The 243793-nt window shown below is 35.7% G+C and overlaps 7 protein-coding genes, 1 long non-coding RNA gene and 1 pseudogene across 8 annotated transcripts; 4 read left to right on the top strand and 5 right to left on the bottom strand.

Moving 5' to 3' along the window:
* Nucleotides 1-15115: 15115 nt before the first annotated feature.
* Nucleotides 15116-28124, bottom strand: LOC133522873 (circadian clock-controlled protein daywake-like). Its single transcript, XM_061858336.1, has 5 exons — nt 27975-28124; nt 26148-26385; nt 20803-20933; nt 20163-20312; nt 15116-15994 (listed from the first exon to the last, which is right to left on the bottom strand). The coding sequence occupies exons 1-5, from the start codon at nt 28030-28032 to the stop codon at nt 15843-15845; spliced, it is 729 nt and encodes a 242-aa protein (XP_061714320.1). The 5' UTR covers nt 28033-28124; the 3' UTR covers nt 15116-15842.
* Nucleotides 28125-29496: 1372 nt separating this feature from the next.
* LOC133522882 (uncharacterized) lies at nt 29497-241572 on the bottom strand. The gene is made up of 2 exons (XR_009800147.1): nt 240930-241572; nt 29497-29631 (listed from the first exon to the last, which is right to left on the bottom strand). It is a non-coding gene; the product is annotated as an uncharacterized LOC133522882 (long non-coding RNA).
* Nucleotides 50170-56339, bottom strand: LOC133522858 (uncharacterized). Its single transcript, XM_061858319.1, has 5 exons — nt 56152-56339; nt 54370-54595; nt 53290-53441; nt 51867-52028; nt 50170-50696 (listed from the first exon to the last, which is right to left on the bottom strand). Exons 1-5 carry the CDS (start codon nt 56213-56215, stop codon nt 50521-50523), a joined length of 780 nt encoding a protein of 259 aa, XP_061714303.1. The 5' UTR covers nt 56216-56339; the 3' UTR covers nt 50170-50520.
* On the top strand, nt 69279-72493 carry LOC133522857 (uncharacterized). The gene is made up of 5 exons (XM_061858318.1): nt 69279-69379; nt 70031-70256; nt 70601-70752; nt 71082-71243; nt 71725-72493. The coding sequence occupies exons 1-5, from the start codon at nt 69322-69324 to the stop codon at nt 71898-71900; spliced, it is 774 nt and encodes a 257-aa protein (XP_061714302.1). The 5' UTR covers nt 69279-69321; the 3' UTR covers nt 71901-72493.
* On the top strand, nt 84225-119901 carry LOC133522870 (circadian clock-controlled protein daywake-like). Its single transcript, XM_061858332.1, has 5 exons — nt 84225-85066; nt 104046-104265; nt 110631-110761; nt 114511-114666; nt 116440-119901. The coding sequence occupies exons 1-5, from the start codon at nt 84991-84993 to the stop codon at nt 116604-116606; spliced, it is 750 nt and encodes a 249-aa protein (XP_061714316.1). The 5' UTR covers nt 84225-84990; the 3' UTR covers nt 116607-119901.
* Nucleotides 120661-126704, bottom strand: LOC133522872 (circadian clock-controlled protein daywake-like). The gene is made up of 5 exons (XM_061858335.1): nt 126229-126704; nt 124970-125189; nt 122147-122277; nt 121334-121489; nt 120661-120897 (listed from the first exon to the last, which is right to left on the bottom strand). Exons 1-5 carry the CDS (start codon nt 126296-126298, stop codon nt 120728-120730), a joined length of 747 nt encoding a protein of 248 aa, XP_061714319.1. The 5' UTR covers nt 126299-126704; the 3' UTR covers nt 120661-120727.
* LOC133522871 (circadian clock-controlled protein daywake-like) lies at nt 129868-139438 on the bottom strand. Its single transcript, XM_061858334.1, has 5 exons — nt 139265-139438; nt 138077-138296; nt 134423-134553; nt 130454-130609; nt 129868-130112 (listed from the first exon to the last, which is right to left on the bottom strand). Exons 1-5 carry the CDS (start codon nt 139332-139334, stop codon nt 129943-129945), a joined length of 747 nt encoding a protein of 248 aa, XP_061714318.1. The 5' UTR covers nt 139335-139438; the 3' UTR covers nt 129868-129942.
* Nucleotides 180327-217856, top strand: LOC133522861 (prominin-1-A). Its single transcript, XM_061858323.1, has 18 exons — nt 180327-182291; nt 182577-182632; nt 189610-189833; nt 199580-199767; nt 200033-200128; nt 200482-200684; nt 201048-201183; nt 202690-202860; nt 203204-203303; nt 203646-203727; nt 204384-204547; nt 205420-205641; nt 206589-206704; nt 207055-207245; nt 207616-207774; nt 214770-214909; nt 216162-216218; nt 217352-217856. The coding sequence occupies exons 1-18, from the start codon at nt 181295-181297 to the stop codon at nt 217377-217379; spliced, it is 3330 nt and encodes a 1109-aa protein (XP_061714307.1). The 5' UTR covers nt 180327-181294; the 3' UTR covers nt 217380-217856.
* LOC133522863 (esterase FE4-like) lies at nt 219462-225749 on the top strand (annotated as a pseudogene).
* Nucleotides 241573-243793: the final 2221 nt, after the last annotated feature.

Genomic DNA, 243793 nt, shown 5'->3' with positions numbered 1-243793 from the left:
TAAACACTTTCCCCTCCCCCATCTTAGCGCTTCCGGTTGCACCATAGAGGAGCCCGGAGTCCATTTAAATAATAACCTAATTTACGAAAGAAAATCTTTCAACCCAGAGTTGTTGGGATTTGACAAATTTCCTCACAATGCTTTTAAAAAAATCGGCCTAGAGCATGTCGGGCCATGCTCAGTGCAGGGTTTCGTAGTTAGCATTCTGTCAAAATAGGCCAAACGGGGGCTGTTAGTAAGTATCATGGACATTACAAGCACTTATGCTATGACCGAGGCGGCGCTAGGATAGGGTGACGTGGGCCACCGCCTACGGCCTCGTGGTCCGAGAGGCCTCGCGTCTCAAATACATGAATAACTGAGAAGTAACGTAAAAAATGATTCGTTATTTCTTGCGCCACCAGAGGGTCTCGCTAAATTGTATCTTGCCCACACCAAATTTTGGTATTGGCTCGCCACTGATAAGGGATTACCTTTTCAGTGCTTTGTACGTATTTTTACTAAGAAGAGAAGATTTTTTGAAATAACTCCAAAACGACTGGACCGCTCATATTCGCTACAGTTTTTATTGAAATCATTTATCAAGTTAGTGTTTCTCGATTTTTTAATATTTTTTAGACCCATGGTTCAAAAGTTAGAGGGGGGGGACACATATTTTTAGGGTTCCGTACCTCAAAAGAAAAAAAACGGAAGCCTTATAGGATCAATCGTGCGTCTGTCTGTCCATCTGCCACAGCCTATTTGCTACGAAACTACGGGACCAATTTGGTTCAAATTTGGTACACATATGTAAATCTGTGATCCAAAGACGGACATGTAACTTAAATAAATGAATCTCAAACATAGGGTCCACTTTTGGGGGGTAAACCAGAAAATTAAAAGTAAAAATTACCCCCCCCCCCTTTATTTCCGAGAGTAATGGGTCTAAAATTTTGTAAAAAATACACAAAATAGTTTTTTATCTAAATATCACAGGAAAACCTATTACCCAACCCTTCGACTGATAAGCCTGACGTATGAGACGCGCTGCGCGCAGACCAGTGTCAGGCGGTTTCGGCGTCCTCATACCTACTCAAAGAGGCGGGCGAAGGCCGACGTAAAGTCCTGGGCACCCAAGGCACCGGCATATTAAGGGGCAACTTACAGGGCGATCTGCTCGTGATCCGATGCTCTCGTCTCGTAGTAGGTACATGATATAGTCGGGCGACGTCTGATATAGATACGTGGCGCGGATTTTTTATGTAGTCGGTTTTTAGTTATATGAAGTCCATCATGAAGTTTACAGTTTGCAGAGATGCAGAGAGAGAAAAATCGTGTGATGTACGGAACCCTTGCAACGCGAGTCCAACTCGCACTTGACCGGTTTTATTTTCTTTCGGAGCGATTATTTCCGAAAATATTAACTTCATCAAAAATTTTTATTTAGAGACCCTTATTCATTTTGAAAGACTTATCCAATGATACCCCACACCATTTGGTTAAAGCTAAAAAAAAACATTTTGTATGAGAAGTAGGTACCTTCAAAAAAATATTTTACCGTTCTGTCGCCATTCATGATTTATATCAGGAGCAAATTCGTATACGGACGGACAGACGTACATGGCGAAACTATAAGGGTTTCTTTCATATATTTTTTATTATGATTGACATTTTATTTGCCTAATGATCTTATTGACATTATACAAATTTTCAGTTAAAATTATACATAATATACTCTTTAATACTTTTTTTTATACTACGTCGGTGGCAAACAAGCGTACGGCCCGCCTGATGGTAAGCAGTTTCCGTAGCCTATGTACGCTTGCAACTCCAGAGCAGTTACATGCGCGTTGCCGACCCTAAACCCCCCTCCCCCTCGTTGAGCTCTGGCAACCTTACTCACTTTTAATTAATATCATCATCTTGGGATCACTTATTGAGCTTTAATTTCTTCAATATAATGTAATATTTTATTTTTAATTTTAAGCTATGTTCAACACAATATTTTATTATTATGAATGAATAAATGAAATTAAATGAAACTACGAAACCCTAAAAAGAATATTTAGGGCCAGTTTCACCAAAACATCTGTCATAAATGTCATGTACTCTGCGAAGTTACGTTAGTCGGTCTGTCAAATATAACATTACATTATATTTTGGATATACCTAACAGGCGTATTCTAATTTTAAACATAGGATATGAATTCGATGTGGATTAGATATGGCTCGAATTTATATAATTAAAATAAGAATATGCCTATAAGTTTTGACAAACTTATTGTTACAAGCTGGGCTTAAGATTGGCAGTTTATAGTACAGTTTGTAATACAAGGTGTAACAAAATACTGGGGATCTGTACAGTCACGGACTTTAATGCCATGTACAATAGTTTGTACAAAGTTTGTTACACCTTGTATTTATATTTATTTATAATATTTGGGCTTTGTTGTGAGGACAGCAATATGTCTCTTTATGCACCATTGAATTTTCGGTTGATAATGTTTGCGGAAAAGTTCTTATGTTAAGCTTTATATCGTCTAATAACGTTAAATTTTTATCGTGGAATTGTACAAAACTTTAAATTTGCGATCCTATCTAAGAGGCCACAAACAACATTACGTCCCTATTCCTCGTAATCGTGTCTCCTAGCGGCACATTGTGCCACCTTTATCACGTCTAAATTACATTTCGGCTTGCCGCTTTACTAGTGATGTAGGATCATGAGAATTAATACATTTTTAGCCGACTTTTCATTTCCATGGGAATATTTTCTAACGTATGCATATAGCGTAATAGCACATAAAATAACTTCTCCAATAAATGATAAATACAAGAAATAATTATAGAATTTGTTAAGATTTAATTTGATTCTAACTGTTGCGGCTAAACTAGTTGACCGAGTGCGGAAACGCCACTATAAAGATTAAATTGGTATGCAAATAGAACGTAATGTCGTTTTATATGTACAGAAATTAAGTGTGCCAGGCAAGTGCCGTGTCAGACAAAATAATATTCTTATATATTTCCGCATAAACTCTATAAAACGGTTATGGGTATAGGTATGAACTCTCAATCTTGTCTCACACAGCAAAATGTCTAAATATGCCTATGTTTTTAAAGTTGCTTATTATAGTTAATAGACCCTATCTGTCTGTTTTTAGGGTTTCGTCGTCACCTAGAAACCCTTATAGTTTCGCCATGTCCGTCTGTCCGTCCGCGGCTTTGCTCCGTGATCGTTAGTGCTAGAAGCTGCAATTTGGCATGAATAAATTAAGTAATCATAGATGGCCACAGGACGGACTCTGAACGGTAAAATAAAAATAAAAAATGTTTTTTTAAGGTACCTCCAATACAAAATGATTAAAAAATTTTTTTAGCTTTGACCCAACTGCATATGATAGATAGGTCTTTCAAAACAAATAAGGGTCTTCAAGAAATATTTTTGATAAACTTAATATTTTCGGAAATAGTCGCTCCAAAAGAAAAAAACAATGTAACCCCCCCCTATAACTTTTGAGCCATGGGTCCAAAAAATATGAAAAAAAAAACGTGAAATGAAAGCTTGATAAATACTTTCAATGAAAAGCGATCGGTCCAGCCGTATTTGAGTTATTGCAAAAAGTCTTCTCTTCTTAGTATAAAGGCGTATAAAGCATTGCGAAGGTACTCCCTTTTTCCTTATGCTTATAAATAAATAAATAAATAATAAATAAATATTATAGGACATTATTACACAAATTGACTAAGTCCCACAGTAAGCTCAATAAGGCTTGTGTTGAGGGTACTTAGACAACGATATATATAATATATAAATATTTATAAATACTTAAATACATAGAAAACACCCATGACTCAGGAACATATTTATATCCATGCACATCACACGAATAAATGCCCTTACCAGGATTTGAACCCGGGACCATCAGCTTCGTAGGCAGGGTCACTACCCACTAGGCCAAACCGGTCGTCAAGAATATACAGTTTTTTTTTTACACTTTGAAAGGTAGCGTATTCCCACAAAAAATGTATTACCATGGTATAACTTATATTATATACCTTATATATTCAATTAAAAAATATTGTTTTTTTTTTCGCAAAAGGTACATAAATGCTACATATACATAGCGTTGTTGTAACATGGGCATGCTATTTAACTTAACCAAACAGTTTAAAACTTTGACATATCAATATAATTTCAAACATCTAACCGAAATAGTTGCATTTAGTAGCAAATGCAGAAACTCGTGCCATACAATAATCAATATGTAAATTAGCCCTAATAACGTGCATTGGGGCCTTTCCAATTAGAATACCGGTGTCTTTAAGAAAGTCACTTCATTTAAGCTCAGGAATGCACCCTTAAAATTAGAGAAGTTTAAAAAAAAAAACGGAAAATTTTGAGACCGAAATATTTTGCAAACCTGGACATCACTATACGTTTCCCTTTTCTTCCGTGTTTTGCTCAGAAAGACCTATGATCATGAGAACCACGAACAAATTTAGATCCTTTGATGCGATGCTCTCGCGCTCCCTACTTTTAGTTTTCAAAGTAGAATTTTGTGTAAATTCAGCCGGAGCAAGAGAAAAACGATCTTCAATATACAGGATGATTCAGTAGACATGAGCAGGATCAGCCTGCGTACTCAGTAAGTTATAAGCAACTGTTTTGTACTAGTATTTGTGAGATTAACGTTAATCTAATTCTTACTGTTAAAAAAATATTTATTTTATGTACGACCTTTATTGTTAGTATTAAGAGGGTGTCTTTGTTTCATCCGTAACAAATGACAAATTGAATGTCATCGGAGTCTGGTTACTTGTGAAAAATCGTGTCTAACTCAAGTGTGACATTTTATTTTCTCCATATTAAAATAACGGTTAAAGAGGTTTTATCTTTGTTAATTAAGTGTTGTAGGGTGTCCATGATTGTAGATAATCCAATTTTTCCTTTAAAAAAGTTAGATAACAGAAAAAAACGTGATTATTTTACTTAAATATGAATATGAACGATTCATTAACATTTACTGATTGTGTAGGGTTGGTCATGCTCACGTCTCATGTATCACCCTGTATACTTAGTTCGTGTCATCTACGATAATGCGCAAATTTGTTAAATTTAATCTTTAATAATATGACAATAAGAGTCAAGGCACGCGTCGTCGTGAATGACACCATCTATTTAAATTACGTGAAGCGACGGACATTATTATTATTATAAATATAAAACAAATTATAATTGTAATGGGCATCAAGGTTTTAACATCCTTATTAACATTCATTTAAAAAATTACGTTACTCCCTGTGAAAAAAAAAAGTGTTAATATGAATGAATCAATGAATGAATTTATTTTCATAAACATCAAATAACATAGATTTCCTTAAATTAGAGACTTTGTTTCCTAAATAGGTATAACCTGTACTTTAGGGTAAACAGCGCTCCTCCCCAATAATTTAGTTCAGAAAGTAAGTAGATTCATAAAGTAACCATTATTTATTGAGTTTTTGTTTCAGAAAATAGACTAAAATAAAACTGTTTGTCATGTAATTCTTTTGTAATGCCATGGCATTTCATTGCTATTGAGATATCAATATTACTTTGATTCAGAAAAAGTGGTTGCTGATAAGGCACAAACAGTGACAGCTGTCATTATGCGCTGTCCCATCGAAGGGTCGCGAGCAGGTTGCGAGGTCATATTTATAACTTCAATAAGGGTGAATTCTAAGTATGTTGGCGTATGCTAAGTTTGTTGAGAATACGTGCCATGGTGCCAAGTAATAAATAAATGATAATCTTTTTTTTTTTTTCTTACCAGAACTGAACACAGTTTTTGTTTTAGTAGTACAGTTTTTGTTTTATGACAATTAGTTTAGATAGATGGTATATAAATATCTCGTCGGGTCTTTATGGACCTCCATCGCACATACCATAATATAATTACATCAAGTGCGAGGGCAGGCCTGCTTTGATAAATAAATAAATATTATAGGACATTATTACACAAATTGACTAAGTCCTACAGTAAGCTCAATAAGGCTTGTGTTGAAGGTACTTTAACAACGTTATATATAATATATACATATTTATAAATACTTAAATACATAGAAAACACCCATGACTCAGAAACATATATCCATGCTCCTCACACGAATAAATGCCCTTACCAGGATTTGAACCAGAGGGCTTACCGCGAACCACGTTCGACGTGTTGCCTCCCTGTTACACTTGCGTACGAATTTATAAGTGCGACAGAGAGGTAACACGTCGAACGTGGTTCGCGGTAGGCCCTCAGGGACCATCAGCTCCGTAAGCAGGGTCACTACCCACTAGGCCAGGCCGGTCGTTTTACCTAGGGGTACCGTTTTACTACCTTCACGCTGGCTAAATTGTTCGAAAGGACGGAAGCCATTTTATAAAAAAAAAAACTGAAAAAAGTGTATACTCGTAGGTAAGGTAAATCAAAGGTGGTCTAGGTACTCGTATATCTAGTCTTCACTTTTCTTTCTACTACGCTACTACCCACTGTACCCCACTCGAAGATAAAATACTCGCCCCGTCATCGTCACTACATGACCTCGAGGTAGCGTACCGCTCGTGTAGTCGTGACGAGATACATACTTCGAGGTAGCGTCCAATTCTTAGAATTACATAGTTTGCTTAGCGCTTCCGAGGATCTACTTAGGATGCAAATATGAAAACGCTAGAGAGAAAAGGAAGAGTTTTTAACATTGTTATGAAAAAATATTTCATAGCATTTCCCTAGTCACGACTTAAGAAGACAGAGACAAGGATCAAACCGCACCGCACTCTCATTTTAGCTTGTTCCTTAAGCAAATAGCTAATCCTCCCAACTCTGTGTCGGGAAGATTTTACTTTTCTTAAAGATGAAGGAACAAATGAAACTGGCCAAGTGTGTGCTGTTCCTGCACAATGAGAAGGTTACATCAGAAAGGATTACACAGACAAATTACGTTCAAAGTTACTTGTAGTTAAGATATCTATCTTAATTACCTACATAAAATAAAAGCAAGTTCTTTAATTATCTTGTTAATCATGTAGCTTTCATTAAATATATAATAAAATTCGCTTTTTCGTTTTTTATGCTCTGAAAGTGGGTCATTGTTATTCTATGCGTTTGCAAAAAGTGATACGTTTCTGCACTAGAGGTTTTTACATTTAAAGTACTTTTTTACGATAAGCAATTAAAATTTTGTTTTAAGGCGCTCTTATAGACAGATTTTAGGTTTTTGAGGGGGTGAAGCAGACGAAGTGGTAAAGCAGGCAGGCGGGCGCCCCGCGCGCCGCGCTCGCAGCAAGCCTACGTCCTTATTCTGACGCCATCCGTATTCTGGTTTGTTAGTTCTGGGATCTTTTCCGGAAATTTATATTGATTATGATTTAAACTTAATGAAATTAAAAATTTGATAATTATATATAATACTAGAGTATACCGCGGCAAATTGAGAACCTAGTAAAATGATACCAAATCGTTTTGTGTCGAAATAATATTACATACTAATTCAGACAAAAGTTACAACTGTCTGCTTTAAATCATATATAGATACCTATTCAAAACTTAGTTGACCTTAAAAATGCAATAGAAATCAATTTCGGGCAAGTAGTGAAAAAAGGAAGAATACTAGCAAAGCTAAGTAATTTGTGGAAGTGAACGTAAAAAGGTAGCATGTTTTTGCTGGTATTGAGATAACTGAAAACATAAGCATAAGGTATGCACAAGCATATGTAGCTCCAAAAAGTAGATAAATTATGCTATCTTCTCAAAAAAGAACCATGACTCTAACTGTAACGACTATTTCTATATTATTTTTTGAATTGACGACAATGAAGACGATTATAAATTTTAAATGCAAAAGTCGAGAAAACTGCTATTATTATTTATTATTTAAAGTTTATAATGGCAAAAATGCACTTATACTACTACTACTACTACTTCGAAGTTATATAGTAATGAGTATAATGGAATGACTTTAATTAATGTCTAATAAAGAATCAGTCTGTTGTCTGTCTACTCTGTCTGTAATCAAATATTACAAGTATATTTGACCCACTGAGGTTTCAGATGAAGTTGAAAATCTGCATACATATTACTTACATATATGGGTGACCATGAAATATTATGGTACCATCGAGCTGATCTGATGCATGAGAGAGGAGGTGGCCATAGGAACTCTGTGTCAAAATATCGCAACCAAATTGCGTTTGAGGTTGTTAGAATTGTCTCAATGAGTATTATTTTCCTTTGGAAAGAAGTACAGTTAAGACCTGTTCCGTAAAGTTAATTAACATACAAAACTTTCCGATGAACAAAATTATTTTATCGTCAACTATGTTATTTATCCCTTCAAGTGGTAGCCCACCACTCACGGGTCGATGCGATAGCCAGAAAGCTGTCGGCCAACAGACGGTGGTTAGTGAGGTGTTGCCATATTTAGTAGCAAAATTGAAGGCTTTGAAGTATATTTACGCTCTTCTAGCGCCCAAAAGTAGCTAGCAAGTTAGACAAGGAAAACATACATATACACGCTTGTTAACGCTTGGTTGCTAAGGACCGTTCATCCGGGATCGAACGCCTAGGTCAAGTTCTGTCTTGATTTTTAAAGAGGTTATTTTGTAAATACACGGTACCCTCGAGGAAACGGAAAGATTTTAACAGTATATTCCGGATCGTATTTAGAGGCAAAAATGTCATATAAACTTTTTTAATTCGCCTAGTTTCAGAGTTAATACCAATTTAAAAAAAAAAATTTCGTTGTGTTTTAGTGCATAACGTCTTTTTGATGGCTATGTCGCCAGTCGCCACTTTGGGACCTAGTCTAGACTACCTTCTTGACAGATATCAAAGTCACAAGGTACCATTTGAATAGACTAATTTTTACGAAAAAAAATGTACCAATTTATATTAATCCATAAATTTTCCAAGAACATAAACTTAATATGTTTAAAAACATACAAAAAGTAAAAAAAAAACAATTTTTTTTTGCGGAATTGATTTAAACTTGTACATGACATTCTTCTTATGACCTCAGGAATACGTGGTTAAAAAAATCCGTTTCCTCACGAGCACTTTTTATGACTTAACCTTTGAATTTTAAGCCCTACGTAGAAAATTAATTAACAATTACCTCCAATCATAACTTTGTTTTGTGGTGGTAGTCATTTTTAATAAGGAAACTGGAAAACTGTCACTGTTGCTAGGTTTGATTAGTTAGGTGCATGTGGCGAAATGCATAAACATTACAATAATTTAACAACAACAAGGACAACTTCAACAGAAGGACATGATGTCACGATCCTCAGCATTGAGGGACCAAGAAGAAGAAGACAATAATTTAATTGTTCTATTCGAATAGCGTATTTAGTGCTTATTCTAACGATATATGCTTCAATATATACTTTTATACATAGATAAGCTTAAATAGTTGAATTTGTAATATTCTCTAAATCCGCGCTGAACACCCGACGGGGCCCCGCCACGTGATTACTTTTTACGTTTTGGCTTCTGCCACTTGAAGGGATATACTATAGGCCTTGACTAGTGATTCATTTCAAAATAAACTATTTTAATATATACATATATTATTACACATAAGCACCCTAATGCAAAAATGAAGAAAATATATTTTGCGAAAGTTTCGATCGATTTTTCCACTTATATTTTGTATTGGCAGGAAAAATAGTAAAAGCATATCACAAAGACATAACAAGGTCCAAGGTTTTAAAGAAGAAGGTAAAATTGGCTGAGACCTGAAATTGACGGCAGAGTGTCATCGAAATTTATACTTGAAAAAAGAAATAAAATGTCACCAGTTTTCATTTCATACACAACAGAAATAGCATGGTATAAAAGTATTATACCAAACTTTTACAAAGGACTTTATGTTTAACATTATCAAAAATGGAATTTAGTGACATTCTTGAATTTACAGAATAATTAACCAGTGAAATAAGAATATTGGCGAGAGGTACAAATATATACGAACTTCCGAACCGAGTACTTGCAAAATTTTGAATGGAATTTGAAGGGTAAATATCACTCCTGCTCACCTTACAAAATAAAATAGTTGATAAATGTTGTAAATAAAGTCCTAAGAGTATACCATATGAAAGTTAATAAACCAGAAATACCAAACAAATTCAACACTTATAACATAAACTATTACAGCCATTTCAGCACTTCCACAAAAACGTGAAATGGTACCTTTCATTAAGCACTATTTAAATCCCACATATTTAAATCCAGTATATCTCCTGCATCCTGTATGTGTTAAAAATGAAGCTGTTCCAATATAATGACTTATATAAATTAAACAAGCGGATTAATTTTATTTGTTTACGTTTAAAAATAGGTATTCAATTTGATTATTACTGTAATAGCCATTTAAAATATTATTTTACCTAAATTTATAATTAAAAGTACCCCTCACGAAATAAGTACTACTGAATTTTATACTTAGCAGTGTTTTTTAAAATGTACATGTATTTTACCTTCCTCATATTAAAAATGAAAAGTAGAGTGTTTAACTCGGGTGCAAGGCACCATTTCATCATTTGGTTAATCGTGGCTGTATGCCGGACAGGTGCGTGTGTAAAACTTGTCAAAAAAGATAATATGACGGATGGATGTCTGAAATGTCACCGTATTTAAGAATCAATTAGCTTAAAAATTAGTTTTTTCTTCGTAAGAGTGATGAAAACATTGTGTGTATAACATATTTGTGTATTTATAGTGTGATTATCCATTTTATGTAACGTCCGCTAAACTAGCACAGGTCCGACGCTGACAGTGGTCACGGGCGTACTGGCGTACTGACGGTATTGCCGCGCAGGGTAACGTTTAGTAGACAAAATGTTGAATTCATAATTATGAATGAAAAATTTAACGCATCGATAAACTGACAAGCAAAATGTTAGAGTTACTTAAAAGCTATTGAATGAAGTAAATTTCATATTGATATTCGTCATAGTACTTCTAAAATATCGAAATAAATACAGTTTTAAGCATATTTTCAAAGCAAAAATCTATCGAGAAAAAGATGAGCCATCGTGTTTCTGACAAGCATACGGCTAGTTCAAAGACTGAAGTTATACATACTAGAAAATAATCGATGAAATCCTTGTACAAGCCTGTAAATATCGATTTAAAAATAGCGCATTTTACTATACACCGCGCCTTAAATGTATTTGTTGGACAATTGTACGAATGTTTAAGAAGTGCATTTTTTTTTGCGATCGACTCCTAGGAACAGTAAAAATTATCTAAGTATCATAAATCCACGAAAAAGTTATTTACATGAATCTATGGTTCCTAATTCAAATATTTTTACGAAACTATAAGCGCTCGCCGTTGTGTTATTTTGGCTACGAAACCCTAAAGATAAGAATCTCGGGAGGAATATACTGGCACCATAACAACCTACAATTTGCTCAATTTACTTCCACAACTCGTGCGACACGGCATGAAAAGAAAGTTGTTTCGAACAATTTCCCAATTGCTACAGCTCCGGAGATAATTTAAATTCAAAGAAAAATACTTTCCTAATCTTTACTGATCCACTTAAAAGTTTTGCCTCAGTTGACTTTTCTAATAGAAACCTGACATTTGTTTGGTTTAATTCATTCTAACGAAATAATAATCATATTAATATATGTAATTGATAATAAATTAATGAATGTAGCATGATGTATTGTGATATGTCTTACACGAGATGCTAGAAACATCTCAACATACCTTGGTGATCGAGTCAAGTTCCGATACTTATTATAATAAATAAGATATAGCATTGCGATTATACCATTCATACAAATTTTGGAATAAAGTAAAGAAAATAACTTAACCACGCTTTTACATGGTATGTCATTCATGATAATGAATGGAATGACAGAAGAAGTGAAGTAGAAGTGTTTATTATTGATTGGTAATGACCAATCAACAATAAACATTTCTAAACAGAAATAGAAAATAAATAAATAAAAAAAAAAACAAAAAAAAAAACTTTATTTTATATCTTTTTTAAAAAACTGTTTAGTTATGTAGTATATTTCAGCATACTTGCCAATTTGTTAATATTGTTTTCAACAGTTAGTGTTATTTGAGTTTTGCATGTTTTAATATTAATGTTAATTTCTGAGCAACATAATTGTTATTATTCATTAGTGGAAACTGTTTGGCTTATGAATGTGTAATCTGATTAACTATATGTGTTGTTCTTGCCTGTTTGTTTCCCAAAGGTTTAAATAAATAAATAAATAAAAAAGGGACCGCCTTAAAAAAACCAACCCACTATATATACTCGTATATACAGCGTGTATTTTTAATATTACCTCAAACCGTAACCAAACGTAGGTTTTAGTACTATGAACAGATATTGCAAGGTAATTTTAAGTTAGTCTTAACCACTAAAGCGTAATTAATATTTGTTTTTTTTTTCGAGCAGCAATGTATTGCGTACACATATTTGACACATGGAAGAGATGGGTCTAGTAGTGTTTAGTTATTATCGTTACGTATTTACTCCATGAGACTACTTGGCAGCCAAACTGAATAATTATTGCGTTTTAACTTTTTTTGATATTAATATTTAGCCGAACATTAAAGGCAAAGAATTCTTATTAGAAAATAATACCCACCATTTTATTAGAAAACAAATGTCTTGCTCCGAACAAATCTCATAATTTTTCATTTCATACTAGGTACCACATTTTTTAAATTGTTCTGAAATTGTTATAAAAGTAATGATTCTACTGTTAAATTTGTATTATTTTAATGTACACACATTTACAGTAAATAATCAACAATTATTGACAAGATAAGTAAGATAACGTCAATGACATACTTCAACCCGATAGTTGATACCTACCACAGAAGGACTACCTACTTGAATAAAAAGTTTCTTCAAGGAGTATTAATTTCATTCAAAATTGATTTTAAGGTATAATACAAACTACCAACCTAATGATAACTAATTTCAGCAAACTCAGTCAGACTACGCATAACTGTTTACTGGCTGGTAAGAATGATGCTATTGTAAATTACAATAATATGAAAGAATCTAATTTGTTTTGACGTAGATTGTCTTGTAAATATTTAAAATATTTAGTTTTCGGGAACTATCCGAAATTATTTTAATTTATGGCGAAACTGGACGAAGTGGGCGGCGAGCCGTAGCTTTATACAGGGAACGATTTCCAGATCGTTGGGCACCGCAGGACCCTCGCCTTCTTATTCGTGCATTACAGCGAGTTCGTGAAGATTTTAGACATGTTCCTGTTCAGAGAGAAGAGAGGGCGGCGATTTGCTATGAACCACAGTACTGTTCATAAAATTCTTAAAAAAGCCTTACCTATGGGGAGCGGTGAAAAACGAAGTTTATTCCCAACCTAAAACGACTGTCCAACAACTTCAGGGAAAAATTGCAGAGGTGATTGAAAATCTTCAACGAGTTGATATGGAGGTACGATAATCATTGATACGTCGTTGTGTCGCCTGCCGTGAAGTTCAAGGTCGACATGTGGAAAATCGCCACCTCAGACGTGTAAATCGTAATGATTTTTATTTTAATACAAACTTATACCAAAGTCAATGTCGGCTTTTTATTATTGACAGCAGATAAAAGTTATCACTTGAAGTGACAGTTATGACGTCATGCCATCGCCAGTAAGTCAAAGTAGCGATACATTGCGTGCTGAATTATTTTATAGGAAAAAAAAAAGAAATTAGTTAAGAGTTTTTTTCATGCAACATCGGTGCATAGCACTAATGCCTACGTCTGGTTAAAATTTGAGGTAATATTAAAAATACACGCTGTATATAAAATTGTACTTTTCAGTGGGTTAGTTACAAAATTTCATCTTAACCTTCTCCAGAATGTAACAAACGCTTTTTTGAAAACCGCATCAACATTGGTTCGGCCAAACGCGACATTATCGCGGACAAATATACGGGACAGAGACAGACACACGGACACGAGATACGGGATAGACAGTGGGACGATATTTTGTGCCATGATTTGCGTCAAGGCCTGGTGGAGGGTGTCATTGGGAAGGACGTGGCCAGACTGAAGGCTGTCAGAGAACCGGAACATTGCTCGATAATGACACGTTGCGGATGGCGGTGGCACTGAGAATTGGAAGCAAGGTGTGCGAGCCTCATCAGTGTACGTGTGGGGTAATGGTAGAGGCAGATGGACTCCATAGGCTGAGCTGTTTGCGGTGCGTGGGTGGGATACCCAGGAACTGAGCTATCAACGATCTGATAAGGCGAGCTTTGGTCTCGGCGAATGTCCCGTACATCATGGAGCCCCAGGGCAGTCGTTTAGATGGTAAGAGACCGGATGGTCTTACGCTTGTTCCTTGGACGAAAGGCCACAGCTTGCTTTGGCATGCCACGTGTGTGAGTACTTTTGCTAATCCTCTTAAAATATATCCAATCACACGCACGTCATTGTTAAAGGTTAAATATCAGTCGTAAATATCTGCCGGCCGGATTGACTCGGTCAATGTCAATGTCAATGTTATTTTTTGTTGAAAAAATTTAAATTTTCGACGGCTGGCAATTTTGCTACGCCAAATTGCTACCGGCTGCCTATGGCATTGCCGCGAGAAATTTTGATATCGATGTCTTGGATACACAGTGTGTATTTTTTATATAACCTCAAACTTAAATAAACTAGACGTAGGTTTTTTTGCTATAAAACAATTATGAAAGATTTTTTTTAGTTTAGTATTCAGTACCAGAGCATAATTATTTTTTGTTTTTTTTTTTCGAGCGGGAATGTATTTCGCACGTCATGATCACTTGTAACAGTTGTGACGTCACTTCATTAATGAGTCGTTTTGAGTTAAAACAAAGTAGTGATACATTGCTTGCTGAATTATTTTGTATGAGCAAATAAAAGTCGTCCATTTTTTATAAAACCTATGAAAGTGTTTTACTTACAGCCTCAACTAACTGGCCTTTGATTATGTGTTCGTATCAAAAATACTCGCTGTATTACATGTCCCGCGACAATGCGATACGACAATACAGTCGTAGACAATTGAAATAATTTATCTTTAGTCCTGCGCATGGGTGAAGGGAATCCTTAGTTTGATACATTAGCGGTAATAAAGAAGCAATTGAGGTGCTGTAATTATTATTATGTAAAAATCTCGTGCCAGTACACAATCAAGTTCAATGATAACAGTATTAGATATTAGGCAGAATGCCATAAAATATTTACATACATGCTCTTAAGAATAGGACAATAAGTGTATCTAAATATAAATTTTTTGTTTATGATGTGTAAATTCAAAGATAAGATTAGGGTAAGTCCACATAGTTCTCCCAAGATTTACAGCTGAAGAAGATAAACAAAGAATTGGCCATTCGAACGCATCGATATCTTTGACCTTGGTTGTACGTACATGCGGTGGTTGTACGGTCGTATTTTTATCGCCTGTCACCAAGCCTGTCACGTTCTAACAAGTCTGTAAGTGCGAAAGTGATAGGCATAGTGACAGGAAATAAAAATACAACCATGCTGCCACCAATAAGTAGCGCTTGCGTAGATTTAGTCCAGCCAAACAATTGTGTGGCGACGGCAAGCAGAATCAGTGGCAACGAGAGTTAAGTTACATATCATCATCTCGCTGGGCTGCTCAAAGCTCGCCTTTGCCGCTTATCGCCTTCATTAAATGAAGTGACCGAGCGGTTCGTGGCGTTCACTAGGAAAAGGCGCAAAATTCAAAATTATAACGAATAGAATCAGGCGTTGTAATGGGTCATAACTTCCACACCTTCTTTTATTAATTGGCCACTCTTTTTAGCTACACGAATTCCTGGCCATACTATATTTTATTAATTTTATTCTGGTAAAAGGTCGTCGTAGGGAACTTGAGCAAGAAGTTTGTCCAGGTTTTGGACTACGGCCGCGCTCAGAGACTGACAGATGGACGGGCCCACGTCTGCTACTATCTCTCGCCACATTTCGTTTAGGAACCGGTTCACTTGGTCTCCTGTAAAATGTAAGAAGATTATAATTAATAAAAAAAGCACCTAAAAGATAATAAAAGGGGTAACTTGCCCTGAAGTCGGTCGTCACTACCATCAGTGACTAAAATATCATAAGCATAAAGTACCTAGTGTAGCCATAAACTCTGACACATAGTTAATTGTACCTAGAGATTATGATTTATCTTATAAAGTTTTATATATTTATATATAATATATAACAAAGGGACCGAGCAGGCCGCCACAAATTAATAAAGAATATAAAATGCCTTTTGGTTATTCGATATTGTCATCCCTTGCCTAAATATAGGCTGTTAATTTATTCACCTGCAATAATCTATGAGGTGAATATGTAGGTCATGCTGAGCAACTTTTACTATGAGACCAACCCCAAATACGCGAAAAAAAATTGACTCTCCCATACATGACTAAATTAACATCCTGTATAATATGCCTCTTAAGGAGTTCCTAATTTACGCACCTTTTTTTGGAAGTTCATTGATCTACTTTTTTTAACCTAAACAAGGTTACCAATATTTGTGCGATATCAGCATAAATATCTAAAGAAGCGGCAAATTCAGTTCACAAAAAATTAAAGGGTCACTGAACCCTTTATCTGCGAATAAGTGTTTTATTTTAATTAAATCACCTGTCTCAGTGTAACAAAATACCGTGTAGACGCTTGAGTTTAACCTTTCCGGATAAAGAATAAAAAATGGACATTTCAACAAAGCTCATATCGAGAACAACCAGAATCCTTCTCCCCAAACTTAAATATGAATCAATTTGACAAGTTTATTTAGGAAAATTACTATCCCTCGGCAAGCCAAGATTTAATTCTCTGGATAAAAAAAAACATATATATTAGAGAACAAAGCCTGGGGGCTGATTTTTAAATTTCGAGCGCTCAAAATCGTCACTCAAAAATCTGTGGAAAACGGCGAATTGATATTTTAGAAATACGAGCAATAGAAATTAGGAATCTAGTAATATTGACCACTCCTTTTCAATTATATTAGTATAATTTAAATGCCTAGTAGTGGAGATAAATTGAAGGGGATTACACGAAATCGAGCACTCGAAGTTCAAAAATCGCCCCTCTGGTCTACGGGAGTCTATTACAAAAATATTTAAAAGCTATAGGATCCAAATTCCAGATGGAACTGGTGAAAAGGTAGTGCGTATTTTTGAGGCTTGTCGCTTGGACATTAAAAAGAATAATAGTAAATATAGTAATATTTTAATGTAACAAAACTTTAGGTATCGTATCGAATTCGTACAATTTCTACAACATCATTACGTTAGTCCGAATCAAATTTTCGTGACTCAACATAACCACACACTTACATAAGTGGACGAAGTTACGTGATCGCTTCTCCATACAAACGTTATTAGCATTTAAAAAATATTTTAAATTTGATGTATATCAACAACAGCTGTGCTCCTTCGTGTGTGTGGAAAATAATGCAACATTATTTTCAGGGAGGAAAATGGGGAAGTCCATACAAACGTTAGTCCTAAGTTTGTATGAAAAGTGGGCGTTCACTATCCTCATAATTAGTAGACATGTAAATTATTAGTTAATCTGAATCATGTTTAAAAAACCAACTTCACTGTAAACAACTTCCTGTAGGTACTTAATAATAATGTTGTACCAGAATGTGCGTTCAATAATGTTGTTTTCGCAAATAAATCCTTTCAAACACAATGTTTGAAGTACACAACAGTTGATGCGTACTGAATAAAACCACCAATGCTTTGTTTGCACCACCGCCAGTCAACAATAATCGTTAAAACTAGAGACATGTAAATAATATAGACTATTTGCCAAACTTTGAAAACCACCGAATCCCAATGATTGCTTCTATATTTTTTGCTGCATTTCTTGTCGTTATAATACTAGTTAGTAGGTACTAAGAACTACTCGGAAAGGTTTCTGCCCCACATGTTCAGCACTTATTCTCCGTTTAACGATATCTCACTAATTATTATCTCTGGGGTCACTTCGCAGGCTTCGTAGCTTCTTGCCGCTCGCTACCAGAATTGCGCTTGCTCAATCTCTTCTTCTCCCTATATTGGATTATGCCGATATTTGCTATCTTGATCTTACAGAGGACCAGCTAAATAAACTTGAGCGCCTTCAAAACGTCTGTATAAGATTCATATTTGGATTACGCAAATATGACCACGTCTCTGAATTTCGTACCCAGCTCAAGTGGCTCCCTATTCGTCATCGCCGTAACTCTCATATTCTTGTACTTCTTTATAACATTCTTTTCAACCCCTCCACCCCTCTATATCTTAAAAAGCGTTTCAACTATCTTTCCTCGGTCCGCTGTGCGGAGATGCATCTCCTTGCTCCACCACCTTCATCATCAAAATTTTATAGCAACTTTTTTTCTTTTCGTGCTGTTCGGTTGTGGAATGCTTTGCCATTAGACATTAGACGTGCTAAATCCCTTCCCGTTTTCAAAAATCTTTTGAAGACTCACTACCTTTCGCTGCCTTAACTTGCCTTTATTTATGATTGTATAATATATAATGTATGTATATATGTATTTATTTTATTAGTATGTAGGTATGTATTATATTGTTTGCGTCTTCATTTTGTTGAATTATATGTATATCGGCACTACCCGTTCAATGTTGTAAGTTCATTGTTTCCTGCTACCCAAAGGTTGTCTGGAAGAGATCGCTTCTTAGCGATAAGACCGCCTGTTGTTACCTAACTTTTACGTGTTTTTTTCATTTCCTGTCTATTTTTAAATGTATGGTGCACAATAAAGAATATTTACTTACTTACTTACTTATTATATGTACACAGTGGGCCTATTAAGCCCGACAGATTTTAACCACGCAGTCCTGAGGTCATAAGGAGCAATACAAGTTTTAATCAAATTAAAAAAAATAAAATGCTCTTTCTGCACATGAAACTTTTTTTTTTTACATCTAACAAATGACATTATCTCTAAAACCAGATCGATTTCAGGAAACTTTTTATGCATTTTAGTCCCTAAATGCGGTCAAGAACACACTTTTAAAATCTGTCGGGTTTAATAGGCGCACGGTGTATATAGATGTTATTGATTTTACGATGTTAAGCAGAGCTTCTTCTCATCCTAACGCGTTTCCTGTTGTTTATTATAGGAGGATGGCGTGCATTAAGCGTGACTTTGTTACTAAATCAGTACTACTAGCAGTCTTTATTATGTACATGTATTTGGCTTAATCCCTTGCAATATCTATCGCCAATTAACTAAACTCACATGCAGACTTGTTGTTTTGTCCATCAATACGCTTACTTTGTTCATAAATCGTCCAATTTTACTGTTATCGGTGTTCAAATGTTCCCGAGGCGGCTATGAATCATAAATCACGGAGCCCTTTTTTTACCGAAAACCGATTTTACGGCTATTTATCACATGATGTGACCAAGTTACTTTTGTAATATTGTTACGATTCATTTCACGTTTTGCTCGTATTTTCTATCGAGGTTTATTGACTGTTTGACCACAGTGCAGTGAAAGAGTTCGACTTCATTGACGAAAAGGTGACCGTTTGGAACCATTTGTAAGCATGTCATGATAGATAAATAAATGAATAAATATTGAACAATCTTACACATCGACCAGTCCTGCGTTAAGCTCAATAATAATAATATTATAATATATTAGGCATTTAAATCATATTTATTTTATTTTATAAGTATTCGTTGGGTAATTACACAAATCTCTGTTTTATAATTTTGCTGGAACATCAGTAATTTGTCCGTGATCAAAACCAGCGTAACTTGCTCGAAACGTCGGAAATAAATAAAAAAAATTCGCGTTAGACCAGCTATATGTATAACTTATGGATTAATATGTTGAGTTTGCTATTTTTAAGCCTTCACGTGGCAAACTTCCGCAGTAGGAATGGCAGCAGAAACCGAATGACCATTTATCTACAATATATTTAGAGGTAAGTTTACTGTCTTCAATCCTTACACTGTGGTGCTTACTTTGTTCTTACTGACGCGACCACGCGGTAATGCGTGACCGCAACCCATTCATTTTGACAGACGCAACGCAATACGATAATTGCAACTGTGTTTAGATGAGCACAGTGACGCATTACCACGTGTAAATAAAGGCTTGAAATGAATATCCTCGTATAATGATAAAAATAAATTACCAATATTTTTATCATTCAATAAGTTTTCTAGACGAAAACTAGCCTTTTCCACTTCATATTGAATATCGTGTTTTGTTATTTTCCAATGAATTTTTCCATCGTCGCCATCGACATGCTCGTACCAGAAGCGAATGTGAAGATTTGCATTTTCTGAAAAAGTGTAAGAATAAAAATGACCAGTTTCAGCTCCAATATTAATGCCATAGGATGCACTAAGATAAAAATCAGAATATTAATTATGGAACGAATACCCGCCACATTAGATGTCACGTCAATTCCCATATATAATGTTACACGTGACTACATAGAGCAAGAGATTTTAAATAACACGAAGGAGAAGCAAATGTGTAATGGAATCATTGATTACGGATGGAAGCAGAAAATTCGGGCATCATATATTATGTTGCAGCAAACTGCAAAAATGCATGCAAGCAGGTTGTATATGAGCCATGGATTGTATAATGCTAAAGGTGTTTCTGAGAACAGGATTGCAAATGCGGTACTAGGCTGGTTATGACGATACTAAGTACCTTTGACATTGCCACTAACGCGTCGGCACGTCGTATGTTTGTCACGTAGGAATATATTCATTGCCAACTGAGCTTAATACAGTAATACTCGTATAAATAACTTTACTTACTAAGCTTAATAGAGGAATCGCCAGACGATTTGATAGGAATTACCAGTAGTTTCCCACTGAGATCATATTTGCTAGTGACGTCCAAATTTACCAAAGCATCGGCTATTATCATTTTCTTGTTGAGATCAAACCTGCAAATGCGAACGTTATGTTATGGTTGACAAAATTAAAAATAGTACCACCTAGTAAGTATAAACCTATAAATATAAAAATCATCTCGATAGATAACACATTGATTAAAAAAATTAGATCGGTTTATCCGTTGGGGAGCTACAATGTCACAGACAGACACATAAATTATCTGTTTTTATGGAGGGTCGATAACGAATGTGGAATTGGTTTCACAATAATTCAAACAAACCGAAAACCTGTTTGAAATTCTAAATTCGGTCTAAGCAACATGATAGTGCGTAGGCATATAATATGATTGAATGACTACTTTGCAAATTGATTGTAGTGTGAGTAGAATCATCAATTAATCGAAATGAATTTATGGTTCTACTCATACTACATAAAAAACAACAAAATCCTCTCGTTTTATTACGAACAAACTACGCATATCACTGCAAAATTGAGGTTTTATATTGAATTTTTACACATTTTAATCAAGAGCAGATGTCATGGCAAAATGCATACCTACATATTTACAAGTAAAAACTCCAAGTAACCAAAACCTGAAAAGCTTAGTGTTGGCTCGATATAAAAAAAAATACGAAAACATGTCAAACAGCCCGATTCGAACTTTAAGATACGTCAAAAATTTCCTAAAGGTAATTACGATATGGATTGGATATGTCTATAATCCGTGTCTAATCCGTATATCGTATCTTTAGCAAATGTTTCACGTATCTTAAAGTTCGAATCGGGCTGTTAGCCTAATTACATAACACCCAATGCTTTGTCAATACCCTCACAAACGTATCACAGTGCTTCGAATCATTTTTCATCTCATTAACCCTTTAGGCCACCGTTCAATGAATCAAGGCTTTGTGCTTAATTATTTAAACGACCTTTACGAAGGCGTTTTCGTAATATTCGTAATTAAAAGAGCCAGAGCAGAGCTAATTGTCCGTGAGTCGTGACGTCGTTAGGCACATAGTTCGTTATAGAGCGTAGCATCAGCGTTATGAAAGGAATAAATTCATGGGATGAAAAGGGAACTTGCTTTAATAAGCAAATCATTTAAACTTACCACACTAGGTTTTTTTTCGTAACAAAAACCTTCATCTCTTTCAAGATCGGTTGAAAAATCGATATAACATCATGAAGACGAGTCTATTGACCCTTTTTCATATTTCAGCCTTCAACGCCATGATGGAACACAAACACACCCACATTATACATACATAACATATATTTATCATAACTCTTCCTGTGGTGGTAAAAAACCAATATATTTAATTTTTCTATCACTAGACTTAAATCTACCGGAATACTTTACCTTACCTTTTGTATTATTTTCGAGCTTCCGACAACGCTTAAACAAAACAAAAGACAATACAAAAACTAATCACGGTCCATATCCTGGTCGATTTAAGTCTAGTGCGTCTAGTGCTCTCCAGATAAACATACTAAAAGTCCTCGAGAGTGGGGGTTGAGCTGAGAAAAGTCTATTTTGTCGGACGGGTAACTGGGGAACCCTACTTTGAGCATGGCCCGACATGCGCTTGGCCGTTTTTTTTATATTTGATCATGGTTTTTTATATTTATATGTATTGGGCCACGGAAAAAATCACACGGGAAATTATATTTACAAGGGAAAACTCCCAGTAACCAAAACCTTAAAACGTTAATGTTGTCTCGATAGAAAAAAATGCTAAAACATGTCTAACGGCCTAATTTGAATTTTAAGATAAGGCAAAAAAATAAGTTATGGATTGAATATGTCAGTTTCAAAAGTAACGTTTTTGTTTGAAGAAACGTTTAACTTACGAAACGTTTGAGTTCGAATCAGGCCGTAATTTTTATTTATTTTCAGCTGTCGTTACCCTGCATTTTAAAATAGCCGTATAATTTTAGTACAAAACAGCCAGCTAAAGCACCTGACGAGCAAAATTTGAAATAGAAGTTTATATTCAGAATAATTGGGATAGAAAAAACCCGCACGATGGCTATATCTTCCGTCGCATGTACTGCGCGGCGCGCCGTCTTTTTGTTCTTCTAATTTCCTGGTTTTACGTCCCTTCTTAAGTAAACATTTTTTCAGAAGTTGCACCGTAAGTCTAATTATAGCGTTGTAGCCATGATTTGCAGTATTTACCCGTTATGGTAACCATAACGGTGGCTGGAAAGTGTTAATGGAATTACTTCCTCCCATGTTTGTACAGTCTACTCTTCCTTGAACTGAACAAATATAGGTAAAATAATTAAAATATTATCTTTTCATTATTTGCGGTTTTCATAGGCTTGCAGATCTGATACATGTTATAAGTATAATATCAATATAAATTCTAAGTTTTTAAAAACTGGCAGGGCCATTAAGCAAATGGAAAAATGAAATGCTTTAGGTTATAGTTAGGAATAGAATACTGTCCACTAGAGATACGCTGAGCAAGGACAGGTAAATGAAGTGATTCTATTGGTTCTTAAAATCATGCAACACATCCCTTGTTACACATCTCTGGTGGAAATGCAGCCTTAATCGAATTTAATTGTGTGGCTGTTAATGTGTAAAATATATCATAAATATAGGTAACGAAAAAGCAAGACATTACGATATTTTGCGGTACTTCTCTCCAGAATATAGTATGCACGCTACCTAGTTTCATCGATTCATAAGCATAGATCTAAAAAAGTAAAGATAAGCCCATGCATACAATTCCGATCGACAAGTCTCGTTAAGCAAAACACTGTTCCATCTGTTGTATACTGCGTAAACTACGTGGCCGATGGTCAGAGCAAAGATACTATCAAGTCGCTTTGGCCAGAGACATACGCGAAAGTAGACTGCACTCTTGCCTCCAAAAACGTGTCTAGGAAAATGGATCGAGGAAGATCTTGGTGCCTTTCTTTCTTTAGGGCGACGATGAAGTGACAATTGAATAAATGTTGTCATTATTGCCACAGCTAAACATTGCCAGTCATGCTACTAATTTTATTAATATAATTATCATTATTATAGATTTTGCCGTGCTTTTTTTATGTAATAGGCAGTAAACGAGCAGACGAGCCGCCCATGGCTATAAGCGACATCGGAGGAGACACTTATGCATTACCAACCTTTGAGAACCCTAAATACCTGCTTCTTGCAGAACCCCATGTCATAGCGCAAGAGAAACACCTCAGAAGGTAGCTTATTCCACAACTTACACGTTCTGGGCAAAAACGAGTGAGATGCCCGCTTGTTCTTGAATTGCCACGTGTCGAAAAAGTGAGGAAGAACTTTGTTTCTTTGACCGGAGGTGCGGTGATTAAACGCGACGGTGGCACCAATTCAAAAAGTTCTTTTCCCTTTTCCTCAATTGTCCATTGTTCAGACGGTAGAAAAGGCACAGAGAGCCAACGTCTCTCCGAAGACTGAGAGGTTCCAAACCCGACTACAGTCTATTTATTTGCTAGTTTATTAACTTCACTTAAGCGCCAACACATCGTAAGCGCCGTAAAAATTCATGGCGCTTACGCGTTTGGGTCGCGAGATTCACGCTCCGCTTCTAGTTTGTTGTCAAAACAACAACTCATGGCACAAAGTACTAGTTCTCTGTGCCTCTTCTATACGTAGTAATAAAAGTTTAATGGGTACTCATGAAAGAGTCCTCGAGGCCTACATGGTTGCGTAACGTATATTGTAATGTCTCATTTAAATTACTTGATTTCAGTTCCATTAAGAGCAAACCTTTCGTAACGTTGAATAGCGCAGTATTAACTGTCACGTTGTTCAGGACATACTAATTCTGTAAATTAGAACTGCCTACCCATTAATGAGGCAGATTGTGTTTGCTTACTGCCGATTGTGTACCTATTTCTATTGTTGTATGAACAAAAACGCGACTAGGTATCAGGCAAAACAATGTAACTTACCTTCGAAATAACAATTTTTATCACACTTGCTCGTAAAAGGTGTTTTCAACACACTTGCTCATAACGACGATTTATTTATTCCACCGATTTTTGGCTCATAATCCTAGATATTAAACACGCGTGCTTTTTCATTATATTATCCGACTAAGTTAAGAAGGTAACTGATTGCTAATAATATGCATGGAAAAACGGAGCCTTCTTAATTTGGTCGAGTAATACATTTTTTTAACCAACTATTAGGTTTCAAATGTTAGTTCAAAGAGGTTTTATCACACCAAACATAATTTATAGATTAATATATCGTGAATTACATTAATGAATAAACATAACATTTTATCGATTTGGTCTCCATCCGTCGAATAGAAATACGAATATATTACCTTTTTTAATTTTTTTTAATTGGCTGTTTGTCTGTTTCGTTCGCGCCTTGGAATTGGAATCGTGCGTAAAAAAATAACTCGCCAGCTATTTTCCGTATTTGTCATAAAATTGGAATAGTTTTGCATGATTTTAGTTTATATATTGACGAAAATGTCATTTTCATAAGAACACATAAAATTGACGCTGCCAGTAATACTAATAGAGGCAAGAGCCGAGAACGACCATTCGCCTTTTACCATCAAAATCGCGTGAAAAATAATTGGCGGCATATGAAACTTTTATTCAATGGAAAATCAGCAAAAAGTCCAGTCTTTCTTGAAAAACGTGTTGGTAGCATACTTCAATGAATAGCCTACAAGCCCAGCAAGCTTTGGTGCAATTATTCGATGTTAAAACTGCAAGTCACCATTTTGAAAACTGTACTTTTACTGTTTTGACAAAAAAAAAATCTAATTCATAAGTTTTGTTTTTTCCTCGCAAGTGTGTTGAAAAACGTCGTATGAAACGTGTGTGCATTGGTCATTATCATTACCCACATCGCTTTCGAATTCGGACTTCAATTCGCTCTCTTTCGTATTTTTTTTGTTTACCATCCTTAATACATAATTAACTACTACAAGGCAAATAACATATTTAGGCTTTTACGAAAACTTTAGGCTTTTTTTTGATTTAGTAAATTTTATGAAGTCACTTTTAGGAATTCTTTCGTTCCGATTTTTTTTATCCCTTGTAGTATGACTGTAACGGGATGTATAGTATGAAAAAATGTATTCAAGGGACACTATTTTATATACAACCTATTTAAGTCAAATATAAGTTTTTGTGACTGATTATAAAAAAGGAGGTTGGGTTTTAGAATAGTTTACATATAGGAAGGAACAATGTCTGTAAAAAAAATATAAAAACTCAGTCAGAGAAGATCACACCATACCGATTCATGTACTCACTTCAAATCATCAAGTCGCAGCACTGAAAGCCCGCTAAAGGAATTATCACTAAAGACAAGTTTAAGGCCGTTTTCATTGGGAACGTAGACTGTCATCACAGGCACGAAAAGCGGGTCCAGCGGGTCTAGACCCCTGTTCGGGTCACCCATGGAGAACTGGTGTAGAGATTCTCTCGCAGATTTCAGGGCACACGCGTTTAAATTTGGGTCATTTCTTGAACAAGACTGTATGTAATCGGCTGAAATATAAAAAAAAATCGTTGATTAGAAAGGATGTAGGTGCCCTCTAGTCTTTTTGGTGAAATAAAAAAAAGAAAAAGCAGGCCAAACTCAGATTTTTATACGACCATCAAAAGCGCGGTGGGTTGTTTTTAAAAAATATTAAGTGTCTAATTGTTTGTGGCACATGGGCGCTCGTATTATTTAGAAGTCAATACTTTTGTTTATTTTTGTTCCTGCATGTCTTTTTTATTACGTTACGATAGATATGTGAAATCTTCTCGATCCTGTTTGATATACACAGTTGTCATAAATAAAGGGAATTAAAAGAAAGAAAAAGAAAGAAGAAGAGCGAAAGGGGGTGTAAGTCATTAGTCATTATGCGGATCGCAAATAACCTATAAATTTATTGAATTTGATTATCTGTCGGCTCGTTGGTATTACACTTACAATGACATAGATTTCATATTATAGCTAAGGCAAACAACAATCATTAAAAATAACCTTAGCTTACTTGAGCGAGTGTACTATATTACCTACGTTTGAATATTTACGATACCCGTTGACATTATGATCTCAGTATTTATTAGTAATAAAACGTCCTTACTTTAGATCGTGACATTCACGAAGACGCGTGCCTTGATACGTAAGGTCATGTTAATAAAGGTTAGATTTGACAAATCTGCGCGTCATTATGGATGACACGAAATATATTATAAATGCGAAAGTGAGTCCGTCTGTTACGCTCTCGCTTAAACCGCTGAACCTATTTCGTTGAAATTTAGCATAGAGATAATTTGAGTCTCTGGGAAGGACATAAAATAGTTTTCACCTCCGAATTCATTCGTTAAAAAAGGGGGTGGAAGTGTGCTGTGGAAGGTGGAAGGAAGCTGAAGCGATTTGAATGAAATTTGGTATGGATATACCTAATAGTTTGAGCCGTGGGAAAGGATAGGAAAATAATTATTTTTATCTACAGATGTAAGGGGGTGGACATTTGCAAAGAGATTCAATAATTTGTCAAAAACTGGACACCTACAAGACTTTTATCGTTTAAGGTGCAGTAGGTTCGTAGAGCGGAGTTTTTGAAAAGTACTTTTTAAGATCACAATCACGCATCCCAAAAAAATATTAGCAATATTGAGGCCTTTTCGAGGGATCTGTCGATTTGAATGGCACTTTAAATTTTTTAAAGTGCAGTTTAGAAATCTATTCTAAAAATCGGCAATATCATGTTTGAGAGAAGAACACGAACTTACTGGGCCTTAACTTTTCGTAAGAAGTAAACAATGTTTATTCATTTTTGACCTTTAGAAGGTGAAAGGGGAGTGGAAGTTTATATGGGGAATCAATAAAAGATTGGATAAAAAATTAAGCTACCCAAATTAATTACACCCAAACGAAATCGCGGGCAAGAGCTTGTTTATAATATATTCAGAAAAAAGGTAAGGTGTCTATTTATTGAGGATCTTTAGCAGAAGGCTATTCAAATTTCTAAAATGACCTATTCTCGTTGCTCTTCAGCGTAGTTGCATTTTTAACAGTCCTTCAGACTACTTCAAGGGGAAGGGAAATAGAACAGCATGCGTCAAATTTAATTAACACTCACGTAGACCCAAGCCGGTGGCAGACGCCAGAACGCACAATAACAGGCACAGTGCTAGCATGCTCCCAACAGCACTTGAAGACAGGCTACACTTTCAGTTGCTTTGCTACTCGGTTTTATAAACTACTAATGTTGTAAAATTACATGTTCCAGGGCACTCATCAACCACACACGCCCATACGCAAACGTAAACAATGCATGCACGAGAGCATAATACAAAACATTGCGTTTCCATGACTTGTTGTCATGTTTGCTGTTTATTGAGCGGTTAGAACGTGCTGAAATTAATAAAATCTAATGAAGCATCCAATGTATGCGCTGCACGGAATGGCATAGGATTATATTGCCAATGATATACGATCGCAGAATCTCCGCTTTATCGTATTAAGAGTTTATGAGACTTAGCAACTTTATGACCTTGTGTTAAAACCACATTTACAGTAGACATGACACTTTAGTGACGCATCTGATGACGTAAATTACTTTTAAAAATTTAATCGGGGCTCCTTATGCCTGATATTACGATGGATTAGGTATTATTACAGTCGTTATGGAGCGTTGAATATAATTTAACGTGGCAGTGATGAACACCTATGATCATTTGCACAAAAAGGATACATTGTATGATTCGATGAGTTTATTACCAGAATAGTCTCTCAGACGAGTTGACGTGATTTTTTTTGCCAAGGGTCAAAATTTTGCAATAACGAAAGACAAACTAATTATCACGACTAGAACTATTATTACCAGACTGGTTCTTTTTGCGTAGGGTGACTACCATATTAGACTAGTAGCTAATTATGTTTTTTGGACACAAGTGACTTATTTACAAAGCTTGATTAAATCAAATTTAAATTAGTTTAAAATTAAATTCTAAATGGAGAAATCATTATCTATATATAAGATGAAATAAATAGTCCGAGATAATCCGATTTTTTTTTTTATAATCTTTGATAGAGACGTGATGACTTGATAGGTCTAGGTTTGGACCAGCTATAAGTAAAAATCTTAGCCCCTTATGCATGTGTGAGTGAAGTGTTCGAATAGTCATTTTATTTTTAAAATTTGTAATGTATCTTATGGTTTGCTAGTAAATTTATTATATGCTTCTTCTTCTTTCGAGTTTGATTATTCCTGTCATTGATGTAAGTAGAATTAACTGGATTCACAATCAGCCTAAAAAATGCCCCCACAAAAGTAATGCTCGAACGGCTTGAGCATCAGTTTGGCTCCCAGTCTCGTTTCGACCGTCGACAACAACAACTGTCAAACATGACGAAATGTTGTGTGAAAAAATACGTTTATATAGCAAAACAACTAGAAAAAAGCGGCCAAGTGCGAGTCGGACTCGCCCATGAAGGGTTCCGTACCATTTATGACGTATTTAAAAAAACTACTTACTAGATCTCGTTCAAACTAATTTTCGGTGGGAGTTTGCATGGTAATGTATAACATATATTTTTTTTAGATTTTGCATTCTGTTATTTTAGAAGTTACAGGGGGAGGGGGGGGGGGGTGGGGGCACACATTTTTTCACTTTGGAAGTGTCTCTCGCGCAAACTATTCAGTTTAGAAAAAAATGATATTAGGAACCTAAATATCATTTTTGAAGACCTATCCATAGATACCCCACACGTATGGGTTTGATGAAAAAAAAAAACTTTTTAAAATTTTATGACGTATTAAAAAAAAAACTACTTAGTAGATCTCGTTCAAACCAATTTTCGGTGGAAGTTTGCATGGTAATGTATTACATAATTTTTTTTTTTGATTTTTCATTCTGTTATTTTAGAAGTTACAGGGGGGGGGACACAAATTTTTTCACTTTGGAAGTGTCTCTCGCGCTAACTATTCACTTTAGAAAAAAATTATATTAAAAACATAAATATCATTTTTAAAGACCTATCCATAGATGGGTTCATATCACACGTATGGGTTTGATGAAAAAAAAATTTTTTTTTTTAATTTTATGATGTATTAAAAAAAAACTACTTACTAGATCTCGTTAAAACCAATTTTCGGTGGAAGTTTGCATAACAATGTATATCATATATTTTTTTTAGATTTTTCATTCTGTAATTTTAGAAGTTACGGGGGGGACACACATTTTACCACTTTGGAAGTGTCTCTCGCGCAAACTATTCAGTTTAGAAAAAAATGATATAAAAAACCTCAATATCATTTTTTAAGACCTATCCATATATATAGATCAGAAATATTTTTCAAACTTGACAGCTGTATGTGCATACGTTTATATAGTGGGACACGTAAAGTTGGCTCTGTTCGTCAATGTGCCCGCTGTTTGAAGTGGGGTCTGCCACGATAGGTGCGGGGAGTCGGATTAGCGGGGTTGTCACTTTGTTTCTATCGCAACCAACTAATGGTGATTTCGCAGATTAAAATAGAAATTGTATTTTTTGACGACCGGTTTGGCCTAGTGGCTGTAGCTGTAGCTGATGGTCCCGGGTTCAAATCCTGGTAAGGGCATTTATTCGTGTGATGAGCATGGATATTTGTTCCTGAGTCATGGGTGTTTTCTATGTATTTAAGTATTTATAAATATTTATATATTATATATATCGTTGTCTAAGTACCCTCAACACAAGCCTTGTTGAGCTTACTGTGGGACTTAGTCAATTTGTGTAATAATGTCCTATAATATTTATTTATTTATTTATTTATTTATTTATTTATTTATTTATTACACAGAGCATTTTATTAACTTTATGCTGCGGTGTCGTACAGAAATAGCAATTGTCATTTGATGACGACCGGTCTGGCCTCGTAGGTAGTGACCCTGCCTATGAAGCCGATGGTCCCGGGTTCAAATCCTGGTAAGGGCATTTATTCGTGTGTATAATCTATAGATACCCCACACGTATGGGTTTGATGAAAAAAGATTTTTTGAGTTTCAGTTCTAAGTATGGGGAACCCCCAAAATTTATTGTTTTTTATTTTATTTTTGTGTATACATCTTAATGCGGTTCATAGAATACATCTACTTACCAAGTTTGAACAGTATAGCTCTTATAGTTTCGGAAAAAAGTGGCTGTGACATAATCGGACAGACAGACGGACATGACGAATCTATAAGGGTTCCGTTTTTTGCCATTTGGCTACGGAACCCTAAAAAGGGTGGCAAATATTTCTTTCAGTGAGTTCTATTGATATTTTAACAGAACTAATGTGAATTCTTCGTAAATTTTTGGTATTTAATAATTCATTTTGTTGATACAAATTAACGGTTGTCACGGTACAAAAATCCACGGAGTCTACTTTAGATTATTTTTTAATACCATGTTGGTGGCAAACATACGGCTCACCTGTCATGTTAAATGTTAAATTAAAGTTTTTTTACATTTATTTTTATTTTCAACAAGTTTTTTTTAATAAAAATATATAAATATGGGATGGCTGGAACGCAAACCGTCCAGTGTCCACTCAACAACACGCTATAAAAAGCAATGAGGATGAAAAATTATACCGCTTAATAAATCATGCGGAAATGCAAACAGAATTGGACAGAAGCAGTAACTGGAGAACAGACTCAATTGGGACATTAATCATGTTTTAAATTTAAAAAAAAAGGGCACTCGAAACTATCCTATGGGGTCTACGCTACGTAGATAAGTGCATTATAGGTATTGTAGGTTTACATTGTAATGTAATGTATGGTTTACAAGTACTTGACGGAAATAATCCAACGTGCCAAAATCGGTGAACTTTTCACGGTCGAAGTCAAGACCATTTCCTATCGGCGTAACACAAAATAGCATTCTACTTTTTTCTTTTGTGTATAAATGACATGTCACTGCTATACTTTTCTAAGGGTGCTCCTGGGAGAACGTTCGTGAATATGTCGAGATTGATATACTAGTGTCAATTTGGTTGAAGCAGGATCTCCTGACTTTAAACATAACAAAAACGAAACTTTTATGTTCCCTCCCTTATCTTTTCTTAAATTTCCCTCATTTTTTTCTTTTTAGTTGTTTAATAAATAATTGTTCCTTTTTAGGGTTCCGTACCCAAAGGGTAAAACGGGACCTATTCTATGACTCCGCTGTCCGTCCGTCTGTCTGTCTGTCACCAGGCTGTATCTCATGAACCGTGATAGCTAGACAGTTAAAATTTTCATAGATGATGTATTTCTGTTGCCGCTATACCAACGAACACTAAAAAGTGCAGAACCCTTGGTGGGCGAGTCCGACTCGCACTTGTCCGTTTTTTTATTTTCAAACCGCATTGATGTCACTTACCAACATCGTTTTACTGTAAATCATATTATGTATTTCCTCCACAGAACAGGCTGTGCCTAGTATGCCCATACTTTTAAGGTTAAATGTAATAAGGTACTGTTATTATTCTATAAAAAAAAACTTTGTATTTACTTCCTTAAGTATTTGTATTTGTAATGTTTTATGGTGGAGGTGTACGAGTATATAGGAATATTTCTACGAGTCATGCAAGGGCAAAAATGATTTTATTTTTGTTGCGACTGCAACTTAATATTATATAAAAATCAATGCAATAGCTAAACGCAGCCGTCGGGCTCGGCTATTATTCGGAGGCTTTTTAAAAGCACCAATAGGAGCGCTCCACATAATCTGTTTCGCGGCCAATTGGAAGCATTTAAATCTGAACCTTTGTACTGATCAAGTAAAATATTGCAAATCACTCTTGCATCATCCTCCATACTTTCAACACCTACTTTCTACATTGAACCGTTTTGGCAAGAACTCTTGTAAACCAGTACCTTTGGGAAGATTATACTTCACTTCATTATAAATCGAAGTTTTATTTAAGTCGTCGAGATCCTGACCTGCACGGCGGCTACAATTTTATTTAATTTTTCACTAGTAATATTTTTCTTTAGTGTTTTGATAGTCTTGTTTTGACAAGACGTCGAAATTATTTCGCTGCATCTAGTGTCGCATAAGTTGAAAACATGTTATGCTGCACCCATTAGGTACTTAAGGTAACAGTGTTCATTTTTGACTTGAATTGAATTAAAAAGAAATCGGCCAAGCAGTTAGCATTCTATTACAACAGGCCAAATGGGGGCTATTAATCAGTAAGTATAATGTAGGTACATTACAAGCATAAGGGAGTACATTCGCAGCGCTTTGTACGTCCTTTTACTAAGAGATTTTTTCTGAACCGTTCATGTTCTATTGAAAGTATTCAATAAGCTTTTGTTTCACGATTTTTAATCATATTTTTGGACCCATGTCTCCAAAGTTAGGGTTGGGGGGGGGGGGGGGGGCACATTTTTTTATTCTTCCAGAGAAACTATTTCCGTAAATAATAACTTTATCAAAAAAATGTTTTAGGGACCCTTATTCGTTTTGACAGTCCTATCCAACGATACCCTATTGGGTCAAAGCAAAATATATGTACTTTTTCTTAAAAACCTCAAATACAAATGCGTTGTTTCATCACGGAGTTCCCATGGCCATCTCCTGTCTTTATAATCAGATCAGCTCGATGGTACCATAATATCACATTGTCACCCGACTTACATGAGTATGCAAATTTTCAGCTCAATCGGTTATCGGGGAGTGGGCCAAATTTAGCTTGCAAGACTTGACCCACACTAAATTGTTAGTTACAGTAACACACATATACACTAAAATATTAAGTTAAATAATAAAAGCTTGCAATAATAAAAGTGATATTAAACAAAAGTCTGATTCCGGGAACTCGGCACGCCTCATGATTACCCCAACTTATTGTTTTTCAATAAAACTTTGTTTTACGCGTTGTAGCAATTTAATAAGTATATGAGTGCGATGCACTACATTATTCAAGTCAATAGGCTTTTTAGTAAAAGTAGGTAATATTCAGAATACAATTGATGGTGATCATAAATTCAACTGTCAATAATTGGGACCTTCACCTGAGTCATCGCAACTAGATACTCAATGGGGAAATATCCAAGAGCGAGTGTTTACCTGGTAGGTATATACCCAATATTTAACTGCCCGGATTTTTTTTTGTAGAAACGGTAGTATTATTTTAATTTGTGCAATTCGAATTTCCATCATTAAGGCCCCGCGAAATATGTATCATGTTTTTCATGTCAAACAAAAGCTATACAATTTTTTATAAACTTCGCTCTCTGAACCTACGGCACCTTAATCATTATACTTAGCTGAATTTCAAAAGTTCAGAAATGATTGCTTGAACTATGTCTTACCATAATCTGTTGCAATGAACTCCTTATCTTTTTTACATTTGTCAAATTGTCATACCCAAATATGCATATTTAGGTCTTATAGGTATATGTCTGTCAAGCAAAAAGATGGGTTTACCTGTCTATTGATTTATGTAGATATTAATAAATACCAGAAATTTCTATCCGGTATTTATTTGGGTATAAAGATTGGGTATTGGGTATATACCCGCGAAGCATCTCTAATCGGAGTAGTAATACGTAAGATCGTTAATCATTCTCATATTGTTAGTGTCTCCTACAAGCTCCGCTAAAACGGTATGACAGTTCATAAAGTAAACACCGACTCTAACTAATTTCCTCTAATGCTCGCTAGTCAGCGGATTTCAGTATAATTAAAAGGGTGATTTCACAATAGGTGGTTTAGTAGCACAGCCGTCGCATTGATCGGATTCACTAGGAGCGTTTTTAACCCTATCTATCAGTATCTACGACAGTCTTACATACATTATATACATTCTTCTTCTTCAGTCGGTCCCTCGATGCTGAGAATCGTGACATCATGTCCTTCTGTTGAAAATCAGGTTCCTTCATAGGCTTCTATTCCTCGCTTAACGCATGGCCTCGTGTAGTTTTAATTGCATAGATGCAGTTTTAATACATTATAAAGCGTAAATAAGACTAAGAGTAATAAGCGTAAGAAGACTTGCCATCTCGCTTTTTTACTTTCCCTATAAATCAGATACAAATGCTTACAGTTACAAGTGTTTTATGCTACAATACTCCATATGTATCCCAAGTAGTTACTCATTTTGCAAGTTTGGCCTGGCCAGCCTTATGAAAGGAAAAACTCTTGATTGCTGAGGTTGCCGTCATCGAAATTGATTTGTAGGACTATCTAGTTACTCATTTTACTGATATTTGTAATTTACAGGGGAGTCGAGAGGGTACCTACTGAATTGAACAGTTGCGCTCTCATACTAATATAGAATTGGGTAATGCTCTATCCATAGATATAAGAAGTAAGGAGATTTATAACGAAGCATAATTTCAACGAGTCTCGCTGTCTCCAACTGTCCCCCACCACATCATTAAAGGCGTGGCCAGACAACCAACTCACGCGCTGTGATTGGCCAAACCGCGCGGTGTAGGAGCCTAGAGCGGCGGCACTAGAGTGAGGACAATTCGATAGAGCTATCGATATTTAACATGTTCTGAAAATGACCTTAGAGTTTTGACATATTTGTTTTAAGTAATAATTGCCATAGACTTAATTTATATTCCTTTAATTTTTTGACCTTATTTACGAGCTAAGAATTTTAAGGTACGTGTAAGGTATATTAGTTGAGCCATAAGTTCTCTCACAAAGGTTTTTACTGATAAAATGTAATACAAAGCTTTTAATTTAAAAAAAAAAACATGTACCATGATGCGAAAGCTTGTTTATGCTTAAAGGTTGACTCACGCTACACAGGGGCAGGGCTGGGCCGGAGCTTCCGGCGCTTCGTTTACTATGGAAAGCATTACGTCATCACCGGAGCTCTGTAGTAGCCCGGTGCGGGCTCGGACCGGAGACTAGCCGGTCATGCTATGAGCAAAAATCGGACTTCCCGGAGCCTCCGGACCACCCGGTGACTCAATTCTTCCTTTCGGGTGATATTCCACTAGTCTAAGATCTTTGTCCAATGTGCATTGCGTCTCACTCTCTCATTAAGCAAAATGTCAGACGCAAATACACATTGGACCAAGATATTGGAAAGATGAAAAACCAGAATACCACCCTTCGCAATGTGCATGCTCGGATGTGTCGGTATATATTTGCCAAAATAAGAAGGTTACAAAACGTCATAAAATTGTTTGTTAAATATGGATGGTATAGCCAATACATTACTTGGTCGGGTTATATTTTACTCGGCGAAGAGAGAAGTTAATTAACAATGACTGTCAATCTCTATATGAAACCTAATTTCTGTAAATAAAGCTACACAATTCTACATATTGCCGGTTTTGTGGAAAGCAATAAAAAAATAGTACTTATATTTATTTTAGTCACGCTGGCTCCACATTTTACTTGAGATAGTTGATAGCGCCAGACAAGTTGCCTAAGAATTTGTTACCAATTTTAATAGTTCCTAGATATTAACCAGTGTGTTAATTTTGTGGGCTTAAATGAAGTGGAATAAAAAAATGTTCAGAAGAAGCAGAGCTTTAAGAACTAAATATTGCCGTTTCGTACATATTGTTGGATTATCATATTATTGACAATGAAATACATTATACATATAACAAAAGAATAACGTACTATAAGTATATATAAGTCGTTACGTAGCCGCCTGTTGTCTGCCTCTACATTTAATCAATTGTTTGTTTTGTCTTTTCTTTTGTATCTTTTTACTGAGGTGTTCCAATAAAGAGTATTCTATCTATACATCTATCTTATCTATCTATCTACGCAAGGTTTATTACAAGCGACTTAGTTAAGTATTTATTTGACCTATATATATTTCCCGAACAACGCGGTATCCGTGAAGATTCAGTCTTTATTATTTACTTTTCCATGTTAGGTGTTACTACATGAAAGTCGCAACGGTCGCAACACGGGCGACTCGGATATATACGTCAAAATTATATAAGTTGCATAATGTCTTGATTTATTTTGTGAAATACGGAGGTGTTGCGGAAATGTAATTAAGTCGGATTATATTAAATGAGATATCTAGTAATGTTACTGCTTGTAAAAATTATTCATTAATGAGCATGTAGGTTATAATTAATATAAATATACTATTTTTTTTCTCATATTCCCACGTATTACTTTTCATTTCGTACGAAGTTATATATAATGAAATATCTCGTTAATAAATTTGTAGATTACGGGAAACCATTTCTTTTACTTAATTTAGAGTCCAACTGATCTTCTGTAAATCTGCCTGCAGAGAGTACGAACATCATATTTCAGTGCAGTTATTGAATTACTCATAAAGGTGCCTATATTTCATTTGCAATCTGTCGTTGGCGATATTATTGCTAACTGCTCGCGTACGATGCATTCTCCTGAAATAGATAGGCCATACATTTTTTCAGGCTGTAGAGAGCAGCACTAGCATGTAACCTGAGAGTAACATATGCATACTATGCCTTAAACAGTTTTTTGACAAGTTTTCACTATGGCATTGATGCATCAAGGCGTTTTGGTTACAGATGGTCTAACGCGAAACGCGAAAATCGAAATTTCGTTACCTATCTGCCTCTCTGTCTATCGAATATGCAAGAATGATGGAGGCAGAAACCACAATTTAGATTTTTCCATTTCGCGGTAGGCCCCGTGTGTGTTAGTAACGCCCTCTACGCAGAGTTTTGCGTAATATTCCCTATTTTATGCCTATTATTACTGTAACTACTGAAATAATACAATAATACTCTTCGTATTTTTTATTGTTCTTAAATTAATGATTAAAACGTGGAACGCATAATTTCGTCAGGGGGAAGCCTATGTGCCTCTCTTTCGCACAAAGATAGATCGCGCAGTGATAGAGAGGCGAATAGATGAACTAATGAAGTGTATTGTAGTATCGTAAGTGTCAGAATGTCAGGACGATGATAGCATTTATAAGTTTTATAACGATATAAATAGCTATCATGGTCCTGACATCCTGACGCTTACGATACTACAATACACTTCATTAGTTCATCTATTCGCCTCTCTATCACTGCGCGATCTATCTTTGTGCGAAAGAGAGTAGAGTTAACTCCAAGTTTTAGTACCTTTTTTGTACTATTTGGTACATGATATCAAAAAAATTGTACCTCGCTTAAAATCGAGAAAAAATATTGATAATAATGTGGTCAGCTATTCTGACATCAGGTCGACAGGGCCAAGTCCAGTTCTCCTAGCTGTAGGCGTTATATTGAATTCATCTTTTGGCAAAGATTTAGTACCTAATTTGTACCTTTCATGATGATTTATTTTACTTTGACTTACCAAAAAAAAGTTACAGTTAGAATAAACTTTGTATGTGCACAGCGGTGTAGCCACTCAATGTGAACCGGGCCTTCAATATAGTTCAACAGTTAATATTTTTGGCTAAAACAGAATCTATTTTACGAGGGGTCCATAGTAGTTGTTTAACCAATACAAAAATGAGAAGTGGAAATCTTGAGCGTTTCGAGGGCTTTAATTTTTTTCTAACGAGTGAGACAACATTTTATTTAGTACATATGGTGCTACTTTACCGCACTAGGGCGGTAATTAGCACTTTACGCGCCTATGTCGAAAATTTAAAGTGCCATATGTACTGTAAAACGTTGTATATGTGCGAATAGATAATTGGCAACTCGTTTCGATTTAAAACACTCCTTTCGGTCGTGTTTTAATTTACTGCCACTAGTTGTGAATTATTGAAACTGAATTAATGTATAATTACCACACCAACGCGAAAAAATACTTCAACTTCAAAATCATCACAAGTTGTCGTCGTCGTTAATTTTACAGTACCTGGGCGACCGAGCATTGCTCGGTTATAATAACTATTTATTGTAATATGGTGGTGTATAGGTGATAATCTTATCTACATTTTTTTACTATTTTAAATATTGTCTAAAACAATAAAAATTAAAAAATTATATATAAACTAGAACATATAAAAAAAAAAGTTAGTCACCGGGCGAGATTCGAACCCGTAACACTCGTTTAGCAGTCCGCGTCTTAACCCGCTGGACCAGACGGACAGTGGCCGGCAACACGAAATTAGCGACCATATTCTGCGTCGAAAGAAAAACGCATGAAAACTCGAAAACACGCGTTTTCACAAACATAAGACTAATCTAGATCGATTGTTTACCCCCAAAAACCCCCATATACCAAATTTCAGCAAAATCGTTAGAGCCGTTTCCGAGATCCCGGAAATATATATACATATATATATACAAGAATTGCTCGTTTAAAGGTATAAGATTCCTAGGTGATAAAATATTTCAGAATTTGAACGAAATTACTTTGCAACTCTTGTGAATAAAATGTAACTTTCCCATCAGTTTTTAAAGAATAAAGAATGACGGCAATACATGCGAAAGACCGACTATGACTGTTATCCACCTAATCCCATCGCCATGCTTAAAACAATCCAAATTTTTGAGAATAATGTGGTTAGTTATAATGTTTTTCCGCCTCTCATTTCTTGAAAATATAAGTAATTATGTTGAAACTCAGTAAGAGTTGCTGGAGAGATGCTATCTAGCAACCCTTACGGACTTGTACTCCCTATGTAGCTATTTTTTTAATACTCGTAAGTACAAATAAATGCAAAAAAGCAGTTACTTCTTTTACAGTGAAATATCCATTAACTATTATAACTTTTTAATATTTTGTGTTCTACGTTGTATCGATATATGTGTACCCGAAGTCGATAAATGAGAACTCTCTATGACAGTTCAAGAATGCCACAATAATTCCGGTCTCTGTTAATAATAGTTTGCCACCTTATTGACGTGCATTTTTACATATCAAACAAATAGAATAAACATTTATTGAATTTATCCCCCTAAGACGTGGCTGCTACAGTCTTCAGGATTTTGTTTGCCGTGTGATCATCGCTTTCCGGTTGCAGCTTGGTGCCATCGAAGAATGTCCATGGTATATGAAAAAAGAAAAATGTTTATAATACCATTCTATAGAGGGCATATAATTACTACTAGATGCCCCTTTAACCTTATTTTGGCAATGTTAAATATCCTTACAATTAAGTTTATAGTTTCTCCACTTGTATCCCCCCTGCAAAGAAACTTGTTTGCAGGCCCTCCTGGTCAGTTATCTGTGTAGCTTACTGTTAGGGTATATACCTGTAGCTTGAACCTTAAAAAAATTAAAACATTTATAACAGGAGATACGATAAATACACCAATTATTTTACACTATTGAAAACTGCAACTAATTCGTTCGATTCGTTTTGGAGATAGATAGAATACTCTTTATTGGCACACCTCAGTAAAAATATACAAGAAAAATAAACCATTGATTAAATTTAGAGGCAGACAACAGGCGGTCTTATCGCTAAAAAGCGATCTCTTCCAGACAACCTTTGGGTAGCGGAAATAGAGAAGTTAATCGAAAAAGTAGGTGTTGCTAAACCGTTATGAAGCCTAGATTCACACACACAATTACAGTGAATAAACATACACATACAAGGAATATAAATAGACATACATAAACATACATATAAATATATATAAAATTAACCAAAACATAGCTAAATATGACAGCAGCATGTCAGCCACAGAGTAAAAATAACTATGTACTATATAAACACTAAGGGAGAGATAAATAATGTTCTTTGAGTGATTTATTGAGATATTTGGGTACATTCATTTTTAAGTTCAAACATGCGTCCCATTACCCTACACCCTAAATTCATCCAACGAAATAAAATGTTCCTTAGGGTATACACGGTGGCCCACTTAGATCGTTACGAAGATCTGTTCCTAGGAATCATGCCATTGATTTTCATAACAAGAAAAACTGCATTCATACATTTGTAATATATAAAGACGGGCCAATACGAGTAACACCTGCTTTGTATCTATTGTTTTATTTTTGAAGATTCTATACCAATGTTATAATTATCACCTACTAAGTGTTGAAATTAACAAAATTAAAGCAATCTTAGTCAAACAAGCATATTGTTATACTTTCTCTTTCACACATGTAAACTATTGAATGAAAAACAACAGCCCATATGTAAGCCCATATAATACCTAAGCCCTAACTCGTAAAATACTTGTCAAGGAGAAGTTATATTCTGATCTTCATGAACACGTTCCATTTCAACAAATAGCACTGTTTAAATTCAAATATAAAAAGATACTATATGTAAAATATTTCATCCATTCTTCCTGGAATCCATTATCAGAAATAGATCTTGACTAAAATGAAGCTTAAAAAATAACTTGCAGAACAATCGTAACGAAGAAGATATCGCCAAACGTGAAATACGCGTACACCTATATTAAAAAAAAAATAACTTCCACTTAACATACCGCTGTTTCTTTGCACATATCTACTCGTACTAATCCTAATATACGAGTACGACCTCTGTTCATGGGCTCTGCTCGTTTGCCTCCTATATTTAAAAAAAGACTTCCACTTAACATAGCGCCATTTATATGTACATATCTACAAATCTTATGATACGACCTCTGTTCATGGGCTCTAATCGTTTGCCTCCTATATTTAAAAAAATAACTTCTACTTAACATAACCCCATTTCATTGTACATCTCTACAAATCTTATGATACGAGCTCTGTTCGTGGGCTCTAATCGTTTGCCTCCTATATTTAAAAAAAAAAACTTCTACTTAACATAACCCCATTTCATTGTACATCTCTACAAATCTTATGATACGAGCTCTGTTCGTGGGCTCTGCTCGTTTGCCTCCTATATTTAAAAAAAATACTTCTACTTAACATAACGCCATTCTTTTGTACATCTCTACAAATCTTATGATACGACCTCTGTTCATGGGCTCTATTCGTTTGCCTCCTATATTTAAAAAAAATACTTCTACTTAACATAACGCCATTCTTTTGTACATCTCTACAAATCTTATGATACGACCTCTGTTCATGGGCTCTATTCGTTTGCCTCCTATATTAAAAAAAAAATACTTCTACTTAACATAGCGCCATTCCTTTGTACATCTCTACAAATCTTATGATACGAGCTCTGTTCATGGGCTCTGCTGGTTTGCCTCTTATATTTTAAAAAATACTTCTACTTAACATAACGCCATTCCTTTGTACATCTCTACAAATCTTATCATACGAGCTCTGTTCGTAGGCTGTGCTCATTTGCCTCCTATATTTAAAAAACTAAATTCTACTTAACATAGCGCCATTTCTTTGTACATCTCTACAAATCTTATGATACGACCTCTGTTCGTGGGCTCTGCTCGTTTGCCTCCTACATTCAAAAAAATTACTTCTACTTAACATACCGCTGTTTCTTTGTACATATCTACTTATCCTATGATAAGACCTCTGTTCATAAGCTCTGCTCATTTGCCTCCTATATTTAAAACAATAAATTCCACTTAACATAGCGCCATTTCTATGTACATATCTACAAATCTTATGATACGACCTCTGTTCGTGGGCTGTGCTGGTTTGCCTCCTATATAAAAAAAATAACTTCCACTTAACATAGCGCCATTTCTTTGTAAATATCTACTTATCCTATGATAAGACCTCTGTTCATGGGCTCTGCTCGTTTGCCTCCTATATAAAAAAAATAACTTCTACTTAACATAGCGCCATTTCTATGTACATCTCTACAAATCTTCTGATACGAGCTCTGTTCATGGGCTTTGCTCCTTTGCCTCCTATATTTAAAAAAATACTTCTACTTAACATAGCGCCATTTCTTTGTACATATCTAAAAATTTTATGATAAGACCTACCGATGTTTTGAAGTCCCTGTACGCGTGACAGACAAGAAGATGCCTAACACGTTCCCTGTTTCGATCTGTAATTTACTATGTATACTTTTATTTTCAATGGAACTAAAGGTCTGTTTGTTATCACTTAAGCTTATATATATTAATATGTGACTGTTTGTTTCCTAAATAAATTAATAAATAAAAAAGACCTCTGTTCATGGGCTCTGCTCATTTGCCTCCTATATAAAAAAATACATAGCGCCATTTCTATGTACATCTCTACAAATCTAATGATACGACCTCTGTTCGTGGGCTCTGCTCGTTTGCCTCCTACATTCAAAAAAAATTCTTCTACTTAACATAGCGCCATGTCTTTGTACATCTCTACAAATCTTATGATACGACCTCTGTTCATGAGTTCTGCTCGTTTGGTTCCTACATTTAAAAATAACTCCGACTTAACATAGCGCTGTTTCTTTGTACATCTCTACTAATTCTATGATAGGAGTACGACCTCTGTTCATGGGCTCTGCTCGTATGCCTACTGTATAATAAAAAAACTTCTATTTAACATACCGCTGTTTCTTTGTACATATCTACTTATCCTATGATACGACGTCTGTTCATGGGCTCTGCTCATTTGCCTCCTATATTTAAATAATACCCGACAAAGGTGAGTCGGACTCGCCCATCTAGTGTGCCGTAGTTTTTAGTATTTGTTGTTATAGCGGCTACAGTAATACATCATCTGTGAAAATTTCAACTAACTATCACGGTTCATGAGATACAGCCTGGTGACAGACGGATAGACGTACGGACAGCGGAGTTTTAGTAATAGGCTCCCGTTTTACCTTTGGGTACGGAACCCTAAAAAGTAACTTCTACTTATCATAGCGCTCTTTTTGGATATACTGCATAGTAATATTGAATTTACTTCTCTTCTGACCTATTTCGGTATTACCTTTTACGCACTTAGTACTTACATACATATTAGGGTTATACAACTCTTATTTCTAGAATCAAAAAATCAACATACAAATAAACCTACGTAATATACACGTATGTTAAAAACATAATCCTCGAAAATCGAAAGCTCCTCATTTTATAAATGATTTGCAAATAAAACGGATTAAACTTAATCATGAAGTCACGATCAAGTATCATTTAATAAGGGGCGTTTCGTGCGTAGATAACGATTGTCAGATTTGACTCTCATTTCTGACTTTTGTATTGCTTTAATGTTATGGGTCCCATAAAGACATTTGTTTCTTTTATAAAAACTTATTATCTAGCCTAGCCTTTTGGCAGTATTTTCTTGAGCTTTACGCAGTTGATTGAGGAAGCTGCCATACAAGACAAAAGCATTTTGAAAGCGACGTTCTCATAGAACACCCCATCTATCCGCCTATCTATCATAATTTATTTATACCTTTATTTCAGGCAACTAGCGGCCCATAAATAAATACCTTAAGATTAGCATACACAGTATAAAAATATATTTTAAGACTAAATACTACAAATCACATTATTTTACTGCGACATGAAACTATTTATCATAAGACATACCGTTTGAGACTGTCTACCCATTGTTTTTGTATATGACAGCTATACATCCTTTCAGCAGTGGCTTTTAGGAACTGCAAACTAATAATCTATGGCCCGCTAATTTTACCAGTGCAATCAGTCAACTTAGGGCAGCTTGTGGCGAGCTGTTGGGGAGTAATGACCTCACGTACCCGAGTGTTCCTTGGGAGTTCTGTCATTCGAAGGGGGGTGGGTGGGACAGGATTCTCTGCTTCTGGGTTGCCTTGGCCGGCCGGCCAGAGAGGAGTCGTTAGAGCTATAAGTTCCAGGGGTGGAAGTGCAAGACGCGAGTTGGCACAGTGGCTGTTACAGCCACTGGGTTGAAAGCTGTGCACGCCTCTCGATACCCCTGAGCCGCTCACACCAGTGTTACTCTTGAGCCATCCCAGATGTCGCTTTTTGTGTCGTCTGCCGGAAATAAAATTGTATACCGTTTTATTAGGCAGGCGTCTGGTTTTTTATCCCATAGCTCAGTATTTAGCCCATCGCTTTCACACAATAACCTAGTTTATTTTAGATTCCAACAACTCTCAATAGTCCTTACACCCTGTCGGGCCTGCCTCTGCGTGCGTCCTATGACATGGGCAAGGGCAGCATCAGCTGGGTGTACATCTTACATTTCATGAACGTGTCAAAAGGGCCTCTACGTTAGGTTAGGGCTCGGCGCACGCTTCTCAAAGGTCCGGAATACCATTGTTCCGTGATGGGAAAGACATACGTACAAATTAAAATAATAATAATCGTTAATGCAATGCAGTGCTCTATTTGTCAAAGAAAATAAAATTGTTTCACACTCACAAAACATTCATTCTTATTTTTGCTTATTTTTTCATACATTAAGTATCTTTCTGTAAATAAGATCACTATTTTCTCTCTTGTCATATTTATCTTACTATTTGAATAACATGACAGCGTCAAATGTCGTAAAAAGTATACAAGTAAAAAGATTTAAGAAAAGAGTCCGCAACATATTATTTATTAGACCTATTAGCAAAGAATATCCTATTAGTACTTACAAGCTAAGCCTAAAGTGCCATGGCAATTAATGCAAGCTTACGAATAAATACAAAAACCGGACAAGGGCGAGTCGGACTCGCCCAATGTGATTCCGTACTTTTTAGTATTTGCTTTTTTTATATACTACGTTGGTGGCAAACAAGCATACGGCCCACCTGATGGTAAGCAGTCTCCATAGCCTATGTACGCCTGCAACTCCAGAGGAATTATATGCGCGTTGCCGACCCTAACAACCCTCCCTCCCCTCGTTGAGCTCTGGCAACCTTACTCACCGGCAGGAACACAACACTATGTTGTTATAGTGGCAACAGAAATAAGTTATCTGTGACAATTTCAACTGTCTATCACGGTTCATGAGATAGAGCCTGGTGACAGACGGACGGACGGACGGACAGCGGAGTCTTAGTAATAGGGTCCCGTTTGGGTACGGAACCCTAAAGATGAAAACTGCTGCCATGTTACTATACATTTAAGAAACACAGGAAATCTGAAATTGACATATTGAAAAAATTATATTGTTATCTTCTTCTGCACGACTTTTTAGTATGAGGAAGCTACTTAGGTACGTAAGGCTACCCCCGATTCATTTGTTATGAGGGGGCCCTCGGCCTGAGAGTACGCATAGCATAAGGGCTACGCCCGACTTTCTCAATATGAGGCCGCCGCTGTAGCCCGACGTCAGAGCGTTCATATCATTTCGGGCTAGCATGTCGGGCTACGCAAGACTTCCTTTGCCATCTCACTTACTTAAAAAAAAATCTTAAATTTAATACTCTTTTACTTGAGTAACCTTTTCACTTTTAGTTACATGTATGGCGTGCCTAAAAATTATATTTTTATACATTTGAACTTCTAAACTAAGTAGTAGCTTACCATCAGGCGGGCCACCAACGTAGTATAAAAAAAATACTTACTTTCCACTTTTCTCTTTTGGTTATCTTATAGTTTTTGAGTAAAATAGCTGTGACATACGGACAGACAGATAGACAGACAGATGGACATAACGAAACTGTAAGGGTTTTTGCCATTTTGGCTACGGAACCATAAAATGCACACTGTAAATTTCAACTACCTAACCCACTCGTATTATAGATCAAAAATTCCTTTTTCGCAAGAAGTAAGTAAGCCAGTAAGTAGTTTATTTTTTGTACTTGTTAGACAATTCTATCTTAGTGTACCGAACTTAACAGTTATTTTTTTACTTTGAGAGCGCACCACCGACATTCTTAGTGGTGTACGCGTATTTCTCTGTAGCTGAATGTTTGTAGATGATTATCTTATATCGATGCTTTAAAATGTTGTGGTATTCCTTCAGCCATTTTAAATATCTTCTCTTTTAAACTTAAGTTTTTCATGCATTCCTGAAACGGAACAAGTCTATGATAGGATTGATGGGAGAAAATAATGCAAAAACGCGGCATTAAGCAAAATGATCATTTGTGATTCAGGGTTAATATCTATCGGGTATCACTGAACCCCAACAGATATATTTTTGCAATACAACACAAATGCACACCTCAATAGAAGAAAATAATACTGAAAAACAATAGGCCTGTCTACTCGCTAAGAAGCACTTAGGGCAGCTTGTGATGAGTCAATCTCTAAGTAATCTGCCTAGTTACCTACCTCAAAACGAGACCGCTTTTCCATACAAACGTAGTCCCCATTACGGAAAATATTTTTACAGTACATATGTTGCTACTTTACCGCACTAGTGCGAAAATTAGCATATTACGTTACTGTGTCGAACATTTAAAGAGCCATGTACTGTAAAACGTTGTACGATACATGTGCGAATAAGTAATTCGCAACTCGTGTCGATTTAAAACACTCCCTTCGGTCGTGTTTTAATTTATCGCCACTTGTTTCGATTTTCCTATTTTTCGCACTTGTATCGTAATGTACTATTACAAAATTGGATGTAGAACGAAGGGAATATCAATATCCAGAGAGGAAAATGGGGACTATGTTTGTATGGAGAACCGGTCATCCCCTTTCCTTTTAATAGTTTAATATGCTTCGGCACATGATTATTTGAGACAATATACACGCATTGTATTTCCATTACCTTAAGCAGAGAACACGGTGGCTTCGAAAGAGTCTCGGGTCATGTGGAAATAAAGCTCTTCACATAATGTTGTGTAATTCTCCTTTTTCCGAAAGTGTCCGCGAAATGTCCAAATGCACAATTGCCCAGTATTCTCTTCATCAGCTATTATGGCAGCCAGGGCCAATATTTTGATTTTATTATTTATTTATATATCGACTTGCTTCCCATCGAACCAATTTTTTCAATGTGATTGACATTTGTGACATTTGTCATGAACAGTCCGTTGCTTGGACGGCTCGGTGAGCTCGGACAGCCCGGCCCGGCCTGTCTCGCGCTCGGAGACTCAACGATAGTGTCAACGCATAGAGATACTATAATATAGAGATGATGGCCCGGTCGCCCCGGCCCCGGAACGGTCCGGCGACGGTGGCGCTCCTGAAAGTCCGTGTGACGGCTCGCTCCGGTCCGCCCCGGCCCGGTCCTGGCACTGTGTAGCGTGAGTCATCCTTAACTAATCAAATTGGTTTAAATTTCAGTAATTATTTGATGTAATGTTTGTTTAAATTGTTTACTTTCGGATTGTCGTTAGACGCGAGCGCTTCATTAAAAAAAAAGTTTCAGTTTATTATAGCATATTTCGCCACCAATTGAAAGCAATTCCAGCATGTTATATAGTAAGTATAATGCACCATTAAATAAGCTTTTATATCATATGTACGAATAATAAGGAAACAGTAATCATAATTATCAGTAAAAATCTTTCTGATAGAACTTTTGGATCGACTAAGTATACAATATACTATTATTTCAAACATATTTATATTCTATCTGTAACTGTAACTGGAAACATTTTTCTTGAAAATGATCCGAACAAATAACACTTTTCTCGCTCATAAACTAGTTAGGGCCCTCTTCCTGTAGCATCTATCCATTTTTCGTTAATACTGGGATTTTTAGGGAAACTGAAAAAAATTGCAATCATGAACATATTTCTTTTTTGACTCACTGTAAACTGTACCTCTGTAAATTCCATTCACCACCGTTTCTTTTTCAATTGTTTACTCTAAATAATTGTATATTATTATTTTCAATTGTAGTATTGTTTTTTTTTTTACTTGTAAACCTTATTATCCACAGGACAGGCTATGCCTAGTGTGGGGGCCAGCATAAATGTAATACTGTTATTATTTTATTTCTGAAATAAAACATTTGTACAATTGTACTTAATTAAATCAGTTTATTTTTGGCTTACCTTTTCGATTTTTAATCCAAATTAAAAAGTATTAAATTAAACATTAGGTGCATATAAAATAATTGTAAAATTTTACTTGAAAAATAATTACTTTCGTATGAAAGTAATTATTTTTAATGTGTGTATACACTATATCCAAACATTTTTATCGATAACGCTCAAAGATCAATTATATGCACGAGCACCACTCTACTTCGCGGCGTCAATGAAGGGAGCGGTTGGCGGTCGTACCAAGAAACAATAATGTCCCTGTGAATATCGTTAGCGGTTTAATGCATTGCGCCGTTGCTAAGGACACTACAAATAGTTTTCCATGCCAAAGCGTCAATGTGGAATGCATAGACAAATTGCCACGCGTTTGTATGACAACATGGTCTGACTCAGAAAAATCATATGTCACTGGATTTATTTGTTAAAATGTGTGGTTTTATTGACTAATACGTGAAAAAAAATGTACTATGTAACTCCATGATCCTTATAGTTTTTGGATGCACTCCTATTTCGACACAAAATAGCGCTATAATTCGGCATTTCAATAAAATTGACGCGCACATTGTTCAATGACAGCTAAGTTGCTACTGTCTTACGGCGGGCCGGTATGGCCACGATGTGGCCATGTTGCGGCGACACGCGCCACGCCTCCGTCAGCCATCTAGTACTTTCTATGATCTGAGGCTCTATCTGTTAGATATGTGCTGTAAACACAGCACTGTGAAGGGATTTGCTGCTGGTGCGATAATTGTGCGACTAAACTGCCTAATGTAAAAGCGCTCTTACTTGCTTCCTTATCTACTAATTATCTAATTGCGGTCGTGTGTTGGAACTAAGTGCTGGTTTGAGACATTGTGAGATTCTACAGTTTGTTCAAGGCACTGTTTAAGGCCTTGGTTAGATCGTAAACAGAGCATATCGCCATAACTTATGGTCGGCTGAGAATACGTTTGTGCCATATCCATTTTTGAGAAAAAACGTTTTTAATGAATTCTAAAGTAACAAAAAATATGCCATTATTTACACTTAATCGGTTTAAAAATAAATAAAAATAAAAACATTCTGTTGTGTCATGTACAATGTATGATTACATTGTACGTTTCAGGGATCGCAATCGGTTATTTGCAAAAACTTCGAAATAACCTATTGCCGTTTATTTTATACGCCAAATATATGGCTCAAATGTGTTTTTTATATAACGACTTCGTATTTTTAGATTAGAAATGAAGTAATTAATAAAAGATACGAAAAATACCGTTTCCGTTCCCATACAAAAAATACCGGTTTAAATACTTTTACTCACCAAAAACGGATATGGCAGTAATACAGATGCTTTTATACTTTGATTACTACTGTACATAAAATATTTGTATGGTATTATAAAAAGTAGTAGTTATGTGAAAAATAGTGTAGTTCCTAAATATAAAACTTATTTGTGGAAAAAAATATTTTTTTTGCTTCTTTTCGCTCTTCTGTAAACCAATGTAAGTGGCGTATGGCACAAACGTATTCTCACCCGACGTCATGCTACAACTAACTATACTATTGTCCCAGCTTAACTGAAGCAGTATAGTCAATGCTAACGTGACATCCGTAAAAATACTTTTCGACTTAGGCTGGTGGAAAAAAGTATACTAATTAGATCCTTTAGTAGGTCAAAATATGGATTGTTACTTGATTATTATACAAAAAAAAAATGCAATTAGAAAAAAAAAACTTTTATTATGCAATTTTATTTAGTACAGTTATACATATAATTACATTAATTACCGAAATCAAATTATTCCAAGACTTTGCAAGGAAGCATTTACTTATAGTTTATGGATCGATTACCAGGATATTTTTTTTCGCTATTGATATGATTTAAATACTCGAATTCGATTTGATTTAAATAAGTCAGACCAAGCGAACTCTGCATGATATTTGCAATGACAAAGTGTGACGATAGCATCATTAATATCAAATTTCTATGAAAATATGACGTCACTCCGACATTGTTCCTGTAAGTCGGTGCAAGGATTTTTTTACTTCTGTGTTCCTTTCTTAGCCTCGTCTACGATCTCTCGTAAGGGGTCAGATCCTCAGTGATGTAGTATTTGATTGGCACGACGTCGTAGAATCTATGGGTGAAGATGTAGAAGAATTCCATGGCCTTGTCCATGAAGGAGCGCCCGAAGTTCTGGAGGAGGAACTTTCCGTTTTCGTTGAGGAAGGTGGTAACGTATTTGCCTGGCAATGATAAGATCATTAATTGAAAACGGGCGTGAACTTTGCTAAGTTTTATTTCGGAGAATTATATTACGAGTATAATATACATAGGTACGTACATAACATAAACATTACGGGGGGAGATTTTGTTGAAACTACGGTGACCCCAAAATATTATTTTTTAGATTTTGAAAAAGGGTGCTTCTAAATTTAAAAAACGCGTTGAAAGCAATGCCAAAAATATAAAACTTTGAACGCCTTGTTTTCCAAAGTTTCACCTTTTCAGCATTCTACAAACAGTTGTATGACTTGTCATTAGGACAAAAGGCAAAGCTCAAATTTTCAGCATTGTAAAATATGTGCTTATTGCGCAATACTATCAAGAACAGAAAAGAATAAATAGCGTCTGTGCTCTTTGAAATGTCTAATACATTTCAAGGAGCCTAATGTATAATAGTAGATTGTCAACCAAAGGATGAAAGGCACAATTTTTTGTCGAGGTAATTTGATTTGAAATGATGTCTTTCACCCGAGTAAAACACTCTAATGTTGACTTAGAATGCCGACAAGAAAAGAAAGAGAGATACAGGTGTAATTAAAAAAAAATACATACTTTTATGGTATTTCTAGATCTTTTAATTAAAAATTTTGGTAAAAGTATCGTTATTTATGAAATGGAGAATTAAATATAAGAATGGAAATAGTATACTAAATCCATTTAAAACCATATTTTAGTTGTTTATCGTAAGAAATAAATAAAAAAAGTATTCGGAAAGTAAAATGCTCTAGTGCAGAAAGGTATACATTTCTGCACACTTTTTACAACAACATTTTCCGCTACCCAATGCTAGATGTCAACTACGAAAATAATAAGCGGTGTGGTACCAAAACTGATGTATGGAGTTAGTAATATTTGCTTACTTCTTATTTCTCTATGATTATACAGTAAGAATGTTTAGAAACGTAGAAACTAATAAGCATTTTAACATTGGTAACAAAATTGATGTATGAAGTGAGCACTCTATACTTACTTCTTATTTCTCTATGCTATAATAAACTTATATAACTGGTTAGAATACCATGATAAGGGGACTATTGTACATTATTCGTTGTTTTACGCTTCTCATAAATAATAAAAAAGTTATGTAAATAATAACTATAGTTAAATAAAGTAACCATTCTCAAACTTACTCAAGTCTTCATTGCCCAAGTACAAGTTGTCGATGTAGAAAAGAGATCGCCCGGCAATATCGTAGGTGTACTGCGTCTCATTATGCTTGCACTTAAAGTACAGCTCACCATCCGCACCTCTCTCAATGAAGAAATCGTAGTCAATTCGGAGGTGTAGTTTCTCTAAAAACAAAATATATCTAATATTAATCATTTGCTACAAAACCGATAAATAGATTGCAGGTCCATATTTCCTATATAGTTCCTATATGGTTCTCAAATTATATTTTGCCGCAGAAAATAAAAATGTATTTGGTATTTAAGTTTCAACTTTATCTGCCTAATTTAAGCTGAAATTATAAATAAATGAATGACATTGTATTTAAGTAAGTATATGATATCTGGGAGACTGAAATTTGCTCGCAAAATATATAAAAACTCAAAAATGCGCGTTTTCCCAGAGATAAGACCAACCTAGATCGATTTTTCGCCCCCGAAAACCCCGTACATAGCAAATTTCATCGAAAACTTTAGAGCCGTTTCCGAGATCTCCGAAATAATAAATATAAGAAGAATTGCTCGTTTAAAGGTACAAGATAAGATACGATGCATAATTACCATTGTAAAAATCCAACTACCATAAGTATTAATGAATAAATATGATCTTATCTTATTATGAAAATAAGATACTAATTAAATATCCCATTTAGAAGCTGTTTAAGTTTGTCGGAAACGGTAAAAATAACTTATACATTAAAATATTCACTTAAAGGTGTTATGTCCGGTGTTGTTTGTAGTACTATGTATTAGTTTGCCTTCAAGCAAGAACGGCTATATAAAAATATAAGGTTTCCTTTTTTTGCCATTTGGCCACGGAACCCTAAAAACAAAGTAATATATAACTATGATTATGGGAACCAAGTGTTCATGTGTACTTCTTTACGACTTGCTTGTTACACAAGACAATTCACTGGAAATACTAATTATAGAAAATTAGTTAGAAACCACCATGCAACACTGTAACCTTTGTAATTTTAATAGTACAAAATTACGCGTGCTATAGAATTGCTTCACGTTATCGACTTCTAGATTTCCTTATGCAAGTCTATAAATAGAAACCTCATTATTTCACATAGATATATAATTATACCAATTTACATGGTTCTTGAAAGTACCATGGAGACTTGGAGGCCAATTCGAAGTTACATTACGGCATCATTTTGACATCAAAATATAAGTTTAAATTGACCTCATGATTTGTATAAAAATCATGCTGATTTTGACTGAAGTTGCGAATTTTGGATTTTTATAATACACAAATATTTATAATATACACAAAAGATATTGCCCCCTTTACTGAATGAAAGATTCTTCATGGACACGTCCGCAACAATTGATTGTCTGTGTTTTTTTTATAAGTAAATCCACTAATTAATAAACTTACCTAGCTTGACCTTAGCGAAACCATCGCCGCGGATTGACTGTTTTCCAAAAATGGGCTTGAGGAGAGGGCTGTCCGAAGTGAGCTTGTAGCGTCCCTTTATGGTAATATCACAAGTAAGATCCATCGACGCATGCTCTTTCTCCATTTCAGTCCTGAAATTTCATGTTTTTATACAATTTCAATATTATGTACTTACTCTACTTTGTGAAGTGTCTAATACGGTGTTATGATCAGAATTGAATTTGGTATTCATATTTGTGGATCCAAATGGGCAATAAACGAATAAAATACACTTAAAATACGAGTAATCAATATATAGGTAGATAAATCAAGCTATATTTTATATTTATTTTATTCAATCTTTAAATAAAATAAAGTTAAGAGCAATTCCTAGCTGAGCAATTTTTCAAATCTCGAATTTTTGAAGTTATGTTTCTGTCGCGCTGCGGTGGGCGGGAACTCGTGCGTGCGGTTCGTAAGTGGGATAATTATATCTACATTGTAGATTCTACAAGGGTAACATCTTATCTTGGCAACCAGAGATCGTACTTTAGTACGTATATTAATTGTATGTAGGTGTGAGGTCCATGATAGTTGTGGTTATAGACCTTTTGCAAACGGTATGTCATGTCAATGTCACAGTCTTTATATGATCGATATACGTCGACGTTTACCTCACTTGCCGTTAGGACACTCAGGACACCTTGTCAGGTTATTCGTATAAAGATACTAAGCAATTTCGTCCTTATGGTAAGCGACATAGTGGGACATTTTGCCGGCCACGGTCACATATTGTGAATAAAGCGTGCGTCATAATAGTCATATATTTAAATCATCTTTATACCTGCTGTGTCTACCTGAGGGCGGTTTTGAAAAAAAAAACAGAAAATAAGCATAACAGATAATACAGATTATGTTAATTCAAAATGTCGTTTTAAAATGAGAGCGTAATTTCGATTGTATGGCGGCGGTTAGTTCTTGTAACTCTAAGCCTTGTAAGTAATAAATACCCAATCGGAAACACGGGGTCTACCGTTAGTCAGTTTAGTTTAAAGTATTACTAATACAAGTTAAACATACTTAAAGTCGTTGAATATGCAATTCTTTACACCGGTAGCAATGCCATCGACCATCGTCACCTCCAGCTGGTCAAGAACATTGACGGTTACATTTTTCAGCTCGATAGGATCAATAGGTGGTATGGACAGCTCCTTGATGCCATTTTTGCCAATATCTTGCAGCACCCTTTGATATAGCTCCCTTAAACATTCTCCATCATTGATTGAACACTTACTCAGCGTGTCAACTAGAAATAAAGGCTTAATTAATACAAGAAATTGAAATGACATTTAAATATGCCCAGTTTTTGGAAAGCAAAAGAAATTCAGTCTGTCATGAAGGGTCTCCCTTTTTTGCAAAACCTAAATAAAGCTTTAATAAAAATAATATTTATTGAATATGGTTATACATAGGACTCATAGTATCCGAAACAAATTGCTTAAATTACCAAATCAATGGGGTTTATTCACTTCTTCTTCTTCCTCGCGTTGCCCCGGCATTTTGCCACGGCTCATGGGAGCCTGGGGGTCCGCTTGACAACTAATCCCAAGATGTGGCGTAGGCACTAGTTTTTACGAAAGCGACTGCCATCTGACCTTCCAACCCAGAGGATAAACTAGGCCTTGTTGGGATTAGTCCGGTTTCCTCACAATGTTTTCCTTCACCGAAAAGCGACTGGTAAATATCAAATGATATTTCGTACATAAGTTCCGAAAAACTCATTGGTAAGCCGGGGTTTGAACCCGCGACCTCCGGATTGCAAGTCGCACGCTCTTACCGCTAGGCCACCAGCGCTTTTTTCACTAAGTTAATGGGGTTTATTCACTAAGTTAATAAAATAAAAATATAAATAAAATATTATAGAGATAAGCTTACACAAATCGACCTAGCCCCAAACTAAGCAAAGATTATACTATGGGTAATGGGCGACGGTATACATATATAAAGAAAAATACATACTTATATAGGCACTTACATACAAAACACCTATGACTCAGGAACATCAGGAAGGGCATTGTTTTGTGTGATGAACACAAACCAACGCCCTTACCGGGATTCGAACCCGGGGCCATCGGCTTCATAGGCAGGATCACTGCCCACTAGGCCAGACGGGTCGTCAAAAATCAGATTACGATTAATAATCTATACAATGAATACAACTAAATCCAAAAACTTTTAATTCAAGTTTTACACAATATGAAATATCTGATTAAAATATTTAAATCGTAAAATAATTAACAGTAAATTTACTAATTTCTAAATGCAAGGTACTCGTAATATATAAATAATAAATAGTAAATATTATGCATCCCAAGTATAACTAGGCGTTTTGAGATGGTTAAAAATCGACCAAGAGCATGTCTGGCCATGCTCAGTGTAAGGTTCCGTAGTTACCATTATATCAGCATAGTCTATAGTTCTAAACTGGGGCTATTAGTAAGTATCATGAACATTGCAAGCATAAGGGAATACCTGCGCAGCGCTTTTTACGTCTTTTTACTAAAAAGAGAAGACTTTTCGCAATAACTCAAAAACATAGGCGTATAATCTTTGTAGGTATCTAGAATAATGTTAATGTAATGTAAAATATGTGCGTTTCGTATAATGTATGAGTGGTGCTTAGGAAGGCCTAACAACAATTAAAAAATTGTTTTTTAATAAATAAATAATAATATATAATATGTATGAAATTACTTTATTAAAAAAAAGTAAGTAAATTATTTGTGACCAATTGATTCATTAAGATTATATCATAACAGATAAAACATAAGTATAATAAAAAAAAAACTTTAAAAAACTTACTGAATGCAGATTCACTGACGACAATTGAGCACAAAAGGAAAATCGTAGCTTTAAAAGCCATCATCTTATGTAGCTGTCCGTCCCAGCGCAGTATCCACGTTATTATAAAGCCAGATTTACCGATACTAGTTTTATATATGTAACCGTTGCTATTTGAATCCTTTTTTAGCACAATTATACAACAACATACAAGATCAACGCAGTGCTGATTATATATTGTGTGTTATTTAAACTTTGTTTAAATCTTTATATAATTAATTATCCTTTTTCTACTCGTAGACTGGTTGAATAAAGAATTCATATACTAAACTGTATTTGCGTACTTGTCAAGTATGGGCTCTCAACTCGACTATAATATTCATTTCCATACGCTGTAGTTAACCAAAAAAAAAATACCGTTGACGTACCGCCTTGCTCCCATAGAAAAGACTAAACGGGGTCGGGCGGGCCCTGGACTTCGCGCGTTGATGTATTTTGTACTACATTTATTTTTGTCTACTGAGATACTTACCAATTTTCATTCATAATTTAGGTTTTATAGTCAAAAAGTATTATTTTAGATGACTCGTGACGTAGAAATATATTGTATAGAGTAGGAATGAAATTGAACTTATTGTAGTATTTAGTTATGCGAAAAGTTGCAATAATAATATACCTATTTTTAGGGTTCCGTAGTCAACTAGGAACCCTTATAGTTTCGCCATGTCCATCTGTCTGTCTATCTGTCTGTCTATCTGTCTGTCTGTCTATCTGTCTGTCTGTCCGATGCTTTGCTCCGTGGTCGTTAGTGCTAGAAAGCTGAAATTCGGCATGGATATATAAATCAATAAAGCCGACAAAGTCGTACAATAAAATCTAAAAATTTAATTTTTTTGAGGGTACCACCCCTACACGTAAAATGGGGGTGAATTTTTTTTTTTGCTTCAACCCTACAGTGTGGTGTATCGTTGGAAAGGACTTTCAAAACTAATAGGGGCCTTCAACAAACATTTTTTGATAAAGTGAATATATTCGGAGATAATCGCTCCGAAAGAAAAAAATTCCAAAAATTATGAAAAAAATCGTGGAAGTAGAGCTTAAGAAAGACATTAAATGAAAACTATAGCGGACATGATCAGTTTAGCTGTTTTTGAGTTATCGCAAAAAGTTCCCCCTTCATAGTAAAAAGACTTAGGTACTTTACCTAATTAGGTACTGATTATGCAAATTTGCCTATTTGTTTAACTCGCGTGAAAGGTACCGTTTCATCCCTTGGTTAACAATTTACTATACTTTAAGCTCCAGTTTAGCTTATTGCGACGGAAGAGTAACTACGGAACCCTACACTGAGCGTGGCCCGACATGCTCTTGGCCGGTTTTTATTGTCATAATCGTCGAACTGTATTTGTGATAAATTTTTAAGGTAAGGTTGTTATAAAAAATGCTAGTTTTCATATCAGTTGATTTTGAATTATGATTGTTATTATAGAACCCCGGTGAGACTCGAATCCATTAAAATTATTTTAACTGGGAAACTACTTACTTACTCCGTCAGCTCAGCGACCCAAAATGAGACTTGGCCTCCGATACAAGATAGCGCCACTTTTCTCAGTCCTGTGCGACCTCTCGCCAATTGTCGACCCGAAGCTCGCGCAGATCCGCCTCCACCATGTCGCTCCAGCGATACCTAGGGCGTCCGATAGGACGTCCTCCTGCTAGGCGACCCAGGTACGCTCTTTTTACGTTTCGATCTTCGTCCATTCTCTCAAGGAACTAAACTTAACTTTAACTGGGAAAAGATGTATAAATATGTATAAATTGGGGAGAGGCCGGCTTTTTTGTAAATTTTAATTTTTGGTTTGTTGTAATTATTATTTATTTGGAGTATATGCAGTCATTTATGATTCATATCTCAAAAGTGCTTACCTAATAAGCACATAAATCTTACTACTAAAAAGACCTGAAGGTTCATAAATGAATTTGTTAGTTAAATAAAAAAGGTATAAAATATTTAAAACTAAATAAAAAATACACATACTTTTTTTGGGACAAGTAGTGAATTGATTTCGTATTTTCTTCCACCCAGAATGCTCTTCAACCCAACCAAATTTTATTGAAATGTAATGAAAACATAATCTTCAACGAATTAATATCGAACCAATTACGAATTTTAATGTATATAATCATGTATATTCAAATAAAAAATAAATAGTTTGTTCTTTGATAATGAGTAATAATGACCTTTGGTAGGTAACAATATTTTGACGACTGTTCTGTCCTAGTGGGTAGTGACCCTGCGTATGAAGCCGATGGCTCTGGGTACAAATCCCGGTAAGGGTATTTATTTGTGTGATGTACACGGATTTTTATTCCTGAGTCTTGGGTGCTTTCTATGTAGGTATTTTAAAATAAAAATAAAAAATAAAATAAAATAAAAATAGTTTATTTACCAAAAATTTTACAAGATTTCCTTAACCTATGACTGCCACACTAGGCTAAGCCTGTGTTGTGGAGTCAGATTGGAAACAATACTAATTTGAATTACATCCTACGCTGAAATTTTGGTTTCATAATAGGTTACTAATAGTAAAACATTTATATATTATATAATATATATTTTTGTCTGAGTACCCACAACACAAGCCTTCTTGAGCTTACTGTGGGGCTTAGTCAATTTGTGTAAAAAGTCCTAAGTATAATATAATATTCACAACACAAATATATTATATTTACAAAACGTCGCAAATACGCGTTTTTAGGTGACAGCTACGTATTTGCGGCGTTTGCCGTAGAAATCTTAGGTCCTTGGGGGCCGGAGGCCTTATTTTTCAAAAAATTAAAATATCTTCTGATCCGCTCCACTGGTGACCACCGGGCTGGCTCGTTCTTCGCTCAGCGCACTGGAATTGCAATCCAGCGAGGAAACGCGGCCAGTCTTGTGGGCACACTTCCAAATGGCAGCGACATAGGAGATATTTGTACATATAATTTAGACCCCATAGGTTTAGTTTAGTTTTTGTTTTTTTGGGTATTAATTTTAGTTTTGTAGGTAGATTTAATTTTAGGTTACATTTTATTCTAAGTTTGTCATTATTTAAATAAATCTATAAAATATAATATTTTAACGACCGATAATTAAAAAGTAATTCAAAATCGACACATGTGTAAGCTAATCATTTGACATATGTATGGGAAAGCTCACACCTCGTCTGTAATTGTTCTACAGGGTAAATAATTTCAAACGCGCAGCCAATAATACAAGGTGTATCAAAAATAATGAGGACCCATATAAGGGCATATTTGGTATCGTGTTCTTATTAGGAAAATGTAGAAGATTTTTTATACGTAAATTTGTTTTTGCATTTGAATGGAGGTTTGGCCGACTTGGACGAGCTGCGCTAAAGAACAAAAAACATGTTTCATGTATTTTTTTTCTACTTTTTCCTAATCAGAACACCATACTGAATATGTCCTTAAATGGATCCTCCTTATTTTTGTTACACCTTATATAACTTTTCATAAACGTTTTCAAGTATGGCAATTAACATCAACAGAGTTCTTGACAAATCTATTTTCAGAAAAAAAAGTTATGATTTTAAATGCAACAATAAAATTCTATATTTATATAACTGTTAACCCTTTACCACATATGAAGCCATTATATAGCGGACATGATATTCAAATCTATTGATAGCTATTAAAGTTCAAATTGAAACAAATATTTTATATTACATGCAGTATATCACCGGCCATGCCGGCTACACACAAAAAATCGGCCTGCAAATGTAGGTATTTAGTCATCTAACTATTCGAACTGCATTTTATACTTCATATTTTTTGCATCTACCTGTGTTTTTCTCTTTAGCGCAACCTTAGGAAGTTATTTTTAAATTTGGCTTATTAGTAGATGTAACGTAATCTTATTTATAAGTTGAATCAAATATTTGTGAGCATGAAAGTCGCGGGAAATACGAAAAGCAAGTAAGCGACTATGAGTCTCACACAGATTTTAAAGTAAGTTTTCCAGCAACAATGTGTACGTTTACATTTAACAGCTTGTGTGCATATAAATAATATCTTTCTCACATAGATTAATTGTCCAACCTCTGTATGTATTTCCTAACTTTATTTGCAAGAAGTTAATTTTAGTTGTCAAATTGCCTGCTAGATGTCGCTATACCATGTGTTGAAAATCCTAGATCGCGGTGTTAAGATTTTTCCGAGAAACATGACGTCTGGCCGGTACTAATTATTGTCAAGCTTTTATAACAGTTGTACCTCTATTGAATTTATTACATTATTGTATAGTCAACAAGAGTGCTTTTCTTTTTGGGCCTTTTTACATGGTCCTTCGAACCGGATGAGTTCGGCTAGTGGGTTCGGTAAACTTCGGGCCAACGGACGCTGGGCAAGGTAGTGGTTTGCTGCCAGCGGTGTTAAGGCGAGAAGAGCCTATGTTTCCCGGAGCAGCGTGTGACGTAAGCAAATGCATCGTGACGTCAGTGGTGAGAAGCAGCAGTATGACGTAAGCGGATTATATGTGTGACGTAATGAAGTGACAACCGTGAGTACATTAAATTATTAAGTAGTGCAACTGTCAAAAACTTAGTGAAATTTCAATAAATTTGGACTTTGAATAAATTTCATCAAGTTTGGACATAGAAAATTCGTAGCAAGTTTGGACTTAGAATAGTTTCGAAGAAAGTGGAACGTCGGGGAATCCACGCCCAATTTTGCCTAGATATTGCTAAGTTCCAAACACTTAGAAAATTTCACCATGGAGGCTCTTATAAAAGTGCAACAGGACTTGTATTTGAGAATAGATAAGGCTAAAACTAACTTTAAAAAATCGCCTAAGGAACGGCTTAACTCTGTAGATTATCTTAGCACAAGATTAGAAACCTTAGAATCTTTATGGGAAAAGTTTGTGTCAACTCATACTAGAATCATTCAAGAGTCTACTACACTTGAGTTCAGCGAGTATATTACTGAAGACATATATTCTAATGCGGAAGAGTTATTCATGGATTATAAGTCGGATCTTAAGATTGCCTTAAACAAACTAAATGTTTCGATTCCTGGAAAGAGCACTGAGTCTACCATAATTGAGAATAAGTCTGATGTTAATCAAGGCAAATCGGTGATGGTAAAGCTACCAAAGATTTCAATTCCTACGTTTTCAGGAAATTATTCTGAGTGGATTAGCTTCAGAGATCTATTCACGTCGCTCATCCATAAGAATAGAGATTTAGACGACGTCCAAAAATTGCACTACCTGAAAGGTTATTTAGTCGGTGAAGCTGAACAGCTTTTGCGTCACGTACAGATCACGCAGGATAATTACAGCGCATGTTGGGAGAAATTGGAAAAGCGCTATAATAATAAGAAGTATCTTTCTAACTGCATTCTCAAACGCTTCATGAGTCAGAAGAATATTACGACGGAGTCCGCGAATGCACTCAAAGAATTGCTGGACACTACAAATGAGTGTTTTAAATGGATTGAACAACTTAGGCATCGACACAAATACATGGGACATAATTGTGATTCATATAATTTGTCTTAAATTAGACAACGAGTCTAGGAAACAGTGGGAACTTAAGGTTAGCGAGTCTTCTGAAGATTTGCCCACACTCAACCAACTTCGAGAATTTTTAGAAACCCGATTTAGGGCACTCGAATGTTTTGATGGGAAATCATCGAAGACTAGCTTTGTTTCAAAGAAACCCAATGCACAATGTAGTAGCAACTTTAAAGTGCATCATGTCACTGAAATTTCTTGTGGCTATTGTTCAGAGGATCACAAATTGTGTAATTGTAAAGGTTTTGCAAAAATCGATGTTGATGCTCGACGTGATTTCATCCAGTCCGGTAATTTTTGATTCAATTGCTTAGGTTCAGGTCACAACGTATATTCCTGTCGCCAATCTACTAGATGCCGAATTTGCAAGCGCAAACATCATTCTTTACTGCACCCAAAAACTAGCACTCAAGCAACCGATTCTCAAGTCAAACCTACTCAATCGGTTGAAGGCAGTATTGTTGCACATGCAACAACAGCTCCATCATTATCGTGTGATGAGCCCAATAATGTAACAACTTGTTTTTCGACCAGTCGTGGGCAAGTTTTCTTGCCAACGGCTTTGGTTCAAGCTCAGTCGAAAACAGGTTCAGGTATAACCCTCAGATGTTTAATCGACCAATGCTCGGAAGCCTCTTTTATAACGGAGTCTGCAGCACAACTGCTGGGACTAAACAAGGTTTCCCACAAGAGCACAGTCACGGGTCTAGGCGGTGAAGAGAGTTCACCTGTGAACTCTAAGGCGGTGGTAAAGGTAAAAATTTCATCACTCCTAGAACCTGACTTTGAAGTGAACGTGCATGCTCATGTTTTGGGCAAGGTAACATCGAATCGGCCGAGAAAACGTATTGTCATTGATTCGTGGTCCGAACTGTCTAAATTAAATTTAGCAGATTCCACATTCAACATTCCCGGCAAAATCGACTTGCTCCTAGGAGGAGAGGTGTACGGTCAAATACTTTTAAACGAAATGATCAAAGCTCCACAGGGAGCACTCATCGCTCAGCGAACGTCTTTAGGCTGGATCGTTTCAGGGCCAACTCACTTAGGTGAGTCGGAAATTCGTAACAGCGTTAGCGTTAACCACATTCATTTAGATGAAAATGAGTTACTCAAAAAATTTTGGGAGCTCGAGGCTGACCACAATACGACAGATCCCAAGCAACATTACACTGAAGACGAGAAGAAATGTGAAGAATTGTTTACTGCTACCACTGAACGTGATAGCACAGGTAGATATATCGTGAAACTACCATTTCGTGATCAAGATCCCAGTTGCAAACACGGAAACTTTGTGCCTATTGCAACTAGGCGTCTCAACCAATTAGAAAAGAGGTTCGCAAAAGATCCTGAAATGAAGAAACGCTACTCAGATGTCATCAACGAATATCTTGAGCTAGAACACATGGAAGAAGTTCCCCCAGATCAGGAGAACAACCCAAATGCAGTTTACTTGCCACATCATGCTGTCATCCGAGATGACAGATCCACGTCAAAGCTTCGGGTAGTTTATGACGCGTCTTGTCCTGGCTCTAATGGCGTTTCCTTAAATCAAGACCTATTAGTAGGTCCAACTCTGCAACCTGTTTTGCGTCATACCATCCTTCGTTGGCGTTGCCATCCTATATGTCTGGTAGCAGACATTGTTAAAATGTACAGGCAGGTGAAAGTGCACGAAGACGATGTAGATTTTCAACGCATCCTATGGCGTGAAAACTCGGGGGAGAAGATAAAGCACTTGAGACTGCTCCGAGTCACTTTTGGTACGGCATCAGCACCCCATCTCGCAGTGCGTGCTCTTCAGCAAGTAGCCCACGATGAAGGATCACAGTATCCAAATGCTGCTGAAAGGGTCCTCAAGCATTTTTATGTAGATGATTTGTTAACAGGCTGTGAATCTGTAGAAGAGGGTAAAGTAGTGTACCAAGAGATGAATGAACTTTTGAAAAAAGGTGGATTCCAATTACAGAAATGGAGCAGTAATAATGAAGAATTAATGCGTTACATGAAAGAAACTGATGTCAAAGAGGAAGGAAGTCTCCAGTTGAAGATAGACGTTGTCATGAAAATTCTGGGACTGGTCTGGAATCGCAGAAATGACGAATTTGAATATTCGGTACAGCTTCCTCCACTCAAAGTTCCTGTAACAAAGAGAAGTGTCATATCTGACATATCAAGGCTGTTCGATCCACTTGGTTGGTTGGCTCCAGTGATCATAGTGGCTAAGATTTTCATCCAGAAATTGTGGCTTTCGGGAATCGAATGGGATGATGAAGTTCCACCACAATTACTGAAGAATTGGCTAAACTACAGAGAAAGTCTAAAACAACTTACCGAATTCAAGCTGCCTAGGTGGAACAACGCTAGATCCAATTTGACTGCGGAACTTCAGGGATTCTGCGACGCTTCTAATGAAGCGTTTGCTGCTGTTGTGTACTTGAGGACTGTAGATGAAGAAGGAAAGGTGCACGTGTCACTGATCACGTCCAAAACTAAAGTGGCTCCTATCAAACAAATTTCTATTCCACGTCTGGAATTGTGTGGGGCTGTGTTACTCACCAAATTGCTAGTTGAAGTAGCCGACGTTATGAGTATCAGCAAGGCAAACATTCATGCATGGACTGACTCCACAGTGGTCATTTCTTGGCTAAATAGTCGTCCAAATCGATGGAAAACTTTTGTCGCCAACCGTGTATCTGAAATAATAACATCAGTTGAGCCGCACCAATGGTCCCATGTCTCTTCGAAAGATAATCCTGCAGACTGCGCGTCTAGAGGTACACAGCACCTGAGTAAAGAAGAACTCTGGATAGAAGGTCCGTCGTGGCTGAAAAATATAAGAAATTAGCTACAAAAAACCAAACATAAAGGACACGAAGTTAGAAGAAAAAAGCAATAAAGCATGCTTCGTGAATACTTGTGGTAATGATGTCACAGCAGATGCCGAAGAAACACTTATTTCAAGGTTTTCTAAATTGTGGAAACTGCTACGCGTTCTGGCTTTCTGTAAACGATTCTTGAAATGTGCTAGAAAAGAAAAAGTAAGTTTATGGTTAACAAGCACTGAAATACAAGGGATTTTGAAGATGTGTATTAAGATTGTTCAAGCGAATCATTTCAAAGAAGAATTGAAAAATCTGAACGAAAATAAAACAATTAATAAGAAGAGTCAACTTACCTCACTAAACCCTATAATTGATGAAGATGGTATCCTGAGAGTTGGTGGAAGATTAGAGCATGCTGGAATCAGTGAACAAATGAAACACCCAGTTATAATTCCACATAAGTCGCACTTCACAACTTGGTCTTAGACAACGCGCACGAAAAAAACTCTGCATGGCAACCCACAACTGATGCTCAATTACTTGAGATCTAAATATTTGGTCATCGGAGCAACCAATTCCGTTAAGTTATTCGTTCGAAAATGTGTGACTTGCGCTCGCTATGCTGCTGCATCGCGACATCCACTGATGGGACAGCTGCCGTCAGTTCGAGGAACTGTCAATCGCCCCTTTTTTCAGAGTGGTGTGGACTATGCTGGTCCAATAAACATGCGCACCTCAAAGGGAAGAGGCCACCGCTCTTACAAAGGCTACATCTGCCTTTTCATTTGTATGGCTACAAGAGCAATACATCTTGAAGCAGTCAGTGACTTGACAGCTCAAGGATTTATTGCGGCCTTTAAACGCTTTACAGCACGCCGTGGTCATTGCGCTGATTTGTGGAGCGACAATGGAACAAACTTCGTAGGAGCTGCTCTTGAGCTGAAGCAGTTATACGCCGAAGAACGATCAAGCATAGCTGTGGAAATTGCCGACCAGCTTGCTACAAATTCCACTAATTGGCATTGGATTCCTCCACATTCTCCAAACTTTGGAGGCCTCTGGGAGGCGGGAGTCAAATCCACAAAACATCATCTTAGACGAGTGATTGGATACTCCACCTTGACATTTGAGGAAATGGCAACAGTTTTAGCTCAAATCGAAGCTTGCCTTAACTCAAGGCCTATGTCAAGAATTAATAGTAGCAACATTGATGATCCTATACCACTCACTCCTGGGCATTTTCTAGTTGGAGAGCCCCTAGTACTTGTCCCGGACTCTAACTATGAGTGTACCAATGTAGGTAGTTTAAGAAGATGGCAGCTAACACAGAAAATGGTCCAAGATTTCTGGCGCCGATGGTCGCGTGAATATCTGACTCAGTTTTACCACCGTTATAAGTGGGCTCATCAAACTCCCGAGCCAGTGGTAGGTAGTGTGGTGTTAGTAAAGGAAGATAATTTGCCTCCAGCAAGATGGTTATATGGTGTAGTCACTGATAAACACCCAGGTCTGGATGGAATCACTAGAGTAGTTAGTTTACGTTGCAAAGGGAATATTATCAAACGACCTGTTAGCAAACTATGTTTTTTGCCAATAGAAACTTAGGACTTAGGTTGTTAGTTAAGTTTTTTTTTGTGTTTTGTTTCTTGCCAAATATAAGTTGAGGTTTTTTTTTTTTGGTATCATTGGTTCAATTTATATGCAAACTATTGCAGTGTAATAATTCTGAGTTTGTAGTTATACATTTTGGATATCACATGTTACAATTATTTTCCACTGTGCCATGTTACATGACATTTTGTTTTTTTTTGTTAGAGTTAGTTGTCTCATGGTGGGCGGAAATAAGGACACTTGTGTTATTATTGTCCTTGGTGGGCGGAATGTCCAACCTCTGTATGTATTTCCTAACTTTATTTGCAAGAAGTTAATTTTAGTTGTCAAATTGCCTGCTAGATGTCGCTATACCATGTGTTGAAAATCCTAGATCGCGGTGTTAAGATTTTTCCGAGAAACATGACGTCTGGCCGGTACTAATTATTGTCAAGCTTTTATAACAGTTGTACCTCTATTGAATTTATTACATTATTGTATAGTCAACAAGAGTGCTTTTCTTTTTGGGCCTTTTTACATGGTCCTTCGAGCCGGATAAGTACGTATACTGGTTTTAAGAAAATTAGGCCATTGGGTGTGTCAACAAGAGAGAAGTGAAGCTAATTGACTTGCGTAGGAGCAAAATACACATTCCATTCAATATTTATGATTATTTTTTAATTTTATATGTTGTTATTAAGAATATTGCAAAACAACATAAAGGGCGTCGAGGTCACAGAGTTATAATTAATAATTATAATTAACTTACCGTATCGTCTAATTACCGTGATCCACAAATAGCTTCGAAGGGCGTCATACAAATAACAATCGAATAATTTAAATTAGATTTTGTATTTTCGCAAGCAGAAAAGTAACAAGTGATAATTAGTCAATGAATATTACTAAAGGTTAAACGTAGTGCCTGTTACGTATAATAAACAAAACACAAAGCGAAAGATATCGTTCATGATGAATTGTTTAATTTAATGTGCAATAAAGTCGTTTTATACTCTTCAGGATGAGAATAAAGACCATATTTAACAACTTTCTATGTAACACCAACCCTGAAATTTCGGAAAGTCCTGAAATATCCCTAAGACAACATCAACACCTTGCTCGGCTCAAATAGGGTGGCTGTGGAAACATACTTACACATATTAGCAACACAATACACTATTACTACAACACAATATTAGACAATGGCCTTAATCAATCTGCTAAACCGATTAAAATGTTTATTTTAGTTGGTAAAGCGTATTTTCATCGGATTATTTTGCACTCCAGTAAATCTGTGCACACCCACAAAAATCGTAACTTACAGTTTTTAACAATGGGGCCATAATACCTGGCTCTTTGATGTTTTCCACCGTTTTTTGCTAATGGAACGGTGTTCGTGAACGAGCATTTCACTTTTCCGAATTTACCCAAAACTTCTCATAAACATGGATGGTCTAATAAATGATATTAAAAACAAATTTATATCGATAACAAATTCATGTCTTGGTCAAATTTAAACATTTGGGTGCACGAAGTTGATATTATAATTGGAATTTAAAAAAAAAACACGTTACCATGTTTTGTGCGTGTTTAAGTCAAAAATTAAATAAGATATACCTTTTAGGTCCTTTGCTGCATGAAAAGGCTAATGCAGAAATTAATAACTTATTAAGATAATTAATAGGCTGCCGAAATAAATTAAAGATGAAAAATCGTATGTAAAAAACTTAATATAAATGCCGAGTCAAGAAGACATCATTTTATAAATTATCTTGTTATGGCTATGTTTTTTTATTTTTACGTAGATCATGCCAGGCCACGAAAAAAACACGCTCCGATGGAAAATGCTCGAATAATACCTAGGTACGTTAGCGTGGTACCGTCAACCGCCGTTAAACTGCGAAAAATAAATTATGTACGTATGTAGGTATTATCGGCGCAGTTTTTACGTTGCTTGATTTTATTGAGACTGCGCAATCTAATTAGCTTTTGTTTTGTTTTTAGATAATACCTTCTTAATATCATCAATGCAAAGGGTCCTTGACATTGGAGCGAGACTTCTTTTATTAATGATATATGATAATATATGTTAATATGTGTAATAAAAAGTCAAGTGAGTGTAACCGTGATATTTAAATATTTCAGAATATTTCTCCCGAAAGTTTAATTTCGGATAAAATCATTATTACTTTTGATAGATAGAAAGTACTCTAGCCTAATATTTTTTTTATTTTTACTCTTTATTTGTCAAAAAGGGGTGAAAAAGTTGCATTTTATCGACAAGAATTAGATGCAAATTTTGAGTGGTATCCTCGTGCTGGCTTGTGGAATGACTTTTAAGTGTTAATTTTGATTGATACATATTTAAAAGCGTTCAGTTGGATTTGATTCTGTATTGTTTTACTTTTACAGTTAATATTATCGACGCGTTGGTGTGGTGAAAAAAATTGTGTTTCACTCAGTAGAGAAGTTTGTTTAACCCCCGTGCCCTGAAACCTTCGCAACGCTCACGAGGAGATAAACGACAACTTTGCCCTCTTGTAAAACAAATTACTGTTATGAAGCACCTGTTTTAGTCTGGCAGATAACAAAACAAAAAAGTAAAGATAACACAACATTTTACAACACAATTACTACCCCGTTGTGTGTAGTGGTTTTTACACATTTTTACTTCACTGCGTATTAAGATGGTTCAAAAACCTTTTTATTTCATTTTTCAACGGGGAATCGCCTTATTTTGTTACACTTATTATGCTGATAAAATACACCAAGTTTCGTAACTTTATCTCAACTACATGGGACCCACCCCCTTTGAAATGTATGTTGTATGAATGGTAAAAAATAAAGTTGTAGTTGAGATAAAGTTACAAAACTTGGCGTATTTTATCAACTTAAGTGTAACAAAATATGTGCCACTTCTTCTAGCCAGAGTTTGATTTTTTTTTATACAAACATGAACCTCCCTACTGCGTATATTTGTATTTGTGATTTAAATCTTGTAACCGATGACGTATAGATAGACAGAGAGACAGATGGTATAGGTCAGTTAATGGGGCTTGGCATCTTGTTACCACGGAACCCTAAAACTTGCCTCATGTGGTAAACGATAGATATAAAACAATCAAGTGCTAGCGGGTATTTAAGGTTGAGGTGTCCATAACGTCGCTTATTCTTATTACCGATTCGAATGTAAGAAACATGTTTGCATTATTATTTACGGTGTGTTCGGTGTTTTTGATTGGCGACGCCTCATTTGGTAATTATTGATTATCTTTATATCCTTACTATTAATATATATTATAATATTATTAATGTAAAAGTCTGTCTGTCTGTTAACTTTTCACGCTTAAGAGGAAAGGGGACGATCGCTTCTCCATACAAAAGTAGTCCCCATTTTCCTCTCTGGATATTGACATCATGGAGAATATTTTTACAGAATATTAACGACGGCATAGACGGAATACGTTTGACTTTTTGCGATGATTATTGTAAAAATTAGGAGCAAAAAACACATTTCATAACAAAAATTTTATGATTCTAACTCTTATAATAATTAAAGATACGAAAAAAATCAAACGTGAGGGCATAGTTCTGTGGGCATATACAACAAATGGTGTACAGGAAAAGGACTACGTTTATATGAAAATATGATTTCTTGCAGTTTTCTTTGAAGAAGAGAACTGTTCTTTCGTCTTAATCCGCTGTACCAATTTAGACAAAATTTGGTATATATGTAGATAATTTGAGGTCCAAGATATACGATACATTTTTTATCATCAGTCCACGCAGATGAAATAGCGCAGAAGCTAGTATTTTATAAAATTACATTTATGGTTAGTGGTTAAAAAAAAATACGATTCCAATCATATTGGTGTTCATTCAAATCTTGTTATGTATTTTTTTGCAGTGGGCTCGCTAACTAAATGCAGTATGAGCGACAGTGAGTGCCATAAAAAACTGTACCAATCGGTTATATCAGATGTTGGCAAAATCGGTGTGAAAGAGTTGGGGATTCCCCCTGTAGACCCTTTGGAGCTGAAGAATGTGTCCATTTCCATCCTAGGGCTGCTTGATATCAGTTTGGAAGATGGTATAGTTAAAGGAGTAAAAGACTGCTTGCTCAATAACGTGACGTAAGTATAGCCATGATTTTTACTTTCCAGTATGAGTCCAAAAAATGAGGGTTTGCGATTGAACCAGGCAGCAGGACTGGATTGAGTACTTCGAAAATCTATTTATGCAGCTGCTACGTCGTACAAAATTTTCTCGCTTCAGCTCTTGACAGTATAACACATGATTATGTTTACTTATCTATAATTTTTAGTTACTAAAACAGGTCAAACAAATATCATGTTGGTAAGACAACGAACATCCTACTCTTTCAAAAATACAGAGAAGACGTTTTCCAAAGGAATTTGTTAATTGTCATTGCTTCCCGTAATTTTTAACATGAGAAGTCTTTAATCACATTTTCTAGGACCGATATTCCCAACGGACACCTATACATGGATATGACATGCGACATCACGGTAAAAGGACATTACAAAGCTTTTTCCTCTAGCCCCTTAATTAAGACATTATTGGGAGGAGAATTTATCCGCGCTGATGGATTAGGAAAAGTCAAAGTAGGTAAGTTATAAAAATTGATTTTGATAATAATGTAATACCATTTGTAGATGGTATTAGTATAGTTGTTTGTAATCCCTTAAAAACAATAAAATAAAAATAAAATGAAATAATGATTTTGAGTTAAATATTGATATGTTTCTTTTTTTGTGAGAAAAAGACGTAAATACGTCCGAGTGATAGTAAATAAGTATCCGAATCCATGTTTATAGCTCTAAACATGCTTTCAGCTCTGGGGTCTATAACAACTGCGTACGTTTTATGACATTCTTTATTTTACCAAAATAGCTACGTTTTGTATTTTGGACTAATTTTTAAACTTATTTTTTTAGAAAAACTCCACATGAATTTTGACTTCACAATCTATGCCCACAAGGATGACGATGGGGAAATATATTTGACATCGATTTACAATCAAACGAAGTATGATTTTGAAATATTAGGGAACCTCGTATTCGCTGGAAACAACATATTTATGGGAAAACAAGATATTAGTAAGTATTTAATATAAAAAAAAAAAACATATCAAATAAACTTTGCAAGCAGATTTGTGTGCCATGGGGCGGTCATATTGTAACTAAATTACTTACTGCTTAAGTATGTACTAATTTAATGAAAGGAAACTAAGTATTGGTATGATAATTTTTAGGGTCCCATAGCCAAAATGGCAAAAACGGAACCCCTATAGTTTCGTCATATCCATACGTATGTTACAGCTATATTTCTCGGAAACTTTTCGATATAAATATAGAAATTTGGAACGAAGATTTATTTATAATATCAGCCAAAACAATCACTGCTGGAAAGAATTCCGCCAATTATCGACATTTTTTCTCAGCTGAGTCTTATAATATATATATATATAATATACCCTCTAGTAAATAAATAATTATATTATAAATAAACCTTCGGTCCCTAACTGTTACTACGCTTTATCAGATGACTCAAGTTATTCATATTTTAATATATTTACAGGTGTCCTAGCCGTCAGTCTACTTAATCAGATCGGTAAAAGTATGGCACCATACTTTGGACGAGCCTTTATGGAAAAATCTCTAGAATTTGTGTACGCTTACTGTGGAAAATTTTTCGAAGTTGTACCAGCCAGATATTACATTAAAGAAGATCTTACTCCGTTCATAAAACAATAATCGACATCATCAAAAATATATTTATTTGCAAGATTATGGTACATTCACATTGGTGAATATGTTATAATATTTATATAAAAACATAATCAAACCAATCAGAACATGCAATAAATATACGTATGTTAATTACAAATTAATGTCAAAAAAATATTAAAAAAATATATCTGAATATAATTTAAAATAATATTTTGTAATTTATATATTTGTATTAAGTATTTATTTTAAAGCAATTTGGCAGACGCTTGCATATCTTAATATAAGTAGGTATAATACATGCCTTTAGGTACGTATTATACCTACCATTGTCAACTTTGAGTCCAGAACTTGTAAATTTAGCAAATACTTATTTATAACAGGTCAATTTTTTGGTTTGATATGAAATTCAGAGGGTTTTTTTTTTTTATAAAAATCCAGCGTTGTAAAAATGTAAATACCAGTAATTAGTGTCTCAACACATGTGACTAACTCATCATCTCTCATTAAGCTAAATAAGAATATAGGTAATTGAAATGTAATTAATAATGAAGTATTTAAATGGCATTGTTTTATTTGAAAATTATTGATTGTTATGAATAAAAACAAGTTGTTTTTCATTTATTTTTTATTTAGGAATACCCAATAAATATTCTTTATTATTCATTCATAGCAATAAAATATTGTTTGTACATAGCTTAAAATTAAAAATAAAACATTACATTACATTGAAGATCCCAGTATGATGATATTGGTGAAAAGTGATAATTTAAATAGGTTACACAAATAGGTGCAGCAATTTAGTAAGATCATACATTGTCTCTTCAAAAATGGCGTTTGAAAACCTAACAAATATCCAGTATTGTATACTTATAATAAGCTTTTTTAGTACGTAATTACATAGGAATGGGTATTTTAGTAAAAAAATGCTCCTACGTCATTGTAAATAGCAAAGTTACTAAACCGAGCAAGTGCCGTGAAAAAATCCGCTCCGACGACGTTTTTAGCAATAGATATAATAGAATAATTCTATGGATTCAAAGCCAGTTGTTACCGTAGCCTCACACAAACAGCCACATTTTTATGTACGATTAACAATGAGTCACCAAATGATGTGGGCCATGTCGATAAAATTATATCGATAAACTATCGGCATTTTTTACAATTTTAATTTTACTTGAAAGGAATTAAACTACCTAAAATGATCAGATAACCATTATAACTCTACTTTATATATTCTTATCAAACAGTATGATTTTGTGAGTTCGATATTACGATAATCAACAGCGAAAAAAACTGAACCAACCAACACCAAAACCAACTAAAATGTGGTTTCCGCAATAATTGAGTCATGTTATGATATCATACAGTATTCATTATCCATTGACATTTCTATGGTGTTAATTTTGAAGATATCGAAGCTTCAATTATTCGCTATTCCGTTCCCCAGTGTAGATTATCAATATATCATAACATGATTATAATCGATAAGTCCACATCCCTAAAACGCACACATACACAGACTGCCCACCACCTAAGTGGCTACGGCTTGAGTATCAAATTTTGTACTGAAAAAAGACAACGGGGGGGGGGGGGGGGGGGCTTGTTTTTAGCACTTTACACATAACAGCTAAATAAATAATGTTATCCTATTCATCCTCACAAATAAATATCCCCACTGACAATCTTTAAAAACTCGCAAATATAAAAATATCTGTTATTATGCAGTCGCGTCTCATCATCAAGACCAATAAAATGGATTAGGTTTGCTTAGAATTTCTACACAATCCTCTTTTAACTTTTCTATTAAAAATGTTGCTCAAAGTTTTTCACGCTGTGATGCCAGTTGCCATCATACGCCTGGGGAAGTCTTTACAGCCTGATAATGAGTACCTGCCCGTTACTGTCATCGCTCACTAAGCGAACCGCTTCATAGAAACCAGAGTATGATAAGTGCAAGTATCTACGCATAGTGACGGATTTGGATGTCACATATATATACTGATCCTGAAAAGCCATACTCGGGTTTGGCGCCAGGCTTTCTGGATGTAGGAATATTTATCACTATGTACTTACGTTATGGAATTTAAAAAGACAATAGTAATATTACCTACCTACGGTATTTCCGAAACAATACGACCTTCAAACCTTCATGAAAAGAGCGTACTCCCATCTTACACACCGGCAACGCACTTACAATCCCTATGGTGTTGCGAGTATCCATGGTCGACGGTGATCGCTCACCATCATGTGATACGTCTGCTTGTTTGTCTCCTAGAAAACTTACCTAGCCTTAGCGACACCAATTGGGTCGTGGATACGAGTTGGTGCAAGGTCGCCCCGTCTTGTGCAATTTCCTCCCAGTTCAGAGTTTTAGGTACAGGTAGGACAGGAGCACCGCGAGATAGACTACCTCTCCCTCTCTAATTAAAACAGAAAAAGTCTGGTGGTCTATCTTGGGTGCGTGAAAATGTCGTGGGGCTCCTATGCTTTATCCATAGCGGCACTAGGTAAGCATGTATGTAATGGTCGCCGACCTATGGCACTTAGCACTCGGACGTGCGAGCGGGATGTCGCTATATTAGGCGCATAGCGTTGTCCTGCTCAAACACCGTTGAGTGACATGCGAATCGGATGCAGTGTACCATGCGCCAAAGTCGATCCGATATTTTAATAACTGTTCTGCTAATCGACGCAGACACGAATCTAACAAATTATAAATCACTAAAATTACTAAACTCGTATAGACTGGGATACTGGTCCAGAAAGTTACTCTCTAACTTACTAAGCCGTCGAAGCCTGCTCCAAGCTGATTTAGTGTTTAAGGAAGCTTGAAACGATATTTTAAACGGTATAAGCATTAGCAAGTCTACCTACTTACCTCGATACCTCATATATTATACCTACTTTTGAGCTTCAAACTAATAAACCAAGTTCTTTTAGTTTAACTTGAAGTAAAAAGCCTGGAAGGCGCCTCAATAATGGAACGTAGGAGTACCTTTATTTAAGCCAACATATAATAATAATGTAATTAACTCGGTTGCGAATGGCTCTACTTTGTTGTCCTGTTGCCATTGAGAAACATCGGAAACGAGCGAGCCCTATATCTCACAAGTTACCACCCGTGAACAGGATGCCTAACCATAGGTGACAATCGCTTGCACTACGGGAACGAAACGCTTCGTGTCTCTCTATCACTCTTCCGTATTAGTGCGACAGTGACAGTTGTGTTTCGTTCGCTAAAGAATGTAAACGATTGGTATGTTAGCTACGCACCAGTTAATTGGTGAGACGTTAATTAGAGCGTTCACTGATCTATGAGATAAATAGATATATACCTAATACAGAGCAAGCTACAGCTGAAATCCTACAAAACAAGTTGGTAAACAAGTAACTTAAAGATATAAGAATATGAAAAGAAGCAATATAATATATTGTTATTATACAATATAGAAAAAAAATATTATGTTAGTAAATTACCAACCAACATTGCAGGATACCAACAATTGTTGGTATCCTGCAATGTTTGCAGAAATGACTCTCGTTATTTAGAGGTACATTTGACATTAGGTAAAAGTAAATTGGTCACCATCGTCTCCAATATAAATATTTCAGCAATATTTTCGGAATTTAATTTCGACGATGGCATTTTAACAAAACGCTGTGTCCTATTAATCTTTTTTATTTCTGAAATGATTTTAGGCTAGAACACACTTTTTTACATTATAAATAGTATTCGTACTCGTAAGTATTAAGATTTAGGACGAATAAATGCAGACATAACAGTAATTGTATTAGCGGTTGGTTTGTACCGTCACTATCAGATATATCGAAGTGGCCGAGGTGCTCACAAATATCTGAACACGCCTCCATTGTCAAGGCGCTAGAGTGTGCGTTCAGATATTTGGGAGGACCTCGTCCGCTCCGATATATCTGATGGCGCATCATAGTACTATGGTAATCGCCATGATAATAGCAGTACCGACGCTGATGATAGAAATAAAATATTTTTTTATTTGCATTTTTAACAAGGACATCGATTTCGATATTTAATATACTATGTATGTATGTGGAACTAACTAACTAATGTAATTCAATAAACTAATATAAAACCAATGTTGTATTGTAAACAGTTTGTTTTTCAGTATGTAGTGTTGATGGTACCTTCGAGACGGCCCAAAGGAAGTCGCTGCACTTTCGGGCATGTAAGTAACCGATGCATTTTTATAACGTTTAGATATGTTACACAGATTCGATAATCCAAAGCAGCGTGTTATACTGATAAGATAAGTTAATACGATTTGATACGTGATAAGTTTTATGTAGTCATAAAATGAAGCTGATATCATACAAGATGTAACAAAAATAGTGGGGATCCGTGTAAGGGCATATTCGGTATCTTGTTCTGATTAGTTCGGGGCATCTCAAGTATCTCAACACAGGTCCCATAGTAAAAGTTGCTCAGTTTGACCAATATATTCAGCCCGTAAATTATTGCAGGTGACTAAATAAACACCCTGTATTTAATTTGTATTGGCTTAGGTATTAAGAGGTCTGGCCGCCATGTTGCTACTCGATATTAAAATAAGTAAAATGTGTCTGCTATGCCGTCAACATTACTTAAACCGAAGCACGATTGCAAAACAGTATCAATAAAAGCACGTGTTTTAGCTTTTTTTTTTTTGTGTAAATAAAACAGACGGGACAAACGAGGCAGTTCCATCATTCCCATAAATTTAGGCAATTCATGCTTCATACTGTTTGTTCCGAATCGTTGCAAAATGGAAATGATTTACGTTTAGGTTAAAACATTTTCATCTATCATAGTTTTTAGATACGAACATTGAATTAAAAAGAGCCTGCCGATATTTACTAACTCCTCAGAATTAAAATACGAGTACCGAATAGGTATTTTTTATGTACATACTAATATTTATTATTAATATATTTTGTTTTTAATAATATTTGTTTTTTCATTTTTCGATGAAATAATTTACTAGAGAATTCTGTATACTGAAATTCAGTGCCCAGAGAAAGTGACAATTAAGAAGATGGAGTTAACTATTGTACACTATCTTCTTTCTATAAGACAGGTTTTTTTTATTACAATACGGTGGAAGTTTTTCGACATCTATGAGTGCAATGTGCTTAAATTGAAAAATAAAGACTTTGACCTAGACTTAGAAACAGGTTGCTGAATGGTGGCCAAGGTCGTAGAACTAATCAGCGGGCAGACCACATAAGTGCATGCTCAGAACGGTAAATAAAAAAGTAAAAGATTTAGGTAAGCACATAATCGAAGAGCGTGGCGTAATAAAGAAGGGGCATGACGCAGTTGGTGGAAAGAGCCCGAATTAAAATTACTATACTCGTACTAACACCAACCTAATCTTAGAGAAAATGTATCTCATAGCACTGATAGAAGACAGTAGAAAACAATTTGGTGGTCAGCAGGCTAGCCTCTCGCCGTGAGCCGTTGAAATATATTTTTATACTTTGTTACTTTTTATAATTTGTTTCTTTACGGATCCCTTTGATTGACATAATTGTTGAAAGTCATAATGTAATGATAGTCAGATTATCTTGAGTCACAATTCTGAAAGCGCTACCTTTTCAGGATTTTCGTAAGGTTATCCTATAAATATGTTAAGTTAGGTCAGGTTTGTTTCATGCTAATCCTGAAAAGTTACGCGTTTCTGAGAAAAACCAAATTATGACTAACGAAAATGCGGACAAACAATACATTATGACTTAAAACTTTATGGGGAACAATAGAAACCGGTTTATTTAAGCACGTAGGCAATTTGTGAGCACCTTGGTTTCTGGCATATCTTGAGTACGTAGCTAACATGCCTATCGGATAGGCTTCGTAGCGAACGAAATGCAACTCTCACTGTCGCACTATCTAATATGGAAGAGTGATAGAAAGAGAGAGAATACAAAGAGATGACTACGCTACGCTACGATTGGCATTTTGGTTAAGCATTGTACAACAACTACAAGCTACGTGCGAATATTAAGTTAAATATTAGCTTGTAAATTACCTAAGCACTTCGCTTTTCTAATTATATCATACTTAGATACATAATACATCCTTTTACCAAAGTTGCCAAAACTGATATTTGCCATTTTCATTGTAGCTGTACCTATTATATTGACTCAGTTATATGTATAATTTGTATTTATTCACAAAGTGTCGATATTGCTAATACTTGATAAGGCTAAATAGGCACACATAGGGATCTTACAAAACGACTCATAAACGAATCTTGTTCAATGTTCGTAATAAATCTTTTCCATCCTTATTGCAAAATGTAATCTTTTTCTGTCTGCATTCGTAAATACACTTCTTCATCGTAGCTCGAAGGACAGACAACATGGCTACGTTACATAGCTTACCTCCAATAGATTCCGCATTTATAAGCGGGGGTTGATGCAAAATGGTTATTTTTAATTATATTTTTACACGTTTGAATGAAGGGTACCCACGGGAACTAGATTATCTTTGCAAGATTTGAAAGATTCTGCTTTAACTTTAAATTTGGCTGGATAGAAAAATATCACGAAATATTTTACAATTTTATTTATTTTCAATTGTATACCGTTATTCTGCATAGCTTACGATAGCAGTATAATTTTAGTATAAAATAGCTAAGGGGAGGTGACGAACCAAATTTTAAACAGAAGTTTATTTTCAAAGTACTTGAGGTAAAACAAAAAAAAACCCGCAGGACGACCATATCTTCCGTCGCAAATTTAGAGCGGCGCGCCATATCTTTTGTTTCTTTCTTTTTTTTTTTTTTATACTACGTCGGTGGCAAACAAGCATACGGCCTGCCTGATGGTAAGCAGTCTCCGTAGCCTATGTACACCGGCAACTCCAGAGGAGTTACATGCGCGTTGCCGACCCTAACCCCACCCCCCTCGTTGAGCTCTGGCAACCTTACTCACCGGCAGGAACACAACACTATGAGTAGGGTCAAGTGTTATTTGGCTGCGGTTTTCTGTAAGGTGGAGGTACTTCCCCAGTTGGGCTCTGCTCTAGATCTGGAATGACATCTGCTGTGCTGTGCCCTACCACACAAGCCGAGATGACATTCACATTGCCCATACCTCTCTTTTGGACGTAGTTTAAGGACATACCCAGGTCCAACATTCTAATTTCTATTTAATTTCTTGCCTTTAAAGGCTTTCTGTTAAGTAAGTTTATACCAAACTTGTGCATTCTACTCTTAAGGCGCTCGTGAAAGGGATTAAGAGTGTTCGTCCATACAAAAAGAGAAAACGTTTTTTCCACCTCGAAATATTTTCCATGATTTTTTTAGTATGTTATTGACACAATGAAAAACTAGGTTTATAGGTTTTACTTTTTTTTTTCTAAATAAGCAAAAAAATTGTTTTTTTTTCAAAAGCGAAACCTCTAAACCTAGAATATATTATGCTGAAGCGATCGACATCAAAATCAAAGTGATTTGTTAAGATTTAGTTAGTGAAAACCGTTTTCTCCCCAAAAGGAATTTCATTGAAAAATTACCGTTATTTCGTTAGATTCCAAAAGTTCTTCTTCCCTCTTAAGGTTATATTCGAAATGAGACCATAGCGTTCGTGTTGTAGCTTAATTAATACTGCGGTGACTGACGTGGACGACATCACTGTGAATCTCCTTGATAAAATGGGTGACGCATTGAACGATCCAATGGCCAGCGTCAGCGCTGAAGCAGTAACGAAACGATGCAACAGTAAAGCTGTTGCCGCCGCAGTCTTAATGTTACCGTTGTAAGGCTACTAATAGATTAACATAAGATGATCATAATGCATACAAAAGCCAACTTATCCCTCTCTTATCTCTTGAATCACTTCCAATTAAGCTTTGAGTAAATTAGAATTGAAAAAGAACGGTAAATAAGTACATAACTATGTACAACAGACTAGAGGAAAGAAATAGAATAATATTAAATGTAAGGTTTATCTAGTGGCCACGATCTGCGCTACGCCTACACAGTGCAGTGATTCACTATCGTACGATCGCGCGCCGATCGCACGAGGCGCGTTATTGGTGAAACTTTCATTCGCAACGCCGGTCAAGGTCGGCGACCGAATAATTAAGTAAACAAAAATTCGAACTATACAATTTTGATGCTAATTGAATATTGATTTCAGATCACTCTTAAATTTTTAAAATGTAAATCAAGATCAATTGTATATACACCGTGGCCAATTAAGCCCGACAGATTTTAACCACGCATTCTTGAGGTCAAAAATGTTACACGAGTTTTGGCCATAAAAATAACTTTAGTTTTTGTGTCTTTTCCATACAACATGAAACGATTTTTTTTAAGCGGCACCCGTTACAGGAATATGAAAGATGCCAAAAAATCACAAATAATTCGTAGTGTAACTATCTGCGAGGATATAACGGTTTCTTTTGCGGTTTTTTAAAGACCTTGTTTTTATCGTTTCTGCTTCACACATTAAAAAAAAAAGATAACTCTACACTCTTTATGCTAAATTGACCCAAATCTAAACGTTACTATAAAAATGCCCGCCAAATCTATTTCAATATTTTTTTTTTAAATAACAAGTTTGGTTTTTATGTCAATGAGAGCCGAATTTCAGCCCACAGGTGACTGAGATGTTTGTTAAGTCAGACCTTAAACATTTAATCGCTGTGAAGGATTAAACTATAAAACGTTATTACATTTAACTATTATTATCAGTTCCACACTCGAGTAAACAAATTAGCGTGAATCGTAAGGTTTATTGTTTCTTTAATTATTTTTATAAACACTGATACAAAATCTGGCACAAATATTGTTAAATGGCAGTATTCTATTAAATTTTTGTTTTCATTGACATAGTGTCTGTTATTGCTTGATATAGAAGACATCGTGGTCTATATATATTGGCCTCGATATCCAAACGGATATAAGAAACTGGTAATTCCCAGTAACATATGCTCATTTGCGTAAGCAGAGCAGGGTGCATAGACAAGATGTCAATTGTTCACGCTCTGTAGCGTAGCGTAGTTATTTCTCTCTATCACACTTTCATATTACTGCGACAGAGACAGTTACGTTTCGTTTGCTATGGAGCATAAACGATTGGCATCTTGACTACGCACTCAAGGATATTATTGCAATTGCTTATCGAACCCAAACGAGTTGATCACTCAATCGCACTATTATAAACATACATTATGATAATGCATTAGTTACTACTTATGTGTAGATCACAATAAGATATAAAATAATACATTACGATACAAGTGCGAAAAACAGGAAATTCGAAACAAGTGGCGATAAATTAAAACACGACCGAAGGGAGTGTTTTAAATCGACACGAGTTCGCACATGTATCGTACAACGTTTTACAGTACATATGGCCCTTTAAATGTTCGACACAGCAACGTAATATGCTAATTTTTGCACTAGTGCTATAAAGTAGCACCATATGTACTGTAAAGCTTTTTATTTGCACATAACATTAAACACTTTTATATGTAAGCGGAAACGAATATCGTTCGCAAAACGTTCAAGTTGATAAACAAGACCAAGTGCGGGTAGTTAGAAAAACTCGCGCGGCTAGAAAATGTTGATGTCAACTTTAGCCAGTCTTCTGCGACACCACGGGGGCAACGCCGTCCTCGAAACTTCGGAGGTAAATTTAAAACTCAATACGCGATTAAATCCCGTTTCTATAATTTAATAAATAGTATGTATACTTGACACTGGGATACTGGTTTACGTGAGTGATTGACTCACCTGCGCTTTATGAGCAATTGTAATACTGTCAATGACAGTAGAGGACGGGTAGCGGGTATATTTATACCCCGAATTTTCCCGGATTTTCCCAATTTACCAAGATGATTTGTTTTTTTTTTCCAAGATGGGTTGAAAGCATTTATAAAAACATATATAACTTATATTTACGCTGTGTTGCATGATTATAAAACAACGTGATAGGTACTCCTGAAGTAATCGTAGCTCCTTACATTCACTCCAAAATAGAATAGATTAAGATAAACAAAATAATAAAATATAACAAACTAATATGATTTGGAATTCTGATAACCGTTTAAGAAGTGAACGTTCTTACGGCAGATGTCCCCTAGACCCATATCTTGGGAAAATTTGCTGGCTATGGATGAGATCTTGGTGGCTCAGTTGGCAGAGCGCTGGAGTATTGTTCTAAATTCCGTGAGTTCGTCTCACCCAAGGCAGTAATTTTTCCAATTTTAAATTTATTCTAAGCTCAAAATAATTGAATTCCTAAAAATGTTGTTTTGAGTATTTATGTAAAAAAAAACCGTTTGAGACAGTCTATACATTTATACTCTATTGCCTTTGTTTGGCGAAGTGCGTGGTGGAAGAAATTAAGGCGAAACGCATGGCGTCAGAAAAATATTACACAGCAGTCAACTGTCACATAAGTACCTAATGTAATGTATCCCACGCAGCGTCATGCACAAAGTCAACCTATTCAACACCCATCTCTAACCAGCACGCATTGTCCGACCGATCTGACCGACCGACCAATGACTGCATAGGCGTGCACGCAAAGCATCGGTCATGGATCACTGATTGGGAACGGACTTGCTTGACCGATTTATACATTATTTACACGAATAAAACAATTTGTTTCGTATGGTGCACAAGCTTCCTCTTGGCGCTATACTTTTCCATGACAAAATAAAACTAGTGGCTCTTTGAAGTGTAGATTCATAAGCGTAAAAACAAAAAATACTTCGTTGAGTCATTATCACAGCATACTTACAATGGTTTTAAGCGACATAGACTCTAATGGCATTTAAGTCTTTTATGCCAATTCCTACCATTTTGAACATTTTCCAAAAAACCAAACGACAAAAAAAAATATTTTACTACTGAGTACAGTACGGAGTACACCCGGACAGTATACGAAAGCAGTTTGCCCGAGTCAAAAAGGATATCTTCGCTAACACTTAGGTGAATGACAAAATACTGTAGTGTAGGTATTGTACTGTAGGTATATTTTTCATTGGGCAGATTAAACATACAACGTACAAAAAACATTTAGGCTGGTTAGTACTAGTTAGTGGTCATACAAGCCAGATAAGACTCTTTCAACTTGCATGAAGTAGAATTTGAGTATAAATTGCGGGACCGAAGACGATTGTCATTATTTATCAAATAGGGTATTGTTCAGGCCGAACAAATCAGCTACTGTTTATGAAATTGGTAAAATACGAATTCTGTGAGGTCACAATTAATCCTCCTTTTAATGAGTTTGTGTATTTCCGTTATTTCGATCTCCTGACAATCGCATGAACTATTTTGATGTTTTTAAGGATTCTATTTTACTTGTATGATACGGTAATGTTTGTTTATGACCTTGGTCTAATTAACTAGAAAGTTAAGACAAGGTCTCTACTGTAGCAAGTTAAACAAAAAAAGCCCGTGTTCATAGTAAGTCTTCGGAATAGGCCAGAAGAAAGTTCCCACTTGAGCAAGTGCGATGCAATATACTTAATATATTCACGAGTAGCATATCACATACCAGACCTACGGTTGTTATTGAAAATTTCAAGTAGTGGTTATTTTTTCTACAAGGTATATTTTTCCAGTTGTTGATATTATTTTTCCTCTCCAGTACATATTATTATCATCCAGTACATAGCTATCAATTCTGTTTAATGCTCACAATTTCCCGGGGAATAATTTTGGATTATTTTTTTAATAAAATTATGTCATGTTCTTCAAAAGCAAAGAGATAAGAGCAAATTGAAAACTTAATTTTGCAACACTACGGGCAATTAGATCTCATACCTATCAGGATCAGGAAATACAGTAATACGGACTAAGATGAAGATGGGCAATCTGTTCAAAATCTCCATAATACTCGTATGACGCATTATAGGCAACAGGATTTTATTTAAATATGTAGACACTTTTGTATTTCAAATACTCATTTTTAGGGTTCTGTAGTCAACTAGGAACCCTTATAGTTTCGCCATGTCCGTCTGTCTGTCTGTCTGTCCGAGGCTTTGCGCCATATTCATTAGTGCTAGAAAGCTGAAATTTGGCATGGATATATAAATCAATAAAGCCGACAAAGTCGTAGAATTAAATCTAAAAATCTTTTTTTTTAGGGTACCTCCCCTACACGTAAAGTGGGGGTGAAATATATTTTTTTTGCTTCAACCCTACAGTGTGGGATATCGTTTGAAAGGTCTTTTAAAACTAATAGGAGTCTTCAACAAACATTTGATTTGATAAAGTGAATATATTCGGAGATAATCGCTCCGAAAGAAAAAAAAATGTGCCCCCCTCCCCCTCTATCTTTTGAACCATAGGTCAAAAAAATATGAAAAAAATCGTGGAAGTAGAGCTTAAGAAAGACATTAAATGAAAACTATAGCAGAAATGATCAGTTTACCTGTTTTTGAGTTATCGCAAAAAGTTTCCCATTCATAGTAAAAGGACGTACTATCCACAGTTCATCTCTTGGTTAATAATCTACTATACTTTAAGCTCCAGTTTAGCTAATTGTGACGGAAGAGTAACTACGGATCCCTACTCTGAGCATGGCCCGATATGCTCTTGGCCGATTTATTGTATTTAACAAAAGTTGTTTCCGTACGTTGCTCATGAAATGTTCATTTACGATTAAGACTTCATAACATTTTTCTGGCGTGGCAACGTTTATTTTATAACCCTAAAGACATCATTTTATATCAAGTCGTTATCGAGTTAACAGTACCGGATTTACCAGCTTGGTCCTAAGGAACAATGCATTAATTTTTTTATGACTGGCTGAATTTCGTAAATCTGGGGGGCTATTACTTATCTCATTTTCACGATATCGTAAAACAGCTATCTTCATGCGATACAAACTGCGAACACAATTTATAAAGCGGATTAGCGAGCAGTGTTGCGTGAAAAGCAGGCTTCACATTGGCAAAGAGCTAACCGAATTTGTGCAACCGAAAATGAGAAAGAACTCGTTTCAATTTACATAAGAAGTAAGCGCGCGAAGCCAGCAGGGTCACCATTCAGTCAGTCTGTGGTCCTCGAATCGGACGCCGCATTGTTTTTTTTTATTTCCGATTTCTGCGCCGGCCAGTGCGTGCGTATTCGCAATGTGTGCGTATGTTTTGGTTTTCACTTTCCTCGCGGCGGCGACCTTCGTTAGTGATTGCTCGGCAAAAATAGCACGTGAGTTTTCTTTAATTACTTAACCTTAGGGCTAGGGAAGGATGCGTTTTCAGGCCAGGTGGTAAATCCTGAGTATAATTTATGTTCGATAACCTAATTGCAATAATTGCAATACGGCGCATTATTTGCTAGCAATTGTGTATACCTATCCGGAGTTTGATTGTGAAATAAGGAATGACAAATGTCTATTGCAAGTTGCAACATAAAATAGATGGTGCACATTTAACCGGTTTAGAGGTTTATTGGTGATACCGTGAGTATAATTGGCAGAGAATGCGTTATTTTTAATTAAATGTTTTTGTTGCAATAATGTACCTACATTGAAATCCAAAACGCTTTATTTAAGAAGGAATTATGAATAAAAAAATATATTAACATAAGCCAGCTTTATCTATTTTAATCTATTAATTGTTCTGGACTAAATTATTAAATTCCGTTCTGTAGCTTTTTGTAAATGTCACCTAAAGAATACATACAGATGGCAACTGAAGCCGCGTTACTGTTGCGAATCGGATTGCCACTGCAGCAGAGTTACGGTTGTGTTGTCACTCGTGCAGCATTGACGTGGGCGATGTCACTGTCAATCTCCTAAAGAAATGTTCGGATCGGACAGATTTAACGTTCTAATCGCGAACGCGATGCGGCATCACATCAACGCAATTTGTTAAGGAAACTGATAAAATCAAATCAAGCTAAGATGGCAGCGATTTTGATAGCCCAGCCTGTGGAAGTGTTAAGCAAACGTCATAATTTCATAGATGTTTGACGTTTAAAATAACACATGCAGTCTGGGCTATCAAAATCGCTATGAAGTTACCTTGGTCTGACAATAGTGACATCGCCCGCGTTAACCCTGCAACACCAACCCTTCCACCTTACAACCAGGGCCCTTATTCGACATGCTAAAAGTGACGTTTCGTGTTGATTTCCATTTGATGTGAGAAATATTGTGACTTGTCGAATTGCTATTATCACCACCTGTCAGTGAACAATATCCACACTAGAGGCGGGGCGTTGTACCGGAATAGTTTTTGGAACAGGTTATTTGTAATAGACTACTTTTAGCTTGTCGAGTATTTAAAAGTACGGACTTTGATTTCTGAAATAAAACAAATATGAAACTTTTATCACCTCGTACCTCCATTCTTACCGTTACTTTAGGTAAAATAAAATTTTGTTAACAGATGGTCGTCTGGGTGTCTGTTGTATCTAAAAATAATGTAATAATATATAACAAAAATATGACAATAGATTCATAGCCTTCACTCAAAACGTCACCATATTTCCGACCCTTACCGAAATAATAAGTCGATATTTGTATAAATAATCCTTATTTGTAAGACGCCTAAGCACGGCAAATACGTAAACTGCCTATTGGGGGTCATACTCGTAAAACTGGTATTTTAGACGTACTTTTGGTACGAGTAACAGAGACGTACTTTTGGTACGCAGTCCCAGCTCTAGTCAGGATTCTAGTTGTCAAATATAAGCGTGTCGAATACGTATTAGTTAACTGTCAAATGAAATTAGATCAACGGTAGACTTTTTTGTCGATGGGTATGGCTGCCATGTTTGGATTTATGACATTTAAAAGGGGATCCTAAGGCAGAGAGTAGTTTTACCTGTACGATTTTGATTCTTCTACTGGACGCAAGATGGAGTTAGCTGCCAAATTCCGATCAGGCTGACGCAACTAGGAAGAAAAAAGTTTTGTATGGAATTTGTTTCGCAAATCATTGCCAACGAAGAAAAAGAAAACTTCAGTGCTATTTATTCTGTCAAGTTTACATCAAGTCTACTGTCAGCCTAATTGCTTTGTTTGTTTTGAAGGCTTCAATGTTTTGTTCGGGTATTTCGTGTAATTTCTTTATTATTTAGTGCATAAATCGAAAATAGTCAACCGTGATCAGAGCAAAGAGCGAGTTTGTTACAATGCCAGCGAGAAAACGGTTTACTAAGTGTGAAATATGTGGCAAGCGAGCCACTCGAGAAAATCACGAAAAAAGGGATTTTATGGCGAAATTTCCCTTGGATGAAGACTGGTAAGTATTGCTTTAGATACTTTTGACCTTATTTTGGGTCAGCAGGCTATAAACACATCGAAAATTAGATATTTTACATTATTTTTCGTTGTGAACTAGGGATGTACTATAACTATCGATAACTAGTTTTATTTGTATATCAGTGTAAATAATTAAATTAAATATGTGAAATTTCCTTAGAACTAGCATGCAATATGACCATAATTAATTCGTCGAAGATTAATAATGCATAAATTATCTATTACTTATGCATTAATGGTCATTAGTTAACATATTTTTTTTATCTAGTGATTATTTAATATATTAACCTAAAATGTAAGAAAATTAATCTCTGTTTTTATGATAAATAAAAAAATATTATAGGACATTATTACACAAACTGACTTAGTACTAAAGTATGAATGGCATGTGTTGTGGGTACTTAGACAACGATATATATATATATATATATATATATACCCACAACACATGCCATTCATACTTTAGTACTAAGTCAGTTTGTGCAATAATGTATATATATATATGTACATAGACCTAATTTATAAGTATTTATAAATACATAGAAAATACCCATGTCTCAGGAACAAATATTCATGCTCATCACACTAATAAATGCCCGTTCCAGGATTTGAACCTGGGACCATCGGCTTCATAGGCAGGGTCGCTGCCAACAAGGCCAGACCCGTTCTCATGATTAACAGACATATAAATACATAAAAAGTTAAAGCATTGATATAGGGTTGTTGATAACTGGATGCCGAAAAACATGATTTATAGATGCATATTAGCGCGAAATAATCAGTTGATCATCTCATTAGCAAACACATGGAATATAAACTGTAGATAAAGTCATGCTTTTCCAAGGCTGTATGTTTTCAGATGCATGCAGTGGGCCAAATTTGTTGGGAACGAAGATCTGATACATTTTCCCATAGAAAAGTTACATTTATTCAAACATGTATGTGCACATAATTATGAAAATCAAGCATTTAATAAAATAAAAAAACACGACTTAAAAACTGTATTAAAATAATTCGGGTCCACATTAAGCCCGACCAGATAGTAGTCCAATTAAGAACTATCCACTATATAACATACAACTTAAATGTGGACTCGATGCTAACCTGATTTCGAGTACAAAATTTGTAGACAGGAGCCTATGTTTCAACCCTCCCCATTTTATCGATATCGATAAGAATCGTAAGCGTGTAGCGTACTACACTATTTAAATCGCTTATGTTGGTACTATGGTTCTTTGACGGTTCTTTGTCGTACATTTTGGTAATGATTTGCGAAACAAACTGATTCCACTCGCTAGTATGGAAGTCCCGTCTCTTAAAACGTAGTGATTATATGCTCTTTGACAATGACATGCAGTTGCGTCGATGTAGATCTATCATAAAACGTACATGTGACGCATGTGACAATTGTCCAGGATGAAAGAACTATCTTGACAATTAACATAAAGCAATACAATACCACAAAATGTCAACAAGAAAACAGATTTATTATAAAAATACAAATTATATACAAAGCTTCATTTTAAAACCAATGGTCGTGGGTTCTAACCCCGGCTCTTAACAATGTGCATCTTGTAACATGTACCGATTGCTTTACAGTAAAGTAAAATATATAATTATCATGAGGAAGATGGAGTAGCCCCAATAAGGTATATTTTCCCCTCTGGGTTAGAAGGTCAGATAGTAGTGAGACAGGGAGATATAGTGAAGAATGCGGAAAAACAAGCATTTATTGTGTTGTTAGGCTAGTTCTTTTTTTCAAAATTTGAAAACGAACGCAACAGCATGCTCAAAGCCCCCCGTGAGTCAGAATCTGTTAAATTCAGGCTTAAGACGAAACAGGAGCTGAGCCCGTACACAAATTTGAGATTTTTAGGTAAAAGGTAAAAAATATCGCCGTCGCGCTGACGAGTGTGGCACCCCGTACCTAGCTAGAGACTATCCCTTGTGTGTGTACCAACAAACCAAATTTTAGACAAATATGATACGTCTTCTTCTTCTTTGTCGTTGTACTCTTTGCAGAGCGTCGTGGTCAACTGCTGATATCAGGCGCAGATGTTGCTTGCCGTACGATTTCTCGCCATTTTTCGCGGTTGGGGGCCATTCTGGCAAATGCGTTCAGGGGACCCTTCATGGCAGATTTGATTTGGTCAGTCCATCGCATAGGTGGCCTTTTGCGCGGTCTTTTTCCGTTTGCTCTACCCTGCACCACTAGACGCTCTATGGAGTCGTTGTTCCTCCTCGAGACGTGACCGAAAAAACTGAGTATGCGGGTCTTTACGAGAGTCGAAAGGCGCTGCTTGATACGGAGTTCTTTAAGGATGGAGACATTAGTCCGAAACTCGGTCCAGGATATCCCCAGCATTTTCCTCCAGCACCATATTTCTAGGGCGTCTATCGTCTTTTCCTCTGTCTTTCGGATAGTCCAGGTCTCCGCAGCGTGTAAGAATATAGGAAAAACGACGGCCCGTACAAGCCAAACCTTCGTGGTGTTTGTGACGTTTCGGTGATACGTAGCCTATACGTAAAAACTAGCCAAGACAAATCTTTTATAATTTCAGGATTTTCTACACAGCACAGAACATGGGACCCATATAGATCTCAATTCCGTTGTCGGCGAATCAACAACGACTCATATTCTTAATATTGAACTTAACTGGCTCTCATTTCACATTTATGTTTTAAATTAATTATAGGCATAGACATACCATATCATATTATAAATACAAAGTTTCAGAGCAATCTAGCAAGTCATTTTAAAATGAGAGCGTAACTACATTTGTATGGAGAACCGAATTTGCTGCGGACGCACTATGTAGCATAATCGGATTAGGACCAACCTCGAAATCTCTGTAACAGTCATGAAATTTATTATGTATATAAATTAAAGGCCCCTTTTTCATGCCCAAACCATTTAACATTTGGGGATCTCGAGGAATCCGAACCATCTTGGAAAATGTGTACCATCAACACAACAGTCAACATTAAAACTTATTAAATTCTACACAAAAAAGTCCTCGATATCTTTGCAGAACAATACATCTTGTTATAGAGAATACTTGCTGAATCTAAGTTTAACGCTTATACACTTCCAGGAGACATTCTCTTAAAAGGAAACTCGGAGGAATATGAATTCTATTTTTAACTATACATTTGTACGTGGTCTACCCCAATATTAACATTTTACTCTACTGTGACTATACCAGAAAGAAGGGTTATGGGTGTACGTACTGATGATTCAGTACACCCAGTAGCTAGGTATTAGGATACTGGACGGATTTTTTTAAATGACGTATCGTTAGATATCTCTTGCCATTCACAACCTACTTTTACTTGTTCTATTAAAGAAAAATCAATACAGCCGCCTTGAGAGGACTCCGAATATTAAATCATATTTTTTCTTCTAGCGCCTAAACTATTGAGCGGAGTACAGTAAAACAGACATCAGTAGATCCACAGTTAGTATACAAGTGCTATGCAATACAAAGTTACTAAAATTAACGGAAGAAAAAAGTTTAGGGCTAAATAATACGTCATTTAAAAAATCCGTCCAGTATCCTAAGGTACAGGGTGTCCTGAATCCTCAGTACTTATACCCATAACCCTACTTTCTGGTTAAGTTGCAGTCAAGTAAAATATTGATATTGGGGTAGATTATGTACAAATGTATAGTTAAAAGTGGAATTTTTATTGTTCCAAGTTTCCTATTAAGAGAATATCCCATGAAAGGGTATAAGGGCTAAATCTGGGTTTAGCAAGTATTTTTTACAGCAAGATCATTTTTTTTCGCAAAGATGTCTAAAACTATTTTATGTAGAATTTTATAAGCTTGAATGTTGCCTTACACGATTATTGAATAAAGAACGTAGATTTAGAGTAAAACGCGAATTTCTCCTGGATGGTCCACATTTTCCAAGATGGCTGCGGTTCCTCGAGGTCCCCAAATGTCAAATGGTGTGGGCATGAAAAAGGGGTCTTTAAGGGGCGTATATACATACCAAATTTCATGACTGTTCAGACATTTCGAGTTTGGTCCTAATCCGACTGTGCTAATGCCACTATGTACGTAAACTGTAACTGTACTGCGGACTCAACCTTCACGTTATAATTTTTTAAGTATTAACGTTGACATAGTAACGAAAATAATAAACACGTCAATTGAAGTAAACAATATTATTATATGCAAGAAAATTTTGCAAAATAGGTACATTAAACATTAATGATTAATATGTAAAACACCATTAATTATTGAATTAAAATTATGATTTTGTGTTAAAAAATATGAGACCAATTATACAGCCCGATTACACGGGCTACATATTAAAAATGATTATCATGGAAACAGTAAATATACACAGGTGAACAAAGTTATAGTAAAATAGGTGCATAATTTCAGAGCTTGCCTGGCCCACCTGTACCACCTACCATGACCACGGCCGTCTCCTACTATTATTTTTTTCTAATACCTATGGCCTTACTAGCGAATAGTATTCCATGTTCTTGATCCAGAATTTAAACCCTTAACTACATATTTGTGGCACTTGGGGTTGAATTTGAAACTGTAGGGCACTAGCGTGGCTCTATGAGAGCGCCTTATTTAGGCTTCTGGTGACCAGAGGATCAGCATTGTTAACCAGCGCGGAAATGCACCCAGCCTTCTGGGCACCCTACCGAGCGACCAGAATATAGGGCAAATATTTTATGTATACGTTTTTGACTTAAGTGTTTTTATCATGTTTTATATTTAAACTTACAGATGTCGAACTACCAGCAAAGTTTTTGAAGAGGTGTAGTTTTTATATTTCCTGGTACCAAACTGATACAGGAAATTGGAACATCAGTAAATAATCTACACCGAAGACAATGAAATATAGTCACATAATACTTTAATGTTTTATTTTATTAAAGAAATCGGTAAAAAAATGTGTTAACTGAAAAAGATAAATTTTATTTTATTTGTAGTTGAATAACAAAATATGTATTTAATCTCCTTTTAACATAGGAATTCTCTTTGTGTAGGTACATATAAATAATAGGTACTTAGGTCTTGGTAAGTAATATAGACAGGACAGTAGGTCTTATCTTAATAATTTGAGATCTCATACATGCGTTCCGATATATCTGATGGCGACTGTACATACAATGGGGTCGCGTATACGAGTACAAAGAGCATTAAAATAGTTGTTGATAGACCAAGTGAGCGAGCTACTATGGTACCTATCTTTATATCAATTTTATGCATTATGTAATAGCGCAATACAGAATTTTTTTTTGACAAATGTAGTATTATTTTTATAGTAATAAAGGTTATTCATGAACCATCTCGTAATTTAAAAAAAAACGGACTTTATCTCTAAATCATATGCCTTATATTTACAGATGTGTTAGGTTACAACTTGGTTCGTGAACGTGGTTTAGAAGCAAGTTGAGACTGGGTGCGGAGTAAATTGCATCAATTTTTTTTACAATTTTGAGCGTTTCTAGGAGAATATGTGGAGCGAGCATTATTCGACGTGTAGGTGTGGGTTCAACAAAAAGATCGCATGTCAATAGTGCTTTATTGTCGTTAAAATTCAATTAATAATCGCCTTTATCGACCATCAACTGTGTGGTCACTTTTTAATTGATTGACATTGTCAGGTATAGTTTCACTACTCGCCGCCGCATTATTCATAGCGCATTACTTATACTATCGGATACAAGATGTCGCTGATTCTTGTAAAGTTATGTTTTTAAAAAAAAGACGCCTTACTCTATGCCATATATTGTATGAAAGGAAGGGTATTCCCTGTCGTACGTCAAAAAATCCAAGATGGTGCCCAAGCCCATAGACAATAAAGTCTAGCAATAAAATCAACACTTGTCAAAATTTGACATTAGCAATCCACAGTCAGGTGACAATCAAATCAAACCGATCCACTTCGAGTTCAGAGCCATTACAAACTGTATAGTAGTAATAAACAAAGTTGATTTTAGTTTGATTATTTTTTCTATGAATGAGTTTTGATTGTTCCAAATGATAATATCCACAGTTGATAGAATCAACACTTGATACAATCAACATGCGATAGAATCAAGTGTTGATTTGATGTGGACGCGAAATTTGACAGTTGTGCATGTCGAATAAGGCCCCTGTTTCAACAATAAGTGCAGCTGATAGCGATACAAATGTCACCTTTAGGTTTTTTCCTTTTAGATTGTTGACTTGTTAATTTTAGAAAATATGGTATATCTATAGCAATTCTTCCATAAGTTACCTAATTGGTATCCAATTATTTTTTACTCATTTTGCTCAATTGAGCAATGATTTATATAGATAAGTTTAATAGGTTACATTTACCCGTCCCACCATGTAAAATATCATGGGGTCCTTTTGTTTTCAATTAGTTGCTTATTTCGATGAAATTTCATGCAATTAATATTTACCTACATACGAGGTTACTGGAAAAGCGAACATACTACTAACTTGTTGTTTAATACCTCTAGCAAATGAATCAAAATTTATTTCTGTTTTTGTTTTATTCTTAAGATGCACACTTTATTGGCTAAGAGTGTAAATCAGCTAAAACAATTATGTTTATCAAAAGGTTTTAGCGGGTTAAATAGGTAATAAAAGTAATTTAGCACATGATGTAAACAAATAAAGGTAGGTCTTGGCGATTCACGCATCAAGCAAAACTCGGTCGCGCACTTGCCCAACAACAACATGCGTGCCGTGGCAACGACAAATATTTCAATTCCTGTGTCTTCAATCACTTTACTTAGTTACTGTGATACACGCACATTTACTACGATTCACTGACCTTAACCTCTTTTATAAGATACATCACTTTGACGACCGGTCTGTCCTAGTGGGTACTGTTGGATCTTGTCTATGAAGCTGATGGTCCTGGGCTCGAATCCCGGTAAGGGTATTTATTTGTGTGATGAGCACAGATCTTTGTTCCTGAGTCATAGGCGTTTTATTAAGTATTTACATATTATGAGTATATATCGTTAGCCTTCTTGAGCTTACCGTGGAAAGTGTCTCTAAAAAACACACTGACTTTAAAGTTGAAATTGTTAAGTCTTCAACGGGACTCGCCTTCATCATCGTTATCACTAGTGTATATACGACCCACTGCAGAGCAATGGGATTTGGGAATACCTCTTATTCTGAATAGGCTGTGCTATTGTCCCCACGCCAATTTTATACGGATTGGGGACTACATACACACAAACCCTTCAACTTCACGGCAAATGTACGTATCATAGATATAAGAAGGTACGTATGGGTTAGCTCGCCAAATTTTGATGCACTAAAGAAGCACTGGTAAGAGCTCCTATACCCCTACCGATTTGAAAGCCGTACCCCATGCCGCTCTGCTTTGTACTATCAGCCGTAAAAGTGCATGGTGACTTTATCAATGAATTCATTCATAATTTTTCCACGCAATTTCGCAGCTCACTGTACAGTTAGTAGCAGAAGTAGCTAAGTGGGCGTGTTCAAAATGACGCTCTAATTCTTATAACAATAAAGTGCAATATGAGACGATTCTACAAATACGTCATAAATAAGAAGGAGGAAGTTGTGCACACCACAAAACATAAAGAAATTAAATATCTGGGTAACATAATGAGACTTAGACAAGTATCTTCGACAATTTACAATACAGAAGAAGATACAGAGATGCCGACGAAAAACATTCTGACATCTCTGGGAGTGGCTCGGCGTAATCAATTGTTGATCTTTGTTTAACAGCACTGGCAATAATGATCGCTAACTACCAGTTCAGTAGGAGCAGTAGGAGATGGAATGTAATTTTGAACACCTCGCCCACTTGGATACTTCAACTGTTGTCTATACTTTATATATTTATTCTTGTGGGAGTCGGCATAACAAAAAGTTAAAATTATTTACGTCAAATGCTTTGACCAGGTCTTGCCAGTCAGGCAGCCAAATAACACTAGACCCTACTCATAGTGTTGTGTTCCTGTCGGCGAGTAAGGTTGCCAGAGTTAAACGAGGGTGCGGAGTGTTAGGGTCGGCAACGTGCATGTAACTCCTTTGTTGCAGGCGTACAAAGGCTACGGGGACTGCTTACCATCAGGCGGGCCGTATGATTGTTTGCCACCGACGTAGTATTAAAAAAAAGTATAAAGAATATTTGTATCTGATTAATGGATTTGGGTACAAAAGAATTGCATGTTGTTGTCTTGCCTCTAAGGAAACACATCATGGGACTGGGAAATCTGTCGACCTCATTTCTGATCGTATAAGGTTATTGCCTAAATTGGAATTCGCAGGTCATAAACCGCATAAACTACTTCCTTTTCACTTTTGTTAAGTAAAATTTCATACAATGGATTTATCTACTTATTATATAAATTTTCATGAAGTTATTTATATTCATTACAATATAAACTGAGGAACGAAACTGCAACTTCCTTTATTGGTACTAAACTTTTGAAGGACTTTTTTAACTTATTGGAAAAGTTTGATTCGCAATCTGCCGAATCACTCAACATGAGCTTGGCAAATGATGAGACGATTTTTCGCCAATGTCGCCTTTCTATCGGTCAAATATTTACTCGCAGATTCGTCAGTCGGCCTGGCAGCAATATTTACAAATAGTATGACACAAGAACTGGAAAACGTCCAGTAATCTAGCAAAGCTTTTAAAGATAGGACAGAACAGCAAAGTCACGGTTAATACCAGCCCTCATCAACGCTATCAGCGCTCAGGATTGATTGCGAACCGACCTTATCTTATTTATCGCTCTCTCCGATTTATAACGCTTTTATGTCCTTCTGTGCCCTAGAGACTTTTTAATACCCCTTTAATGAGCACTTACAAAGTTTTGCAGCCACTGGTAGCCACGTTTAGGAATTTAAACTTTAATGATGGGATAGAATACGATTTATGGTTTTATTAAAGGTCTAGACTTAGGTTTTATTGGCAAGTCGTTTAAGCAACTTGCTATTACCAGTGTATTTAATATTTATATACGTGAACGATCCTCTGTTGCGGTTTGTTACTTCTAGTATTTACTCTTACTTAATGTGGCCACAATTCTACATTACATAAGAGAGAGAATAGGTAAGCGATACTATAAGGCTGCCGATCCCAGGAAAATAGTAACCACCGAGTATTGATGCCCCAATTTTTTTAAGTTACATTGCTAAAAGTTGAATTATTGTGAGACATACAAGTTGTGTGACATCAGCGCCATCTGGTTGCACAATGTGTTATAATTTTGGTTACCATGGTAGCTGTGAATTGAACACTGAATGAAATCTGCACCGAACCAAATTGACTATCGGGGTATTTGTAACCCCGGTAGTCAATTTTGTTCGGTGTTTTCATAACTTAGTCGCGCATTTTTCGTTTCGGTGACGGTTTTTATGGAAGATAACAATAATTGTGTTTTCAGAGTCATGTCAAGTCAGCTTTAATTACTTCTGGTTTACGCTTACATAAGAACAACATGAATTTACAAAATTTACGTTTTATCCACATTTAAATTAAGTTGCATTTTTACTTCTTAATGTAAATAATGTAACTTGCGAATTATTCATAAAGTACTTTTTATTACAATAATTATACCTTATATACTGTATAGTTGTATTGCATAGATTGCAGGGTAGCACCAACGGTCTCCGAAATGCATTTGTCTTCAGAGTAGACTGCCGACTGATGAGGCGTTGGAACCAATTACACGAACCCAACGCATCATCCAAATAGTAATAATATATATATATAATTTATACTAACATAGAAATAGGTAGGTAGTTAATATTTTGTAGCACTATATGGAACTTGTATCTGAAATAAATAATTAAATTTTTTGTCAGACAGGGCAGTTCACCACGTTCTGCAAAGCGAAAAGGGTTTGAAGAGACATTCTCTAACTTATTTAGATTTGTAAGACGTCCCATCTTTGCCTACATAGGACCCAATTGTGGAACTCGATGTCAAAGTCATTACAAGGAACGAGCTCACGGTCATTTTCTTTAATATTAGGCAGATGTGCTACAATCTACAACAGGACGTATAGTAATATCCTCCTTAAAATTATGAAAAGAAGGCCATGCATAGATAAGTTGCTACAAAATTGTTCTTGTGTAACAGATATACTGATTATAATTATGGATAGCTATATCCAGTTAGAAGAAAATTCAAGGTCTCATAAATGTAAGGTCATTGTATCTTTTGTTTTGGTAAATGTAGCTTAAATAGCATAATCGAAGGTCATCTATTTCTGTAACTGAGGATGGCTTTGTTTCTTCAACTAATATGGTAGAAACTAGGTAAATTTATTCCATTTTGCAGCTTATTAGCAAATTCTCGCATTTTACTATGCCTACGGTAGAGAACGAAATTTCTTTAGTATATTTAGTATTTGGGACTTTCCGAGAACTTTCCCATTTCTTTAAGGTTTTTGAAACTGATTGTATTTAATCAACCAGTCAGCCTACATACTTATATATATAATGATTATTAGAAATGAAATTAAGTTAGGTTAACTTAACAGGTGTAAGCCCTATAGTAGTTAATTGTTTTACAAGGTTTTGTTGTTTAACTCCTCTTTCCAACGTTGATACGCGAGAGAAACGTAATATTCTAAAATTCAAAACGTCAAATCTCTAGCGTTCGAGGCACGAGAGTTAAACTTTGCTTGAGAGTGAAACAAAATGTTTGCACCCCACACCAACGCGAGAAAAATACTAACTGTAATACATTACAAATCAAATCCAAATGAACGCTATTAAATATTTTACTTCAAAATGATCATTTAAAAACCACCCTCATGTTGGTCAACACCTCAAAATTTTTATCAAATTACTGTGGATAAAATGCAACTTTGTAATCAGTTTTTAAAGAATAAAGAAAGCCTTGGCGAGTTGGTGTGGTGGAAAATAATTTAAGAACCAAACTTTTTCTTATTATTGATTAACTATTTGCATCTCGCGCGCAAAAAGAAAAATGCAAGCAAAATACCCAATGACACGACTCGCAGTGCAATTACCGCGATTTTATCATATTAGGTAATAACAAAAACCTAACATATTTTAATACGAGCATACCGCTTCTGTAATTTCTTGTTGCAGTTTGTTTGGGTCCGGTTGCGACAGCGGTCAAGGCCGCTCTCTGGTCAAACGCGTTGTTACGAGTGATCAGATCTGTAATGTGTCAAAAGCCAGATGACCTTCTCTGTTGCTATTCTTCTTTTTGAAGGTCGCGTCCGTTTTGAGAGGTAGCTCCATATTTCATTACTTGTGCTACATTGGCTTTGCCGATCCTTTTAAAACCTTTACACTTTTAAAAATCATTATTGTTGCAATAAAAATCTTGATACATATCGATATAGGTGCAGCAGAGGAGTCATCATATCAGCCATTTAATAATTAGTTTTAATTTTGAATCTGTTGTGCGGGATTTCGTGCAGTTTCACGTTTCACACGTTTTTTTACGTTGGATTTTATTACGTCCCGTAACAAATATGTAACATTGTAATGAAGGAGCAGCATTTTCGTAAACTGAGTTAATATTGCAAATTTGCATAGTCGTGTACAGTACAGCGCTACTATTAGTATACTATACTAGTGTATAGTAGTTTTATATTTGAAATCACGGAACACAAAAGTAACAATTATACCTACATAATCTTATACATATAACGGGCATCGTATTTGGCCGAGCTCACGGCATTGTCAGTCTAATAACCTCCCTCTTACGTAATACTAAAATGTCACTAATGTTATATTTTTTTTATATATACGTCGGTGCCAAACAAGCATACGGCCCGCCTGATGGTAAGCAGTCTCCATAGCCTATGTACATGTACACCTGCAACTCCAGGGGAGTTTTAGTATCATTAGTCAAATGCATTGAATCTTAAAGTATTAAACCCTAGATACGTAGTTCAATGGAACCAATCTGTTTCTCCATCCTCCATCTCTGTTTCTCTTAAAATAGTTGCAATATAAAAATTTCACCTTGTATCCTTTGTTCATACACCAATAATAATCTTAATGAATTGTGAGCAGGATAAAAACTGTCCCGTTTCTTTTTCAAAATATAATTTGTCTTATTTTCGTAATCAAATTTTACTAAATAGTATGAACTGTATATGCTAGATATCAGTCCTAAGTCGGCCTAAATTAAATGATTTCTAATTAACGCGTGAAATTTCATTACATTATTTTTTTAAATCTTATTCCACAATACGTTGTAAGGCTGGCACATTAATAAAATAAATACATGAAGGTAAAAACGGCGGACTTCATGCCTTAAGGCATTCTCTACCAGTCAACCAATTGGGCTAAACCAGAAAGATTAAGTAAGTGCAGTGTGTTTTAAAGTAAATAAAACGATATTAACTTAACACATTTAATTAAAACAAATAGATATAGGTGTATATGTATACATTGATATATACATTTTTTATACCCAGTGTTAGATTATGTTAGTCTTGTCTCAGTTAAAAAACTCTTACATTATATTATCATAATTAAACCTATTAACATAATTTAAGAATTGTGTGTTTATATATAATACACGCAAACCATTAAAGTAGCATTAAATACTCGGATATTTCGCCCTTACCCTTAATTATATTTTTTATTGGCCTTAATTATCGTCTTTTTTGTTCTAACGCGAACATTTGTGCATGATTATCAGTGGATGCTCGTAAATATTTCCTGTAATTTCCAATGGCTGTTATTTTACATGCAAATGGTGCTTTATATCATAAAACAATGATGATATAACTGTACTCCGGCATTGGCTTTGGTTTTAGAAACGAACAAATAAGTGACACTAAAATATCTGTCGCACGATATCTATTTAATGGCCAGATTCGACGTCAAATATTTGCTAAAAATAAACGTCACTTTTCAAACTGATACATATATCCAATCCATATGTATCTTTAGAAAAAAATTAAACGTATAATCTTTCGGATTTATCTCTTTAAAAATAAGTCTGGCTATAATATTTCGCTAGGTAACGAGGTATTAAAGCAAGATATGAGTAAATTACCTGGTTATAAACACCTACATCATTAATTCGCCATCACGTGTCGTATTCATACAGACAAAAAGGTCAACTGCACTACACGTAGCCATAATAATAACTCAAAGATAATTAAAAGGACCTTGTCACACTGCCTTCCCAACTTAACCTAAAATCAGGCAGTCATTATTACTAAGGGCCATTGGCATTGCATATGGTGAATTAGCAGCGATGCAATGCGATATGGTTCCGAGGACTGGTCACTTGGGTGTTCGTGCGTGGGTATTAAAGGGTTAGCTACTTTAATCCTTACCGTGGAATTTCCAATTTTAGGAACGCTACTGAATCAGTAGTACTGATTACCCCCAATTTATATGTCCACTTTCCCGAATGAATGTACTCGTAGCGAGACGATGGCTGCGATACGCGTCATACTCGTGAACTGGTGCTGTCTGTGGAGACCGGTCTATTTAAACCTACAAGGGCTACATGTTATGTTATGTACTTTTAAGAATGTAACTTTACTTTAGGGTGGCATTAACGTGAGAAACTTCATTCGGTACTTGTCTGATTGTCTAATTGTAATATCATGTCTTTTAATTATTTATATAAGAACTCAAGTCTTGGAGACTCTTTACTTCTAAGGATGTTTTAATGATCGTTTTTTTTTAATTATTTTAGTATTTGTTGTTCGTATATTTTTATCATAGTATTTTTGTGTGATTCGCATTTAGAGACTATACACATCTCTAATAAAGTGTCTAATATTTCAATGATTCCATATTTTGTAATTTTTATTGCTTGTACAAATTTGATATGAAAAGTGCCCATGCGGCCTATTTGCTTAATTAATGTTTGATGTTTATCCCATAAACACGACAATATAAGGTAAAAAAGTACCAGACAGATGCAATCGAAAAGTCACTTCATTTCCATAAATTATTGATTCATGCATTTCACTCGTACTTGTCCGTACATGTATTGGCGCGAGCGAGACGCACGACATTATTTAGATATCCTTTTGATGTCACAATGTAAGTTTGAATTGGAGACCATCACGAACGTTCACTTGACATCAAAACGATATCTGAATCATGTTAGTTATCATTCGCGAGTGCGTCACGCTCGCGCTAGCATATGTACGGATAAGTCCGAGCGAAATGAAATGAACGACGTTCAAATTGGCATGTTGGTCTTATCATTTTTATATCGAATGGCAAATTTGAATTGGCCTTCAAGTAACTTTTATTTGAGCTGTTTAAAGGAGCTAAAAGAGGTCCGAGAGTCAGTTGGCTCTTTTGTTTATTTGCCTCCTGCACTTAGTTAGCGATGTTTGGGAATTGCCAGGGTGCCTAGACAAGATGTCAATTATTTGCGCTACGACAACGAAACACTATCTGTCTCTCTATCGCACTAATATCTAAAAGACCTCTAGAGGGACAAAAAGCTTTTCGTTGTTAGAATCTTGGCTAGGCCCTCGGGTTAGGATTGTGGATATAACACAGATAAGGCTTTTGCGTGCCATTTACTGGCATTTACGCGTATTGTACAATAATCGACGAACATTACTAGTGTTAAAGCGAAGATATTCTGCGGTTTGATGAAATAAATAATGCATTCAGACTACTTATAGGTTCAAACTTTAATTGAACTTGAACTGGACGGATCAGGGATTCCGGTTGAATTCAGGTTTATTGAATGAAAAAATCTTATGAGATGTTGGCATTTCAATGATTCGAAGAGTCGTTGGTAAAACTAAATAATTACCTAACTTTTTTTTTATACCACGTCGGTGGCAAGTTGTTTAGTTTTTACAAGCTTTTATTTAGCTTGCCCTGTTAGTATGTATGTATACATATTTGTGTATAATATGTGTTAGTGTGGGTCAAATCTTGCAAGTTAAATTTGACCCACTTCCCGATTTCCGATTAAGCTGAAATTTTGCATATATAATTATGTTAAATCGGTTAACAATGCAGTATTATGATGACATGGAGCTGATCTGATGATGGAGACAGGATGTGGCCATGGGATTTCTGAGATAAATCGCAAACTAATTGATATAATTGTCTCGATGAGTATTAGTTTCATGTGGAAAGAAAAGTACCTAGTCAGCGATAAAACCTTGTACAGTCGGCGTCAAATACTTAGTAACAACCAAAGTAGCCAAATAGGTCGGTACACCATATATTTAGTATGGTGTACCGAACTATTTGGCCACGTTGACTGCTACGGAGTATTTGACGCTGACTGTACCTAAGATAAAATTTTGGCCAATAACTTGTTACCATTCTATATGCTCCTTAAATCCTTGCGTGCCGCGATGTAATATCGAACATGAAATATTGCAACATGACAGATTTAGTTTAATGTAGTTTAAATAGCCGTAAAACATGGCTAACATTAGAATGGCAAAGCGTAAGGACGTTTGATTTCATACAAAAAGTTTTATGTGCTGTTACTATGACCTTTAGCACAAAACTTTTAGCATAAATGACTGCGCGATTCAGGCATTGTCCTACCTAAAGTTTAGTGATATCGCACCAAGTAATCTTGACGTCATAATATAAAAAAACCGGCCAAGTGCACGTCGGTCTCGCGCACGTACATAGGGCTCCGTACCATTATCTATAAAAACGGCAAAAAATCACGTTTCTTGTATGGGGGGCTCCCTTAAATATTTTTTTTTTCTGTTTTTTAGTATTTGTTGTTATAGCGGTAACAGAAATATATTATCTGTGGAAATTTCAAATGTCTAACTATCACGGTTCATCAGATACAGCCTGGTGACAGAAGGACAGCGGAGTCTTAGTAATAGGGTTTTACCCTTTGTGTGCGAAACACTAAAAAGGCAGAATTTTCTTTAAAAAAAAATTCTTGTTTTAAGAAGATATTGAACCAACGATTTTTTTCTCATTTTAGGTATACACTGTGTAATTGTAAACTCTTTTAATTTTAAGGGTGCATTTCTGTTGAATTAAAAAAATGTTTTTACCTAATAAGGCCCCTGTGAACTAGAATATTGATCGATGTTCGAAATGATATTGATATGTCAAAGTTTTCAATTGTTTGGTTAAGTTAAATAGCCTATGTTGCCACAACGCTATAAGCAGTATTTAATTACTTTTTACAAAAAAATAAAAGTTTATATATTTTTTAGCTTAGTAAAAAAACGTGAATAATCATTTATCATTTAAATGTACCTATCTTACTGAGCTTTACAAACAAAGTACGAAACAGTAGGTACACTGCCGCTTAACCCAATTTAAGGTTTACAAAATGCTGAACACAGATGGCACAGTATTAAATATTGTATTCAAGGACTAAAAGATAAATTTTATGAAGAAAAATGGATATGCCGCTTAGTTTTTGCTAATCTTAAACCACAGATGGAGATGGCGCTGAGAATTGATAGAGCAACTTCATCAGTTATTTTATTTATTGAATCTTTATTGCACAAAAGAAACAAGGCCAGGTCAAGAGCACCCTAAACCCGCGAGCGTGTATGAGGAATGTTATGAAAGTGAAGGAAGCGAAAGAGGTAGGGACCTAAGGGATCGTCGTGGAAGTCGTCTCTGCCTAACCTTCTGGGAAAAAGGCGTGATTAAGGTATATGTATGTATTTATTTAATCTTTATTGCACAAAAGAAAATACAATCGTACAAAAGGCGGACTTAATGTTATAAAAAAATCTCAACCAGTCAACCTTCAGTTAGTTAAACCAGACACGCCTATTATGGATGGATATCAATTATATCCACGTGATAAAATAAGTGTGAAAGAGACAGACACTATCATTATCATGCTGTAATGCAGACATATGAAACCATAATATTCGTACTAATTATCGCTACTTTTAGTTATTTCGATAATATCGATAAGCTACCGTAAAATAACACTATTCATTTTAATATTACAGCGGATTTCATTAACCCCTGCAACAACACTGAGCCGGCCTGCCTGATAAAGGCTACCCAAGATGCAGTCCTACCCTTCACAAAAGGTCTGCCTGACATCGGGGTGCCTTCTCTGGACCCCTTTGTTATTGACGAACTGCCCATACAACTGCCTGGAGTCAAAGTTACCTTTCTGGATGGAAAAGCAACGGGACTGAGGAAATGCCAAGTGCTGAATGTTGAGTAAGTTTACTATTTTACATGTTGAAATACCTACTTGTTTTTAGAGCTCCGAACCCTAAATCACTAGAGAGATTACCGTTTTCAGGCTCAAATCTATATAAAGTATTGTTTTATATTTTAGTCAAATGTACTATACACCGTGTTTTTTTTTTTTTCATTTCTGAGCATTCCTGAGCTTAAATTAAGTAACTTTCGCAAAGACACCGGTATTCTAATTAACTCCATTTCGGAGATAATCAATCATTTATTTTTATCTTATAAGGCCCCTACGAGCATGTACACTTGCCTTAGGGCCTGTTTACATATTAATTCGTGTTTAGTACGAGTTAATACATATGCTACTAAACGAACGTACTTTCTCGGACGATCGATGTTTGAAATGTCATTGATATGTCATTGTTTTCAATTGTTTGGTTGAGTTGAATGTAATGCCCGTATTACAACAACGCTATCTGCAATATTTAATTCCTTTTTATAAAAAAAAATGCTTTTTTTTTTTTAATTACCCATGCCATTTATTTCCTTAAACGTACTTACTCATGGCAGTCATGCCCCGAAGTTAACGGAATTCAATAAAAACACGGTGTATATTATACAAAAACAATATAACTAGTACGAAAAATACTATATTTTTATCACTAAAGAAAGGGGTACCTATACAAATGTCACCGATATCGCATCGTATGCGACTTGTATTTTTAAACGCCACAATTCGCCTCAAATTGGCGACCTATTTTTTCAATAACCCAAAAGTAAATACTATATTATTTTTTTATATAAATACTATTTTTCTGTAGAAAAAAAGGTGGTAACCCTACTCAAATCTATGTTCATGATGCGTAATTTAAGACGATTTAATACTCAAATGTTTCACGTCGAGGGATTAACAATATTGTTTATTACTTTTCAACATACAATATGACGTACGAAAGAAAGATGTAACATTGTTGGTTTTTCATTGGAACGACGATTTGAATATCGTCAAAAAGGTTTTTTTATACTACGTCGATGGCAAACAAGCATACGGCCCGCCTGATGGTAAGCAGTATCCGTAGCCCATGTACGCCTGCAACTCCAGAGGAGTTACATGCGCGTTGCCGACCCTAAACCCGCCCCCCCCTAACTATGACCTCAACTATGGTCTCAATATGGCACTAATAATAGGTCGCAATTCTCAACCGATTCCCGTAAAATTTGGTGAGCAGGTTCAGTAGAATAAAAGAAATAGTAGTACTTAAATATAACTTTCCTGTCGTTTCGTTTTTTTTTTTTGGAGAAAGTTCAAAATGTTGAAATTGGCAAAAAGGACTTAAGTGCCATTAGCGTCTATGTCACTTAAGACTATTGCGAGTACGCTGTAATAATGACTTAAAGAAGTAAGTACTTATTTATTTTTTACATTATTTATGTTTATGTATCATAACGCGAGTTCTACAGTTCACAGAACTACTACACTAGTTAAAATACATGGTTATGGATAATAAATATTATTTAAAAAAGTAAATTCTCCATTTAATTTTGTGAAGTTGAAGTAAGGACATAAGTAAGGACATCTTGTAACCTTTATTTTATTAAATCAAACAAGTCCAGAAATGTGGAAACACTTTCTTGAACAACGGACGATCAACCGGTACGACATCGTGTCATCATAGTCGACCTTGACACTATTGTTTCAATTTATAAACTTAAAGTTGATATCGCAATTTTATAATTTTTGTGCTTTTCAAGGTAACTGAAATCTAAAATTAAAGTTGAATGATGTTGAACTTCTGGAGTTACAGATTACCTATTATCAACTGCCAACTAATTGTATCACCCATCGGAAACAAACAATAAAAAAATATGTCAAGATACTTTTGCTCTTTTTTAGGGTTCCGTACCCAAAGGGTAAAACGGGACCCTATTACTAAGACTCCGCTGTCCGTCCGTCCGTCCGTCCGTCTGTCACCAGGCTGTATCTCATGAACCGTGAAAGCTAAACAGTTGAAATTTTCACAGATGATGTATTTCTGTTGCCGCTATAACAACATATACTAAAAATTAAGGAACCCTCGGTGGGCGAGTCCGACTCACACTTGTCCGGTTTTTTTAGTAAATATTTAAGGACAATCTTACACAAATCAAACTAGCCCCAAACTAAGCAAAGTTTGTAATAAGGATTCTAGGCGACGATATACGTATATAGATAAACACATACTTATATACATAGAAAACACCCATGACTTAGAAACAAACATCGGTGATGTACACGCAAATAAATGCCCTACCGGGATTTAAACCTGGGACCGTCGGTTTCATAGGCAGGGTCACCTACCTACTAGGCCAGACTGATCGCTGGATTATGCATTTATGCACTTCTTATGTTATTGAAGCCGCAATCAACAAAGTTGCCATGAAATAAACCTTACTTAATTATAATGACTCTAACCTTTCAACCATTATAATTATTATTGCAGCTACGAGCTACGTGCGCATCACCTAACACGGTGATGTATTAATAACGTATAGATTGGACATGATTAATTGATTCTATTCTCAATTCGAATAATAATTTTGAATTATTCAGTTAAAGCAGTAGTAGATTTTAGACAATTCAACGGCCTTTAACAATACTTACACAAAGCTCCTTAAAATTAGTTACAACGAACTCAACATAGTGAGTCTTATTTACAACGGACTGGCGGGACAACGGAACGGTTTGGTTTCGGAGAGCATAACTATGCAGAGTAACATTAACAATACATCAACCGTTCTATCTATCAGATAGCGTTCGTGCATTGCATACATGGCTTTTCCTTATTTCTCATGTAAGTATATTTCAGTTGGCCATGAACTGCTGGTATCACTAAATAAATTCAACCATACGTATTTATCTCGTAAATAGATAGCTTTCTTGAGCGACTTTAATTCAACACTACTAATATTCATCAAAGGATCTGTTCAATGAACTGTTTCCAACAAAGATGGCAGTTACGAGTACTATGTTTCTAAATACCTAGAGAATCGAAATAAAAAAATATTTATATTTAAAATAGACATGGCGTGTAAAAACACAAGCAGAATATGTGGTTAAAATCCAATGTAGCTTTTTTTTTATTTAATCACAGGAAACAGAATTTAGACACCTAGAAATGATTATTTTTTAAATTTAAATTGTATACAGATTTATATAGTGTTAACATAACTATTCTTAATGAACAGCATGTCTTTTTATTTTCTTCAAACATTTTTTGTTATTACAATCGCTAGTTTTTGAAATTACGTGCCTGCATGTAGACAGAATACTCTGGACATTTATTTGCAATATTTATATTAAATCTGTGAATTTCATCTCACAGTCCGATTATATAAGTTTATAACTCTGGTCAGATCAGTCTTCTGTGGCCCGGTGTGTAGGCATCCCACACAGATTGCTTCACAGCAATTACCGGCGCGGTGCATTATTCTCACAGTTGCGTAAACCGACTTTGAACGAACCTTTTGTTGCTTTAGTGCCTGTGAGAACTTAAACTTGAAGGTTCAATGAACGTAACCTTGCAAAAAATCGTCCACTAATTCTAATGTGCTGGAGTTCCTTGAAATTGTGGCATTGTAAATAATGTTAGTTACATTGTAGATACCTGCACCATCACCCATAACAGCCGTAATTGATGCTTCAAAATGTATTGAATCGTTTACCGTATTCTTGCAAAATATATTCCAAATTCAAACTGTTTTAATGACAGACAATTTTAAATTCTATTCTTTAAAAAATTATTATACTGAACAAGTTCAGATGAAACTCTATAATTTCGTATGTTTATGTTATTAATTCATGTTGTTATTTAACCCATGCCTGTTAATGAAATCCTAATATTGAACAGTACATGTTCGTTTTTAGATAATATATACAGGGTGATTCATGAGACGTGAGCAGGTCCAAGCCTACACAATCAGTAAATGTTAATGAATCGTTCACAGTCATATTTAAGTAAATCAATTACGCTTTTTTCTGTTATCTAACTTTTTTTAAAGAACAAATTTGATGTTCTACAATCATGGACACCCTACAACACTTAATTAACGAAGATAAAACTTCTTTAACCGTTATGACAGTATTTTGATTATGAAGAAAATAAAATGTCACACTTGAGATACGATTTTTCTAAAGTAACCAGACTCCGATGACATTCAATTTGTCACTTGTTATGGATAAAACAAATAGGGTGACCATAACAGTCGTAAATAAAATAAAATAAAAATTTTGAAGAGAAAAAAATAATTTAACGTTAATCTCACAAATACTGGAACGAAACAGTTACTAATAACTTACTGAATACGCAGGCTTGATCCTGCTCACGTCTCCTGAATCACCCTGTATTTTAATATTACTTATAGTTATATAATTTTAAATTGAAAATTGTAATGTACATTGAGTATAAATTAAATGTATTTACAGAAGGTGCTACTTTCCCGCACGCGTGCGGGAATGAGCACTATCCGCACTATCCGTCCATATGTTCAAACTTTAAAGAGCCATAAAAGAAGAAACTGACTGACTGACTGACATATCAACGCACAGCCTAAACCGTTGGTTCTAGAGATTCCAAATTTGGCACGTAGGTTCTTTAGAAGGTCTAGAGGTGCACTAAGGAAGGACTTTTCAAAATTCACCCCCTAAGGGGGTGAAATGGGGGTTCAAAGTTTGTATGGGGAAACAAGATTAGTTAGACTATTTTATTCGAAACTTTACAAGAGTATTCCTAACCATAAATGAGTAAACACGTGTTTCAGGTTTTTTGAGAATTCAATCCCTAAAAGAGGGAAATATGGTGACTAAGTCTAAAAATCAACATGGGTATTATTTCTATGGTTTTTCGGATCGCTGATTACGGAAATAACAACGATTGTAAAATCGAACGAAGTGGACGCTATGTCCATGTCCATAAATAAGTCGCAGGGGCAAACTCTCAAATTCGCCGGAGTACACCTATGACAGAACTGTTTCTCCCGCGGTCAGTTCTATATAGCGTGCTCCCGTGTAAGTTCACCTCAAAGTTTGGTTCTATTGCTACCACCATCAAACATGGCAAAAAATGTTGTTCATAAGGCAGTACTTTAACAAGTATAAAGTTGTTGAACACTTCATTCATTTTTCAGAACATGATTCTGAATCTAATAATCGCGGACAAACATGCAGGTAAAACTGAGAACCTTTTTTTTTGCTTAGTACGCGGGCGAAGCCGCGGGCAAAAGCTAGTAAATTATAAGGCGGGTATATAGTAAATATAAAGGTTTCATTGACATAATTTCTAAATTTTGGTGGCAGTAGTTGATCTATTAGAAGTTAGCTAGCAGTCGGGAAATTTCGCTTTGGTGTGTGCAATTTTTGCTCACCTTTGTTTACATTTGTTAATATTTATTGTAAGCATTTATCTAAATTAATCGAATGTACCTATGAATAACAAAACAACTACATATTATAAAGATTATAAACAAAGGAAACACACAATGATGAATACAAGCAATCGCATAAATCAGATCATTTAAGGAACAAATCTATTTATTGTGTAAATCGGCAATAAATACATTACTAGGCGAAAATAATTACCCGAACGGTTTATTATACGGTTTAAAACTTAGCAATCGTCTAGACATCATTATCGTCCTTAACAATTCATTTGTCTGCGATATCTAATGTTTCTCATAAAACAATAGGGCTTGAAAACTTTATTAATTTGTAAGTTTAGAGGTGTATCATATCTTTTCTATAAATTACTTACTGTAGGCACAGACGTTACTTATTTGAATTGGTTATCCCAGATTTTGTGAATAGACTCTTTAACTTTTTATAAATCATATTAACATTTATTTACATAGTCTCGATCTTATACTTTTCAACCATATTTAAAATCAAATAATATTTTCCCTCTTTTTAAGTCTTGAATGGAGATGATATAGTATAACAAACATACATACTCGTTAAAATAACAAGAACTAATAATTGTTGGAAAATTGAAGATTTCACTTTGCATATTGAAAATTTTAAATTTATAAGTTGGTTTGACTTTCCGTTACTTGGTATTTTTTTGTGGGTCACAGTTTTCAAGTTGATACCTAATATTTTAAACTTACTTTCACCTCGCTCTCACTTTCTTCCCGACCTAAAAAATCTCATAGGTCTAACACTTCGGCCTAACTATTTACGACTAGATAACAGCCGTAACAGTCACTGGAAAAAATATTCAATTGCTCATTGTTCCAACAAATTCAAGATGAAATAGTTTTTTATTTTATATTTAAGTACTTACTTATTTTATATTATTTTACGCGTGATGGGAGCAGTGTGTATTCCTCAGATTTAAGAAATTACGTTTTATTTCCAGGGCTTATCTGGAGAAGAACATTTTCCAGCTGCAGGTGCGATGCAACATCACCATCAAGGGCAAATACACGGCAGTCGGCAGGCTGTTGCTCTTCCCCATCAACGGAGAGGGCGACGCTAAAATCAAAATCGGTAAGTATTTGTATCAACTAAATATAACAAAAAATACAATGGTTATATTTGGATGGCAAATGCAACAGAGTTGCCGTTATATCCGCTGTTGATGCGTTGAAGCGGGCGATCTAGTATGTCTAGGATTGAACATTCTCATCGTAACAACAATGCGGGAACAAGAGTAAATTATAAAGGAAAGAAATGTCACCGTCCATGATTTGATGCGACACGCGACGTGACACAGTTAAGGGGAAACATTAGTGGTCATTTTTCCATATAAACGTTCTCGACATTTTTCTCTCTGATTTGATTGGATTTTGGCCTTAGAAAAATATTTTTTTTATATGATTTCAATATTACTAGTGTCTTTACTTTTTTTTATATATAAGTATTCTTTTTATTGTTGTTACCTGGTTCTATTTCCCTTTAAAATTTATTTGTAGTTTTACCTATATGTCAAAAGTATAGTTGTTGGTGCAATAAAGAATATTTAAGGTCACTGTGGGCAAGACCGTCTACAAGGCAAGTCCGTCAACACGTTATAACTTTTGAATTAGAAAGCGTTTGCCGCTTTGGCGTCGAGTTTATAAGTCAGTTTTTCGCGCTAGTTCCCTCACTCTAAAACAGATGGCGCTGTGACAACGAACTTCAGAGCAATCCGCGTAAACAAGTCATTACGTGTATGGAACTCGAAGTGCTAGTGCGACAGTCTCTGCAAATAAAATTGTTAAAAATTGTTTGTGCCAAGATTTTGCACCAGAAATTGACTACGTAAGTAATACAAGACCCGGCAATCTTTATTATGTGTTTAAATTATCAGATATTGGCTTAGTTTTGTAATTATACGTTCCATCATTCATCACATTAAAATTTTGCTAAGTTGGAAAGTCCGTCTACTATGCACCAGGCAAGTCCGTCATATGCCGGACTTTCCTTGAATCAGAGGTTACCAACTGTTAAATGGCTTCAATATTATTTATTACGATTTTATAAGGTTACTACAGATATGTATCGTTACAACATTGCGCATGATGTTTGTGTTTTGTGTTTATTAACAATTTTGATCTCGAAACTACTAAAGAAATGTGTTCTTCATCCTCAGCACTATGTAACCGAAAATACAAATAAGAAAATACCTATTAAGTAAATAAATAAATAAATATTGGCCGCAAACTAAGCATAGCTTAGCTTTTACTATTTGTGCTAGGCGACGACATATACAAACTTATATAGATAAATACATCAAAAACAAACATGACTGGAGGAACAAATATCTGTGTAGATTATACAAGCAAATGCTCCTACCGGGATTCGAACCCATGATCATCGCCTTCATATGTTATATTATTATACCTATAACACATATTATTACCCTTTTTACTCCTCTTGAATTTTAGAATACGGTTGTAGTCATATTTTCTTGACAGTTTTGAAGATTAAAATCATTGCAGCCATATCAGTCCGTACGTATTTTTTATTTCGGAACATTTATTGTACTTATCGTGGTTTAGGCGTTTTGCCTACACCGTGATCACGACACGCTGTACCGCGCGTGCCACGCCGCTATGTGACGTGGGTTCTTCGCCTTACTTATCCTGAAAATTTACGTATGTAGGGTACCTACTTGTGTTATGGAGGTTGATTTGCCAATCACTATTTGATTTAAACTTAAACGGTGTTTGTAGTTAATTTTTTTTTTACAAGAACATATGGTACAGTACAGTAGATGTTATAAATTTACATTGTTGACCCCTAATATGTTCTGCCATATGGCATGTGAAAATGGTTTTCCCATGACATGACAAAGCCATGCATGTGGACACTAACTACTAAAACTAAAAATTATTACTATACTAAAATTGCTACTACTATGAGTTTATTTATGTAACCCTCTTTGATCTCCGTAAATTTAAAACAAGTAAATTTAAAATGACTATTGGTATTTTATTTGAGAAGTCCAAAAAATAAGTACGTATAATTATTTTCCAAAAAAGGTTTACCACCCCATTTTCGTAATATATGCCGGACTTACCTTTTAATAAGAAAAATTGTGTTTATTTCGAATCTAAACCCTATATTAACACGTTTAGAGTACACTTTTCATTGTCTTGTTTTATTCTTTGTAAGGATTCGAATACGAACACATAAGCACCCATAGTATGGCTGATATCGTTACTAGACGGACTTACCTTAAACTACACGGGAAGTCCGTCTACTCGCCGAATTTTTAAAAACACTATTGTTTTTGCTTAATTTATGATTAAAATGATCTGTCACTATAGCTTAACTATTATTTATGAAATTCTTCATCGTATGTGATTACAAGCGGTCACGTAAGTGAATAATTAACGGAGCTAGAATAGTCCAATGTAAAAAATAAATAAAGTATGCCGGTCTTGCCCGCAGTCACCTTACTTTCTTTCTTTTTTAAGAACTAGGTTACTTAAAAAAGTGCTAAAAATGGCCAAATAAATGCGTCGTAAACAGACTCCTAGCATACAAAATCGGTGACAATAAACGCATAAATCAAAACAGTGATATATAGATAATATTTTTCTCATTTTGTTCCTATTTTTTTTTATGATTGGTTAAGTTTTGAAGGAGGAAGATGTCGAGATCAAATCCTCGATTTCTGAGATTTTTACGCAGGATTTCAGTCAGCGACGGATATTTACCTAAAATTTTCAAATTTTGAGAAGGGGCTCAGCTGGTGGTGGAGGAAATCCTCTAAAGGTGATTTTCAGATGAGAATTGCAACTATGCAGTAACATTAGCGCCTCGGCGTTGACGCGGGCGAAGTCTCTGTCAATTTCAAGAAACAAATTATTACTCACTTAAGATCGAAATTATAAACATTAACAAACTGTTTATTTAAGTAGGTAACATTAATAAAAGTAGTTATACTTACACCTTTGTAATAACCTCCGTATATTAGTGCTTATAACATTGTAACATTGTAGGTATTAACTTGTGTATATAATATTCTTGTGTACCCCGTGTGGATGTATGTACGAGTATCAACGAACCTGCCCGTGCATACATATACATGGATGAATGAATACAGATTCACTCAAGTTACTGATAACTTTATTGTTACCAACTGATAACTTTGTTTTCCGCTTACTGCTCCTAGACTAGCTACTTATTATTATTAAGGTAGGGCACTCAAGGTCTATTAACACATTACTTATGTTTACATTATTTTTTGTATAAGACTGTTTGTTGCCTAAATAAAAAAAAAATAAAAAAAATATTTCAATGAAATGTGACCTTGAGTGATAGATTGTTGTAAAATTAATCAACACCGACTATTTTATTATTATTGCCTCATAAGTCAGGAACCCTTATTTCATTTTAAAAAGGCTTTTAAGGAATTACTATATTTAATCATAATTATGAATTTGAACGATTCTGCTTAAGTCGATAGTTATTGATCGTCAGTTTCATCAAAAAGCTTTGGTGCAGTCAATAACGTTACGATTTTTCCCCAAGATAATGCAAATGAATACAATAAATAAAAAAATAAGATATTTTCGCAAAGTCAGAAACATATATATCAATGATTAACGGCTCAATGTATTGATTCGTAACTACGTAAGTACGTTTAAATGTTGCTTTTTCACTGCTCACCATTTTTAGAATAAGCATCTTTTGGAATAAAGAGTTTATTCTCAGAAAAGTATCTGACATGACGGTCAGACAAGTCTATTTTTATCCCCTTTATAAGAGTATGTTTATTTCTATCTAAATAAGTACTATTTTTTCAGTAAACTCCGTTATCAAAATGGACATCAAAACTAAATACTACAAAGACAACGAGGGCCGCGACCATTTCGGCATCAAAAGCTACAGATACACTTTCGACTATGGTGATAGAATTTTCTATAACATCACCAATCTCTTCAAGGGAAACCCCGAATTAAGTGAGTGAATTTTCTGTTTCCGAATAAAGTGGGCAGTTAATTATATATTTAAGTTGCCTATTAGAGAGATGTATACCTTTAAATTAAGACAGAGTTAATATTTTGATATTTTTCTAGATGATACTGAAATGCAAAATCATACTGAATTTTATAAACGTCTGAAGATATTTCATACTTCTGGTATTTTTACTCCGTCGTCTTGAATAAACTTCATCTGGGTAGGCTGTAATATTCCCTAGAGAAATACTTAAAGTGATCCCCGTAACATAGGCAAATACTTACATATATTTCCTTACATATTTTAACATCTTCTATATATAGTGGTGGTTGCAGAAAGCATAAAAAGGTCAAATACGGCGGTATCTGAACAAAAAAAATCCTTTGGTAGAATTTATTTTTGTTTTGAAATGGAGCCACTCAATTTTTTTATGTAGTTTGGGGTGAGGAGGGGGGGGGGGGGGGGGTTCAGTGTCGGTGACTTCTGAGGATAATAATTGTGTAAGTTTAGGTTCTAAGTCAAGTTCCGTGTAATTTTCCACAAAATCGAAGATGTAGACGTAGATTTCATCTAAATCGGTTCGGCGTTATTGATTCCCCATACAAACCTACACTCGCTGATAATAAGATTAATTTTATTGAAATTTTATATTGATCTCTTGTTGACATTCAAATACGTATTATTTTTAGTTATTTTAATGTTAGAGTAATTATGTACATTAGAATCTTGTATTTTGGTTAATTTATGTATGCATAAATTAAACTTTATAATTAAGCATGAAAAACATTATAAAATAATCTTACGCCTACAGGCAAAACGTAGTGTTCCACACCATGTGTAATTATAAGACCAAATTATTATACCTATGATTTACGAAATGATTCTGATTCCTTTTCACTTTTAAGGGAAATTTTATAGGATAAAAACTATCTCATGTTCTTCTCCAGGACTCAAACTATCACTTTACTAAATTTTAACTAAATTGGTTCAGCGATTTTAGCATGAAGAGAAATTAAAAAAAAAAGGTTTTTTTCATTTATGATTTTACTTCGGAATGGTATCAATATGATACCATAAATGAATTCGACATCCCCGATTTATACAAAAACCGGACAAGTGCGAGTCGGACTCGCCCACCGAGGGTTCCGTACTTTTTAGTATTTGTTGTTATAGCGGCAACAGAAATACATCATCTGTGAAAATTTCAACTATCTAGCTATCACGGTTCATGAGATACAGCCTGGTGACAGACGGACGGACGGACTGCGGAGTCTTAGTAATAGGGTCCCGTTTTACCCTTTGGGTACGAAACCCTAAAAACGATACCAAACTTGGACTCGTGTAGCTTAAATAATTTACATACATAGATATTAAGATAATGTTGACAGCTTTTACATTTAAAATCTTGCTGGCTTCACTTCTTTAATCTATCCTTGGGTCCTAAGGACTAAGGACCAATCCTACCAAAGGATTTTTTTGTTCACGCAACGGCGTATTTTATGAGCTGCACCTTCGACTACTATTATTATCTATTAATTTTAATGTTTTTTTTTTAATTAGGTGAAATTCTCGATATTGATAATTGTTAATTCGCCATTCTTCTGCCCTAGGCACTTACACCAAAGTTTTTTAGATAATTAAATACCAACATTGTTGACAAAATTCACCACAGTAATCTAAAATAAAGATTTTACGAATTTTACGTTATAAAGTGAAAGTGCAGTGAGAATATTACGACAAGTCACATAACTAACGCCAATGTTATTGTTTTTCAGGCAACACAGTACTCGTATTCCTGAATGAAAACTGGAGGACAGTCACAGAAGAATTTGGAAAGCCAGTCGTAGACTACGCCATGAACGTCGTTGTGTCCACAGCAACTAAGTTCTTCAGTGCTGTGCCCTACGACGAGCTGCTATACGTACCCATTCCTAAATATTGAAGAAAACATTATTAAAAAAAATTATCGATTTAACCTACCACTCATTTGTTTAAAACTGTGTGGTGATCCGGTTTGTGATGAGAATGTCCTTTTATTTATGTAGTTGTAACTGATATTAAAAATTACGTTCAAATGATTGATACGGAATATCAGTGAAGTTATTGGAGTTTAACAAATGCTTTTCTATTTTTTATATACTACAGACTTTTCGTTTGACAGCCAAGAAGATTTGCATCAGCAATAATTATTATATTTCGTCACTTCATTTTTCAGATATAATTTTATATTAACCATGTATAAAGATGTGAGAAGATGTTTGATCATCAATTATTGTAGTCATCCATTATCTTTGTTTAATACTTAACAAACCTGTATCGCTACAAACAACAGCACGATTTATAAGTATGTATTTTCCATTCGAGGCATTAAAGACGAGGCAAATACTTAAGATCGGGAAATTGTAAATAACTTTATCAAACTTCATTTCTATTCTGATAGCGGACTGAGTAATAATTGACATTAGCAATCGATTTCATGATGTAAGTTGAATGTGAGAAATTAAAGACCACCTTTACCGAGCCTTAAATCGAGGCTTTTTAAATGTTTATTAAGTAAATAAGTATAAATACGAGTAATATAATACGAAATAGGAGTTTAATAAGAGATTATATTCAATACAATATATTATTTATAATTGTCAAGTATTGAGGAATAGGATTGTAATCGAATTTAAACTGTCGGTAGTCATACTATCTCTCGTGACCGCTACTCATACACTGTTAGGCCTTCGAATTGTAGGCATAAGCGTAACGTAAAATCGTTTCAACTTCGAGACGCGTAGAGTTCTGGACAACACGCGTCGCGTAAGCGTAATTGTTTTATAAGTGAAATCTTATTAGTTGAAATCAATGGCGTCACTGCCGTCAGATGTCTTCGGCGGGTGTACCAACGATCTTACTTTCTCGTCAGATGAAGAAGATTTTTTATTGTTTGATTATGTCAGAAGCTTTGTTTTTTACGCCTGTATTAAGCTACGCCTATCGTAGTGACGACAGAAATCCGATACGCTACGCCACGACGACGATTCGTATGCGGACTTGTGTGAACTTTTTCGTGCTCGTAGCGCTCTCGTTCTGCGCGCGTATTACGATACGCCGAAATGCGTCTCTTACGCCTATGCTCCATGTGCTGAGGACTTTAGTTCTCGAAAATGGAGACCTTGGATCTGCGAAGCATGTCGCACGAGTGACTAAAATACGTAAGTTATACCGTATAATAAGCTTAGGAATAGGATTGTAATGTGTAAATACCACATGTTTCAAAAAAGTAAACTTTTTGTATATAATATCAAATTACTCAAAAAAAAGGAAACATGATAAAACTTCTAGAATTTAAGCTATTAAGTTCTGTATAAATATTTTCCTTGCTATTGTAAACTATTGCCGGTTATCGTAGTACCATAAAATGGAATAAGTAGGGATTACGGGGCCAGTTGGGTTATGAATGGGGTGAAGAGGGATAACAGAGGGATGAGTTGTTTTTTACAGGCTACTGCTACTTAAATTATAAATATTCTAATAACAAATCAAGCTATTATAATGTTCATAATCCCAAAGTGTTGATACAACAATTTTCAAAACTCACCTTAGTAGGAAATTCCTCCTCATCTCTACTACGGGGTGACCTACTATTCCGTATTTATCTTTAAAGTTATGAAATTGAACTACACAAAATCATAAAAAAAACTAAAATTCAATCGACCGGAACGTTTGTTACGTATAAAATCAGTTTGCCACATGTAAAAATAAAATTTTATCGAGGTTTTAATGTCAGTTTTGTCCCTACTCACCCCACTTTACGGTATTTAGCTAAAATTATTACCTTTTTTTAGGGTCCGCCTACGATATATTTTTATTGAGTGATTTGATCTGCGGCTGTAACACGGTCGCATTTTTATCATTTGTCAGTATGCCCGTCACTTTCGCGCTTACATACTTGTTAGAAAGTGACAGGCATGGTGACAAATGATAAAGAGCCGACCATCATAGCCCTAATGAACTGCTTCTTCCTCAACAAGAGAAAAGAACACATAAAAATCTGATAAAACCTGCATGTGTCTTTGGTTTTGGCTAAATATAATACTATTTCTTTATAAGAAAGACAATTGAACAACTTTAAGTTCTAATTTAAAAAATATAGTTCGTGTCATTTACGAAGACACGTGCCTTGACTCGTAATGTTATGTTATTAAAGGTTAGATTTGACCAATCTGAGTGGCATGGTGGATGACACGAACTATATGAACCCAAAATCAATCGACGATTTAAAAAATACCTGTAATAATGATGTTATTAGGTAATTTACATAGAGGTATATATCAAGTGTAGGTATAATTATTCAAAACTTGCCATGAAAATTACAATTGAGGGTTTGTTATAATTTGATCTATTTCTATTTTTATCATTTTAAACATGTACTCACGGTACAGATTTTACTAGAAACTTTTATAATGATACCGTTATTTAATTTATCAGTCAACAAATCACATGCAGGCCTCAGGACTCAACAGAAATTTGGTGTAGTTATACGTATGCAAGTTCAGTGTTAATGTATCATTGAGCTGGTCTCATGATAGAGATAATAATGGCCACATGAACTCTGTTAAATAACAATTTTGCGGCTGCATGTCGAGATTTTGATTCTTTATAATTATTACAATATGCTATTGATTACCTGTATAAAATGTAAAGTTGAATGCAAAACATTGTTTCGAAAATAAACTTTTTGATACTTAAAATCTAAATTATATTTTGGCGTGACATTTACGTTTCTAACATTTATTTGTGATCAATTAAATGTTTACATTGTTAACTTCAAATAAACGTTTCATAGTTCTAACTAAGCTTTCTATGTATGTACTTATATAATTTATTTCGAGTGTTATCAAAAACACAGCATATTTTCCCAGCTATAAAAATAATACCACGAATAAAACTGTAACTAATCATTTAAGTTATTTACCTATAAAGATAAACCCTCTAATTCATAAACGTGTACTAAAGTTACGATGCCGCTAATAATCGTTTGTCCCTTTCCATCATACCAATACGTCGGAAAGGGACAAACGATTATTAGCGGCATCGTAACTTTAGTACACGTTTATGAATAAGGGGGTAAATGTTTGTTTTACTATGGGTTAAAATCCTTTGTATTTTACATACTTAGGTTCAATTTATTTACTGGTAGGTACAAGTACGTAAAGTTTAGATAAATAAAATGTTATGTAACTACTTGATATGGTCTTATTGATCCGATTAGTAGCCTTTTGGCTCAATATTATTTCCGACCCTACATAAGGTAGCATGGTTATCGTAAACTCAGGTGGGTAACTATTTCTAGTCTTATAAAAACTATAACTGTGGTCCAATTTGGATGTGCGGCTCTGCCGCGGCACAGGCATAATGAAAATCTACCTATATTTATTATAATGAGGTGTACTAAATTTTTATAATTCACTACACTTAAATCGACCGGGTTATAAACCGTGATTACCTTTTAAGTATATTGTTTTATTGAGCTCCCGATATTTCGACGCAATTACATGCATCTTGTTCACGGGTAACAGGAGATAGCGGGTGGTAAAAGGTAATCACGGTTTATATCCCGGTCGATTTAAGTATAGTAAATTAGATGATTCGTAGAAATGTAGAAAACTGCGCTTGATCTAGCTCGGTCCTTTTTGAAGAAACGTTTGTTGCAGGAACTGATACGCAGATATATATCAAATAAAATAATAATTATATAGTTCATCATCATAAACAGTTCGCTTAAAAATACGTTTCAAAATATAAACTTTATTTTACTAAAGACAAGATCACTATGCCAAAGTAGTTTCTTAAATTCCGGCTAATTGATACAGAAGCGAACAGAATAAACGACTCGGTTATCAAAACAAAAGTTAATTGACTAAATGGCTTTAACGTAGTATGCGCATGGATACACGTGATCTGATAAAATTTATTACCATTCGGTCCGCAAGTTTAAAAAAAGTATGTAAATACTTAAATTTCATATATATTATATTTTGATAATATTTTTTCAAGCTATCATTGGTTATGCATTTATTTAAAAGAGGGTATAGGTCCTTCAATCAACTCTTCATAAGGCACAGCGAGGAAGAACTTTTCGATGGTCCTCACAGCTAGTTCTGTGGCGTAATCCACTATTGGTTTCCCGAACTCTTCAGCCACGAGTTTCCAATGTTCGTTCAGTAACTGGTGCAGAGTTCGGCCTGGAAATAATAATAACTTTTATCTTTACTGCTATCGCGGAATGCTTTAGGTAAAGCTACACTAATCATGTCATAGCTACTGATAATGTCGATGACCGGTCTGACCTAGTGAGTAGTGACCCTGCCTATGAAGCCGATGGTCCCGGGTTCGAATCCATTTGTAAGATGAACACAGATATTTCTTCCTGAGTCGTGGGTGATTTTTTATGTATATAAGTATGTATTTATCTATTATATACGTATGTATATCGTCGCCTAGTACCCATAGTACAAGCTTTGCTTAGTTTGGGACTAGGTCGATCTGTGTCTTGTAGTTGCGTAGTCCAGTGTTAGAGTCTCATTCGTTCATTTTGGATATATGTTTTAAATAATTTAGAACAAAATCGGCAAATTAATCTATTCTTAGATATTAGTTGATTCATCATTGTTTACTTACTCAACTCTGGGTGGCTTTTAAAGAGATTAGTGAAGTTGTAATGCACTTTATCGCCATAGCCGACGTTATATTTGTAATTCTTGATAAATAAATGATTAACACCCTTGTCATCTGTCATAATATCCAAATTCATCATGACTATCATTTTGAAGTTAGCTGTGAAAATAAAATTATTAAGTATATTTATTTTGATAATGTTCAAAACTCTCTAAAGCTGAAAAAAATGCTGATAAGTTAATGCATTCAACAATTATGCACTTAAGTGGATGTCCCGATCTTTTTTTTGGAAGAACGCTTGCTTAGGAGCATGCTTTGACCTAATATAATTTTTCTTAATTGTTTTGTCATCGGTGCAAGCTGCTGAAAGTTAAATAAATCATACGTTAATGACCGAAGCGTTAGCTAAGGTCTCCATGTCAGCTTGGGCAAAAATGCTTTCATATGTCCGGATGTTCGCCTCTACGCGTCGCAACTCTCAATCGATTCTAGTTCGATTATTAAATAGATTTTTTCGTTGATTCAGTTTTTGGTAACGTTTCAAAATGACGGAGCCATATATTTATTCACTTATGCTTGCGAGGCCTACAGTGCACAGAACCACTAGTAGATAATTAATGAAATAAAATAACATAATATTTGTACTTAACAAAAAAGTATGCTAAAATAGAATATAATATATATATTTTGAACCTTTTAAAATTCTGAGGGCATGTTACATAATCTTGATAAGATTTCTAGGTCTAATTAATTATATGCCATGAATATTCTTAGAAACCTGCTTAGTATTTATGTCGAATAAACTGAATTTCTAACTTATTTTTATTTTGGCTTCTCCTTCTTGATTTATGGGGAAGTTGAGTATTTTCCCCGTGGCCTCGTAACCCCCATTGAGAGTAACATTGCTGTGGAGCTCTATGGCAAATTTGCGTCTAGCAAAATTAGACCTGCAATAAAGACATACAATATAGTGAGTGATTAATTAATTAATTGCTATATTTTGGACAACATCAACCAAATTTCATCAACAAAATCTTTTGAAAAACGTGTAAGATAGATTAATTAAAGCTGCAAAGAAAAATGTCTAGTTGTTTTTATACCATCCAAACTAGTTAACCCTTAACCGGGTGGTGATCTCATAACGAAATTATATATATAGCACATGATTTTATTTTAATGAGCAGAGTTTCTACAAGGATCACTAAATGTCATTTACGTATAGTCTATAAAGTGACCGATTTCCGAATGCAAAAAAAATGGATGTGTGTCAAACCCAAAGAGTAAAGTAAGTATATAGGAAAAGAGAGCCCTCTTGAAGCATTTTAAGGAAACTAATTTCGAAGCGCTATCTCTAATTTGTGTCCGAAACTGGCTATGTATGTGTGCTGCACATCTACATATGCATCCGTATGTGTAGATACTTTCATACTACATACTACATATTAGGTCTACTTGGGGGTTAACAAGTGAATTTTTGTTTGATTTCTTGTAACTTTGATAGTTTTATTGTTTACAAGATATCAAACAAAATATTAACTTGTAAGCCACCCAAGTAGACCTAACATTATGTTGAAAAGTTTTAAAAGAATTGATCCAAAAAAAGACATACTTTATAGTAAAGCAAGTATATGTGTATTGCATTCGATTTGATATACAAGATAGTAATAGACTAGGTGTTGTAAGTACTTGAAACTTCTGATTCTGAATAAACATATTTAATTCCTCTGTTTGCTAATTACACTGGCAAGTTGGCTCAAACGTAGTTCATTTTAAAGATAACACGTTCAAATTCAATTTGTTTTTAGAGGAAAATATTCGCAATTTCTGCGAATGATCTAAACGATTTAACCTTGAACTTGATCGGAATAATTTTATCAAATAATCAATATTATTGGTTGACGTCAAGGAAGGTCGAAGGAAAAACATAATATCTTGTTCTGAGCGACGATTGGTTCGATGACTAATTATGTGTTCAAGTTATAAATATACATGTAAAGATGAATGTGTTTATTATGATTTCTTATCAAATGTTATGAAGCTTAACGATGTAGATGATTATGATGATGGTGGATGACTTATATTTATTTGTTATTTAGGATTTTTTTTATTTGATACACTAGCAGCTCTTGGAGCTGATGCGTGTATAGCACAGCACTTGTGTTTATTGAGCAGTTTTTTGTGTTCTAAAATGTGTATCTATTTTTGAGAGAGTTCACTGACGGTGCACTAACAACAGTTTCTTGTAGAGAGTTCCACACATTTACTACACGATTTGGCAAAAAGTGTTTCCTAGGGTTGCTAGCACATGGAGGTTTGATTAGTTTTTTAGAGTGTCCTCTCAACCTTACATTCTGGCTTGATATGAATAGGTCTTTAATATTTGTAACATTTTAGTGTCCAGACAAGATTTTTTATGTCTCAATAAGATCGCCTCGCTTCCTTCTGTCCTCCAATGTTGTAAGACCTAATTCCTGAAGCCGTTCTTCATATGGCTCGTCTTTAAATGAAGCAGCCATTTTAGTTGTTCTTCGCCGTACTTTTTCCAGCAAAGTGATGTCCTTTTTAAGGTAGAGGGACCATATCTGAAAAGCATACTTAAGTAAAGGACGGAGGCTTGACATGGAATGCTTTTCGGATCATATACAGCATAGAATTTACTCTTGGTAATTTTGGTGATATGCATGTCCCATTTTAAGTTGTGTGAAATAATGATGCCCAGATCTCTTTGACTAGCTACTGCTTATAGGGGAACAAAGACAATGTGGTAATTAAGTTTTGGGTTTGTTTTTCGTATATGTAGAACTGTGCGCTTGTCAGCATTTAGTGATATGAACCAGTCTTTAGTCCACTGAACTATGCGATCTAAATCACTTTGGATAATATTATGAGCTACCAATGGATTCTCTATAACTTTGGTATCGTCAGCAAATATTGACAGTTCCGACTGTACTACACTCTTCAAATCCGTTATAAATATGCTTAACAGGATTGGTCCCAGCACTGAACCCTGAGGAACACTACTATAAACGTTGTGTTCATTCGATAGAGTGTTCCCTACTTTTACTTTGAATATCCTGTGGGTTAGAAAGTCCAATATCCATTTAAGGAGCTGACCACGAATCTAGCTCCAATTTAGCAATAAGCCATCGAATAGGCACGCGATCAAATGCCTTTTCGTAGTCTAAGTATATGACATCTGTAGGTTATATGGTTTGTGATATGCAGAAAAATATGTTAGTAATATAAAAAGGACATTTTAACTTGCTCGTAACGTAAAACCTATTGAACCGCTTTTAGGATCATAATCCTAGATACGAGTATTAAACTCGCGTGCTAACAGTTTCAACAATTAATATATAAAATTTGTTCCTTCCTTGCAAGTGTGTTGAAAAATGTCTTATAAAACACGTGTGCATCGGTCATTACACGCATTAAATATCTTATTGCGCGGTTGCTTTCATTTCAGCTCGAGTGAAATATCGCTTCGAGTGTAATGTCCAACGTAGCACACTTGTATTTATAATGCACTATTATACATTCGTGATATATATATATATACGACGAAGTCTTAATTTAACCGTCAAAGTTAACGAGAGAAAAAGTGTTTATATATAATGTAGATATTATGCATTTACTTACTCGACATTGTCTATGACGGACTTTCTGAATCCAAAAACGTTGCCCTTTAAGAAGGAAATCTTCATGCCTGCAAGCGGAATCGTCAGTCTCTCGATGTAGAAAGGATCTAAAGGCGGTACTCCCAACTCAGGCATTCCCTTCGTGAAGTATGGGATTGCATATATTGTTGATTGTATTAAGCACGTCCTGTTATCCACGGTACACGGGTGGATGAATTCCGCTGAAAATATAAAGATTTATTTAACACGCTATAAAAATTGTATATGAAACAAATCTACTGAATAGTGTTTTTTGATACAGAGACTGATAGTAGTCTTAGAGGGCGCTGGTGGCCTTGCGGTAAGAACGTGCGTTTTTCAATGCGGAGGTCGCGGGTTCGGCCCGGCTCGTACCAATGGCCAGATGCTTTCGGAAAATCAAAATCATGGATTTATATTACCATGTGGCGTCAGGCTTCTTTAGCAACCGGAAAAATAAATAGGTTTATGACAAGTATGAAAAATCGATAACGCCTATTTCTGTGATAGCTATAAAACAGAAACCACTGATTAAAATTAGAACTCTTTTTACAAGTTTTTTTATAATTTGCTCTGTCAGTATGTAGGTATATATGTTAGTTAGTGTGGGTCAAATCTTGATTTCTGATTGACTGAAATTTTGATGAGAATGCAATATTATGATGACAAGGAGCTGATTTGATGATGGACACAGGAGGTGGCCTGGAACTGTGTGATAAACAGACATAGAAGTGTTTGTGGCAAAATAAAGTGATTGACAAAAATGAAATATCGACATGTCTGTGTTATCGATGTTATCTTGACGTTATAGATATTTTTTTAACATTGTATAAAAATATAGCTACCGAGGAATACAAAAGACGTTCGATATCTTCTGTGATATATTGTTAGTTTTCTATTATTTTTGACACTGTATACAATAGTTTAAGTTAATTATTAAGTAGTAACTGTATGTCATAGAAAAAGTATGTACCTACTGATTTGTAATTGATTTGCAGTCTTGAAATTTCTAGATAATTTACAGCAAGTAGAAGTTAGATCTTTTAATTATTAATCTATGACTGACTTATCGATAACAGATTTATCGATGTTTAATTTTCTCAAACACTCGTTTGTGCCACAAAACTTTTATGTCTGCTAATTTTGTTAGGGTATTAGTTGCATGTGGAAAGAAAAGTACATTCAGCGATAAAAGCTTGTACCAAAAATTAAATGTTTTTTTCAAAAACTTTTAATGCTTACGTGTCAATCTGGTAAATCCATATTCAACGAAAAATCCAGCTAAAGAAAAAAATGTCAAGTACCAATGCATTGCGGCTTCAATATTATTTACAATCTTAAAAAAACTAAATAATTATAGTACATAGGTACCATAAACTGTTAAACACAACAAGGAACTAACAAACTTTATATCCCGCGGCCTATTTTATAGAAAATGGCTTGTTGACGACTTTGTTGCCTCCGTATAAACTGTATAAAGGACATAATATAAATATCGACCCAAAACATAAAGGTATACAAGCTACAGGTACAAGTGGTATAACTACTTCGCTAAAAAAACTGGCAACATCGGTCGATAACAAAAATAAAGTCGTTTTTGGGTCCTTTATTCAACAACAACAGGAACGAGGTATAGTTTCCTCATGTCTGTCTGTCTGTCTGCCCGGCCGCGGCTTAGCTCCGTCCTCGTTGGCGTAGAAAGCTGGTTAGTAAAAACAAAAAAAAATGGTATAGTCAACATCAAAAATAACATTCTCTTGTTGCTTGACAAAACGTGCATTTTAGAGATTTATCTATATTTGTAAAAGTTATCCGGAATATCAGATACTTTTGACGCATTGTTTCATCCACTACTATTCATGCTGACCCACCCCTGTGGTGTGAAGTGTCGTTGGAAAAGTCTGTCAAAACTAATAAATAGGTGTTATCTATTTTTTAAGTGAATTATATCAGAAATAGTCGTTCCGAAAGAAAAAAAAAGTATCCCCCATTCTCTAACATTTCCTAACCATGGGTCCAAAAAACCGTGAGTGTAAAACTTAATAAAGACTTTCAATGAAAACTATAGCGAACACGATCGGTTAAGCCGTTTTTGAGATATCGCAAAAAGTCGTTCCTTCTTAGTTACAAGTACCATGTGAAGTTACTTCTTCTTGTAATGTACATTATACTTACTAATTAGCCCCTATTCAAGACAACCTATTATGACAGCTTCTAACCGTAATGTCATTAAAGAGGTCCACTGATTACCAGGTCGCCGGACAATATCGGCCTGACAGTTATTCTCGATTGTCAGCTTTTGCGAATAACTGACAGGCCGATATCGTCCAGCGAACTGGTAATCAGTGGCCCCCTAAAAATTGAGACCGAGACGGAAGTTACCTAAGATACCAAAAAAATGTTCGAGTTATTTTAAAGCGGAATACTAAAAAACATGACATTGATCTTCTTCTTTTCGTGTCGAGGTTCCTTTTTTATACGATGGATGCCCATTAGGCAGCGGTGTTGACAGCCCTGGCTGTCGCGTCCCTCAGATCCAGCTTCGAGCAGTGATGCGGGCATGCAGGGTACGGCAGTAGATGTGCCATGGTTTGCGTTGCTGTGTCTCAGGTACATTGAGCCGAGGGGCTACGGAGCAGTCCCCATCTGGCCATGTTTTGCTTACAACGACCAACTTGGGACCTGTGCCTGTTTAAGGACTTCCAAATTGGCCAAGGTTCTTTATGTCCAGGCGGTAATTGCTCCAAAGCCTGTACGTACTCTTCCGGTGGAGGGCACCGGGTCTGCCACAGCAAGCGGCGCACATCGGGCGGCTCACCCTGCAGGTGGCGGGATATGTCCATATAAGGGGCACATAGATCAAAGCACATTTGTCATAAGGATATTGATTTAAAAAGAAGATGAGTTAAATGAATGCGTCAAGTTTGACCTAATTGATGATCTGTGGACTATATTATTTCGAATTAATTAACCGTTAAGATATTGATGGTTGCTAGAAAATTTAGAAAAATAAAATTAAAAGAAGAAACGAATAACCGATTGATTTATCGAGTGAGGCTTTCAGGCCTATTCGAACATAATCTAAATGATGTCAATTAGTTATCATGCATCTCGTTATTGCTAATAAATGTACGGGCAACTACGATAGAAATAAACGACGACATCATTTCAATATTCACGGCAAACGAGCACTGGTTTTAAGCTCATTTTAACGTGAAACTTGGCGAATCACTTTTTTTATATTTTGATGAATAATTAAACTAATATGGCACAATCTTACACACAAATTTTATATTCCTTCAGTAACCTCAATCAAGTCTTGTAGGCCCTAAATAGACGAACAATTTAACAAGGTAATATATTTGTACATAACTAGTTAACGAAAATTATCTAACCGAAGAAAGGAGGGTGGACAAATTGGCCTATTTGACCAATAAGGGCAAACGGTATGTCACCAAATAGGTTGTTCTAAGTTGTAAAACTTTTACTGTGGCAGGTAATCCCAAATCTTTGCCTGAAAAAGTTATCGCCGCAAAAGTAGTGCGAGTTGAAACGTGACTATATAGTTGTTTTCGATACTAAGTTCCTGTGTTGCAGATCATGAAAGTTCTGTTGTTGTCGATGATTTTGCGTCACAATATTATACTTTTTTATTAAATAAAAAAAAAAAAAAAAAAAAAATAAACGTTTATTCACGTTTCATGCCTAATAAATATTTACAATATACTTTTGCCAAACCACAGAGTGGTTTGTTGGCAGACGAAGCTCCTATAATATGCAAGCTAGGTAGTCTATATGTTACTTATATTTTTATCTATTTAACCCCTTACCGCATGCGCAGCCCTATATGGCAGTTATAATATTCAATTCTATTGATAGCTATTAAAGTTTATTTTTAAACAGATATAATACTTTTGTTTACGACATGATGTAAGGGGTTAACGCTACAATCTGATAATACAGTATAAAAATGCAGTGCATGTATACAATTTATAGCGGTTGTATTTTACCTTTTATTTTATTTAATAGATTATTGCTAAGTTTATTTTTAAACGTTCGTTTTGTTATGCTTTTGGTCTTCAAATCCGATGGTAACTCGTTATAGATCATAGGGACTAAATATTTTCTACATCTCTGGTCAAAATAATTAGTAAAACTAGGTACTAGCAATTTATTATTATCTCTGTTTCTTATTAATCTTTGATTGACAATAGGTATTTTAAACTCATCATTATACATTTGTTCCATAGCTAAGAATAACGTGACTTTTTCATGAACTGTTAAAATTTTACATTCTAAGAAGAGTTGTTCATAGGTAGTACTTTTACATTTAAATTTAGTTTTTTTGTCAACCATTAATTTCATGAATCTAATCTGCAATGCCTTTATCTTGTCTAGATACGTTTTAAATGTACGACCGTAGCTTGACAGCCCATACGACAATAGTGAATCTACTAGAGCATAGTACACTGCATACATAGTGGCCCTATTTAAAACGAACTTCAGATGGTGGAACTTTACAAGTACTGCTCTTAATCTTAATTAGTTTTCTTACATTTCTTTTAGAGATAATTTTTTTTTTTACATATAAAAATGTAGTATATAAAAAAGCCTTTCCGACGGTATATCGCTTATTCTTATTGGTTCAATGTCACGCCGCATTACTGCAGTGTAGACTGAATCTGAACGGTAAACATTAACCCATTCAGCGCTAATCACGAATTCACAACACGTTGTCGTTTTGCCTCTATGAAGCATTTCCGCTACATACCGGAAAATACATGGTATCGTCTACGACCGTAGCTTAGCGGTGAATGTGTTAAGAATTTAAAAAAATACCGTTAACATTATGATGGGAATAACGGAAAGGAAAAACGGACATTAACACTTAGGTATACATCTATATTCGTACCATAAATTCATAACATTTATTTCAGGTCATCATTGATTAAGCATTTATTTAAAAGAGGGTACAGGTCCTTCAATCAACTCTTCATAAGGCACAGCGAGGAAAAACTTCTCGATGGTCCTCAGAGCCAGTTCTGTGGCGTAATCCACTACTGGTTTCCCGAACTCCTCAGACACGAGTTTCCAATTTTCGTTCAGGAACTGCAGCAGAGTTCGGCCTGGAAATAAAAACATATTTTATATTTACTGCTCTCGCCAACTGCCTTTTTCCTTGGAAAGGGACTACTAGGAAAATAGGTGTAAAAAAAAGGAATAAGAAAGTCGAGTGGCGTCGCCTTTGGTGTTCACACTTTTTTAAAGTTCCTAACCAAAGTGATAATTTTAATAACGCGGCACGACTCTCGGCTTTTGAGTTATCCTGGATTCAGCTTAGGTTAGCGCAGGTGTCGTTCTCAGAGCTCATTTATACATGTTGACATAGTATAATATAATAAATAGAATAAAATCAATATTTTTTCTATTAATTATCATTAAATAGTATTGATCATTGTTTACTTACTCAATTCAGGGCTGCCTTTAACGAGATTAGTCAAGTTGTACTGCACTTTATCGCCATAGCCGAAGTTATATTTGTAATTCTTGACAAACAAATGCTTGACACCCTTGTCATCTGACATCATATCCAAATTCATCATGACCTTCATTTTGAGGTTAGCTGTGAAAATAAAATCATTAAATATGAGATAACTTGATATCGTTTAGACCTCCTTTAAGGGACCTACTGCTTACCAATTCTCCGGACGATATCGGCCTGTCAGTTATTCGCAAAAGCTGACAATCGCGAATAACTGACAGGCCGATATCGTCCGGCGAACTAGTTATCACTGGGTCCCTTAAGAAAAAAGGGGACGACCCAGTCGCCCACTATCGTCAATTGCTGAAAAAAAAGCGGCCAAGTGCGAGTCGGACTCGCCCATGAAGGGTTCCGTACCATTTATGACGTATTAAAAAAAACTACTTACTAGATCTCGTTCAAACCAATTTTCCTTGGAAGTTTGCATGGTAATGTATATCATATATTTTTTTTAGATTTTTCATTCTGTTATTTTAGAAGTTACAGGGGGGGGGGGGACACATTTTTTCACTTAGGAAGTGTCTCTCGCGCAAACTATTCAGTTTAGAAAAAAATGATATTAGAATAGAATAGAATAGAATATTTTTTATTCGTAGACACAAACAAGACACATTAAATTACATGATATAACAAAAACAAAGGAAGTATAAAGTGCCACGAAATGGCCTCATCTCAGCATGTTGCTGGTGGCTTCCAGCGCTGATCTTCCGATGAGACCATCAAGTGAGAAAAATCACGAAAGGTAACAGACAAGAAGGAAAAAGACAAAATAATATAGAGTGAACAAATTGAAAAATAGATAAAAGATAACGACTAAATTAAGTAAAGATTATTTTTATATCAAGCATCGTAAACATAACACTGTATCGGTCCGGTCCAACCATACCTTGGCTGAACATTACAGCTGCATACGCAACAAGCGCCAACGGTAGCTACACGAACTAAAAGGCAATGACAGACCAGACCAACATCGAGCGTCCATTTTATCAATTTACAAGATTTTTATATTATGAAAACAGCATCAGAGGAAGACGAATACTAACATAATAATACTCAAACATGTATGGCATAACAGGAGTGGTGAACTATTGCTCTGCAGAAGGAACAAAAAACTTGTGGTAAGCGTAAGTAAAAGCGTACAAACTACAGGCAGCTAGTATCAAGTCTGTAGGCTTCCTGGTTAAGTTGGTGATTAAGTAAATACTGTTTCAACTTTGACTTAAAACTATGAATACTTTGCAGGTTTCTCAAGGGGGGAGGGATGTTATTCCAGACCTTCGACGCGGCGTAGCGAAAACTTCCCCGAAAAGCAGCTGAGGCATGGCGCGGCGTTAACAGTTGAATCCCACAGTTACGGCGTTCGCGAAGCTTAATACAACATAGCTTATTGAAGAGATATGGGGGGGTTTTATACTTCATTACACCAAAGAGCAGACAAGCCAAGTGAAGTTTACGACGGTGTTGCATTTTAAGGATATTATGGCTATTCAGAAATGGAGTCACATGAGCTCTCAACGGAATATTAAAACAAAAACGAGCACAGGCATTTTGAACACGTTGAATGAGCCTTTTTGTTTTTGCAAGAAGCCGAGGCCCAAACACTACATCCACATAATTCAGCTTTGATAGGACAAGTGACTCAACTAGTTGACATCGCAGGTTTTCGCTTAAATATGGCCGAATTGTATATAAAACCTTAAGCTTATAAAAACAACTTCTAATAGCCGCAGCAATATGCTTCTCATAACGTAGTCCGCAATCCATTATGAGACCCAAATTACGCGCTTCATACACCCTCTCGACCGGTGTGTTCATCAACTCAACATCCGCTGTAATACTGACACCAGACAGTTGTTGCCTGCTGCCAAACACAAGGTATTTAGTTTTGTTTGGATTAAGCAGCAGGCAGTTTTCTGTGGCCCATGATGCTATTGTGGTGAGATCTTGATTTAATTTATCTATTGCACTGTCAATATCGGCTGGCTTACATGATATATATACTTGTATGTCGTCTGCATATATGTGGTATTTGCAATGCGTGATGTTAGGAACCTATATATCATTTTTGAAGACCTATCCATACATAACCCACACGTATGAGATGGATGAACATTTTTTTTTTTTAATTTTATGACGTATTAAAAAAAAACTACTTACTAGATCTCGTTCAAACCAATTTTCGGTGGAAGTTTGCATGGTAATGTATATCATATATTTTTTTTAGATTTTTCATTCTGTTATTTTAGAAGTTACAGGGGGGGGGGCACAATTTATTTTCACTTTGGAAGTGTCTCTCACGCAAACTATTCAGTTTAGAAAAAAATGGTATTAGAAACCTAAATATCATTTTTGAAGACCTATCCATAGATACCCCACACGTATGGGTTGGATGAAATTTTTTTTTTAATTTTATGACGTATTAAAAAAAACTACTTATTAGATCTCGTTCAAACCAATTTTCGGTGGAAGTTTGCATGGCAATGTATATCATGTATTTCTTTTTGATTTTTCATTCTGTTATTTTAGAAGTTACGGGGACACACACACACACACACACACACACATTTTACCACTTTGGAAGTGTCTCTCGCGCATACTATTCACTTTAGAAAAAAATGATATTAGAAACCTCAATATCATTTTTAAAGACCTATCCATAGATACCCCACACGTATGGGTTTGATGAAAAAAGATTTTTTTGAGTTTCAGTTCTAAGTATGGGGAACCCCCAAAATTTATTGTTTTTTTTTTCTATTTTTGTGTAAAAATCTTAATGCGGTTCATAGATTACATCTACTTACCAAGTTTGAACAGTATAGCTCTTATAGTTTCGGAAAAAAGTGGCTGTTACATAATCGGACAGACAGACGGACATGACGAATCTATAAGGGTTCCGTTTTTTGCCATTTGGCTACGGAACCCTAAAAATTATTAGTAAACTGTGTTCACCAATTCTCAGACTAAACTTGATGACCCGATCTCTTTTTCAAGAACATCTAATACTTTGAGCTCACCTAAAATTTTATTTTTACAGTAGCAAGCTAAAAAAGTTAAAACTGGTACATTACAGGACGTAATATTATTCCGACTGATAAAAACAAGCTTTAAAATAACATAAACCTACTTAACAAAAATAATAAAAATAATCACAAAATATAAACTAGTCAGTTACTGCAGACCTACAACATAAAACAAATAAAAGTGGCCAAGTGCGAGTCGGACTCGCCCATGAAGGGTTCCGTACCATTTATGACGTATTAAAAAACTACTTAATAGATCTCGTTCAAACCTATTTTCGGTGGGTATGGTAATGTAGATCATAATTATATTTTTTTTAGTTTTATCATTCTCTTATTTTAGAAGTTACAGGGGGGGGGGACACATTTTACCACTTTGGAAGTGTTTCTCGCGCAAACTATTCAGTTTAGAAAAAATTATATTAGAAATCTCAATATCATTTTTGAAGACCTATCCATAAATACCCCACACGTATGGGTTTGATGAAAAAAGATTTCTTGAGTTTCAGTTCTAAGTATGGAGAACCCCCAAAATGTATTGTTTTTTTTTCTATTTTTGTGTGATAATCTTAATGCGGTTCATAGAATACTCTACTTACCAAGTTTGAACAGTATAGCTTTTATAGTTTCGGAAAAAAGTGGCTGTGACATAAACGGACAAACAGACGGACATGACGAATCTATAAGGGTTCCATTTTTGCCATTTGGCTACGAAACCCTAAAAAGAAAGTGTAAAATGTGTTGTTATTGGAGCAATAAAGAATATTTACTTACATACTCATGCTCTTGATTAGATGTTAATTTATAATGCCACACTAAGAATATACAGAGACATCTTATGCTATTTTCCAAATAAACTATCTAACTAATGACTTACTAATTTTTATTTTGGCGTCTCCTTCTCCATTGATGGGGAAGGTGAGTATTCTCCCCGTGGCGTCGTAACCTCCCTTGAGGGTAACATTGCTGTGGAACTCTAGGACGAATTTGCGTTTTGCAAAATTAGATCTGCAATATAAGACATACATTATTGTGATTTACTTAATTACTATGTTTTAATATATAATAGTTCATGAAAATGTAGAAATTAAATATGTAAAATGGAACTAAGGGCGATACATAGTGGCAACAATAGTTGACTTGTCACAACCTTGTCACAAGAATCACATTTTTGTAAAAACATTATTTTTATTTTAAATTATTTTTTACGTTTAACTTGTTATTTTTGGAAGAAAGGAAATAGTTAGCACCAAATTGAATGAAACCCAACGTTAGTTGGCGGATTGTTAGCTGATTTAATCAAAGATGTTCATGAATGATTTGCTGATACAACGGATAAGTATTTCTTAATACATAATTTTATTTTGATAACTCAAGGTGGCGATGTACAATTATTCATGAAATGCTACTATTATTTTGGTCTAATTTATCTGTTGTAAAGTTTTGCCGTTAGATGAAAATATCCGTTACATGTATATGCCAACGCCAAACGTCGAATGTCAAATAACAAATATAAAGGGTGCAATTATACACCACAAGGAGATGTTTGCATCATGTGTTGCCTGTTGTAGGTCAGTGGCGCTGGCGCCACAAATAAATTTATACAATAAATAAATAAATATTATAGAACATTATTACACAAATTGACTAAGTTCCACAGTAAGCTCAATAAGGCTTGAGTTGAGGGTACTTAGACAACGATATATATAATATATAAATATTTATAAATACTTAAATACATAGAAAACACCCATGACTCAGGAACAAATATCCATGCTCATCACACGAATAAATGCCCTTACCAGGATTTGAACCCGGGACCTTCAGCTTCGTAGGCAGGGTCACTAGGCCAAACCGGTCGTCAAACAATAATTTTAAGTATAAGTTTGTAGACATTCCGCCCAACAAACTTCACCATTAAGATCATTAAAAAAATTCCGAATGATATGTGTTACGGAAAATGTCAAAATGATTTTAATAGCATCTAAACTAGCTAGCCAGCTAGATACAGAGCACCTTGCTCTTGCGCAAAATTAAGATGTTCAACTTTTACTATTTATAAATAATATATAATTAGAAATATAAACGCATAACACAATGCCAATTGACGTCAAAAGGGATCGATATTTCAACCAACGTTTATTATTAACATAAATAAACATTTTTAACAACTCAGCTATGCTAATTACACTGACACATTCCTTAAATTTGAAATGAAACGAAGTTACTTTTTAAAGGAAAAACATCATTATTTCTCCGATTGATCTAAACGATTTAGCCTTCAACTTGATCGAAATGATTATAACAACTAATTAATTTTATTGGTTGACGTCAATGAAGGTCTAAAAAAGATTTCATTAGGAAAAGCAAAAAACATCTTGTTCTGAACGACGACGTATTCGATGACTAATTATTTGTTGAGTAATACATAAATATGTACCTTACGAGGAAACATTAGTGGTCATGTATCCATACAAACGTTCTCGGCATTTTCCTCTCGATATTTTGGCTTTAGATGAATATTTTTATATGAGTTCAACATTTCCAATACCTGTGTCAGTACGTTTTACTTTTTTTAAATTCTTGTTTTCATAAGAACTTGGTTGCTTTTAAACGCGTTAAAACATCTAAATAAATGCGCCGTAAACAGACGCCCAGCATACAAAATCGGCAACAAAAAATGCAAAAATCAAAACAGTCAGACACATAATAATTTATTTTTCATTCCGCTCCCAAAATTTCGTCACGATTAATAAAGTTTTGGAGGAGGAAAATGTCGAGAACGAAACCTCGATATCTGAGATTATTACGCAGTATTTTTCGCCCAAGCTGCAGTTATCCTTATCGCACTAATTTTATAAGCCGCTCCCGTCAGCGCGACGGAGATATTTACCTAAAATTCTCAAATCTGAGAAGGAGCTCAGTTGCTATTTCCTCCTAAGCCGAACGTGTTTATCAGGATGTCTTATCTATTGTGAAGTAATCGGTAGCTTAACAAAATTGTGGTGGACAACTTGTATGTTTTTTGTTATGCAGAAAAGTATGTGAAACAGAAAAAAAACATATTTTATAACATGAACCGATATAAAAATGAAATAGTGTAAGTACATAAAAAATGATGGTTCCTATTTAAACAATGTAACTAAAATCACGAGCTCATTACGACTGTTTAATTTGATTTTCACTGTTTATTTTTATAATGGTTTGAAGGGCATTTAAAACTCAATATTAATTATATTAAGTAATAATAGCAGACGCTATTTACCTAGACACGCGGTAGCGTGTCTAGCCAAGTTCAGAGGAACTGGCGACGCAGCAACTTTGTGTGATATTTATTACACGAACCATTTTTCCCCTTCACAACTTGAAACCTATTTAGCCTACACACATGAAATTTGGCACATTTATTCAAACCTTAACTAACCAAGTCAAATCTTGAGCTTTAATTAAATCCTAAGTCAACTAGAACTAGGCACCCAGATAGATCTCAATTATTTTGCCCGTGAAGTCAACAACGAGACAACGACGCATATTCTTAATATTGAACTTGACTCTCATTACAAATTTATGATTTGATGGAATTATTAAGCCAAAACGTTAAGTCTGTCTATTATGAAGTGCGAATATGTTACCGTAAAAACCTGTACCCCTAGTGTAAATAAATTCGATTTTGAAACGTGACGTACGCGTTTGCGTTTAGTCTCATTTTGTATTGGATTTAGAAAGAGCGCGCCAAGCGGGACGTTTTGGAAACTCAAAATCCTATACAAAATGAGACTTAACGCAAACGCGTTCGTCACGTTATGATGTCGATAAAATTTACACTAGGGGTACAGGTTTCAATGAAAACGCGTTTTCCCTAGTTAAACTAGTTTTCCGTGTCGCCTCAGTGAAGCGAGCGTGTCGCAGTAGCGGCCGGCAAGCGCCAGAACCGACTTAAAGTATTTTATAATGTTAACTTAAATAAAAAACGTTTTTTGTGTTACCTACGGGCATCGTCTAGTAAAAACTAGTTTTCACTGAAATACATTTTTGAACAATTAGTCATTACTAGTTTCACCAAGGCCCTTTGCGAAAACTAGAAATTCAAGTAAAAACTAGTTTTCACTAGAGAAAGGGCGTTTTCACTAAAAACGCGTAATTTTACGGTACCAATACAATACAAATAACAAGGGAGCACACAAGTAGAGGTAAGAAACAGGCGGTCATATCGCTTAAAAGGGCAGGCAACGTTTATGTAGCAGGAATCGATAAATTTACACAATGTTAGTAGGTGTTGCAAATCCAATGAAAGAAATTTATCACTAAATTCACACAAAACAAACAATAATAACATAACACATAACATAACATAGATATATCGTCAGGTGACAAGCAAAACTCATTAATTATATCACCACAAGTTCATAGCCATAATGAATCATATTACTACTAGAATAAGGTTGATTTTTGTTTAATTATTTTTTTGTAATTAATAAGTTTTGCTTATCACCTGATGATATATTAACATGTATATTTTGAAAATACTTACTCAACATTATCTATGACGGCCTTCCTGAATCCAGTAACTTTTCCATTAAAGAAAGAAATTTTAAGTCCCGAAAGCGGAATCGACAGTCTCTCGATGTAGAAAGGATCCATAGATGGTACTCCCAACTCAGGTATTCCCTTCGTGAAGTAAGGAATTGCATCTTTTGTCGATTGTATTAAGCATGCCCTATCGTCTACAGGACATGGGTGGATGAAGTCCGCTGTAAATAGAAATAATTACTTGCTTATTAACGCGCTATTTTATAGAATTCTTAATGGTCCTAGTAAGGTAGAAGTACTAGTGCTCGACGCTGCACTAGTCACCGACATGGGCACTTTATTTCATGGAAATATAGGTTAAATTTGAACAACGAAGATTTTTCTGTATTCGAACTTAATCCTTGTCACTTTGACATAAAGTGCCCATGTCGAGTACTAGTGCAGCGTCGAGCATTTGTACTTTTACCTTACGCGTTTTGCCTGAACAGTGTACACTGACAGTTTGACATCTTTTTCCTCCTTGTTGCGTCCATATAATACGTAAGTTTTTCTCTATAAGTATGGCTTATATAGCAAATAATGTAAGAAAACAGTTGTAAATGTGCAATTAATTCTTTGTCGAGTGCAAAATCGAACTAGATTTCCATTTTATTCCATTTCTCTTTTTTTTGCTAAGGGGATAGTAAAAGTATAAAAAACACCCTGACAAAATAAATTGTTTTGACACAAAAATGCAAGCACTACGTGTCAATAATTTAGCCACTAAATATAAACAAAACTTACTCGATACCTTTAGTGCATTACCTATGAACAATATTTTGTTTTGTAACTTTACACAAAACGAGAAAGTTTTCTCCCTTTTAATATTAAGTTTACCTAACTAATCAGCCACTTGATATGGGATCGTGGTTCTTATTATACGGTTCATAACGTTACATCAGCTCATGTAGTATCTGGGGCGAAATATATTGGACGCACGTAGTCACCTAAAATGATCTACCTGGAGAAATTAGGAAATCATTTTTTTACGACAACACGTAATATTTATGAGAGTATTAGTAATATTTATGAATGAATATATCATTGATACATATAAATAAGATCAATAACGTCTATTTCTATGAGAGGTATAGGAAATAAACCACTGACTAAATTTTAAACTCTTTTTATACCTATACTTTATACTTACGTGTCAATCTGGTAAATCCATATTCAATAAAAAATCCAGCTACGCATAAAAATAACAAGTACGAGTGCATTGCGGCTTAAATATAACTTAAAATCTTTGAAAAATGAATAAATAATTGTATTAGGTAGGTACCATAAACTGTGAAACACAACAAGGAACTAACGAACTTGATATCCCGCGACCTGTTTTATAGAAAATGGCTCGTTGACGAGTTTGTTCCGCCTGTATAAAGGACATCATATAAATATCGACATAATACATAATCCAGTACCTATATAGATACGAGTGGTATAACTAGTTCGTTAAAAAACTGGCAATATCTCTGGATAACAAAAATAAATATTCATAATTATTCGGTCGTGCTACGCGAAGAAGGCCTACCTATATCTAAAACCGCCCGAGAGCATGTTGAGCTATTAGTAAGAAATTTCGATATAACCTCTCAAAATAAACTTCGAAAACCCTTCCATCATACATACATACAGTTTAGGTAATGACTTTTGGTTTGCTTAATACCCGACTGCCGATCGAGAACGAACATGGGGTACTTAGGTACATTAATATTATGAAGGAAAAATTATGATTTAATTTGGCGTCAACACGAGCTCTATACTGATCTACAGCTTCAGAACCCTTCCTTATGCGTCGTCCGACACGCACGCAAGTTAACGCACTTGGCCATTTTTTTAAATGTCATAAGTTTTCAAAAGTGGGGCATCAAATACATATAATATTATGGTGGTCTATAAGATAAATTGAAAACCTGCCATTTGCATATTTAAATGTATTTTATTGCATTGTAGCACGGGCAGGTTTCCGGAATTCGACCACTGGCGCCTATTTTGCGCGTTTATTCAAATGTCTTTTATAGTCTATTGTCTATTCCGTTAGTTATTAAATAAAATGTAAACAAACCACAATATTCGTATTCACTTAATTTAACTCCATGTCTCAAAACTTACAGAAGTTTGACTATGATATATTACTTCTCAACGTAATAACAAAGCTCCAATTATTATGCTGTTTTGCTAATAGGAATAAATCGGGATGAATTGATTAATTAATAGTAATTTAGTTTTGTAACGTTTGCTATTACTTCGCCCTAGTAAAGAACCTAAAACGAAATCGAATATGATTCGATTAAGTAAATGAAATAAGTTAAAGCCAGAACGAGGAGGACCAGATCCATGCAGTTTTCTATTTCGTTAGTTAACTAGTCCAAAACAGTCCAAAACGCAGACATATTCTCAGACAACTGGCCGTCCCTACAACGTAGTATCAGGATTTTTTTAAACTCTACCTATGTTACTTAACATCAGTTTCTTTAAAATCTCTATGTAACTTAGTAATACATTATAATATATGTATGTTTAATTCTAGAGATAGTTCAAAAAATGTATAATGTGTGTAATACAAGTTTACTAATTTTATGTTCTGAGTCAGAGCATATAAAGCATAGTTCATATAGAATTGGCACATAATTAGCAATGTTTAAAAAATAGTAATTCCATGGCGGGAAAAAAATTGACAATTACAGTTCAATCACCAACCTTCAAAGTATTAATGGTGAAAATATTATTTTCCTAGCTTTATGCATTTTAAAGTTTTCGGCCATAAAAATTGAGAACAGGAGATTGATCGTGCACAAATACTTCGAAAATTCTTATCGATCCCGGACCAAGACACCTAAGTCGCTTAAGATGCTAAAAGCTAGTATTTGTAGGGTCATAAAACGTTACAAGAAGACTCTATCAGCCGACAGGAAAAAACAAACTAATCGGAGGTCTGGGACAAATAACAAGATTTTGGGAAAAAAGTCCCAAGGTCACTCAAACAAAATTCAGGACGGTCTAATTACGATTTATCCCAAAAATTCAAAGAAACTTCTAGAAAGATAAAGATGATTCACCTCAGAGGTGGCTATAAGAGCTATCGACCAATAAAACAGCCAAATCGGACTGTTAAACAGATCCGACAAGCTAAAACACTAGCTCGACTATTGTACGACCCAGTATTGACAAAATTCGAAGGTTGCTTGTTCTTGGACGACAAGACGTATGTAAAACTCGATTTTAATCAACTACTCGGTTCGAAGTTATATATGGCCGATAATAGAGGTAATTTACCCGAATAATATAAGTTCGTGAAACTTGACAAGTTCGCAAAAAAACATATGATATGGCAAGGAATTTATAATTTCGGCTGTAAGAGAAAAGTTTTATAACATAGTCAACAATGAAGTCGGACCTTTATATTAAAGAGTGCTTAGAGAAATGAGTATTGGTATTTATAAGAACCCATAACGGTCCTGTGAAATGTTGGCCAGATGTAGCCAGCTGCCACTACCCAAAAAAAGTTTTGGTATGGTATGCTAATAATCAGGCCAATTACATACCCCACGAGATGAATCCTTCGAATTGTTCCCAATTTCAATCTATCAAAAACTACTGGGCAATCATGAAAAAAAATTAAATAAGACTAGTCAAATTGTCCAGGGTATCAATTCATTGCGATCTACAAGAAATCAATACGCCAAAAATGTCGACAAAAGCGTTGTTCAGAAAATGACGGGGGTCCATTATGAAAACAGTTCGTAATTATTTACATAACAGAGTTTATTTATTTATTTATACATATTTGAAAGCTAAATACATTACTATTTAAAATTCACCATTCATAACTTTCTTATTTTATTAACTTTAAAAATTAACAATCTTCTAGTGCGTACCAATTCTATATGAACTATGCTTTACTTACTGTTAATACATATGTAGTCAGAACTTCTGACTACATAATTATGTATTAACAGTATAAGTGCCTCGGCTGTAGCTGTAAACTTATACTTAGTGTTTGCCTGAATAAAGAACTGATAAATGTTTCTACCCGCAAATGTAAAACACATTATTTACATTTATTTAACTACCTACCTAAAGAGACAGACTATAGAATGTGAAACAATAAACACATAACGCAGAAAAGTTACTGCAGCTGTTTTTTATTCAGCTTTATTTTAAAATTCTAAAAGTAAGTAATTCTACCATTTTTCTTCTTCAAATTGAAAGCATTTCTTAAATCCTGAATCTTATTTCCAGACGTGCACATGACGTCATCGGCATATTCTCGAAAATATCACTCTGAATAACGTCTAGGTACGTCTAAAATAACTTCTAGTGCGCGTTTTTATTTTAAAATAGTTACCTTATCCCCATCTCTGTTGGTTTATTTTGCAATACAACACTTTAATCAGATACGAGTCTGCTAATGTTATCGAGTATATTCCGCTGTACCTGAGTTCGATAATAACGAGTTTCCGATCAGAAGCAAGTGTAGTAATTCCACTGCTACCTAGGGTGTGGCAATGGAGTGCTCAAATGAACCAACCAATTTAACTGTGATCTTGAGGTCTTAAACAACTGTAAAAAAAAGAAGAGCGCATATATATACTGGCTGGTTCGATATGAAATAGTAATAACACCCTAGTATAGATGACACGAGTGAAAAACTCCAATTTTGTACAAACGCTTGCGTTTCAACACACGAGTCGTTTAACTTAACGTATGTAGGAACTTATACGATTTTTAGCATATTTAATTTCGGGTAAAATTATCTGATTTATCAATATTAATAACATACTATTAAAACATACCTAAGCATCCAAGCGCGGGCTCCGGTAGCGGCAGGGGAGGCGAGAAACTACCCTCGTTAACGAGTCTTCGGACGCGGAGGGCTGCGGCCCGCAGTCTGCGCCCGTCCGTCAATGCAAGCTCCCGACGACACTTCTCGGTACGGAGTGAAACATGTCGAGCATTTTCGACTTAAAATACGTGAGTTTTAATATATTGAATATATTTGTGTTTCACGGAAGTTTTGTAATTAAAACAAATGTCTGTGTTCATCACATGGCCTTCATAGGCAGGGTTACTAACTTACTACCACTAGGCCAGACTGGTCGTCGTATTAACTCAGATTTCTGACTCACATTCACAATTTGATACAAGTGGTTATATTAAAGCGCAAAGAATTCTGAAATACTTTTCCAAATATATATAAAGCATCCTGGAGTACTTTTGCAAATATGTATATCCACAGATCGCGTTCAAAAGTATATGTTACAGTTTAATTGTTCTACATGTAGATATACTTATATATCTCTTTTTATTAAATTATGAGATAATAGATATATGATGCCGACTATACATATGTACTTCTTTAAACGAATTTAAATCAACTTAAGTAGATATTACGTTTATTGTTTGAGAATAGTTGGTTATTTGGAAGAATTATTTTAATGAATATCTAGTGTTTAAGTTTTCGGTAGCGACCTTTGCCCAGTTACTTTAGATGAGATGACCTCGAATATATTTAGGCACGTTATAAAAAGGTGTTGTCTTGGTTTTTAATTTATGGATTTGTAAAAAAACAGACACACGTCCTCGAAGGTTACGCATTAGTGCACAAGTGTCAGATTAGCTTCACAACGCTAAATTATTCCATTGGGTTTTTAAGTGATACAAACTTTAAATAGTTTTAAAACTTCTATATAAGTCTTTTTTTTTAAAGTTTGATAATTGTGCTCGTAGCTTATGCCAACCGGGCGAATCGATTTAAATTATTAAAATGTATAAACAAATCGATTGTAACTTAACGATTAATCGTAGTAGACGGCAGAATATCAGTTCTATGAATAAAATAAGCATACACGCAAAAAATGAGATATTTTTGTGGATGTAGAAAACAAGTCTTCTATTTCTTTTCACTTCATGATGCTTTCGCGTCAAATGACAATTCCTTCAAATCTTATTTGCTTGGGCATAATTTAAAAAATAATTAAACAAATATGTATTTTTATAACTAAAATGTTGCATTTCTAAATAAAAAAATTAATCCAATTAGGGAACAAAACAAATTATTTTATGAAATATTTTTTTGATTTTTAGGGTTCCGTAGCCAATTGGCAAAAAACGGAACCCTTATGAATTCTTCATATCTGTCTGTCTGTCCGTCCGTATGTCACAGCCACTTTTTATCCGAAACTATAAGAACTATACTGTTGAAACTTGATAAGTAGATGTATTCTGTGAACCGCATTTGAGTGATTTTCAAACAAAAAAAGAAAAAAAAAAACAATAAATTTTGGGGGTTCCCCATACTTAGAACAAAAACTAAAAAATTTTTTTTTCATTAAACCCATACGTGTGGGTTATCTATGGATAGGTCTTCAAAAATGATATTGAGGTTTCTAATATAACTTTTTTCTTGCGCGAGAGACGCTTCCAAAGTGGTAAAATGTGTCCCCCCCCCCCCCCCCCCGTGACTTCTAAAATAAGAGAATGATAAAACTAAAAAATACGTCATAAATGGTACGGAACCTGGGCGAGTCCGACTCGCACTTGGCCGCTTTTTTTTAAGTAGTCCTTCCTAGGACGTTTGCGGCGAAAGCTGATGACGCGAGTTCGATTCCCGCCTCGGCCATAAATGTTCTAAACTTTCAAGAAATGTCTATAAACATTTTACGTGAAAGCTACTTAATATAAAAATGAACTGCCATAGGGATCATCATTGACGCGACATGTATAGGTAGTTTTTACTTCAAAAAAAGTAATGTAACAACCAAATTGTTAAAGAATGGCGGCCGATTTGAACTACAAATTGTGAGCGAGAAGTTCTGCAAGTAACACATCGACAAAAATCCAAATACACGTTTTGTTAACTTATAAAGCCGTTCATAATTATTATTATATTATTATTTAGAAAGTTATTGAATGTATGTATACTTAGTTATACATTTAACACAGGACTATAGAAGTTTAGGTACTTATTATTTCACTCTTCAGCTGCGAACGTCTCTAATTTGCACCCTTTTATCGTAACTTACAACTCGGCCGCCGGCGCCCATATAATTGGATTAGGCCACTTAGTACGGTCGCCAAATCTCAAAAGCCCTCTAGAAACACGATTTAATTGACTCGGCTCGGCCTTACCCACAACCGGTATCAATGTGTTCGGACAGTTCTCCTGATCACCGTACATGCGGTAGTAAAGCGGAAAAATGGTGGAGGGGATAGTAATGACGTCACAAAGATGGCGGCCGGACCTATTCTTTTTGGCGGTGTATCTCGAAAACCACTTAACCGATTTTAATCATCGAGGTGTCAAATAATAGCTTATATTATGGAGATTATTTCCTTTTCTACAAACATTTACGTGAAACCTATCGGAAAAAAAATAATCACAAAAAACAGTTTTTTTATAAAATTATTATTTTTTATTTTGTAAAAATCTCCGTAAATATTAGCATTTCGCAAATTTTGTTTAATATAAAACATATTGCTTCATTATCAAGGAATATAATGAGCCTTAAAACATACAGATCGAGTAATAAACAATGAAGCTACACTCATTTATTTGCGCATGGGTAACGATAACTGGCTTTTACCGGTCGAAACTGTGGTGACTGTTACGATACGTATTGAATGGAATTTATAGAGTATCGGTTTTAATTACTGAAATTATAATTAAAATTATAAAAACCAGACACAATAATGTTACCTTACTTCGACGTTTAGTCTCTTTTTTCGTCTTAATCATAGGTAGGTACATATTTCTTTTTACTTAAAAATTGTATACAGGGTGAACTTTTAACCAAGCCGCTCCGAGGCCAGATTTAATTGACTCAGCTCGGCCTTACCCACAACCGGTATCAATGTGTTCGGGCGTTTTTCCTGATCACCGTACATGCGGTAGTAAAGCGGAAAAATGGTGGGAGGGGATAGTAATGATGTCACAAAGATGGCGTCCGGACCTATTGTTTTTGGCGGTGTATCTCGAAAACCACTTAACCGATTGTATTCATCGAGGTGTCAACTAATAGCTTATATTATGGAGATTATTTCCTTTTTACAAACATTTACGTGAAACCTATAGGAAAATAATAATCACAAAAAAATTTTTTTTTTATACATTTGGTTGGTAGGTTTGTCTTATGTTTTAAAGCAGTAAAATCTTTCAAGTCGAAACACAGTATAAATATACATTTTGTTGTCTAATCTAAAAGTATGATGTTCATTGTTTAAGACTGATTAGTGATTACTGAATTAAATAACATGCTATTTGTTATTTTTGTTTTATTTTTTAAATCAGGTATTAATTTATTCACTATGTATCACTATACAGGCAAAATGTGTATCATAGTTGGTCTGTAAGTACTTATTACTTGTGTCGAATATAGGTATAAGATGAAATTTTAACCACCAGCCATACTCTGCGCAGTGACTTTACAGGTCATACTGAACAACTTTTATTATGGGACTAATGCCGAATCACGCAAGAAAATTTGGATCTGGAATGACACCCACTGGCTGTGCCCTACCACACAAAGCGAGATGACATTCACAATGCCCATACCTCTCTTTTGGACGTAGTTTAAGGACGTACCCGGGTCCATGACGCATGCTCGCCACACCGCTGCTTAAAATAAGCTGACGCACCGTAAATTGAACTGCGTAAAAATCGCAAAAAATATTACACGGAGATCTTATGGCAGACACCGTACCGGTGACGTAAAAGACGCAACTGTTTTGCGAACAAAAAAGATTCGCGTGAAGCACGTCACTGCGATTCCGTACCGTCACCGTTTTTTAAACAGCGGTGTGGGGAGCATGCGTCAAAAACGGTACGCATACGACGCGTCACTGCGATTCCGTATCGTGACCGTTTTTTAATCTGCGGTCTGGTCGCACCTTGTATTGTATTGTATTGTATTGTATTCGGGCGATTTTTCCGCAACTCGACGACTTGCGCCTATTTTGCGTGATATGTTGGGGGTGGGCTAGTCCTGCCAGCCCAGCTCCTCGAGGAATCCTATCAAACCTTTGATGTTGAGTAGGACCTCGGGGAGGTCTCTCGGAGATCCGAGATGTTTAGCCCTGTATGGAGTCACTCCGCTGCATTCCAGCACCACGTGAGAGGCTGTTTCTTCTGTCTCCATGCAACCTCGGCACAGGGGACTGTCTGTGACACCTGTTGTGAAAAGATGTTTGTTAAATAGTCCATGACCTGTTATGACACTGGTTACCATACTCAGTCGGACCTTCCCTAGTTGCAGGAGCGCCCTTGTGAGTTTTCCGTTGATGCCAGGCATGGCTTCTTTTGCCTGTCTGCATCCAGTCTGGTTCAGCCAGTGTTCTGTGTGTAGTTTCCCTGTACGTGCCAGCAGCATTGAGCGTACCTTGCTAAATGGTATCGGAAGAATCGGTTCCGGACCAATCGCCCCCGCATTCGATCCTTGCCTGGCAAGCTCGTCCGCAGCATCGTTACCTCGGGATCCACTGTGTCCCTTGATCCATTGTAGGGTGATCTTGTTATTATGACATACCTCCATTAGTCGTTCGTGGCATTCGTGTATAAATTTGGATGTAACTATATGGCTATTTAGAGCCATTAAGACTGCTCTACTGTCGGAGAGTATGCGGATGGAGGATCCTACTACCTTCCTTGCAGTGATGGCAGCCGCCGCGTTTATGATGCCCATGCACTCAGCTTGGAATACCGAGTTATGGGCTCCTAGCGGAGTGGTGATCGACATGTTCAGGTCTTCTGAGAAGGTTCCAGAGCCCGATCCGCTGTCTGTTTTGGACCCATCAGTGAAGATTCTCAGCTCCCGGGGATTGAGTCCTTCATGATTGTCGTCCTCATATAACTGTATTTTGTACCTTTTATCGAAGATAGCTTGTTTGTGAATCCGGTCCGTGCCTGACCTAAGCACTGGAAATTCGTCATACACCTTTTCCAGGCATTTTGTGTGAAGAGCTCACTGTGATGTTAGACCATATCTTGAGGGTTCGCAACCTTACCACTGAGAGACTGGCCTCTTGCTGTATGTGTAGGTGCAGCGGTGGAAGGTTTAGCATGACCTCCATGGCTGCAGTCGGGGTAGACCTCGTGCAGCCAGTGGTGGCCGCGCATGCGAGCCTTTGAAGTCTTTGTAGTTTGTCTCGTACGTTGCCTAGGTTTGTTCTTGGCCACCAAACCAGAACACCGTAACAGAGTAAGGGGCGGATTATCGTCTTATAGAGCCAGAGGGTAATTTTCGGGTTGAGTCCCCACCTCTTACCAATCATCCTTCTGCACTGCCAGAAGACAACTCCCGCCTTGTCTATCCGTTTGTTGATGTGGTTGTTCCAATTGAGTTTATTGTCGAGAGTTAGTCCTAAGTACTTAACTTCATCGGACAGCTGTAGCTCAGTTTGGAAAAGTGTTGGTCTGGTAAAGTTGGTCGCACCTTTATATGGTACAGTCAAAATTTTTTTCGCGATTTCGGAATTGGTCCCATAGTAAAAGTTGTTAAGTATGACCTATAAAGTTGCTGCGCAGAGTATGACTGGTGGTTAAAAGTTCACCCTGTATAAAATTTTTAAGTAAAAAGAAATATGTACCTACCTATGATTAAGACGAAAAAAGAGACTAAACGTCGAAGTAAGGTAACATTATTGTGTCTGGTTTTTATAATTTTAATTATAATTTCAGTAATTAAAACCGATACTCTATAAATTCCATTCAATACGTATCGTAACAGTCACCACAGTTTCGACCGGTAAAAGCCAGTTATCGTTACCCATGCGCAAATAAATGAGTGTAGCTTCATTGTTTATTACTCGATCTGTATGTTTTAAGGCTCATTATATTCCTTGATAATGAATCAATATGTTTTATATTAAACAAAATTTGCGAAATGCTAATATTTACGGAGATTTTTACAAAATAAAAAATAATAATTTTATAAAAAAACTGTTTTTTGTGATTATTTTTTTTCCTATAGGTTTCACGTAAATGTTTGTAGAAAAGGAAATAATCTCCATAATATAAGCTATTATTTGACACCTCGATGATTAAAATCGGTTAAGTGGTTTTCGAGATACACCGCCAAAAAGAATAGGTCCGGCCGCCATCTTTGTGACGTCATTACTATCCCCTCCACCATTTTTCCGCTTTACTACCGCATGTACGGTGATCAGGAGAACTGTCCGAACACATTGATACCGGTTGTGGGTAAGGCCGAGCTGAGTCAATTAAATCTGGCCTCTGAGCGGCTTGGCGACCGTACTAACTTGTAAGTCCTAACAACGCCCGCTTTATTACTACTCGCTGATTTAACAAAGCATGAAAGAGGCGGAAAGTGGCAGTGATCTGGTGTTTTATTTATTTAAAGATAAAGGTTCATTATGGCCACATTAAGTAATAGATATTCTTATGAAAACATTTCTTTGTGTAATAAATATGAGTATTGTGTTAGTGCTTATAAACTAGGGGCTCCGTGAGCTGTAGGTACACCTTGCGAACCCTCCTGGCTCCGCAATATTGATAAATTTCTAATAACTGAAACGACAAATATAAATTTATATAAATATCGAACCTTCTACCAAACTTTCAAGAAAATAGTTTGTAAAATACTTCCAGTATAGGAGAACAGTCTAACATATATACGAAGCATTTTGCCTAATCTAGAACGGAGACTTTCACTATGCTCAGTCAATAAGTTTATTTTGATAATCGCCCAATATCTAATGTTTGACAGCGTAATTTAAGTTTACCCTAAAAATAAAATATAGCTTTGTAAATTCTATATTGGTTAAATTCAACATCGATATGATTATAGGTATGCATCGTGTTCGAGTGTTTTCTAAAACGAGGAACAAATGGCAAATAATTCCATTGAAAAATAGCCAAAAAAAGGACACAATAATATAACAAATAACCTTACTACAGACGTCATCCTAACTGGGTATTCCTATGACAGACATGCTAAATATAAAATGATATGCATTTAGGTAGTTGTTTTGTGATTAACAGATGTTATTTAGTCGTTTAGTTGTTTACCTTAATACAAGCTAAATATAGTACCATAATATTTAAAACACGCCGTTAAATCGTATTATTCCTGTAATCATTATTACTAGCCTATATGGTGTCCCACTGCTGGGCAAAGGGCTCCCTCCTCGATCACCATCCATCTCGGTTCCGAGCAATCCCCGGCCATTCGCTGAGATAGGCGTCCTGGTCATCCCGCCGTCTCCGCCTGGGCCTGTCAACCCCTCGCCCGTTTTGCGGCACCCACTCCGTGGCTATTTTTGCTCACCTCTGTGAGTGCATGCAGCGGACATGGCCGACCCAGTCCCATTTCAGCTTGCCGGTTTTAGCTCCAACATCAGTGATGCGCGTTTTTGAGCTCAACTTAGAGTTGCGGACTCAGTAATTGTAGTATATAATACAATAATAGAAGCGCTGGTGGCCTAGCAGTAAGAGCGTGCGACTTGCAATCCGGAGGTCGCGGGGTCAAACCCCGGCTCGTACCAATGAGTTTTTCGGGACTTATGTACGAAATATCATTTGATATTCACCAGTCGCTTTTCGGTGAAGGAAAACATCGTAAGGAAACCGGACTAATCTTTACCCTCTTAGTTTACCCTCTGGGTTGGAAGGTCAGATGGCAGCTGCTTTCGTAAAAACTAATGCCTACGCCAATTCTAGGGATTAGTTGCCAAGCGGACCCCAGGCTCTAATGAGCCGTGCCAAAATGCCGGAACAATGCGAGGAAAAAGGAGATATTATACAATATCAATACTTTTATTGCACACCTCAATAAACTAAACATCCAGACAACCTTTAGGTAAGTAGCGAAAATTCATCAATTTACACAATGTACTTAGTGCTTCTATTATTGTATTATATATTACAATTACTGAGTCCGCAACTCTACGTTGAGCTCAAAAACGCGCATCACTGATGTTGGAGCTAAAACCGGCAAGTACATTGTGTATTTTTTAGCAATGACAAGGTTATAGAACGTTTTTCTAAAACTGTTGGCTCAGCGGTAGTTAAGGGTTTAAATTGGTGAACCCAATATAAGCCTCTAACGCCCCATTAAAAGGAAAACAGCTTTTCTGTCATTTCCTCAAAATTGTAGGCAAGTTGCTTGCGACGTAACGACGACGCCGATTCTAACAAGCACCATATTTTACTGTTACCTGTCGCTCGGAAATCGTTTATTATTTTTTACACGAGCTTAATCTCAAAACGGGTTTCAAAGAGATATTTACGACGCAGTAATATAGGTATTTCTAGGTAGGCTAGGGTATTTCAATAAATATGAAATACAGTGTTCTACCCTTTCGACAAACCATTATTCATCAAATTTCACATGGCAAAAAATTCTGAAATAAGTTTTTCCAAATGATTCTTAAGTAAATATTTTACAGTTCGCATTTTATGTGTTTGGTCGATATCATTTGCCCTCATTTTACTTTATCAAGTTTTATAACGACATAAGTAGACGTTCGCGCGAAATTGGCTTTCCGTATAAACGTAGTCCCCATTTTTCTTTCTGGATATTAACATTATTTAAAATCAAACGAAAGGGCATAACTATGTTTATTATACATCAAATTTTATGTAAAATAAACTATAATGTCAATATCTAGAGATAAAAATGGGGACTACGATAGTCCCCTTTCTTCTTAAGGTAAACGTTAATTAATTAAACGTTATCCTTTGGCTAATATTATATTCCAAAAAAATGTTTTTTTCAAATTGTCTAGACTTTATTGTATTTATAAATATTTGAATTAGTTGGCGATTGAAATGTAATAGTACAAAGTAAACCACTACCTGTCATAACATAAAGTTATTGTTACTAATAGAGAAGCCATACCAAACAATGAAATTTTCGCAATTGCAACCTGTGCCACGCACCAAAACGTCGTAAACCCCTTTAATTTCATGGCGCTTACGCGTTTAGGCCGAGAGATTCAAAGCTCCGCTTCTGTTTTGTTGTCATGTCAAACAACAACAACTCATGGCGCAAAATGCTGGTTCTCTGTGCTCTCCCGGCTCGTACTCATGATTTTTTTTGGAACTTATGTACGAAATATCATTTGATATTTACCAGTCGCTTTTTGGTGAAGGAAAACATCGTGAGGAAACAGGACTAATCCAAATAAGGCCTAGTTTACCCTCTGGGTTGGAAGGTCAGATGGCAGACGCTTTCGTAAAAACTAGTGCCTACGCCAATTATGGGAATTAGTTGCCAAGCGGACCCCATGCAGGTTCCCATGAGCCGTGGCAAAATGCCGGGAAAACGCGAGTAAGAAGAGGAAGAAAATTTGCCGGTTTCCAAGGTAAATTATTTGTGAAAAATTAGTCGGCAAGTGAAAAATTCGTATAATAAAAATTTTGCGAAAAAAGTGAACAGCGTTCATTTATAAAACTAATCAAATCAGAAAAGAAAAATATTTATTGCAGATTTTTACTCTAAATCGTTAATTAAAAATAATCCTTATCCTTATACACAGCAATTGATATAAATGAGGGGCCTATGAATGAGCCTAATGTCAAAACGGGTTTAAAAGAGATATTTACGACGCAGTAATATTTCTAAGTAGGCCAGGGTATTTCAATAACTATAAAATACAGTGTATTAACCCTTTGGACAAACCATTTTATTCCCCATTTATCCCAAAAAAACTCTGAAATAAGTTTTTCCAGATAAACCTGTGACCAAGCCATGCTAATATGAATTAATAATTAGGTAAAGTTTGTTTTTTAAACTAGTTTTAGCTTCTCTGACGTTTATTTACATTACAATGTATATTCACCTATAAAATTGATAATGTTCTATGTGAGGCTGGTAATTTTAAACATCATTCTAGTTACGAAAATGTGGGCAAATATATCCGTATCCGGGAAAGAAATTGAGCCCTCAAGAAATCAAAACTTCAGAAATGACCTCACGAAACTACTCTGGCTTCGGATTTGTTATTCCAACGGCATTTGAACGATGTGACGTATACATCAAAGTAAGTGCCTACCTACTTTGATTTTCCACGATTTTTTAGGTGCCGTAGTTTCAGAAAGAGGAGTTTTTGAAGGAAGGAACGCTTTTTTAGATAACAAGACGGTTGCAAAAAAAAAAATAGCAATATTAAGAATTTTCTCTAGAACTTCAGCAATACGATTTCTGATTTTGACTTTCGCTTGATAGAAAAGAATCACGAACGTATGTCTAAAACGCACTTTTAAAATTTGTAACTATTTATGCACAAAAGCTAAAAATATGAAATTAACTTCTAAAATTGCGCTTTTTTTACTTCTAACAAATTAAAAAAATATATATATATACACTAATCCACGGTCCTCAGCACACACATTAATTTCGCGCACGCTTACGCTCAGCAAGAGTATTTTTTTTTACTACGTCGGTGGCAAACAAGCATACAGCCCGCCTGATTGTAAGCAGTCACCGTAGCCTATGGACGCCTGCAAAACCAGAGATATTACATGTACACTCCTTTTTTGAAGAACCCCGTACTCGCTACGCTTCTGGTTCAGTTTTAGAATCTTTCGCTTGCTCGATCTATTAGCGCGATCAGTTAAACAACACCTTTGCTCCCTTGTAAAACAAATAACTATTAATATGTCATTTAATTTGTTAGGTAATCATAGATCTTATTTTAGTATTAGTAACTAGATTATTGTAGTATTTATTAGGTAAGTACTAAGTATTTACTCAAACTAAAAATTATTATAATTAGGTGCATAATACGACTTCCCGTTACCTATAATCTTCAAAGAATCTCGAGTTCACGTTACACAGGTTTGTAGTATACTCCTGTCACATGCTGGCGTCAGCAGAGCGAATGTTCACCCAGCAATCCACTCTTCAGGCGAATCCTCTCCTAACGCCGCTCATTTATATCAATTGCTGAGTATCCTTATCGAGTGGACCATTATTTCCTTCTTCCAACTTTTATATCCATCTGAGAAAGCTCATTAGAACATGAAAATCCCTATTTATGGTTTTCGGAAAAAGTAAAATATGCATAAGCTTCAGTAGGTAAGATAACTGTACGGTAGCGGAGACCGAGAAAAAAGGATTTCTACATACCTACTCTATTTTATAGCTAGTAACATAATTAATATATTAATCAGCTTGATATCCTCCTCCTCGCGTCGTATTCTTCATGATGTCGTCGTGTAATCTCCGTGGAATCAGCTTCTCTTCGACGGTGTCCCGCCATCTGTGCCTGTTTTTGGCGTCGTGAAGCGCGACGCGCAGTTGGGTGTCCAGGGTAGAACGGACCTGATCTGCCCACCTTGTTGCGCTTATTAAATTATTTTAAGCCAAGATATTTTGTGTTTTGGAAAGTTTTGCGCACCATTAAAGCTCGCGTAATATTCCTGTAGTTTGATCTGGTCACTTCACTTGGTCCTTATATTTAAGGCCTACTGAAGGACTATTTGGTCTCTAGGCACATTTCATTAAATTATCTGTCTCTTTCGGTTTATTGCATTAGATCCTAATAGGACCGACAACATCCAAAGTACAATAAAGGTTTAGTCAATTCAGCTGGGACAAAGTTAAGTTGTTCCAACAAGTTGTTAGCTTGCGGGCATGTTGGAACTTGTACGGCGACTTGAACGCATTGTCATTTGTAATACACTTCAATGCAGTTGGCTGGCCCCTAGAAGGTCTGAGTACGTTTTCAATTAGATGCGTTAGAACAATATTAACCAAAACATAAAATTTATTGACCGTGGCGTTAGCGAAGGTTTTCGTTTTCAGTCGGGCATTATTTTTTCTCTCTCGGGCATTTTTTTCGTATGTCCGGACGTTCTCCTTTACAGGTCGTTCCTAACCGATTGTCGTGAAATTTTGTGACCTAGGCCTAAGATGGTCGGCTTTTTGTCATTTGTCACCATGCCTGTTACGTTCTAACAAGTATGTAAGTGCAAAAGTGACGGTCATAGTGACAGGTGATAAAAATTCTACCATGCTGCCACCGCAGATTCTATGATTAAATACATTTGTTGTCGATCCAATTTTTGGATAATTTCAAATTGCAGAAATTGGCTTAAAAGACGTCAATAGCGTCTATGCCACTTAAGACTATTGTGAGTTCGCTGTGATAACGACTCAACTAAGTATTTTTCACTTTGACATTGTATAAGCTTAACGCGAGGTCTACAGCTAACAAAGCTAACAGTATATTAGTTTTGTAAAACATAGTAAGTAATATTTGTGTCTATAAAGAAACTCTGTCTGTTTGCAACCTCTTCACGCTTAACCCGCTGAACTGATTTTGATGAAATTGGGTTCGGAGATAGTTTGAGCTCGAGGAAAGAAATACGATAGTTATTATCAATCATCATCATCACCCCACGCAGCGCAGGGGCTAGTATATTATATATACGTATTCCTATTTCAAACAATGATATTATATTATACGGCATACCCTAACATGACAAACGAAAAAAATGCTTCCAACATCACGGTAGCACACACTGACAATATATTAATTGTTTACATACGCAAAAGGCGTAAAAAAGACGGCATAACTTAAAGAATACCTTAGTAACAGAGAGACGACTAGTGTGTGTCACTTGCGCGTCATAATTAAAGTCCAACAACTAAGAGTTAACTGTGTAATCGTCGCAAGTGCTGTAATTTTGAAGCACGTGTAACTTATTTACAATTATTAGATTATTACTTCCCTCATATGCAAAAATATAGTTTTGTCCCTCTTTTCCCTTCTCATCATCCTTTACAAATGTGATCCCATCCCACATCCTTTAGTGTTCGAGTAATATGGTCCGCAACAGATTAAGATAATACCGTGATTAGATGGAAGATTTACATGGGCCATTAAACGAATTTGTCCAGGCTAATAAAGTTTTGAGAGGGGGTTAGTTATTATGTGTAATATGAGTTACGAGCGATCGGGTTCGTTAAAATTTCCTACTAGGGTTGCTAACTCCTTTTAGTTACTAGAATTTTTAGGACAGTATTAAAAACCTGCTTATATAAAAACCGATATGTAACAGCTAGGGGTTATTTTTTTAACCAACACAACTATATTGCTATCTGCTTGGAATCTTTTAAATATTTAAAATTCTATCATTCCAAGTAAACGCATTTTGAATTTATGGAAATGTACGTATATGTATGTAGTATGTCAGATGAGAACTTTTGCTTTGCTTATAAAATGAAATACTTCCGTTACATCGAACTGTGAGTTCCTGTATTTAGAAACTTAAGTCACTTAATATTTACGTTGTTGTTCACAGTTAATGCAGACTTGACTACTAATTATCCTCAGGCGGGAAATAAAATGTACAAAACAGGTACAAAATACTAAAACTGATACTTATTTCCCTACAAATTATAGCTAAATTAAGCCTAAACAAGCATTTGAAACCTGCCTTAAATCAATTACAACCTACAATATCGATGGCAACGATAGTTTTCGACTTTCTATTATTTAATTTCATGAAAAATAAAAGGAAATTCCCGCAATGTTACAAAGGTGGATAGCCAACGCGGAGAGAAAATAATGAAATTGGCTTTCGGTCGGTTCGTTGGTTGAATTCGCAATCCATTTACAACTTTATCTCGTGGATTCGTGTTACCTCCGCGGAAAATTAGTGTGGTTAATTATATTTGAACGTGCGTGCGATTGTTTACATTCGTGTAACAGTGTTTTTCCTTGTTTTCTTGACGGGTCTACAGACAACGAAATTATGTAAATGTAAAATGACGACCACTAAAAGTGCAAGTAGATTGGGAATATTTCTAATGATTCAAAAGTACCATAACTTTCGTGCTCGCAAAACTGGAAAAATCAAGTGAAATGGGGTAGGACGAGCACTGAGACAAGAATAACGCTTTATCTACATCTATATCATAACCTCCTTATAATATATTCAAAAACGATTAACTTGTGTGATCCTTTTATGAAACTCATTTCATTCGTTTCATAAACCCACACTTGTATTTTACTGTCATCACATAAACTACTATTATGTAACCGTCATAGTATTTGTCTTGCCTCTAGCAAAATAAAATATGTTATTCTTACCCCATCTCACCTTACTTAGGTATAAAGTAAAGCATTTGCGCGGGTTTAACAATCCGCGGCCCTTGCTCTTTCACTTTTTATTTTAAGTTTTATTCAGAGGACATTGATTGAAATTCAGGTGTTTCCTACTCATATCACGACTTGAATATGTGGATCAATCCAGAGTATTTAAATAAAATGTACATCACATTTCATTCCTTCCCAACTAACATGACAGCGTCAAAATAGCCTACATATCACTGTTATAATGCTCTCATTTGAGAATTAAGAGTGTTAAGAATACCTGTAGTAGGTTGGTAGAGGACTCTATACCACCCTTATAACCACGAATCAGGCCCCACTTTTTACAGGTAAAGGTGTCAGGAAGCCTATACAACAGTGTTACTTAAGGGTTAGAAGTACTTAGAAGGGAGTTAATTCACCCTCAGCTATTACTTTAGCCGGTTCTACGTTCTCATAGAATCATTAGCTAACACAATAGGTGTGAGACAACCCTCAGTTAAGAATTTTAAACTTGTTAAACCTATAAGAGAGAGTGGGTTAACGATTTAACGCGTACTAGATATCTAAAACATTCTCAATTAAATATGTGACCGCTTTTTGAGAACTCTTTTTGTACTGTTTTTATGTATTAGCTTCAAAGAAATCCAAAACGATCAAACTTATAAAATAAATGATACAAAGAAAATAAAACTTATCACAGCAACATTTAATGGCGATCTGCTCGCAAGTTCTTATTAGGAAGAAGAAGTTTTATCGTGTGAAAAGTGAAAAAGTGCTGCGCCTGCGATTTTACGGTAAGTGTATACCATGTTTTCCATCTTAATTTTAACGCGCTCCGGATTAATTAAAGATTTAAAGTAAAACTTATGCTTAATAAAATAGACGCCTTAAAGTTTTATCAGCAACTTGTTCTTTTTGTCGGCCATTGGCTAGTAAAGTTACGTGGCATCGATAGAATGATAAAATAAAAATTATTAATGGAGTATTTTGTACATAAATATTGATCAAACAAGTACATTTTTAGGTTACTTTACTAAAACAATGGCGAACTTGCTATTACAGCTTTAGCTCTCCCTTAACGCATCATTTACACTTTTTGAGATACAGCATCTTTAGTCGAGAGTATTGTGCAGTCTTTAGTATACATAAGAGTGTAATAATAGACTCAAACAAAGCGTTTAACTATATAGAAGACAATACAACCGGCTAAGCATTTTTAAACCTGATAGAATTAATCATTACACCATTGCCTGTAGAAAGCCTTCAAAAAGGTACTCGGCTAACACAATTAGCATAAGCAAAACTTACGTTAAAGCTTGAAACTTCATAAGAGAGTTATGCAACGCTTTTAGTATCTGGTGTTACGACACACTTGACTAACTCTTTTATGCAACCCATGCCTGCAGCTTAAAGTTATCACAACACCTAAAGATATATAAGATACTTCACAGTAACCATTAAGTAACAATAAACATCAGTAAGTGTCAGCGGGCGCTGTTGTAAAGATTTAAGTGTTACAAACAGGTTAAAGCTATAAAGCTTGACTCCAGTAGCTGTAATTAACACTATTATTACTCTCAATTCTGCATAACATCATCCATTGTAGCTCTAGAACCACTGTTGGAGTGGAATTTATTTCTTAACTCCTCTATAACGTTCCAAGCTATAACTGAGATTATTATAACGCCGTTCAAAAGATTAAAGTTTTAAAGAAGCCTGTAACTGACGGTATAATGTTTGTTGGGTTGCTATTGACAATAGCTTTTGATTACCGCATGTTAAATTGGCAAACGAGAACCATTTGAATAATTAGCACTTGACTTGATTGAGCTTTGAATAATTGATTAGTGATTAGTGTCCACGAAGGACAACACTATAAGTACGACAAATTTTCATACAATCATGGTATTTCTTTGTTAAGTATTATACAACAGGGTCTTTTCAGAACTTTAGATTAATCATGTACAGTTTACAGCTACCACCTACAAAGCCGGGTTGCATGATAAAATACAAGCTAATACTATTAGTGATTTTACATACAAAATCACTAATAGTCTTATTAGCTTGTATTTTATTAGGCAGTAGGCCCCAGTTTTGACATTGACATATTCGCTCACGTCTACGTAAATTATTTTCTATACATCTCGCTAGCACTAATATGCAAGTGCGAGATGCATAGAAAGTAAGTTACGTAGACATGTAAACAAGTGGTTGCGGTACTGGTGTAATCGAAGAACCTCGATACCTACCAGCATATAAGTTGCCAAGCTAACCCAACTCAGCCGACCTGCACATTTGAAAGATTATTTCAAAAATTACTTCTCGGTATTTAATTTACATCGGTGACGAAAATTGTCTTCTAAAATTATAGGAAACTGGAAACGGATGAATCACACTTTAACAATTTAGGTGCCTATTATTATTGTTGTACTGTGATGATGATGATGATGATGTGATGATTATAAAAGTAGTATTACTCTTAACATGCAACGAGAAATCTTATGAATGAGGTATTTAAATAAACTTAATAAAAAGAGATTTTAATCTTAGAATTAAATCAAAAAGTTTAAATAAATATTAACTGTAGGTACGTAAAAGCGGAAGTTACACGAATAAATCAATTTTTTATTAGTGTCAACGTATTGCCCTTACAACGCTTTATGTTATGAAGACAAATATTACTTAAACGCCAAGATCCCGGGCACAATGGAGCTAATGTAAACCTTACACGAAGTGTGAAGGTTACTTTGACAGCGTCCGCCATAACACCTGTAGTTGTCCTTGGCACTGTGGGCACGACAAATAATGACGACTTTCGATGATCTTAGCGCTCAAAAGGTTAATTATTGCACTTGTTGGTTTTTTTATGTCGACCTTCAGTGAAACACAAATTAGTTACCTATTTATATATTGCCTTTTTTATTTAATAAGATATGCTGTCGCGATTACTAATAATTATCATCGTATATGATATAGGTACCATATACTAACATCAAAATCTAAAAAGCAGTGAAAACCAAAAAAATATAAAAATCGGTCCTTTCGCATAGAAATTCCCATTAAAACGATATCGTCTAATGACTACAGACTAATGCTAAGTGTACATTATATGTAACACAAATGTAATATCTTGATGGCTAAAAGATACCAATACCCCCGCTCTTATTCTCTTAATGTATTGACGTCTTTCAGCAAGTACGAAAACCTAATTAAGAAGTCAAACAGAAGCGGGACCGCAGCTCAGAATTAATTAGAGCTCTTTGAGTCTCGCCGTGTGTCGACGGCTGCATTCTCTGTGTTGTGTGAGTGCGGGTTAATAATAGGTAAATAGTTTTCGAAGAAACCATCATACATAGTAATCTCATGAAAAAAGGCTATTTTAATTACAATTTTTATATCAATAGAAGACACCTCATATGACAGGCGTCCTTAGGGTTTGGTAACTGCGGCAATGATATGATAAACACAGAAATCACTGATAGTAGTGGCGTATTCGCGTAAAACAATTGCAAAGAGTGTATTATGTATCGTGTTATGTCATATTGTAGACTATTTACAGAAATGATGTATGTAAAAAAATCGTATTTGCTTACTAGATACGCGATAAAAATGCCGACTACAGCACATGGCTGATATTTACAACAAATACTCTGGCGAACTTGTGTCTATTTTATCTAAATATCCTGCCTACTCACAGTCGAACTGCGTGGTTCGTTTACGTCTGCTAATTTCGTAGGTAGTTTAATTTTAGTTTTCAAGACACGACTGAGACTTTTGCTTAACATGGATGGCTTGTTTCATGGCTTTTTTGAACTACATTAAGTTCATAAAGCACTCTTTTTAACCAAGATGAAACTATGATTACATAACACACCGATTTCTTCGTGTTTACGCGCGATACGCAGCCATTCACATTCAAATGCGAGCAGTAAATGGTTCAAATCGGCTTTCTATGAAGTTTTATCTTGAGCTATCCTACCTGTATATCTATGAAGTAATTGGTATTAACTAGTTCAGATTTAGTGTCGCCTTCGTTCGGTGAACGATGGGAATTACAAGCCTGTTGTGCTTTAAGGTTTCTTAGTTCAACCGAAGCTCCCTTTTGCCAGACTTGTAATAAAGTTGTTTGTTAGGTATGTAACTATGAGTTCTGTGTCTGAGTGCGTGATTGTGTATACATATAGGTGCAATTGTGTTTTGCAGTAAGACTTAGATAAATCCATTTTTAATTTTTGCATACTTCTAAAAAATCTCGTTTTATTATAGAAATACAATTAAGAGGTCCATACAAAAAAAAAGAAAATGTTTTTCCACTTCTAAATATTTTGCATTCTCCATGATTTTTTAGTGTTATTGACACAATGAAAAACTAGGTTTTCCCTTTTTTCAAAAGCGAAAGCTTTATAGCTTTCGCTTTTGAAAAAAGGGAAAACCAAAATATTCAAGGTTTATACCTTGAATATATTATGCTGAAGTGATCGACATCAAAATCAAAGTGATTTGTTAAGATTTAGTTAGTGGAAAACGTTTTTCCCCGAAATGGAATTTCATAGAAAAAAAAACCGTCATTTCGCTAGGATCGCAAAATTATCCTTCCCTCTTAAATATCATACGCATTTTGATACGTGGAGCTAGCAATTTCGGATTATTTTGATGATAGCTCGTAATTTTAAGACCGTTTGTGAATATAACCACCCCACGTAGTTTTCGTAGTAATCGTTAATATCGGAAATTCGGTTTTACTTTATTTTTATAAGTGGTAACTTTGCGAGTTTCTGGAAAGCTACGAATAAATTAAACCCTAAAAGTGGCGTGAGTGAATGTAGACGGTATTGCCGATCCCAGGGATATAGCAGACATGTTTAAGCGTAATTTTACAGTTAGTTCTCCCTTTGGTCCTTCGTGTAGGACTTTCGATACTGGGTCGCTGAAGGGTGAGTTGTCTGTTTTTGTCTATGCTAAGGATAGTTGTAAAGTTATTAAAAACATGACAAAAGGCAAGTGACCTGGACACGACGGTTTAAGCATCGAACACCTGAGGCACGCGGGCCCTCATCTACCGCGTGTGCTGTCTCTGTTGTTCAACCTGTATTGTGTATTTGACAGTGTGCTTAACTCATATTTGAGGACGCATATTAAACTGCACGACAACCAGTTTGGATTTCGACCTGGGCTGTCAATAGAAACTGCAATCCTCAGCTTAAAACACACTGTCAAGTACTACACAGACAGAAAAACGCCTATATACACCTGTTTTTAGATCTGTCTAAAGCTTTCGATCTCGTCTCATACGACATCTTGTGGCATAAGTTATAGCAGTCTAAGCTACCACCAGAGTTTATTCCCCTTCTCAGGTACTGGTATCTCAATCAAGAAAACCGTGTGAGGTGGGCGGGTGAGATTACGTCATCATATAGACTTGAGTGTGGCGTACGACAAGGTGGGTTAAGCTCACCGTTATTATTCAACTTGTACGTGGACGCGCTGATCGAGCAGCTGAGCAGCACTCATGTCGGATGCCATGTTGATGGCGTGTGCCTAAACAACATCAGTTACTCGGACTCGCATATGGCTACAAGCTTGCGGACTCTCCGCGAGCTTATAGTCATATACGAGTCCTATGCTTCCTCACACGGTTTGATTTACAACGGTAAAAAGAGCGAAATAATGGTTTTTAAGGCAGGTAACAAATGTCCTTCACATGTGCCTCCAGTTCGACTCAATGGGACTGCTCTCGAGAGAGTCAGTAGGTTTAAGTACCTACCTAGAGCAAACCGAGAACCGTTACCGAGAACTTAAAGGACGATGAGGACATGGAGAGAGAACGGAGAGCGTTGTGTGTAAGGGCAAACATGCTGGCCTGAAGGTTTGCTAAATGTTCAAAAGCGGTTAAGATAACTCTGTTTAAGGCATTTTGTTCTAGTTGCTGGCAGCCTTTGGTTCAGCTATACCCAAACATCTTATAATGCTCTGCGAGTGGTGTATTACAACGCCTTCAGAGTGCTGGTTGGGCTACCTAGGTACTGCAGCGCTTCCACCATGTTTGCGGAGGCACGAACCGACGGCTTTGCAGCAATTATACGGAAGAAAGCGGCCTCATTACTGCGTTGAACCAGGGACAGCACAAACATCGTTCTGGGGATGATGTTGCCCGATATTGTTTTAAGTAATTTAGTCAGATAGAAACACAAATAAAAAAATATACAATCATTAAAAAATACTTAAGGACTAACAAATAAACTATCAATAAACCTAACTATAAGCACCCTGACGTCTCCACGGCAAGGGGAGCAAACAAGTAGCTTGCCAGCCCCGAGTACTTGTCCCTCTTTAGGGACGCCGCCTGCTCAGCAGCAGCTCCCGCCGATCGCCATAGGTTTTTTTTTTTTTTTTAGAAGGTTAGTATGTGTCGAGTGAAGACACAGGGCCCTCGCTAGGGATACGGGCGACCCTGTGCCCGCGATGACGTTTGTGAAAGGCTGTAGTGAATTATGCGATGCCGGGCCCGGCATCACCATCAGACGAAAAGCAATGGTGATGCTCAGTTTAGAGGCCCGGCGTTGTTTTTGTGATTGAGCTTTTGATGGACCCATGGTCCCCGCATTGAATACGGGCGGCCATGGGCCCTGGTTGAATTTTGTGTTTGGAATGATAATTTTGAAATTGGTTTGTGTTGCGATAGTTTTATTTTTGGTTTTTAAATATAGTACGATAAGCAGCGAATTAAATAAAATGGTTTTTTGATTAGAGATTGGGGTTTGATTGTAAATATTTTAGTTGAATATGCGAATAGGGACCGCAGTAGGTTTTGATAAATACTCAACGGACGCTGCTGCCCGTCCGTCGGTTTTCCCTTAGTCGCCTTTTACGACACCCACGGGACGAGATGGGGTGGTGCTATTCTATATGCCGGCACCACACGGCGATATCGCCATAGGTTAAGGATCATTAATTTAGTAAGTCCAACATAACTTTTATTATTTTATTATTATTTATTTATTTAAGTTTTAACATATTTTTTAAGATTTCTTAATTTTTTTTTTTTTGTAATAGCAACAAAAATGAGATCACTGTTGTCTTAAAAATAATAAACGAATTGAATTGAATTAAATTGGTACGTAAATTTCCAGAAACAAAACTAGAGAAATGATTTTTATTGATTAACGGGCGCAATCTAGTGTTACAGACACTGCAAATCAGGTATTTATTTGAACTTTATTTCACAATAAAAAGTACAAATGGCGGACAAGCCTTAAGGCATTCTCTACAACCATAGGGCAATACAGAAACTCTCGAATATGGGTGCAGAGAAAAAAAAAAAAAAAAAAAAAAATCAGAAAACATGACTACTATAAGCAATTTTGAATAACTATTAACAATTTTGGACATTAACAACATTATTTACAATGTTGCACATACTATATGAATATATTTCTTCTGTCATAATAGAACATTATATATTAAGGGCAGTAAAAAATAATCTACGAACAATTGTTAATTTTAAGCCCGAAGCTGAAGGCGAGGGCTTCATTAACACGAGTTCGTAATTCTTGTACCGTAATTTATACCTACTTGAAAGAAACATTATTCCCGATATGCCGAGGAGCATAATGAAGTTGAAAAAAAAAAAAAAAAAAATTACGGCCGTAAGCATAATATAGTTCATTCCATCTTAGTATGTTGGCATACAATAACACCATTTACGAGCAAGGGTGATGAAAAATAATTTTGTACTTATATATAATACATCCCTATATTAAGCAGGTCAAAGCAACTAAGGCAAGGGTAGAGTAAGATTAATAGGCCAGCTGTTACAATCAGAAATCACAATCACTATTAATATCTCCGCTTATTGAATTCGGCAATATTATTAATAATAAATCTGTAATTTACGAGTTAGCAGGGTCGATAATAACTGTAGCTTCAAGATAGCTAGCTTTATTTGTTATAACATAATCCCATCAAAAACATTTTCATGTATTATGTAGTCAAGACGGGACCATAAGGCTTGCACTGTCAAAAAGTTATCAGATCTCTTGTAAAGCCACGCTTTACAAGCCCTAACTTCACAAACTCTACACCTTAGTCAACATATATGGCTAGGCCGTTTCGCAACCGTCACATGGGCGTAAGGTGAAAATGTATTCACTATTCATTATTTTTTATTACATAATACTTCTTGTAGTAACGAAACGGTCAAGCTACATATTTTGACTAAGGAGTAGAGTTTGTGAAGTTAGGGCTTGTAGAGTTAAAAGCTGGGCTCTACAAGAGATCTGATAACTTTTTGACAGTATAAGCCTTATGGTCCCGTCTTGGCTACATTTTACACGAAAATGTGTTTGATGGGATTTCACATCTTTTTGCAAGTCGCTTATGACAATCTTTCATCCCCTAATTTAAAGTGTTGGGGGTGATTTACTATTAGAACTCCTGAAATATTCCCCATATACACTTCAACCCCCTTTTTCCCCTCCAACGCCCTTTTCCACCCCCTTTTCACCCTTACGGGGTGATTTTGGGATTGAAAACTATTATATATCCTTCCCCATTACAAAAACTATCTACATGCCAAATTTCAACTAAATTAGCTCAGCTGTTATGGATTCCCCATACAAAATTCCACCCCCCTTTTCACCCCTTTAGGAGCAAAATATCTCAAGTTTTTGAATTTTTTGTTGTTTGTGTACTAATACTATCCTACATGCCAAATTTCAGCTTCCTAGGACATCAGGAAGTACCCTAAAGATTTTGATAATCATCAGTGAGTCAGTGATGAAATCGGGTTTTTTTAGATATTAATAAAATCTAAAGTATGAGAGCTATGAGATAGTAGTGCCCTTGCGCTACGCTTTTCTCGTCTTGGTATAAGTGAGAATAAATGTAAGTTAACATTTAATAAAAAGGTAAGCTATAACCTAATAAAATATAACGAAGTACGTAAGGTAGTTAAACAACTTTAAATTTGTTTTCGAAGTAAGTTAGCATCAGAGAAAAATGTTATTAGAAGTGTTTTGTAACATCATTAAATTTGTCGTATATGTTTTGTTTTTTTAACTTTATTGTAATTTTTTTGGATAATAAGACAAAAGTCTGGTAAATACCATAATGGACATGCCGTAAATGTCTTGTCAATATAGGTACATTTATGGCGATGATCATAGATATAAGACTTTCTATGATCTGAGGCGATGATGGTCGTTAAGAGTGAGGTGCGGGCGTTTGGACTGAACTAAAGTAAGGTCAGAAAGACGAAACTTTTTGTTGTCAGCATTTCGCGTTTCAGTGGTGCCTTAATTGTCATAAACCTTTAAGAGGGGAGAATTGCGATCCTAGCGAAATAACGGTATTTTTTCTATGAAATTCCATTTCGGGAGAAAACGTTTTCCACTAACTAAAACTTAACAAATCACTTTGATTTTGATGTTGATCGCTTCAGCGTAATATATTCAAGTTTATAAATTTCGCTTTTAGAAAAAAAAAATTTTTTTGCAAATTTTGAAAAAAGGAAAATCTTAATATAAACCTAGTTTTTCATTGTGTCAATAACATGCTAAAACATCATGGAGAATGGAAAAAATTTAAAGTGGAAAAACGTTTTCTCTTTTGTATGGACAATCAAGTGATATACTTCCCTCTTAATACACACATCAAAATATGACGTCTGGCAAGGAATGCCGCTATCTGTCAAAATGAGATGCATAAATTATAAAAAAAACTATGCATATTATGCTCATAAGGAGTCGTTCGGAAAAAAGTAGCAACACATTATTTGTGGATTTTGTGGTAATATTTAAGCAGTGTATTTTTTACAGTTACCTGTAGATACTATTCTATAAAATTTAATACAGTCGCAATATTTATGTATAATTTATTTAACATGTCCATCTTGCTGAAGCAGTACTTTACATAAGTAAGTTAAACGAGGCAGCATCGTATCGACGCGGCTCCTTCCTCTAGTTCTGGAAGATGCAAGACGTGACCCAGTTGACTCGGTAATTAATAGAAATATGGAGAAGCAGGGCCGGATTCAATAGGATAGAACACCGCAAAAACTTTGTTAAATTTTAGTAGTGCTTAGACAAACTGTTTACAAACGAAAATGTATTATTAGAAAGAATCACCATCGGGCAATCCAGGCTAGTCGCTGGAAGTAATTAATAAACTGCATTTATATTTATACCTACAGTTACGTTACGAAAAAATAAAACTTATTTAATGTTAAACATAATCTTTTTCATAATTTTATTTTCAGTGGTGTCTTAAATTTCTTCACTGGGACTTCACAAAGTAAATGTAGTGAATGTTTTATTAGAGTTACATCTTTTCTTATTCAAATACAAATGGCCACTCTGTATCCATTGCGATTTGCGGCTAGACCCCGACCGTTGTCTTACAACAAAGAGGATCCTTGTTAGACCGGATCAATTTCGCCTTGTCCTAACATAAATGTTTATGAAGCCGATAAGCTGAAGCCTAAATAATGCAGCAGGTTACGTTGCTGATAACCATATGGTTACGATAATGTATCTTTATTTAAAAATACGTTTATAACCTAGTTAGGTGCCTACATTTAATTTCTTATAAGCAGACACTCCACTCAAGACCAAATTGTAACCAAGACCTTTCATTTTACGCCGAAATCTAATTGCAAGTTCCATTACGACGAATTATATTTTCGAGCGCAAATGAGTCCGCTCCGCACCTTTATAACTATTTGTGCGTAAATTAAAGACTAAAAGGTTCGGCTGTAAGCCTTATCAATGTCTTTTGGTCACAAAGTGCCATCAGGGTGAATTTACTATCATTTATTTCCCAACTCCGTCCCTGGTGGCACATGAACATGACACGCCGAGGCCCGCTGACCCGTTTCCCTAGCCACCTGCGACCAGTCAATTTACCCTTAAAAAAATCTCGTAAAACCTCCGCCCGAAAGAAAAGCAGTATGTTGACTTAACTCACATACATGCCTTAACGGGAGCGCGCCCCCATTTCCACGTTCAGGGGAAATGTTTCTTTAACCTTTTGACGCCTTTGCTTTCAAAGTGGATATCGCTGTGGACCGTTGAAAGGTGGTTGTGGCATTTTGATACGTGGATTTTGAGGAATGCAAAGGAATGGTTGAGACCTGAAGCGCGATGTTTACGGTATTCAAATTGCTGTCACATGCCCGGACACTAGGTTTACATAACGTGCTAGATGCTATTCAGAGGTAAAATTTAATTAAAATATTCTATTCATACATTGAAGTAAGTTGTTTAGTTAGGACTTAATAACCTCTGGGTGAAAATGGAACATTAATGCCACGCTAGTAATAACAGTAATTATTTTCGAATATATAATTCCATTATCTCTAGGTATTTTCTGTAAAAGAGCCCGTGAGGCCTACTTGCAGAATAAATTTTTTGATTTTTTTTTCTTTATAAGGTAGGTACATTGAAACAATGCATTACCTAATTAACTGACTATTCTGTCTTCTTTTAATGAACGTTTTTTAGTGATAGTGCAACTTTGCAGAAATCTTTCACGTGTATAGCAATTAGAATGGAATTTACAATGGGACACGTTATTTTTGAATACGAGTAAATATATGAAATGACACAGTCAATGAGGACGCAGAATAATTATCACAAAAGAAATATCGAAAAAAGCAAAACAGTCCGACATTATTAATAATAATTCTGTATTGAAAAAATCATTGCTCTAGCTTCAAAAACCACGGAGAAAACAGTCAAATACGTTTTCATTAAAATAAAATTGTTATATCTATACATATAATACATATAATAAAGCTGAAGGGGGTCGAAAGTCTGTACATGGAAGATATTCGAAAAAAAGTAGGCTGGGGATACTAAGAATCGTTAACAGAACACGTTCCAACAGTTTTTAGAATTTTTGTCTGTTTGTCTGTTTCTCTGTTTGTCTGTTTATTTGACCTCGCATCACGTGAAAACGGCTGAACGGATTTTGATGCAAACTTTACTAATCTGTCGAGAAAATGCCCGGCCAAGTTATAGGCTATAAAAATTCAACCCCTAGAAGGGGGGGGTAGCCACTACACTCGATTGAGTTAAGTTTGCACCTGAATCTTATGGCGCTACTTAGGAAGGAGGTGCAAACTTTTACAACAAATATGTGCTACGAGGATCGAGTACCCTGCTAAACTAACAGATATGGTGCTGAAATTAAGCCACCGAGGAAGGATTTTGCCAAATTAACTCTTCTACGGATATCAATTCAATTTCAATTGTGTTGATGCAATAATACAACGAAATTAAACGACAGTAAATTAATTGCCATACATTATGCAGTGCCATCTTTTGAAAAACTGAGTAAACATTTAATAATCAAGTAAACTAATAATTTTTAAGAAAAAAAAACCGATTTCAATGAGGTAGACCGGTGAAAGAACGATTATTGTTGATTTTTGATTTCATACAATTAAATTAAAAAGACAGCGCCCTACGCCTAATTATGTAGAAAAGAAGGTAACATGTTTTTTTTTGTCAGGTGGGTACCTTGACACATTTCAGATTTGCCCTATGGTTGACTGGTAAGATACCCGCAATAGGGTATTCGACTGTATTTAAGATAAATTATTTCACACCATGCATGAAATAAAGCACCAGATAATTATTAAAAAAACTAAATAGGATACATATATAAACATGTGTCTTGAAAACCTAACTACTTGACAAACATGCACAGAGAACAAATTGCCAAACGTGAACTATGCATCGTTGAAGAGTTCCATTCTGTTCATCATGAACAGTTCCACTTTATCAAATGTCACTTCTACAAATGTAAATACTTGATTTGTTGATGAAAATACAAAAATCACTACACATCACATTTGAAGAGTTCCCTCGATTCCTCATGGACCCCATCGTCAGAACTCGAACTTGACAAAAAAATATCTTGAAAATCTAATTTACTTAACAAACACAGCGAAGAGGACAAATCGCCAAACGTGTACTGTGTATCGTTGAAGAGTTCCATTCTGATCATCATCAGCAGTTCCACTTCATCAAATGTCACTTTTTTAAATGTAAATGCTAGATTTGCTAAAGAAAATACAAAAATCATTATATGTATGACTTTCATATTTGAAGAGTTCCCTCGATTCTCCTCCTTTTGAAATCTTGAAGTCGGTTAAAAATGAGTTTACTTACATAGTTAAGTAGTGGCATAATCAACACACATATCAACACGCGTATAACTGCATAATTATTTAAAAAAATATTTGCGAGACGTTATGCAGGATCGTTTCATCCATTGAAAATCTCATTCGGAGCGTGTACGGAGACCTGAGCCATTCTTGGGTTTGTGAGAGATCCATACTCACGCCCATAGAGGAACGGTCCATGCTCACGTAGAAAAATGAGCAGGCGGAAATCGAAGGTGAACATGCAGTATATAATTCCATTAACACTGTCTTGGATGAAGGCAATGTCACAACATACCCGGTAGAGTTCCTTAGTTCCTTAGCTCATTGAGTGCTTCAGGCCCAGCACACACATTAGCCCTGAAAGTTGGAGTTCCAATCATGCTTCTTCGGAATTTGTCGCCTCCGAAATTATGCAACGGAACCCAGCTAAAAGTAGTGCAGCTGCAGCGAAACCTCATTGAGGTGCAGATCCTGACGAGGTGCGGCGCCGCAGAAGTCGTGTTCATCCCGCGCATCCCCCTTACCCTGAGAAATTTCCCGTTCCACTTCGAGCGCCTACAGTTCTCCGTGAGCGTCTGCTTCGCCATGAACATCAACAAGTCGCAGAGGCAGACGCTGCGCGCCGCTGGCGTGGACCTGCGCACGGGCTGCTTCTCGCACGGGCAGCTCTACGTGGCGTGCTCGCGCGTTACCAGCTGCACGGAGCTATTCGTGCTGATGCCCGCCGAGGAGACTCGCAATGTGGTGTACAAATAAATATTGTAAAATGTCAATATTATGTAAATCTACTATTATATACCTACTTATTAGTATGTAACTGTAGATATAATTATATGTATACATTTAGTTGTGCATACATAAACATAACTGTAAACAAAATGTAAATACTCGGCCTCAAGTTTTTGATATCTACGAATATTCTCCTTTCCTCTAATCCTACTTCTAACTAATAGGTATTACACCTAAATTCGATAGTGTTCGGAAGTATGGATTTCTATGGGTATATTTCTTACCTTTTCATGCTTAGACTGATTGGTCTGGAGCACCGATTTGGATGATATTTTCGATGGACATGATTTGGATAGGTACAGTCAAGGACGCAAAAAAAAATACAAAAGTGGAACTGTATTCTCTGATATACATCTACTTCTCTATGTCGTTTAAACACCTCAAAAATTTGAATAAGGACGAATTTGAAAAAAATAATAATTGATTTTGGAGTGGTTTTATTAAGTGGTACCTAATTGAAAAATATTTTATCTACACTACAGTCCTCTAGCGTATCCATCTGTCAACTTTACTTCAAGTTCCACCTCCAGGGGAGAGGCAGAGAAGAGAAATGAGTGCTGAATGAGCCGGTTATTGACACAGATCGAATACCACGCGGGCGGAGCCGCGGGCACAGCTAGTTATATATAAGCACAAAGGAGGTCTTCGTTAAATTACACATATACATGTATATAGGAAATCATTATAATTACTAATTATGATGGTGAAAACAGAATCACAAATTTTGCATTTCGTTTATATATATTTCTTAACGGTGTATTCCCATTTCTACCGGCGGGTATGTGGGGCGCCACGTAACCACCGCCATACAAGAGGCGGGCACAGATGTAAATGATTCGTATGTAGCGCCTATTCTCACCTGTGCCCGGCGGGGACAGATGAGAATACACCTTTTTCTTAACTACTTATTTTAGGAATTTTTAAAATAATAATAATTCAGCCTATATACGTCCCACTGCTGGGCACAGGCCTCCTCTCATGCGCGAGAGGGCTCGGGCTATAGTCCCCACGCCAGCCCAATGCGGATTGGGGACTACACATATATCTTTGAATTTCTTCGCAGATGTATGCAGGTTTCCTCACGTTTTCCATCACCGAAAAACTAGTGGTAAATATCAAATGACATGTCGTACATAAAATAAAAGTACTCATATACACCAGCCACTGAAAGTAAGGTGGGTACAGGTTGTATAAGTCATATTGAGTAACTTTTACTATAAGACCAACTCCCGAAATCGCGATAAAAAAATTGACTCTCCTATACAAGATATCAACATCAGCCAGCCAAAATCTATGAGTCAATTTTTTTTTCGCGGTTTTCGTGTTGGTCGCATGGTAAAAGTTGCTGAGTATGACTTATACAACGTGCACCCACCCCACTTTCAGTGGCTCGTGTAACACGTTGTAGTTAAGTGCAAAGAGAAAACTCCTTGGTGAAAAAACCGGTCAAGTGCGAGTTCGTTTATCTCGCGCACCGAGGATTCCGTACAAACTTTCAAATTTTCTCATGTAACTATAATCACGAAAGACTTACTTGACTTGACCAGAAGTATACTATTAGCATAATTGTGTACAGCGCCATCTATGGGCAAATTGGCTAACTAATTTGCGCGATCTGTATATATGTTGGTTTTCAGGGATAATTCTTTATCATGTGAATCGATTTCAATAATTTTTATTTTATTTAAAAGGAAGTATCTTTAGTGTTATCTCATATCAGATTATTAGAATAGTACCAATGAACGGGTCGATATTGGATCGCATAGAAGTTTAAGTCATATCTTTGATACGCATAACTACTACTACTACTGGCCTTAGCGTCTATTTCAGACGATCTATAGTGCAATGTCCGCAAAACATCTTTTTTGGTGACTGAAAAGACCGATGCGAGAGCGACATACTCTGCCACAGAGCTGGCAAGGGAAGTTCGCGACGGACTGTGACGTTTCGCTACGGTGCCTTTTTTCCCTTTTGTCTGCTAGTGCCGCAAACCAGGCCTCGTCGCAGAACTTGCGACCATCTCACATAACAACAACAAACACAACAAACATAACAACACAACAACATAACAACTTGTGTCATAATCATCATTGCGCATACAAATGATAAGTCATATTATATTGTGTCATACATTTTTAGCCATAATATTTAATGACATACTCAGCAGTTGCCTTATATTTTTTGTGCGTATCGGTTTTCATTATAAAGACTAAAATGTCATATCAGCTAAAAGCATATTTATCGATATTTATCATGTTTTTATGTATAACGTTTTGCAGCATAATAATTTTCAACCATAATGACTTTTTCCTAATCTCCGTCCAAACACTTATTCGACGGAGCCACGCGCCCTTCGGGCGTCTAAAGAAACCTGACGAACCTATCCTACCTACTAATTGAATAAATCTATATCTGTGATTAGTTTCTTTTATAAAACCGTTTCTCCTACTTGAGGGGGCTCCTGTCCTTCGATCTCCTCTTTTATACGATTTTTGTGTGGTTATGATTATGTCTAAAGTAATATTTGCTTCATAGGTTGCTCACAATCATACATATTTATTAATCATGCTTTGTAACATATATGAAAAAACCATATTATGACCACTAAATATGTGACTTTATTTTATGTTTACATCAATACTATGCACTGCAATACTTGGAACGAAAAACAATTATGAATATCAAGCAGATGACTTAAAATTTTATGCGAATAAAATTAATGACCTTAAAAATTATGTCATAACTCATTTTTAACAAAACCCCAGTTATGTTCAGTAATAATTCTGACTAAATATTTTATGCATAAAGTATTATGACAATTCAAGATATGTTGAATTGAATTGAAATGTTATTGCAACTAACGTTCGGCCAACACTGGACGAAACCATAAGAACTACAAACTCTTTACAACAAGAACTATTGTATAACAGAAAAATAATGAACAGTTAATACATTTTTCACCATACGCTCATGTGACGGTAGCGAAAGTGCTAAGCCACATTTTGTCTAAGGTGTAGAGTTTGTGAAGTTAGGGCTTGTAGAGTTAGAAGCTTGGCTCTACATGAGATCTGATAACTTTTTGACAGTGCGAGCCTTATGGTTTCGTCTTGGCAACATTTTACATGAAAATGTTTTGGTGGGATTTCACTTCTTTTTGTAATTTGCTTCTAACAATCTTCCATTCCCTAATTTAAGGGGTGTAGGGTGATTTACCAAATATTCTCAAACATGTATTATATTATTTATAACAAGGAGTCCATATATCAATGTTCAGATTTCTAGCATCAAAATTTATTGAATTATTTTATTGTTTGAGTACTAATACTTACATATATACCAAAATTCCGCTTTCTATGACTTCAGGAACTACCCTAAGAGTTTTGATGATCATCAGTGAATGAGTGAGTGAGTCGGTAAAGAAATATGGAAATTTTTTGGAAATCAATAAAATTTAAAGTATAAGAGCTATGTAATGGAAGCTTTTTATGTTTAATAATTCCACCATTAACATCATATCTCGAGATTTTATTTTATTTTCAAACCCAAGTTATGAGGGTTCAAAAAACGACGAAGCGCTTCAAGAAAAGGTAGGTAAAGCGCTTGCGCTTCACTAGGCTCGTCTTGGTGGTGGAGGCCCAGATCTTTCACAGCCTAGTTGTTTTACATTTCATCTCTTTTTTAAGTTATTCGAGAATGGTAGACAATTTTCACGCATTGTCTGATCCATTACTTGTGATGCTGACTGTACTATCATTGTAAATCACTCTTGGTGACACATTTCAGAAAAAATTAACAACATATATTGCACAAGACGGCAACTTCTATAAAAAACACTGTGCGGATACGCTGTTACACTTTTTTGTGTCTATGTACAGATTACCAGTCTGTAAGTTCTTTAGGGAAGTCAGTTAAAAATACTACGGCATAACCATGGCAGCGTGGTATTTATTAGTTTTTTTTTAAATCGATAATTCTACTCGGATCTATATCGGAATCCTTAAAAATAATTATACGATTTTGCATACACTAATATTTTTTGTCATAATGGATCAGTTGTCCTAACACTTATATACCCTAATTTTGGTTTCCCTTATATCGTATGGATATTTTTTCCCTAATATTTTATTTCCTGATGTCACTTGCCATATTGATTATTTATCCTAATATCATGTTCCATAATAGTTATTTGTCGTAATTATTAGTGGAACTAAAGATTATATGTAATATATTCGTACAAAGGAAACGCACGGATCATGAGCCACGACTGACATACATTTTTATTGGAACATCAAAATTCAAATATTTCAAATAGCGAACTACTACAGACCAAAGAGTATAAAATACATTGAAGCCTATTTGGTATTTAAGCATAACGATATGTCCTAATCGTTATTTTACCTAACTTTATATTGCCTAATTAGTTTTGTCCTATTTTTGTATTATTTAACATTATTTGTCGTCACGATTCTTTTCACAGGCCCACGGCTCTACCCTAGCCATTATTTTTGTGAGTGCTTCGGACTCGGACAAATGAGAAGATCGTCAGAGCTAATGCCCATTAGGACACGACAGTTAGGGCAAGTGATTTTAGGACAAACGTTGTAAGGGATCGCGAGGGAGACCCAGCCTACACACATAACATAACACTATACATCAGAATTTTGAATATGTAGACAATCTACCGTCGCGAGTCGAGGTAATTCTGTTCGGGGTGGGTTGTAGCGTGTTCATTCTGTATGAAATACTATTACCTATTCAGTGCTAGAACGCAGATTTACCCACGGCTGACTACATCGTACATAATGCAGACACATTCCAAATACGATGTGTCCGTAAGCAAGTGGGATGAATTATGCAGTCGGGTCGCAGTCGAAGTACACGCTTGAAGATGCATTGGGAAATCCGTAGTACTTTGCGCCGTACGATTTTGATTTAGCATTAATACAAACCGGATTCCAGTGCATTTGTGTACCGCGGAGTGTAAGCCGCTCAATTGGGTACCCTGAAATATATATTGTCAAGTACGTATATGTGGAGGCAAGCACATTTGTTCAATTAATGTACTTTTGTAAACCTAAATACTCACGCATTTACAATTGTAGAAATAAATTTACGGAAAATTTCAAAAACTTTAGAATGATAACATGTGCATTTTTATACTTAAAAACCTCTTGTTTCACATTTTGATAACTAGGTATTCTTATTTATGCGCATATTGTATGTATACCTATTTATATTTATGGTACCTATGCGCATGGCGAAGAACAGAATCCTATGGAGGAACCTGCAACAATCCTCAGCATCGAGGGAATGACTGGAGAAGTAGATTCTTATTTTAATCTATCCATGACGAAAAGTTATTATTATTACTCTCCAAAAATTGCTACATAGTGAGAAATGTATGCTACACGCTACGAAGTAGCGCTATATGCATAGCTTTGCATTGAATAAGTTAACCAAGATCATAAGTTTCTTCCCGTTTAGTTATTTTTAAATAAAAACGAAGTATATCAATGAATAAAAAATAGCCTTCAACATGGATTGGCCTGCTTTTAACGGGTTGATATACGGGCATAGGGTAGATGTAAGCCAATGAACGCGTTAGTTGCAGCGTGGCGGGTCTCGTTCCAGTGCATTTGTGTACCGCGGAGTGTAAGCCGCTCAATTGGGTACCCTGAAATATATATTGTCAAGTACGTATATGTGTAGGCAAGCACATTTGTTCAATTAATGTACTTTTGTCAACCTAAATACTCACGCACTTACAATTGTAGAAATAAATTTACGGAAAATTTCAAAATATTTAGAATGATAACATGTGCATTTTTATACTTAAAAACCTCTTGTTTCACATTTTGATATTCTAGGTATTCTTATTTATGCGCATATTGTATGTATCCCTATTTATATTTAAGGTACAGTAAGGTACGTTTAGTTATTTTTAAATAAAAACGAAGTATATCAATGAATAAAAAATAGCCTTCAACATGGATTGGCCTGCTTTTAACGGGTTGATATACGGGCATAGGGTAGATGTAAGCCAATGAACGCGTTAGTTGCAGCGTGGCGGGTCTCGTTACGTGAAGCCTTATAAAGTTATAACTGTAATCATACGCTATTACATCACCCTTACGGAACAGTAACAGGAAATATGACTTCTGTTTTCCTACTAATCATTAGTTAGCTATTTATTTTATTTAATGTTTTAATTTACATTAGATTTTGTATATTAGGTAGCAGTTTAATTTTCAAAGACAGTAAACATTTGAGTGTAATATGTGCCTACAGTGTTTAGCGCTTAGATTTTTTTTTTTATGACCGAGCTCGCTTGCTATATCACACCCGTGTGTCAAATCCTAAAAATAAGACTCAAATCACTATCTAACTTCGCCCAAGACATAGATTATTCTTTTTTCCATCTGTTATAATTGAATTCAAAATATATTTCCCACGCCTTTCTATCTTTATCAATTTGTAAATAATACACTAAAGTCATATATGTTGTACATACATACACAATAAAATACACTTGGCCGCATTTGTAAACTCTTGAAGGGGCAAAATTTTAAAGCATTGTTTAACCATCATGGAACTTGTCCTACATATAGGATCCTTACGGCCCGATTTGAGCTACATCGTATCTCGACCTAATATTTGACGTATCTTAAAGTTCGAATAGGACCGTGAGTATTTCCGCCGTTAATGTCGTGGTATTTTTCAGACCTTTCAGATTGCTAGTATGAATCTGCCGTATCTTGGTGAGCCCAGAAGCATAGCTAAACCTTTTTTGTGAATTATATTTTTGGCTTAGAAGAGCCTACATGTATCAGGCCTAGAGAGGATTTATAAATGAATATAATTTAATAAAAAGTATCTTTAAAAGTGGTACGTCATTTAATAATGATTTTAAGTACCTAACTTGCAATATTATTGTATGAAATACTGCACCATTCTATGTTTAATATCCGTCTGGTGTAGAGAATTTGATCTATCAGTAAACCCCACCAAAACAGAAATGGTAATGTTCACCAATAAAAGGGCGCTTGGCAACTTTACCAGACCAACACTTTTCCAAACTGAGCTACAGCTGTCCGATGAAGTTAAGTACTTAGGACTAACTCTCGACAATAAACTCAATTGGAACAACCACATCAACAAACGGATAGACAAGGCGGGAGTTGTCTTCTGGCAGTGCAGAAGGATGATTGGTAAGAGGTGGGGACTCAACCCGAAAATTACCCTCTGGCTCTATAAGACGATAATCCGCCCCTTACTCTGTTACGGTGCTCTGGTTTGGTGGCCAAGAACAAACCTAGGCAACGTACGAGACAAACTACAAAGACTTCAAAGGCTCGCATGCGCGGCCACCACTGGCTGCACGAGGTCTACTCCGACTGCAGCCATGGAGGTCATGCTAAACCTTCCACCGCTGCACCTACACATACAGCAAGAGGCCAATCTCTCAGCGGTAAGGTTGCGAACCCTCAAGATATGGTGTAACATCACAGGAGCTCTTCACACAAAATGCCTGGAAAAGGTGTATGACGAATTTCCAGTGCTTAGGTCAGGCACGGATCGGATTCACAAACAAGCTATCTTCGATAAAAGGTACAAAATACAGTTATATGAGGACGACAATCATGAAGGACTCAATCCCCGGGAGCTGAGAATCTTCACTGATGGGTCCAAAACAGACAGCGGATCGGGCTCTGGAACCTTCTCAGAAGACCTGAACATGTCAATCACCACTCCGCTAGGAGCCCATAACTCGGTATTCCAAGCTGAGTGCATGGGCATCATAAACGCGGCGGCTGCCATCACTGCAAGGAAGGTAGTAGGATCCTAGAGGACAGTAGAGCAGTCTTAATGGCTCTAAATAGCCATATAGTTACATCCAAACTTATACATGAATGCCACGAAAGACTAATGGAGGTATGTCATAATAACAAGATCACCCTACAATGGATCAAGGGACACAGTGGATCCCGAGGTAACGATGCTGCGGACGAGCTTGCCAGGCAAGGATCGAATGCGGGGGCGATTGGTCCGGAACCGATTCTTCCGATACCGTTTAGCAAGGTACGCTCAATGCTGCTGGCACGTACAGGGAAACTACACACAGAACACTGGCTGAACCAGACTGGATGCAGACAGGCAAAAGAAGCCATGCCTGGCATCAACGGAAAACTCACAAGGGCGCTCCTGCAACTAGGGAAGGTCCGACTGAGTATGGTAACCAGTGTTATAACAGGTCATGGACTATTTAACAAACATATTTTCACAACAGGTGTCACAGACAGTCCCCTGTGCCGAGGATGCATGGAGACAGAAGAAACAGCCTCTCACGTGGTGCTGGAATGCAGCGGAGTGACTCCATACAGGGCTAAACATCTCGGATCTCCGAGAGACCTCCCCGAGGTCCTACTCAACATTAAAGGTTTGATAGGATTCCTCGAGGAGCTGGGCTGGCAGGACTAGCCCACCCCCAACATATCACGCAAAATAGGCGCAAGTCGTCGAGTTGCGGAAAATCGCCCGAATACAATACAATACAATCTAGATGACCGTGAAAAAATTAATCGTTTTTAGCTTCTGAGATTTATTTTTTAGTTGTTAATTGTGTGCCGTTACACTCGTTACAGTATACAACCGCTGTTGGAAAGTAAATTTAATTGACGCGACAAGTGTAGAGTACTTAAATTTGGTTTTCAAGCACTCGTATTTTTAAAATAATTACAAGTATAAAGGAGACCAATTTGCACATACACTTCGACATCAAAATGCTTCATTTGCACGTGCATTTTTCTCGTACCTGTCCATACATGTATGTAAAATGACATCATTTAGAACATTTAGAATTTTGATATCAAATGTAAGTTTGAACCAAAGGCAAAAAATATATGAATACCTACATCATTATTGAAAAGCTATAATATGTGATGGCACTTATGTTATGACAAAGTGTGATACTGAATAGTGGGGAGAAATTAAATTATGCACCTAACCTATTTACCTCAATAATTCAGAAAGTATATTTCTGATTAAATATTTGCAGTGCTTGTCAAATCCCTCTGCTATAGCACTAGCTATTTTATATTAAAATTATACTGCTACAGTATGCAGGGTAACGATATACAATAGAAAATAAAAGAAAATTAGACATGTCTTCGTGTTTTTTTTTCTATCGAGTCAAAGTTAACCGTTTACAGTTTTACTTAGAGTCTATACCCTCGCAAATACCGGGTGTTTCATGTAACACGAGCGAATAATTAAACCATATATTGTACTCCTAAAACGATATAGCTTTCGAAGGAATTTTGATTAACAACTTTTAAAAATTATGAAATCTTTAGATTTTATCTTTTTCATACAAATTTAATATTATTTTTAATGTACGCTGACATCAGTGTGTTTGACGTTGCTTGTCATGCTTCAAACGTAACAAAATTCGCAATACATTGCTTCTTAGAATTAACAATGTGTAATAAAAATTAAAACATAAGTTATTTTTAATAGTTGCTGAACAAATGTTGGTGAGTTTGAGGAGTACAGCTTACAGTAAAAATTTTTTTTTGCTCCTGTTACAGGAAAAACCCGGTATTGTCTAGGTTCCAAGGGATTTTTTTCAATGGGCACATGCCCTTGATGAAAACGTTTAAAAATTCAATATAGGTACTTAAACACTGCATATTTTCCTTAACTCCCTCTTATCAGGAAAATAATAGATACAACAATAACTGTCCTCATGAAGTGCAACACTTCTATAATTTTAGTATTGGAAAATGAATTATCTATTTAAATGTAATTATTATACTAGAGCGTTTCATAGGCTGCGGAAGTTATAACTTTCTAATTAAATACTACAATTAGCACTTTTATTGGCAATGGGTTTGCGTTCATTTATTACTATCATACAGTAAAGCCTTTTAGGATACTTCAGTTAACAATAAAGTCGCATAGCTTCAGACGCGAGTCTCTGTTCGCTAAGTACTCTTTTCATAATCCAGTAAAGGCACCGTGGCGCGGCTCGATACGATTGTGCAACGTCGCCGGCAGGGCAGACTGCTAAGTGCTACAAATCCTCAGTCCAGTGTCCCGCTACCTCGCGGCACACTCCTCTAACTCGGAACAAATAGTTATGTACTCGTAAACCTCGCAGTGATGGCAACTGTTGGCATAATTTCTACCATCGCAATATTTCTCCTAAATCAAGTTAAGGCCGCGCAAATAACGGAAACAGAGTTGAATCCAGCGCTCGAGGTAAACACGTTACCTGAAGTCTTCACAGACGCCATTTTTGCCTTGCAAATCCGACAGATCCGGGCGACATCGGAAGCGACGCCCGCGGCCTCCGCCGGAAACAATCTAAATGTCGTTGGCGCCAACGTACCGGGCGCACAGCTACAGTCGGAGAATTACCAGGCAATTCCAACAATTTACTCACAGCAAAACAAAAAGGCAATAGAAAAGAAATATAACGATGAAGACGAAGGAAACGTCAATTTACAAGCCTTTGATCGAAATGCCGGGGCAAGAGAAATGAATGCAGACGGCACTATTATTAAACCTCTGGCTTTAGTTTGGGATAGTTGTATGGAAACAAATTTCAGAGATAATCAAAGAATATCGATCCAGCCCCTACTGGATATGAAGGATGCCGAAAACGATTCACAGTTCCAAAAGAATAGGCAAATTGGAAGTATATGGAGCGAAGGATTGAGCAAAAGAGACGCCGATAGCGCAAATAACTCATCGGCAATAAAGTCTTGGATAGAAAAATACAACAGCTTAAGGACTAGAACTACCAATGTTCAATTTCGTAAATCGGATTCGTTGCTAATAAGGAAAATAGAGAAACCGACAAGTATGGAGATCTTATCGACTACTATGAAAATGATACCTATAACGCGGGAATTATTCAATGAACCCACAGAAATGTTTAACATATCAGTCGATGTTGTAGTGACTGAGAACAACATTCGGGCAAGTTACACTGAAGATTGGTTCGAGCCGAAGGACAGGACTAAGATAAGATTCGGCTTGCAGCCTCAGTCGGAGACATATTTGATACCGACGCTAATGCCGGAAGAGGGGTTCTATCCTTTCGGGTTTATGTCACAGTTTTTCGCCGTCATTTACCCGTTTGAATTTCCAGTTGGTGAGTAAAGATGTCTTTCTAAAGCTGGTTATATTTATTTTTTGTGTAAGTTAATACATTATTCATAACGTTAATTCAGAATCTTGACCACCACCCACAATCTCTTTGATTCATCTGTAAGTTGACTGGTAGAGAATTGAATTTTGGCATTAAATATGCATTATCTAATAAGTGAACTGTAAAATACGTGCTAATGTGAATGTATTATGCAAAAAAAAAACTTAGTCTAGCAGACTCAAAGTCTCAAACCTGTTGAAAATATAAAGCACCAGTTTAAAATTTTAGGTCTTGTCAAGGATATCGTATGGGGACAGTTTTCATTTCCTTACTCATTTTTACAGGTAAACTTATTTATACTGTATGTAGAAAGTAGTATGGTGTTGCTTGACAATGTATGAAGCTAGAATAAATAACAAATTTGAAACTCGTTCTAATCCTTAATAAGATCAATAAGTGTAACATCACTAGATCACTACATATTATAAAACAATGTCCCCCGCCGCGTCTGTATGTCTGTATACTTTGTATGTTCACGATAGCTCAAAGGTGTACGGATTTTCGTGCGGTTTTTTCCTATCGATAGAGTGATTCTTGAGGAAGGTTTAGGTGTATAATTTGTTAAAGTTTTTATAGACTTTATAGGCACCCAGTTTCATTGCTCTTGAACATATTTACGAATACCTTTGTGCCACGCACATTCTCTTTCTAAGATAAACATTTACTGAAATACAACTATTTCTTTTTTTTTACTGACTCTAAGCTGCATTATTTAACTGCTATAATTTCACAGGAATCTAATAGCAAAACTGGTGACCGAAGAGCTGGCGGCTTCCTTGCACAACGTATCAGTATTGCGATACAACGAGGAAATGCCGCCAGCATCCTTGGTATGCCTCAAGGGCCTATTTTAGATATAAGCTAGTTATAGTAATCCTCTGTATATATCCATTATGTATATTGTTGTTATAAATAAATACTTTTAATCTCATAGCAAAAGCCAATCTCAGTAGATTCAAAATGAAATAAATCTTTCTGATTTAGACTTAGATAGCCAATCTGAAGCAAATCTTAGCACTCGTTTCCGAAAATAAATGGTCAGCAAAATACTTAATTTTTCCTTGCGAAAGGGATTATTTGATTAAAACTTTGAAAATCGTTTCGTTTATTCGACAATCTAATGAAATTCTCATGTAATGGTGTTTCATTATTTGCCTACGTACTAATTTTTTATATAAGGTAAGAGAGGGTGAAATATCAAATTAAGTAAAATACAGCATCGCTATACAGCGGGGAAATGCTGCCAGCATCCTCGGCACCATGCCAAAGGGGCCAAATTTTTTAAACATATTTTAATTTTATTTAGTATTAGTTTTTAGTTTTAATTTAGTTTTATTTAATAGATAAGTTAGTTTATTTTTATTGTGCCCTACATTTAATTACTTTTTAATAAATAAGTTATTTGGTAAAATACATACTTATGTACTAATTCATTTATTAAGGAGGCACTTCTGGTCGAACTTCAAAATGGCGGAGTCGTCTCGCGATGTTGTTTAAAGTGTAATATTGATAGCTTATTATTATTAAGTGCTGGTGGCCTAGCGGTAAGAGCGTGCGACTTGCAATCCGGAGGTCGCGGGTTCAAACCCCGGCTCGTACCAATGAGTGTTTCGGAACTTATGTACGGAATATCATTTGATATTTACCAGTCGCTTTTCGACGAAGGAATACATCGTAAGGAAACCGGACTAATTCCAATAAGGCCTAGTTTACCCTCTGGGTTGGAAGGTCAGATGGCAATCACTTTCGTAAAAACTGCCTACGCCAATTCTCGGTATTAGTTGCCAAGCGGACCCCAGGATCCCATGAGCCGTGGCAAAATGCCTGGACAAGGCGAGGAGGAAGGAGAAATTGATATAGTCCAAGATCCCAGAGCCGCCAGACCTTACTTATTTTCTCATGAATAAAATGCATGTGATATTATAGTGTTACTAGTGTTAGTATGTACTTTTAATATCTGCGTACTTGCTATATTGGCCCGAGGGCCATTTGTCCGGTACAAGGTGATAAAAATATTACTAACTTTTCTCAATATTCTCATGGCTGATTTTCATGTATGTTTTAGAAAACATTGTTAAAAATTGATAATCAACATTACCACACCATTTCCGCCGGCGATACCTAACTATTACCAGACGCTATGCACATTTTGATAGTAGGCGAAATATATATAAAAAAAAACTGAAGTCGATAAATGTCTAGTTTCAACTATTAATCTCATCCATTCTCTAGTCACAGATAAATAATCACTATACTTCATTAAAACAAATTCCTCCGCAGCGTCTCTCTATCTGTATGTTCGCGAGAAACCCAAAAACGGATTTTCATGCGGTTTTTACCTATCAATAGCATGATTCGTAATGAAAGTTTAAGTGTATAATTTGTTAAGGTTTACCCGTGCAACGCCGGGCGGGTCGCTAGTGATAAATACATATTACAGTACAATCTTACACTATTCACTTTTTTGTGATAACGTTTTCTTACGCCACACATTACTTACACATTAGTACATTACTATACACGTGTGAAAAATAGGAAATTCGCACATATATCGTACAACATTTTACAGTACATAATATGACCCTTTAAATTTTCGACCTAGTTACGTAATGTGATAGTGTACTAGTGCGGGAAAGTAGCACCATATGTACTGTAAATAATATTATATTTTATACTAAGACAACCGATGGTTACTTATATAATTAAATCATTGTTAACATCATTGTAATTTAAATAAGTCCAACAAACGTAGACTCAACTAAAATCAGCGAATTGAGCGAATGCGCTTTAATGAATAACTGTGTAAGTGTGTAATTAGTATGGGAGAGCTAATTTGCGGCGACTGCGAGTCGTTTTTCATAATCTATCTAGTAGATCTAGTGATCTGTGAATAACATCCCCGTTGTGTGCATTGACCGTACGAATACCCCGCTCCCTCTGACGCTTTAAAAGGATGGCTTCCGGCAACACGATAGTGCCCAAACCTTTGGTGTTAATGGCTCTGTCCTTAATGTACGTTGAATTTTACACATTCAGGCGACATATTGTAATGTCAGTGTGGTATTTTCCTATTTTAAAATTAGGGTGAGTTTAAAATATAATTTATCGTACTTACTTTTTATTATAAACGAGTACATACACAAAATAAAACCAGCTTTTTGGAATCATTAGGTGCAGTCAGATGACGAACGCTTAACCGTATCCGTCAGATCTTCTTTCCTAGAGTTGTATCAAGTATATCTGCCAGACTCTAAAAGGGCTGTGTGTAAAAGAGTTATAATATGACACTTGCAAATCATTCATATTGAAATCATAATTTTATTACTTTTAAATAGATTTTACGTGCCCTTTGAAGTTGTACTGCAGCTCACTGTACATAAAAAAGTAATTTCCTGCTTAATAACCGAGTGCTTACACGAAAATGATTTAATTTGAAGAAAAAGTAATTTCATGTATATTTATTCTGAATGAAATTCACCCTCCGGGCGCAGTAAAAGCATGATTATGCCGAGATTCCCCTGACTTATTTTAGAAAGAGCACATTTTTCTTAACGCAAGATGTATTGGTCATGCCGTAATTTTAAAGTAGGTATATTTTCCTGAAGTAATTTAAAACGGTGGTACATTTTATTCTTATGTTTTTTGTAAAAATTAAATAATGATATAGATTACTATAATAAACAAAAACATTTACTAAACTCACATTACAACATAAACCCACGTAATTTAATACTGAAATAATATATATATTTTAATGGGACATAAAACAATAATAAACAGTACACTTTAAAATTAAATGAGTTTTAAACCAACTAAGCAATAAAACTAAACTACAAGTATTCTAATACTTAAAATAAAAAATTCTCCTCAGGCCGCTGTCATAATGTTATGATGCCCAGAAGACTGGCAGCGTTACCTCTTTGGATGGCCAGACTTAGTCTCTGGCCGAAGTAGCTGCCAGCCCACTGGTTATCCGTAGTTACCCATGTTATAAAACTATTTTATTTACTAAATAAAATAATCATTTTGAGTGTCACTGTTTTGATACCTTATTCATTTGAAGTTACTTTTTGTGGAAGAATATTGAAGTAATTAAGTCAGTATCTCTAGAAATGATATATTGGTTAAATACATTATCAGAATATCGCGTGTTAACTGTAAATATAATGGAATAGTTGTAGATGAAATAATTGAGTGGTAGTTAGAATGCTAGAAAGCAATACTAGTAGTAATGGATTAGACTTTTAATATTTCATTAAATGTTGTAAATATTCGAATAATCTCTGCTAGCCAAAAGCACATTACACAATTATGAAGTAATCTCAATCCCAAATCCAATAATCTCAGTAATCCCTGATTCAACAATTATTTTAATCATATTTTATTTATTGTCGGAGCTACGAACGTAGACGAATCTGAGTAGGTATACTCTATGTTACATTTACCTTTATGTTTAAATGTTTTTATCAAAGTGAACATTGACGTTTGTTTTAAATTTAAAGGTCACTTTATATTTTTCATCACACCAACTGGTAAAGGCCCTCTTGATTGTTCAAAAACAAAAGAGAAAGTTGTATTTTATCCACATGTGGAGCAAAGTAATCTTCAGATGCAAATTTTGCGTTGTTTCCTTAGCTGGTAGAAATTATTTTTAAATGAGGAGGTTGAAAGATATTTTTTTATTACGTTCATCATTACGTTCGGTCATTTGATTTAGTATTTTCCTTGCGTTGGCGTGGTGAAAAATTGTGTGTTTCACTCGGAGGTAAAGTTTGTTTAACCCTCGTGCGTACCCTCGCAACGCTCTAGATTCCACTTCTCGAATCACTCCCTACGCTCGTGGTTCAATTTTACAGTCTTTCGCTAGCTCGGATATCAATATTAGTGTAGGGACTGCGTCCTACATTCGCCCAAGCTTTAGATGATATTAAATAAATAATACATTAATTTAGCTTTTCCCGTTATGCGCAATGTGCATTTTAGTTAATAGCATACGTAACTGTTTATTATGACCGTTATAGGGATGAGCTTGTAAAAACATTGTAATATAAGTTATCTGTTTCCTTCCCTTTGTCGGCACTTGCCTTTGTGTTAATCTCTCTTTGTTTTATTTCTTTGTCAGTTTCCGAATATTGTTAACTTTAAGTCATAAACTAATTTGTAGCCAGCGGGGTAATTCGTGGGAAACGTTAGGATTCGCCATGTGCGAAACCGTTATAGGTTCTGTACCGCTATTCCTATTGCGTACCTGATGCAAGGTTATAATCATCGGGATCGCGGGAGTCACGATAGTTCGTAGTCAGACGTCAACTCGACAAGTTGTCTCGTACCTATTATCACAGGTTGAGCTTAATATCGTATCGCTCCCTCGCGTTCTCTTGGTACCTATCTTTAACGGTCGAGCTCGATTATATATCGCTCCCTACTTATTATTGTAATTAGTGTTAGTTTAGTATTGAGTTGTGTTAATATAGACTTATTATTGTTACCGCGTCTGAACTTTTTATTTGCAACAATCCCAACACCTAAGTACATATACCAAACTCCACTGCCAAATTAGCACGAGCGGTTATATACAACAACTTTGCCCCCTTGTAGAACAATAGTTATTTGTACAACAAGAGAGCAAAGTTTGATATTTCTTCGAGTGCTTGTTTTGAGTCCCGTGCAAGCGAAAGATTCTATAATAGATTCACGAGCGTAGCGAGTGAATCTAATTTAGAATCTTGAGCGTAGTAAGGGACTCAAAAGCGCACGAGATGTAAATAACTTTGATCTCGTGTAGTACACAAAATTTTTCACGTCAGTCAGCCATCAAAAAATACAACCTGAAAAAATGTAATCCGTCTTTATCACTATTTCACTCATGATTTCTGAAGGTATTTTAACAATTAACTTTAATTACCGCTTTAAAACAAAACGAAAGAAATTTCAATAAAATGATACGAAAATAATGAATTAACGAACATCAATTGACAGTTCAATCGTCAACTTTTTTTTGTTAAAAAAAACTTTGTAAGATACGGTCCGAATTCAGATTTCAGATTTCAGATTTTTATTCATAAAACATAGTATTTTACATGTCAAAATTAGGTTGGTACATAAAACAATTTCTTTACAGAAAATTAGGCACATATGTTAAGTAGGCGTGTAACAGGTACATACATGTTATTTTTAATGTCTGCAAGTATTATTTTCTAAGTATTAGGTACAAAAAAAAAACAGGCTTAGTTTAAAATTTATAATTTCGGGTCGCTACACGTCTCGACAAATTCGTCAATAGTATAGCAAGCAAGATTTGTTAATAACGTTTTTAGATGATTTGCAAACGTGATATCGCTTCGTACTAGTTTTAACTCGACTGGTAGTGAGTTATATAATTTTGCACCCATGACACCAAGCGACCCTCGAGTCTTTGCGAGTCTGCAACGCGGCACGATTAAAAAATTACTTCGACGGCTACTGGAGTGAGTGGTGTATGTGTTCAGGTTTGCTCTCACATATTTGCAGGCGTTTAATATATATACGCTAGGCAGGGTGATGATCTTCGACTCCTTAAACAGATCCTTAGCGGGAATGTCGTACGCCTTTCTCATTATAATTCGAACAGCTCGTTTCTGCATTCTAAAGGCCCTGTCTCGATCGGCCGCGGTGGCCCATAAGTCGACACCTTGGATTAGTAAAGCATGGAAATATCCATAGTATGCGGAAATATCCATAGGCGAATTGCGGATACTACTATTTGTCAACTATAGTAGAGATCGTTAAAAGTCGTTAAGTAGAATTATTTACTGCGTAACAATTGCGTAAATTTGTATAAGTAGGTACATTGTTTTGATTGTATAATAAAATACGTAAAATATGGTATTTTATAATATTTTAAACTTTTATTTCATTAATTAATTATTACGAATGAAGTCTCGTAGGGTGTTTTGGAACGATGCGGTCTGACTTATTTCGGAGGTCTATTATAAACCGTCAATATATCGTTGAATTACGTATGCACTTTTTTTGTCTCTTTCTTTTTGCTAATGACGTGAAAGTGACAAAGACAATAGAATCCAAATACTTCGAACTTGTATTAGGCCCCGCACGTTGAATTGACATTCGAGTATAAAGGTCACTTGAATGTTATTTTGTCTCACTCAGTGAGCAAAATGCGATTTTGCTCACTGTTTTTAAGCAGCAAATTACCCTTGTTCCAGCTGCTGACGTGAAAATAACTATTATTTTACTGAACTTACCTATTTTTGCATTTCAGTCGATCAAAGTGGAATCTACATTCCTAGCAGTCATAGTGATATTCTCATGCATAGCGTTCATTATACCGGCGTACATGTTGATACTGGCAATACTATCACTGTTCTCAAAATCTGGCTGCGATGACGAAACAGAAACTGGTGCTCTATTTCCTGATGATGAAGATTCAGATTACAATGGCCGAGTTTTGGTGGTGCTTACTCTATTTTTGACACTATTTTGTTGGTAAGTATATATTTGAACATTCCATTATGTTTATTTTTCAGTAATTTAGCCCCCACACTAGCGTCTCCCGAGCGCCGGCGTTAGTCAACTCTATGGCTGCTGCTCGATGCAGCGTTGGCGCAACGACGCTCAAAAGATTCTAGTGTAGGTGGCATTTAAGGGGAAGACGGCGGTAATGTCACACCAGCTCCACGAGTACTTTGCACTACTTGTAACGGTTTTGAGTTCTTCGTTCTCTGGTACCAAAAGGTTGGCTAGAAGAATCTGCTTATTTTTTTATTTATTAATTTAAAATAAAATACTTATGGCTAGGTATACAAAAGTTTCGCCAAACTGGAGATATTTTGTTGGCGAATAGTGTAGTAAATAGTGTAGTGTAGTATTTTAATTTTATGATGCAATAAATAGGTACTTAATATTTACAACAGCGTCGTATCAAAATACCTAATATTCAAACAATTAGATATTGCTTTTAGTCTACTTAAGTACACCTAACAGCATTACAAGGCCACTTTATAAATGAATTCATTCATAATAAGTCCATGAAATTTGACAATACATTACATAGCAAAATGAATTCACGTAGTTTTAATCTAAAACTAAGCTCGTATTATATTTAAACTCTGTAAATTAGGACATTTATTTACCCATTACAGCCTATTTCGCATTCCCAACGTGTCATATTCACGAGAATTCAATGAAATACTTGTCTCGTTTGCGATACTTCACTTAAACGCCCAATTACTCAACGTCGCAACAAACTACAAAGTTTATATTAAAAGCACCTTTATGGAGCTTACAATAAAATCTTTTTTTATAAGGCTGGTATATAATAAATACGAGTTTTTACTATTAAACGGCTGAAATGTAAAGCTGGGAAAACTTAAATGAAGTGCCGACACAGTTACCAATTTTCTCCTGTAAGGGTATTCAGATATTTTTAAAATGTGATATTAATTTGACATTACTCTTAGCGCATCTCGCTCGAACTTTACACTTTGGTACGAAGGGTGGACTTGTATTAATATCAAATCAATATGACATACATAAAATCTGAATGCACCTCCGTTAAAGTTAAGGAGCACTTTGAGATGACACCAGAATTTGATTTTCTCATTAACAAAGTCATCATTTTAGTCTAGCTTGCTGTTTTGTAAGTAGAAGTTAATTAACGGTACCTAATTTGAAAAGGCTCTCAGGCGTATTCAGATATTTATAACTAGATCTAGATCTGTCAAAAGTGACGTTTTTGATTGCAGAAATGTCACTTTTGACACTGACAGATCTAATACATAACTGATACAGATCTAATTATTAATTATCTGAATACTCTGTCTGTCATAAAAATAGGCTAGAGCGTGATACTTGAATCGTTATCAGGAAGAATCCATTATTATCCGCTATTTTACTGCAAAATTGCTTTACTTGGATAAAAAACGTTAGTTTGTCAAACAACCTTTAGTGTAAAAGACATGGTGCCTCTACAAAAGAGACATAAAGAAACTGGACACTTACCACCTGAGGTGTCTGCGGTATATACTCAGGATCAAGTGGCAGGACCATGTTCCCAACTCTGAGGTCCTGCGTCGTTTCGGAATATATGGCATGGAGGCCTTTCTAATGCAGCGGCAGCTCACGTAGTGCGGGCACGTCCTTTCGAATGGATGACCACCGCTTGCCTAAAGCTGTTCTCTACTCTGAGTTGGCGGTGAGTAAGCGGAAGCACGGTGGTCAGCACCTGCGCTACAAGGACGTGCTCAAACGGCATCCGAGCGCTTGCGCCATCGACCCTGAGCGTTGGGAGGAGCTTGCTGGAAGGAGGTCTTCTTGGCGTTCTACCATCCATAACGGTGACAAAACATATGAAGATAACCGCCTCACTAGCCTAGACATAAAACGCCAGTTACAAAAAGAGAGACCTGAGCCCTCTTACGTGTACACTACAGTGTATACATACGTTCAACGCAGCTGGCCAACTCTATTGTCATGAGTGACTGAGGCTCATGCTAGACAACGTCCATAATGTTTATTTAGGGTCACCGTCATCAAAAACGATGAGGAAGTCTATATACAGTGTAACTAATAAAAAATATTCCTTTGTGTTATTCAAATGTATAAAAAATCTATCAGGCACACCTTTCTAATTATAAAGTTAAAACGACCATTTCAATAAATCATGCTAAGTATTAAATTTTTTGTTTTGCGCTTTCATAATTTAAATATTCGCAAGACCCATCAAACACCAATCTGGAGTGAAAAAGTTATACCGGAATATTAAAGTCCATCTCAGCCTCAATATTGTATAAAAAACTGTTTGCAAAGTAAAATTAGAGACGAGTAGTACATCATAAAACACAAACGTTTTTCGGCCCTCGTACCCAAAAGACTTTATTTCTCCATTTGACTTTGTGGGCACACTCACAAGCGGCATTAAACCTCTAAGTCTAAGGAGAGACCATGCCTCCTTGTTTGTGTTCTACCGCCTGTATGTGCTGTGCTCTGAAGAATTGTTTGACATGATGCCAACGGCCACTTTCTATCGCCGCACCGCTCGCCGTCGGCAGGGTCCTCATACCCTAGAACCAAATGGTCGCGCACTGTGCGGTTTAAGAAGGATAGATGGATATAGATAGATAGAGATAGCCGGAGCATCCTCCCATGTATGCTCCGGCTGTGGAATGAGCTCCCTGCCGAAGTTTTCCCGAAAGTCTACAGTATGGCGTTCTTCAAAAAAGTAGTGTACAGGTTTTTAAAGGGTCGGCAACGCGCATGAAACACCACTGGAATTGCAGGCGTTCAAAGGCTACAGTGACTTCTTACTATCAGGCGGGCCGTATGCTATTTTTACCACCAATATGGTATTAAAAAACCACTGGTATTGAAATTTCTAATTAATGAAAGCTCTTTTTGAATAAGGTCAACATCATTAAAAACTATATTAATTGTATTTAGGTTCTCATTATTTCATTATTTAGTATATGCTTATAACAAAGAGAATTCGAAATATAGGTGGATTGTCAAAGTAAACTTTGTAGTTACAGTAAATTGACTGCCATCTTCCGACACATGATTAAAACTTTTAAAACGCCATTTGACTTTGAATATTATTCTTTCACTGATATGTGTTAAAGCTAAATATCAAAAAGTGGCGCCATCTACTCGACCATAGCCCAAAGTATGGCGTATTTTTTTCGAGCGATGGCTCTATATCGAATTCTTTTTGCTTATAATTAATTACTTACAGTTCATGTTTTATGTCATGGCAGTTATAACATGACAATATTGTCATGCCGTGGTGTCTTTGCCTGTAGTCAGTTCCAAAAAGCAGCATGATAAATACTTGGTATGATTTGCCAAAAGTGACATTTTTATTATAAAAAATATATATTAATATGTATATTCTAAGATATGTTACTGTTTCATTCCTCATTTTGTGGCAAAATTCAGCTGTAAACAAGCACCCGATAAATGTAGTCTTATAAATCTTTTTTCGAGAGGAAAATTAATGGATGGTCCAAGTTACAAGCAACGAGGACATGAAATAGGCTTGATATGAGTAAGTTACTTCAATAGCGGTATCCAAATTAGTATAAAGTAATGTGGGCGTGATGGCTTAAGGGGCTCCCTAGCGCCAATGACTTTCGATCGGAATCCCTTAGTTTTCTAATATTTTTGGACCTTATCATATTAATAGCAACGGCTTTAAGCAATTTAGTGCCCCATATTTACTTCAAAGATCATTGTGTTCGAGATATTTTGCATCGAACTTGAACAATTTTAGGCCAAAATACCGGTTTGCTGGCTATAACCCAGTAGGCCAGATGCCGTAGAGGGGCATACATTGCATGTAAAATTTTAGCTCTAGGGGGGGCATTATAAAAAACCGATAGCCGTTTGCCTTATAGTTCTATCGATGAAAACCGCGGGAAGCCCTTTAAAAAAACCTGTTTTGTTGCATGAACAGGACAAATAAATAAACGAATATTGCACACTCGTGCACAAAACGACCTAAGCTCAAAGTTTATTTATTTAATCGTACGGCTTAAACAAAAAATAGGCAGTTACATAAATATCACAAAAAAAAAAATTCATTACAATTAAAAATTAAATTAAATGTCAATATTCAGTGCGTTTAGTCACGCAATTGCGTCGTGTGTTAGGAGCAGCAGGTCTTCTGGTAGTCCCGAGTATCGAGTATGAGAGCAGAAGGCATCGCTGAATGATATGCTCCATAGTCTGGACTTCTTCACCACACTCGCACATTGCAGAGACAGAATCTTTCCACCCCACAGCTCAAAGTGTGAATATTAAATAACGATATATATAGATAGATATATAAATGCTTGTATACTTGCTTACCAGGATTAGAAGCCGGGTCTTTATTTGAACGGGAATTTATTAAAATTTTCAAAACAATACATTGGAACTGGTTATGAATATTAGTTTTCGTATCCCCAGAGCTTCTTCTAGACACTACCGACCTTTGTCACTTCCATCGACCAAAACCAACTATCGTCAAAATTCATACTTTGTCCGAGCTCCGAGGTCAATGAATGAACTGTGTCATAGCAACGATCAACTGGATTTACATCTAATGAAACCTGCTACAATTAAAAACCTCATGGCATCTAGTTTCTTTGCTCCCCTGCCTGCAGAAGATTAGCATAGGTTTAATTTTAATTTATTGATTTAAATAAGAAACAAATTACTTCTTTCTTTTCTCATAGCATGTTTTGGCGTTTGTAAAGTCTTTAATTTTGTTATCTACAACACGTGCTAACCTGTAATATGACTACCTTTGTATCCTATCTGTGGAAACCTGTAATTGGCTTCCCTGATACATATTTATGTTAACCTAGTTTTAGTTTATTAAGCTGTTGGTTTTCCGAATAAAAATAAAATAAAATAAAAATAAAAATTGTTCAACGTGTTAGAATATAGATTTTCTTATATTTAAAACTTTTTGAAAGTTTCCTGGATTTAATTTTTTTGATATGTACTATGATATTATTAGAACGCCCAAAGTTCCATTTGCAATGTTGTGCGTACGCCGCGTATCTCCTTTTTTCGGGAATCATAATATACTCGCATCAAGAAATAAATGAACAATAAAAACATTTATGTCTGTTGAAATCATAAAGGCAATCATAAATGAAATTTTCGAGTTTTTGTTGTTTTTTAAAGGAAGTCCACAAAAAATCAGGTATTATTTACCCTGTAGCAAAGGTCACGTGTTTGAATAGAGCTGGCGAATACTACCGGATTAAGAGCCCTTAATCCTTGGAGCGTTCTCCGATTTCACGAAATAACGCTCGATAGATGGCGTTGGCGCTCGGTACGCGAGCGCCGGCAACGCGACGCGCGTTTCAATGCAGACTAGAATAATCTTGATAGTTTTCAATATAATTTCAAGCAGCAATTTTAGTGTTATATGATATCATATGGGCACTCTTTATTTTATTTTATATGCACAGTAGTTTTTTTTATGTACACTACTACTAAGTGTACAGACTACAGAGTGTACTATAACCCTTGCTCTTTATTCTGTCTCTTTCACACCAATGGAAAATGAAGAAGTTAGTAAATGACTGCAGGTATAAATAAAGTATATTAGTGCGATAGAGAGACAGATAGTGTTTCGTTGTCGTATCGTAAACGATTGGCATGTTGGCCACACACTTGCTTGGTGCCTAGCCAAAATACCAATCGTTTGCGTATATTAGTGCGATAGAGAGACAGTAGTGTTTCGTTGTCGTATCGTAAACGATTGGCATGTTGGCTACGCACCCATGATACCTAGCCAAGAAGCCAATCGATTGCGCATATTAGTGCGATAGAGAGACAGATAGTGTTTCCTTGTCGTATCGTAAACGTTTGGCATGTTGGCTACGCACCCATGCTGCCCAGCCAAGATGCCAATCGTTTGTGCATATTAGTACGAGAGAGAGACAGATAGTGTTTCGTTGTCGTATCGATTGGCATGGTGGCTACGCACCCATTCTGCCTAGTCAAGATGCCAATCGTTTGCGCACATTAGTGCTATAGAGTTTCAGTGTTATTTGAAATCACGTTAGGGTTTGTATTATTATTTATGACCCGAATGAAGTCCATCCAGGTTCTTATGATGGAGTCAGGAGTTGGTCACCAGAACTCCTAATCTACTCATTATAATTCCATCGTGCTTGGGCTCAAAAGATTTGCCCTGACGAACACCATCGATCTAGATGAGGTCCAGGGTCTCATGACGGAGTCAGGAGTTGGTCACCAGAACTCCCCAGAACTCCTAATCTACTCATCATAACTCAATCGAGTTTGGGCTCAATAGATTTACCCTGATGAGCACCATCAATCTAGATGAAGTCCAGGGTCTCATGATGGAGTCAGGAGTAGGTCACTAGAACTCCTAATCTACTCATTATAATCCCATCGTGTTTGGGCTCAAAAGATTTGCCCTGACGAACACCATCGATCTAGATGAGGTCCAGGGTCTCATGATGGAGTCAGGAGTTGGTCACCAGAACTCCTAATCTACTCATTATAATTCCATCGTGTTTGGGCTCAATAGATTTGCCCTCACGAGCACCATCAATCTAGATGATGTTCAGGGTCTCATGATGGAGTCAGGAGTTGGTCACTAGAACTCCTAATCTACTCATTATAATTCCATCGTGTTTGGGCTCAAAAGATTTGCCCTGACGAGTACCATCGATCTAGATGAAGTCCAGGGTCTCATGATGGAGTCAGGAGTTGTTCACCAGAACTCGTAATCTATTTATCATAACTCCATCGTGTTTGGGCTCAATAGATTTACCCCGACAAGCACCATCAAATTACCATTATGATGAATAGATTAGGAGTTCTGGTGACCAACTCTTGAGTCCATCATGAGACCCTCGACTTAATCTAGATCGATGGTACTCGTCAGGGCAAATCTTTTGAGCCCAAACACGATGGAGTTATGATGAATAGACTAGGAGTTCTGGTGACCAACTCCTGAGTCCATCATGAGACCCTGGACCTGATCTAGATTGATGGTGCTCGTCAGGGCAACTCTATTGAGCCCAAACACGATGGAGTTATGATGAGTAGATTAGGAGTTCTGGTGACCAACTCCTGACTCCATCATGAGACCCTGGACCTCATCTAGGTCGATGGTGCTCGTCATGGCAAATCTATTGAGCCCAAACACGATGGAATTATAATGAGTAGATTAGGAGTTCTGGTGACCAACTCCTGACTCCATCATGAGACCCTGGACTTCATCTAGATCGATGGTACTCGTCAGGGCAAATCTTTTGAGCCCAAACACGATGGAATTATAATGAGTAGATTAGGAGTTCTAGTGACCAACTCCTGACTCCATCATGAGAACCTGAACATCATCTAGATTGATGGTGCTCGTGAGGGCAAATCTATTGAGCCCAAACACGATGGAATTATAATGAGTAGATTAGGAGTTCTGGTGACCAACTCCTGACTCCATCATGAGACCCTGGACCTCATCTAGATCGATGGTGTTCGTCAGGGCAAATCTTTTGAGCCCAAACACGATGGGATTATAATGAGTAGATTAGGAGTTCTGGTGACCAACTCCTGACTCCATCATGAGAACTTGGACTTCATCCGGGTCAAAAATAATAATGCAAATGCAAACCCTAACGTAATTTCAAGTAAAAATGCGTTTTTCAGAAAATCGCAGCCAAATAACACTAGACCCTACTCATAGTGTTGTGTTCCTGCCGGTGAGTAAGGTTGCCAGAGCTCAACGAGGGGCGGGAGGGGGTTAGAGTCGGCAACGCGCATGTAACTCCTCTGGAGTTGCAGGCGTACATAGGCTACGGATACTGCTTACCGTCAGGCGGGCCGTAAGCTTGTTTGCCACCGACGTAGTATTAAAAAAAGGACCACTGAAAATCCATCAATAAGCGAGAGTCTGTTAAGCATAGTGTAAAAAAAGAACTTTTATTAAGATTTTCTAATCGCAGTATATAGCACTTCTCGGAACTCCGTAGCTGATTACGATCGCAACGAATGCCTGACAATCGAGCACAGGTCCGTCCTCTAAGCGCGCTCCGCGCGGACTGAGAGCGGGGCGTCGCTGCTGCGTGATTTATACGTGTTTTAAAAAAATATAAATTTACGGCAATGTAGGTCCCATAGTTATGATTTTTTTTTATAGGTTAACATAAAGTTACAGTTTGCTATAATATTATTTTTAAAGCAAAATATGCGTACAATTTGCGGAAAAAAAATATAATAAAACCCTGTTTTCGCCAAAAAAAATGAAGAAAACTCGGAAGGTATTTAATCAGATTTTTCAAATGAATCTTCGATTGTTAATCATTCCAGCCCCTCGTACGAGATATGTTGAATCAAATTGTAGTCATTCATGTACCAAATGATTCTTGTTTACAGCAAAATTGAGAACCGAAACGCCACATCTCACTGCAAAATTTGGAAAAGGCTCCCAAAAAAACTCATTTAAAAAGAGGTTTAAAAGAGAAAATGAAAATTTGAACTGTTGGAGCCGCTAGTTTAGGAAACGATTATTTAAGTACGTTACCAGTTTTTGAATAAATACTAATAGTTACGTCGTAATCTTGAATGAAAAAGGAAGCATTTTACAAAATACGCTCGTCTGTAGGAATAAGGACTCTTAAAGAGAGGAAAAATATTGACTGGATGTAAAATAAATATGAGCACGTTATCAACATTTAAATTAATCGACTACGAGCCAGCACCAATAACACAATCTGCTGAATAAATGACTAGTGAAATTTGTACCTCTATGTGAGGGTGCATTATATTACCCTCCTTCAGATGCAGTTGGGTAAAAAGGAGGAAGTTCCCAATTCGGTGTATGACTTGTATAATGTTTGTTAGAACTTTTTTTGTTTCAAAGTAAATACTTACAGATTGGTCCCATTTTTGTCATAATCTAATTCAGATTATGGGATCCATGAAGGAACACCTCAAATCTTATAAGCATACATATAGTGATTTTTGTATTTTGATCCTTAAATTAAGCATTTACATTTATAACAGTGACATTTGATGAAGTGGAACTGCTGATGAAGACCAGAATAGAACACCTACGTTCTGTGAAGTTTGTTCAGTGTCTGTTATATTCAGTATCGTTGTGAAAACAAATCTGAATAACTATATAAAAAAGGAGGCTGTAGTTTATAATGTTTGAAAAAATACCTCTTTTTTACAAGCTTTTATTTAACTTGCCCTGTTAGTATGTATGTATCTTAGTGTGGGTTAAATCTATGAAGCTAAATTTTACCCAGCTCCGGATCTCTGATTGAGCTGAAACTTTGCATACATCTATAAGTCGGGTGACAATGCAATATCATGGCACCATCAAGCTGATCTGATATGGAGACAGGAGGTGGCTATAGGAACTTTGTAATGAAACAACGCAACCTAGTTGTCTTTGAGGTTTTTAGAACTAATACTCATCGAGAGTATTAGTTACCTGTGGTAAGAAAAGTACAGTCAGCAATATAAGCTTGTACCAGAAATGATTCTTTTTCCAAAAACTTATTCTAAATTTTATCAACAATTACTTTCTAAGTAAATGGTTCCCTTATAAATAAGTCCATCTTTCAATAGGTACCTAAAATACGTACATGTATTATAGTTTAGTACAACAATTGTCAAGCGGAGTCCTTTGCTAAAGTAGGTATTGATTTATACTCTCTGTCGAAATCTGTGTTAGTGATCATCTCTTATAATTCCAGCGTATTCATATCAGGCATGACGCTGAGCAACGAGCAGGCTGCTGACGCTGCCGCTGACAGCCGAAACATAGTGAGCTGCGCGTGCGCGGACATAGCGACTTGGCTGGCGGCGTCGGCGCGCGAGCTACACCACACTCTGGTGCCGCCTATGGATACCGTAGTCCATGCTTATAGACAGGATTTGAGAAGTAAGTTTAATTTAACAGAGTCGAAATATTGACAACCAATAATCTCGGGCTACATATGAATAATGTAACTTATGCTTCGACACTTTGATTTAGAGCTAACATTGATTCAATTTTAGTAATCTAAACCTAATTCCTCACTTTTAAATTTTCTGGTAATGATTTACAAACCAATTCGAAATCGGTTGGATAGCGTTAACCAATAAAAATCGGGAATGGAAGCGTAAACATCAACAAGTTTATTCGTAACTGGATTCATTAATTTCAGACGTGGGCCCTCTCCTCGGGGAGCCGGTTCAACAAGCCATCGCGTCTGAGAGCGGTATCGACTTAGTGTTCGATTCGTTGGCTGACATCATCTCAGGTTGGGTTCGCTTTGATCTTTAAAGTGTGCTTTTGAACGGGGTTGAAAGAAATCTATGTCTGAATTGTTTATTTTCGGATTCAGCGGTTGATTTATAGATTCGAAGTGAAGACACGATATGCTTTACGTTAGTCGGTTTGATTATTTTATCAATAACCACGTTATTATTTTATTTATCCTTTCACTGGTTATTTGTTATTCCGCTGACGGAAATAACGGTCTCAAGTCCCAATAATAACAAACATGTTATGCATGGAAATAAACTTAAGCAATTTGAAAGATTTATTCATAAATTTATAGAATTGCGTACTGTATACCAAAAATTATTGACATATGAATACCAAATTTTTCAGAGAGCGAAGATATCGCTACAAAAATTGCTTCCCTCCGCGACGTCAGTATCAGGGCTGGAGCGCTGGCTTCCACCGCATCAGATCGAATAAGGGACTTAACCAAACAGCTGGATAACCTGAAGAAGCACTGCACTTCTAAAGACGCTCCACTCTGTGATACTATTAACACGAATTCGTTGGAGATACAACTAAAATTCGACTTGGTTTGTGTCTTTCGATTAAATTAGTAAAATTTAATTTAATGGTCAATGTATATGCAAGAAGATTCAAATTGTTATGCCTGTTAGGGATTGTAAATTTTGTCGCAAGAGGTTTAGGATATGGGAAAAGTGGTGTACTTTTATTTTAACAATGGAGAACTTTCAATGTAGCAGCATGGTTCCATTTTTATCATTTGTTAATATGCCCGTCACTTTCGCGTTTACATACTTGTTAGAACGTGACAGGCATGGTGACAAATGATAAAGAGCCGACCATCTTAGCCCTACTGGACCGTATTTGGAAGCAATGTTTGTACCTACTGAGAACTTAGTCCATACATATTCCTCTGTTTCTCTGTATTTCAGGTACTCCGTGAACAGCAGCTTCTCGAGCTGCGCACTTTAGGAGTGGAGAATCTGACTCGTGCCATATCAAACGCTCGGCAGGAGTTCAGAACGCTACCGCATGCTATATCCACGCAGACGACGCAAATCAGGGAAGGTAAGTTTGACGAAAACATGAGAGTAGTATCTGTATCAACACGTAAGACGCAAATTACACACCAGCTGTATAAAAACCCGGCCAAGTAAGAGTCGGATTTGCACCCCACCACACACAATTCTTAATAGAGAAGTATAGCACATTTTTGTATAAACGAACAAAAAGAAAAAACTTTTTCCCACTTCTAAATATTTTCCATTCTCCATGTTTTTTTTTTGTATGTGACACAATGAAAGACTAGGTTTAAAGGTTTTCCTTTTTTTTCTAAATTTGCAAAAGATTTTTTTTAAAGCGAATCCTTTATTATGATTTGTTATTCAAAGTCATTTGTTAAGATTCAGTTAGTGGAAAACGTTTTCTCCCAAAATGGAATTTCAGAAAAAGTACCGTTATTTCACTAGGAGCGCAAAGCTATTCTTCCCCTTTAACATCGTTTTTCTCCCCTTAACTCCGAATCACGCTTGCCCACTGTTATTGTGATACCTAGTTTAATATTTGTATGTTTATACGTAATATAGATAAAAAAAAACGTTTTCATCACACTTGCTCGAAAAATGTTTTATTTCATTTATGTGTACTGAAGGACAAAAGCTTATATTGTTCCCGCGGGAGTTATGGATTGTGAAAAAAAAGCTATAAATCCCTAGGGAGTTATAACTTTTTTTTATTGTCACTAATTCATACAGACCAAGTAGCGTAAATGAGTTTTACTTTTAAAACACTGCCGTTAATAATTTAATATGTTTGTTTATGTTTAAAAATATTTACATTGATTATTTTAATAGCCGTTTAAAATATTTTTTAGTCGTGAATGCCTTCGATGCCTAACCTGTCAATAAAGGACAATAAATATGGCGGACGAATGTTTGATTATGTAACCGTATTTAAGAATAATTCCGCTTAAAATTTAGTTTTTTCTTCGTAAGTGTGATGAACGTCCGGAGGTACAAATGCGGCTGCCGGGAATTACCACCCTCGCTTCCAAAATTTCACTTACCCCTTCTCGTTGCACAATGCACTATTTATATATGGGACCCTTAATTTTATATTCTACCTACGAACTTTTGCCCGCGACTTTGTCTACGAGGGTTGATAATGATGATGATGATGATGATTGATAAAACTATCCTATGCTCTTTCTCGGGCCTCGAACTATCTCCATAACAAATTTCATATAAATCAGTTCAGCAGTTTAAGCGTGAAAAGGTAACAGACAGACAGTTACTTTAGCATTTTTAATATAAGTATAGGGATTTTATTTACATTATATTACCTACTTGTAATTGGAGCGGCAATAGAAGCGGGTATGTATTCATATTGCAGCTGCAACGGTTGGTATTTAAATATATTACAGTCACCATAAATCACCATAAAATCATTATTTGTTGTTATAAATCACTGAAAAAAAAATCAAATACCACGGACAACGTAAGCAAAGCAATAAGGTTCGATTATCACCCTTCGAATGCGGATCCCTGAAAATGACATAATCAAAATTTGTTCCAGCAATTCTTCGCGACATTGAAGCAAAGAGACAGATATTACAAAGCGCCGTACGGATACTAAGTGACATGGTGCGCCATCTAACGGCGGGGCTCCACAGCGTCGTGAGGCAGTTTGATTCCGCGCTTGTCAGGATGCAAAAGTACGAGTTCTGGAGATGGACTATTTTGTTGGGTGAGCATGAGCTTGCTATATTGGAAAACTTGACACGTAATTTAACATTTTCCTCATAATAATTGAGTATGTAGGTACTAAATGCCCGAAAGAAAACTAAACACGTTAATGTTTTGCCGTGGCGTATTACCTACTAAAACAGTTTGAGACATTTCAAATTAAAGGAAACATGTCAAATAAAATTGTTACAATGAAGGATCGGTCATTTTAAATAAAACATCCAAGTGTATTATAGTATTACTAAAGTACACAGGCAGGCGTATGAGGTGTATCTTTTGCCTAAACTTTAAAAATACAGACGCCTAAAAATAAAAAATAGCAATAATTTCTCTTTGCATTTTAGCATGCGTGGTGACCGTAGGCTTCGTGATGATGCTCGTACTACTCGCTCTGATGTGCGGTTGCGGCAACAGTAAAGAGCTTGCTAAACGAACTTTACAAATGTAAGTTCTTAGTGACAATAATTATCACCCTTTCTATCAGTTTGACCACCACTTAATTCAATTAATATGAAGATCTGTAGGGCTAAGATGGTCGGCTCTTTATCATTTGTCGCCATGCCTGTCACGTTCTAACAAGTATGTAAGTGCGAAAGTGACAGGCATAGTGACAAGCGATAAAAATGGAACCATGCTGCCACTGCAGATACAGGATAATTATCAAGCAAATACGTTATAAAATGTATAAATATATTATGTAAATCGTCCTGCGAACAAATCACTTTTATTACCTACTATTTAGTTGCGCGAAAACTTGCCTTTTTAGAGTTGTGATGAATGTTTCAGATCGGCTGTCTGGATGTGCGCCGTGTCCCTTGTTTTATGGGGCGTGATATCCGCCATTTTTGTTATTGCGGGACATGCTGAGGTAAGACCCGCGTTGCGTAAGAGCGAGCTTGTGTTTTCAGGGTTTCCTTTATTTGAGGGGTTTAGGTGTACCTAATAATAATAAATGTTTCAATTAATTTCTTAAATTTTTACAATTTATGAATTATAACATGGGTACTTCAAAGTTTATTGTTGATTTCATGAAAAATACGTTTTAAATCATGTTTACGCAAATGGCGGTATGGAACAGACAGCACGATTGTTTCGAGGAAAATCCTAAAGGTGTAGTTTTGGTAATCTTGATGTAGAGTATGTATACCGTAAACAGCGCCAAAGATAAATAAGAAAAAAGTCGCAGCCCGCCCCTAGCGCCAAAGATAATAGATATGTCTTAATTTTATTTATGTATTTATACAAGGAATAAATGAACATTAGACTTTTATATACAGAGCTATTATAAACTTTATAATTTATGAATTTATCGTTACTCGTTGGATTTTAGTACCAGTTGAAATCACATCTTTCCATCGTAAAATATACATCTTAGTCATAATAGTCACAGTAGGCATATTAAATGAAAGAAAAACTAATTTTATTATATTGTAGGTACGAGTACTATATCCATTAACGAAGTTTAGATTACTTATTGATGATTTTCATGAAACTGCATATAATTATATTATGACTAATTTCCAGGTTTTTGTGTGTCGCGCTCTTTGGGACACGCCGCAATACCAAACTTTATCAGCACTCCTGGACCGACCCTCGCCTTTGCTTACTGATAAAAAAGGAATTTTCGATGCGTTATTCTCGGATCTCGAGAATGTTACTATTGATGTGTCCGTGAAAGATGTCCTTAGGTACGTAGTGTTGTTGTACTCCTTTGTACTCATTAATGGCATTCCCATGCGAACTTTCAACCTCATTTTCATCCACTAAAGGAATAAAAGGTATCCTATACAACATCAACGCCGCCGCCTGTATATGTCAATTAATCTCCTTGATAAAATGAGTACCTAACGGATTAAACGTTATAATCCCGAGCGAACGTCAATCATAAAATGAATACCTACCCAAACGGCGTGACCATAGTGTTGTTGTACCTATCTAGTTAATTTAATATTGTTTAGCCCTAGACGTAAAACGTCCCAGATCTTTAATAGTCTAGTCGTAGGTACCCATATACATGTATGTCAACCTGTGTCAACCTGAAAATAAATGATCTTTTCATTTCTCATGCTCTGAAAGTGGGTCGTTGTTATTCTAAAAAGTATGCAGAAAATGATACGTTACGCCAAACGACCTCGACAAAAATGGGTGCCTTTCGTCCCTTGGTTAACAACTATTTCATTTCTCATGCTCTGAAAGTGGACCATTGTTGTTCTATGAAGTGACACTGAGCATTAACATTCCAAGTACGTTTTTTTTTATACGATAAGCAATTAAAATTTTAATTTAAATAGATTTGATGGACATTTTCCATCCTGATATTTAACTCCCCATTCCATAAATAACGATACTTTGACTTAAATTGTTAATTGAGAGTACCATTATGAAGTTCTTTAATCATGATTCAAATATCATTTTGATACCAGTGTACGTTCGAATTGGCCTAAAAGTTCTGTTTGTAGATAAATTACCAACTTTTCTTTGTTTTATTATTAGACTTATTTTCGCAAAGTTCTTTATAATCGTAACATAATATTTTTTCCTGTTTGTTTGATATTTATAGGGATTGCGAAAAGGACCGGCCGGCGTATATAGTGTTTCAATTGGACAAAGTTTTGGACGTCAATAAAGAGACGTCATATTTTGAATGGGACCAACTGCAGATGGACTTAGAAGGTCTGACGTCATCCATTGATGTCAGGTTCTTGAAAACAATTTCTGTCAATTTTAACAAACTGCTGAATAGGATTTTGCAGGTGTCTGATGTAAATTTATCGAAATACAGGTATGGTTTATATTGTATGTCCCAATTCTAATACTCGTACAAGCTTAGACAATAACACCACACAAGTTTGTTCTATGGGCTATTACGTAAAGCGCATAAATTATGGATTGTGTTAGCGATTTACCTACCCATTCTTAAGTGTGTTTTATGTTTTATGTTTGAATATTGTACAAATATGAGCCTATTTGGCTTGAAATAAATAATTTTTTTTTTTTTTTTTTTTTAATTTAAACATTTTGTTAACGCTAAGTGAAAGCCGCGGTGCAGTGCGTGCTTAAGCTTTTGTCCTAATTGAACGGCAAAAGCGATGCGATGACTGGGCGAATCAACTTTTAGACCGACACTTTTCACATCTCTGACGTGACGTTTTAGGCCTATCAGAGAGCAAATCGTGTTTAACATATAACGTAAAATGATGTAAAAGTAATATATTATTTATAAGAATTGTAAGCGTAATTATAGATTGAAGTTTAAATGTCGTAACATATAAGTGTTGGTCTAAAAGTTGATATGCCCGACAACGAGTAGGTATAAGAATACATTTATGTACATAAATTTATCTTTCCGACTACGAAAAGTAAAAGACAGATTTTGTAAACTTCAGACGTAAAAACGGTACGCAAGAAGAAGTAAACAGAAACCTTTTCGAGACATAATTATTAAATCCTTACCAAAGTCTCAGAATTTTTTCTCAGAAGCTATTTCAACAAAGTTAAAATCCTCTTCTCACAAACGTAGTTATTTGTACCCAATTTACAAATTTTTAGAGATGAAATCTCGTTAAAAGAGTATTTGCTTAATAACAGCAAGAAAATCTTTAACTTTCAATTCAAGTATTACGATATAAATACCTTAGGAAAACTTTGAATTGATTACCCAAGAGGCTGTGAGATACACAATTTTCTTTTGACTAATGAGTTTTCAAATTAGATTTGTTTGAATTTTAGGATGGAATACAACGGGCCGGTTGTTGGCAAAGATTTGCCCTCTTTAGTGGATCAGTTGGAGAACATTGGAGCACAAATATCGGACTTGACGACAGCTGGTAGATTAGAAACTTTGGGTAACTGCATATTGTATAATGTTAACAAGTTTGTCAGGGACGGGTAACGTCCCAAGTAAGTAGACTCGTGATTCGCTTGCTCTCATGCATTTACGATTGATAAGATGCAACACGATTATTTTCATGAGTGTCACCTGTCATCCCATCTGCACGTTTATGTTAATGTGTGTGTGTCCGTGTGAGCATGTGTGAGGTTCGTGAAATCTTGCTCATTACCTACTTAACAAAATTGTTTTTTTTTTAATTGCACTGATTTTTTAAAATCTTTTATTTTATTCAATTTATAATTCTTACTAAAACATTAACCCTGATCCATTCCCCGTGAAATATATTGACTTCCTTTATTTCAGCAACAAGAACAAAACGGTTGCACATCACGAATGTAAAACCACTAGAACAGCTCCGAGCGGACGTGGTGTATAAACTGACAGAGCTGGAGCTTCAGCTGTTGCCGTTTAGGAGAAAGCTGAACATATCACTGAGCCACATCTATACTGCGCAATACTATATCGACAATCAGGGAGAAACCATTGCTCATAAGGTAGGTAATCAATAAATGTCGGCGAAACTAAGTATTAAAATGGGTTTTAATCCCAAGGGATTTAGGGATAGCCAAGGCTCTTCATGACTTTCTTCAAGCTTAAGTATAAATAGGCCAGGAGTACTGTTTGTTAAGAAAAGTATCGTTAGAAAATATCGAAACAAATCTAATTACATATAATCTATGACAGAATCATGTACAATGTACTTCCTCTCGTCCACAAATGACCAAGAATGACTCAGAAGGAAGTCTCATGCGCATACTATTTCACCTATTATAATGACCAGTTTGACGTTTGTAATAAGTGTTAATTGGATATACTAAGTAACAAGATAATCAAGATAATCACAAAAGCCTTTTTCCGTTTCAGAAAGTAGCAATGTACGTATCTCGGTTGGTTTCCCATGTGGCCGGGTGGCGAACCCATGCGCTTACAGCAGCCGGAAAGCACGCGGCGCGTTGCCGACCCCTTTTCACCGTCTACGAAGCCGCTAGGTCTTTGCTCTGTACTAGATACATCGGGTCTTTGGTAAGAACATATCTTTGTCGAATACATCTCGTCACTTTTTCTCTCTTTTTTCATACTATAGATTGCCCAGAACTGCTTGCTAAGGTTAACTTTGCCGTTCCTTCGAGATTGCCGCGCCCTGGTGTGTACAAGCTGTTCAAAGATAGGCTAAGAAAATCTAACTTGGGGCGCAACTCGCCGCTATCTAGGTTTTATCAAACTTACAACCATCTCCCGAACTCCTTGGAGGCAGATATACTTAGTGACAGCTTTATAGATTTTAAAAGAAAAGTGCTGAAGCATTTCAGCTCCCAGGACTCCGAGAGACGGTAATGTGCATGCTAGGTTAGACTGCAACCTTTACATTTATATTGTATTGTATTTTCATCTCCTTCGTATTTTCGTTTTTAATGATATGTTAATTTGTCACTTTCTGTCGCAAAATGCAGATTAAGGTGGTTCGATTTTCATACAAAAAACAATCGCTATTTATTAATTAATTACACAATATTATTACATAAATAATTGCGCATCTGTCTACTTTCGAATATTCATTTGCGCTAAATTAATAGAAAAACTTTGTTTCATACAGAAATCATGCAATAATCAACGTTATATTTTGATAAATTTTACTCATGTGTGTGTGACAAATGTCGTGTACAAATACATTGCGGCGTTGCCACTCTATGCCTCGGACGGCCATCGGCGCGACGTTGCGATGTTTGACGCGTTTTTAGCTGACTCTGTCGACACTGACACTCAGTGTGACCAGGCGTACGATAATTGTCGTACATGTACGATAATTTGGGCCCCGGTATGACGTAATGTTCCAAAGAGCATTATCGTACACTAAAGTACTATAATTTCAGCCCTTGTATGATGCCACCTTAAAAGTCTAGTAATTTGAAGCAAAATATGACACTTTCTCTCAGAAATAGGCTAAAATTAGTATCTTTTGGGTGTTCGGCTCAGGCGGCGGTAAGTTTAAAATTTAAAATGTCTCAATTGCCTGTATACCGTTTGAGTCTATCCCAAAAATACACAAACATAAACAGATTTTTTGTGCAATTTAGACGAAAATTGTCTTTTTTTTTATTATTAATTGGAAATTTAAGCTTATTTTGCTAGACATTTTTAGGGGCTGCCTTTTTGATTGGCGTACGATATTTTTTTCAACGGTACAATAATATTGACACTCAAGTACGATAATTCTCTTCCGCTCACCTGGTAACACTGCTGAAACTTGACAGGACCTGGGGGCCTACCGCGAATACCGAAACGAAATTCGCAAATTGCGGGGATCTTTGTCTTTTACTCTCACTAAGACGTAATTAGAGTGACAGAGAAAAATGCCCGAAATTGACGAATTTCGATTTTCCCGGTAGCCGCCCTGGTGCTTGAGGTACTTGATAGAAAACAACGCTGCCGCATGTTCTGAATTGTGATTTTATGTGTTTTTGGATTGAAAATGATAGCAACGTCTTAATCAAGTTACAAAAATCATCGATATTCTGGTCCGCGAAAAACCAGGAAAAGTGTAACTGTAATTGGGGTCTACAAAAATGACCAATTCATAGAAAGTATGACCTAGAAACTAGTTCACTTTTATAAAACTCAATTTTGCCCGAGATTGTACTTAGGCGAACCTAAGGGAGCTAAGTGTATTGATCTTGAATAATTAGTTGGCTAATATATGACTCCAACATGATATGGACATTTACATCATAACTATTATACCTAGTTGGTTACTAAGTTATGTTACTCGATTTCTTTCTTTCTTCCTAGCGTTGTCCCAGAATATTGCCACGGCTCAATGGAGCCTGGGGTCCGCTTTGACAACTAATCCCAAGATTTGGCGTAGGCACTAGTTTTTACGAAAGCCACTGCCATCTGACCTTCCAACCCAGAGGGTAAAACTAAGCCTTGTTGGGATTAGTCCAGTTTCCTCACGATGTTTTCCTTCACCGAAAAGCGACTGGTAAATATCAAATGATATCTGTTCTGAAGTTCTGTTACTCGATTTGCAACCTCTTTATTTCCGTTAAAACAAATGCTACCGAAAAAATAAAAAATGACATATTGTAGTGGATTTGTGAGCTATAATTATATACCACACATAACGCTTATCTCGTCGTATCTATAATGAATTGGGGCCTAAAAGAGAATCGTATTCAAATTTTTTGAAACGCTTGTGTACTTTCTATATTAACTAAAAGTTGCCTTAAAATTCAGCTTTTATACTAAAAACGGCTTTAAATATGTTAAATTAACAAAATATATTTTGACAGATGCTTTCGCGCCCAAAACGCTCTTTGAAAATTGTGTGACGTCACAGTTTATGGTTTGACACATAACTACATACACACGTAGAAGATACGAACTGTCAACTGATATTTGTCATTTGTTGTTAATCGCCTAACTGTCAACAGTGTCAATCCGAGAGTTGTGACGTCATCAGAATCTTCAATGACGTTTCGAGTTTGGTCACGTGACGTGTGCCAAAAGATATTTTAAATTCAATATTTACAAAAATATGGTCATTACAGGTCCCCTAAAAGTAGTTTAACATGTTCTTATAATCCAAAAGAATTTATTGGGATACAATTATGCCCTAAGATTGTAGATGGAAGCAACCCTATTGCGTTGCACAAATTTGGGCACCCGCCAAACATGATTTTGGGTGTGTCACACTCAGGGCTAACATAGATTCATTTCTGTGAAAAAGGTGTGAAAACCGGAAACTGAAAACCGTTCTCGAACCAATAGTGAAGCCCTTAAGCCACACCCTATTTCAAAACCAGCCATGGATCTTTGAACAGGACTCAGCTCCTGCACATAAGGCAAGAACAACTCAAGCCTGGTTTCGAAGGAACAAAATTGACTTTATTGCCCACGAAGACTGGCCGTCCTCCAGCCCGGACCTTAACCCCCTGGATTATGCCATATAGCAGGTTATTGAGGAGAAAGCCTGTGCTAAACCCCACACAAATCTTAACTCCCTCAAGCGGGCCATAGTTAAGACAGTGACGGAATTAGACATGACAATCGTGCGTGCCGCTATTGATGACTGGCCTCGTCGTTTGAGGGCCTGTGTCAAAGCCAGAGGAGGCGATTTTGAATGATATTGTCATATGTAATTCCTGATTTTGTGTTCTTCATTTTAATATATACTTTATTAAACTTTCGTTGGTATATTTTATGTAGATAAAGATTATTGCAGTAACAGAATTTAATAACCAACTAGGTAGAAAACAATGCAATACATAAACACATAAATTGGATATGATGTGATCCGTTGAATGAAATTGACAATAAATAAAATAAATAAATAATTTTCTATCTCTAGGCATTACACAAACATGGTAAATATCTCATTTCTTTTTATAATGGTTATAAATAGAAGGCCATGCAATTTTGTAACTCACTTTAATTTAATTTAATGTATCGTAAAAAAATGTTTTAATTCTACTGTAAAATAGTACCTACTTTTTTAAAGGCTGGGCAGTAAGGGATTGCTTTAATTTTAGAACAAAACAGCGTTTTTTTTTGAAAAAAATACCGGAAAATCTGACTTACAAGTTTGGACTTTCTTAGGTTCATTCTACTTAGAATCTTCTCCACCCTAGCATTAAAAAAAGATATCCTAAAATATCCATACCATTACGTCACATTTTAGTATGCAAGAAAGTTCAGTGTAAAACTAAAATTTCAATACAAATTTTCGGGTTTTTATAGCACGAGGATTGATTATGCTAGTGATTCTGAGTTGGAAGAACCCAAAAATATCATGATGTGTGAGAATCAGATTTTTAATATTTTTATGGAAAAACGCTCATATTTCTCATAAAATAATTTATTAATAATAGGTACTTGATAATACTAATAAGAAAAAAAAAATTAATGAGTCTCGAACCCACATCCTCTTGCATGTATTTCCACGTACATACCGCAACGCTATTGAAGCCTACTCACGCTGTGCCAAATTGTCTACTACAAGGATTCCAGTATGACTGTTTGAATGTGTGAGTGATACTTAGAAATAGAGTCAAGAAACATTCTGTCGACATTAAGGGGTAGTTTTTGTACAATGAAGTGTTCAATGTTTGTTTTAATAGTTCAATATTTATTTAAAGAGTGCGCTAAACATAATTTACAGTATAGAAATACCAAGACTACTCCACAAAAAAATTAAAACTCAAATTTTGCAATTGTGGCGCCATCTAGTGAGGTTTAAGCTTTGGGTAACCTAGTCGAACCACCTTAATTAATTCAATTAACATAATTTCCTGCTAAGTATTCTTTTGAAGTTTGTTAAAATTTTAGTTAAATTTTATTTATTAATAGCTTAAGTCTAAATGTCTTACTGTACTTATATTGTTTATCCTAAGATACTGGAATAAGCTGTGGTTACCTATAATTGGACAAACATCTACCCTTAATGTTATGTAAGCTACAGATTATTTTTTCTCTGATGTATTGTCTGTTGGTGATCCTAAAAAAATAAAAAAAAAATAAAAAAAAAATAAAAAAAAAATCATGTAAACTGTTGCCAAGACGAGACTGTCAAAAAGTTAGGTATCAGATCTCATGAAGAGCCAAGCTTCTAACTCTACGAGCCCTAACTTCACTAACTCTACACCTTAGTCAAAATATGTGGCTTGGCAGTTTCGCTACCGCCACATGGGCGTAAGGTGAAAAAAGTATTCACTATAATTTTTGTATTATTATACAATACTTATTGTAGTGATGAAACGCGCAAGCCACATATTTTAACTAAGTTTGTGAAGTTAGGGCTTGTAGAGTTAGAAGCTTGGCTCTACATGAGATCTGATAACTTTTTAACAGTGCGAGCCATATGGTCTCGTCTTGGCAACATTTTACATGAAAATGTTTTTGAAGGGATTTCACTTTTTTTATAAGTTACTTATAACAATCTTCCATCCCATAATTTAAAGGGTTGGAGGTGATTTACTATTAAAAATCTTGAAATACTATCTGGGGGCATATTTTATACCATTTGCTTTTATTACTGATTCCTCATACAAACTTCAACCCCTTTTCCCCCTAACGCCCTTTTTCTCCCCCTTTTCAACCCCTTAGGGGCAAAAAAAATTAAGGTTATGAATTTTTTTGTTGTTTGTGTACTACTACTATCCTACGTACCAAATTTCAGCTTCATAGGACTTCAGGAAGTACCCTAAGGGTTTTGATGGTACCATCAGTGAGTGTTTTTTTTAGATATGAATAAAATCTAAAGTATGAGAGCCATGCAATTGATTTTTTTATGCTGAATAAGTCCACTATTGGCATTATAACCCTAGAATTTTGTTTATCTGGTATAATCCAAACCAAAGTTATGAGGGTTCAAAAAATACGACGAAGCGCTTCGAGAAAAGGTAGGAAGTGCTCTTGTGCTTCGCTTTGCTCGTCTTGGCGGAGGCACTACCGTGCCCCCAGATACTTTCCTTAATTAAGTATAACGTCAAACATGCACCAAAAAAATAACTTAACTGACAGGGACCATATTTCCGAATTATTATTTTGTTGCTGTCAAAAATATCTAGACAACTCGTGAGTACTGTAACATATACGTCGCCAATACGCAGAAAATGGTAATTAAAACTACGTTTTCGTTACGTGTATTTATTTGTACCTGCCTAACGAAGGTAACATGATTAAAATCAGTAACAATTTAGTATTGTTTATACATATAGATCGTGTCATTCACGAAGACGCGTGCCTTAACTCGTAATGTCATTTTATTAAAGGTTAGATTTGACAAATCTGCGCGTCAACGTGGATGACACGAACTGTACTTAGGTACCTGTTCAGAACTCTTATTATGAGATCAAATTCCATTGATAAAAATGCTGCTTTAATTTGTGTCTTATACACACTAATTTATATCGGTAGTTAGTATACTCTGTCCGTTTTTACTAAGATCAAGTACGCCATAGTAAATGTATGGCGAACTTGATCTCAGCCTCAAATAAAGTATTCCCAATCCAACATTTGAATTTCTGTTTTAATTCGCTGATCTCATTAAAACTCGTAGGTAAGCTTGCTTTGCAGATTTTAGCTTAGTCTAACTTATTTCTCTTTGGTGGAAACTGCAACTGAACACACGCTAAATGGTATGAAAGGCTTCAATATCTGAAACTAGGTTATTTGTATAAAGACTAAGTTAGACTGTGTTACTAGCATTTTATCGTTTTAACCTACATTTGACAAATAGGTACGAAACCGTTTATTCCGTATCCGTTTAACCGTTTATTCGTTATTTTCGTTTGAAAATACTTACCTATAACACCCTATAATCTGTTGTTTATCCGGCGTGCAGAGGATTAGTGACAATGACTTCACACATTTGTGTCATCGTAGCACAATGATTTGAACTAAATAACAAATGAAATAAGACTACTCGTACATTTTTGCTAAAATATATTTTTGGTAGTAAGATTAAATATTTCAAGTGCGTGACGGAAGCGGTTTTTTATCCAACACAAGGAATTGGCAAAAATAAAATAAATAGTTGGATCCTAGAAAATAACCATTCCAAGCTTAAGACAAAATTTTCATGCTGCCAGGCAGTACAACTCCTACTTTGTTTATCAAAACCGTATCAGTGTTACCTACGACGGCAATGTTGTCGTTAAGTCAATACAACTGGATTATAATTTGATATATAAAGTACCTGTAGGTTTCAGGGTAAAACAAACAATAACACTAGTATTCAATTTCTTCTAGAAACCAACTGTGCTACTATATTCCTAGCTGACAGGATAGAATAACAACAAAAAGTAGTTGATCAGTTTAATTGAGGGTTTCTTATTTTTTTTATAAGCATTTTATTGATAGTAATGAACAATAAAAGTTAAAAAGTTCCCCCCAAATTAAATTATGCCGACTACTACACTTATCTAAATTCCAATTCCAATAAAGACATTATCATACAAAAAATATTTGTTAATGACCTGCCATAAAATCTAAACAATCTTTCAAATTTTTTTTTTCAGCACGGTTGGTGGTTTTGCGGTCTCCTTTTAGGTGTAACTTGGTGCACATTCCTGACTCCACTCAGTGTGAAGCTGTGGCGAGCCTACGGACGGAAAATAAGGGCTCGGGATGCCCTGAACCTTACTACCTTGGGATCAGGGTATGTACAGTGAACTGAAAAATGGCATGGACATATTGTGAATGGAATTCATTCATTAAGTAGCCATGCACTTTTGTAACTTGGTGTTCGAAGGCCAAGGAAACAACGCTTCGAGTAGATCCTCTCAACACTTTATTCTTAATAACACACCTATTTTTTATGAGTTATGATTGCTCTGCCTGTTCCCCCCTACAAGCTATCATTTATTTTATTAGCGATAGGTAGTGATATAGTATTAACCTCACAGGTAAAACCAAGAGAAAAATGCTACTGCGAGTAAAGCCCCATTTAAAGGGATCAAGAATAATTTATTGTACTCTGTATATTGCATACAAGTTCTCAAGGGCTCAAGCATTTCTATAAAGGCAATTGAACACAGTTCTTTAAGACATGCTTAAAATATTCAACCTTTTCGTACCATATTTTCCATTAATTCTATTTTTTACGACTTTATTTATGTGTTCATTAGTCATTGGGGTTAATTTTTTGGAAACATCTACTCGGATGAAGTCGCGGGCGGAGGGTAGTTAAAATATTATTTTAAGAGATCCTTAATTATCAAAAATAGTTAGTTGTTATAAAACAGTTGAAAACTTTGTAAAAAAAAAAGAAAATTATTGAAAATTAAAAATGCCTTAATTGATGTAGATGCAAACTTTTTTTTAAATGCTCAAGTTACATTCGTTAAGCTCAAACGAAAATTTTACTGTTCTCCGACGTGAAGAGGATAATCATGTTTTCACGCATTGTTTTGCTTTCAATACTATTACTAAACATAATAAATATATAAATTTATTATTAAGAGCATTTATTTGTGTGATGTATACAGATATTTATTTCTGAGTCATGGGTGTTTTATGTGTAAATGAGTATGTATTTATCTATATATTTACGTATCTGTATCGTCGCTTAGTACCCTAGTAGCATGGCTTTGCTTAGTTTGGGGCTAGGTCGATCTGTGTAAGATTTTCCCCAAACAGATAAATTAATTGCTACACATATTTGTCAAAATATCTCAGTGCGACTTTCCGAATCATAGCAATAAATCTGTTATTCGATATTTATGTAGAACGTTAAAATAGCAGAAAATTAATTCGTTTACCGAGTGTTCTTTACATAAATAACAATAAATTGTTCGCAAATCAATGAATTTATTTTTTTTGCTGCAGCTACGTAATTTAAAATAATTATTTTATGATATGGACATGTTCTTAAATATGAATTTGTGTAGATGTTTAATGAATTGTTTCAGTCAACAAGAGACACCGACAACGGCGCTATGCGAGGGTAGCAATTGGAATACACCAGGGTAAATAAATAGACCTTATCATTTACACTACACGTACACTCTTGGCCACGGTCCGTCATAAGTGAGCTACGAGTGGTCGGGTTGAGCTGGAGCGAGGCCAGAATTGTCGCTGGTGATAGGAAGGCGTGGCGCGAGCTTGTGAAAGCCCTTTACACCTCCCTTAGGACAACAACAACAACAGTATCATTGAGAGAGGATGCCACTGGTTTTGCGACTTATAATTCAGGGATCCATTCTTTTTTCTCATATTGTTTTGGTCTAGAAACATTGACAAATTTCCTCATTTTCTGTATAATAGAGAGATATTAAGGATGAGTGACTCACGCTAGACCGGGCCGGGGCCAGGCCGGGCTTCCGGCTCTTCGTTTCCTATGGAAAGCACCACGTGATCACTGATCAGCCGTCATGGAAAATGACATGTCGGACGCCTCGGCCCGGCCAGGGTCGGTCTAGCGTGAGTCACTCATCCTTAATATCTCTTTATTATCTCCTGGTATAATAGTAACAAATACTTGACATCAAACACATAAATTGTAAAAAAAACCAAGTCTCGCAACTGGAACTGAGTTAAAACATAAAAGATTTTTAATATTGATACCGTCACAGGTTGGCTAATAACGTGATAACTTCAGACAGAAGGTATAAGGGACCAGCAGGGACTGAATAAATTCACCGACTTGCTATTAAATGGATCTCACAACTTTTTACGGTAGAAGAACTGAGTTGCGACTTGCGACACTTGTTTTTTCTTTACAAGTTAAGTTTTTAATTGTATTTTTGTACGAGTAGATAGTCCTACTTCTTTTTTTCCTGTCAGGTATCTTCTACTTCTTGAATTAAGACATATATATGTACACTGATTCATTCACTGGAAATGTAACTTTGTAATCCTATACATTTATAGGGGATTACAAATTATTTATGCATTTGATGTAACTAGAAAACTGGACCGAAATTCCAAAATATTTGAGTTTTTCCTTGATTTGTACACTAAACACGAGTTGTATTTTAAATTTGAAGCTTATATGTCTGCTAGAAGTGCCTTAGAATTTTGATGATTCAAATTTAAATATTCCATCAATCATTCCGATCAGCATCAACTCCAATCATCTGATGGCTTATTTTTTTTTCAGGCCGCCCCTAAGAAATGATAGCTGGTGATGGGATATAAGAACTTAACCGTTTTTTCACCTAAAAGTAAAACGCAGAAGCACAATGGTAACACTTATACCCAAAAGTTGTTCCTTGATAACTGCCAAACTAAGAGTCACTGAAATAATCTTAAAGATTTTATAGGTAGCGTTCGTCTTGCGTTTGCATTTATTTCGCGAGGTGGAGAGCAGAGTGTCATATTTAGGCCTAGCCATGACTTTGAGGCCTTATAAATCAGCTAAGAGGCTGATTTTTATGATATCAAATCATATTTAACTGTATCGTATATATGTAGATAGTGTCATTCACGACGACGCATGTTATTGCCATGTTATTAAAGGTTAGATTTGACAAATCTGCGCGTCATCGTGGATGACACGAACTGTATTGCATGATATAATATATATGATACTGATGTTGGTTATTTTACTTGTATAATTTGGTTATTTATTTTTAAATCTATGTTGTCGAAATACGTTTTGCCAATTTTTTTTAGTATAGCTTTTAAATTACTTACATATTCATTTGTAGGATAATATTTTACCAAATTGTCATGTTATTGAAGGTTAGATTTGACAAATCTGTAGGGCTAAATTATGGTCGGCTCTTTATCATTTCTCACCATACCTGTCACGTTCTAACAAGTATGTAAGTGCGAAAGTGACAGTCATAGTGACAGGGGATAAAAATGCGACCATGATACCGCTGCTGCACGTCATCGTGGATAACACGAATTATACATCGGTTAATATTTGTTTTTATGACTATTATTGTAATATTCTAATAAGTAACAATATTAAATGGAATCTAAACCTTAACCATGATGTTTCATATTTAAAAAAAAACGGAATGGAGCTTTATTGTAGTGCGTAGTGAAAAGTAATAATTCTAATACAATAATTCGTACTTAGACAACAAGTACGAATTATTTTATTAGAATTGTTACTTATTATATACAAAATTAGCAGTTTTTGTCTCTAAAACCTAATAGAGAAAAGTTGAGAATATTAAAACCTCAGTTTCTATTTTATTTCACTAAATTTATTCATATGATCATGTAAGAAATCTTTCAATTCCTCGTTTGTTGGCAATTTGAAGCAGTCGACAATGCGCATCTACTACCACTTGTGTTTCAAGCGTCTTTTAAATAACTACTTATTTTTTGTCTTGAATATAGTAAAGGCAAATGTTGTAATTGTTGACGGTTTTACCTGTGGAGACCATTGATATCTTGTAAAATAAAATCCTGACCGCAGCGAATTAAATGTATCCGCTATTTTTTTGATGTGTGGCAACACCGACTTGCTGCCAGATTTAACGGATAGGTATAGTCTTTCCGCTTTTCTAAGTCCAAGTTCCAAGTAAGAACATGATCTTTGAGATTGGATGGGCTATACATTTGTTTCGTTGTTTTCAGGATTTCATTTTACAAGATATCAATGGTGTCCACACGTAAAATCATCCACAGGTACAATACTTGCCCCTACTAGATAACGTTGTTTTAGCCACCAAAAGTGTGTTTAAAACTCACAACATGAGTGTTTCTCGTTCTAGTATAGTTATAACTAACTACGCTGGTTAAACGTCTCAAAGAGGATTTTAGCCTCCGAGTCGGAGACTCCGACACCAGAGACCACCACCCTTCCCTATTCTGAGCCACTTGGTTGTACCACTAGTATAGGTAAACTATATTAAAATTGGAATAACATTACAACCCAAACTTCTAACTCGCGCTCCCAACACATGCAAGTATAGCAGTTGATTAGTCATAGTAGTATGCAAATACTGACAATTATCTAAGATGTTATTCTCCAAGCTTGCCGAGCGAATCATATCTGATGGACCAGTATAACTGGATTTCAATTTGCACTCGAAATATTGGAGTACAGTTAATGTACCTTTTTACCACACCAACTGGTAAAGGCCCTCTTGATTGTTCCAAAACTTATGAGAAAGTTGCATTTTATCCACATGTGGGGCAAAGTAATCAGATGCAAATTTTGAGTTGTTGCCTTATTAACATACCTTATTACCATACAGTACCTAGAATTGACTTTAAAATGATTATTTTGAATGATAATTTTTTTATTACGTTCATTTGGTTTTGATTTAATTTGATATTTTTGGTATTTCTTAGTTAGTAGTTTCCTCGCATTGGTGTGGTGAAAATTTTTGTGTTTCACTCGGAGGCAACGTTTGTTTCACCCTTGTGCCTTGAAACCCTTGCAACGCTCAAGATTCCACTACTCGAACCTTCTCTTTAATTCTAGAATCTTTCGCTTGCTCGGGTATCAATATTAGCACGAGCGGTTAAACAACAACTATGCCCCCTTGTAAAACAAACACCTAACTATTAATTTCACTATAAAATAGTACATTACGATACAAGTGCGAAAAATAGGAAATTCGAAACGAGTGGCGATAAATTAAAACACGACCGAAGGGAGTGTTTTAAATCGACACGAGTTGCGAATTACCTATTCGCACATGTATCGTACAACGTTTTACAGTACATATGGCCCTTTAAATGTTCGACACAGTAACGTAATATGCTACTTCTCGCACTAGTGCTATAAAGTAGCCCCATATGTACTGTAAAGGATTTTATATCACTTATTTTTGTCTGTAACATCACCCCCAGATATTCATTTATTACGAACATGAAACGGCAAATACTTCATCAAAAGAAATTAGAACCACTTAATAAACGAAATTTATATGTATTACTCTCCCATGTGATTGAGACCACAATGAAACTGATAATATTTTTAAGAGATGATTTTCATTTCAGCGACATGCTATTAGCTAAATGTACCTATAGTTTACCGAGATGAGAAACTTGAAATGAAAAAAAGTTCGCTATCACATTTTAGGTCATAAATTGAACAATTTTTCCAGAAAATCACGTCAATATTAAATTTACCCAAATCATCATTCCCTTATTACCCAAACGATTGGCTATTCACATCGAATATAATTCGATTTATTTTTTTGAGTAATGACATTATGCAGTCTAACTATATTGGCCACCGAGACGAAACATTTATTTTGTGAATTTGGTACCTCGTGTTACGCCACATTCGATGTGAACCATCCATCTGTGACCAACCGGTTAACATTTGTGTGGCCTTAGATACTAAAATATGTTACGCCACTCAAGTTAGATGTAGATCGGCTTATTGTTAGTACTATGCAAATGCATCGATTGATTGAGATAGCAAGGTGTTTTTCATTTTTCATGCATTGTTGAATGTGGCTCATTGTTTTGGCCCTAGGATGTTTTACTTTCCAAGTATGTTTTTTTTAGTTTGTTACGATTAGCAATGTATGTATTTTTTTTTGTGTAATTTACATTCTGATAAATATTTAACTCCTGATTCTATAAATAATCGTATTTTCCCTAAATTTTTATTGAAAGTATCCTCAAGAAATACTTCTTACAAGTTTTACTTAGTCATTTATTTTGTAACATATACGTGTGTTTTACTTTCCTAGTATTCGAAATGAAAAGTAGAATGTTTAACGCGGGTGAAAGGACAGACATTCTGACTCGAACTATTGGCGGTCTCACTTCGTTCGAGTGCTAAAACATCTCGTTAGAAATGCGTACCTATTATCCATTATAGTTAGAATCGAGACTAGGTACAGTTAAAATCTACTATTGTGATATGCTACACCCAGAGGGATATAAGAGGTTGGTAAGTACCTTATTTGATCGCTACACACGAGAAAACATAAAGAGAATAATATCCTCATATCATTTTACTCAAATATGTCAATTTAACTATATTAGATCCGATGATTCATCCTAAAATATTAGTGTGTATATACCTCACAATAATCATATTGTTAGAGGGTCTAATTGTGTAAATTAATCATTTTGCTAAACTTGTTATACCGGAATAGTTCTGAATACGTTATCTGACCCCGCCAAAAGGGCAAATACAATTAATGTATAATTATCTACCTATTCTTAAATAGGCGTCCTACACATGAGTAAGGAAATTCCATATTTTATTGTAATATAACATGATAGGTAAATGCAAAGGGACATTCAAAAATCATTGTTATATATATATCCTACCAACGTACAGTGTACAATATCTATTATACATTAAGTAGCTCATCTGTTCCACCGCCAAAGATAAGCGAGTAGCGATAAGTTTTCAGTGACATCAGCCAGCGATCAACGATTTAGACACAATAATTTATGTATAGAGACTCATTATTTAACATATTATACTGTGTTATGCCGTTTGGTAAAAAGTTTATTCATTTTATTACCACGTAAAAGCAGCCTTAACATCTATTTCATAAAAGATAACTTATCAAATAAAAATTACACTTAAGTGCGACCTAGTTAATGATTAGTATAAATAAGCCCTCTGTGCAATGCGGTCAAGAAAATATGTAGTTTTGTTTACGCTAGTCGCGATGAACTTTGTCGAACAGCCCGCACCAGAGATCACCATCGAACAAGGGACTTTGAGCGGAAGGATAAGCGAAGATGGACTGATATTTGAGTACCTGGGGATACCTTATGCGACTACTAATGAGAGTGCACGGTTTAAGGTAAAATTAATTGTACTTTGAAATATCTCCTTTACCCCTTGTGATATGTTCTTATTACAATTAACTATTCAAAATACAAGCAATCGTCATATATGTATACCTATATAGGCTGCTTAATAGCCAGTACCTGGGCGACCGAGCTTTGCTCGGTTATAACTATTTATTGTAATATGGTGGTGTATAGGTGATAATCTTAACTACATTTTTTTTACTAAATTAAACTTGTCTAAAACAAGAAAAATTAAAAAATTATATATAAACTTGAACATATAAAAAAAAAACAAAAGTTAGTCACCGGGCGAGATTCGAACCCGTAACACTCGTTTAGCAGTCCGCGTCTTAATCCGCTGGACCAGACGGACAGTGACTAGCAACACGAAATTAGCGACCATATTCTGCGTCGAAAGAAAAACGCATGAAAACTCGAAAACACGCGTTTTCCCAAACATAAGACTAATCTAGATAGATTGTGTACCCCCAAAAACCCCCATATACCAAATTTCAGCGAAATCGTTAGAGCCGTTTCCGAGATCACAGAAAATATATATATATATATATATATATATATATATATATATATATATATATATATATATATACAAGAATTGCTCGTTTAAAGGTATAAGATATATACCTATATAGGCTGCGTAATAGCCAGTTTTTAACAGACTTCAATTTTTCAATAGGAGAAGGTTTTCAATTCGGTTGTTATTAGTTTATATTTCGGCCTAGTAACGAGTAGTTCTGAGGTTGTTACTGTTATACTCGTATTCGGAAAATGTTCTTTTTTTTGTTTAAAGTCCATAGTACTACCATATTATTATAATTTTTGTCAAAATTTAGGGAATCTCGAGTCTTATAAACATACTTTTAGCTATTTTTGGATTTACATCTACCAATAAAGCATTTGCACTTAAATGACCTGTTTGGCCTAGTGGGTAGTGACCCTGCCTATGAAGCCGATGGTCCCGGATTCAAATCCTGGTAAGGGCATTTATTCGTGTAATGAGGACGGATATTTGTTCCTGAGTCATAGGTGTTTCTATGTATTTATTTATAAATAATTATATATGATATATATCGTTGTCTAAGTACCCACAACACAAGCCTTATTGAGCTTACTGTGAGACTTAGTCAATTTGTGTAATAATGTCCTATAATATTTATTTATTTAAACAGTGCTCTTTGGTGAAATGGAACTGCTAATGAAGAGAATGGAACACCGTATCAACCATATTTTACATCTTTGGACTGATTGAAAATGTTAAAAGTTGCACTAATTACACTGTCGGCGTAAATCATTTTAATTATATTTCAAACTGCTTTGTGAAGTCAGTTTCTTTTGGTTAAAGATTAAGTCTTCTGGCTTTAGGTTCTCTGATACTTACTAAACAGATTTCCGACCAATCTTGTCTCCCAGTCCCTAATCTTGTAGGTTCACTAAGATTGCAGATTTTGTCAAAATTGTGTTGCTTTTCTAGGCTCCACTTCCACCGCCAACATGGAAAGGAATTTTCAAAGCCACGGACGACTCCACGGCATGTCCCCAGAATAACTTTATCGCCATCAGGGGTACAGAGGACTGTCTCAAGATCAACGTATTCGTCCCAGCTTTAGCTATGAAACCTTTGCCAGTTATGGTATTCATTCACGGAGGGGCATTTTTTCTCGGAGATGGAGGAAAATTTTTTCTTGGGCCAAAGTTTTTACTCAAACATGACGTAATACTGGTAACCTTTAACTACAGAATTGGGGTTTTAGGATTTTTTATGCTTGGGTATCGAAGAAGCTCCAGGTAATGCAGGGCTGAAAGACCAGTTAGCTGCCTTGCGATGGGTGAAGAGTAATATAAAGGCTTTTGGCGGTGACAGCGATAACATAACAGTTTTCGGAGTTAGTGCTGGCGGAACGTCTGTATCGCTACTGATGGCTGGCGGCAAACTGGATGGTCTGGTCAAGAGAGCAATCATTCAAAGCGGCTCCGCTCTTGCCCATTGGGCAATTTCACGAAAACCCTTATGGGTCGCAAATTATGTCTTGAAATCATTAGGGTATGACACTGAAGACCCGTACGAATTACACAGTATTTTTAATAGCATGACATATAAACAATTAGCTGCACTACCTCATGATAAACCAGTAGAACAATATCTCGATACTCAACTAATTCATTTACCGTGCATTGAAAAGACATTTCCTGGTACTGAAGCTATTATAACTGACTATCCTTTCAATCTTCTTAAAAAAAATCCACCAAATATGTCAATTATTCATGGAACAACTAATCAAGAAGGTCTGTTTTTCATTTCCTACGATACTCTTGATACAATTAATTATAGGAATGGGAAATACTTGATGGCGAGCGATTTAGTATTTCAAACTAATGAAGAAGCTGCAAAGGTATCTAAAGAAATACAAGATTTTTATTTTTTTGAAGAATCTATTAGCACGAAAACTGTTATGAATTTATCAGAATTGTACAAGCACCTACACTTTGAAATTCCGAGTATTATTGAGTCACAAGTTTTGGTTGGTGCAAGCAACGCTGCGTTGTACAATTATTATTTCAAATACTCGGGTAGCAGAAATTACCTAAAATTTGCTTTAGGTTATGATAAAGTAGATGGTGCATGTCATGGAGATGAACTCTTGTACCTATTCGATGCTGTATTTTGGCCGTTTAAAATAAATAAAGTCGACAACCTTATGATCAGATGACTGACTACAATGTGGACAAATTTCGCGAAATACGGGTAAGTCATGACTTACCCTTCTAAATTAATGCATGCACTGACATAGCTACTTAAGATTTTACGTATGTCACTTTTAAAATTATTGAGACGAATCAAATACATTAAGATCCGGACGGACAGTCAATACAGCCATTTAAAAACATAATTTTTGGAACTGCCCACCAAGATTTGTATTTAAAATGACGGAAATAAGAAACATAAGATATAAAATTTCATAAGTCAAACAATTTTGCAAGCATACGTGCCTACGTGACAGCAGAGTACAACCACTGACCAATAAATCTAGTGCAAATTGTAGCGAGTAATGAAATGAAAGTAAATATTGTTGAAGAGGATTCAATTATAACTAAAAGATGATGCCGATTAATTGCAGGGCAGGTATTATTCGTTACATCGCCGCAAATATAATTAAATATTTATTACGTTGCAGGGATCCAATACCTACTAGTACAAACGAGCTCCCTGTACGCTGGCTGCCAAGTAATAAAGAAAACCTAAGGTTTCTTTACATAGACAGCGATTTTGAGATGGCGAGCATTCCTAGTCCGGAGGCGTACGAGATGTGGAAAAGTATATATCAGAAATATAGAAAGACTAGATAAGTTTCTGATAGCTAATTGTATGCATGCAGTTAAAATAGAAATAACTATTATATTTAATCCAAATTACGTGCGAATTTTTTGTGTGACGAATAATCTGCCTCAACATCATGGTTCCATTTTTATCACTTGTCACTATGTCCGTCACTTTTGCGCTTACATACTTGTTAGAACGTGACAGGCATGGTGACAAATGATAAAGAGCCTACCATCTTAGCTCTACAGATTGCAAAACCTGACAAAATCTTTCAAGTTTTTTTTTTACGTTTTGACCCCCGCAGAAAACAGACGGGCGTTATTGTTTAATGATGTCTCGGTGGTGATTAATAAAGACACTGTGGTAACAAAAGTTTGTTAACGTATGTATAAATTATACCCATATTAATACACAAAAAAGCAAGTCAGTTGACGAACAAACTTCGGTTTATCATTAAAAGTTATCTTTTTACGCAGCATTATTGTTGTTTTGTCTAAAGAAAACCATTTAATTCAAGAAATCTAATTAAGATTGACGGATTACTGAGATACAAGAATTTGATAAGAACTGTAACTTAATAACTAAGAGAGTACTAATTTTGGAATGCACTACACTCCAATTTGCTTGCATTGCTACTAAATACAACTATGAGAAATAGGTATTCTGACTTTTCGCGTCACAATATTTGAATGCATAATTTGTGAGATGCCTTTTCTGAGCATACCTACTTTCAATTATTTTCACAAAATCAACACCCATGAAGAAAGCAAAAATTCTCTAAGAAAATTCAATTGAATCACTACAATTTATTCAAGGGCTCTCACCCACTTGAAACGTATTCCAATTAATGTATTCAAAAGGTTGAAAGGGCCGTTGACTCGCAAAAGCGCCTTATCTCTAAAGTCGGATTGTATTTTTAGTATAATATAGGTACTAGTAGGTATATTGGGTACAATGTGGCTGTCCCTTGAGTTTGTATTTCTGGCACATGTGGCATTGGAGTGGCTCTTAGTCGAATTTATAAGGTGATTCAAAATATCAGAAAATGGGTTGTGTTCAGAAACGTAAAATTAGGTACATATTTGAATTGAATATTATATTTCATCTTGAGTATAGATCACGCACAAAACAATATAGGTACACGATACCTATGTGTGAAATTCAATCATTAATTGTAGCCGGATAACTAGATCGGTAAATGAAAACTAGGTTCTTAAGATAAAAAACAACGTAATATTATAAAATAGTACCTGGGCGACCGAGCTTTGCTCGGTTATAACTATTTATTGTAATATGGTGGTGTACAGGTGATAATCTTAACTACATTTTTTTACTAAATTAAACTTGTCTAAAACAATAAAAATTTAAAAATTATATATAAACTTGAACATATAAAAAAAAAGTTAGTTACCGGGCGAGATTCGAACCCGCAACACTCGTTTAGCCGTCCGCGTCTTAACCCGCTGGACCAGACGGACAGTGGCCGGCAACACGAAATTAGCGACCATATTCTGCGTCGAAAGAAAAACGCATGAAAACTCGAAAACACGCGTTTTCCCAAACATACGACTAATCTAGATCGATTGTATACCCCCAAAAACCCCCATATACCAAATTTCAGCGAAATCGTTAGAGCCGTTTCCGAGATCCCAGAAATATATATATATATATATATATACAAGAATTGCTCGTTTAAAGGTATAAGATATACAATAAATAAAACTAAGATCCGTCAGTACCACAGCCGTATTTATACGTATGTATATGTATGTTAACGTCCGTAGATCTTAACGCAACTCGGAACTGAACGAATGTGGCTTCAGGTGTATGTCTCAACAAGGCACCCACAAAGAAAAACTTCAGCAGCAATACAATCAGGTAATTAAGCAGCGGCAATCGTGGCATCGTGTGTCTAAGAAGTAAGGGCTGCGTTAGAGGCAACCCACATTAACTCTTAACATAAATCAAAAGCATTAATCAAGTCACATTCGATAAATAAAATCAAAGCTTGCAACAAAATTCCAAGAGAAAACAAAATACATATTATTTTATTACCGGCCAGTGCGCGCGGTGGCTGCACCATGCAGGTTTGACATATTCATAGTATCGTTTTAATTGAATGAAAATGTGTTTTAGGCCGGATCTATTTTTAAACTCCTTAAAGAAAGTTTTTAAAAAAGAGGCTAAAATAATACAGGCTACACAGCGTACACAATACAAGTCATTTTCTAATACTGCAAAACGAATACCTTGATAAGTTCAAAGGTAGGTATTATACCTATACAACGAAAAAAATGTTTTTCTACAATAACCTTTTTGATTGGAGAAATTACGCTTTTGACACGGTATCATATCGGAAACAGATCAAATAACTAAAACTTGAATTGGCCTGATAGTAACTGTAAACATTTCATATATTCATCTTTATTAATGATTTGTAAAGCGAACATTTCTGCACTCTAGCCATTTCTATATGCTTCATCAGGCCCAGCCACACAAATAAAATAATAAAAATTTCCACTGAAATTTGAGCCTATAGTGCAGGGTAAAGGAGTTCATTTTTTTTTGTTTGAAAATTGAACTAAGCAAAGCAAATGCAACTCTGTTCCAATTAAATATGACTCAAATTTCAACGAACTGAATAAGTACTATAGGTAGGCCATCGGGCCTTAGGAGGACAGAATTCGCAATTTCAATATACTTAACCATAATAGTCTCACACGTGTAACACTAACACGTGTCTGCAAGGTACAACTCCCATGCATTCTAGATGTCAAATAAATATGAAAATACAGTAGACAGAACTAACTTTTAAGCTTATAGTTCGTAAGTAATTACTTTAACGACCTCCTAGCCTAGTCGGTAGTCTACGAAGCAGGAGGTCCCGGATTCAAATCCAGGTAAGGGTATTTATTTGTGTGTTTAGCACGATGATTTGTTTGAGTTAAGAGGATAGTAGACGACCATTTCCATACAATCTCAGTCCCTATTTTTCTTCCTGGATCAATATCCATAAAGTATAGTATATTAAGTCAATATCTTTATGGAAAATATTATATATTAAAATATGGATTATTGTAAAAACTATGGTATCTGAAGTTACATAAACTAATAACAGGGATAGATAAACCTTATCCTACTTATTGTAAGTACAACATTTCAGAGCAGTCTAGTAAGTCGTTTTAAAATGAAAGGCAAGGCCGAGAAATGTAAAGAAAAAAATAATAATAATAAAAAAAAAAGAGCGAGCGTAACTACGTGTGTATGGAGATCCGAGCTTGCTGTGGACTCTTAAGAGGAAGTCCCCATTTTCTTCTCTGGATACTGACATTTTGGAAAATATTTTTACATAATTTGATGTATATTAACCATAGCTATATATGCCCCAACGTTTGCCTTTTTTCGATTTTTGTATTATTATAAAAAATAGGAGCGAAAAACAGTTTTCATAAAAAATAGTAAATTCTTCTAACTCTTATAATAATTAAAAAATCAAACCTAGGGGCATAGCTGTGGTTGATATACAACCAATTGTGTCAAAATATATCCAATAATGTTAATATCCAGAGAGGAAAATGAGGACAACGTTTATATGAAAAGGTGATTTCACGCGGGTCCTCCACTTTCGTCTTAAGGCACCCTATACAGTGTTCTTTTTGATACGATTACCCTCATGTTCTAAGGGTAGTAAGTATAAACCCATATTAATTAATTTTCATTTGTTTCACTAAAAAAAATTTTAAAATAACTTTTATTTTTCATTATAAAATCACATATCATTACTTTATTTTTATTCAAAATATCGCACGTGACATCACAATTATCACAAGTGATGACTACATAAGCACGCAATACTATGGAGTGTGGAATTAAAAGGAGTGAAATCTCTTATGGTAGAACTGTTGCAAAAGTGTCCAGCTATAAGCTATAAATAATAGTTCCAAATCTCTCCAGAGTAGCGCTAGAGTAGCTAAGAACCTAGGCGTTATTAACGAAAGTGAAGTGCGCTGTTTATGATTTGTTTTTTTTCTCAAGTATTCTAGGTATTGTATTTAAGGTATTTTGATGACACTTTCTGGTACATGAAGATTCCATTCCTTACCTCCACCTTCCATAACGCAATATATTGCCGCAATAAAAATTAATTGCACTCTGTTAGTTAAGGCTAATTTAAAAATTCCTTTTATATTTGTTTCATTGCACTGAAATCTACGCCTCGTGCAATTTGCGGTTGTATTAAAAACACATGCGGTATATCCTCGCTCTAATTGCGATGGCCTGCACACGAACCAATCACTTAAAAAAATTAAAATTTGCTACTGAAATTTGAACCTATAGTGTAGGGTAATAGAGTTGATTTTATTTTGTATGAAACTTTTACATGCCAAAGATCTTTAGTTAAAGCTTTTGTTGTGGACAAAGTGATGTAATTTTTTAGAATCAAATGACATTATTAAGAATCAGCGAGAATTATCATTGAGGTTAATCAGTTACCCTTTAGAACTTTATTGTTTCGATGTAATTTAAAAGGTTAGTATGGCATTAAGTAATTACGTACGGAAACTACCTTGGCATAGAATTTTTACAGTGTATAATTAACAAAAAAGTCGACGTGTGAGCTATTATTTGTTTGTTCTGCATTATTATTATGTTAATGTATTTCGTACTTTATGTAGATAATATATGCTTTTATATAAGATTTAGCGTCGTTGTTACATACAAAGACAAAGTCAAAATATTCTTTATACAGTGTGTAAATTCAACACAGGCAAATATTTAAACGTTGGTGACCATAGCACCTAAGAAGTATATTGAACCTAAGAAGATAAATTTCGCTTAGAAACACAGTGAAAATATTAACCATACAAAATAATTCGCCCCGCAATGTAAAACAATACGTTACGAGGTACGAGCTTTTTGAAGTAACTGTCAACGCCTGTTGGCAGTTACAATAAAAAACTCGCATCTCGTAATATTATGTCATCTTATGTCTCGTATGTTTGCAGTAAATTGCTGCTCGGTAAAGTTTTCAAAAATTAATAATGGGGTCATATTTTGTATAACTTAAAAAAACTTCTTAATTAATGATTACACGGATAAATCCTATATCTGGTTTAATTTATCGCTCGTATTGGATTAGGTTAGCTTTTTTATTGTTATTCTATCCCGTCAGCCAAGCGACAATAGCAATACTTAGTAGCATAGTTTGTTAGAAGAAATGTTTTACTTACGTTTTACTAATATGCTAAGTAATAACACATTATGGAAAGGGCTTATATGTTTGGGCGACCGTAACCTTGGCAACGAGTGACAACAACTACTTGCCCTCAAGAAATAAAGTATTACAGATAAAATACAACCGGGCATTATGTATGTAGGAATAACGAAAACAAAAAATATAAAAATATTACTTCTTCGGGTGTATTCAAACACAAATTTTCTGCGGTGAAAGCCTCTAACTTTCGCTAAAATCTTACCTTAAACAAAAGTTCGGAAAATTGGATCCAAATATTAGTTATTTAGAGCTAAAATTTCCAGCAGGTACATATTTATTTCCATCAACAATAAATTCATTAAGGCTAAATATTAATACCCTTCATTCCCTCGCGAAAGTAGGTAAATACTTATAAATACTTTAAAAGCTAACGCTTTTAAAGTATTTATAAGTATTCGCTTTAAAAGTATACCTCGTGTATACGAGGCAAGTTAGTTTGATAGTAAAATTTTGCGCGCTGACAGGGGCTGCTCCTAAAATTAGTGCTATAAAGACAGCTGCAGCGTAGGCGAAAAAACCTCCGTGAAAATCTCAGATGCCGAGGTTTCGTTCTCGACATTTTCCTCTTCCAAAACTTAACCAATCGTAACGAAATTTTGGGAACGGAATGAGAAAGAAATTGTCTGTGTTTGACTGTTGTAATTTTTGTTGCCGGTTTTGTATGCCTTTTGTATGCGTCTGTTTATGGCGCATTTTTTGTTGCGCTTTTTAAAGTAACCAAGTTCTTATAAAAACAAGAATATCAAAAAAGCACAATATACAGACGGGTACTGGTAAATTCAGAGAGGAAAATGTCAAGAACGTTTGGATGGAAAAATTACCACTAAGGTTTCCTCTTAAAAAGTGATACCTTAGATACCTAATTTTTTCTAGGACAAGAAATGACAGTGTCAGCTCAATCCGAGCTATGTGGTATCTTTTGATTACATTTTGACTAATTTTAGCCAGGGTGAAACGGATACAGTATAATACGCGTTTAGGTTGTGAGGAAACAGTTTGTAAATTCGTTTTCGAAGTGGATTATTTATATCTCAAACTGACAATTTAATTGTGGTCAGTGGCGTAGCGTGATCAAATCTAGCCGAAGGCGAAGTCGCGAGGCCCTTATCTTTCAATGTGTATTCCCAAGATAATAAAATGGGTTGGCTTTCGCGAGGCCCCCTTAAGAGCGAAGACGTGGGTGAGGGCCCACTTCGCCTACGTCTGGCTACGTCACTGTTTGTGGTTTTTAGTACTTATCTAAATGATTTGTAATCCACCTGAGAGCGCTGTTATTTTTGGGGTTAAACCTTGAATAATTTGAAATCTCTCCCACGTAACTATATTTTCGTAAATAACATTCAACCATTCCTTTTGTTTTCAATTACCTTTTTTTAAAGTATAATTGTATCTAAGGGGTCATTATTGACGAACCCTGTATTTTTTATTGACATTATTTATTTATTATGTAGGAATTGTAGGATAGATAGATAGATAGATAGATAAAAACTTTATTCGTTTCCACAACATACATGGTAGGTAGGTATAGACAATAAGAAGAATATGCAGCTTAGAATTATTCTTAAAACTAGTTTACAATTCTTGAATGCAAAACCATGTGTCGTGGCAGAGAATAGGCGCTGGCTCAGCATGATGACGCGGCAAGCCACATCGCTGATATTCTGCCAGGACCTTACAAAAACAAAAAAGACTGTAAAACGCTTAATTCTTATTAATATAACCTAATTATGCTCATGTTGTGTTGTGTGTGTAATGGCGTGTGCTTTTGTGTATTCGATATAGTAGGTAGCTACATTATTGAAATTTAATATATATGTTACAATTTGACCCTAAGATTTTGTAAAATTTGAATTTAAATAAATAAATGAGACTACGTCATCTACGAGGGAGTTTCAACCTTGAAGTTTTTGATGGTTTAAAAGGTGTAACCGATATTTAATTTTAAAATTGAATTTATTTTTTAAATTACGAATTGGGGGAGGAATGTTGTTCCAACATTTTGTTGCACGGTAGCGGAAACTCCCTCTAAAAGCAGCGGACTTGTGTTTAGGGACTTGTAGCACGGCTGCTCGTGACGTTCTAGGTTGATGGTGGTTGTTAGTGAGCCATACAAGTTTTTTAAATAGATAGGTGGGCAGTTTTGTCTGTATGGTATCAAAGAGTAAGCACGCGAACATAAGATCCAGACGAGCGGTAATTTTTAGAAGACCCAAGTTATTTAAGTATGGTGTAACGTGTGCCCGGGGAGGGATTTTAAAGCAATACCTAGCGCACGCATTTTGCACTCTTTGAATGAGACGCTGTGAACGAGCAAGAAGACATGGGCCGTAAGCAGTGAGGCAATAATGAAGTTTAGATAAAACGAGGGACTCACAGAGTCTCATTCGAAGTTTGACACTGAGAAGATTCCGGAAATTGTACAATATTTTTAGGCGATAAAGACAGTTCCGGACAGTTTCTATCACGTGATTTTCGAAACGTAAATTTGTGTCAAATAATAGTCCAAGATTTCGGGCCTCATCGACACGATCAACTATCACGTCATTAACAATAATATTTGGACGTTTACTTATAATAGTCTTAGTCTGATTTATAGACCCAAGAACCATAAATTTGGTTTTTGATGGATTTAGCACTAGACAGTTTGTGGAGGACCATTCTGACAATCGTTTTAAATCGCCGTTGACCTTCTCGATAGCTGTGGCAGTATCATTGGGATGAAAAGATAAAAAAATTGCAAATCATCGGCATAAAGCTGATATTCACAATGTTTTATACAGCTGATGATGTCGCTACTATACAGGATGAACAAAAGAGGCACCAAAATGGATCCTTGAGGCACTCCTCTTTTCACCTGGCAAGGACTAGACATTGAGGAAACCCCGTCTGTTTCAGTTAATTTGACTATTTGTTTACGGTGTTCGAAATAATTGGAGAACTAACGTACTGAGTGATTATCAAACCCATAATAGCGTAATTTTGAGAGTAAGAGATTAATATTGATACAGTCAAACGCCCTCGAAAAATCCAGTAAAACCATTACTGTGCCATGTCCTATATCCTGCGCTGCAAGAACCTCATCAATTACATCAAGCAAAGCTGTAGAAGTACCTCTTTTTTTTCTAAAGCCCGACTGATTTTCTGCTTTCATGTCTGGATAGTAGTTTGTGCTTTCAAATCTTAAATAAAAATTTGTATCTACATGTAAGTACGGAAACGCCAGCTAACATTTATGCTCACAATTGTAAGTCGAATAACTGGCAGTGAATTCTCAACGAGATGTATGGAGGATGAGCAGCGGCCTTAACCCGCGAGTCACTGACTCGCTGACCTACTCCGGAACATCTTCGTTACATCATCGAGCGGTCATTGAACTTTACTACCGCTCTTCATTATATTTACCTACTACATATTTATTATGATGCGTTCAAGTTTATGCATTACTAGGTTAAGCTTTATTGCACTCAGCATTCATCGAGTTAAGTCTTTGATTCGTATTTGTTTATGTAATATTCTTTATTACTTCGAGTCTTCTGAATTTTAATGATTAGGTGTAAGGAGGCTCTGATAATGGTGAATTGGAGATATTGAAGACCCACCTAAATCACTCGAGCATCGCCGGTTTATATTTTTAGCGTAATTATTTGAGTCAGACTTTTATTTACACATACTACTAGTACTTTTTCACTCTAAAACCAGAATTGTAAGTTCGTAAATCATACCATGATAATTGAGAAACAACAATCTTGATGCGTCGCTCTGAGTTATATCTGCAAGTATAGATTATTTACAAAGTGGCCGACTGTTACACAATACCGACGGGTTCGACTGACCTTTCGCCGCAAAAGAGCCGATCTAGATCCGTTAGTCAGATAGGTTTACGCATGAGTCTGCTGGTGTAACATTCTAACCGCTTGCCGAAAACTAGCGGAAGATAACCAGTGTACCAGAACACTTTGTCAGAACAAAGCCGTTAGGCCATGCTGAACTAATTATGAAACCATCTCTGAAACCAAAAAAAATGTCTCATAGAAAACATCGACATCTCTAACTCCAATAGTATGGATCAGCTAGTATTTTGCATTGCGTGGTTGCTCATAGTAAAATTGTTTACTAAGACCTACTTATTAACCTCACACAGCATGCTAATCGTTATAACACTCTTTTCATTTGATATAAATACTCCTAGTATTTTCATAGAATTCCAGGCTCGTAGTATGACGCTCCCATGATTTCTCCATCAGAGGGATAATTTTACGTTATTCCTGTCATTTTGATGTCACAGATCCGAAGATCCCAGATATACTGGTTAAGCTAGAGCTAGACTAGTCTGCGGCGGTAAGCGATGGCCACACACAGCTGGGCTGGGCTCGTTACGAAACCTGCATGCAACCAGCTTTGGTAGACGGGATACGTGATACGTAATGTTTAGGAGCTTAGACTGTGCTTATGTTGTTTACTCGTTAGATGAAGCTTATAATATAATATTCATTGTGACATAAGCTGGTTCGTGGTAAGTTTTCACTGCATCAGCGCTAGTAGCCAAGCTGTAATGCATGCGGATTATTGCGGATTCCCAAAGGATAGCCATATGTTCAAACCCGTTTCCTACCAGTGACTTTTTCGTAACTACATGTAACGTACCTACAAAATTACTTAGTTACCAAGGGGCCCAGCCAAGATGACAATCGATTTCGCTGCAACCACGATTATCATCTCGGCTAGGCCCGCAGGGAGCCTAAATTCTTCACACTTTTATTGCTTTTCATCGTAGCCTTCAGTTTCTATTCCTTCTAACAAAGATATCAGTTCGAGGGTGCTGCATACAACATAATAAATTTACGAACATCATATCCTAACAGTTGCCTTATTCCTACTTGTGGACCTACCCAATCGTGTACCTGGGTCACATAATAGATAGTGCTTACTGAAATTAAATAGTCACATTAAATCGATATTACATATATTCACCGGCAACTTGGACGCAGACATAATGAACGTGGACCGTATCTCCGTATGCAAATAAGTTACTTGTAGGACACATATAGCTACAATTACATGCAGTTCAACTATCTGTGTCTAATTCTGAACATAGCCATAATATAATACTAAACTTTATACTACGTACCTAATAAGAAACATCTAGACCAGCGCTTGGGTTTTGACTTCAATCATTATAATTTCTTGATATATCCATCACGAAATTATAAGACCTTTATAAGAATAACATTCAAAATTGAATATCAGTTATTATTAAATAACACAAGGTTTGAATTTCAAAATAATACAAAAGCTTCTGGGTCTTTGAAGAATAAACATTCGTAAACTTACATTTCGTCATAGCTTCATCAAATTAAATAAGACCAAGAACAAACAACTACTGTAAGTAATTAAAATGTATCATTGAGTTAGTACTTACCTACTTGTTTGCATTTATGTTCTAAAATTTTAACTATACTGCATTCCATATGAATCGGGCCCATACGCACCGTTCCACACCGTTATAATTAAATACACATTCAATTTCACATATCCGTAAGCTCCACCTGGGCTTACGAAATGTACATATTACAGGCCTAGATTTAAAGTCTATTAAAATAACTTAACGGAAAGGTGTATGTCAAATGCAACAAGGATAAATAGGTACTCGTGTTGTGATCGATAGGTGACTGCAGTTCTATGAAATTATTAATAAGTAGGTTGCATGTGCGTAATTATGTGTATCGACGTACACGGAGTCTCTAGCATATTGAATGTTAATTTGCACATTTTATATTTGACTCTAGTACCTAAAGAAGAAAAGATAGATATAGAATACATATGTAAACTACCTAGCTTATATAAACTTATAGGAGCCTCGTCTGCCAACAAGCCACTCTGTGGTTTGGCAGAAGAATAGAAGAAATATTTTCTTTTCTTTTTTTTGAGACGGTAAAATTATTGGTTTTGTCTCTTTTTTGTGCTGGTGCGCTCAACTGGCCAACTGCTCGGACCAGTTATCTAGGTTGTTATAATCTTAATAACAGAAATATGAAGAAAATTACTATAATCATCTAATTTATCTTTATTTAAAAGGGCGCGTAAAGCCAGGAAATTAGAAAGGAACAAAAAATATACCACATCGAGCGAAATTTGCTATGGAAGATTTGATGATCACGCGGATTTTAACGTTTCCCCTCAATCGCTCTGAAAGTATACACGGTGGCCAAAAAATATGTGCATTCCCGTCGCCAGGGAGGTTTTGGGCTTATACTGAACAACTTTTAGTATGGGACCAACCCCGAAAACGGGAATGCACATATTTTTGGCCACCTTGTAGTTCTGATTGTGATTTCGCTTGTCAAATCCCTCGGCTATATCACTAGCTATTTTATAGAAAAATTATACTGCTATGGAATGCAGGGCATATAAAATTGAAAATAAATCAAAATTAGACATGTTTTCGTGATTCCTTTCTATCCAGTCAACTTTAACCTTTTAAGGTTTTTCTTAGAGTATGCCGTCGGAAATACAGTCTTGTTTCCGTATAATTATTTTCATTGCACTAGCCCTAAATTAAAATGTGTAAAAATTAAAACTACAATTTTGCGAGAGCCCCCTGTTAATAGCAACGTTTGTCTGGGAATTCGCTCTAAATGGGCAAACCCAGAGCCGAAAGAGAATTGCTACGCGTTGAGAAAGGACATGATTTTGTTACAAAATTGTCATTTTGTAACGAAATCATCAAGTGTCCTCCTTTACGGAGTACTGTTATCTATTTGTTCACCAAATGCTGCGGGCAAACCAGGAAAAGTCTTGTAAGAGAGCATTAAATTTGTAAAAGCGAATAAAGTTAATTAATACCGAAAACAATCTAACATTCTGAGTCAGTGGTTTTACCGCGAATAAATTTCACAAGAAAATCCTTGCTCAGTGAATCACGGTGTTAATTGCTATAATTTTTCTTGCTAATTACTGTGAAATTTAGCAAGAATTATAACGTAAGTGAAGCAAGGAGTAGCACAAAAGACGACCTCACAATTACTTTTATACTGCTTTTATAGCTTTACAACCAATTAAAGTTTTAATAAGGTTTTGGATATTCTGTAAACGTTATGTTACGTATAGGATTCCGTAGAGACCTATAAAATATCAAACCGTATATTATTTTCGGAAATAAAAGTATAAGGAGCCTTATTTGAGTGGAGAAAGTGATAGACTGTGACGTGGCTCGAGGTCATGGCCGAGCCATCAGATTTTGAAAGACAATATTCTGCCCCACCACGTGGTACGTACCAGGCATTGAAAACTAATTCAATTGTCTACAATCTAATTGTATACCTGGGAGCATACGGTACCTATAGACCGTATGCTCGTATAATAAATTTCAAAATTAATTTCGTTTTCCGAATTGTAGAGCTAATATTTCGAGCAAAAGTTTTGTTTGTTACCGTTACATTCAGATGACGCCTGCAGCAGCATTACAGTTGTGACAGTAATCTAACTGATCAATGTATATCTAATTGTTAAAATGAGTAATTAATTGTAGGGGAAGGGGGGGCATAACGGGGACGTTAAGGGAAATAAACAATAAAAAATAATTATCAAATATTTTTTAATGACAACTAATAACAACTCTTTGGTTACTTATTAAATTTGGTGAAGTAAGTAATCAAATAATATTTTTAATTTTTATTTGACACAACCTTCATGAAAACTCCATCGTGCCCCGGGGTAGGGGCAGTATGGGGTACCCATTGCGGGGCAGTACGGGGTACATTATTTTATTTGTCACAAAATAAGCGGATGTGGATGTCTTCTAAATCTGCATCGTCACAGCATCATCCTGCACAGGCTGTATGGGCCCACTGTTCACATAGCTGGCAGGCAACCCTACGCTCCGAAGACTTCAAATAAGTGTGGTTTGAGTCAACACAATATATGCATAAGACATCCTTGTTAACATTTTCTCCTTCAGAGCGAGCTTTTTGAGTCTTCATCTGTTTTTTTGAGTTTTTTTTTTCAACCGGATTACTTTCGGATGTCCAATGTAGAATTCAATTCTCCAATGTGGTTTGTGGAACACCGTGCAATTGAGCTGCTTTTCTGTAACCAGCTGATTTGCTTAAAACTACATCAATTGCATGCTTCTATAGACAAACTGCGTCTGGAACTTTTCTTTTTGTAAGTTCGTACTATTTTTATATACCTAAAACAAAATAAATAATATTATCAAATGAGCAGACCATTCAGGGGCATAATGGGGATGGGCCACAACGGGGTACCCCATTGTGCCCCATAACCATGTCCCCGTTATGCCCCCTTGTCTAACAGAATTTTAAATAACGAACAAAAAAATTAATTGAAGGTCAGAGTGATTTTGCTCAAAACATATCAATAGTTGATGTTAGCAGTAAAACACATTAAAAAAGCTATAGTAGTAATCTAAACACTTACCTTTTTAGACGCGTTTTGGTAACCACTCAAAATTAGATGAAATTTAGTCGGAAAAAAGAATTGGTCGTCAAAAATAAACACGTGCACTTTGTTCGCTGGTCACTGCCGCACTGAAAGCCGATGCGAAATGCCCTCTTATTGGCGAAAACAAAACACGGCTAGTGTGCATAGTTACTTGTATGGGTGGGTGGCCCCGTCGTGCCTCGCGTCCCCGTTATGCCCCCCCCCCCCTTCCCCTACTTCCTAATCACAGCAGCAAAGCAGCAACGACATCAACGTAATTAATCAAGTGTCTCGCGTCATATCGCTGCAGCAGAAACGTTGCAACAGCAATGCTGCTGCAGTCGCCATCCAATTGTAACCTTTACATTCGGCCCAATTCGAATATCTTAAAGATATACGGATTGGATATGTCAGTGTCAAAAGTGACGTTTTTATTCGAAGAAATGTCACTTTTGACACTGACATACAAATCCATATCGCATCTTTAGTAAATGTTTGACGTAATAATGTATCTTTAGTAAATGTTTGACGTATCTTACATTTACTAAAGATACATTACATACAAGTTCCAATCGGGCCGATTGCCGCTAAACTAAATAGAAATCAATTCTATATCCAAGGGTAATTCCAATAAATTAATACTGAAATTCAACTTTTAGCCGAAAAATAATAAGTGCTTATGTAAATACGTACGAACCCTCAGAGTATGCGTGCGCGTGGTATCTCACTGAGTTTATTTGCTGAGTTAATAACCCGATTATTTTGCCTAAGATGTTTTACTGGCGGAAATCTATTGTAGTGTGTTGAAGTTTAGGCAAAAGCGCCTTAGAAACCCAAAAAAAGGGAAAATTATTCTTAAAACTCTTATTAAACATTTACTATAACGCCCTTGCCCGATAATCTATCAATTTAAATAAAAAGTTACGAAAGCCACCTATTTACGAAAGTGAAAAATGTACCGAAAACGGTGTGATATTAAAAGCTCAGTAAAACTATTTAGTATTATTGGAATCTGAACTTAAACTCGACCGTTACGTTATTTGGTTTCAATACTTAGAATTCTATCAACGTAACACATAACATTAACATGCGCGTTATGCCCGCCAATGGCCGCCATCCAACCTCTAAAGAGATCAAAAAGGGACCATTATGAAGGTAAAACTACGAACTAACTCGCACAAAGGGTTAGCTAGGTACCCAATTATTATTTACACTGAACCCAAACTCCCTTAGAGCACTCAAAATGTATATTAATGGACCTCTTGTAGCATACAAGTAAATATTTCGAACTAAATTTCCACTAAACGGTTATGCGCAACTGCCCGTTTTGGCACAGATTACTTAGATATTTTAGCAGAAATGCCACTCTAAAATGTCTACATGTTTCTACTTTGCTATTGTTTACAGGCTAATAATGATATTGAGTAACAAACTATTGTTTTCAGCTTTATTGTCTCAATGCTTTCCTGGTCCCATCACTAGATCCTACTCATAGTGTTGTGTTCCTGCCGGTGAGTAAAGTTGCTAGAGCTCAACGAGGGTGCTGAGTGTTAGGGTCATCAATGCACAAGTAACTCCTCTGGAGTTGCAGGCGTACATAGGCTACGGAGACTGCTTACCATCAGGCTGGCCGTATGCTTGTTTGCCACCGACGTAGTATTAAAAAAAAGCGGCCAAGTGCGAGTCGGACTCGCGCATGAAGGGTTCCGTACAATTTAAGACGTATTAAAAAAAATCTTCTTACTAGATCTTGTTCAACATTTTACCACTTTGGACACACATTTTACCACTTTGGAAGTGTCTCTCGCGCAAACTATTCAGTTTACAAAAAAATGATATTAGGAACCTAACTATCATTTTTGAAGACCTATCCATAGATACCTTACACGTATATGTTTGATGAAAAAAAATTTTTTAAAATTTTATGACGTATTAAAAAAAAACTACTCACTAGATCTCGTTCAAAACAATTTTCGGTGGAAGTTTGCATGGTAATGTATATCATATATTTTTTTTAGATTTTTCATTCTGTTATTTTAGAAGTTACAGGGGGGGGGACACACTTTTTTTCACTTTGGAAGGTTCTCTCGCGCAAACTATTCAGTTTAGAAAAAAATGATATTAGAAACATTAATATCATTTTTGAAGACCTATCCATAGATACCCCACACGTATGGGTATGATGAAAAAAAAAATTTTTTTTTAATTTCATGACGTATTAAAAAAAACTACTTACTAGATCTCGTTCAAACCAATTTTCGGTGGAAGTTTACATGGCAATGTATATCATATATTTTTTTTAGATTTTTCATTCTGTTATTTTAGAAGTTACAGGGGGGGGGACACACTTTTTTTCACTTTAGAAAGGTTCTCTCGCGCAAACTATTCAGTTTAGAAAAAAATGATATTAGAAACCTCAATATCATTTTTGAAGACCTATCCATAGATACCCCACACGTATGGGTATGATGAAAAAAAAATTTTTTTTTTAATTTCATGACGTATTAAAAAAAAACTACTTACTAGATCTCGTTCAAACCAATTTTCGGTGGAAGTTTACATGGCAATGTATATCATATATTTTTTTTAGATTATCATTCTGTTATTTTAGAAGTTACGGGGGGGGGGGGGGGACACACATTTTACCACTTTGGAAGTGTCTCTCGCGCAAACTATTCATTTTAGAAAAAAATGATATTAGAAACCTCAATATCATTTTTGAAGACCTATCCATAGATACCCCACACGTATGGGTTTGATGAAAAAAGATTTTTTGAGTTTCAGTTCTAAGTATGGGGAACCCCCAAAATTTATTGTTTTTTTTTCTATTTTTGTGTAAACATCCTAATGCGGTTCATAGAATACATCTACTTACCAAGTTTGAACAGTACAGCTCTTATAGTTTCGGAAAAAAGTGGCTGTGACAGAATCGGACAGACAGACGGACATGACGAATCTATAAGGGTTCCGTTTTTTGCCATTTGGCTACGGAACCCTAAAAAGGTAGTATTTAGTTTTACTTACAACAAAATAGTAAAAATACACTAGTTACTTAGTGTCAGGCTTGTAATGTGTTTGTATTAGTTTTATACACACATATATAGGAATAAAACTTTAAGTAAGTAAATAAATTAATACATTTTAAGTAAGTAAATAGTGATACTTTATAAATTATTTTAAAACAAGCGGATACGTCTGCGAGCAAAACTACAAAATTGTATACCAAAGGCAGGATTTGAACCCGCAGTCTCTGCAAGCCTTACATTGCTCCCTGCATCTGCATTGCTTTCTTGGTTAAAAGCAATGCACGGAGTGCAGAAAGTTGCGAGTTCAGTCCTGCCGGAAGCGTACATTTTTCAATTTTTTCCTTTAATATAAAAATAACCGGACAAGTGCCAATTGGACTCCCGGAGGGTTCCGTACTTTTTAGTATTTGTTGTTATGGAGCCAACAGAAATATATCATCTGTGAATATTTCAACTGTTCTCTCAGCTATCACGGTTCATGAGACACAGCCTAGTGACAGACGGACAGACAGACAGACAGACGGATGGACAGCGGAGTCTTAGTAATAGGGTCCCGTTTTACGGAACCCTAAAAATGGATCTTTAGAGAGGTGAAAATAGGTATATAAGAGAGATCAAAATGTTATCACGGTCAAATCTGGACCAGCTTCACTAGGAAAAGTCTTCCACCTATGACTAGTGAGACTGCAAGTCTACTAACACTACTATTTACCCTGCACTACCTACCTACCGACGTGTCACTCATTATGAGTAAGTTTGCCCGAGGTCCCGGGGATACACTTCATTGGCCCTGCATTTGTGCTTGGAAAACCTAGTACAGTCGCCATCAGATATATCAGAGCGGCCAAGGCGCTCAAAACTATCTACACACGCACCTTAGCGCCGTGACAATAGAGATTTTATCAGATATTTGTGAGCACCTTGGTCGCTCCAATATATCTGATGGCGACTGAACAACCATAAAGGTTTGGAAAATGCTCAAGATACCTGTGGAGTTACGACCCACACAGGTATACGGTTACCAACAGGTTAACTGTACGCTTATTTAGGTACTGTTGTCGTTTAATCAAACAATGGTTTTAATTGAAGTTACGTGTCTGTAAATTAAAGTAATAAAATTGGCGTGCAATACTTATAATTATGAAACACAACCTAAACACTTTCCATAATCATCAATAAAATAAAATTAGAAACAATCCTAGCTATTGTAGTTCAAACAAGTGGTAGGTACTTAAACGAAAATTTTAACAATCAACTAAGCTTCCTAAATAATTTAATTCAACAAGCGACAACATCATCAAAATTAATGAAAAGGAAACGTTGAAAAACATAGCTGTTTCTGACTGGATATTAATTTCTTAGCATCAATTCTAGCGGAAAAATTCACAATTCTCGTTCCCCCTTTACCGAAGTTTTAACGAAGCTACGAATACGTCCATTGAACTTTTGCTATGACGTTTCGGATTTGTATAAAACTAATTAATTCGGAGTTATTGCGATATTTGTTTGAAATAAATTAATTTTGATATTACTAATAGCACTTTCTTTACGAGTAGCAATCCGTGGCAAAAAGCAAAGACAAACGATAGATAATAATTACTAATTAAAAACTAATTGATGCTGCTCGTTTAGACGTCTAGCTTATGTTTTAATTAATCTGTAGACTAGAAGAGTTTTACATTTTGAGTCTTGTTTTGAATTTTTGGAAAAACTTTGAGAATTCGAGTTTTTAGTATCCCCAAACAATATTTCACGGAATGAATTTTTATGTTACAGGATTTG

Source organism: Cydia pomonella, chromosome 11, assembly GCF_033807575.1.
Source record: "Cydia pomonella isolate Wapato2018A chromosome 11, ilCydPomo1, whole genome shotgun sequence".
Taxonomy (NCBI): Eukaryota; Metazoa; Arthropoda; class Insecta; order Lepidoptera; family Tortricidae; genus Cydia; species Cydia pomonella.
This window is presented reverse-complemented; position numbering and strand designations above follow the sequence as displayed.

Coding starts and splice junctions, on each gene's coding strand:
- LOC133522857 (XM_061858318.1), top strand. CDS start 69,322: ATGTTTGCATTATTATTTACGGTGTGTTCGGTGTTTTTGATTGGCGAC. Junction 69,380..70,030: donor GATTGGCGACGCCTCATTTG/GTAATTATTGAT, acceptor ATTTTTTTGCAG/TGGGCTCGCTAACTAAATGC. Junction 70,753..71,081: donor ATTAGGAAAAGTCAAAGTAG/GTAAGTTATAAA, acceptor TTATTTTTTTAG/AAAAACTCCACATGAATTTT.
- LOC133522873 (XM_061858336.1), bottom strand. CDS start 28,032: ATGCTAGCACTGTGCCTGTTATTGTGCGTTCTGGCGTCTGCCACCGGC. Junction 26,386..27,974: donor TGCCACCGGCTTGGGTCTAC/GTGAGTGTTAAT, acceptor TTTATATTTCAG/CCGATTACATACAGTCTTGT. Junction 15,995..20,162: donor ATTGAATGATAAAAATATTG/GTAATTTATTTT, acceptor TACATTTTACAG/GAGACCAAGTGAACCGGTTC.
- LOC133522861 (XM_061858323.1), top strand. CDS start 181,295: ATGGCAACTGTTGGCATAATTTCTACCATCGCAATATTTCTCCTAAAT. Junction 189,834..199,579: donor TTTTTGACACTATTTTGTTG/GTAAGTATATAT, acceptor TTATAATTCCAG/CGTATTCATATCAGGCATGA. Junction 199,768..200,032: donor TTATAGACAGGATTTGAGAA/GTAAGTTTAATT, acceptor CATTAATTTCAG/ACGTGGGCCCTCTCCTCGGG.
- LOC133522858 (XM_061858319.1), bottom strand. CDS start 56,215: ATGATGGCTTTTAAAGCTACGATTTTCCTTTTGTGCTCAATTGTCGTC. Junction 54,596..56,151: donor CGTCAGTGAATCTGCATTCA/GTAAGTTTTTTA, acceptor CTTTATTTCTAG/TTGACACGCTGAGTAAGTGT. Junction 50,697..51,866: donor CTTGGGCAATGAAGACTTGA/GTAAGTTTGAGA, acceptor TATCATTGCCAG/GCAAATACGTTACCACCTTC.
- LOC133522870 (XM_061858332.1), top strand. CDS start 84,991: ATGTGTGCGTATGTTTTGGTTTTCACTTTCCTCGCGGCGGCGACCTTC. Junction 85,067..104,045: donor TTGCTCGGCAAAAATAGCAC/GTGAGTTTTCTT, acceptor TTAATATTACAG/CGGATTTCATTAACCCCTGC. Junction 110,762..114,510: donor CGACGCTAAAATCAAAATCG/GTAAGTATTTGT, acceptor CTATTTTTTCAG/TAAACTCCGTTATCAAAATG.
- LOC133522871 (XM_061858334.1), bottom strand. CDS start 139,334: ATGCACTCGTACTTGTTATTTTTATGCGTAGCTGGATTTTTTATTGAA. Junction 138,297..139,264: donor TGGATTTACCAGATTGACAC/GTAAGTATAAAG, acceptor TTCTATTTACAG/CGGACTTCATCCACCCATGT. Junction 130,610..134,422: donor AGACGCCAAAATAAAAATTA/GTAAGTCATTAG, acceptor TTATTTTCACAG/CTAACCTCAAAATGAAGGTC.
- LOC133522872 (XM_061858335.1), bottom strand. CDS start 126,298: ATGCATTGGTACTTGACATTTTTTTCTTTAGCTGGATTTTTCGTTGAA. Junction 122,278..124,969: donor TCCGTCATAGACAATGTCGA/GTAAGTAAATGC, acceptor TCTTTATTGCAG/GTCTAATTTTGCTAGACGCA. Junction 121,490..122,146: donor AGAAGCCAAAATAAAAATAA/GTTAGAAATTCA, acceptor TTATTTTCACAG/CTAACTTCAAAATGATAGTC.